The sequence below is a fragment of the Epargyreus clarus genome, unplaced genomic scaffold (assembly GCF_041222505.1).
Source record: "Epargyreus clarus isolate Ecla_fem2 unplaced genomic scaffold, WU_Ecla_fem_2.2 ptg000007l, whole genome shotgun sequence".
In the NCBI taxonomy this organism is placed as follows: Eukaryota; Metazoa; Arthropoda; class Insecta; order Lepidoptera; family Hesperiidae; genus Epargyreus; species Epargyreus clarus.
Genome location: NW_027332215.1, coordinates 21,335,661 through 21,624,018, shown reverse-complemented (window position 1 = coordinate 21,624,018; position 288,358 = coordinate 21,335,661). Strand labels below are relative to the sequence as shown.

Sequence of the window (288,358 nt, the reverse complement as noted above, 5' to 3'; positions counted from 1 at the left end):
CTGGAATTCCAAATTTTTTTCAGAATAACTTATTTCACTTCATATTTTCAGGTTAGCCAGCAATAATAGTTGTATAAATTGCTTTACTACTACGAGGATTTTTTAAATCTTACCTATGGACACCGATTTATTCCCGAAGTATCTTCAAGATTTTTCCTTCCGTCTAAAAGCACGTGTTAATTAATTTGTGATACTAATATCTACTCAAAATACACATCCACTTGTTTCATTTTCATTCAATAATACATCAACAAAACCAATCTATTTATTTTTCATGAGAATAATTATTTTTAAAAATAAAAAACACAAACCCACTGAGTTTCTTAACGGATCTTCTCAGTAAAGGTCGCGTTCCGATCCGGTAGTAGTTTAAGAAAATATTGTAACTGACAGTTTGTAAGTGCCGCCGTTGGCCCATACAAAATAAATATATTTCATTTCATTTAATTTCATATTGTTATCACTGTTGGGCAGATCTTTGCCGCAGGGTCAGAATGTTAAGGTCATAAGCTGGTCAAGTGCGAATTAAAATAAATCACAACTCATTAAAAGTGTCATGAATGTAGGTTCCCACTATATTTTACTTCTTAATCAAATTGTTACTAATACGTACTAACACAACTTTAAAAAATCCGAAGATTCAAGAAGGGTCATCACCTGGGCCAGAAAGTGAGAGGCCGAAATTTATCCTACTGAACGTAAAGCAATAATTTCCCACTGCTAGGCACCGGTCTCCCTCCAAAATGAGAGAGGCTTAGGCTACAGTCTACAGTTTTTAAAAAAGCTGTTTTTTTAATAGATGTACACTTGGCCAGTGCGAATTGGTACACTTCATCTATGTACATCTATTAAAAAAACTGTTTTTTTTAAACTTTCACGGATAAAAATAAATCACGTGATAGCATAGCAACTAACATAGCAGGAGGTAATTTCCAATACTCATATAATTTTGAAAAATCAAAGGTGCGGTTCAGATCTCAGCCCTGATAGAGAGGCCAAGTTTCAACCACCAGACCATAACGACACCTACCCTATGTTACTTTAAAATCTGTATGCTCTTGCTACAAGTCAATGGATCAATATGGTATCTGTATTCACAGTTAAATATGAAAGGAGCATTTTGTTTGAAATGCCATCTCGTCGCAATCCTAGTGCTACGAGATTTCAATCCCTTTGACGACCGTCTGTGCAGCTTACGCAGGATTTCATTCCAGCCCGACGCTCAAAGACCGAGTGATTTCGAAATCGCATAAAGAGATGGAATAGGATAGAAAAAAATGTAAGGCAGAGCAGGGAATCCAGTTGCATCTGATATCAGATTTGTTAGCTCTCAAGCGTTAAAATATTTAGGATGTGAAAAGATTTATATAACATAGTGAGTAGTAAGTAATAGAAGTGTTGTAAGGTAGTATAGTCCGCGCTAAACTGCTAGTCCGCTCTGAAGTTGTTGCGTGCAACTATAAGAATATGTTCCATACCAACGTAAGGGCATACAAACAACGGACGGGTGCCTGGAGGGCTCCCGCGCTGTCTTCATCCCGCTAATATCTACAATTTGTTATTCGACGCGCCTCATTTCTATATTCAGAGCGGACTAGCAGTTTGGCGCGGACTTTAAGTGATTAATTAATTAGTAGTTAACGTATTCGTTGCTTTATTTTGAATTTTGTCGTTAGCTTTTTTTATTTCGACGAGATTCAATCACAAAAATGTGACGAATATATAAATATATTTATTTAAGTGCATAAATAATTTCAATCCCCAAGCGAAAGTTACAACGTAATTAAAAGGCTAAAAACACACTTATTTCATCACTTTTAATTCTTTTAGAAATCCGTATTTTTTGGAATAATATACATAATTCAGTTCTTGTATCCAATATTAGTCCATTACGTACCTAAGTAAATTTACATAATATATTTTTTTAATAAATCACTAAACTATCAGTTACAAAATTCATAAATTGTAAAAAAATTGCAACAATTATGCCAACAAGCAAGTCCTGTTTTATTAATTAAAAACTGTATTTACAAGTACAAGTATTAGTATACGATGATAATATTTAGACTTTCATATCGTTAGGACGTTCAAAGCAGAACTAATTAGGAAGGCTTTGCAACTTAGGGCGGTACATTTCCGTCGGTACTACCGAGGAATAGTAAATTGGGAAACATGTCCTTTGAGTCCCTGCTAGTCCTATTCACTGAACTAATTAGGCGGGAACGTAGTAGACGTTGCTTCGTAGGTACCTGTGCAGAATTAGTATGGGATTTTCATCAACGATGCGCATTCAGTTTGTGTAAATTTTGAAACTGCTTTGATGAAATTAGGAAACTACTTTTCCTGGTGTGTATGTATAATAATGTATATGTAGCGTTGTGACCCGAAGTTTATACAGCAGTCTAATATATTTTAGTCAATTGTACTTATATTATATACTAATATGTATTATTTACATTCAGATGTCATGCCAATATCGCAGGTCCTTACCTAATAATTGTATGGTGGCGAAAACATCGTCAAAAATATATACATATATTATTGATGATTATTAAAAATGTATTATTATATTCTAAAGAGGAAAACTTTGTTTATTTGTTTGGTTGTAATGAATAGGCTCAAAAACTACTGGACCGATATTAAAAATTCTTTCACCATTTGAAAGCTACTTTATCGAGGAGTAACCTAGGCTATATTTTATATGAAATATATTTGATAAATAGATTTTGAGGCGGTACAAAGTTTGCCGGGTCAGTCTAGTGAAGAATAGCAATGATATATTTATATATTTTAATGATATATATTTTTGCAATGATTTTTTAAAAAGAACACTTATAAAACATTGCAAACACAAAGCTGGGCAGGAGTGTTCTCTCAAAAGGAAAAAGATTAAGCCAGACCCTAAGCTGTCCAATTGTGTTTTGGTAGAATTCACTTCACATACCTTTGAGAACATTGTTTTAAAGATCTCTCAGATATGCAGTTTTCTTTATGATGTTTTCCCATGACCGTTAAAGCGAGTGATATTGTTTTGTGATAGTGTGAATATTTTCTAATACGCGCATGACTTTAAAAATCTGTATGTACGTGCCTGGAATTGAACCTCAGACCCCTCGATCGAGGTCGAGTTACAAACACTAGGCTATCATTGGTTTTGATAAAGTTAATACCCAGTAACGCCGATAATTAATGCCAGTTTACTGACAATGCTTAGGATCGACGACGTTAAGTCTCTTGTCAAGTAGGTACCTATATATTTGTCCCTGTAGTACCAGGACCAGAATAGTGCTACGGTATCCCCTGCCTGTCGTAAGAGGCGACTAAAAGGGGCTTCCGGGGTTGCGGGCGGCAAGAGTGGGAGCTCGAACCGTCCAGCAAGCGACCCCGGGAAGGACAGCGGTTTTGTGTGGTCGCATATCGCTGTAATCACCAGGGGATGTGAGTGGAGCGTAAATTGCTCCCCCCAGGGTTAGGAGGACTCCGGTTGTGTTCCGTTGGAGATCCCGGAGTTCTCCGCCAAACGCTGAGGACGGCAACCGGGGGGGTTTTAGTGCGGTAAAAATCCCACATAACCCGGCGTCGCTCCCATGGCGTCGGGTACCTTTTAAAGGTTTCCCCCTCGTTAACAAAAAAAAAATGTTTATTATATGTTTATCATGCAGTTGGCACACTTTTACCTTCATTTTAGAATTAAAAAGTGTGGGACTGGTATCATCTACGTTACTTATCATTATAACTAGCCATTGCTTACGGCCGTAAATAATAATCGATATATCTAGATTTTATTAGTAAAATCAAAAAAATTAAGTCAAATTTCGATCTTCGGTAAGTTGAACCGAAGTTGTAATAATTATTATTAAAAAAAAAAGACAAACCCACTGAGTTTCTTACCGGATCTTCTCAGTAGAGGTCGCGTTCCGATCCGGTAGTACCTACTTTAAGAAAAATATTGTACCTGACAATTTGCAAGTGCCGTCGTTGGCCTATACAAAATAAATATATTTCATTTCATTTCATTTCATTTCATAAAACATGGGCGGCAAAAGATTGCTTAATACGGGCGTTAAAACATCGCCTTTATTATACCAAGGTGTCTACTTACGAAAATATGTTGAGAATTATCTAAATATAGTCTACTCCAAATTTATTCAAAATATCACACCGAACGTATCGTCCACTTGATGTTAATTACAATGATACTTGAACACAATTTAAAAAGGCTCAATGAAAGCACTTGGATAACGAAGGGCAAACTAATTCATTTTGTATGTATGTCCAATTGGCTGGCGGCATACTTATCATTACGAGTTTAGTACAATACTAACTTAGGTAGTAAGAACTAAAGTTGTTGAATATCAATCGCCATATTTATTTTAACGTCCTCAATAACTATTTTTATAATAAATAGGTAGCAGATGAGCATGTAGTCCACCTCATGGTAAGTGGCTACTGCCACACATGGGCATTTGTAATCAAAAATAAAAGAATACCCACTCCTGAGGACTAAGTTAGAAAAGCCTGGATGAGTATGTCTCTTTACAAAACCAATGTAGTCTCAGCGCTGGGCACAGTCTTCCATTATCAGCTCTCTCCCATGGTTTTCACATTCAAATTTTAGGCTGTAGTCTACGGAGCTGGCCAAGTGCGGATTGGTACACTTTATTCCACACACCCTGAATTATTTTCTTTTTTTTAAGAAATTTTGGTTGTGTACATATTTTTATGGCGTTTTTTTGCGTGATAATTAATTTCTAATTCATATATAACTGAAAAGTATGATTGATGTATCTATGATTCAAACATCAGATCCACCGATCGGAAGACCGAGTTTCAAACCATTCTGGGAAGGTTTCCCTTACTGAATTGCCTGGCAGTTGTTGTTAATGATTATGTGGAAGAACTAAAAAGGTATAAGTTATCTTATTTTCGTATTTTTTATTGCGACGTGTGCAATAAACAAGAAAAAAGAAAATGGGTTAAAAAACAAAAGAGACGAAGGAACGGCACTGTTTAGTCTTGGAATATTATAGGTCCGTTGTTAATGACAATGTTCATCATCATCAACACATTACTGTCCCACTGCTGGGCACCGGTCTCCTCTCAGAATGAGAAGGATTAGGCCATAGTCCACCGCGCTGGCCAAGTGCGTATTGGTAGACTTCACATACCTTTGAGGTACACCATCTCACAGGTATGCGGGTGTTTCCTCACGATGTTTTCCTTCACGGCTTAAGCAAGTGATAATTAATTTATAATACGCACATCATTTTGAAAAATCAGAGATGCGTGAGATTCGAACCTCGGACCTCTTGATCAAGATCAATGTCAATGTACTCGTATTTAATGTTTTGTTAAACAATTATAAAAATAATCAATCGCTGCCCTATAGAAATAATAAATTCCCAATTTTGGTAGGAAAAATGTTTTTCATTAATAAGGCCTTACGGATAATGCATTATCCGTAAGGCCTAAGGTTATTCAGAAAATTATGTTTATATTGTTTTAAAATTAGCTTTCTACATATTCTACTTCTTTTTACTTAGTGCCTTGTTAAAAGTTGTTCAACAAATATTTTTCTAAGGAAAATTTCGCTAATCTAAACACAAGAATATGTTCATGGAATAATAATTCCCTCATCTCATCTCTTCAAAATATAAGATAAATTCAAGTAGATCTATTCAGACCCTTACAATAGATACTCCTGCTGCAGACAGAAAAGTACTAGAAAGGACTTGGGAAAATAAAATCAGATACTCTTCAGTGCATTGAAGAGTGGTTTTATTTTATATTCCTATTCAGCCTCTCTTCAGCGCATTCAACAATAATAGGTATGTCAGTCTCGAAGAAAACAGTATAAAACTAATATTTGTAGTAAAATTCTTGTCTAAAGTGATCAACGGAAATAAAATCGTCTAGCAGTCGTCCCTTTGTACAGGATCACAAAGTAAGAAAATAAAGAATTTATGAATGTAGATTTTCTGATACTTATACTTTTTCACTTCGAAAAATGGGATGAGAATTTTATTTATTAACGATCCCGGTTTATAAGAGTGGGCCTCAGTCTTAAAGATGAGAGCCTACTTTGATATGAAATTTCTTACATATCGTTATAATTCCCTAAGTCAGCTACGTATTCAAAATTCACTTACATCAATAAAAACTTCTACAGTCTAAACTTTTTTTTTTTATAATACAGGAGTAGCAGACGAGCATGCAGTCCACCTGATGGTAAGTGGCTACTGCCGCCCATGGACATCTGTAATGAACCCCAGATAGGATTAGATATTCCTACCTGGGTCGGCCACAGATGCGCCGCTACCCCTGAGGACTAAGCTGGAACGCCTCGAAAAAGTATGTCTCCCTTACCACACCCTTCAAAACGGAACACAGCAGCGCCTAACGCTGCTGTTATTAGGCAGAAATAGGTGAGACGGTGGTGCCGCCGGAGTCGAACCAAAAAGGGTTCTACCACCTTGAAATCTATATACATAATATGAATAAATATTTGAAGAATATTAAGTTTGGGTAGCGCTGTAGCTATAGCCTCATTAATTATAGTACTCCAATGACTAACATTGGTAGTTTAATTATAAATTTGAAAACGAATAAAATTATTGTGATGAAGCAGGCGATAATGATAATTAATAGATATTAATAATAAAAATGTACTACATCGTCAAACTAATCCACAAACATTCTTTATATTATCTGTAGTTAACAAACTATTTCATTTTAAGCGTATTGAGTTATGTAAATAGTAAAACTAATAGGTTCTTATCATATTGTACTTTTTCTTATCAGTGTGGTCTAAAATAAATAACATAACCACACTTCTATTTCGCAAAGGTTTTCGCAATTGTTTTCAGAATCGTATGTTTTAATGAGTTATGTAACATTATTACACTTGAAAATGAGTTTTCAATTTGGGAAATATATAACCTACCTAGCGTACCTACTTTAATTTACTTTTAAAAATGTCAACCATCCATTTATCAACAATTTAAATTATTCAATTAATTAAATAATAAAATTTAAAAACGTAAAATAATGAACGAAGTAATGGTAAACACGAGCGAAGCCGCGAGCGTATTTAGGTATATTTCTCTTATCATTCCGTATCAATAGTTAGATATTATAACAATTAAAAATATCTATATTTGGTACTTAATTAATATTACTCTTTTATTATATCTACGTAAAATATAGCCCGATAAAACCATAAAAATCGTCTTCTATCAACATTAATTTGTAAAACTAACACAACACTTTTAATTCCGTAAATGTACCTACATAAAATCTGTTTTTTGCATATTAACTCGAATTCTAACCCTAAATCGGGTGTTTTATCAACACGATCGTATTGACAGATCGCGAGGGAATAAACTAGGTGATTTGTTAGTGTAGAGGCCGCGGCGACTTCTACCGAAATATCGTTGTAACTGGGCCACTCAAGTGCGATGACACCCAAGATTTTCGGCGCGGCGTTCCCGCACGCAGATAAGTATGAAGAACTCGGTGTTGCTACCTACTCGTTTGGTCGAACTATGCCGAATAAGGTCCCGTTTGTATTTATTTTACAGATGTATAATGTCGTGTTATAGTCATATTTTTGTATACAATATATTAGGCATGGCCCGTGCCTGACTCGTACTATGCCTGTAGATGGTATAAGTGCACCAAAATATTTTTAGCATCGTTAGACGAAGGTCATGGTTAATAGTAATTATTTACTAGGTATATTTTTATGTCGAATAAAAAAAAACACCCATACTTATGTATGAAAATATTTTATTAGTTAAAGTCACATAGAGTTCGTATTGAAGATTATGCCAGACCATAAAAATGAAGCTGTGTTTTCCATACAATGACTATTAACCAAGTTAGGATTACTTAATTATCCTAACTATGTTAAGCTACCCGAAGAATCGTACTATAATTAAAAATTAAATATTTAATTATTATTTTTTCGTATTACCTAATCGTTATTTCTGTAGCAAAAATAACGATCTTCATTGCCGAATTAAGGAAAAATCTATTTAATATAATTTACTTTCCTATTTAAGAGACTGTATCCAAATTATATATTTAAAGCAAAATAACTTTTTGAAGCATAGCATACCTAACTTATACGGTAGGTATAGGTACCATCCAATTCCCATTATATTGAAACATAAAACCTGGTTTAAAAGTTGTATTCGTTTGTCAATCCCACCTAATTCCGAAAATGGATATGCCTTTCTTACTTACTTATATTATTGTTTACTCAAAAGTAGTAATTTCACATTAGGTTTAGGTTTAAAGAATTTATTTGCCATAAAGATTTACAGTCACTTGCATGAAAGCAACATTTAAGTGATATATAGGTAAATAAATAAATAAATAAGTAGGCAATGGCTACCTCACTTCGTTATTACAACCTTATTACTTGTTATGCCTAGGTAATTATTAGTAATATATCCCTTTAGTTCTATTTTGAATGCATTAAATGAGGTAGCTTTCTTTAAATACCTTATTCTTTAGAGTTTCTGGAAGTTTATTGTATAATTGTGCTACTTCCAGGATGATATTTCCTTTTCCATGATATATCTCCGCAAATTAAACTATTTCCTAAATCTATTAACCTTTCATAAATGTAGACATTCCTCTACACAGGATCATGCGGAAATTTCCTAGCTAACACAGACTCTATTGAACGTATATTAATTTATCTAGTCTACTAAGTATCAAAGGTACCAATGCTGCAAATGATATGCTTTGAATTCAGTCCATTCGATCGGTAACCGACTTCTCCGACGCGATGTCAGACAGATAAAGCCAACCTAGATATATATATTACTTAGATATAGATACTGATACGGTATCTTTGCACAAACAAATAATTTGTTGTCACTATTCGTGCATGCGGTTACTCGTTTTTACTTTTGTACGATAAGATAACGGTTGTGATATACATTAGTAACGTCATCATTTTGATATAATAATAACCTATATTGTGTATACTGGTGATAGAAATTAAATTGTAATATATACTATACATTATATTAAGTTAAGATTAAAACTACTTCGCAACAATCCGCTACAAATATGTATGATGGTATATATTTTAAACCGTGCAGTATGTATGTAGTATGTATGTATGTATGCAGTATGTTTTAAAAAAATATATATATGCTGATATAGCATAAATAGCATGAGTTTAAGAAATAAAACAAAATACTAATAGAGTCCTATTTAGTTTCCAGAGCCAACTTTGATAGGACTCTATTCTTATTTGGATTTGTAACATATGTTTAAGCACGATGTTAAGAACAATGTTTTATTTACCGAATCTCGACATTTGCTAATTTTTGCCTAGAAAAAATTTTTGTATGTCGATCGTTACTTGAACTTAGAACTGATTATCTATTACGTAATAACGGACATCTATATATTTACCGTTAACAGATGAATGTATAGCTTCTATTATAAATGTGTTTAAAAATCGCTAAATATGGTTTGGTAGACGCAATTCTTTGAAAAAATTGTCTATAAGGTTAGATTGTTTTATATTAATTAGTATTCTACCACGCTACGCTATTAATATGTTCGTGCGGTATCAGATATACACTAAGCTTTATTCTAAGCGTTCGCGGAACCCTATCGTAACAGGATAAAAAACGCCCTAGCAACCGACCAGTGACCAACAATGAACGAAACTCCATTAAGATGATTCATCTCGCTCTATAGAGAAAACTATATTTAGACAAGTCGTGTAGTAACAAAAAATACTGCCAAATAAGTGGGTACGTAGAATTTATTTTCTTTATTAGTTCTTTATCAATACGCTAAGAAACATATTTTAACGGAAATAGGTATTTCTCTATATTACCACGCTTTTATTAGCTTGACCTGTATGTTTGTAACGGAATATATGAACTCGATTTTTACCCACTTTGAATGGTCCGATTAACTTATTTTTTAAACACTTATCAAAATCCGATGACAATACACGATTTTAATAATTTTAATCCCATTCTCCTCATCAGAATCGTCAGGAACCAGTATTAACGATTTTCCTTGTGCGATTTTAACGTGGTTTTTAATATTTAAACTATAATTATTTTATAAATATTGATTTTATTTTGTTTTCTTAATAAGTTTTTAAAATAATATCTAAGTAAGTCTGACATGTGTAACTAATACACAAATTCTTGTAATCTAAACATAATGATAATTTTAACAAAACTACGTTATTGTTATGAAATTATGAATAACCTCCCTTTGACAATAATTAACTATAAGGTTATTATACTTATTTACATGTTGGCAAAAATTTACGTGATCGGATCATTTATTGAGAAGAGATAGCGAGAGAAATTTACTTTATTGGATGGATTAATTTTTTTTATATATAATATAATTATCTATTTATTTACAAACTTAAAATCTATATACAATATACACAAAAAAATATAATTTAAACAAAAAAAGAAATATTAAAACTTAAATTATTACTCGTAAATATAAAACAATGAGTCCAAGTCACTGCCTCCCGGTAGAGTCCCAAGAATGCTGGCTGCGTTGCCGCGTTGTATGGCCAAACTTATTCTTTGCCCAAAGTACGCACCAGCTCTTGGGTCTCCAGAAACGTCAACCAGACGATTAATTATAATGGATTAATTATAATTAACAATAAGCGTTAATAGCAGAGACATACCGGACTGCAAGAAGTGTGAAAAAGTTAGAGAAAAGCAATTCCTCACCCGTTATTCACACTCAATCCAATATTTTGTTTCCCAATTATCGATCGACATTTGACAATTTGACAAACACTAAACAGATATCTAATTCATAAATTTATATTTCTCTTCCAGATCTTAGTGTTTGGGTGTTTGTCTTCGTGTGTGTTCATGGCACCCACAACACAGGAAAATTCCTTGGGACAACGACCCCAAAGACAAGACCCCAAAAAGCGTCCAAGTATTTTTTTTACACTTTTTTAAATTTTACAGTTTAAATATCTCCATAAATTTATCACACTAAATAGCGTTCATTCTTAGTTTCGTCTATTTCTCAAGCAGAGGGCACTGGTCTGCTATTGAAATACTGCATTTCACTTTGCTATTCTACTAACATTTATCGCGAATGAATAGCAAAACATTATATATAGTAAAAGGATTATCTTTAATTTTGTAGGAAAATAATAGTGTCGGTATTTTTAATACTGACTGCTTGCCTGTTTTTATGAGTGAGCCATGGGTTTCCTCATTGACTGGGTTAGTTTTATTAGTAACCATTTACTCATCTAATTCCAACAGTAATTGAAATACGAAGAAAGATTTGCAATAATAATAAATAGTATGACTAATTTACTTGGTAGTAATTACTATGAAGTGATGCTGCTTTATTTATGTTTTATATTACCTACTTCTCAATATTGAAAGTACTGTACCTACTGTATTTTTATAGTTTCGATTAATATTGCAAATATTCACCAAAAATAAGGTGGTAGAGCCCTTCGTGGTTCAAATTTGGAGGCTAATAACAGCAGTCCTAAGTGTTGCTGTGTTCCACTATTAAGGGTGTGGTAGTGGAAGCTTCTACGCCTCTCCAGTTCCAAAGACACATTGAAGCCTAAAATTCGCAGTCATCGTTGAAAAAAAAGGTTTTATAAGATCGGAATAGCCAACTAGCGTGGTATCAACCAGATGGAAAGTGCTGCCCATTTATAAAAAAAAAACCATATATAACATGGGTCCTACATGATCACATATGCGATGCCACTTGTTAGGACTAATAAGCCTCGTATGTAACTAAACTTTTTGGTAAACATAGCTTTAACTTAAAAAAACATATTTTCTCCACGACTATTGATGAATTGATGAATATGTATTACTCATCCCAAACAGGACTAAAACTACATCTCCCACGGTAAATAAGCCTTTCCATAGAGAGCACACGTAATAAATTCTCGATCTACGCGATTTGAATCAGCAATTTTGGAGCTACATTAAAAAGATACTCAAAGATGTTATACCTACTCTTACATTAAACGGTAATATCAACTCTAACTGTATTATATGAAGTTGATTCTTGTTTAGACATTGCAAAATACAGTTCTATTTCGGTGCAAAAATAAAACAGTTAATATCATGCGGTGTTAGTTTACAGTGGGCATTTGTTTCAGACCACCTTCGAGGCTACCAAACTATTGTTCAATCAGTGATTAATTTGCAAAGGCATAATAATAAGGAACTATCTCAGTAAAATAATTGTATGAAATCTATTTTGAAGAAAACTTCTTTAGCGGCGTTGTGCATTTTTTGTGATGGGTAAAATATGTTAAACTCGTGGCGGACACGTGACCTGATCGAAAATTCGTAAGACTGTTGTGTTTTTGTACGATAGCGCAATAAATTAATATATTTTACTACATTGATGATAGTACTTTTATATTAATAATTAAAACAATTCGTGCAAAGTTATTCCCTAAACATTCCAAAATACTAAAAATGCACAACGTTAATATTCAAGTTTTCATGCCGTTCTTCTGCCGGCAGCCCGGCACTGCCAGGGTGCCAGAGTGAGTGCTGTTGATTTTTTTTTATGGAATTGAAGTAGTAATCGAGTTTGCGAACCTTGCGTAAGTCACTGTCGCCCATGGCTGAACAACTCAATATGGCTCTACCTGATCATTGATGCTTAGCCACTCCTGTACCCTTACCATGAGATTTTACGTTTTGACAAATATGACTGTTTTAGTATTTGTTTACGTATTGGCCCATACAATTTCCAAGTTTTGACACAATCCGCTAGGGGCGCTGATTAGAAATTGTATGGGCAAATACGTAAACAACACAGTCATATTTTTCAAAACGTATAAATTCAGGGTAAGGGTACTGAGGACTAAAATGGTCACGTTATATGAGCCGGCATCCACACCATTCAATACTAACCATACTAGCTCTACCATAAAAAGTCTGATTTGTCTAATACATTATGCATTTATATTCATTAGCCCTTATAAGTTCACTAGACATTAGCCTATCCTATTAATTATGTCATAATCATCGCACTTGGATCTCATGGTGATATATTCGCGTAAAACTGCTAGTCCGCTCTGAATATAGAATAAATCGCGTCGCCATAGCAAAGTGTATCTACGCCTGGTCGCAACAACTTCAGAGCGGACTAGCAGTTTGGCGCGGACTATACCCACATTTAAAGTGCCTATTAGTTTGTTTCTCTTCTAGCGGGCTATTTGAAAGCCTGTAACGACTTTTACAGTAAACACATCACTGGTAACAACAATTGATAACAATTTACGACTAAAGTTCTATCAGTTTAAACTTGAAGCACACCAGCTTAACAAGGTAAATTCTATTGGGCACCTGTTTAATAGGACGACAACGGCACGGCAACAGCAACGGCATCACGGATATAATATCTAAACAAAGGACGCGAAGTGTAAATACTTTGCGTAGTAAGATGTAATTCTCGTCGAAAAATGAATGCAAAACTCTTGGAGATAACAAACTGTACTTTTTTATATAACTTTCCGAACAGCTACAGATAACTGTTCCTTGGATGGATTCTTTGAAAGAAAGAAAGAAATAAAGAAAACATTTCTTTTACATGCCATGCAACTTAACACATACAACAGACATACAAAAGAAATAATAACAGTGGAAGCGATACAATAAAAAAAATTAAAAAAAAAACACATTGGTGAGTTAAAGCTTTTGAGCGATAAAGGCTTTTGATTCTAATATACGATATCTGTCTCTAATCTATCTCATATTTTCAGCTTTAAATAGATTTGTTATGACGACCCGCGTGGCGGAGCGGTCACCAGACTGGTCTGACGCGCAAGGGGTCCCGGGTTCGATTCGCAGCCAGACAGATATCTAAATGATGAATTTAGCTTTCTGTTTCTGGGTCTGGGTGTTTGTGTATTTGTCTATGTGTGTGCAATGGCACCCACGGCACAGGGAAACCTAGTGGGGCTGAGTGTAGAAAGCGTTAACTTATCTCGTATAGATCGTTCTGAGATCACAATATGTAAAAAAATGACATGTCTGTTTTTATAGTTGTGGTACACGCGCTATCTATTTAGATTGTGTCTATCACCGACAGTGATAGAACTGACAGAAGTTTTGACAGCATCGGTGCCGTCCCGTGCCGGTGTCGTCCGAATCAAAAAGCGTCCATTAGGAAACTCACAAAGTTTGTTCAATGCACTTTAATAGTTTAGCGACGATATGTAATCCGTAGCATCAGGGGGATGGCGAAATTTTGAACTGTGTGCAAAAAGGATTATCGGGAATTGTCCATTATCCGATTAGGAACACAAACATTTTAGGGTTCCGTACACAAAGGGTAAAAACGGAATCACTAAGCGTGCGCTGTCTGTCCGCCTGGCCGTCCTTCCCTCTGTCCGTCTGTCACAGGCCTCTATCGCCTGAACCGTAATAGATAGACACTTGAAGTTTTTACTAAAGTACCTTTACACTAGAATATTTTTAATGATGGAAGCATAGATTAGTAAAGATTAATCACTTCTAACAAGAAAGTGTACCCAATTTTGAGAATTGTAATAGTTGCGTAAAAAAGTTTTGCCACGTCTCCGTGCTAAAATGTCCCTAAAATATTTGAAATAATTATTTATTTATTATGTAAATTACGCAGTATTAGTTATTTATTCGTAAATTTTCTCTAAAAATGTTTTTATTTGTCAAGAATTCAAAAAAAGAACTTACTAATAAGCCGTTTGTGGCTTCATTCAATTTCAAGGCGACGAAGTATCTTTACTAATCTATGGATGGAAGCTATAATATCAAATACTAAAAATAAAAATTCATTAAATAAATGGGAGACGACATACAAGAAACCCCTATTTTATTTATCGACGTTATTCGCTTTATTTATTGAACAGTTTTAGGTAGACAGTTCAAATTTTCACAATGCATGTACTTCAATGGCTGCTGTACTATCAAATACTAAAAATAAAAAAATAAAAAAATTGGTGGTATGGAACCCTCTGGGTTCATCTTGCACCTAGCCAATTATTCTATATATTAAACCTGAGAGGCAACGCTTAATGATATGTTTATATCAACTGGTAAACTAACTTTATATTATTATAAACTAACACAATCGCTATCGTCTCACAATTAGATAATATCTTATCCATCGTCTTGATCATCGTGTTTTCATTCTTAATCATTCTTAATCATTCTTAATCATTTTATTCATTCTTAATCATTTTATTCGTAATCTTTATTCTAAGGATTGGGCTGCAATACCCTCATCACCCTTAAACCATTCAAACTAGAATGCGTCCTAGTTTAAAGGGTGTGGTAGTGGTACAGCTGCGGCAATACTTAACACAGTTGCTATAAGCCAGAGATGGGTAGCATACTAGCGCTAAAGTATAACCATAATGGCTTCTTCTACCTCTCTCCTTTTATTTAATGCATAGAATCATAATAAAAACGCGAAATTTGGACAAGAGGTTCTATTTAGGACGCGAACTACCTATATCGCGCCAAACTGCTAGTCTGCTCTGAAGTTGTTGCGAGCAGGTGTAGTCATACAATTTACTATGGCGACACGATTCATTTCTATATTCAGAGCGGACTAGCAGTTTTAGCTAGCGGAATATAGTCCATCCCTAAAAGGATAAAACAAAAATTGAAAGTTTGTTTGAAAATCTGCTAATAATAAAACTCTTAAAAAGTTAGTAGGTACCTGTACCTTAGAATCTATATTTGTACAAAACAATACGTCAATATTTATTAAAATCGACAAATGTAGTTAATTCTGGAAGCCAGTAAAACTTGTTTCTATGTATCTATCGGCACTTAATTAGTGTTTCGATACGCGCGCGTTTATTAATAGCTATATTACGAAATAGGTCAACGTACTTCTATTTAACAGTACGGTAATAAATAGGTTAATAAAATGAAAAACATTTAATAGATTCTAATAAGTGTACTTGTAGAGGTGTATTGAATGATTATGGTACAAATATAGAACCGTGCATATTTTAAAATAGATAATTGTACGTTACGATACGTTTATTTTATTTATTGTTAGTTATATTTAGGGAACTAAGGTGGAATAAGCGATAGACTACTGTTTCAAACAGCCTCTTAATCTGGGAGGCCGCGGCTTGAATCCCAGGCATGATTTTTCAGTTGTGTGCGTAAAAATATAATGTTCAATTGCTATAACGATCCAGAAAACATCACGAGGGAAGCGAGGTAGAGAAATAAATATACAAAAAAATCGTGGAGGTTTCTGAAGTCCACCAATTAGAAATTGGTCAGTGGTAGTGGTATATAGAATAGGTAAACTCTTCTCTCTCTGAGAGGAGACCGGTGCCCAATGGTGGGAGTAATGAGCAACGTGAACCTTTGCACCTGGTGCTATCAATACAACTATTTATAATTTACGGCAGCACTGTAGCTGCTATGTTTGCTATTTCTATACTTAACAACAAACATGAAATTAGGTACTAATTAAAATAAAATAAACTAAACTACAAACTAATAGAAAATTATTGACAGAATGTACATATATAAAAAAAGAAAAACAAAAACACTACCAAAAAAAAATTATCGCTATCGCAGTCTTTGGGCAGGGTTCCCAAGACGCTGGCAGCATTTCCTCTTTGAATTGCTATAGAAATTCGTTGACCGGAATGCATGCCAGCTCTTGGAAAAAAATAATAAAAAATAGAAAAAATAATGATAGAATAAAAAATGCCACTATAATAAAACTATTTTAGTTTTTAACTTTAATTTGAATTACGTTGCACAAAACTTTGCAGCCAGCTAAAAGTTTGATTCATTTTAAAATATTCGTATCATATTATGTTCCGTTACTTATATTGTAAATTAAAAACTACGTTAAATTTTATTACGCATTTCTTGTGTGATTGAATGAATGATATGAGAATGATAAAGAAAAATATTAAAAGTTGTCACAGGTGTATCTTTAGTAACTTAGTCATCAAGAATACAGTGCTGACCCACTGTTGGGCACGGATCTCTTCTAAAAATGAGAAAGATTTAAGCCAGTCCATGGCCTACTTCGGGTTGGTGGACTTCACACAACTTGGGAACATTTTTTAAAGTACTGTGAAATACATAGGTTTCTTCGTGTATCACTGTATATAACGGTATACACATATCGATAAGGTTAAGTGATATTAAGTAAGGGTAAGTGATTTTAAGTGCCGGCATAGCCTATAATCAAATTAAGCACTGGCTTAGGGCGCTAAGCCTTGGGGGCACCAGAAAGAGCACAAAATATTTGCTAGCACACAAGAGGTAAGGATTATTGAAAATCCGCGCGTTTCCCTTATTTATATAAGATTTATACTACTGTACTTTGATTAAGGATTGCTCAAGGCATCAAGTAGTCTTAGACTAATAATATACAGAATACATATATTCACACAAAACACCGAATATAAACAAACACGGAATCCAGCTAGACAGTCGGTCCATCCATTGTATTTTATGAGTAGTGATTCTTTGATAAGTAAAATAGAAAGATACATCATCGCCTTGAAGTTGGATGAAGTCACAAAAGGCTGAATTGTTTGTTATTTTTGGAATTCTTGTCAAATATAAAAAATAGAGAAAATTTACGTAAGTATAAATAACTAATACGTAATTTACGTAATAAATAAATGAGTATTTCAAATATTTTAGCACGGAGACGTGGCAAAACTTATTACGCAACAATTGCAATTCTCAAAACTGGTTACATTTTCTTGTTAGGAGTGAGCTATCTATGTTTACTCATCTAAGGTAGTGATGTGTAATGTTTTGTTTGGGAGTGTGCGGGGCGTGCCTAAATTCCATAACAGCGCGACCGTTATTCGAGGCCGTGGAAGTGCATGTCGAGTCGCGTCATTAGAAATCCACTCGCGGGTCGTTGCGACACAATAGTTGTGGACCGGGAGAACTGTGTGAACCAGCAGTCGACATATTTATTTTCCAAGACCGGTACTATATAGTGTACTTAGGACCATAAGTGTGGAATGCTTAATGTATCAAGTAGCCTGAATCCGATACTGGTATTAAACATATATTCACAGAAAATACAAAAAATAAACAACTAACGAATCCAGCTAGACTGTCGGTCCATAATTTTTAGGGTTTCGTACCCAAAGGATAAAAACGGAACCCTAGTACTAAGACTTCGCTGTCTGTCCTTCTGTCCGTCTGTCACAGGGCTATATCTCCGGAACCGTAATAGATAGACACATGAAAATTTTACAGAGGATGCATAACGGCTGCATGACGGCTGCTTAACAACATTAATACTAAAAATAAAATAAAGTTGAACCGATATTTGTCGGCATTTTTCGATCTAACTGTTAAACCGTACTAGGAAGACAGTTGAAATTTTTACAATCCGTTTACTGGTAATAACTGGTATTATAATAAATACAAATATAAACCATAAAACGTTTTAATATAGATATTTTAATCTTATTATACGTTGTTTACATATCATTTCAACATCACCCCAGCGCCATCTATATTTGTGTGATATAACTAAGTATTGTTGAAAATAATAAAAATAAGTAAAAAATAATGAACATTTGGTGGTACGGAAGCCTCCATGTGCGAGTTCGACTCGTATTTGGCGAATTATTATGAGTAGTGACGTGTAATGTTTTGTGTGGGAGGGTGCGAGGTAGATAGTTTATTATGTTAAAACACATTTGCTTTTAATTACTATCGCTCCACGGTGCTTATTTATGAATTATGCCGAAATAGTATTGCAAGAATTTTGTGATAATAATATGGTAGACATGCTTTTTTGAGGCATTCTAGCTTAACCTTCATGAATAGCAGCGTATCTGACCAACCTATCAACCACGGAAACCAAGAACAACAACGAACCAAGGAATCTAATCTGGGGTTGATTACAGATATCTATGGGCGGCAGTACCCTTACCGTTTGGTGGAGAGCATACTCGTCAGTTCGTAGACATCTTTTTCTATAATATAGGAATATTATAAAAAATGGCTAAGAAAATCAACATAAAAACATATTAAAAATATTTCAATAGTATAGGTACATAATATAAATCTGTTTTTTGCATCGGCTCTCGGACTACCGCACAGACCGACTTGTTAGAAAGGTCGGTACATTTTTTCACGGGCGGCTATGGAGTGAAAGTCAACGTTGGCGGTGAGCGGGCATTTTTGGCATTGCCAAATAACATGGTTTAGAAACTGCGGGCCTCAACCATTCGGTTGGAAACAAGTGAACCGACGAGTAAGTTTTTTGCTGCGGAGACGGGAAGCGAAAATAGATACCATCTTTGAATATGGCTACTAACGCTGCATATTTAAATTTATCGCCCGTACGTGGCCACTCACTTATTTATTTTGTTTTAAATTCAATAATTCATTTTTGGCGTAGCGTCGTTCACAAAACAGTCAGTTCAAGGCCCATACCGGGAACATATTTTGTTTTGTAATAGAAATACCCAATGTTTTCACTTATAAGCTACCTGATGTTAAATAGTAGCTTCCGCCCATGGATAGCTTTTCTCTTCAAGTCTTTTCTGCATTTAAAAACACGAGTTACCTGAAATTGACCGTAGATATATCGCTACTTGAAAGGACTGTAATGTAAAGATCCGAAGAATTGTATCTGTCTCGCATGAAATTCAGTTTAATCTATGGCGCTCGAATATTTATAACCATCAATTTATTTTACTAATCTGATCGCCTTACTACAATATTTATATAGAGCCTTATTTCTACCTAATAACAGCAGTGTTAGGCGCTGCTGTGTTCCGGTTTGAAGGGTGTGGTAAGGGTGACAGACTTTTCCGAAGCGTTCCAGCTTAGTCCTCAGGGGTAGCTGCGCATCTGTGGCCGACCTCAGGTAGGAATATCTAATCCTATCTGGGGTTGATTACAGATGTCCATGGGCGGCAGTAGCCACTTACCATCAGGTGGACTGCATGCTCGTCTGCTACTCTTATATTATAAAAAAAAAAAAATAGAGATCTAATATATGGTGAAGGTACCCTACAGGGTATAAGGTATCCCCCATATGTTAATTTACCGCGCTCGAGTCTCCAGAAATTTCCTTTTGGGCTCCCCTACTATAGTTGACCTACCTTATTAAAGAAAACTATTTTATTTATACATTTAATATTGTTAACCCTAAGGTTAATATGGTTAACTATAAGAAATAAAGATTATTCATATGGTTTGATAAAAAAGTATACAAATCTACGTAACGTAGTAGTGTTATCTTATCTCCTTAGGCTTTTATTGACTTACGTATATAGGTGATGACAAAATCATCCTTTAAAGTGGTCATGTTATAGTATTTTGTGAAGTCATGATCAACTATTATACTCATATCTACATGGATACAGAATTTTCCCAGGTCGCTTTTCAATTTTTTTTAGTTTATAAGTAGCAAACATGCATGCACATAAGACAGTAACACCTGATGGTTCAAATCTCAGGCACGCACCTCTGATTTTTCAAAATTGTAGGATGAATTATCACTAAACTTGATTTACCGGCGATGTAAAACATCGTGAGGAAACCTGCAATAGCCGAGAGATGCAGTATCTAAGATAACTAAAAATTAAATTAAAGGTCTACCAATTGATTAGCGCGGTGAACTACGGCCTAATAGTTTACATTCGGAGAGGAGACCCATTCCCAGCTGCGTTCTCCTTTACCGTTAATGCTAATGATATTCACTAAATGATTGTACACGAGCTTTTGCCCGCGGCTTCGCTCGCGTTACGAAGTAATATTTTCGTCCTCTATTTTATCCCCTTTGGGGGTAGAATTGATTAAAATCCTTTCTTAGCGGATGCCTACGTCATAACATCTACCTGCATGCCAAATTTCAGCCCGATCCGTCCAATGGTTTAGGCTGTGCGTTGATAGATCACTGTCAGTCAGTCACCTTTGAGTTATATATATTTATATAAATCACTTCGTAAATCATAGGTGCCTTTGTAGGATCGCCCGCATTTAGTCTCGCCTGCCAAGTGGTGGAGCACCCGTGTCAGTTGCAGCGTAGTCGAGTGACCCGCACAGAAGCCGAACTGTTCGTCGCTTACAGCGAGTGACCGCGACAGTCGCTTCAATGTGAGCCTCTCGAACAGCTTTGCTATGGTTGGTAGCAGCGTGATGGGTCGGTAGTTTCCCGGGAGACGTCTCTCTTTCCCCGGCTTCGGACGGACTGACCTTGGGAAGAACGGCCGTATGTGTAGAAGCCCCATGAAGTCTGCATACCATAAGCGGCGCGTACCGTCGTGAACACCAACATTTAATGGCGAGCGTCATGCTCCTGACCTTGACGGAGCCAGATGAAGCAACGCTAAGATTTGGAGATCCCGGAGCCCTTTACGCAGCGCCGGGGTGTCGTGCAGTAAGAATCCCACATAATCCTGTGTCGCTCCCAAGGTACCGTGTACCTTTTGAAGGTTTTCTCCTTAATAAAAAAAAAGATGTAGCTGCTCAACACTAGACCCCGTACACATCAGAGCGCTGGTCGCAGCTAGTTCTGGACGATGCATGAATGCAAGATACTCGACACGTATTAATACAGACGGTGAAACACGCGTTTTCGTTACCGCCACTAAATACACTATCGACGCAATCGTCCAAACGCAAATGGCCGATGCTAAAAGTACCATAGTGCCATATACTACACATCAGGTATTATATCACAGAAGGTGCCCTTGCGTCAACCGCAATCCCCATGTAATAAGAGGTAGCAGGATGGTTGGGATTTCAGCAGTAGTTGGGTCCACAACTTTTCCTTCCTACAGCGAAAGATAATCTAGGAAACCGGCGACGGTGACCAAAACTATCCTACCCCTCTAGCCCTTAGACTTCTTGCCCCGGTTGCAATTTAGGCACGCCACCAAAACCGGGGAAGCTGAAAAGGTGGCTAGGGGCACCAGCAAATACACACTTCAAAAAAAAATCTACTATATTCTAAAGTCGTAAAATATAAGTTGTAGAGCTACAACTTATTCGACATAGAAAGGTCTAGCTCTAGACCTTCCTATGTCGAAAACACTACGTATTTTTGTCACGATTCTATTGACGAAGGACTTGTCAAAAGCTTTAGAACTTGTAAAGTTAAGGACTAATCGACGAGTGGTAATTAAACTAGAATAGATTATTTTAACTTTTGATAGCGTCAGTTATTTGGAAGACGATTATTTGGAAGTCAGTTATTTTCCTATAAGTAATTAAGGTATTTTATAATTTGTGAATTAAATAAATTCCAAGTTTATTTTATGTTTTTATCGATAAAACTTTCGTAACTATAGGCAGATATTGAAGTGGTTGTCAATTGAAGATTTGGAGGTGCGTTCTCAGGTACCCTTCTGAGATTATTCGTTATGTGCGTATTAGAAATAAATTATCACTTGAACAGTAAAACAAAGTATGTAGGACCTAAAAGTATGTTAGTTCTTAAAAAAGTTCTTAGCCAGTGCGGAGGACTATGGCTTAAATCCCCCTCACTTTGAGGGGAGACTCGTGCCCGGGATAGTCTTGGGTTGGTGACGACGACCCAGAGGAAGGTATTGATTTCAACCCTTTTGTATGTTCCATTGCTAGAACTCTGGTCGTCTCAACTGGAGGAATACGGAATCTCCTCCACATCGCTACATTAATTATTCTACATTAACTAACATTCAGAAATACACAAATAAACGTATACGGTCCGGCAGCCACTTAATGTTCCATTTTGAGTCTCAATGTGAAACTTGATGAGAGAAAGTGAAAGCAGAATGGACTTGATATTTTGACGAACAACAGTCACGAATTACGATTGCCTAATAGATAGATGGACATTTATAACGCAGTTTTGATAAGAAATTCGGAGAATTTTTTTTGAAAATTAATTCTAAGTATGTAAAATTAATTAAATTTTAAAAAGTGTGATTTATTACATCACTTACGAGCCAGTCGCACGACAGCGCTTTGAGAAATTAAATCAGCCTCAACTAATGCTCAAGTAATGCTCTGATGCTAGGGTGTGGTGAACTAAACTTTTATACGAGGCGTTTCAACTAAATTGAAAATATCTTAGGGTGGTTTTAAGTACGACTCCCATTTGTTTAAGTTCATTACAGATGTCAAAAAGAGATAGCAACCTCTTCCAATCGAGAAAATATTCGTGTCCTACCTTAATTTCTTAAAAAATCTAATGTAATATACTTATACAAAAACCTGTCTTGTAAAATAGGCTTTCAAATAACCAAAACTCCATCGAAATTGGATCAGTACTTTCTGAGAACATCGTGGACATACAAATATACATACAATACACATGTTTATCGGAATACGGAACCTATTTTTTGAAGTCGTTTAAAAAAGTTGAAAGTCAAGTGAGTCTTCTATTATTTTATTAAAAGTTCTCTTATTTATGATTACAGTAAAATGTGCAACATTAAAGGGAAGACCGCTACACTTTAGTAGGTACAAAGACAGTTAGTCGGACGAAGCTAGCATAATATTTGGCAGTAATTATCATCGGTCTAACTGTACGCGCTTCGCCGAAAGCCGAGCCGCGAACCACAATGAATATTGACACGAAAGAATTCGACGGATCGCCTGTCCTATTTCTCCTTTATTAGGGCGATCTGTTCATCTCCTTCTGACACGTTTCACCTCCAAATGCTATTCGGCAGTCGGCTATCCCAGACAGGGCTGGACTCGTTGGACAGGTTTCTAAAAATAGCGGAAACGTTTTTTTCGCAAACTCCTTAACTAAGGCCCATCGGCGTGTCTAACTCGACTACGTTCTAGTGATTTGTCCACGATTCATACTAATTATTAGATACGTTATGTACTCGTATGTCAGCGATAGCGGAACATTACTAACTCTGACGGTTTTTGATATAGCAGAATATAGCAATTCTAAATTTATTTTAATTTTATCAAATTCATGTTTAATTGGATCCCAGATCCTTTATTCATCTGGAAAAATATCATCTCAATAAAAATGTATATCTTAGTTAAACATGCAAAGGCATTTTTTAGTAATAAATAGCCTTTCAATCTGGTATAGTCCACGTAACACTGATAGTCCACTCTGAATATAGAAATGAATCGCGTCCCCATAGCAATAGTGTATGACTACACCTGCTTGCAACAACTTCAGAGCGGACTCACTGTTTGGCGCGGACGAGACTTGAAATGAGACTTGTAAATTTTATGGCTGTTGTATTACATTTGCCTAATATTTGTCTAGTATATCCTAAATGAAATCAAACCTTCTTCATTCATTTATTTATATTTAACTTCCCTACAAACTTCGACCCTCTTAGTACTTTGAAAGATGAAGTTTGCGAGAATTATTCAGAGCATTAAGGACTGTGAAGGTTGACAAAAATATGTGTAATTACCTAAAGATTTTGACTAACAGGCTAATACTTTTAGAAATATTTCTATAATATTGGTATTTTTGCAATGAAATGACATTTATAATATGTGATAATTTTTTCGATCACTCAGCAGGTTTTCGCTTCAGCTTCATCAGAGATCGAACCCAGAATCCACTGGATTGTCGTTAACAGCTAATTTTAAGTCCGAAGCAAACAAGAAATATAATGAAAGACGTTGATGATTACAATGATTATTATGATTTATTGCAACGATTTATTATGTATAATGGAATATACATAATAAATCATTGTAGAATGAAGAAATGCAAAAACTTTTTCAAAATGAATATCCTTCATATGATATCTCATTGCCAACATTACATTCATTATACTAATTGTATACTTATTACATGACGATGATGGTAAAATTTGTACCATCTTTAAAATCACTAGTGAAGTCCATTATTTTCAAAAGGTCGACTTTTTACCACACTTTTATTAGCTTGGGTTGTATGTATGTATGTAAGTATATATGTAACGGAATATTTGAACTCGATTTTTACTCACTTTGAACGGTCCAATTATTTTAAAATTTTTGACAAGTATCAAGAACCCACTTGACTTACAGTACTCTAATAAGACTATCATTGCTAATTTTAGACCTTCACTGTCCTTATTAGAAAATTACTGCTTTAGTTAGACCACCACACCTTTTTAGACTATCATCTTTTTAAACTGGCACTGCTCTTATTAGACTGTCAGGACTATTCTTCTCAAGCCATCACTGCTCTTTTTTTGCTATTTACCCTGGGCTGCTTATTCTAAATGACAAATCCAGAATGGGAGTACTTTACTCGTGTAAACAAGGTATTATGAATCTGTAACTGACATAATCTCTTTATTCCTCCGTTACACTGTCATGTAATTTCGACCTGTATTTCTTTGGTTTATTTTATTGCAATGCTTTGTTAAAGTAACGTTTTTTACTGTATGGATGTTGGTTTTTTAAGTATAATATGTTAATTAAAAACCATAAGTGCGAAGATCTTAAGGGTATACTATGCATTGGCTACGATTTTTTGCAGTGGTGCCGCCGGAGTCGAACCACAAAGGGTTCTACCACCTTTAAACATAGTTAAGCATAGGTATTTTAAGAATTACCAGGAGTTCTCTTCTCTACCTCATAAGAAAATGAAGTCTTCTAAAACTGTAGCATTATTTTTTTATTTAAAAATTAGACACGTGACCAGTAGTAAGACAGTAATAATTTAATATTGTAAACGCGTATATAAAAAGTGTGTTAGATGTGTGTGTGGTTTCGCACGCTTTAGCGGCCGAATATTTGCCTCACTAACGGCCAACTCGAACAGGTTTTCAATCGATATGGTCATTAACAAGAGAAATTTGAAAGACTATTAAAGTAACGGCATATGCATTATGCTACGATTCTCTGCCAAATTGGTACCTATAAATACTAGAATTTGCAATTGTTTTTCAATTTGTTTTTCAGCTATAATTACATTTATATATCAGCCATATATGTAGGTAAAGTATAATGTTTTTGCTTCTTACCAATTTATTGAACGGTAGAGTTTATGTTATGATTCTAATCAAATATATCTTTTATGTTTAATTTTTTATTATTCCAAAAATAGCAAACGAGCCTTCAGTCCACCCGATGTTACGTGGCAGGTTCCTCCTAAATAACTACACCTATAAATACAATACCAATGACAATAACTGAAACTAGACTTTATTTAAAATATACCTATAGCGTATTCGTAATTAAATAGGTAATGTTCATAGCTCGAAACGCAATAAAGTTTATAAAATACTAGTGGTGCCCGCGGCTTCGCCCGCATTTTAAAGAAATAATATGACATATATAAAACGGAAATTTGTACCTGCATTGGAATGACAGTGGTGCCATCTGTCAAAAATTGGTCTTACCAACTCCCAAACTCTCGTGGGCTCTTGGACAACAACTTTGCTAAAAATCATCACTTGATTAAATGCATAGTTTCGGATTACGAATTAAAAATTAATTACAAAAACCTTTTCCCACAGACTAAATTGTGAATCTAAACCATTCTCAAGTCCCCTTGAACACACAACAAATTTCATCAAAATCAGTCCAGTCGTTTAGGACGAGTTCAGTGACATACACACGCACATAAGAAATATATATATACAGGGTGAATCTCCATAAAGTGCACATATTGAAACAGGTAAAATTAAACCGCATTTTGTCGACAAAAAAAATAAAAAAAATAATAAAAAAATTTTTTTTTGGGTTTTACGACCTTTTGAAGTTTTTTTTTGGAATTGTGCACCTAAAGTAAATAAATCGCTATAACTTTTGAACTAAAAGAGTTATCATGTTCAAACAAAAATTACAATGAATGCTAATTATAGGCCGTACTGATCCATGAAAAAAAAAAACAAAAAAGTTTATCTTCCCAGAAAAAAATGTTCAGATTAGTGTGAAAAAAACAATTTTTATGGTTAAATTTCAGTAATCGTGAATTTCCTCAAAATAATCTAGGCTTTTTATTTTTTTATTATTGTATATGTATATAAAGATTAGAAGTGCGCGCGGCTATGCCCGCATCCTAACAAAAATAACTTGATATGTGTACATTGTACACGTCACTGAAAATTTATAAATTCATTGGAATGCAATGGCGCCATATGTCGAAAATTGGTCATACGAACTCAGAAACCTTGGCGAGCACATCAATAAAACGACAATTTTACTAAAGATCATCACATGATCAAATTCATAGTTTACGATTCTATAACGGACATACAAACAAACATTCATTTATACATATATAGGTATAGATACATATCTATATATCTATATATATAGATACATATATAGATATATAGATATAGATGCTGTCTGCGTATTCGTAATTAAATAGGTAATGTTGATAGCTCGAAACGCAATAACGTTTGTAAAATATTCACCCATTGTCTGTATCTGAAATAATTGTCGAACACATAAAATTTCCGCTTCGTAGTTCATTTCACATCGATTGTGCGTTCGCTCATGCGTTGAACAAAATGAAAATGTTTGGGAAATAAAACGGAAATTGTGAGCGCGATGCCTTCTGGCTATGGAATGTATTGGTTATGGTATGTATGGTCGGGTATCGGCAAATGTGTGCAGTCCTAGTTGAAGTCACAATGTTTTAAGTATACCCCTTAATCGGGCACAGGGAACTATTTTCCCACCCTCTCAATCTAGCTAAATTCTCGAATATTTTTGAAATCTTTAATGTTGTTTTCTTTTCACAAATGTAATGTAAGATAATTACGTAATTATTTTATTGGCAAACCCCATCCTTTCAAATGTCTAGTGTCAACGTCAGAATCAAATTATAGTTACATTTGAAAAAAACGCGCGATTTTCATATAGTGGAGACATAAATCTGCAGTTTCTTAAAAAGAATCTGGTAATTAGATATTTGATTTTTTATGTAGTAATTTAGTATATTCTGTGTAGCTTCGTTATGATATTTAGTGTAAAAACGTAGTTTTTGTGTGTTTTGTATTCATTTGAAAGATGTTCTTGCAAATGGAAAAAAATATTTCCCTCTGTCCGTTTTCGGACTCCACTTTACGTCACTCACATATGTCACATATGTAAAAAGTGGGGATTTATTTTTGTGTGATTTTTTTTTAGTTTTGTCAAAGTACTTCATTTATTTTTAAATGTTGCTTTCAATTATTTTAGATCATGTCTAGACATTTTTTCTGATTTATCGGACATCGATACTGACGATGACGATATTAATGGCGATTGCTGATAAGTCAAACGGATTCATTTAACCATAATAATTCAGATACATGTTCCCATTTATTGAGGATAATAAATTCAAAAGTAGAGTCAGGGTAAATTACTAGGCTATTTAAATTTATGGACGTAAAAGGGCGAATGGCAATTATTTCCCACCTTGGGTCTCCATAAACAGGCAAAGTGAAATAATTTCCCTCCCGTAAAAACATCATTATTTTCATTTTCAATCATTTATATTATACAGGGTGAATCTCCATAAAGTGCACATATTGAAACAGGTAAAACTAAACCACATTTTGTCGACAAAAAAATATAAAAAAAATTAAAAAAAAAAATTTTTGGGTTTTACGACCTTTTGAATTTTTTTTTGGGAATTGTGCACCTGAAGTAAATAAATCGCTATAACTTTTAAACTAAGAGGGTTATCAGGTTCAAACAAAAATAACAATGATTGCCAATGATAGGCCTTACTGATCCATGAAAAAAAAAAACAAAAAAAATCATCTTCCCAGGAAAAAAATCTGACATTTTTTTCCTGGGAAGATGATTTTTAAAATGCCTAGATTATTTTGAGGAAATTGATGATTACTGAAAATGTTACCTAAAAAAATTGCTTTCTTCACACTAATCTGACTATTTTTTTCTGGGAAGATAAACTTTTTTGTTTTTTTTTTCATGGATCAGTACGGCCTATAATTGGCATTCATTGTCATTTTTGTTTGAACATGATAACTCTTTTAGTTCAAAAGTTATAGCGATTTATTTACTTTAGGTGCACAATTCCAAAAAAAAACTTCAAAAGGTCGTAAAACCCAAAAAAAAAAAATTTATTATTTTTTTTGTCGACAAAATGCGGTTTAACTTTACCTGTTTCAATATGTGCACTTTATGGAGATTCACCCTGTATATGATTTTATGTACACTGATATCCAAAATGACCCAAGAACATATACGTAAGCTATGAAAAACAGATTTTATACTTCGTTCCGTTTAAGGGATACCTGATAAACCCTTTCTTATAAAAATGAACCTACTTGAGGTCAATGTATTAATCCTTATCCTAAGACTCATTCCTAGAAGTGGCAAAAAAACCTTGCGTGGTAAATAAATAATAAATGACTTAGAAATTAATTATCATTTGCTTTAACGAGAAAGGAAAATAACATAGTAAGTAAATATATACGCCTGAAGATTGTTTAAGTGTTCACAAGTGTGCGAAGTCGTCCAATCTGCACTTAGAACGGCGGACTATGACTTAAGCTGATAGAGCATCCTCTGAAAGGAAACTCGACAAACATTATATGAAAATTGACCGCGCTGGAGCATCTATTTATTTGATTGTGCAAACGCCCCGATGCAGAAAAGTTATTTATGGTTTAGGATACTCTACAGTGTATAAGGTATCCCCCATATCTTAGTTTTCCGCGCTCGAGACACTCCCGAAATCCCATCTTGGGCTCCGCAACTATTAAGACAATAATGACTTGATGACAATCGAAGAGCATTTAAAGAGCCAACCGTTATCAGACATGTACAATGTACATTATATAACTAATTAAATATGTTTCAATCAAACATGAACCGTTTCCAAGATCTTATTCCGAGCGATTTGATTGGCAATTGACCGCATGGGTGCCACTTGTCAATCTATTAATGTTGGGATTGTACAACTCCATTGAAAATGAATGTATTATTATCTTCAACTTTAAATACTATTACACGATAGTTCTGAAGAATAAGAATCAATGTAAGTTGCCCGTTATAGCTATAATTACTTTTAACTTAAAAAATGATATTAAGTTTTTATTCGTGTCTCGGGGAGTTATTTCCTTAAGGCCGAAACGTTTAAGATGCAGCTCATCTGACAATGTAATTTAACCTGGATGTGTGGCGACTATCATAATCCTCAGGAGTCACAACACATCAATCGGCGTCAGGTAGAACACCTATATGGAACAGTTATGTCAATGGGCAGCGGTAACAGGAAATCTTCATGGAGTCTGTTACAGGGATCCTTAGGCAGCAGTGACTAATCTTATTAAAATACAATTCTCGTAGAAAATAGATACCTAGATAGAAATAGGTATCTTTATCGAGATTTTTCATAAATATTAAGGTTGAGGTTGCAACAGTAAGCACGTTGCAGCAATAAACAATAACAATAATATCAATAATAATTACAAATCAAATAAGGGGCATAATCTAAAAGCAATAAAAGTTTTAAAAGCAATAAAAGGTTTAGGTCTAAAAGCAATAAAGTATTTAACTTTATTGCGAAGTATTACTGGCGGATAATAATCATAGTATCTATTTTTTATTATTACTTTAAATCAATAAATAATAAACAATATATACCTCATAACGTAGATGGATCTGCGGTTTGGGAAAATCCAAACCATTGCAAAATTTGACGCGTTCAACACAATCATTTCAGGGAAAATCAATACCGTTCAACTGAGGCAGGGCGGCAGGAGAACCGGGTCAGGTCAGCGTACGTACGCCATGAATGTGTGGAGTATCCCTGCAGTTGGGGGCTTCAATCCACGATCACACACACGTATAAATTTTCGGTGCTTTGCGCATAATTGTTATGCATATTTTAAGAGTACCGTCATAAACTTGTCTGTCCTTGTTTATTTTTAGATAGGAACAGATCTATTAGAGTGAGAGCTAATAGGGTTTTCGTGCAAAATCATTACAAAGAACTCTGAGGCTTCCTTACCGAGATTTCACTCCAACAACAGTGAGCTATATAACAGTGAAACGGATTATACAATTTGATCCACGCGGGTGAAATCGTGAGTAAATTAATCGTTTTTAAAATAAAGTGCAAAGATTTTGCATAATGGTAAAAGCTAAACACGTGGGACAGTTCATGTTAATCATTCTCGTGGAAATGAACTGTCGAAAAAAATTAAAACCTCGTCTGCTCTTAACATCACACTGGAAAAAAATCATTGCACTTTATTTTAAAAAAGATTGGTTTACTCACGTCTTCATCCACGTGGATCAAATTGTAATCCGTTTCAGAATACTGCAGTGACACACGACCATTTTAATTGACCTCTGGAATGTATGAAACGGCGCACTGAGACGCGGCCAAGCTTTGGTATTGGTCCTATAACCCGATTTTAAGCCAATAATTCCCACATTTTATAACGAGCTATGAAGTGTAAAAGTACATTAAAATCCCTGTTTTGGTGCTTTTGTAATGCGCACATAAAATCCTTGCACAGATCAAATTGTCAAATTTCGGCCTATGGAACACAAAAGTTGGTTGAGACAGACAGAATATATCCATTACAGTTCTATAATCGTATATTTATTTAAAAACCTTGTCTCATAACAGACATTACTAAAGGTGAAATTTGAACATTTTTGCCAGTTTAATATGTCAAATTTCGGGCTGTGGAAGGCAAAAGTTTCAAGCCACTTTTCGGGTGGACAGATATCCATTATAGTTTTAGAATCACACAGATACTTAATTAAAAACCGTGTCTCATATCAAACATTATATTTCCTTAAGGTTTCCTTTACTCTAAAATTTAATTTTGCGATATCGCAAACATTCACGGTACTGCGGGATATCCGATTTCCGTGGTTCGACTCGGAGGCCGACGGCTGGTTCTGCGCTGAAACTTTAATCTGCCGCCGTCTGGCGTAGTTCAGCCCCGGCTCTGTGAAATCTCGTTTATTTCCTACGGGATGAATTCCAATATAATTTCCGTTGAACGAAATCTGTGTAGTCCACGTAATTAACAGTTGACGCTGCAGGCATTTAACGGATTTTCCCTTTCGGATTTCGTTTGAGGTAAATATAATATGAGCCGTAATGTTTTAATTATTGTTCCTAATTAGATTATCTGACTGATTGACGTCAATGTAATAGTCATAGAGATAACCCCAAAAAAATATAGTGATTTTCCTATTCTATTTTGTTTTATTGATATCATTCTAATTTTAATTATTTGAGATCGAGTTGGACATTGTAACGTTATAATTTTATAAATGGGAAAATTCCAACAAATGCCTACAAGATAATTTTATCTTGTAGGCATTTGTTGGAATTTTCCCATTTCTTATTGTTTTATATGCTTCATAATGTTAATTATTTGTAATTGCATTGAACATTGCATCTGGTCGCCTGATTAACATTAATTCTCTCTCATCGTTACTCGATCGTAGTAATAGGGGCTTATCGTAAAAATACTATATGTCTGTTAATAAATATATGTGAGGCGCACATAGTACAATAGGTGTGTAACTCCTGATAGCGATATGTATGGTATTGTCACTGTGTGGATAAACCTATAAAATTCCTGCAATTGGACGTTCTATCTGCAAGTTACGTAGGTACACATAGTTCGACAGACGAACACACTCACAATTAATGCGTTATCCGCAACCACACATCAATACCTCGCATAGGTGTGCTATATATAGACGCTGATCACATACATGCAAAGATGTGTGTGTGCCGTATAAGTCCTATGTACATTAATTATTGCATACTTACTGCATCTAATTCTCAAAGGCAGGGAAACGTCACCGATTTGCCACGGTTCACGCTTTATCAATATTGGATAAGGCTCACCACATCTACATGTGTATTTCATATTAAGACAAAATATCCCAATATTATATATATATTATTTCAAAGATCTCTGTATGTAGTATGAAGTAGTTTAAAAAGTTAAATGACTTTCGTTAACTTTTGCTTTATACCCGAGATAATTATAATTATTAAATTAGGAAAAAATAAAAGGTGAACGGTTTATTTTAACAAACAATATAAAGTGCTTAATTCTGCTACGAGGACATTTTAAATCAAACTCAAATAGAACTGAAGGAGGTAAAGATGTCCATGGGCGGACCATCAGGTGGACTGCAAGCTCGTCTGCTACTCCTATATTAAAAAAAAAGTGTAGTAACTGGGGCCTTATAAGCGCTTCCGTAAGCCTGTACAAAATATTTAATTTAATTTCAGGTAAACTATACCTAGTGGCCATAGGTATCATGTACATAGCAGTACCCTTACCATGAGTTTTTACGTTTTAACAAATATGACTGTTTTGGTATTTGTTTACAAATTTGCCCATACAATTTCCAATCAGCGCCCCTAGCGGATCATAACTTAGAAATAGTATGGGCCAATACGTAAACAAATACCAAAACAGTCATATTTGTCAAAACGTAAAAACTCATGGTAAGGGTACAGTATGCAATTTTAATATCGAGTTCAATCGCGCTACAAACTATTTCACAAAATGCAGCTCCGCTCAATATTGGATCAAAGTGCAAAACGGAATTTTATGTCAAACGGTTGGTACTTTTATCAAAAGCCGCTACACTGATATAGGCATAGGTGCGTTTGGGCGCTGTAAGCTCGCTTGTTCAATAATTCACTGATAGATTGGACTGAAGTCCATCACTGAAATACCTACAGTGATGCTAGGGTTGTCACCTTTTTTATTTCTTGCAAAATATTGTAAAATAGGTATAGTATTTATTTTAAGAAAAAAAATCCAAAGCTAACAATTTCTCTAACGTCGGATGATCTTTTTACACTGACATAAATTCTATATTGGAAACCATTGTTCATAAAGGGATATCGAAGGCGAGCTCGGCGTCTTAATTGCTGACAAAATTATAGCAACTACTTTTCGTATGTACTATTTCTCTGTTTATAACAAATGAACTAACACTGCTCCATTAGATTATTTTTTAAATGAAACAAATCTTCTGATGCCGGTATAATTTTTATCAAAATCAGCCTCGTAGCTCCTTTCATTTTTCACTACCTATTTCATTTAGTTTGGGATGTGGCCATCAAGGACCATTTGAAAAATTCATCCTATGGTAAAATTTACTATAGAGCAATCATCAACAAGAACAACCCATTACTGTGCCACTGCTGGACACGGGTTTCCTCTCATAATGAGAAGGATTAGGCCATAGTCCACTGCGCTGGCCAAGTGCATATTGGTAGACTTCACATACCGTTGAGATTTTTTTTATAAATCTCTCAGGTATGCAGGTTTCCTCACGATGTTTTCCTTCACCGTTTAGCAAGTGATAATTATTTTTCTAATACGCACATAACTATGAAAAATCAGAGGTGCGTGCCTAGGATTTGAACCTCGGACCACTCGATCGAGAGGATGAGTTTCTTGAGCTCTAGGCTATCACTGCTGCTTGATAGTGCCATACTATAATTCATAGTACGGGTGGGAACCCTAGTTCATACGTTCATTGGGATTTTTGTTTAATTGGAAAGCGGATAGGTTTGTTCGTTATGTTCGGTTGTAGGCATGATCGGTATTTGTATTATCATTCTTGGTAGCGGAAATTTTAATAATATTACATTTTGAAACCACATATATGTAGTTAATATCACAGACTAAGACTTGACTGTTTCAGTTGTTAGACTAAATTCTATTTTTAGTAATATAATCCTATATGATGTATGATGTATATAGATGAACTTTACTGTCTGACTAGCCAGTTAAAATCATTTGATAAGACGGTTAAGGTATAAGTGTGAGGGAAGCCTGAAGCTAGACTGGGTTTAACATGCATTTCAAAGTACGGATTGGCACATGAAATTAAGCTCTTAGCGGTTGGCCATTGCTTAACTTTAATTTTACAATTCATCAGAATCAACCGAGTAGAGCACGGATCCCTTTTCAGAATAAAAAAGATTAAACTATAGTCCACCGAGGTAGCCAATTGTGACTTGTTAGAATTCGCATACCATTTAACAAGTTTTTTTAAATTCTCTTAACTTTCTACTTTCTCACGATATTTTCCTTCGGGATTTTTCCTGCTTTATTTTAACCTTAAAGCAAGCGACAATTTCGAATAAAATTTAACAATTGTAGTCCGAACATCCGATTGTTCCTCCCACAATACAATACAATTAAAATTGATCAAGATTGTTGCAGACCACCTGCTAGAAACTGCAAGTACCAAAACAACTACATAAAGGAATAGTTGCCAAAATTGTATCAACTTCCGTCCGACCGGTGCTAGTTTAATGACAAAGATGTCTGGAATCGATACGAGGACACCTGCTTTGTGCGTACTTATCGCGGTCATTGCCAATGTAGCTACAATTATACCACCCTAATTAATACGCCTAGGGTTCTAATGTCTCACTTTGTTCACAATGTTCACGTTTGGACGTTGAATGTATTTTGATCGCACTGATACATTTAACGTCTTTGTTTTTATCATTATATATTTAAATTTATAACTTAATCAAACTAAAAGAGAATATGGAACGTTATTAGTCCGGCTCCATGTATAATATTATTTTTTATGTATTATTTGTATTTTTATTTTAAAACTCAGGAGACCGCAGTTTTATGCGGAAACGCCCGCAACACAGATCGCAGGTTGGACGAAAGAAATCGATATAAGTTGCCAGTAGATAATGCGCGCGAAAATATATAGTAAGAAATATTTAAACTATTTACATTCTAATATTTCTTATGATCCAATCATAGATTAGTAAAGATACTTCGACGCCTTGAAATTGAATGAAGCCACAAACGGCTTATTAGTAAGTCCTTTTTTTTAATTCTTGACTAATAAAAACATTTTTAGAGAAAATTTATGAATATAAATAACTAATACTGCGTAATTTACGTAATAAATAAATAAATATTCCAAATATTTAGGGACATTTTAGCACGGAGACGTGGCAAAACTTTTTTACGCAACTATTTCAATTCTCAAAACTGGGTACATTTTCTTGTTAGGAGTGAGTAATCTTTACTAATCTATGGATCCAATTTACAACTTTTATTATTCCCGCGCACAATTAAACCAAAACGTCAAGAGCGTTATTTTTCTTTTTTATGCTAACTCATACAATCGTACCAGCCAGTGACTATAAAATGGGCACTTATTATTATAAAAATAACACATCTTGAAAATAACACTAAATAGTTAATTAAAATAATAGATACTATTATAAAATAATTTAAATATATTTCTAACACTTATTTCACACACAAATATATATCTTATGCCAACGCGTTACACATGTGTGGTAACGCGTTGGCATTAGAACAACGCTCTGCGAGTTCCCACACAGTATGAAAGGCTCCCTCGAGTCTGCGTTTGTTACGAACAGTACCCTTACCATGAGTTTTCAAAACATCCCACAATTTTATTCTGTTCCGTTTGCTTCACTAGACTAGTAAACGTAACAATAAGTAAGTGCTCAAGTATTTTTGTCTACCTCACATGTTCGCAAAAAAGAGAGACAAAACATAAAGCGCCATTTTATCATAGACATTTAATGTTACGTTACTGGCACTATAGTTCTGATACAATCCGCTAGCGGTGCTTATTGGAAATTGTATGGGCAGATACGTAAACAAATAGCAAAACAGTCATATTTGTCAAAACGTAAAAACTCATGGTAAGGGTACAGGCGACGACGTTCGAAGTTGTCTTTGTTTCAAACGACGCAGCAATGATCAAATTGTTAGCTGTAACCATCGATATACTACTAATAAAGACGTAGATGAGTCATACACGTTCGAAATTTGGCACATGATTCATGGGCTAATTGGCCTATGACAACTTAGTCACGGGCCGCGCGCCTCTCAGAATGGTCGTGTCTATGTCAAAGTTTCTGTGTTGAAAAGTGATTAAAAATGCCGTCTTGTGTCATGATATTTTGCACAAACTACAGCGGAAAAATCACCCAAGGTGGTGGAATCACTTATCATTCGTAAGTATTTCAATTTCAAGAAGTTATTATCGATTTTTCAATAATTCAAATTAAATTTAGCGTAAATATATGTCACAGATAATAGAGCGAATAAAAAGATGGGCATATTACTAAGTGTAAAAGAGAAGCGTTATGAATTGTGCGTATCCATGTATCATAGATTAAATTAATAAATAGTCCAGAAGGTACATTATTGGTATATATATCGTAAGAAACTACACAAATCATTTACTAATTTGAAAGTTATATTTATTAATTTGATGTTTAAGTCGATATTTTTTCTAATACTATTTCTGTGTAGTGATTGTATTTCTGTGTATGTTTTAGGTTCCCATTAAATGAAATAGGGCGACTAAAGTGGTTGGACATTGTTCTCAAGGTAAGAAGGGAAGACGATTCGCATCCAAATTATTAGAGTCGGACTTGCTCTGAACATACCATGGACGATGATAATTAAATCTTACAAAACCAAAGAATTTATTTTTTATTTTGCCTGCATCCAAAAATCATATTAGTAGTTAATCATAAAACACTCTTGAACACCCTTCTCCATTCCATGCAACATTCACGCAGAGACACGCACTGAATTACGTATTTTTCCCTTAATACTAATACCATATTAAATTCATGCATATACGAATTTATTCTCTCTATACCAAGCACATTATAGGTAGCTATTCAATTAATTCATATAGACGGATCAGACTTAAACTCATCTTTAACGAATAGTCATCATGAATATGATTGCCACGCATAAAGTTATATGTTTATCCTTTTTTTGCATATTCAGTTAGACGTGCCGTGTTAGAGCACCTAATATGCCTTTTTTTTTTTGTTATCGAAGGGGAAACCTTCAAAAGGTACCCGACAACGTGGGAGCGACGCCGGGTTATGTGGGATTTTTACCGCACTAAAACCCCCTCGGTGGCTGTCCTCTGCGCTGCGTAGAGGGCTTCGGGATCTCCAAAGGAACACAACCGGAGTCCTCTTAGCGCGTTGCCCCGTCGGGCTCCGCCCAGGCGAGCTTGACGCTCGCCACTCCATCTGGTGTGTACGACGGTATGCGACCACACATACCGTCGTCCTTCCCGGGGCCGCTGGTCGGGCGGTTCGAGCTCCCACTCTTGCCGCCCGCAACCCCGGAAGCCCCCTTTTAGTCGCCTCTTACGACAGGCAGGGGATACCGTAGCCCTATTCTAGTCCCGGAACTACAGGGACAACCTAATATGCATAGGGCTCGAAATGAAAGAAGTGGACTGTATTTTAACTGTTTAATTGGGATCGGTTACAAATTATCGCGAGCGTCCGTCTCTGCCCACCGCCGTAGGCCAAGTGGTCGAGGAGTGGGGCGACTGGCCGCGCGCCGCGGATGCCGCCGCCGGCGCACCTATCGCCCGCACATTAAGAGGCGAACATGCCGTCCTACTTGCTCCTCTTAACTATTTATTAGTGTGTTGTTTAAATATAATATTTATAAAGTAGTGTGTATTTCTCCCGATGAGTGCCACTAACAAGCGCCGGTTGTTTTGTTAGTAACCTATCTACGTCTTTATTGAACTTGATAAACAATCTTTGTATAGCCAGAAATTTTTCGCTTCTTCTCCATATCGAAACACCTTGTGAAGTGGTGGTAGATGCAATTACATTAAAAAAGAATAAAGAATCTATTTTGAATAAAAAATTGATTATATTTTTAAATTGTCTATTTTAAACCAATCGATCTGTATAGATACATTATTTAAAGATAAAATAGAATAAACCATAAAATCTACATATTTTGTATCAGACTTTTAAATTATATATTTATATAATAAATTATTTAGTTAAAATGTACTATAAAATTTCTACGTAAACGGCGCACTAAAACATATCAACAGTTTTGTATATTTTTTACCTTCTGTCCCATTATTTCTTTGTCTTTGACAAGCATGCGGATCAATGGATAAGTGACCATATGTCCTGTTTTGAACGGTACAGTCCCTTTTTTCGATGCTTCGTCCCGTTGTCTCCGAAAAGAACCTCGGGACACAAAATTGGTCCGTTTTCCCAAATAACGGTAATGATAACTAAATATTAAAATCCATAAATTTAAAATAACAATGTTTTAAAAGCAAATTTCCGCCATCTTGAATTATTAGTAACGTTTAATTAAGTAACTTCTAATTAAATAACAATAAATAGTAAAATTGTGAAAAAAGCATGGGGTGCTCCATTTATCAGTTTTCGAAAAGCGCCCCACACTTTTTCCACAATTATACTATTTACTGTTCCTTAATTGATTCTTAGATTGAAAATTATTTTCTACTTTTTAGTTGATTTTATCATAATAACGTGTTTTTAGTTTTTAAACCATATTTTTTCAAATAAAAAGTAGTTGACATAAAAAAATCGATGTCCCGTTTTGACTGAAGTAATCATTGGTCACTATATTCCATGGTCAATATTTACGTTTGCGTACACTTTAAACGCAATGTCAAACACTAGTTGTCTTTTTTTATCACATTGTTCTAATAGCTCTGTCCCTTAGAGAACATTTGTCTAAGTAGTGAAAGGTAAGTAAAATAAAAAACGTGCATGTGTGCTATCAATGGAGTTTCGCTCAAGTTTTCGGTCAAGTTAGTACGGGTATAACCTGTCTATAAGTATAAAATGTCATTGGCTGTAACAAACTACGGTAAAGTTCACTCCGTTGGCACCGCAACGTTCCGCTCTGAAATTATTTACCAGTACCCTTACATTCAGCTTTGTATTTCATGAACGATCTTTTAATTCCAAAAGATACACGCTTCCTTTTATACAATGAATGATATTAATTTTTACAGTAGTAAGTACTTATTGCGCAGAAGGTTGAAGATGAATTGTTAGAGCGCTATTTGTCGGAGTCTATTTATAATTTATGATTAATCCTAACTATTTTGTACCGATGGAAAAAATACAATTAATGTGTTATTATATAAATTTCATATATATGACAAATAATTATAATGAAACAAGCAGCATTTTTAATTTATTTTAAAAAAATAAAATAAAAAAAAACAAATCCACATAAGTCAGATTTCTATACAACCTTATTTCTTACATGAACTTTCACTTACGCTAACGTACAAAAGCAAATGTGAATTTTGTGTTAGGAAAGTGCAAATTCTGTAAAACTTTTATCTGCTTTACACCCACCGCGCTGGGTAGGTCGCACATTGCTTTATCCTACATAAAGAGATAAGCGAGAAGCGAATATCGATAATATTGTTGACAACAAGGACTTATAAATTGTTTAATAATTGGCCTAAAAATAATCGGCTTCTTATGTAGAATCCCCGTTTTTTTAACCGACTTTAAAACTTGTATTTCCTCAGAAACTACTTGGTTCAGTAGTTTGGATGGAATTTGGATGGAATTTTGGTTACTAAAATTTTTCTATTTTTAGTATTTGTTGCTATGGCGGCTACCATTATACAAACTCTCTGTAAAGATTTCAAGTGTCTATTTATAACGGTTCAAGACATAAAGCCCTAGTGGCAGATGAACAGACAGCGGAGACTCAGTAATAGGGTTCCGTTTTACCCTTTGTATACGATACCTGAATTAAAAAATACAGCCGAATTTAAATGCTAATATGAATGTCTCACCTTAGCACTTAGGTCTTTTTTTAAAAACCCTTCGAGATCGGCATCTCTACCCTTCTATTATAAGTTAGAAATAGTATTCGCAGTAGTGCTGCCACAGTCAAATGAAGATAACATATTTAAGATTTTAAAACCAGTTTATAAAGTCAAAGGTAATCCAAATTAAACTGCGCACACGCATTTATCCGCTTATTTCACTAAACGCATCACTTCTTTGCACGATATATCAAATTTCAAAATACATCGATCAGCAATTAGTTACGTGAGCGATATTAAGTAGGTTAGTGTGCTGTGTATATTTTTTATTAAATTTACGCAGTGAAACCTTACTAAGCATAATCTCATATGCTCTGTACTGCGTTAATGAAAAATGCCGTAGTATGTACCGGACATTAATCATTTTATATTATATATTTCATAGGTATCTAATGTTTTATTGACGACACCAAGTCTTTTTTATTTTCGTTTTTTGTTAAATTCCTGTCCGTACTAGACAATGTCGAAAATAATAGTTACTTAGTCCAAAATAGTCCGTTACGTCGAAATCGTGTAAAGGCTACGCCTGAGAGATACGACACATGACAAAATAATAATCGGCAAATGCGAGTATGATGTTAAAGTTAAAGTTAATTAGCTGGATAGTACGCAACTTGCTTGCTCACTTAATTATGTAGGCAATAAATGCACCTGCCGCGGTGCTGTAATGTAAATCGGCGCTAAATATTCATTCCTCGGGCGTGAATAATGTAAGATCACGGAAACGTTACACAAAACACGTTTCTCATATTATCTCCATCTGCAGATTCTACCGGTTGAGTTTTGTTTCCGTTTACGTTATCTATAACGAGTAAACTAGACTAGATGTCGCGCCCGGGTCTGTCTATTTTTAAAAACTACAGAGGATAATTATTTATTTACATATCTTGTTATTAGCCATGTGGTATCAGCTAAAAAAGTACTACATTTCCATTTACCGAGGTTAAGACAAGAAAAGTGTTTGACTCCGACGGCATCACCGCCACACCTATTTCTGCTTAATAAAGGAAGTGTTAAGTGCTACTGCGTTATGGGTATCTAATCTTATCTGGGGTTGATTACAGATGTTCACAAGCGGCAGTAGCGGCTTAACTTCTCTTACTTCTATACTATAGAAAGGCAGCGATGACATGGTGACTACGCCTAATCTCCTCTTCCTTCTTCTACGTATATTAAAACTTACTATTCCTAATCTCTGTTCGCCATACACTTCGCCGTTAGCGTACGGTGATACGTTCAAAATATTCATAATTGAAACGAAAGCTGAACGAGATTAATCCCATAAATTCTAAAACATAGTTCCTCGCGTGCGCACTCACAGTGTTGAATACTTCAACGTTCAATCGTATTCCCGCCCAACCACGGCGCCGGATTCTCCTTCGTATACAGATATAGCTCTATATTAAAAGTTATCACAGGAGCGCCGTTCCTTTCATACTTTGCAACTTACTCCAGCAAGTTGCATGAATAAGCGACGCGAAGTTTAGAAAAATCCCTGAAACGTTTATCTTGTTAAGGATGTCTCAAAATGTCAGCGTTTCTCAACATCTACCTATGTTATCCTTTTGGGGTACGCCAGTTAGTGCTAGAGGACAAAATGTTGGTAATTGAGAATGATTGTTTAATTTGAGCGTCTGACACGCATGATGTTGCATGCCCGATCAAATTAAGGCAAAATGATTCTTAGAATCGCCTTTGCTTGGGACAGGAAACTAGCCCACCGATCACACTTCTCACCGATCACACATATGACTGCTTAAATGATTGCACGGCAGTCAATCCAGAAGACAGAAACCTCTGATTTGAAGCTGTTTTTCCAGATATATGACTGCTTAAATGATTGCACGGCAGTCAATCCAGAAGACAGAAACCTCTGATTTGAATCTTTTTTTCCAGATATATGACTGCTTAAATGATTGCACGGAAGTCAATCCAGAACACAGAAACCTCTGATTTGAATTTGTTTTTCCAAAGTTATGTGAATATTAGAAATTATTAGTGGTTTTCTATCAATTTGTCAAGAAATATCCTTGCCTAATAGTTTTAGTCCGCACTTGTTCATTCGTTCGTTGTAAGATTCTCAGTCCCACTTTCAACATACTGGATTCATAGAAAATTCCTAACATAACTCCATAAACCATTAAATTATATTAACTTTTATGAAATGATTTAGTAGTATTAGTAGTATAATTTTGTTGTATATTTTGTCAAAAAAATCAAAATTATATTTATCATCAACGCATTTTTGTCCCAAACCTAGGCACCGTTCCTTTAAAAGTGAAGAATGTTTAAACCATAGTCCACTACGCTGGCCGACTGCGGATTGTCAAGCATTGCTCTCAATCAATAGTCACCAATGTTAATACACCAAAACAGTGCAGCGGATACCAATTAGCCTGCGGTTATTGTCCTTTAATGCAAATTCTACAAACCGCCTTAGAGGTTCCACATACAATTGATTGCGGTCTACCGATCCCAAAGATTGACAGGAATTAACATATACCACATAAGCTGTGAGTTAGTAAACTGGTTGAAACTCGGCCTTACAATCCGGAGGACCGAAATCTCTGATTTTTGCAAATTATCAAAAGTATGTTAAATCTACTACTGATCTGCACTTAACTCGGTGGTAACTTAATAACACACTTCGTACTTGGTTTAATCATTCCCATTCTGAGAAGGTCTCTTCTACCGTTCTCGGTAGTGAAATAGTAATGTGGATGAAGACAGAGGTGACTAGATTTTTTACATGTTTAGTCCTATCTCATCCAATTGCTTTACCCCATTAGGAAACTATCTTAACAATTTTTTGCCTGCCATTGTTCAAAGTTGTTAAACTTTACGAAAGAAAATTGACAAATTTATTTGTTCATGAACATACTCATATGATGTACCATTTGAGATTTAAATTTAATTAAAATATAAAACAGGACACTCACATATCATACCTGCATTTGATTTTTTTTTATCTACGACATAAATTTACTCTACGACGGTTTTGATTGATAAGATTGTTTTAGGTCTTAAACAGTGGATATTTTGTATGCGATTTCAAAATACTGTGAATCTATTTCAATGTTTTATTCTTGTTTTGGACATATCATATTAACATTTTATTCACAAAATGTTGACAAAAAAATAAAGACAATGTACTGAAAACAGTAAATTTATGATAAGATAAACATCAATTCTGAAATGACGAATACGTTCCCCATAAATGTTTCTACGATATTTCCGGAGTATTACTCTTTTTTCATAAATATTTACAACAAAGCGTATGCGCAAGGAAGTGGGCTAAATATCAATGACCTCTTATTGACACATATCAGGCAGATATAGCAAGCGATCCGATTTGCTTGTTTTATATTCTAGAAAAGTTGATAATCAAAGCATTCTGAGCGTGGCGCTGGGGGCACAATACTTGTATTTTAAGAGACGGCGTTCGATTTTGGATTTAAATTAGAAAAAAAAGTTACTGGATCAGGACTGCAAAAAGGGCTTGTGTGTTTGTGTGGTTCCAATTTCAGGCATACACCGCTATTTTTTTAAAGATGTATGTGTATTAAATATGAATTGCCTAAATGGCGCTGAAAAACATCATCCGAATACCTACGCACCTAAGAGTTTTTAAAATAAAATTCTGCACTTGGGCAGCGAATTGAATTATGGCCTAACGGGCTTGATTACAGGAGTTGTGACCACCAGCTGACTGCTCATATTCGACTAACAATGATAAAAACACCCTTTACCGTGTTAAAGTTCACTGAAATTCCTACACGAAGTGTTAACGACCCTTCATTCATAAAACACGTAAACTGAGTTTTTTTAAATTTTCAGTATAAAAGCTGATTGAATGCAAACGCTATTTTTCAAAGAACATTTTACTTTTGATTTAGTGGATATGAAACAATATTTATATTACTCATATTTTTAATCTACTTACGACTATTGAGCAATACAGTTTCGTATATGTATTTCTAAAAACATTAATTTAAACTGTAGCGGTTTTGCAAGTCCCGGCAAAAGGAGTACAGGGCGCCCCTCGACCAGGTGGACTTATGACCTGAAGCGAAAGGCGAGTAGCCGCTGGATTCAGACGGCTCACGACCGGTCGGAGTGGCGCAGATTAGGGGAGGTCTATGTCCAGCAGTAGACTCTTCAAGGCTGATGGATGGATGGATAGATGGTTTTGGTTGTAAGCCCTTGGCATCCATTGCATCAGCACCTTAAAGTTGCCATTGCTAAATAAGCGACTCCTTATTGTCGCATCTGTCCAACCGGCCCGTTTTTTATGACTCCAGCGACTTCCCATCTCTTGTTAAAGTCGGCGCACCACTATTTCTGCCTTATACCAGCAGTGTTAAATGGTACTGTGTTCTGGTTTGAAGAGTGTGGATGGTAAGGGAGACATACTTTTCCGAGGTCTTCCAGCTTATTCCTCAGGGGTAGCGACACATCCATGGCCGACCTCAAGTAAGAATATAATCCTATCTGGTATTGATTTTAGATTTCCATGGGCAGCAGTAGCCCCTTACCATCACGCAGACTGCATGCTCTTCTGTTACTCCTATATTATATAAATAAAAAAAAGCCCTGATCAAGGGGACGAGCTTTACTCTTTTTGTATAAACGTAATCGTTTAACATGCCTATGAGCTACTATAGAACTAGAATACAACAAACGAGCTGTTAAAAATTAGTCCTGGCGATGTCGAGTGGTTAGGGTGGGTGTGAAAAACACCGTTCAGTGAGAACGTGAAGCGTTCATGGAATGCAGGGAGCACTCGTTTCAAATGAAACCTCCACCGCTTTTCTTTTATTTTTGTTGCACGGTATGGCCGAGAGGTACAGGGCGTACAATCAAGTGGCGTGGATTTTAACCTTTTCTGTCCAAAGTTTTAATCATGGAGTTCCTCTCAGGTCGTGTTCTGATCTGATGGCAGATACTATTTAGTATAAAAAAATATTGTAACTGGCAATTTGTAAGTACCAGTTACAATATTTGTGCCGTAGGGCCCACGCAAAATGTCACTGTAGTTTCGGGACCAGAATACGGTATCCCTTGCCTGTCGTAAGAGGCGGCTAAAAGGGGGCTTCCGGGGTTGCGGGTGGCAAGAGGGGGAGCTCGAACCGTCCGGCAACGGCCCCAGGAAGGACGGCGGTATGTGTGGTCGCATTACGTCGTACGCACCAGACGGTGTGGCGAGCGTCAAGCACACCTGGGCGGACCTCGACGGGGAAACGCGCTTAAAGGACGGTTGTGTTCCTTTGGAGATCTTGGAGCCCTTTACGCAGCGCCGAGGACGGCCACTGGGGAGGTTTTAATGTGATAAGAATCCCACATAACCCTACGTCGCTCCCACGGCAACAGGTACTTTTTGTAGGTTTCCCCCTCGTGAACAAAAAAAAGGTACACGCAAAATTTAATAAAAATCGGTTCGCTTTACCCTTCACTCAGTCCTTTCAATGTATGAACGAGAAACACACACATTCCGCCATTTTAGAATATAATCTTTACTAAAACCAATTATAAAATGTCAAAATGAAATGATTTTCTCTTTTTTAATGTATCCGAAAGTAATGGAATACTGAATGTTAATGTTAATAAGCGTCTAACAAGCGTAAAATTGTGTGCAAACAAACGGTATTCAAAATGCCCCTTTGAAAAGGTATTTTTTAAAAGCTAGTGATTATTAAAGTTGCGAGTATTTTTTTAAAACAATTTTGAAATAAAAGAGCAACCACCTATGCTTATCACTTGTTACTAATTATCGACCTAACTTATTAAAGTAATTGCTAACGCGTGCCTTTTTATGCAACTATTTTAGTGCATGTACCTAATTGTAATCCATTGTAAATTATTAGAAAAATGAAAACCCGAATGCTTAAAAATATGGCCCACAAAGACACCTTGTAATTATGCTAAATTCCGTCAAACCGTTTGGGTTGTAGGGAGTTCCAAAAAATAAAACATAGGTGCAAACTATTACTTTTAATGTAATCGGAGTATCAGAGAGTATAATGAATGAAATAATCGGTCACTGGTCTACAATGGCGGCAATGGTAACAAGTAGACCCCATAATAGTTGCGTTACTATTAAAGAGTCATCTATGCATTTCCATACCGTTCAAATCTAAATAAAAACCTTAAATCTATACACAATTAAACTACGCTCGATTCTTATGAAGATCAATATAGCAATTTCGGTAAAGCATACAAGAGTCCTCATCTACAATTCTTCAATGAGTTCAATTGCGAATAACTATCAACATAGTCACAATTGGGGTCAAGGTATTCGTTGAGGATGGAGCCAAATGGGTGAGTGTTCTCCCAGACGTAAGGAGCGTGGCAGGATGCGTCCATTAAGGAGACCAATTATCCTGACTTGGCTTGTCCATCAACCGCACACAGTGTCTGTGTTCTTATGTAAGCAAGGTCCACCTAATGTTTAGCGGTTACTGTTGTGGATATCCTTGAGGTTGCTAACTTCAACCTAAATTCCCACTGCTATACTTAGAAGAAGACTGAAACATACTTCTGCTGCTCCAATGGGGACTGGTGAAAGAAATAAGCGTTTAGGAAAAGCCACTATCCGGAAATCTGGAATCCGTAAGATACCTTTAACAAGGCTTAAGGACTGTTGTGAAAACTAAGATCGATGACCTAATAAGTCTTCTGAAGCATACGTTTTCTGAAGCACGCGTGAAGTTTTGCCACTAGCGTTCAGCAATTCAGCTCACGACCGCACCAGATGTTGCTAAACTTTGTAGACCGGTTAAGATCTACACGAGCCATGGGCTACTCTTTATCTGTATAAATTCGACCGAAATAAGAAAAATCCTTGTACATAAAAAACGAAGTCCTCAGTCAACAAAAGGGAAATAATAAATCGTTTAAAACATAGAGTTAAAACCAAAAAAGTTATTGAAAACAACCTGTATATGGCATACCTAGGGGTTCTCGAGTGCTTGTTCGATTAATTGCTAGTTATGATCCAACATATTCGCGATTCGGGTCAAGGTGTCAGCAATGAGGCCGTTGCGAGTAACTGCGACGCTGCGTCTCTCGACTCTGAGAGAAGCGTCGCAGGAAGGAGTCGTTGAGACGAGCCAATTATTGTGACTCTAGACATACGCAATGATTAAATGACAAAACCGTCGTGGTGTTTTACAATATTTAAGTTTATATTTCATGTCACTTATTATTATTATACTTCCCTGGTAATAAAGCAAATTATCGTTTTTTTGCCTGCAAATAATCCAAATTTGGCAATTTGCCAGAGGCAATTTCAAATATGAAAATTCTACTGGTAAAACATATTATATTATTCACCATAAATAATAATTACTTAAGAAAAACATTTTTTTCCCTGTTTTATTAATAAACTAGCTGGACCCGGCAAACGTTGTGTTGCCATATAAATAAAAATAAATAAGGGTGAACAACCCTTATCACAACTTTTTAAATTAGGGATGACTGAGAGTTATAAACGTAGAAGTAGACAAATATAATCAGAAAGCTTCGAACTGCTAAGCTATGGGGAGTTACACGTGTTATTGTGAGTCAACCATAAGAGATAGACATATGCTGTCGTGGGATATTTTTTGTATAATTTTAAGGAGAACATTTCCGTCATACATCATTTCTGTGTAGCTTTAACCATTAAGGTTTCCACGCGAGGAAAGCTTAAAAAATGGAGTAACTTCTCCCGTTTTTCCAACATTTCCCATCATTGCTCTGCTCCTATTGATTGTAGCATGATGAAAAGTATACTATAACCAGCTCAGGAGTATTAAAAATTATTGTACCAAGTTTTGTTAAAATCCTTCGCGTAGTTTTTGTTTCTATAACGGTTATACGGACAGACAGACAGACAAAAATTTTACTGATTGCATTTTTGACATTAGTATCGATCCCTAATCACCCCCTGATAGTTATTTTGTAAATATATTTCATGTACAGAATTGACCTCTCTACAGATTTATTATAAGTATAGAATAGACAACACGTAGTTGTGTTACGAAATTAAAATAACTGCCGTTTCTATAATAGTACTAGTGTTAGAACATGTAATATAATAGTTATTAATAGTATATTTTGGTTTATTTATTAGCATACCTAATAAAGAATTGATAGTGACAAGAATTTAAGTTTAGCTTGAATTACTTCAGTGTAACTGTAATCCCACGTTACAAAAACACCCACACATTTATATGAAAGCCAAACAGACAGACATTCCCCAAACAATACAGAATCCTCAAAAGCGTGGTATGCTGTCAATGATGGAATGACAGATTAGCATCCATTCACAGTAATTTTGTAATCAAAATTAGCCATAGTCATTCCATACATCGGCATTTGAATAAACAGCATTTCCAACGGATCCCGAAGCCCAACGAACATTTGAATCAAAGCAACGGAATTCAATATTTCATGCAGCTATAGAATTTACACCTCTGTATTGGGTTCAGTGAATTAATGGGCGGGGAGAATCCCCCTAGCTTCGTCTATTTGGCACATGTATAATTGCTGGGATCGCACGGTGGTCGAAATACGAGTACGTCCATTTAAAAAATATTTCAGAGGTTCATAAATTTTATTTTGAATCATTTATCACTCGACCGACTCTCACCTGCATTTCACTGCACGTGCCGCCATGAAACACTGATTCTACAAATCTGCATTGTGATACGAAAACAACGATATCTGTATCATCGCGATACCTGTACCCTTACCATGAGTTTTTACGTTTTGACAAATATGACTGTTTTGGTTGTTTGCGTATTTGAAAGAGACGCTAGTTTTGATGTCTTGTTTTCTCTTGGATAAGGAGTAGAAAAATTACTAATCTTTTACATAATTCGGCAAGAATAACGCAATACTGTTTAAGGAGGTTGTGGTACGAAACAAAGTAAGGTTGATGCAATATTGAAATAAAACTTTCCTGATATAAAGGTTTTTAAAAGATGGTGATAGGCGACGATCGACGATGTTGATGAGTAATTTCTGTTATAAGGCAGAAATATGTATGACATTGGTTTCGCTGCAGTAGCAATACAATGTTTACCAGACACGTTATAACTTACATTTGTCCAAAGTATAACCATGCGTTTTAATATGACTATGAAATCTTATTTGCTAAAATTACACAAATCAACCTTAATTTATTTATAATAGTTGTCTTCGTATCGGAGTCATTTGGAAGTTAAAGCCAAGTTGGCTTCAAAGAAACTGGGCGTCCTGAACAGAGCCAAGCAGTACTTCACTGGGGGGCAACTCCTTCTGCTTTATAAAGCGCAAGTGAGGCCCCACATGGAGTACTGCTCGCATCTCTGGGCAGGGGCACCACATTACCAACTTAACCCACTTGACTCCGTACAGAAACGCGCGGTGCGAATCGTCGATGACCCAGCGATCTTTGATCGGTTAGAACCCTTAAGCCTTCGGAGGGACATAGGTTCCCCCTGCGTGTTCTACCGACTTTACAACGGTGAGTGTTCTGAGGAACTGTTTGATCTGGTGCCTACGTCGTCTTTCCTTCATCGCACCACTCGCCGAAGGATGAAGTTCCATCCACATCAACTGGACCCGTGGCGGTCCTCCACGGTTCGGTTTAATCGATCATTTTTGCCGCGTACGTGCAAAATGTGGAATGAACTTCCTCCTGAGGTATTCCCTCAGGACTATGACATGGGGCTCTTCAAGAGGGGTGTAAAAAGAGCTCTCCTTCAAAGCCGGCGATGCATTGGCGACTCCTCTGGTGTTGCAAATGTCCATAGGCGACGGTGACTGCTTTCCATCAGGCAGCCCGTCTGTCTTATCGTTAGGTTACATATAAAAAAAAAAAAAAAGTTGTCTTCGTTAAGAAGAACATGATAATAAATTACTTTATATTTAGCAAAAATGTTAAACAATAACATCTATATTTAACTTTGTAGAGAAAGTTCATCTCCACTCGTGGGCGAATCGTGGGCGCGCTTTTGTATGTTTTCTTATTTCAGTATTTTATGACGGTATGTAATAAGGTTGGATAAGTACTTGAGAAATAAAGGTGGAAATAGATATGTTGATGCATTTTATTACAAATAACTTTTATGAACTTGCTGAAAGTGGAGTGCTTTCAATTTACACATATTACTGTCTTCTAATCACACATAATTAATAAATTATGTAATCTAAATATGAACATCTTAAAATGGAAGATATGATTATCCTTAAATGAAAAAATAGTATTATTGAACGATTTAAAATTTTGACACCTAATATCATTTTTTTATAAAAAGTTTCTTTCCACCTTCTGGTCTTAAGGCTCGCCAATATTCCCGGAGTCAATCCCATCGTTATAGTAAAACTTGTGATCATTTACTTACAATTAATGCACACGTGGCTTTTTGCACTATTAGTTATTCTTTAATTGTTCCTAAATTTACATATGTTTGAGAAGTAAATCCTTCGAAAATTTATCATCATTAAAATTTGTGTGTTAAATAATTGTTATGTGCGGTGTTGTCTCTGTATACTTGTATGAAAATAAATCAGCTATTTGATTCTGCATATGGTGCAAGGGCCGGTCTTCTTGATGTAGCAGACGGGGAATCGGGATCATTTACTTCGGGAAAAAAGGCAAGGGTGCCTTAAATAACTTTATCAATTTCTACACGTTTTCGTCTGAGCGCTTATATATTAGCGCAGATGACGTACTCCGTCACGCTTTTCACCGTCAACGTGCCTCAACTTCGGGAAAAAGGCAAGGGTGCCTTAAATAACTTTATCAATTTCTACACGTTTTCGTCTGAGCGCTTATATATTAGCGCAGATGACGTACTCCGTCACGCTTTTCACCGTCAACGTGCCTCAACTTGTTTACAGCCGAATGGTCTCGCACGTGACGATGGCAAGCTGGGCGACGGTATGACGTTAATTCCCTGGCAGGGAAGGATCTTTGTGCGGGACGCTACTTTTGTTGATACATTTGGTCCTTTTCGCTTCCTGGCGTCATCGGTGGCCCCGAGAGAAGCGGTTAGTGCTGCTGAAAACACCAGAAGTCGTAATTATGTTAGTTTTTGTAATAACTACACATTTGCGGCGTGTGGTATTGAACTTTGGGTCTATGGGGTCCGAATGCTTAGCAGTTGTTTAAACAACGGTAAACATACGAGTATTTATATGATAATTTATTATGGTAAAATTTATTTTATTTTTTTAACACACTTTTATTTAAAATTACGTTTAGTAAAGTTTTTTTATTATTATGTTTACTTTGCTTTATAATTTAATCTAGTGTAATTAGTGATGACTTTAATATTTTATAAATGTTTAGTAAGTATTTTGAAAAGTATGAGGTAAGGATAATGTTAACTTAGAAATAGTTACAAAAAGTGTGGATTAAGATTATTATAGCGATCGAGCTGTTGACTAAAACGGAGGCGATTTTCGGCAATGGTAGCGACCCTTCAAATTAAGCAAATTGTGAAGCATCAATGCCAATTTCCCTTTTCACTTTCCCACCTGCTTCTCGCTCTAACAGAAGATATTTTCACTTTTTTGATGGTAAGCAGGCCGATTACGCAATCAACTTTCGAAATGTGACCCGTTTTAATTTTGTGTAACTTTATAATCTCTATCTTTTTAATTTGTCTGCTTTTAAATTCAAAGTGATCGTGAGATTTCTTTTTATTAAATATATTTTGACATACTTAGACCTAAGTAAGACATAGTTACATGATACTACCATGTTAGTCGACGGGCGCTGTCGCAGAATAGACGTGAATATGAGTATGTAAATAAGCTCCTTGGTACTCGCCACCTGTTCGCATGATGTAGGTTTTTCAGTGTGATTCTTGTAATCATGCGCAACGAATGCTTGTCATGGTTTGGCGAGTTACTCGGAGGTTAGAACGCGAGTATCTAAAAGAAGCATAAGCAGTGGCCAGAAGTAAGGATGGACAAAACTATGTTGCCATATATTGTTATTATTTATGATCTGATAATTGTACTATTTTATTACGCTAACAATCTGGGTTTACTTTGGTTCAATTCACAAACGCTAAACAGCGTTTGATTTGCATGTTCTGTCCCTTTATTTCAAAATATTTTAAATTAAGGGAGGACGACGTGTTATAAACGTTTTAGTTAAGCACGTCTTATTGTCAAACATTTCTGTCTTCTGACAGAAGAACTGAGAACACCGTCCACGATTGCCAAGTGCGGATTGGTAGTAGTCACCGCAGTCGCAGACATTATTGAGAGCTGTTTAAAAAGATCTCAGGTAAAAGTTATTTCTAAATCATAGCATGGATTTACGGTAAACCATTAAAAAGACAAAATAACCTGAAGGTTATCTCATGCGTCCGTCTGTTTGTATTTATTCTTCATGATCCGTCGTTTAGAACAATGATGATAAACGACTTATTTCGAACATAGACTGCTATGTTTTATTTGCATCCGTTACATATTTATAATTTATCCATTTATCTAATTATTACTTTCCAAAGATTGATATTCGACAATTTCTAGTGGGTAAGCAAAAGACATTTCCTGCGTACTATGAATAGTTGAATACATTTGAGAAAATGTCGATCGTTGGAAGATAGTGGATAGATTGATTATCAATAACGTATACAAGTTTACGATGCGCACTAAAATATCTGTATGACGGACGAGTGGCGTCGATTACAACCATCAGGTTGACCACTATGATGCCATTTATCGTAAAAACGTGTAATTAGGGATGGCGATCTGAGATCGATTAAAAATCGTTTTTTTTGGTCAAAAAAACAATTACATGTATTTTAATCGATCTCCAAAAAGTGATCGATTCAGTGAATCAATCTTTCACCCTAGAAAATCAAAAGTCGATCTTTTCGAAGTTGGTTAAATGTGTTATGGACATTTTTGGCTGACGGATAGGTATTTCAGCGCTTGTTTGGTCGTGATAACTTTTTTCACTATCATCGCCCTTTTTAGCTGAAAAATTCGGAAAATTTTTAGAGAATCAATTTTTTGGGACTCGAGTTTTTTGTGAATCGATTATTGCACTTCGATTCGAATCGATCTTTATAGGAAAGAATTGCCACCCCTACGTGTAATCATATCGAAATTTGGGGGAGGGTAGAATTCGAATCCAGTCTAGTTTTAGATGTCAACCACCTCTTCGGCATTTAATTAGCAACAAAACGGAAGTTTATGTAACATAATGTATATAACATATGTAACATTATCACGCATACAAAACCTGGGGCAAAATATAATAATCGATAAGAACAAGTCAAAATAAATACTGTAGGTATCTCCGTTACGTAGCTGAAAGTTAAATATTTATATAGGTATATTCACAAACTTCTTTACAATGTTGCATAACGTACCTAAGTTGTGGCCATATCAATGAATATGAGATGAATGAACTATAATCGGACAAAATGTTTTTTGGCATATTATCATATCAACATTAGTCATGTTTGTCAGATACTTTTTGCTACTGAGTAAATATGATATTGTTATAGTAAATATGAAGCTCCTCTACACCAAATATTTTTAAGAACATAAAACATGTTGAGACGTAAGAGAGATTATTTTTATTTTTTCAAGTATAGGTAACTCTATGTTTACAGACATGTAATCCTTACTAATATTATAAATCCGAAAGTAACTCTGTCTGTCTGTCTGTCTGGTTGTCTCTTCTTCACGCCTAAACCACTGAACCGATTTTAATAAAATTTAGTACAAAGATAGTCTGAGACCCGAGAAAGGACAGGATAGTTTTTATCCCGGAAATCCCACGGGAACTAGGGGTGGCGATCTAAGATCGAATAATCAGAGAATCGATATTTTCTTTTTTGAACCAAAAAGTCGATTATTTTAATCGATGTTACAATCATAAATTATGCATTTGATCAAGTGATGATCTTTAGCAAAGTTGTTGTCCATGAGCCCAGGAAGGTTGCAGAGTTGGTACGACCAATTTTCGCCATTTTCATTCCAATGAAGGTACGAATTTTCAGTTTTATGTATTGTTATGTTTTATGTATTTAGTATGTCATATTATCTTCTTTTTAACGCGGGCGTAGCTGCGGGCAAAAATTAGTTCTTCCTAAAGTGTTCATAAATATTGACCAAAATTTACATTTCACTTTCATCCCTAAATATTTCAAGATAATGGTATAGTAAAAACAGAGTAGAAACTAGCGGGGAGACAAGAGCCGAAAATAAAGTATTTTGAATTAATTTACAATTACAGACATACTCTTTTGTACACTCACGATTCAGTATTTTATTTATGTCCCATTATAACAATTGTAAATTGACCTTTCACATTAGTCGCCTCTTATTGAATTATATCACCGTTATTATCCGTTATCACGGCAATAAATTAACGAAGTATTGTTTAGTGGCACTTCTAATGTAGATAACGACAAAAGTTGCCATGTCTGGTAATAAATGAGGTAGGTACTTACATGGTTGTCTCTTTCCTGTGGTACTAGTAAATGTTTCTCAGGAATTATGAACTGGATGCCTGACCAGTACCGGCTGGTCACCAAACATTTTTGTCTCGTAGACTATTTCATTTGGGTAGACCCTAGTTAATCTAATATTTTTTTGGAAATTCTCGTTTAAATGTGTTTTTGACTGACTTAAAAGTCGTTTTTAGGGTTCCGTACCCAAAGGGTAAAACGGAACTGTCTATCCGTCTGTCCGTCTGTCACATGGCTCTATCTCTGGAACTGTAATTGCGAGACACTTGATTTTTTGACAGAGAATACATAATGACGGCCGCTATAACAACAAATACTAAAAATAAAATAAAGTTGAATATTAAAGGGGGTCTCCATACAACAAACCGGTATTTTTTATTATAATTTTTAAACTGTACTAGGAAGACAGTTGATATTTCACAATCCGCATACTACTATGACTGCTATCATAATAAATACAAATAATAACAATAAAACATATTTTAATACGGTTATTTTATAAAAATAAGTAAAATATATAAAACATTCGGTTGTACGGAAGCCTCCATGTGTACCAGAAAAGACACCAGGTCAGTACTTTATGTAATAGCAGAACTGAATGTATCTATGACATTTAAACATTAACATGACAGATTTTCCTTCCTCTGACATATCTCTCGCCACAAGATGAGGCTCTGTTCAAAGCAATATGAATTGTAAAGAATATTTCTCAATTTATTCGTAAACATAATATTTACAATTTTACTTTTACAAAAAATAGTATATAAAAATAATTGTTACGATAGACAATCACCCAATTTATAGAACTCGAAATTCGACCATAATTAAACGCAAATAAATTCACCGCAGAACTTTAATTGTTATCAATTTCAAAAGGTTATAAGTTATTCTTGCTAAATTTCATAATCCGACAAAAGTTTTCTATTACAAAGCTTACTATGTGAATTTTCCTTTCAGCATTAATTTTCGAGTTAGGTACTAAGTATTAAGTATTTTGTTGAAATAAATATATTTGTAACCAATATTATAGATATTTTTTATCTTCCTACACTCCTTCTCTACCTATATTAACTTTAACAAATCCGAATCTCAAAATTCCTCAATGCACGCAAGGTGCTTAAAAAGGGGTAAGTATACAAATTTTTCTTCAAGTATTAATAGGTGGATATAGCTTGGTTGTTGATCTGTAATCACCATTCTCACCTGGCGACCACCCCTGCTATTGCCCCTGCCGCACACATGCTTCCGGAAATGGTTATGTCTGGTGTTTTTAAATGTAAATTCAAGCATATTCGTAATTTTGTCCACTACTCCTAACTTATTTATAAACTAGGGTGATTTTTATTACAAAGACATGTTAAAAGATATATTATTCTAACTATGTAAAGGCTTTTATATACCTATATTTTGTACGAATGTTGCCCTATAAAAATCATATGTCAGAAATCAAGTGTCTTTACATCAATTATTTTACGTAATTTTATACTTTCTTATTTAAAGTGCCACATTATAAAAAAAAGTAAATAAATCAATCAATCTGTTACTTAAACTACTCCATTCTGTCCTATGTAGGAACTTTCTATTTGACAAATTGGTTTAGTGACGTTCAAATTGCAAGAAACCGATTAACGAAAGACCGATTTATCTACTATTACTGTAATTTACGTTCGCTTTGAAAGAATCGACCTTTTAAAAATACCAATTATAAGCGCATGATTCATTGTGTGAACTATAATATGTAATATAGGTACTTTTGACGTGAAACATCTATAGCCGCACGTAAAACCGATTTCTGGCGTGGCGACGCATGCCGTGCCGACGTTACGCGCGTCGCGTCGACACGCTATAGGATTAAGTAGTCACGATTTGAAATAAATTCGTAAATTTTTGTATTTAATGAAAATAAATGTTGATTGAATAAATAGTCATCGTTATCTGGAAAAAAATCGTAATATTTTATTTTATCATTATGACATATTTAGTTCCTATCACAATATGTTCTTTTCTGCATATTACTTTTACAAGATAATGTCGATGTTTCACATCTGTCAGGCGTCCCGTGACGGCTCACATTGTTTTTTTATTTATAAATGGTGTAGAAATAAAAGTATTTCCAAATAAAACTAGTGTTTAATTGATCGTTCTATTAATATTGTTTATATAAATATGGTAATAAATTGTGTCATTTGATTATGAACTTTTCACCGTCAATAAATATGAAAAATCATAGGAGTGTAGCCGTCATAATTAGGTCAGTAATTTAGTTTATGCAGGATCAACTACAATATAAGAGTAACTGGTATAATGGATAATAAGTATGGAGTAGGATACACCATGGAACATAGGTTTAGATTAGGTCAGAGGTAGCTAATCTCAAAAACGATAGGCCTAGTATGTTCATAAATATATGTAGATAGACTAGCTGACCCGGCAAACGTTATGTTGCCATATAAATAAAAAGATGTTAAGAATGAACAACCCTTATCACTTAGGGGTATGAAAAATAGATAGAAGCCGATTCTCAGACCTACTGAATATGCATATAAAATTTGGTGAAAATCGATAAAACCGTTTCGTAAGAGTACAGTAACTAACATTGTGACAAGAGAATTTTATATACAAGATACTACGGCTCCTGACACGTTCAGCCTTCCTATAATCATTCGGATTAAATATAGCCTATGTTACTTGAGACACTATTCTCTTGAAAGCTCCATTAAAGTCGGCTTAGCCATTCCTTAGATAAGCCCTTTCAGAAAAAAACAACAATCTAAAGAAACAGGTATTTTTTCTCACGTTCTGTTTTAAAATCGTATTAATAAACATAAAATGAACTTAGAAACTGGCTTCTTAAGAAATATATTAATTTTAAATTCGTACGTATGAGTAGGTTTGTGTATAAAGAGACTAAGAGTAAAATTTTCACAAAACTTTTATTTAAAACGTAATGAATACGAAAACGAAACGAAACGCACGACATGACAATAAGAGCTATAATGACGTGCGTTATAATCGAAACTGGTTTACGATGGCCAGCATTTTTTACTTGAGACAGAATATTAGGCTGGCAAGAATTCGACTGGGAGCCTGCATTGAGCTTCGCAAGCACAAAGCTTGCTGTTTTAAGCTCGGCTCGGAAAGCTCTAAAATCTCTTTCTAACGACTTTTTAAGCCACGGAAGGAAGTCGCTAAGTTTCCTGTTTCTAATGACGTGACGTACAATGAATTAATTAATTTCATTACTTTTAATATCTGAATGACTTTAATGAATCATTCTAAATTCAAATTACTATCAAATTTTACTATTTATGGAAGTTTGTTCTATTTCTCCGTTATATGTTTAGTGTTCAATAACCTAAGAAAGTTGTATGTACGATTTTTTTAATATAATATTTTGATTAGATCTTTTGACAAGACTCTACTTCCATTCCGAAATGTAAATAAGTCGCTTTGATATTTTTATGTCATTTAGTGACATTGTATGTAGGTAGGTACATAACGTTATTAACTCTTATCTGTACTATTAACTGTAATGGAAGCAACATCCACTTCCGATAGATATAAATTACAATTAACTAAATATGAACGCAATGTATCAAATCATAAAATGTAATTCCAAAATATTTGCAAAACATTGCATGTTATTTACCTATAAAAGTTAAGTTTTAAAAGAGAGTTGATTTTTAATCGCAAACGCAAAAGCCAATTCATAGTGTAAAGAAAATTCGAATGCATTGTTAGAGACAAAGTCGAATTGCTACAAAAGGGCGCAAGCCACAGCGGATCTGCTTTTTTGTAGACAGATTTGGTATGTTTCGGTAGGTTCAAGGACAAGGATATGGAACGTCATTGGGCACGGCGCACGAGGGCGGGCCCGGGGTGCAACCCACACCGTTCCTATGTGTCGATAGACACGCAATGTGTTATCTTTGTATGTTAAGTGTATGTTGAGTAGTGGTAATGTGGTAGTGTTCGAAAAAAAATTAAAACGAACATAAAATGGGTTCTAATAAAACGACAAGCGCTGAGCATAATAATATTTTATTGACATATCAAAAATACAATCGCGAATATATGCGCAAGCGATACAGTTATTTAAAAAATTGCGGCGCTGCGAATATCGGGACCCGGGCGGTGGCCGGCGGCGAGCTGAAACAAAAAGAAGATTGAGCAAGTCGCCGTAATTGTTCGGTCGAGTTCGCGCTTCCCGGCGCAAGAGTTGAAATTTTAGGCAGGTCGGCGGCGCGCGGGGAGCGGAGGACATCCGCTCGCTCGCGGATTGCCCAATTCCCGCTGCGAACGACCATTTGACGATTATTTCAACATGGCGCTGTGACTAAACCAAACTATTACGCCACGCATAATATTTTCAGGCACGTTCGATTCAATGTGGATGCGGCCGTGTCATTAGCAGAAAATTCAGAGATTTCGCAGCCGATTTATTATAACAGCTTGCGTAATCCCCAACGTCACTGCAGACACGGCCGACCGCGCCGCGCTTGAGCACTGATAGGAGCCGATGACAATTCATGCCAGTCATATAGGAGAGAGAAAAAGACTGACTTATACTAAAAAGTCTAGTCTATTCCTCCCCCCCATACGCCTGACAGACTAGTCTTCTTTCTTCTATTTCTTCTTTCTTCTTGAATAAAAATTCTGAAACAAGCCGAAGTTATATTAACTAACCCGATGTCCCGGCACGCCTAACACTCGAATCCTAAAAGACGAAATCTAACCGCGAGAAACAAAAGAAAAATACTAATAAGTCCTATTTAGATTCACGTAATTTAATTCAAAATGCGGACGCTTCCCAAATATTTTTCGATTTATAACGAATTTAAAACAAAAAAAGCGGTGACTCTACCTCGTTGCGGAAGTTGCGAAAGTAGAACGCGACCGAAAATCTCCAAAAAATTTACCGAAAGATTTTATAAAGCAAGTATAAATTCCAACACTTTTTTATTAAATTGTTATCACTAAGATTTGAATTCGAATTAGAGACGACCGCGGCTCGAGCGATACGCGCAAACAATGTTGAGAAATTATTCAAGTTAAACTTCCAGCAAGGTTGAACTGGTATTAGAAGTGTTGGAAGGGAACGACCGAAGCGAACGGAGACCGACGAGCGAATGGCAGCCCACAGCGGCGAGCGACGGCGTTGAGGCGGTGGGCGCGAAGGGGGGCCGCGCGGGGGCCGGCGGAGGGGCGCGAGGCATGTTGCGCGCGCAGAGAAAGGACGCAAGTGGTGATGTAATCGCGATCGATGCACTCCGCTTCGTGCGACTACGCGACGCAACTCCCGAACCCGCCCGTGCTGCAAAAGACGCCATTATCCACGAACTCCGACGCCTTGCTATTTCGAGCGCTGGGAGGCGTCGCGAGCGACCAGCGGCGCGGACGGATGAAGACTGCTGGCTGGTCGGACCGAGCTGCGGCAGGAGTCCGAGGAGGGACATTACGATACAGGTCAGTGACCGCCTCCAGCGACACGTGCTCTGCGCCGCTCCACGTGGAAAAGCAGAGTGGCCGCTGGCTACGCTCGCTTCAAACTACGAGAGCAGCGTAAGCGCACTCCGTACGCAATGAAAGGAAGGAGTGTTCGGAGCGGGCGAGTCGAAGCCGAAGATTGCCGAGGTAGTATTACTGACGTTCCTTATTGATCAAAGAGTGCGGAACGCGGTGCGGAGATCAGCGGAGCTCTTCGGTTATCGTCGGGAGTCATCGCGACTGTTCGGCTACTATCTAGGTCACACGTGTAAACGTTATCCCCTCTACACCGGCCTTGGCTTACTTTGGCCCAAATGGCACCTCCCCTTCTCCGTCATCCTGGCGCACTCTGCTAGCTAACGACCCAGCTCTACTCTAGCCACTCGGTAGGTAACTACAATTTCTGTGTATTACACTGTATACAAAAGAAGTCAATAAACGTAAATAAATTCTACGACAGACGAGTTTGGCATCCGCGTGACGTCGACATACTTATGCTGGCTCGTTCTTGTTATTCGCTTTTTGTTATTATTACTTATTATATTACGTATTGAATGTACCTACCGGTGGAAAAGAATTTGTGGCATCATAGCTCTATTTAATTTATTCAAGTAAATACAGGAAATATACGTTTTAAATGTTGTTGAACTCCATTATATCCACAATTTATAATGAAATAGTATAATATAAATTATAATTAGTTACTACATACCATGTAATAAATAGGCGTAAATATTTTTTTGCCGAAAAGGACCCAAGCTACACAAAAAATGGATACCGTATGGCCAACCGACCTACGTTGGGGGCGGTACCGGGGTCCCTCCCTTATTTTTTCTAGTATTCTTCCGTTTTAATAGTTTACGAAATAAAAATTGTGGTCGACGTGCCGTCACACGTTACGCGTTCAACATGGGCGCCGCGAATTGTTCGGTTTCGGAAAAATACCGTTATAAAACAGTGACGACCGTTAAGCGAATCGTTCAGAAACGAGTCACGTTATCGAGTGAGCGGGCGTTCGGAACTAGGTGCCTATCTAACTCGGGTGCGTATCTACGAGGTCGCAAGCCCGCCGCGGCCCCATCGAATAAAACCCACCGCTGATGATGAAAACCGCGGCTCCGGCGACCTCGTTCGAATCTAGGACGACACCCGAAATAACTAGGGCACCGTTACTGCGCAGTCGCTAACGCAACTTGTAGGCAAAGCTTACGTTTTTATGCCGGTCTAAGAAGACCTTTGCCGAAATGCGTTGTCGACTCTACGACGGAGATAGGAGAGAGGGCGCGGAGGCAGGTGCGGGTCTAGCGACGCTGGTCGTACGATTGCCGAAATCGACCTCTTTACGTTGCGGAAGTGTCGTGCACTCTTCAAATACACTTTTGTACGTACTTATCGTCTCGACGAATATTGTTTTGTGATAGCTAACAATTCTATCGCGAATGAATCTATACAAAATATAATTATATACTGAACTCCTTAATTTTTCAGCAACAGTAATGACATAAAATGTTAAGAATAATTTCTTTATTGAAAACGCAATAATAACAGATTAGCACGCTAGGTAGGGTCTATTTTACTAGTAACGTGGAAGTTTTAATATTTTGATTGATATTATTTTATATACACTTTATTTTACCTTACACACAGGTAATTACAAGTTAGAAAGAAAAGATTGAATATTAACAGTTGGTCCTTTGTATAGACTAAAGCCGTACAATTTGTCAATGTATACAACGAACAATGGATCTAGTTTTCCACGTGTATTAATTGTTACATCGATAGTTTTGTCGTTGTTAGCCGCTATGCAAGAGTGTGCACTATCAATTAGATGATAATAATATGAGATTAATATTGATATCTCTTTCGATGAGGAATAAAGATAGCTGAAATTGTAACGTTAAAACGCGCTGATAGGAACAAAAGGACTTGAACATTGACTGACACTGATGTAATATGCAGACGAACTACATTATAAATGAATTTAAGCTATTGAATTGGGTGAACAGTAAATGGTCTACAAATCTAAGACTTTGGAAAAAGTGAAGTAAATAATAAGTTATATTTATTCTCAACGCCTGAATAAGAAAGCCTTAAATGTAATGTTTTTCTTGTGTTCCATTAAAACTTGGACCGTTTGATATCCTGTCCTGTAGAATCAGCCCACGGAAAGGCAATTATTGTATTATCATCAGATCACTAATGCTCGCACACAATTGTAAATAATCAGCTTATTTCAACGTCAAACGTGCATTTACACATACTTTCAAACAAGCATCATACATATGCACATCCAAGTGCGTACGCATATTTAGTATCAACATAATATGTATCAAAAACTACATTATGAAGCATGAGTTAAGGATTTAGAAAAGACTTTTTCCCTGAAGGGATTTTTCTCTGTCGTCAATAACAACAACTGTTATTGTCGTTTGTACTACATACACAAGACAACCGTACCAGTAAAACCAATACGTTGTACTTTTAGCTGATCGGAATAATAACGTTTCTATTTCAATAATTCAAATGGTTTCTCAAATGCAGAACATTGAGTTGTTTGTTACTACAAAAGGTATCGATCTATCATTTTCATTGGATCATATGAAATAATGAATATATCATTTGGATTTTAAGTTGTAAAATTCAAATGCTTGGTAGGACTTTTGCAATCTAATACAATAAAGTTTAGCTGTATTATTAATTGCAAATAAGACGGTCAAAGTGACATTATGTAAAATAGTTCATACAAACAAACAAACATATGTTACGTTATAAACACAAATAGCCAAATAAAGAGAAATTGATATTTAAAATCTATGCTAGAAATGTTTGTTAGTAACATGTAAAGAGTAAATTAGATGTCTTTAATTGCATAACAAAGGAAATGCGTTTAATCGCAAATTGAGAAGTGCATTAATAGGAATGAGCATCAGTTCCTATTTGATTCCCAGACCCCTACTGAGGTTTTTTTTTTAAGAATAAAGTTTGTTTTAAGAATTAAAAAAAATTTTAGCAACGTTGAATGTATTATGTTTGGTAAGTTGAATGGAAGGGTTAGTGGATGTGTAACACATAAACATAAACACAAATATAAACATATACAAATTAAACTAATTAAAGTAACAGCAAAATTGGGGCCGCACAAGGAGCAAACACGATGATAAGAAGCGAGTACATTTACCGACATACATGGAAACCTAGTAACGCGATCTAGGTTAGAAGTCACACGTGTATAATTAAACTAAACGAGTTTAGTATTTACAACGACATAAAATAAATATATTGTGCCGCGGACAACATTGATGCATCGCGCGTACTGCCGAGTTTGCATCGGCCCGTTCTACTTGGCACCGCGATCGGTGTCAAACGACTAATGAGAGACAAGTGTACGGAGCCGAGTGGAAACGCTTAACGAGCGTGAATTAATACGTTACGAATGCCTTACACGAGGCCCGATAAGAGCGCGATAACCCGTAAGCAATAACGCAACAGCTAAATAGTCGGAAAGAAAATCGCAACGGAAAAGCGTGGGCCCGAAACGCGGGCGAGACGCACAGCCAACTTACCTCCGGACGACTGCTCCTGCTTCGGCCGCTGGTGGTATGGCAGCAACGAGGGGCCTGCGATGTATATTTATGACGGCTGCGGTGGCTAGTACGCTGGCGCGCGGATCCACGTCGACGCAGAGCGATGCCGCATTGTGTTCTATACGAGGATAGGTATGCGCGGAAGAACCTGCCCCCGGCCCCCCTCACACTACTACAAAATTCAGAATAAATCAAGAAGGGCGTAACTGCAAGAGGAGCACGACAATTCGAATTAGGCCCCTCGGTGTTCGTTTTTGAAACGGAGTGTTATCTCTATGGAAACACTGCATCGGGCGATGCGGCGCGGCGAAATTTATAACTGGAGGTTTTGGGCCCGCTCCGCCTGGCTTTTATTCACATAGCCGGGGTGAAATATAGGTCACCGAAAGAGTTCTATCCCGCTTTCTTTTTAACATACGCTAAGCCACGACAGCGCTCGGGCTTCATTGGAGGAAGTCGTGTATTCGTGTATAAGCTGAATAGAGTTGATAAAATGAAATTTATAAGAACCTTTAACATTTTTAATATGATTAAGAATTTTTAAAGCAGCTCATGAGAAAAATTAAGACACTAACGTTTTAAATCGTTTTTGAAAATTTATAAACAAGACCAATCTATTTTAGTTATGAAAATATTAATAACAAATAATGTAAATAATCCGGCTTTCCAATTTCCCATTGTAAAATATGATAAATTGTGTGAAAAAGCGAATTGAAGGAGTTAAATGAGCCTAACATGTCTGTAGTGAAATTTTAATTCTTTATGTAATTTTATTAAATTACGTGGGCTTCCGGTATACCTACATATAGGTACAATTTAAGATAACGTTATACGTATTAAACAAGTATAGGAGTATAGATAGATATATAGTTATAGAAATACAAAATATATCGACGACCAAAATCGATTGTACATTTAAAATATAACTGCCATGGCATTAGCTTAGTAATTTTGAATAATGAAAAGCCTCTTATGTTTACAATGTAGCGAATGTTGCTAGTACCTGAAAACTTGGTAATAATTTGCGTGACTGCTAATGGCTGAAAACGATTGTCGTATCTCATCAACAATAGCTACGATGGGAACTTTGTTTATGCACTAGTACAAGATGATTAGTAACCATTGAACAGTACAGTAATTGAAGTTTCTTTAGGGCTTGAATAAATGATCTTTTTACAAAACCGACAGCTAAAAGATCGACACCCTAAAATTGCGTCATATTCAATGGACGAATTGTATTTTTGTTACAAAATAAATTTATTTAAAAGGATGTTACTTTTAGGTAATAATGATTTATTGTTCAAAATAGTTTGTCTTTTACTCTCTTCATATCGTTTTAGCGAAAAACAAAAACCGAAATATCTAGTTTAGGTAGAGTTAGGCGGGTCGCACACTACTCCGTATTCCGCTCCGGCGTGCAGGGCTGCATGTTTTACTGTTGTTCGTATGAACCTTAGTTAACATTGAAAAACGTAGGTTCCTTCACACTGACAACGCATCCCCGCGCAGTGCAATACGCACATCCCATCGCAGACCCGCGCGTGGACGCGAAATGACACGCAAGATGGTGAGCACAGATTTCAGAGCCTTAGAATGTGGCTGCATCTCTTCTTTCTATTTCTTTTCAGGAATGAAAAATAAAAAATCCCTGCTCTTTACTCGTAAAGTAGGATTCTGGATAGAAATCATATTTGCTCTACTGTGGCTTTATGTAACCTACTCATCATTTAAACAGTACTGAGACCTCTATGCATGTATCATGATACTATTAGATACAATAATATCCTCTTTATTATAAATATCGTTGATAATACAATAAATATAGTATAGAAATGATAAGTTTTACGGCATTAAGCTAAGTGTCGTAAATTATTCGTCTAAAACAGGGTTATTTTTAATTTCCTCAAATTTGTTAGTACTTCCGTAGTGCCACTACTTTTTATAAATATTATAATGTAATTCACGAGTGCATTTCATGTTTAATTGTGATAGATCGTGTATACACACAGTGCGTTAGTGTGCACACACAATAACGCTACACACAATGATCACGCACACATCAGCAGTACAGACACGTTTGCAGTCATGATATTGTTTCCAACACATTTAAAATTGACTTGACATCGTGTAATGTAATGAAGGTGGTAGAACCCTTTGTGGTTCGACTCCGGAGGCACCATCGCCACACCTATTTCTACCTAATAATAGCAGTGTTAGGCGCTGCTGTGTTCCGGTTTGAAGAGTGTGGTAAGGGAGACAGACTTTTCCGAGGCGTTCCAGCTTGTGCCTCAGGGGTAGCGGCGCATCTGTGGCCGACGTCAGGTAGGAATATCTAATCCTATCTGGGGTTGATTACAGATGTCCATGGGCGGCAGTAGCCACTTACCATCAGGTGGACAGTATGCTCGACTGCTACTCTTAGATCATAAAAAAATGTAACATGTATAATAGAGGTACCACCTTACTACCTACTATATGTTAGCTGATCACTGTCGCTCATACTTAACAACTTAAAATAAAATTTCTTAAAAATGATCATAGATTACATTACAATGCTCGTTGAAATAATCTTTAATCTGCTTTACTGTATTCAAACGGAACTCAACAATGGAACCACTAATACAATTGCGTCGTATTATACTTTTGGACCATACGTGGCGTTGTTATTGAGATCTCTTATTTTATTACAGAACGTGTGTCCAAAACCACTAATCATTTTTATAATAAAGAAGTAGCATTTCATATACTACATGAGTAACAGACGAGTATGCAGTCCACTTGATGGTAAGTGGATACTGCCGCCTTTGAAAATCTTATGTCAACCCTAGATGAAATAACAGTCTTAGCTGAGCTCGATTACAGATGCGTTGCGATTCCTGAGGACAAATTGGAACGCCTCGGATAATTATATCTACCAATCCCTTAAAAACAGAACACTGTTATCACATTGTCACTAGTTAGTACTAATTAGTAACTAGTAACTAGTATTGTAACTAGTTAGTTGGTATAGGTGCGCCGAAGTGCATCCAGACTAGAACAATTAATTCTGCCTTCAAAATACCATTTATATAAAACTACCAACGTATGAGACATTCAAACATTTCTAACGTTATCTTATACGTTTCTCATTCAGTTGAATAGTTCTCAACATATACTCATATAATATGGTGCACAAAATACGAATGAGTAAATATTACACATTGAAGTGGGACTTACACAAAAGGCGGTTTATGTTTAAAGCGATCTCTGTGTTAGGTTTACTCAAGGGAATGTAGCGACAAAGGAACTCAATGGAGCAACCAACTTAAGCAGTTACCATGGCCATACTTGACGAGTCGAACTCTCACATGAAGGGATCAGTACTAACAGTATCATAGCAGCTATTTAAAAAATCATTATGAAAATTTGAACTGTCCACCTTTAAGGTTTAATAGATAAAGCGAAAGACGTCGAAAAATACCGGTTTCTTGTATGGCGACCCCGATTTTCAGGTTTATTTTTATTTTTATTTGTTGCTATAGCAGCCACCGTTGCAAAGGTACTCTGTAAAAATTTCGACAAAATTTCAAGAGTTCAAGAGATGACAGGAGACAGACAGAGATTTAGTAACACTGTTCTGTTATTTGGGTACGGATCCCTAAAAAAGAATCAAGGAACTACAAAATTTACAAGCCAAAAGTAAACGTTGTGAAATAATGAACTATAAAATTTTGGTATGAGAGTTAAAATTATAATTTATTAGTATATTATAGATCATTAATACATATACTTACGATTATTTACTTTCCTTATATAAAAGTTGCCGCTCATCGCAACGCTCTACGTTTTCTTCAACGCAAGGTTGTGGCCTTGACGTAGTGAGTATTTAGTAGTAAGTACCTAGGTATTATATTTATTTCAATTAAAACCCACACGCCTGAGGATCTATCCTATATGAACCTGGTCAAAAACGTGCTTGGGCGGCAGTGACCACTTACTATCAGATGGAGTGCACGGTCGATTTTGACTACATTCTTATAAAAATACTTTGAAAAGCAGTGATAAGCAAATGGTGGTTGGTTGCAACGCAAATTTTTGAAGTTATTTGCATATAAGAATTTAATGGAAATTGCTTTAACGTCGCAGTGAAAAATCGAAATTACCAACTGCCTAAATAAAGTTATGTAACAGTTTGGGCCAATGTGGTGTGGTGTGGCCAGTGCCCAAATCCTCTTACTGATACTGATCCTGTAAGGACACCCTTGCTCAGCATTGGGACAGTACCATCAACACATTTCTGAAGGTGGTAGAACTCTTTGTGGTTCGACTCCGACGGCACCACCGCCACACCTATTTCTACCTAACAACAGCAGTTACAGGCGCTGCTGTGTTCCGTTTTGAAGGGTGTGGTAAGGGAGACAGACTTTTCCGAGGCGTTCCAGCTTAGTCCTCAGGGGTAGCGGCGCATCTGTGGCCGACCTCAGGAATATCTAATCCTATCTGGGGTTGATTACAGATGTCCATGGGCGGCAGTAGCCACTAACCATCAGGTGGACTGCATGCTCGTCTGCTACTCCTACACTATAAAAGAAAATAACATTTAATCAATGTTTATTATGAACATCGAGAGTCATTTATTCTAATCGTAATAGAAGTTAATTGACAATAAAATGTAACTAATGAATGGCTCTACAATGAGGAATTTTCCAGATGATTAAAACCTGCACACAAACACATTGAATCGCAATAACTGAAGTACTTGTACGAGTAAACTTGCTCGTAAAGGAAGCAAGTGGATACTTTAGTTCAATTTCTTACTTATAAGCATTGAATGGCCTGTACAGTGTACAACTCAAATGTATAACTATAAATCCCAAAAATATCAAAATTATGATAGAGCAACAGGGTATAATTTCTTAAGTATTTAATGTTTTTCCCTACCAATAGCATCCATAATTAGGAGGAAAGTTTCCATCTTATTAAACGTCAGAATTACATTATTGACATGCAATAGTAGTACTACGAAAATACATTTTATAGTTATGTAATACCTATATTTTAACAACAAAGAAAATTCAGTTCGAACGGAATCGCGAGCAAGACCTAATAACTTATAAATGTAAATAAGGATTCAGTTAAACAAAGACGACACATATTCCGTGCTCTAAAGTCGCATTTTTATTCAGTCGGTTGACGTCATTCGTAGTTTAAATCTAGGTCCTAGTTCAACGTACCCGAACATTTGTATCGCGTGATTTATCTCACAACAACTCTTAGCCATTACTTCATATTTGGGTCAATACTAATATTCGTAAAACACTTTTGTGAAAGCGAAAGTTTGAACGTAACCTTTGGAATTTTAACTTCATCAGGCTTAAAGCCACTTTCGCTTGCTCTCGATTAGAAGGGAATTTGTTTTGAATAAGGACCGTTTCACACTGGACGTGGTACGATGTATTGTGTTATGTCAGCCACATCGTCGTCAGCCATTAGTCCCGTTGCTGGGCACGGGTCTCGTCTCTGAATGAGAAGTATTAGGCCATAGTCCACCGCGCTGGCTGAGTGCATATTGGTATACTTCACATGCCTTTGAGAATATTTTAAAAGGATCTCTCAGGTTTCTTGACGATGATTTTCTTCATCATCAAAGCAAGTGATACTATTTTTTTAATACGCACATGACTTTAAAAATCTGGTGGGCTTGCCTGGGTTTCGAACCTTGAGTCGTTCGATCGAGAAGCTTAGATTGAACCACTAGACTATCACTGCTATCAGCCTCGTAATTAACTCATTACATAAATCTAAAAGATTGTCTTTATGACATATAAATTCAAAAAATATTATCTATACTATCTATACTAATATTATAAAGAGGAAAACTTTGTTTGTTTGATTGTAATGAATAGGCTCAAAAACTACTGGACTGATTTAAAAAAATCTTTCACCATTCGAAAGCTACATTATCCACGAGTAACATAGGCTATATTTTATATGAAATATATTTGATAAATAGATTTTGAGGCGGTACAAAGTTTGCCGGGTCAGCTAGTATTATATATAAAAAATACTAGTAATAAATCAACTTGTATTCAACATCTAGATGGCGTTGTGTTCTGTAAATAATGATATCCTAAATCAAACTAATAACTATGGTGGGGTCGTACACCTAATTTAAATATTTATAAATGGTTCTTAATTTATGATTGTTCCGTAGGAATTTAGCCATTAAAACGTTACAAGTTTAATTATAATAATGTTGCCATACACGCCTCCATAAAACGAAACTGGTGAATAAAATTCTTTATACTAGTTTTAAATAGCAGAAAACTCTGTACTGTGAACAAAATAAATATAACTACAATCCTACGCCTTTGCAAAAGCGTCTGGAATATTTTCAGCGTAGAACAGATTTAACTATTGGCCAAGTGCAAGTCAAACTGGCACACGATGGTTCCGCACCACAACATTTTCACTTATTTTTTATCTTTAGTATTTGTTATCATGGCATCAAAAGAAGTAAATGCATTGTAAAAACTTGAATTTGAACTGTCTACCTATTACGGTTCGATAGATAAATTCGACGAAAACCACCGAAAAATAGCTGTTTCTTGTAGGGCGACCCTCATTGATTTACAAACTTTTTTAAAGTTTAGTATTTGTTGTTATAACGTTATACATACTTTGTAAACATTTGAAGAGTATATTATTAAGGTTTAAGAGATAGTGCCCCGTGACAGACGCAGTTACGGACAACTAAGGCTCCCTTAGAAATAGGGTTCCGTTTTTACCCTTTGAATACGAAACCCTAATAAAACGGCACGTAACATTGAAAAATACCAGAACTGCACACAATATAGAACTTTAGATAGGCAGCGTTTCCTTCAACGCAATTAACACTAATGAGATACGCGCATGTCTGTTCTCAATGGGCAACGTGAGTGTGCACGTTCCTTTATGTTTTATATTTCTAACCACGCGTCCACATACTCTACGAGTGGCGAGGGAAATGCGCAGGGACGTCTGACCGAGCTCTCGTCATGCCGCTCATTTACCGATAATTTTCGATTTTTAGTGTTGCCAGTGGATCGGAAATATCTTCTTCTTAGTCGTTCCTTCATGGCTGAAGTTCGTGCCTGCTTTGGAAGTCTTTTTTGCAGGTGTGCTGCATATCCAGCCTAAAGCTGTTTTTCTAAAGCTTTTCTAAAGCATTGGAAATATATAGTACTGTATTATAATTTAGTCAATTGTACTATATCTTGTAAAGAAATAATTATACCATAAATCATTTCGTACCAAAATTACTCGTACTATCATAATAGTCATCCTCTAAATACGTTTCATAATAATGTTTTCAAAAAAAGGTCATCTGAAAAAATATAAAATACGTCTTCTTGGTGTACCTACATTATAGAAAAACGATTGTCAGAAATATTAATGTACCTACTCATATTACATTACAGTTAATTGGCTAAAACTAAATGTGTACCTACTATATTTTTTCCTAAAGAAATGATTATATTTTTGCAATGTTCTTGTAAGAAATACTATTTCTTTTAAAAAGTGGCAGCCCTACCGACGTGAGTAGGACAGCGTGTGGCCACGACGAAAATAGTCGCGGCAACATGAGTAGCAGCGCGTTAAGCAAAGTGTGGACGCACCATAAAGTTCTAGTGTAGCTTACAAATAGTTTGAGAACACGTGCTCTACTGTGTTTACAACACGGGCAAATTCTAATACATTGGATGCAGGTCAAACTGCATATATGCGCTACTTAAGCCTCACGTATGCAACCAGTACAATGCAGCATGCAGTCGTGTGTAATGCCTGTAATATGAAATTAGCAGTAATAACTGTAATTTCGCTGTGCTTCAAATCATATTGTCATCATCACATTCATTTCTCTATCAAATTTACGCCTGTTAGTAAGAATTACTACGTCGACGGTTCTTAATATTCAATCTATCCTAATACCAAAGATCGAAAACTGACAATCATTAGTAGTAGTCATACGTCAATCATTAGTAGGGAAAACTTTTCAGGCAAAGCTTAAGCAGTTTTCACCTAAGTACCAAAGTCAGAAAATTGACTAAAAATATTAAATTTTCAAACTTTGATAAGAAGAAATTGGTTGACATTGATTACTAACAGGCGATGGTCTTCAGAGATAGCAACGTATCTGTAAAACCTTTTTTTGGTTATATAGTATTTTTTTAGTTCTTGGCGTATGGTTTTGAAGAAAATTTGGCGATTCCCATCCAACTCTCTCCTAAGACAAAAGCGTGTGATTGTGGACCCAACTGTACAACTGTACGATGATAGTAGATCTCCAAACCGACCCTCATAATTTCGAAACGAAATGAACGGTTGGAAATTTCATTTAAATATTCAGCCAAGTTAATCACAGGTCGTTGTTACGGTGCGGATTTATGCTCTCAAAGTGTTGAAAACCCACTATCTGCATTACGCAGTCGCTCCCTATTAAACGCTAGCTATTCATTCTGAGCTTACTGCAACACTCATTTGAATTTCCATTAAGAATTTGCTGGCGATAGATGACCGACATCAAACGCTCACAAAAGCTTTTTAATTATTTTTCCTCCAGAGACCACAGTTAGGCTGCCCACACACCAAGCGTGGTCGTCGGACGGTAGAATAAATCGTTAACGTCTAAACTTGTTACCATTCCGATTGATCGATGCTATCGATTAAAGATAGAATGAATCAGCCAATTTTGATTATCCCACGTCTTCTGAATACATTTTAAGACTCAGACGATGGTTTAATCGTCGACCGATCAACGATTTTGGTTTCACCTTCATCGAATAGCTGCCACACAAATCAGTCGAGTCGATCAAGGGCATCGACCATCGATACGAGGATCGATCGATTTTGAGGGCACCCTTAGATTTACAATAATCTGAAAATGCCTTTTCAGTAGCATATTGATCTGAAATTCAGTTTTTCACGACGGGGTCCGGGATACGAAACAATCATCAAATCAAAAATATAAACGTAATTCAAGCGCATGATATATCGAGTCCAAACTTTATGGAAATATTTTTAGGAAGCCATATAATCAATTCTTGTTTGGTACGATTACATGATTATAATTATTGTCATTAATTTCCTATTAAAATATGTTACAAAAGCCCACCTACACATTGAAAATAAATAAATTATTAGATTAAAACTATATAAAGATAAAATAATATATTTTATGGCTACTGTCGCGAAAAGTATCTGTAATCAACCGTAGATACGATAGGATACCTGATGTCTCTCCTCACATAAGTTTATCTATCTCCCTTACTACACGAATACAACACGTCAACTATTAAATATCGGATTCAGATAGTCAATTTGCCAAATTATACAATTGACTAACAAGCCAAAACTAGAGTAAAAAGCTATAAATTGTAATTTGTAGTGAGGCACAGGGGGCCGAATACCATCTCTTAAAACAATATTATTTTAATTATTAATTGAAATTTCGTACCACGACCTCGTTAAAGTAAGATTGTTTTTATAATATTACTATAAGCAGTTTTTTATAATGTTGATCGAAACCATTCATTCTTTTTTTTGCAGGAAATGTAACTTTTTAAGCAACATATGACAATACGACATTTATACGATGGATAAGCGAAAATGAATAAGGGTTTAAGTTTGTTCATATGCGTATGACGGAACACAATCAAGACCGTGGTGCGAAAAAGATGACACAATTTTCGATGTCACGTTTCCTCTTGGATAAGGAATAGACAAATTACTAATTCTTTTACATCACTCGACAGGAATAAAACAATACTGTTTTAAGAAGATTGTGGTACGTAACAAAATAATGTTGATACAATATTAAAGTAAAACTTTCCTGAACTATAATGATTTTTAAAAGATGGTGGTAGGCCCCCAGCGTATAAAGAATATACAAAAACGAAATTTGTATCATTGCCGAGAAATCTAAAAGGTCCAAATTGTAAAGGGCTCTTATTTTCAATAGCTACCTACTTTTTATGCAATTCACGGTTACGAGTGAAACGGGTCTGCTGTAGGGCGTACCCTTCAGCCCTGTGACGCTGAATTACAAAATACTCTCACTTAATGTATAAGGTATGAGGACAAACTTGTGCCATAAATAATCGATTTTATACTGAAAGTAAGAAGCAAAATTTGTACATTTGTACATATTGTTTGTTGTACAGTAATAGGTTGAGGACGTATAAAATTATAGTTATATATGCCTCTTTAATGGTAAATAAAGTTACGTAAAATATTCCACGTCTAAATCAATATAAATCCCTCAATCTTCTGAATCAATCCCTATCTGAATGCTTCTTGTTTCTCATGGCTACATTTTCACAAGGCAGCAGTCAAAATGAGGCAGACGACGATCGTACTTAAAGATATTGAGCAAACAGAAACCGAGGACGGGCACAAGCGTGCTTACGTAAAGCAGGAAATAAATAGGTCGAAGGGGCATGGGTTCCCCCGGGGCGGGGGTAGGGGGGAGGTTAGGAGGTCGCAAAACTAGGTGGCCTACATGGCCGAGCCGGAGCTACTGCACACCCACCGCTTTTCAACGAAGCCATACTGCCGTAAATGAAATATTCGAGGATCCCGAGCCCGAGGCGGATACTCTTTGTTTTTATATCTGACTAGTGCCTTGACCCGGCCTCGCCCGGCTCGAGAGCCCTCTCGCGACTCTCGGCCGGCCTCCGTGTCAAACAGCTACAGAGCCGAGTATTATTACCGCTCTAGTGGCTGACGTGTAGTTAAATAATCGTTAACCCTTTGTGGAAATGAGGACAATTCGCTTTCCGTGCTTAAATATTTTATTACACTTAAATAGGTACTGACACGGTGACACAATTGTGAGTATTGATTTACATTATTTTCATGTGAAGATATTCCTTTGTACGCCGATTAGCTTACCGATTCATTGTACACGCTACCGAGGTATGAATAATAACGTAGATAATCTTTGGACTACTTGGCAACTATTGTTTTGCAAGTACATACGTCCGGCGTCTTTGTTGTAATGCATCATTTAAATGTATTGTTGATGATTGATTATTATTGACTGCACCATAATGTCGATTAACCTGATAGTTAAATGAATTTTGCGATTGTCAGCCGGATGGGTCTCATCATCGGAAAACAGATGAGTGAGATGGAAACTTGTTTCAGTTACATCAGACAAAGGCTTTTCATCGCATTGTTCGCAGATGGGTCCCGGATGGTCGCATTTTATACGAGTTGATCAAGTAATTAATTCCAAGATTATTCTTGTTGTCGTGCTCTTTAAGTAATCACAGGATTTTCCATTGGTTATTATGGAAGTCCCATCAGGTTTGTTTCTTTTGTTCGATCCGACAAAGATTTTTTCTTTCAACGTTAAAGTACACTTGATTGTCGTGCTAAGGTAATAGGTTGATCTCGACTACGACCACCTTAGAATATTCTTGAATAAAATAGCTAACAATCTTGCTTACGGCAGAAAAATCTTGCTTATACCGTTCTCCTTTGTCTGCACAATGCGGTATCCCCTTTCCATCGTGTTCAGTTCCATGCAAGAATGTTACCCTTGTAATAAAGCGTTAAACAAACGTGAGCTTCAATTACTGGTTTGACTTCTGCAGCAGTGAATAGACGTCGTTATTATTCTATAAATTTGTCAAAGCATTCGAGACGTCGAGGGAACCTGTATAACTGCACGTCGGAATGAATCTCTTTTGTAGAGACTCGCCTCTCAAAGGAAATAGACAAGTTTGTTTAAAATAACATTCCGAGCTAGAAGGGGTTGGTGCGGAATACGAATAATTTATTTACACCACTTTAAGTTATGAAGCTGCAAGGCTATGCACTTGTCTTGTAATGCCAAGAAATATTTGCGAATTCGTATAAATGGGATATTGTTGTTTCTTTGTTCTGCTCTCAAATTTCAGTTATACATATTTGAATATCAAATATTTGGCAATCATAAAAATATGTCTCACAACACATCTACGCACGCGCTACACAATAGACATCCAAATTTTGTGGCTGTAATAAAACTTTTCTTTACTTAGGTACTAATTATATTTCCACAAATTGTTGTACTCGTTATAAAAGACGCGATCGAACACAGTTTATAAACTAATCAACACATTAATTTTGTTTCTGTAACTCCTAGTTACTACTTATCCACTTCTGGGTAAATTTCGGCCGCAAAGTTTTAACAAGCTGCTTATTAAAACGTTCGAATGTTGCTTCAAGTAAACCGAATTATAAATGGACACGTTGTTGGAACTTTTAATGAGCTTAACAAGCGTCGGTACTGTACAAAGTAGATACCTATCCTATGAATAAAAATTGCCATAGATTACGATTGCCATAGACATATACGATTGTTAATTTGGTTATTTTGGGATACAGACCATCTAGATTACTTATAGATAACCTCATGTGTTACCTCCTACCTACCTAGGTAGGTAGGAGGTAAATATACGAACGACGGTTCATGACATTGAGCGTCGCCTATAATCTAGGGAGATAAAATTAGTAGGGACTAATTTTATGAAAGAAATGAAAAAAATGTTACAAATATAAAAAATTTGTAATTACTTGCTCTTCTTATAGATTACCTTTCAGATCACTATAAAAATCTCTCAGTTAAATTAAGTGTTAATATCAATTAATTAATTCAATAGTCTCATATTGATCAATTTAAATGAAAGTAAGAAGATACCCATTAGTAACAATCGTATAGCAAGAAGAACTATAAATGTTACATGTTACAACACGATTATTACTTGTCCGCAAAATAAACTTATAATTTAATTACCGGATATTAATGATGTAGAATTGCAGTGCTGCACATTAGATATATCCGTGCTGAGGAAACTTCAATTCACGCTAAAAGACGAGAACAATAGTTAGAGCCAGTTGCCTGTACCCTTACCATGAGTTTTTACGTATTGACAAATATGACTGTTTTGGTATTTGTTTACGTATTTGATCATACAATTTGCAATCAGCGCCCCTAGTGGATTGTATTAGAACTACAGTGCCAGTAACGTAACATTAAATGTCTAAATTGACAAAATGGCGCTTTGTGTTTTGCCTCCCTTTTTTGCGAACATGTGAGGTAGACAAAAAGCCTTGAGCACTTACTTATTGTTACGTTTACTAAGTCTAGTGAAACAAACAGAACAGAATAATGGATTGAGTAAACATAACGTAAAATTGTGGAATATTTTGAAAACTCATGGTAAGGGTACTGATTCTTAATATACGATACGAGAGCGTTAAATGTATTACAAAGATACAACTTAAATTGAAACAATTCGCTTAAATACTGCTCATGAATTCGTGGACCGAAATGTAGATAAAATACTCATATAATGTAGCCGAAATTATTGTATTGTACCTACTCGTAACGTATATATGCCGTAAGGGTAACTGGTATGTGTTCACATTTTCCTTAGCATTCCAATTACCATTAATATTTCCTTGTATTTCTCACTTTTATAATATTATTGTCGGTTTGTTTCCGCCGCATACTAGTAGCAATTTTTAATTTATTCGATTTACGTTTTTTATTGATTTATAGACATTATATACTGTGGACTTCACCTGATGGTAAGCAATCATGAGGATGTAGCTCGCTGGCTTAGAAGGTTCTTTTATACTTGTCTGAAAAATAGAGAAATAGGAAACGAGCTGTAGTCCACCTGATGGTAAATAATCAACGTCCGATAATATTAATTTAGAATGTTGATTACAACCAGATGCGTTGTGTTTGACATCAAGTTAGTAGTGTATCACTTCAAGCCAAAACACAGCTTAACTGCCGAAAAACTGAATAAAGTTTTTTAGGAAATTCAGTCGCCTGGAAGCATTTCATTCCATTTAACGTATTACAATCTGGCCATGTAAATTGTATTGTGGATGAAGGCAGTAGTGCACGTAATCGTAGGGCTTACTCAACGTTGCTACGGCTTCGATTCTATCCGCCCTGTAGCAGATTCAGCACGAAAATCAATGCTACGTGCGTCTACGTGTTTGTTGTCCGGCAACCGTAATCTCTCAACGGCACACAACGGCGGTTTTCAGTAACGCACTCAAATGCAGAGAATGCAACGCTCACAGACACTAATCCAGGCACGCGCCTACGCCACGTGCTTCATTTTCCAATTGAAAGTTGCGTCGATGACGAACTTGCGTGGTGGCTTCCAATAGCAGTTATTTACTTACTTTAAGATGAGAACTGGACGATTACAAAGAACCTTATATTATATAACTTTAAAATTTGTGCTTTAAGACATTTCCCGTTTCCAAGATTACATGCCAACGAAAGCAGAAAATTTTTTTTCAACCGCGGTCCTTTTTTATTGGCTCAGTACATAAGTAAATTAAAAATTATCGTATAGGAATCAATATTACTTGTCTACAGAATTCCATTATACGTCCTTTTCCTTAATATATATATAACTATATGTATACTTTTAAATGTAAACGTAAATATATATTACATCTCTCTACAGACGTCAATGTTAAATTTTCAGTTAACTGCTTTTCATTCATACGTGAATATAAATTCAGTTCTTGTATACACGTTTTTCAAAGAAACAAATCTTACTTCTCTTTTCAGCAGTATTGGCTACGCTCTGTATGCAAAAGATCATTAAATTTAATATAAAACATATCGAAATCGAAAAATAAACTTTCGTTTAATTCGCAGTAACATCTATGTTTTAGAAGAGTACTGTTAAATCTATCTCACGTATTTCTTCTCCAATGTCTTTTTTAAATTTAATATTTCAATGTTCATAATTTTTGTGCACTTTAGCGAAATAGCTTTTCGCAACACTTATTTATTTTATGTGAATTTTATGGGATGTTTTGGCCATCACCCATTGTGAACTTTTTTTCCAAAGAACTCACATGAGTGTAGGTTTGGTGATGAGACTAAAATCACTTAAGGTTGATTGTAGTCACCCAACGGCGACAAAGCCCAACTAACATCATTGTACGCGACCTATTTTTACATTAAAATGTGCATATTAACTCGTCATGCGGAAATTTTAACCCAAGCGATTGTAACCCCGCTATGCTTGGCTGAGGCTTTATCGGAATGTAGGTCATCGAATATCGATTCTTATTCAATAAAGTCATAAAAATTATTTAATATATCGAAGTTTGCTGCCATGTTGCTATGACGATACTCAAGCTTATGAAAAGTAATTTTATAGTTAGTTTAATACCTCTGTGTAAGTATAATGAATATTAATAGACGACCAAGTAACCGACTTATTGCAAGTGAGCTTGCTATAGGTAATAGGAATAAAATAGGATGATTCAAGCAATGTACATTACGTACTTATTCAGTATAATTATTACGTATTATTGAATGCACCGATAAAACCATTTCCCACCAGGTGGACTGCCTGCTCATTGAAATTTTTTTTTTTGTTTACGAGGGGGAAAACTTCAAAAGGTACCCTATGCCGTGGGAGCGACACGGAGTTATGTGGGATTCTTATCGCACTAAAACCCCCCCGGTGGCCGTCCTCGGCGCTGCGTAGAGGACTCCGGGATCTCCAAAGGAACGCAACCGGAGTCCTCTTAGCGCGTTGCCCCATCATACTACATTGCGTTGCTCATTGATACTACAGAAATACTTTTTTTATAATATAGTGGCAAACGTCCTCATGGCAAGTCGCTACTATCCAAACACATATGTATTACTAAACCCGGGTTCTATCTGAAGTAAATCACAGATGCGTTGCAGTCTCAGAGGACTAAGTTGTTACGTTTCGGATAAGTGTGTCTCCCTTATCACGTCCATCTAAGGGGAACACGATAGTGCTTAACACTGGTGTTACTAGGCAAAAATAAGCAGGGCAATGGTGCCAAATCATAAATATATAGATAACTAGCTGACCCGGCAAACGTTGTGTTGCAAATAAATAAAAAAAAATATTAAGGGTGAACAACCCTTATCACTTACGGGTTTGAAAAATAGATAGAATATTTGAAACTGCGATGGTAGCGAAGTCTGTCGAATCCAATGTGAAACATTCCAAAATCAACAACTACTTACGAATTAAAAATTAATTTAAATAAATATTCCCACGGACCAAATTGTGAATCTAAACCATTCTCAAGTCCCCTTGAACACACACAACAAATTTCATCAAAATCAGTCCAGTCGTTTAGGAGGAGTTCAGTGACATACACACACACATATGAAATATATATATAAAAGATGTAAAATGTAATAGTAAGTAACAGTAGTGTAATATGTAAAGTGTAATACAGTAGATAATGTAAAATACGAGCGAGTGCAATTCCATTGGAGCATTGGCTAAACATGACCGAGCGATTCGTTCGCTGATAGAGTTTGCACGTTTCAAGTTCCACAAATATTATCCTCGCAGTAATGGAAATCTCACTCCGGTTGGTTCTCGGATTTACATGAAATTGCTTTGAGACCAACGCATGGTGATAGAAAACGAGCTTTGACTGTCGATAGGTACTCGTACTATCGAACTGTTTTATTTGGGAATTTAAATAGCTCGCCTTTAAATACTGTCTGCTTTCATACGAACTTAGTTTTGCTTACTAATAATATTATTTTGCCTCAAAATTTTAGTAGACTCTTGAATATTGTTTACCTGCAAAGCTACTGAAAATATATTGTTGTAATATACATACTGGTCCACTGCAAAATGTCCCAGATTTATAATCAAATAACTATTATTTTTTTGCATGTTTGTTTATATCTTGAAGGTGGTAGAACCCTTTGTGGTTCGACTCCGGGGGCACCACCGCCACCCCTATTTTTGCCTCATAACCGCAGTGTTAGGCACTGCTGTGTTCCGAGGCGTTCCAGCTTAGTCCTCAGCGGTAGCGGCGCATCTGTGGCCGACCTCAGGTAGGAATATCTAATTATATTTGGGGTTGATTACAGATGGGCGGTAGTAGCCACTTACCATCAGGTGGACTGCATGCTCGTCTGCTACTCCTATATTATAAAAAAAAATCTCTTTATGGTACCCATGGTACCTATATCACGATGAAAGTTGTTTTTCATTTAATCATTAAATTATAAACAAAAAATATATTTATACGGATTTTTTATAAAGGTGCCTTTCGGTAATTTGAAATAAATTTCATAATTTACACTCCCTCAAAATTCTCATTGTCGAAATGATCAGTTGTATATTTTTCAAATGTTTGACTGTTCGCGAGGGCGTGTACGTAATGCAAGCGCGTGGTATCTGCATTAACATTGCATAAGGTTTGCGCACTCGCGCACGCCGAAGGTCGCGTTAAAAATTACACGAATACTTAATCCATACATGTCTGAGTGTGGGTGAAAGCACGAAGCGTTAGTGTTCAACGTTTTTATGAAATTCAAGCAGCGAGTTAGCGAATGAGCGTGCAGTGCATGGTGCTAAATGGTTACTACCGCCCATGGACATCTGTAATCAACTCCAAATAAAACAAGTCTATCTGAGGTTAATAACGGAGGCGTCGCAGCTCCTGATGACTAAGATGGCTCATGTGTAAGTCCAGTAAACACTCGTTGCTCATGAACGTTTGCTATCTACTAGGTTTGCTATGTACGATTTGGACGATTGCATTTTTTTAAGTTTACTGAATAGTAAATTGGAACGGCCCTCGCCTCGCCCTGTATTCTGGCGAACACAGCAGCCCTTAACAAGCACGAACACATGATTGTATTCCATCGCGTCGTGTCTCTACCTAAAACCTTATTATACCCTATAATGACAGAACAAAGTAAAAGTTATAATTATTTGTTATTTTTGCTTAGAAGACAAAAATAACAATAGCGTTGATACCACCGCAGTGCAAAAAAATCTAAAAATGATGACATAACCCTTTAAAGTTTTGTGTTATGCTGGTCATGGACACTTGTCACCAAATTGAAATACGACACCATAGATATGTTATACTAACGTACGAGGATAATATATCTATGGACAACACCATTATTAAAATGTTAGTCACAAAAACACTAACATAAAAATCTATATAATGTTTATAATTTATCTTTTTTTTGTAATATAAGAGTAGCAGACGAGCATGCAGTCCACCTGATGGTAAGTGGCTACTGTCGTCCATGGACATCTGTAATCAACCCCAGATAGGATTAGATATTCCTACCTGAAGTGGACCACAGATGCGCCGCTACCCCTGAGGACTAAGCTGGAACGCCTCGGAAAAGTCTGTCTCCCTTACACTGCTGTTATTAGGTAGAAATAGGTGTGGCGGTGGTGCCGCCGGAGTCGAACCACAAAGGGTTCTACCACCGTCGAAATCTATCAATATATAATTCTATAATTTTTTAAAATAAAATAATATGATTAATATGATTAAATAGAAATTATACGTCGTGGGCTTAATACGTTCATAAAGATGGTAAAATCATCGGATTAATCTAATATGAAATTTCGTTCAGATAAATATATGTTTATACTTAATTTGGGTGATCGCTACCTCTTTTTATGTAAACTAAACTAAAGTATTCTTCCTTCAATCTAGGTACCTAAGTATGTAACTAAACATATTTAAAGCACAGAATACTTACAGTTCAGCCTCGGAATTACAAAGATAATAATTATAAAGCATAAAATCTAAACTTTATAATACCTTATCTTAAAGGTTTTTTGGAGGAATAGAGATTTATGTAAGCATACCTACTGCATTTATAATCGAATAACTTTGCATCTGGCGCGAGGCCGGGTCACGTATAGCTCGCGCCAATGCATACGTTATATTCAAATGGCGAATACCATATTAACACAATCAGATCACAAGAAGATCACATACATCGCTTATGTGAGCAGTGAGGTTCATACAATTCTAAAATGATCTGAATAATAGCTTGAAACTTTCCCAAATCTACAGTTTAATAAATTGCGAAGATGTTACGAAAATTAAGTGTAGCAAATACGTAATACACGGCTACGATTGTAGGTTTGTTTAAATACCTATTTAACTCCATGGTGATGTAGTATTATTAGTTAGTATTCTAGTATTACTCTTTATAAACATATGAAAAAAACATTTCGATAATGAACTCATATTCCAAACTAAATGAATAGTAGAATTTGAAAGACCGTGGAGAATTTTGAATTTGGAACAGATACTAATACATTATAGAGACAGGAATCAAAATTGTGACATTTGCAATCATTTATTTATTGGCGCGGGTTACAGCTCCGTAAATCGATACGAAGCAAGCGTAGCGACGTTCGCAGCTACAAGATTGTGCTAATAGTTTAATCTACCCGCTGTTTTCTTTTCTTGTTCTATAGAATTTATTTACCAAATTTACATATACAAAATACATAAATACAAAAATGAAAAACAAAAATATAAAATCAAAAACACTACCATAAAAGATTGTTACCATCACTGTCATTGTGCGAGGTTCCCAAGATGCTAGCAGCATTTCTTCTCTAAATTGCTCTACCATTTCTTTGACCCGCTGTTACGATATAAGGACATAGTTTAGGTTATAGTATAACTTTTAAGGATATCAAAGTGATAACAAAGAGTATAACTTTTAAGGATCCATGTATAATTAATTTTATACTACTTTCTATATAAAATATTATAACGTTTTGAAGGTGGTAGACGCCAGCATCACGGCCACACCTATTTCTGTCTAATAACAGAAGTGTTAAACGATGTTATGTTCTGGTCTGAAGGGAAGGGGAGATAAACTTTGCCGAGGCATTCCAGCTTAGCTTAGTCCTCAGAAATAGCGGCCCATCTGTTGCAAACCTCGGGTATTGGATTAGAGGTGTCTATGGGCAGCAGTAGCCACTTACCAGATACTGTCCATGTTCTGCTACTCCTATATTATAAAAAACAAAATTTAACTAGAAAAGATAACCTATGCGAACATATCATGGTTACGTGAATAACGCCGGAAACAGTCCAGTATTATAACAATTACTGTTGATACTTTGATATCATTAATGGGTACCTATAATACCATATAGGTAATAGCACAGTATTATGACAATTACTATTAATACTAGGTAAATGGGTACCCATAATGCCGTATATTACCTATTCAGTATCACGTTTCTCGGCCCATTAGGGTTCCAAAGTGAGAATGGCAATGATTCAATTAAGGTGCATTAACGAAAGGAAGTTAGAAAATTGCTGTGCATGAAGGTACAAAGTACACACAGTCATCTGTTAATGTACATAGATGAAATAACGAAATAGACACCTCATTTCGATACACTTTCTACTATCATATCTGATGATTTACCTATAGTCCGATTAGGTGTCCAAAATGTAAACAAAGGTGTTGACCTATCAAGAAAATATGTTTCAAATGGTAGTTTCGTATTTTGACAATATTAAATTAATAAACTAATACAACAATAATTAATCTAAATAAATTAAAATCAATTCACATTTTCCAATATTTATATTAAATCAATTACATTTCATACAGTAATAATAATAAAAAAACAAGATTTATTGTAGAAAATTAAATTGTGATAATGGTAACACTATCGGGATCCAAAACATTTTTTGTGCCGCTATTTTTAAGTTTCGTAGTTGATATTATTCATTTTCGTGATCGTGGTCGAACTCGAATGTTTTCTAGTTTTCATAGCGCGTTTTTTTAAATTGTGTGCGGTTGTTACGTTTTTGTTTTTTTGTTGAGTTTGTGAAAGTTTTCGTTGCTTGTTAATTTGTTAGGATTTGCAATACCTGTAATCGTATTTTGATAGTGACATTTCTTTGTGTACATTTTGGACACCTAATTATGAATCAGACTATATTTGGTGATTCTATTATACTATTATTATGTGACGCGTCCAAAATCCAATTCAATCAGCATGCAGTTAAACTTCAGAAACCATATCAGGAGTCTATATAGTTTGTTAACATTCGTGTCAATGTAACCCACGCACCTCATTAAACAAATTCTGCTTTCAATATGTGGAAGACAAATGTGTCATGCCCTGTTCATTGACAGTCGTTATTTATATCAATTTTAATAAGATATTGTCATTGTAACATCGGCGTCGGTATTTAACATAATTTAAAATGTTTCTCCGTTCGAAAAATTCACCCTTTTATATTCCACTGGTCATTTCCCACCACCAAATCTGAAGCGTAGCTACTCTATCGCCCCAATAGATATTACTTCAGAAGATATGGTATAATTATTTTATGTTTAGGTGTATATTGATATTTTTAAATAGATACAGAGGAATGACAGAAAAAATCCAGATAGTACCTTGATATTAAAATTTTCAAATAGAATTCTGCGGATTTTTTAAATATTGACATGAGAAAGTCTATATTGATGAATATTGTACATTCAACAACCAACATACGTATAAAACTACTTCTAAGTACAAAATACCCTTGTACTAACGAGGGTGGCCAGGCAGCCGCGTGACCCGGGCGGGACATCTCGATTCCGAGCAAGGAGGCTCCGTGACCCGCTCGTTAACTCACTTGGCCTACTTCACAGTGAATCGTTAAACGTATACCTATACTTACTCCTATTATTTGTAAATGATAACTGGATTCTAAAATGTTCTGAGTTTCGTCCCCTCCACGGACTCAAAAGGTGTAAGAACCATCGCATAGCCTATTTTATTTTATGACATACTTCTCACCACCTTAAAACAATAACACAGAGGTAAGCTGTATTATGGTTGATTGTGTGAAGCGAGATACACTTATACGAGGTGTTCTGTGGTCAAACTCAGATAGGTCCGTAGTTTTGAATTTGGCGATTAAGGCCCATTTCAAATATTCGATATAGTAACTAGCAACCATGTAGAAAATTTTGCAAATATATTTAAAGACAAAGAATAAGTAGTTCGATGAAGGCGATGGATGAATTCAATATTAACAAATCTCAATAATTGAGTGTTAGACTTAACACGTAACGGAAGGGTGACCTACTGCAGCAATATTAATAAACAGCACATAATAACCGCTTAACGAAATAGTTACAGCAATCTAAACCCCCGTCCTCCATTAGGTGCTTTAACAAGCTGGAGCGATCTTGTCAAGTGGGTCATGTCTATTGAGCATGCGATAGGGCGTCCTATTAGACGAATAACAATGCCCTTCGGCCTTACCTGCTTTAACGGAACTTGTAAATAGTTGTTATATTATTGTTGTAAAACTGCTAGACCGCACTGAATATAGAAATTAATCGCGTCGCCATAGCAAATCGTATGACTACACCTGCTCGCAACTACTTCAGAGCGGACTAGCAGTTCGGCGCGAACGATACCGTTTTAATTATTTAGCAGAACATCACTATAAGACTCGTCATTTATTTTTAATTTAAACTTTGTAATATAAATCCGTGTAAGCCTTCGATCACTGTGTAAGCTAATGCAATTGCTGATGGCTGAGCTGATGTCAGTCGGCGACAGTCGTTGAAACACGGTAACGACAGACGACGACAATCGGCAACCATCAGCGACGGTCGTCCACATAAACTATCGCTCGCGTCTCGTGTCGTGTGCTACATCCCTTCAAGTTATAAACAAAATTAAACCATGGGCCAATAGGTAGCGTGGTTTACGTAACAAGATTACCAAGCGTGTAGTCCACCTATCGTTAAGTTGTCACTGACGCCCATGAACATGTAAGTCTGAATAGAAGTAATGAGGTACCTTGGAATATAGCAAGCAAGGGCAAGTTGATAATGAACTAGTTAATTAACTGGTTTAGCGTGATTTGGAGCTGGACGAGGGTTGAGGAATTAAGAAGGTAGGCGGAAAAGACAGTTCCTAATGTACAGACAGTTAAGAATCGGCCAAAGTGTTCGCGTTTTTTTTTTAATTAAGTGGTGATATCACTCACTTTGGCCCCCAAACCTTGGTCATCCTTGTAAGTAGTTAACTCTGCCTTACCACTATATATAACATAATTTTGATCTCCTTCTCTTTATTACACACATTGTTCACACACAGGGTGATTTGTTTAGGGCCAAATCAGAAACTAATTAAGGATTAGCGATAAATGCTGGAAGAAGTTACGAGTTTCGGTTACGAGGCCGGTTTTGATAAAAACTAATACTGCATCAATTGATTTTGTTAAGGTAATTCCCTAGCCGGGAATCGAACCTTAATTAAAAACAACACATCCTTTATTATTCCACTATCGAAGAACATCGCTTATAAGGATCAAATTCTGGAAAATAATGATAAATGACCAACTTATTGAAAAGCCTATTTTTTAAGAAAATACCTATTTATCATATTACGCTGGCAACTAAGTTCACGCCATTCCTTAATTTAAACATTTCACATATTAACAAATTCACTGTGTTACCTTTGTGACATGACAAATAATAAAATTGACATGACAAATAAATCAGTCGCCAAATCTAGTCAATTAGAAATAACAGCTTTCCATATATTTCACGTGACTGAAACTGATGACGGATTTAGAAAGTGATTGGTGAAGCAATCTCTGAATGGAGAATAAAGCAAGTAAATACACCTTCCATTTCATTATCACTTTCTTTGTCATCCCCAGACCATTGTGTAGTATGCTCCACTTATAAATACATCACCTTACGATACTATTAAATTTGTCTGTTTCTATTCCGTTTTACGACGAAATATAGAAATGTAGATAGTTATCAACTTATTCCAACAATCATTAATAACTAAATAGGTCAATTATATTTCTACTATAATAAGGTACACAACATTTCAAATAGATACTGAAGTACCTAACGATTGTACCTATATAAAACATACTGTATGCAATCGATCAGAATTGTGGATAAAATCGTGATTTATGTAGGTAGGTAGGCACATGAAGTAAATTAATAGTTGCTGTTGTTTTACATTATTAACTGTACTTATGTTTATAATGTTATGATAATTCGATAACATGTTATGATACCGGTGTCAGCATTAGGCCAAGTCGTGATTAGCGATCATAGTTTAATAGCGAGGAAAGGTTTAATTGCTAAATTAGCAACAACATCAATTCATTCCATCTCTGGTCTGCTAGAATATAAAAAGTCGGGTTGTCCGTACGTTGTTTAGGGCGACCATATGTGCGAGTGTGCGATCTGGGTCGAGAGTCGCGTCCTACGTGCCAAACACACACAGATAAGGGGCCCGCCTGTCCGCGATAGACGCACACAGCGGCCCCGGCCTCGTCCGAGAACTAGGCCGAAAAACTCGCGCATGCGTCGCTCGCCCTATACCTACCAAAATAATCTTTAGGGAATTACTGCAGCGAGTTGCCCATCTCAGATACTGTGACTTTTCACACATTTTCCCTTTATGAGACAACGTTAACGACGATGGGCGTTACCGAACTAAGAGTTTCGCACGCTTCCTATTACAATTTCTCAAGTCATTTCATCCCATCGTAAGTTCCAAATATTACGATGTACTTAGGTACCTACTTATTTTGTATAACAGAGAGACACCACAATGAGTTAAGTTGTAGTTTCAATTTTGCTTGCCTACTCGTAATGTCTTGATAGAATTATTGCTTTGTGTCCTCATTGAGTACGAGAGCATGAGCTTCCTTATTCCATAAAATCGCCTTCACAATGTACTGGTCGAGATGCATTGTGCGTGATTCGTCTTTGACGTGTGAACGGTAATCTGCAGCTATTATCGCCTTAGCAGGATATCCTTGCAACGAGCGCAATCGCAATAATTGCGTCGAGACGAGTGGTGGCGAAGACACAATTGGTTCTATTACCTATCCTTAGAATTTGCACACATTGTATGTTGATTGTGCACCAGTTTACTGACGTTCGTCGCCTGTCGACTGCATTAAGAGTGACAAGTTGATGACAGGAATTCTGAACGTGGTAAATGTTGCTAACGACGCTGTAGGTACTGGCTGGCTGTTGACCTCCTTGAATACGTTTTCTCAAGATTAATTTGCTGGATTTTCATTATCAGTATATTTTTAATAATATGCGTGTATCTACTTATTTTATCTATTTCGCAAAATAAACTATTTTGTTCAAAATATGGATATTACGTGAGTATCTAATATTTAAACGTATCTTTTTTAGTTACACTGTAGGAAACCTCATCCCTATTCTTAGTCATGATGTATGTTACATATCATGTGTGTTAATCCATACTGAACAATAGCTTAAACGCACGTGTTTTCGGTCCTGCCACAAGGATGGTCAAAAACGCATTTTATCTATAATTCGGTATCGTATGGTCGAAACCCATACAATAACCAAGTAGAATTTCAACACACGCATGGAGCATTGCTGAGGAAGTAAGTAATAATCACTTAATTGTTTAGTGAAACGATACCCCCCCCCCCCCCCACGGTGGCCGTCCGCGGCGCTTGGTGGTGAACTCCGGGATCTCCGAATGAACACAACCGGAGTCCTCCGAGCGCGATGCCCCAATCGGGCTCTTCCCTGGGGCAGCAGTTTACGCTCCACCCACACACCTAGTGTTTACAACGGTATGCGGCCACACACACCGTCGTCCTTCCCGGGGTTACTTGCTGGACGGTTCGAGCTCCCACTCTTGCCGCCCGCAACCCCAGAAGCCCCCTTTTAGTCGCCTCATACGACAGGCAGGGGATACCGTAGCCCTATTCTAGTCCCGGGACTACAGGGAAAACACATTGTTAATACCTATAAATAGTTTTAATATCGTGATTTCGAACAATTTGTCATGTAATAAAGTCAGAAATCACTTTCTTAAACATGTGCTTAGGCATTCTAAAACCCTTGTATTTACAACTAGCAATACCAACTGCGTTAGACTACTGTCATAGTCTAAGGTTCAAGATGGGATCAGAGGTGGAAGAGGAACTATAATTAATAAATGATGAGTTTGAGAACGTAGGCACCTCATCAATGTTTATTTTATGGAACGATGTGTGTAGATGTTCTTTGTTGGTATTTTTTTAAGTAAAATATTTTTATAGTTATTTAACTCAATTTCCTCGATAAATTACATGTTAAACACTTATGTAATAACTTATCCATCGTACATTTATAATTCTGGTTTTTCAAATAGTGCTCACACAACGTGTAGGTGTTATATTTTTATTTCATCACTGAATTACCGCGAAACGGGAGGAAACTTTCCTACAATTAATGTTATTTTCCTCATCCCGTCAGAGACAATAGACTGGGACATGTTGTTATGTATTAAGCCCGTATCTGGAAAATAACTAGAAATAAATATACCTACATAAAATGGCTTGGACGACGAGGTCCCGTTGGCGTTCCAATTATCGTTTCCGGTCCGACTAATTATTAACGCTTTATTATTACTTATTATAAAATAATGATACTAAAAACATCACATAACTAACTAAACTCTTACTCACAGACGTACTATTTTGGGTTATTTCATTATCCTTATTAGATTAATAAATTCCCCAATTTATGACTTAGACTAGACTAAAAAATGAATAATAAATAATAGTTAAAAAAACCTAAAAAACACGGTTTCATTGCTAATCGAACTAGGACCTAGAAAATAAATCAATCAATCATAATTAAAATTTCTAGTTTTTAGTTCGATTAGCAATAAAGCCGTGTTTTTTTTTAGCTTTTTTTAAACTATTATTTACTTAAGTTATGTGCATATTAGAAATTAATTACCTAAATTTGGTAAAAGAAAACATCGCGAGGAAAGCAAAAAGCTTGAGACTTCCTAAAAATGGTCTCAAGGATATGTAAAGTCTACCAATCCACACTTAGACAGAGCGTTTGGCCTGGCCTAACTTCTTTCACTTTGAGAGAAGACCCGAGCCACAGTATAAGGATATATAATACTGTGCCCGAGCCTAGCAGTGGCACAATAACAGGGTTTAGCCAAACGAACATGCTTTCCACGGGAAGGTAAATGGCCACCTCCGCCCATGGACATTTGCACGGACACCCGCGTATGAACCAATGATGGGATTGTACTTCTACCAGAAATTGGCCACCGATTCACACCTAAAAACTGAGCTGAAACTCCTCCCTTAACAAAATCATCTCACCAAAACACAACACGGATTAATATAACCTAATTATAAGAGGAAGAAATAGATGTTGCGGGAGTAACGGAAACAAACCACAAAAAATATATTTTTAAAAGTACATATATTACTTTCGTAACGAATTAGTGACTAAAACACATATGATATTCCATGAACATAAATTCTAGATTCTAAATAATTAGGGGTTGTTTTATCTTAAATTAGATAACTTCGAATTAATAAATCCCAAGCATCGTATCTATTTAAGTTCAACGATCTTGAGAAAACCTTTTATATTATATAACACGTGTTGACGTACAAATTTGGCAGGCTTTCAAGCTGATACTTTGTCGTTTAGTGTTTTCACATATACAAAATATTTTTTATATTCTTAATTAACTTTCTCTACTAGAAAGCTGTATATATTTATTGCTACTTAGGTACTAGTATGTCGGAATGTATGAAAGAATGAGTGCAATTATCGAATTTTGTGTGTTTACTTTTTTTATTTATTTTCTCTCATAAGGTACATTCACACATATATTATTAGTTTGCCAAACTGTGTAACAGTTTGTCGGCAGTGTTCCGGTGGATAGGGATAGTTGTACACCTTAAAAGATACGAATATATGTATACCACAAACCACTACTTGTGAACGCATTAAAAATGATACAATACATGAAATATGCACATGCATATCATAGACCAGTAAAGAAATTTCGCTGCCTTGAAATTGAATGAAGCCACAAACCGCTTATTAGTAAGTTATTTTTTGAATTCTTGACAAATAAAAACATTTTTAGAGAAAATTTACGAATAAATAACTAATACTTACATACTTATTTTTGGAAATAACTAAAAAAAGATATCTTTTTTTACACCTCTGTCTGTATCCCGAGATTTGCATGTGCAATAAACTTTATTTCAGTTTATCAATATTTGGATTTACTTGGTATTGCTTAAAAAGTTACAATTACGGTAAATACGGGTGTGAATAAATACAAAATGTGCAGGAGTTCAGCCAGTAAGATTAAAAAACTGTGCAGTACTTTTCGATAGTCGTCACAGCTGTCCAATTTATTCTGGACCACACTATACTTTTATTAAGCAGTCGTTCCCAAGATAAGGTTAAATATTTCGAAAAGATCTCGGATCAGCTTAATTTGGGCAACTGGAGGTTGAGTAATGTTGTCAAAAGTACTGTGGCGTGCAGTGTTGCGTCTGTCTAATTGTACCGTCGATGTAGAGGTGTCTTTGGGGCCCGATTGGGTGTCGTAAACAAATTGTATAGTATTGGAAGAAGGCTATGCTACATGTATCTACACCCTGTTATAAGCACAGTTGATATTCGGGGATGCACTGTGATAGTCTTGATCAAACTATCCAATCGAATCGAAAATTATATAGTTAAAAGCTGCAACTGAGAAAATTATATTCTAGTGTAGTAACTAACTAACCCAATTTAACTACAACTAGGTACTCGTATCTTATGGAGAACTCAGGCTTCTATAGGATATTTTTAGCATAATTTATTGACTCCTAATATATTCATTATTGCTAAGGTGACTGTAATTTAAACATTTTAAGTGTGTAAGGAATATTAACTTTATTACGGCTAATTAGACTTAGACATAAACGTCCTCTAAGTACCTACTACTTATAGTATTGGTGTGATTTGCTTAATTATATTAATTTTATTTTTCAGATTTGCCGGTGCTCGCCGAGCTGCTTGAACATTTAATGAAACTGCTCCTTCAATAGACCCTCAGAGCACTATGCCGTGGCTTCGGTCAAGTCTGTGGTCGCTCTACACACGAAGTTACAGACTACTGCTGATTAATTTATATATTACATACGATACCTTATGGATTACATGGGCAACCTATGATTACCGAGAAATTCGTTACGAATGCCCTGGATTCTCTTTGCTTATAATTAAACGCAGACGCCGCCGTTAAAATTACACGATGAAATATCTATTTGGAACCTGTTCAGGTACCTGACTGACTATATTCTATTGGTCGCTTAAAGATACATTTTTAAATGTTAATATTTACCTTCGACGCTTTTTCTAACGATATAAAACATTTTCTTAGACCATGTCAGTATTATTTACATTGTATTCTAGTAGTATGTTTTAATTTTTAACGTTTCTGTGATCACTAGGTACTAAGTAGATATTTAAGTTTTATCTATTGCCATATAGTTTATACCTACTGTTATCGTAATTTTACTATGATAGATTGAACCTATTTACTAAAGAAAGATAAATTACCTAAATTAAAATGAATTATTTTGACTTACATGTTTATGACATTTATAAGTAGATGAAGTTAATAGTAGGGGAGCCCAGGATGCTAAATGTGTAGAACGTTTTGAAGGTGGTAGAACCCTTTGTGGTTCGACTCCGGCGGCACCACCGCCACACCTATTTCTACCTAATAACAGCAGAGTTCGGCACTGCTGTGTTCCGGTTTGAAGGGTGTGGTAAGGGAAATAGACTTTTCCGAGGCATTCCAGCTTAGTCCTCCAGGGGTAGCAGCGCACTGTGGCCGACCTCAGGTAGGAATATCTAATTCTATCTAGGGTTGATTACAGATGTCCATGAGCGGTAGTAGCCACTTACCATCAGGTGGACTGCATGCTCGTCTGCTACTCTTACGTTATATAAAAAATATATATATATTTGTTATTCTGACGAAAAAAAAAGTATGACAAATAATGAATTTTCCTAAAAATGAGCCTTTTCCTTTAGTTTGTGATGCATCATTACTTCCCAGGGATTCATGCTAATAAGTGACACTATCAGATAGCATAATACTACAGGATGGTTTTTTTTTCAAAATGACTTTTTACTATTGCGACGCGTGGTAATTGGCAGATTATGATGTTTCCCGTTTTCTAACATTATTTCCTTTATATTAAAAAGAAAATTGACCACGTTCGAGCAATGTCCAGTGATCGATATTTTTGACTGTGCAAACCCCCCGACATAGAAAGCTCATTTATGGTTTAGGATACTCTACAGAGTGTAAGGTATCTCTCATGTCTTAGTCTGACGTGCTCGAGACACTTCCGAAATCCCCTCTTGGGCTCCCCAACTATAAGACTGGTTTATTATTTTAACTTTAACCTAAGTAGTAGGTGTGTAATCATTATATTATTAAAATTCCTTGTGATCAATCAAATAACATTTTTCTTGGATGGTATAAATACATCTGCGTTAAAAATAACAACGATGAAGATTCTTTTCTACTAAATTTACTACACAGGATAAGTAATTACATAGACCTGTACCTATATAATTACTTACCGATATCTGTGGAAAATAAGTAGATACATATACGATTAAAACAATTTTAAAATAAGGGGTGTACTTCCGAAAAGCGCATACCGCCGATCGACCTAAAATTTGGTAGACTAACGTATGTGTGTGTGTGTGTGATGTGAACTTTTCGATGATTTTCCGCCGTAGTACATAAATAAAAATCAAAATGGCGTTTGCGCCAATTTTCGTTATGATATTCGTGATCAGGAGGTCAAAATACGTTAGTCTACCAAATTTCAGATTGATCGGCGGTATGCGCTTTTTGGAAGTTTATCCAAAATAAGTGTCTCTTTTTGGATATTTTATACTTCGGTATCTACTTTTGGGATTGTTCTCACTGAATCTGAATTTGAGTTATAGATCATGATCAAGATAACGTAGATACTTACCTACAATAGTTTCCTAATAGAGAGTGACAGGCTGACAGGCGACAGTATCCTCGATCCCTTGATACTCAAGTACCTGTCTAAATAAAATAATATAATGTTTATAAGATCTCATTTCGTTCCTATCCTAATGATGTTTGACGTTAATCTATACTTACATTACCCACTTATAATATATTTTTTTGTTTTGTATACCTATGATTGTGATTACGTAGATAACACACAAATGTTAAAAAAATATTTTATATATAATTTTACTTGTTTCATAAGAATTTTTGATAAAAAGATGCTATATCATCTTAAGGTTTTATTTTCATCTTTCTATTATAATACGTTTATATCATAATGTATACGTACTAAAGCTCAACATGTTCCTTGTTCTATGTATAAAGTAAAATATATATTTAAACCAAGCTAGAAAGTAGAGAATCTACCTATTTTTTTATAATTAGTTTTATTACTTCGCTGTCATGATTTGAAAATTGAAAAGGTACGCCGATTTTCCGTTTTGTTTAATGAATATTTCTTTAAAATTGATCTGGATTTCAGATGGACGCAAGCGATTGAAATTTCAATGAACCCATAAGGATTCAAAGTTAGATAGATTCAATGTCCTATAAATTTCATGTATCTAGGTCATTTGTTCTTAACCCGTGGTGCGCGGACCACAGCAGAGATGATCCAAGAATATTCAATTAAGTGAGATCTGCGACTTATTCAAAGTTTTAATTAAATCCGTTGTAACAATGACAGTTCAATATTCTGGAACTTTGTAGCCTCTGGCAGCAGCCGAGATATCATTTTAATGGAAAAATGGAATATCGCTGAATCTGTGATGGAATGGATGAAAAGCTAGGGAAGCATTCATTAATGTTAATTATTTTCATTCATCTTATACTATCATATAATTTAGGTTCAAGATTTAAGCAACACGTAATGTATATAAAATGTTAATCTTATTTTAGTAAAAAGTTTAAATAATGTTATCACTAAAATACTACGTATTTTTGCAATATATAAATTTCATTTGAAAATAATATTGTAATTTCTCATATAAACTATACAACACGTAAAGTATATAAATGTTAATGTCATATTAGTAAGTTTAAAGCATGTATATATTATCCTACAGGTTTAAAGAATGTTATAACTAAAATAATACGTATTTTTGCAATATTTTCAATTTCATTTGAAAATATATTTTAAATTATCATTCAACCTACACAACAAATAAAAGGCATAATAAAAAAAATGTTTTATTTCTTCTGTCTATAAAATAAATGAAGCATATTTAGGTATTACCTATACCTATTATATGAATTGTTATCACTTGCCGATGTACCTTCTTACCTATTTCCTAGAATACTTTCTTAAATGTAAGATAAATGTTGTACATCTATACCTACTTGAGTACCTATTTTATGTAGATATGTGTATTAAAATATTCATGTGTTAAGTTTCAAAATGTTTTATTTATCTTTCATGCCTCTTTCCTCTCCTGCACAAACATTTTTACGATCATTGATGATGATCACTCGTACCCATAGCAGAAGGCAGGTTTTAGCTAAAGCTACGCCTATGCCTGTAAAAATAGAACTCAAGTTCTGCCTGAAGTCTCTCACAGGTGATCTAGCATAGCTTTCCCAAGTTGAAATCATTTTAGAAGTAAATTCGGAGAGATAATATTTTGAGATTCCAAAGAAGTAGTGTGTATCGATAACATAAATAACATACCTTAAAAAGAAGCAATACTACCGACCCATATCCGGTACAAGCTTATTTCGGTTTAGAGGCAGTCCTTAATACCCAGTTGTACAAGCTAGTATTAAAATTGGGACTTCCATAATGAAAGAGAATAAAGATATACTATGAGCATCATTTGTATTTATTCGGTACTGTGCTCAGTGGAAAAAAAAAGGGAAATGAAATTTCGATCTACGTTAGGCAAACATGAGTGTCCGTTATTAATACGTAAACTATCCAAATTATGTCTCCCAAAGATAGATAGATTGATTATTAACAACGGCAATAAATAGGTACAAGATTAAGTTATATTATTAACCAGCCAGATATTCCGTGAGTTATGTAAATCAATACTGTGTGAAATGAGAATTATCACGAGGTAACGAGGAACGGTCGTCGTTGTTAAGCAAATAGAGGATAAGTGCCCTATCCCGTCATGACTTCCACTACGCAGTGAGTTGCGACTAACCTTATACCTAGTTAAAGCCCACTTGAAATTGAACCCAAGGTCGGTTTGCTTATTGACGTTGAACAGTTGTGTCTACACAACACAGTATCATTTACTGGCAGATTTACTGTTATATACTAAATTAATTAGTATAGAATCAATATTTGGGACTATGTTTCATGTGAGTAATCCAAACGGAAACGGAGATTTAAAATCAACATGGACTGATCTCACGTGCTCAACTAATAACCTCCCAGATCACACCATAAGTACATCAAAAAACTGTCAAAGTCGGTCAAGCCGTTTAAAACCATTTTTATGTCTAGTAATTCCATCCTACAAAACTGTAATTATACACAGATAGGTACAGATTACAAAAGAATTATTAAAATCGGTCCACTAACGCCGGAGTAATTCGTGTACATGCATAAAAAAAAGATACCGGCCGAATTGATAACCACCTCCTTTTTGAAGTCGGTTAAAAATGTAATTATTACTCAATATAACTACCTACATAATAATATGTGTATTTTAATGGAAGGCTTGTTTCTTTTTTTGGACGAATTAAACACATATTTCGACGGTCCCTACGTATAAAGCGACATGTCAAAAATTTAGTTTATTTAATTTCTTTTTTTATTGCATATACGGCTTTGGATTGTCCATACACATATGCCTATATAAGATTTTTTTTTAAAGTGATGTATTTTACTAGATTTGCCACTCGTATAAGAGAACAAGTATAACATTTACAGGAAATAGGTGTCGTAAATGCGGATATCTCCTACTTATCGCTTTGTACGATGTCTTAAAAGGCGCGCCACTCGGCATGAACGCGGTCATGTCTAACTTAACATCACGTCTAAAAAGCATATTTTCCGCTATAAATAATAAGACCACAAAAAATGTTATTGTTTTTCTAACCTACAAAAGTAAGATATCAATGTAAAATCTGAGTAAGATATCAATACCGTTTTCATGTTTTCTACGTATAAAGTTGTATATCAAGACTTGCCTGGCATACTTTTATTTGCTTTTTCACGTAGAAACAGTCATCTGTCAGTTTTTCAGGTAAATATAAAAAAAAACAATATTTAAAAATACTAGTACACTATTTCGAAAGCTATAACAACATTATAAAAAAAATATTCTTAGAATTGTATAGAGAATTATTTCTAGATGGGTTTGAACATTAATTACGCTCTCCTGTAAACCTGCGTTTTTGACATGTCGCTTTTTACGTTGGGCCCGTCGATTTGCTTGCTGTAAGTATAAGTAAATCTTATAAAATATTGGTAAATTATATACGTAAAATAAGTAGTTGGCAATTTTTACACAAAATGTCATCCACTTATTGTGATTTTTAAGGTATTTCATATAGATTCGCGAATTTTAAATAAAAACGATCAACATTATTTTTAACTTTTTATTGTGTACACTACATAACATACAAGCCTTATTTACTTGCATCATAGAACATACTTCTACATACTTAGTCTATATTCTCTAAATAGAAACATCCTTTAATTAGGCACATTAAAGAAATTATTTTTACAGCTTTCATAAAAGTTTAATTATTATTATTAGGTCCTTATCTATGTAATTGTTAATTTCAATTAATTGTGAATATAAAATTATAACAAACATTGCTTGATAGACCTAAGAAATTTCAATGAAAATAGGTACATTTTATTTTTAATTGTATTAAAAAAAATACTTTTCCTTTTTTTTCTATTTCAGATAATTTACTCTTCCTTTTATATAATTTTTGCGTAAAATAGATGTAGAAAATGCACCTACACAATTGTATAAAGTTAATAGAAAATACTCTGGTATTTATGCCAAGACAACTCCTAAGTTGTCACTTTTAAATTTTAGTACAACAATTTCAAATAATGAATATATAGAGTCCCCGTTTTACATAACAAAGGCTTCACTTCAATTTTTCCATTTACAGTACCAAACTGCATTATTTGTGTTGTGGTTCTGATGCCTAACCTACGCTAGTAGATGAAACCCTATAATATGAATAAAAAATTACATAGATAAAGACCGTCACGATCAATAAAATATTATATATTTCCGTTATGTAATTAATTTTATAGTACGTTATTACATTATTTTCAAAGCAAGTCGTATTTTACTGGTATAGTCCGCGAGGTCTAAGCTGAGCTTTGCATTAGTATGAGTGAATAAAAAAGTACAATCAGATAAAAAGCTTTCAAAAATAAATTGTATCAATTTTAGTTAGGTACATAAGTTGAAGAGATATTATTGTTAAAAAAATGAGTAACAATATGTTTTTACAGTATTCAATGAAATTAATTAAATAAACTTTGTAGTATATAAACCCACCATTTTGTTACATTATACAATTTTATAATAAGAGCTTATCGCGAAATTTTTCGCGTAAGTCTAGATAGAATGATAGCTAAGTCTGTGATTTCAAAATTGTACAATGCAGAAAAATGGTGGATTTAACAACTACAAAGTTTATTTTCCTTATTTTTTAATTTTTAGTCTGTCTTCACATTTTTTATAGGTTTCAATTTCATGATGCTACCAAGTATTAACGTTTAATTTGTTGTATAACTAATGTTTATTTTTGAATAATTTCAGGGTTCAATATGCCTAGAGTATATAAAAACAATAGAAGGTACAAGAAAAAAATATCAACCATAAGATTCTGTGATAATAGGAACATTAAATAATGTTAGCTGAAAACATAGTTACTCGTATATGTGATTCATCAAAATAGTGGATATGTTGTTGTTGTTGTTTCTACTTTATCTACTAAGCAAATAAATCAATGATAAATCAATTTAAACATATTTTTTTCATTTTGGTATCATATGAAAATATATGAGACTTATTTCCCTCAGGATCAAGTGTTCCATTAGGGGGTCAAGTCAGACATATATATGGGACACATGGTATCATTCCCTATACAAAGTTTTCGTGGGCTGGTTACAAGATTTATATACCGATATCATTAGCTTTTATACTTAGTATAGCCAATGAAATTCCACGTATTTCAGTACCAATATATCTAAAATCGGATCAATATTTACCAAATAGTGGTCAAAAAACAAAAGGGGGGATCAAGTGTCCCCAGTTTCCCATATTGGATGCCTACTATGCCTATTTTACTAAAAAATCGAACACAAAAACAATTAACTCAATTAAAAGACGTAGTCTGACTTCACACCTACACTATTCATATGCACTCACACAAATGCAAAGTTTAGCTTAGACCTCGCGTAATATATAATATATTTTATGCTTACGTATACGACGATAACAATAATAATTTTCTTAATATTTTAACACTACAATAAAATAAATAAATGAAAGTAGCTTTTCATTTGAATCTAGCTTCCAATCCAGTAACTCCCGACCTTTTTAGATCATGACGATTTTTTACAGAAATTGTAATATTAATTATTATATTCTTAGTTCTGCTACTATTATTACTAATTACTAATATTTTCAAGCAGACTCCTAAATGGAAACAATGATTTTATTGAAAAATTAAATAGTTATCGGGTAAAGTGTTAGGAACCAAGGGTTAACAAATTAATTCGTAAATTCATAAATGCTTTAAAACTCAAAGTCGTAAATTAGCTGAACGATCACGACAAATGAATAAATTACAGGCTTTCAGTTTAAATAGCCAAAAACATAAGCTATGTCACAAGTCTATAAAATAATTAAATTGAAGGTACTAAAATATAATATAATATATTTCATATACCTGACTTCCGATTTTTTTTAACCTACATCATAATATCGTTGTTACAACCTTAAAAGTTTATATGATTAAAAAAAGACAACCAAAAAGGATCTGAATAGGGAAAAATGTCTTACGACAAAATTATTCACCTTTAAATTATAAAACAAAATTCATTGATATAAATCGATGTTATAAATAAAGAAAAGATAATTATAATAAATATTACTAGAACGTAAAGAAATATATAAGAAATCGTCACATAAGTAAGTTTAAGTTTGCAAGAACGCTATGCCAATCACCACACTTTAGCCAATTCTATGTACACATCCCTAATATTATATTTTTATAAGTAGGATATGACACGTTATATTTTGCTACATGTAAGAAAATAATTATATATTCGTCATAGATTTTCACTTAATTTATGTTCAATCACAATATTAACTTTTGATCCGTTAAGTTACTTACTGAATATATAATAGAAGTTACATTTATTTAAAATTATTATTGTCTACCATGATACAGAGCTTAACTCCTCGTAAAATGCATATACATGTATCTAAAAAGTCCATCTTCTCTAAATAGCAACAACATTAAGCTCATATTAACACAATATGATGTTTCAAATTTTCACAATATATTTTGATTACATTTCATACGTTCGTATATCCTTCCTCCACGCTTAGCCATATCAAATATTTCAAATCACAACATTTTCCGTATTTACACATTGTCTAAATAGCACACATAATGACATGTAAATACTTCGGAAAGAAGGAAATAAATATTTCATTGTAAGAAAAATATCTTGGCCTAAGTACATAAAATAAAATAAAAGTAGCCATAAATGTTAAGTACTTTAAAAATTACCAAGGATCTTAATAAAAGTTAAACAGTGAAAATATTAAAATACTTAATTGTTAAATTAGGTCAACCGAACTATTAATATGACGAATATCAATTAATGTCAATATTTAAATAAACATATTTAATATGAAAGATATGTCGTTAGGGAGAAAAATCTCTCCAATTTAATCAAATTGTAGGTACAAAAATAATGTTACCCAAATTATACCCGAATTTCTCAGGTAAATATGATATATAATTGAAATCTGTGTAAGAACATTGATATATCAAAATTGTTTAAGTACATTTAGGATTAATACTACATTAAAAATATATCATGTAATAATGATATTCATCCGAAAAAACAACCTTTTGTTTAATTTACAATCTTATTTTTAAAAACGATCAAAGCAAATTTACGTATATTACGTATTAACAACTTACGTTTGATTAGAAATGATTAATTTATAAATGATTATTGTAATTTGCATAATATTATCGTGTTTGTAGCCGACACATTTTTCGTTTCATTCAAGAACATAAAACCAAAAGCTTATTATATAGATGTTGATAAGTATGTAACTGATATGTTAAATGGCAACATTTCCATTTACAATTATAAGAAATGCTAAAAAGCTGTAACATATACAGAATATGTTTATGTATATCTCAGACATACAATCTATTGTAACTTCCAACAAACTAATATGTATACAAATAAAAATTATATATTTTTGTATTTTTTCTACACACCCTTTGTTTTTTATAAATGCATGTATATTTAATATAATAATCATTACTACAAATTTATTTTTTAAAAATAAGTACAATGTTTATAAACGAAGCTGCCTACAAATCCAGATTCTATAGTTGTGTATATAAAAAAAGTTCTTGGATTATTCTGCATTTTATATTACGCAAACTGTCCATTTTATATAATACAATTTCATTTAAACAACAGGTATATCCGTTCACAAATATATTATATATAAAATATATCATCACAAGCTTGCATTATATGAAATGAAGTTTACCCATGAACAAAAAACCATCTTATTTCGTTGCACGTATATGCCATCAAAATAAATGTTGTAAATATATAAAAACATGTTTCCAAAAGGAAAATGTTCAAAAGAATGTATATACACATTATCTATAAAATATTTCGAATCATGTGATATATTTTCGGTTTTGTAACAGCAAATATTTATCAGGCATGAAATAAAGAAGGTTCATCAAAGACATATTTATTATCACATTTTGTAATTCGTTGACTTCACAATCATTCACAGTCATTCCCTATGTTTTTTTATCAATAGTCAACACTATTGTTAGCTCTAATTTAGAATCATTTGTTTAGAATATTGTTAATCCTTACTAATATTATAAATCCGAAAGTAACTCTGTCTGTCTGTCTGTCTGTCTGGTTGTCTCTTCTTCACGCCTAAACCACTGAACCGATTTGAATGAAATTTTGTACAAAGATAGTCTGAGATCCGAGAAAGGACATAGGATAGTTTTTATCCCGGAAATCCCACGGGAACTAGGGATGGCGATCTAAGATCGATTAATCGGAGAATCGATCTTTTGGACCGAAAAAATCTATTATTTTCATATCATAATCGATTATATGTCATATTATGTTCTTATAAACGCGGGCGAAGCCGCGGGCAAAAACTAGTTTTATTATATATCAGGATTTAGTTTAGAATATACGTTAACATCAAGAAAATCCATAATTGAATGAAATATTCCACTAGATCTACTATATGAATAATATGTTAATTGTATAGAATAGTGATAAATTTGAAGGAGTTCGAAGCGAATACATTGCAGTATATCCAAATATCGAATATCGTACCTAGACATAAATATAGGTAGACAGGTATAATTTAAGGGATAGAATTCGGTATAGACACGTAATATATAGGGATAGAATTCGGAAATACATCATCATCAACATCAGCGCAATATGCGCAACAATATATCAAAAGTATTTTTGAAGACTATACGTCCTCAAAACAATGACATTTTATAAAGTCACGACAATTAGCATCCTTCTGGTTAGAGAGATTAACTCTATAATATAACATTAAATATTTATTTACCAAACAATGGTAACAGCACATTTTAGTGCGAAGGAGACAAAACTAACGGAAACATCATCGTATACAATATCGAGCATCAACAGGCGCTTAGTAGCACACGCGGAACAAGCGAGACATACTCCCAGTTTAGTTTAACATTAGGGATGTGCGAATAATTCGAACTTACGAATTATTCGGATCAATTCGAATAATTCGACATTTCGAATTCTTAGAAAGTTCCCGAATAGACCGTTTTTTTTTCAGAATTATTCGAGAATTATTATATCATTTGCATATCGGGTATTTTGAATTCAGAGTTTGTTAATATTTTGATACACGATGTAAGGGATCAAAATGAAAACAATAGAAAATCCAGTGATATTTCCATAATTTGCGAATTGTTCAAATAATTCGATATTCGCACACCCCTATTTAAAATGTTCGAATAATTTTCAAAAATGTTGCGAGACATCAGAATTGCAAGGGACTCATGTTACTTAGATCTATTGGCCTTTAGTTGGCTTACACAAAACGAGTAAGGTTGATGCCTTGATAACATCGCCATTGTTATAAGCTAGTTCCCTTGCACAGTCAGCTAATGATACAGTGAGATCTCCAATGGACAATTTTACTCGCATAACCTTTATAGCTTGGTGTACGTTCCAGTTAGACAACTCCAACGCCTGTAAACATTCCTGTGGTTCGGCCTGCAATCAAAAAAGTATATATTAATTTATTTATAAATACGATTCAATTGAGCAGATTTCATCATAATAAGTTGTATAATATTGTTTGGATATTACGGTTTTCGCTACTTTAAACCTTTTTTTATAATGTTGATCGAAATTTCAGTAACCGACGTAATTTTGTAACGTCTATTACTGAAATTTAGACGGAGAGACTTTTAAAGTACGCACACAAAATTTTTTAACGTTTTCTGCACTCATAACGCTTTTGATACTCATAGCCCCATACTAAGGCATTTCTTCGATCATGGGTGCTATATACAGAATATACACACACAGGTGCTAACACCAACACCTAGACCCAGAAGAGAAAATCTAAATTCATCATTTAGATATCAAGTCCAGCCGGGGTCGAATCCAGAACTTTCTGCGTGTCAGATCGGTATCGCAATCGCTCCGCCACGCGGGTCGGTAACGGTGGGGTTTCTAATTGTAATAATAAGAGAAATAAAAAATAAGTTGGCTACCTTAGCATTACGAGTGTTGTTAAGAATAGGGTATTTGACTACAGTGAAAATATCAATCGAACTGTTGTTAGCTTATCAGTAAAAAAATTATAAGCCAATTAATACGCCCGCAAATTATTGAAAAGTACTGATCTGTTTAATAAATCCATAATAAAATAATTAAATTTCCATGTTAGCCCACGTGATTAAAAACGCACGGGATTAGCAGAACTTGAATTGACATCACATTTTGTTTGGTGACTCAGTATCATTTTTTCGATTTTATTAAGTTCATGTGTCAAAACGTTATAAAAGCTCAATAACTTTCAATGGTTATCCTCTGAAGAATGCGTGTCATTTTCAAAAGAACAATGAGAAGGGTTTCTGATTCACACATGTAATAAATAAAACACTTTCCCAAAACCTGTCAAATACCCTATTACACTTAAGCAAACATAACATGGTAACTAAAATATATGAATATGAAAGTGATCTTAAAGGTGGTTACGCTAACAACGATTAAATTCCTTCCTTAACTGGAAAGAATTTAAAGTAAAAACAATGTGTCACCGTTTGTTTCTTAGGAACACTAATTAGCTACATTAAACGAATGTATTCATTCAATGACTTTAATAAGCAGAATAAGATTATTCTTCTTCCTTTTATAACACCTAGAAAGTTTATACAGGATGAATTTTTCAAATTGGCCTTGCGTTAAGGGCCAAATCCGACACTATAAGGATTAGCGAAAAATGCGGAAAGGATCGATGCCGATTTTGATAAAAATTAAAACTGGGTCATTACTTTTTCTATTATATTTTTTCCTTCCCGGTAATCGAACGAATTTAAAGTGAAAAAAAAAATACACCCACTCGAAAAAAAGACAACCTGTATTATTTTTACATCGGATAATGTCGCTTATGAGAATCAAATTCTGGGAAGTAATCATAAATGACATAAAATGACCTTTGAAACAATATTAATTACTTTCAGCATTTTTCGCTATTCCTTATAGATTTGGATTTGCCACTGAAGACCCATTTGAAAAATCCATCCTTTATATTTAATACTCAACTGAAACAAAAATGGAATGCAACACAATGACTTACATATATGACTGACTAGACTACTCACTAGAAAATATTCTAAACTATATTAAATACAATAAGGTATTAGACTAATTCACAAAAAAATCCATTTGTACCATGATTACTTCATAAAATACTTACAATGTTATAGGCAACGTTCACAATTTTTATTTTTCGAAGAATTATAAATGAAAATATTTTATTGTAATTATGCGGAACAACTAGTGTTTTTACGAAAAAATATTAATAACTATTTATTGTAATGACACAACTTTAAATAGTTATAATTACAATATATTGGATGTGAAAAAATGGATTCTGACACTCGATTATAGTGATGCCGCTCGATATGCTAGTATCGATAATCTATCGATAGTGTGGCAAGAGTGAAAACGCCGATAGGACTATCGATAGTATCGATATCCTAAGTGATTTTCGAGGTCAACTATCGATAGTATAATTATCGATTGTTCGGCATCGCTACCCGATTAGTTATTTTCTTCTCAATCAAGTAATCATCAAGGCTAGTTCAAAGCAAGTCATTTTAATTGTTACAGTCAAATCAACCTGTCCAATATTTTGTCTAAAAATCCAAATTTGACAATGTCTGCCAACTAAACATTTTCAAATTTCGATATCGATTGGTTTTTGTGTCAAAAAAATGCATTGTAACCATGGTGAATTATTTAATTAATTCTTGGGTAATCAATTTCTTTTTTGTAATCTGTCAAGGTGACCATAGTATAATACCAAATTGTATTGAAACCATTAAAGTACCCTAATACACTATTTTATTCTACTTTACTCACATGCGTTTTTACTGAGGAAGCTGAAATGAGTAGTAGAATAGGTATTAATAAATTTGACTATCACCAAACAGTTACATAACTAATTTTGAGTAATTATAAATAAAAAAATGGAGTAACAGATAACCTAACCTAACCTATCATCATTAACCCATTACTGTCTCGTCTCAGAATGAGAAGGATTAGGCCATAGTCAACCGCGCGGGCCGAGTGCGTATTGGTTGGTACACTTCACATACCTTTGAAAACATTTTTTAAGATTTCTCAGGTATGTAGGTTTCCTCACGAAGACACGATGTTTTCCTTCGCCGGTTAAGCAAGTGATAAATAATTTTTAAATACGCATATAACTTGAAATAATCACAGGTGGGATTTGACCCTCAGACTCCTCGATCAAGAGGCAAAGTTTCTTAACCACTTGGCTATAACTCCTAACCTATACTTTACTATATTATGTACTCAAAGGAATATTGTGTTATTTTTGTGTTATTTCATAGTTTTATTTACAGCTCAGAAACAACTTTTATCAATATTTTTGGCACATTTCATATTAAACAAGCATGGAGATTTTAGTAAAGTTAATTAAACCCTTACCTAACAACCAACAACTGGTAACTTAAGTTAGTGGATAGTAGTCGCTGTTGCCCTTAGACATATGTAACCAACCCAAACCAAATGTCGCAGTCCACCTGATGGTAAGTGATTACTGCCGCCCATGGATATCTGTAATCAACCCTAGATAGGATTAGATATTCCTACCTGAGGTCGGCCACAGATGCACCGCTACGCCTGACGACTAAGCTGGAACGCCTCGGAAAAGTATGTCTCCCTTACCACACCCTTCAAACCAGAACACAGCGCTTAACATCGCTGTTATAAGGCAGAAATAGGTGTATTCTATTCGACCTTTATTGCTTAATAAATAAAAAATTAAATCGTTAGGACTGCTTAATAGAGACATGAAAATGTTGGAAGGGAGAGCATGCTTATAAAGTAAATAATTACCGCTTCTTTGAGCACTTTCTTCATGATGCGCACTTCGTCAGATTCAACGCCACGTTGACGGCCGCAGGGCTTCTGATCGGCGAACTCCAGTAGATCTTCAACTGATACATGATCTAAGGACAAAACAATTCAAATTTTATTTATTAAAATTCGTTAAGGAACTCTATTACTAAGCCTACCCTGCTTGTCCGTTTGTCACAGGGCTCTAACTCTTGAACCATAGTACATAGGCACTTAATTTTTTTTACAAACTATGCATAACGGTGATCGCTATAAGACGCTACAAGAAGTCGTTATAATAAAATACGGAACCCTCCATTTGCGAATTTGTCTCGTACTTGGTAATTTTTTATTTTAGTATACTATATTATCATGAAAAAATATCGCCGCAATAAACTCCATTCATATAAACCCTACAAGTAGACGCCTGCTCTATATATCAGTTTTTTGTAAATAGTGTTATTTTGTATCTATAAACTATAAATCAGTGCACAAAAGAATTCTGGAATTATAGATAAGAATTAACAAACAGGAAGTAAGAATTAAAACAATACGAAAATAACTATTGTTATCATCAGTAATGCCTACAAATAAAGAAAGCATAGTACAGGGTGGCGCAAAATAATCATCCAATTGAAATCTTAAAGAAAGTCGTGGAAAATATGATAAAAGGGCACAATTGTTTGTCGACGCTGGTGGAAGACACTTGATATCATGTTTTGTAATTAGCAAAAAAAAAAGTTACAGGTCATGGTAAAGATTTCTATTACTCAAAATCACTTTTATATTTAGTACAAAAGTTATTCAAAAAATTGATGATTAATTTTGCGCCAACCTGTATAATCCCAATAAAATATAATGAATGTATCCCATTCATTTATCTAACTTTGTATAAGTATTTTCTATGAAATGAAATGAAATATATTTATTTTGTGTAGGCCAACGGCGGAACTTACAAATTGTTAGTTACAATATTTTTCTTAAACTACTACCGGATCGGACCGCGACCTCTACTGAGAAGATCACATGGTTTCACTATATTATCACTGGCATGGTTTACTTACCGCCCGCCACGAGGGATCCCTCCTGTTCCTCTTCAATCTGCGCAGCCGGTTCTTCATCACTGTGCGGCTCGCCACTTGGCTCAGTGCTCTCTTCGTCGGTATCTGCTGATCTTGGGGCGCGATCGAACGGATTCGCGGAGCTCGGGCCCGGGGTGGGGTTCAAGAATGGGTTAGTATCGGATTTAGGAGAACCGCCATCGCACTCGTCAACGTCAGTATCCTGTAACTTAGTATCCTTAACTTTTAGGGCTACTTTCTTTGCATTGCGAGGGACAGCGTTTTGGTAGATTATTGGAGTTTTGGCAGGCTCTTCTTCGTCGGCATTTTCTTTGAGCTTCGCGGCATCGGCGGCCGGCATCTTCAAGGGATACTTCCTGATGTGACGAGGTTTGTCCACGAGCTTCGTCTTATTAGAGCGCGGTGGCAACGGAAGTTCGTTAAGCGACTAAAACAAAAAATAAAGTAAGAGCCGACATTTATGCTTGGTTACCGCTAAAACTGTTTAGACAAGAAACAATATTTACCTCTTGGTCATTGTCTTCAGTGGTTGGTTCATCCTTAATCTCCTCATCAGAGCTCGATCTGTAATGATACAAACCAATTTACTATTAAATTACACCACCCTATGAAATATATAAAACAAAAATAGACAATTCTACTTTAAGGTGTTAGACACAAATGAAACAAGACAAGACACAAATGATGCATGCGCAAGTAATAGATAAAAATGACACAAATAACAAACATAAATATGTATATAATAAAAGATAAAAGTATAACACATTACTCACTCCGGCGTCGGAAGCCTGAAATAAATAGAACGAGATAGAGATAAGATAGAGATATTGTGTTATTAATAAGATTAGGAATATATAATTATATTGTTTTATTTATTGTTAATAACATTAAACGTGACATTATATATACGAATGTATTAATGTTACATACAAATATAATACGAATATGCATTGACCCCAAGGGAGAAATTTTAGTATTATTTTAGTACAGGATAGATCGAATGTGTGCGTAGTTCAAGAAACATAGTTTTTCAATAACCTATAAAACAATACACGACCGATGCAATATAGGGCCGCGCTACAAGTTTGAATAAAAACATATTCTGTACATCGCCAAAAAATTAAACTCAACCTTTCTCCTATCAAAAAAGGATACAAGTAAACCGCTCACAGGGGATTTAAGGGAGGGTAGGTGGGACTATTATCCCAGCACCTGGACAATAGTGAGGCTCTGACAATCGAAACTAAAAAGTAGCGAAATTAGAACGGAACAGCAACTTTTTCCATAACATATTTTTTCGGATTTGACCGACGATATTATTTTAACTAATTACTACATTCATTGTTGAAATAATTTTATTTGATGACTATATCTTTTCGAAGTGAAAGAAATGTTCCCTCTTTAAGAAAATAATTGGTACCCTCCGCATCATCGCTCAGGGCCTCCAGCAGCTAATGCCGTGCATTCGTAATATTTTTGTCTATTTTCTTTCGGAAAACTTATAGCTATAGTCCAATTCATAATAAGGTATGCAAAATTTAAATAAAGGTGTTGACCTATCAGGAAAATACGTGTCAAATGGTAGTTTCTTATTTTTGACGATATTCAATTAATACAACGATAATAAAATAATAATATAAATAAATTAAGATCAATTTACATTTTTCAATATTTATATTAACTCAATTTCGTTTCATACAGTATTAATAATAAAAAACAAGATTTATGGTAGAAAATTAAAATGTGTTGCGAGCAGGTGTAGTCATAATTTGCTATGGCGACGCGATTCATCTCTATATTCAAAGCGGACTAGCAGTTTTACGCAGACTATACATAGTTTAACAAACAATCAGAATTCCTCACCTCGGTTTGTTGACCGTGTATTTCGGTTGTGGTTTGTACGGCCACACGACCAGGTGGGTCGGTTTCGGCTTGAGCGTCGGTTTCGGCGAGACGCACTCGTCGGTGATCTGCGAGAGCAGCGCCGCGGTGGGCGTCGGCTGCTCGATCAGGCTCATGTACGCCTGCTTACTCTCTTCGCTCAGAGTTGCCTGGATTTACAAGTTTAATAAAGTAAACACTGCCCTTATTATCTGATATTTTCAATCACTTTTAAAAATACAAATACAACAATCTTTATTTGTAGAATAAGGTGTATACATTGATGTTATAATCAAGAATTTTCGCTCATTCTGCCATAAATAGTGTACAAATATAATTTTAAGTTGCATTTTATAAATTCAAATTATTACATTGTAGATACTAATTTCCAATATTATTAAAACTGTAATAAAAATTAAAATAAAGATAAAAATTAAAAATGTTAGTAGTATCTGAATAGAAAATGTCAAAGGAGCATCAGTGGACAATAGTAGATTAATATTGTAACAAGACCAAAATATTTCAGACCACTCAGCAAATCATTAGTAATCATATGTCACTAGTCGTCACTGTTGTTGAGAAGTCGACTTTACCTTCATCAGAGAAGGATTAGGCCATAGTCTACCGCGCTGGCCAAGTATAGCCATTGGTAGACTTCACATATCTTTGAGTTTTTTTTTTTATAAATCTCTCAGGTATACTGGTTTCCTCACGATATTTACCTTCACCTTTTTAGCAGTGATCATTAATTTCTAATACGCACATAAATTCGAAAAATCAGAGGTGTCTGGGATTTAAAACTAGGTCCCCTCGATCGAGAGGGTTATCACTTCACCACTTCACGCTGATTGAATCACTTTACGCTGATTGAACATATCGTGAGAAAATTTACTTGACTTCTGTAAAATTTGCTCCTAAAAGATTTTTAAGTAATACACGAGCGTGCTACGCGTCGGGTGGTAAGTAGCAACTACCTTTATAGACAATGGATGGATGGATGGAGAATTTCAATTCGTTTAGAATAAAAATCCGGCAGCCCTGTTATTACGCCAAGTAATTATGACGATGGTTCCTCCTGAGTTTAAAAACACAAAGCAATGTGCTATTTTTGTAATGAAGTCTTACAATCTGTATTTGACTAAAACGTGGGCGTCTGTAAGATTTTATTATTGCATACCTGAATATCTCGAACATTCCTGGCTTCCTCGCTGAAATTTCGGCGTTCAGCTTTTCCTGAAAAATTAAAGACCAATGAAAGAACTAATACGTGAACTATACAGGCCTTGAATTTTTCAAACGGGCCTTCAGGGCCTAATCCGAAACTATAAGGATTAGCGAAAAATTCTGAAAGGAGTTACGAGGCCGATTTTGATAAAAACTAAAACTGCATCATTACTTTTTTAAAATAACTTTTTCCCTAGCCGGGAATCGAACGAGTTCATTTTGAAAAAAAATACACCCTTTATATTATTCCACTATCTGATAGTGTTGCTTATTTTTGGAAAAATTTGAAGAAAATACATATTTTTCCATACATTGGCAAACTAATCCTTAAGGATTAAACATAACAAATGATTTAAGTATAATTCTTTAGAAACATACATAAGTCATACCATTGTAGAACCACCGCCCAGGTGAGCTTGGCGCTTACCGGGCGGTTCGGGCTCCCACTCTTGCACCCGCAACCCCGGAAGCTCCCTTTTAGTCGCCTCTTACGACAGGCTGGAGATACCGTAGTCCTATTCTACTCCCGAAAACCATCGCTACACCTACTTCTGCCTTATAACAGCAGTGCTAAGCGCTGCTGTGCTGTGTGATTTGAGGAGGGAGACATACTTTTCCAAGACATTCCAGCTTAGGTATTCAGTATCCAAGGATAGCGGCGCATCTGTGGCCGATCAGAGGTAGATATCTAATATTTTCTGAGGTTCATTACATATGTCCGTTAGCGGCAGGAGTCACTTACCATCAGGTACCACAGGACAGTACAGGATTTCCATGCTACCTTGCTACTCCTATATTACAAAATAAAATTAACATATAACCTAACCCTAATCGGGTAAAACATATATAAATCATTAATTGGTAGAAAATCTTACCAGCGCCATCTTTGCCATGATCATGGTGTCCCGGGTAATGGAGTGAGACATTAGGGAACTTGAAATTCAGAAGACCTTTAGCCTTCTCTGTAGGCGTCTTCGCGGACTTCAGCTCATTGTCCAGATCTGTCATCGACCTGAAAAACAATTGACAATTAAAATACCATCAAAAATACCCCTTTGTTCCCCAGTTTTTAATGTGTAACGCCCGTTATCAGTAATAATAATCAATCTTTCGAATCTTTGCAAGCCATTGTATACATTGATTATTAATAATGGACGTAAATGTATAAATGTGTGTAAATAAAAAATATATAAATTTATGTATGTTACTAGCTGAACCGGCAAACGTTGTGTTGCCGGTTCAGCTAGTAACATACATAAATTTATATATTTTTTATATATTTTAAATAAAAAAATGGTAACGGTGAACAACCCTTATCACTTAGGGGTAGCCGATTCTTAGACCTACTGAATATGCATATCAAGACCCATGGTTGTGTATCAGGCAAGTTTCGGAAGAAAACAGTGAAACTAAAATAGCAAAGTCTATATATAAATATAACGTACATAGATGCCAGTCATAAGTGTTCACTTACTTGCTGGTGATCTCGTTGGCGAGGGCGACAGCTGTATCCAAGGTCTTCATATCATGCGCTGACATCTGTTTCATAGTCCCGGTGTCGCAAGACTTTTTCTTCTCCGGTTTACCCAAAGTAAGGGACCTGCAAAGACATTGTGAGCTCAACTTTACTACTATACTAAAAGACGATTGTCAACTAGATATTGCTAGAAATAGTCCTTGAAAGAATATTAAGAATAAAATGGGATTTAAATAGAAAAAACCTTCACTAAAAATTGTGGGACACATATAAAACATACATAAATTCATGCAAAACAAAATGTGCAATGTGATTTAATTTTATGATTACTAAACTTTGAATGAAGTTAATGACGTAGTTTTCGATACATGAATTTAAAAAATGCAATTACCTCATAGGAGTTTCTGATTCGGAGAGTCTTGTGCTGCCCTGAAATCATTACCGTACAAGATCATGCATTATTGACAAAAACATTTAACTACATGGGGATGAAATTTGGGTAATAGACACAAATCAATGCTATATTACATAATGTATGGATAAAATTTAAAAGGGAAAGATTTTGCATAACACTAAAGTATAATAGAGTTAATCAAAGAACAGGTTACTGATATTTTCGAGAGCAGGTTAGGAACGTTACATAATTATGTATCGATATTTAGAGCAGATATTTTTATAGGCTGACACCTAGAAATTCAGAAATTAGTTATATCACAAATAAACCAACACATCGATAAAATCTCTAGGCATAAGCATCTCTTCACTGAAAATGATATTACAATTGACACTACAAAATGATGTTACGTAGATCTGAATTATAAAATTTAACTACTTACAAGTTCATATCAATAATAATAAACATCTTATGAATCTACTAGTAAAAAAATATAGAAAAGAGATCATAGTTTACTAAACCATGCATAACTGGAATTATCAATATCAGAATCCTTTGAAAGATGGTATTATTAGTATCGTTCAACCGGGGACTTACCACCGTCACACCTAGCCCGAAGCCGTCCATCGCTTTCGATGAAAAGATGTGGTTGTCGACTGAATTACTTGTGTAGCGATCATCTTAGCCCTCAGGAGTGGCAACACATCTGTGATAGGCTTTAGATAGTGGCCTACGATCATCATAATTCCAACACTACCAGCCTTGTATAATATCATAATTATTATTCTAAATATTTGATCCAAAGTCCTTTGCACTGAATATGTTCTACAAAGTTGTTTTATAACAACCCATATTAAAAACAAAACATTGTATCGAGCCCTTCAACAAACGCAGGACTATGACTATAGAAGTCAATTTTAAGGGCATCTATTTGTAGTCCGGCCGCTCACGAATGCACTCCTAAAGGTCAAAGAGTTATCGACGAGCTGCCCTAGCGACTCAGAATATAACATCAATTGGGCAACGCTATCTATCAAGATCAGGGAGTCCACATCGGTAAACTGAATTTTTAGTTATTCTTCATACTCTACTCATACTTCATGTAATATTAGAAAAATATTTTTGACTTTAAATTACAATAACTTTTCAAAGTTATATAGTTCAATCAGACACGACCTACCAGGAATGAAGTCTATGAGCGGCTAAACTACACATTACTTACTACATAGTACCTAACATTCTATATTAAAATAGTAAATAAGATAAATAAAACTGCACTCACCCTCGGTGGCCTCGTGCCACACGCGAAATAATTCCAAAAAGATTGCTTGTATAAAACAATACACATATTTTAAATGTCTAAATAATATACAATATTTTGTAGTCTCTAAATAAAAAAATGTACTAGAAAGTATTAAAAGCACAATATAATATAAAATGTGCACTAAATTATTTAAGACTAAAAAGTGCTCTTAGAATACCAATCACCATCCAGCACATTTTTTATTTGAATGACAAATTAGAAATAATGTTAAGATTATATTAATGTTAAGTAAATATCGATCTGCTCGTAAGTGTTATAGGCAAAAAAGCGTATAAATATATAAATACATTTCTTAAAAACAGATAATTTATGCTTATTATTAATTTGGTAATATTATCTGTTACTATTATCTATATGACACGACACGCTATCATATAATATGATGACTCCGGAGTGTGTTCTGAATCTAGTTTTTTTTGTGTCCATCTTACCAAATGCACTTAAAATCTTTGTGTAGATGTGTGTATAAGAAGCATTATTATTTTATTTTATTAGTGTATGCTTATCTACTGATTTCAATAAATGAACAAGTCTATAACAAAATGGCTATTGTTTTTATTAACAACTACGTGACTGGCGATCAAATTTACAACAAAATAGACGAAATAAATTCAATTTAATAGCATGAGTACTTTAAATTAATAATCATAAACTACACTATGTGAAACTGTGAAACCATGTAAGCCAACAATAAATTAGCGGCACTCGTATGTCTTACCCACTTGTAAGATCCAGTTTACAGATACACCTGAATAAACGAAATTTGGAAACAATTTATAAGGCCAATAAATGATTTATGGTTTTTACAAAACACCACGAAATTATTTATAATAGAACTATCAAAATACTTTAATAATTATTTAAACGAATTTATATAAGTGAAAGCGAAACAGTACGTAAACACCGTATTTCAGATTTATATGCCATTTTTTTTTCTTTGAGGATAGCAATTTTTTATCATAGAAATCTATATATCAACCAAATTTCAAATTAGCATCAAAAACACAGAAAAGAACTTATGACAACAAAATAAATGTACAAAATAAACTTGAACTGAACTTAAAGTATAACACAAAATAATTGATATTTGTTAACTTTGATTCCACTTTTCTTCTTTTTACTTTTTAAATAGCGTTCAGAGATATATAAAAATAAGATGCTCAATTAACACTACCATATTAACGAAGGCGTACATTTCATTACATATTATTTATTATAAGTTCAAATATCTTATCGTATTACATAATTGCAGTTGATTATTTAACATTAGGTCACAGAGTGCACAGCTTGTGAAAAACAACATCGGACTCATTATATGGACCGAAAACCCTAATATTTATATCACAACACTACTGAAAGTCACCTTTCTCAATCTTTATAGTGAGATTATCCGTACACTAATTTTTATATCAAGACCAACCAGTGCAGATAACTCATTAATAATTATATTGATAATATTGATTTGAGTAATATTTGATACAATTTTGATTTTTATTTCTTAAGAATCATAAATTCCGTCCTTATGTGGAAGCACGTTACGTATCAAAATTAAGGTTAAGGTTAATAAAAGTACATAAAAGTAAAAGCATAATAAATAATAATAAATAAAAAAAAATGATAAATAAAAATAATAACAAAAATAAAAAAAAATACATACACGATCCAATCCCCTATTCACGTATGACCAAAATACGGAGTCCACTTCTTTTAACAAACTTTCACTGAAGTCAGTATTTCCCTTCTGTAAAAGAATCGTTTGATTGCTTTGCTAATTATTGCGTTTAAGCAAATAGGGAGTTATTTTTGAACAATTTGAACTCGAAGTTGTAATTTGAAGTCGTAGAATGTATTGTGAGTTATAAACTTAGTGGAGACTGTTATGGTTGTGTATTTTCTGTGTCAATTACAAACCAGTCAGTAACAGCAATAGTAATATTAATGAAAAATCATAAACATTATTTTTTTGTTTGCCTCAATAAAAAGACCAACTATTAAAAAAGGTACTACACGTTATTAACACATATTAATCAAAAGTAAAATATCAAACAAAGTCATCAAAATAAAAAATCAAAGTAAATATTTCGTTCGTATATTAAAATAGCCAAACGTCATTTCACGATGTCATCGTTTTCTTTTTGTAAGAAACAGCATTTGAAGAAAGTTTCAAGTTACTGAGATTTTGAGACACACGATATTATTAGGTCCAATAAATAAAATTTGCCTAACAAAGTTAGATGTATTCAATAATGAATCTAATCTGTATCTGTTATGTGCAAAAAACTTAAGAAAGATATGAAATAATCAGTTCATAGGTTTGCTTTTTTTATGGCTACCCTAACGACGCCACATTCATAGTTTATCTATTAAGGTTGTATGGCATATTTCATTATTGTGAAATATTTGTATGTTAACACCAGCTGACCCGTGCCCACTTCGTTAGGCGTTAATTATATTTTTGTGACACATTTATGTTAGGAGAGCTAATAGAGAACAACATTTTTCATAAACATTATGTTCGTCTATAGCGAAACGTTTAATTTAGTATTTCCGAAGATTAGCCCTTACAAATAAAAAAACAATGAAAGTTACAAATTTTACCTCTTTATAATATTACGAGCTTTTTCCCGCGGCTTCGCTCGCGTTACGAAGTAATATTTTCATCCCCTATTTTATCCCCTTGGGGGTAGAATTGATCAAAATCCTTTCTTAGCGGATGCCTACGTCATAACATCTACCTGCATGCCTAATTTCAGCCCGATCCGTCCAGTGGTTTGGGTTGTGCGTTGATAGATCACTATGTCAGTCAGTCACCTTTGAGTTATATATATTTAGATAGTATAGTATAGATTGGTTAAAACGTTGGTTATTCAACTTCGATTATTTATATCAGTTATCCAAATAGGGGTATAAGAGGCACGAAGGATAAGTAATTTGACACCGTACCAGGATTAGGTACTTCGAATCACACCGATTTTAATAGACTAGTGTATAACAGTTACTTTATTTTTCGAATGGCTATTTTAATATAACGTGACGTATTAATTACATGTATTTCAAATATCACTTACTTGCACGACCGGACTGTCCAGCAACTCCGAATCAGATTTATTGGCGTTGTTATTTGTATCGTTGGTGGGGCTTTCCTGTTATAACAAAAATTATTTACTTAGTAACAAGTACTTATATTGTAGTGTAGCTTCCCGAGTGTAGCTCCACATTTTTTGTTTGAAAAAGTTCTTTCGTTTCGATAGCTAACTTACTTAATAATATGATGCTACCATATTAGTCCTCATCTTTGATTACAGATTCATGGGCGACAGTAGCCACTTACCACTAGATTGACTGCATGCTCGCTTCCTACTTTAATATTGTAAAATACCCGACGACCCGTGGCGGAGAGGTCACCCTACCGGTCTGACGCGCAGAGGGTCCCGGATTCGACTTCGGCTAAACAGATGACACAATGCTAAATTTGGGTTTCCGTTTCTGGGTCTGGATGTTTGTGTATTTGTCTCCGTGTGTGTCCATATTTACATAGCATCCACGATACAAGGATGGATCTCGTGGGGCTGTGAGCGTAGAAGGCGTTTTTTTAACTCGCTTTTATTAGCTTGCGTTGTATTTATGTATGTATGTATGTATGTAATGAAATCTTTGAGCATAATTTTTACCAACTTCCACAACTCTGATTAATTTGGAACTTTGCACACGTATCAAGGACCGATGACAATACAATAATTTGATAACAGTTTCCCGTTATGCTTATTTCATTAATTCCTCAATTTATAACTTTGTCACAGACTAAAAAATAAAAAAATGAAATATAGTTTAAAAAACTAAAAAGACACGCTTTTATTACTAATCGAATTTTACTCTGAATTTAAACTATTTACTCTTAGACTCTTTGTCATTAAAAATATTAATATTATAAAATAAGCCCATAGATTAGTAAAGATTACTCACTCCTAATAAGAAAATGTAACCAGTTTTGACAATTGAAATTGTCAATGTCATATATTTTCGTGTTTGATAAATAATTTGAAATTTAGTAGATCATTTACGAATAAAACGATATTTCTCCGCACTTTTACTCCGATTGCATGTTTTTGGTCACTTAACTGCGCATGTCGGCATTGTTCCGCGGATATTTCACCATGATAGCCATTAAATGACTGAAATGTCAGCCGTTTCAAGCCATTTAATGGCTTCCATCAATTACAAGGCGGTGAGATATCTATACTTATCTATGAATAAACCGTACCGTATCAGTGTCGGAGATCTCGTGGTACTCGTGGACGTCGTCGTCCAGCGCGGCCGCCCTCTCCTCGCTCTTGGAACGGCCGAGTGTAGCGCTCTTCACCTGTAATATTCAATTTACTTCATATTATCTGTAACGCTACATTAATTTATTTATATTTGCATAGAATTGTAATACTTTTAAGAAGTACTTTTTTATTATACTATGTTAATAAGTGTCCATTTAATTGCTCGAGAGTAACAGTCTTGCGGGAAACTATATAAAATGAAAGTTTCGAGAACGAATTGTGAGATAAAATTAAACTGTTATTGGATATTTTATTATATAAATTAGTCTTTCATAAATAATTAGCTTATATGTATCTGTACATTCTATACATTTAAATAATTTACATTTAAATAGCAACTGCAATCAAATCCATCATTCAATCAGCAAAATTTGAGATTTATTTTTGATTTCCCATAGACATGTTATAATTATAAACGGTATCATACCTTATTGATGATACTCTTGCTGGTTGTTGGGTCGAGATACTTGCTGAATTTCTTGAATGTCTTAGTTTTTGTGTCAGCTGAAAAATTAAAAATAGTAAATAATGCAATAGCTGCCAGTGCTTCACAACGTTTATATTAGTTATGTGTAGTAATATTAAAATATAATACAATATCAAAATTCCATGGAAATTACTTTTTTGGGAACAACGTAATTGTACAATAAAATATCTAAATCAAAGATCTCCATAGTTGAAAAGTATTGAGATTGCATGGTTGTAAATTATAACTGGAATATACAAATGATGAGACTTACGCGACGTCTCTCCTTCATCGCTGTCAGTGGGCTTCAGAATCGGATACGGCCTACGCATCGGTAAGGGGCCCACATCTACAAAGTAAAAACGATAATAAGTCGTTAAGTGCAATAAAGCAATATAACTAATCATTTATGTGTACATCCTGCAGTGACAATGACAGATATTATCCACATCAATGTAGGTAGACTGCACACTATAATATAAAAATCTTTGTTTTGTAGGTATCGTAGGTATAGTCCGCGTAAAACTGCTAGTCCGCTCTGAACATAGAAATGAATCGCGTCGCCATAGGAAATTGTATTACTACACCTGTTGGCAACAACTTCAGAGCGGATTAGCAGTTTGGCAATAACTATAACTTCCTAATGTTACATACTGATATTACATGGTTGGTTAGAATCCTACACGATTAGAAATGAAGAATGCGAAGTGTTTCACTTGAAAAATACCTACATGGCAAGTCCACTTCATCGAAATCCGGGTTGAGATTGCGTGGGTAGGGCGGCTTGCACCTGCCCGCCTTGGTGTGCGACGGCGAGTTCAGCAGCGGGATCTCCATGTCGTCCGCCGGCTTGTACGGTGTCACCACTTGATGCGGCGGCTGTGAGCGTATGTTTGTATGTTTGTATGTAACATAGATTAGTAAATATTACTCACTCCTAACAAGAAAATTTAACCAGTTTTGACAATTGAAATTGTCACTGTCATCTATTTTTGTGTTTGAAAAATATAAAACTTTTTCTTCGATTTCGTGTTTTTGCACCACTTTACTGCGCATGTCGGCATATTGTTCTGCGTAAATTACACCATGACAGCCATTAAATGGCGGACAGAATTGTCATCAGTTTAAGCCATTTAATGGCTTCCTTCAATTACAAGGCAGTGATAGGCTATACTTATCTATGTAAGTAACAGCTGTTATGCGTCACCATACGCCCGGTTGAACGTGTGTGTATGAGTGTAAAAGTGCGATTTTTTTTATATTTGTGCGTGTGCGTTTGTTGTGTGTATGTATGTGAAGATTATTTGTATATGTATATACGATTACACTTGCCATTTAGTTGCTAATTTTACTGTTTTATTTTTTAAAGTTATAGTTATAGTGCTTTTATTTTTGGATTATACTACTAGTATACTAGAAATATTGTAAAGTCACAGTGCGTATGCGCTAAGGTTAGATTGTCGTATGTAATAATTCAAATACACCTAGCAGTAAGTGCCTGCTGCCGGCCATTTATAGTATATAATGGTACAAAAAATATATTGTTATGTGTTTATCTAATGAAGAAAATTCTGAAAATACAAAATCAAATACCAAAAACCTATAATTTCGACCTCAATAAATCTTTAACAATCATATGGATTGCGCCTGACATTGTCCAAATAATCCCAGATGCGAAATTTCGCTTAATAATGTTGATAATGATGATAATGATTGCTGAAGTTACACTTCTCCAGGCGCTTTAGAGTGATAAGGTTAATAAACAGTTTATCGTTCACAAGAGACACGGTAACGATAACATTAAGTCAGTCATTAAATATTTTATATTTTTTAACACAAGTATTTTATTGCTTCTTCATATTTATTTCATTGCTCTCGGCTTTAATTTTTTATTACGATTTAGTTAGCCTGTAAGTTTTTTAAAGAAGTATAACTTCTACGCGCGTATGATTTACACTTACGCCAACTTTTGAAATTAAATAACTAATATACTCTTATAAGCATAAACTCACATAAGCTAAATAAAACAAAAAGCTATTGACAATCATTACGCCATAGATTTAATTAAATACTGTCTATCTATCATGCAACATCACTTACGTATTGTTGATGACTTTTAATCTCTATTTATAAATAGATAATCTCAACAGACTAACTTTAATCTCATTCTTCCACGAAGCCTTATATCGTAGCGACTGTTGTTTTTTTGGTAATTCGCTTGCAACCTATTGCACTGTCATCGTAAGATTAAAGTAATAGCATTTTCCACGAATCGGTCACGGTAAATAGTTTTATACTCAAACACATATAATCACGTTAATCATATAAACTTACGTGAAGGGAACTTACGCAGCCGGCGGGATCGAGGAACGAGATATCTCCGAAGTAGGCGCCGTCGAGGCCTACGTGTCCTGTGTGCTTCACGTCGCCCTGAGGGCTAGATATCATGCTCCTTTGTATGGTGCGTTTCCCCTGGTACGTGTGCCGTTTCACATCGGACCGGGAGAGTAATGGCCGAGTGGTGCGACACGAACGACCCAAACTGCGCGACGGCAACGCCGATAGCGCGCTCGGCGCATTATTTCGCAGTTTTGGAAATGGCTGTGAATAATGATCATGATGATGACCCCAACGTTTATTAGTGACGGAAATGACAATGGAACAGGCTACCTGTCTGTGTGTACACAACCAAAGGGTTAACTCACAAAACTTGGCGCCCAGAATGTACTGCCTTTGATACAAAAAACAAAATGTAATTTACGTTTAGTGTAAAATTTTGTAAAATAAAAAAGAGCAGTAATTCTGTTCATCGGTTTAAAACTTTCGTTTCCCTTAACCATATTACTAAAACACCCACCACAAAATATAAAAAGAGCTTTTTCATACTGGAAAATTGTGAGCAATAGTTAGAAAAATTTGCAGCGAATATACGCACTACGACAAATAAGAACTGCACGGGTGATTTCGTAGCTATGATAATTTATCTATTAAGCTCGAAGAAATATTCAACCTTCTTTTGATGTAACGGTTGATCAGTTCACGTAATGAAATTAAATAAAATAATATAAGAAATAACACAAAGCATGTACTTTGTAATTTAAAGTTTTTAAAAGTATCTATTATGCATAAAATTCGAAAACAGTCCACGAAAAGACACGTGTCGGAGCTGCACAGGGAAAAATCATAAAAGTATCTGTTGTGCATAAATTCGAAATACACGAAAAGACATGTGTCACAGCCGCACAGGGAATCATCTAATGAAAGGTATGTATGACCTTGGTGCTTACACTAAATTTATTACTAAATATTAGCTACTCAGTAATAATATCTCCACAAGTTTGCATTAGAATTATGCGACTGCGATAGGCGCAGTCCCTAGCAATTGGAAAGAGAAAGAGTTGCAGCCATGACATGAAATAACCGCCGCATCTTTGCGTAGTAACGTTTTTGGAAGGCTCATTAATTACAAGTATGAAAAATCTGCTGCAACACACTTGCATGAAAACAACTTTGCGCGTATGCAATTAGTACAACAAACAAAACTCCAAAACTGTATGCAATTAGTATATCAAACAACCGCAGTCTAGGATCGTAAACTAAGAAGAGAGGAAGTGAATCACTCGCAACTGACATTCATATCACCCACCTCCGGCCTACAATAGGGTTTGGTTTGTTCCGGATCGAATACGCCGCAAGTGCCGCCTGGGAGGACACCGTACCACATGCCAGTGTTCATATACCTGCAACGATTTCAGTTTTCTCCCTATGATCATGTATAATTTGCTCACATGCGTATGCCATTTATAATATCTTATAATTATCACTGTGAGTATCAAAAAAAGATAAACTTCAGTTATACATGCATAACTATTAATTAAAATAATCGAATGTGTACGTACATTCCGTTAAAACAAATCCGAATCCAATGAATGCATGAAGTGAATGAATGAATGATGTACCAAATGTTATTATGATCGATTAATACACTCCCCGTAGTAAATCTTTCACAGCCTGTAATATTAACGATTGTTGCATACGTACTGTTTGTTGAGAACCGTTATGATTTGGCCTGCCTTATATTCCAGGAAATTTCCTCGTCTGCCGTCTTCCGATTTATTATAATTTACTGTAGCCTGCACCTATAGTCACAAGAACATATACATCAGACGAATTATGTATGTATATTTGTTAGTTAGTAAATAAAATACGATATACTAAATAATTCTCAGCAATTTTCATTAATTATATCTATCCAATATAATTTTTTTTTTGTTTAAATTAAGTTTCTACTAATAAAATGTGTAATCTGAAAATCACTTCAAGTATTTTTTCCTGACAACTGTAGGCACCCACAATATAAACTTGCAACAATATAAGATAACGAGTAAGTATAGTCCGCGTAAAACTGCTAGTCCGCTCTGAATATAGAAATGAATCGCCTTAGCAAATTGTATGACTACACCTGCTCACAATCACTTCAGAGCGGATTAGCAGTTTGGCGCAGATTATTAACTTATATTTTATAACAGAAAAGTAAGTCTACCTGTTCAGGTCGTATTGCTCTTAGCATCTGACACAAGTCCTTAAACCTCGGTCGGTCGACCGCCTCGTGTTCCCAACAGTGCAACATTAGAGTGTAATACGCCGCCGGACAACATTCTGGTCTCTCTAACCTCTGTAATACGCATCATATTAAACATGTTAGTCATGACATTAACACAAATAAAATAAAAACCACATTATTTTTATCTCCTTACCTTATCATTAACATTCCCAAATGAATCAACTTACCTAATACTTACATTACCGAGCAAACTTGATGAATGAATTTACACAATGTTGATACTGTCTTTTTTATTTCAAGCAAATTTGATTAATAATGCTTTAATTTAATTTAAAAAAATAAATAAATAAAAATATTTTATTGATAACACAGTCACATTTACAAGTCGCAAGAGCCCTGTACTTGGTTTTAGACCTGTGTTACAGTTACTCCGCTCATCCACCGGAACTTCATACAGTGTGTTATTCAACAAACATGACATTATTTTTTTTTTAAATTACAAATTTCAAGCCTTAACTAAATAATGTGTGTGCGTGTGTGTGTGTGCGTGTGTGTGTTCGTGTGTGTGTGTGTGTGCGTGTGTGTGTGTGAGTGAGTGCGTGTACGTGTATAAAAATACCAGTTATCTATTAAATGTTGAACCTACAATCGATCGATGAATATATTGCTCTGTTTCATCGTTGTTTAGTTCCTGTAAGTTTTGTGTTACTAGCCTTTTAACATAATTCGGGACAGAGAATAAATATTGAGTTTTGTATTAAACTTATTGTAAAGGTAGGCGGACATGAAGGCAAATTGTTTCTTTTTAAACATTGTTCGACATCGCGGGATCTGACAGACAGGGGGGCTTCTACGTTTACATTGTAGAGGATAACAGTATGGAAGATGTGTATGAAGCTTCATTATGCAGTTTAATATATAAATTTGACGTGTGGTCAGTAATTTGTAAGTACTATGCAGTTGCAATTTTAAATGTTATTTTGAAATAAGAAGCACTATCTATATTTACAAAGCGATGCACCATAAATCAAGTGGGCACTGGCATTGCACGTAACTTTGTAGAATGTGCATTATAAACAGACAAAAAGTGTATATAAAAAGAATCCTCGCTTGTTTTAAAAAGTTTAAAAAGTTACAAATGGATTCAACCTGACAGTTGGGTGCATCAATGGCCTCGAGTATCTGCTGCCCAGAGAAAGCAGCCCAGGGTTGGAAGCCATACGTGAACATTTCCCACAGACAAACACCGAAGGCCCACACGTCGCTCGCCGACGTAAAACGCAAATACAAAATGCATTCTGGGGCGCACCTGCCACGGAATAACAATTCTTTACTACTAGAAACATTATGTATAGATATGCTATAAAAACAAATAATCCATATATCGACTTACCAAGCAACAGGTAATTTAAGATTAACATTATAATTTGTTTGATAATAATCCTTTCCTACGCCTAAGGCTCGCGACAACCCGAAGTCCGATATTTTTACTTTATCTTTGGTGAAAACCAATATATTCCTTGCAGCTAAGTCCCTGAAAATTAGGAAGTCATTTAATACAAAAGTGGTGCATTGTCAGCATTAGACACTACACAAACTAGGTAAGACATGGTATGACAAAAAATCTAGATAAGACATACATACCTATGAATCAGTCTTTTTTGTTCGAGATAAGTCATTCCATCACAGATTTGTTCCGCAAACTCGCAAAGAGTCGGCACGGGAAAGTTAGGCCTTAAGGAAACCTCACGGAGGCACTCTAGAAGTGATCTAAGGGGGGCGAGTTCTGTGACCTAAAAAAAAATAATTAAATTTTATTCTACGTAAATGATCTATCTTAACGATTCACATTGGTCGGATTGTTTAATGTATGATAACGTTGTTCAATAATATTACGACACTAACGTAGCTGGCCCACTACCGTGGCCCAATACCACGATGTTTATCGCTTTAGCTTCTATGGGGTGGCGCAAAATTAATCACCCCATTTTGTTTTTGAATAACTTTTGTTCTGATACAGACACAAATTTCTGTCAACGCTGGTGAAAGACACTCGACAGATATCATATTTTCTAATTAGCAAAAAAAAGTTACAGGTCCTGGTAAAGTCTTCTATTACTCAAAATCACTTTTTTTATTCAGTACAAAAGTTATTAAAAAACAAAATAGGGTGATTAATTTTGCGCCACCCTGTACATCTACAATTTTTAGTCACTGCTCGGTATGTCTCCCTTAATTAGCACCTTTCCAAATGTCCGGTGGCCCTTACCGGTCAATTATGAGTTCACCTATAAAAATTACTGGTGTAATTTAGTCAAATTCAAAGTTTTAACTTAACATCAACCCTTAAAATACACTGCTGGAGGACTGTGTGCCTCCGCAAGGTGGATTCGGAATACTTACCGCACTTACCGGCTCATGTTGGCAACCATACGTGTATTACTTAGGAAAGGGACCATTTTCCCAGGGGAGCAGCCCATTTCCAACATTAAGTATATGTCTTACTGGCTTCCTACAGCCACAGGAAGTCATGGAGCCAGAAAGGTGCTATTGTAGACAACTATTTACTTCGCCACTAGGCACGGGCGATGGAAGGCGGCTACCACTTACCAACATTAGATTGTCCAAATGTAAAACAACACCGTAAAGTCGCACCACATTCGGGTGTTCAATACTGTGCATCACAGCCGCCTCCTTCAAGAATTCCGTAGAGTTGGAAGTCATACGCTCGTGACCTAGACATTTTATTGCCACTTGAAGCTGAAACCGAAAACGTTTATAATAAGAACCATATGTGTAACAGAAACTAGTGATCAACTTAGCTTAATACCTTGATTTTTTTGTCGTTCCCTTTTATAAGTTTTGTATCACTTTCTATAATATGTTTATAAATTTATATTCTATGTAATGTTTTAATATCTCAATATTAAAATAACGACTAGAAACATTACATATAAATATATATTATATATATTACTAGCTGACCCGGCAAACGTTGTGTTGTCATATAAATAAAAAAATGTTAAGGGTGAACAACCCTTCTCACTTAGGGGTATGAAACATTGATAGTAGCCGATTCTCAGACCTACTTAATATGCATATAAGATTTGGTGAAAATCGGTAATGCCGTTTCGGAGGAGTACGGGTGACTAAAATTGTGACACGACAATTTTATATATAAGATACAGGTACCTGTAGTTTTGTACAGTTTTATGTGAATTTATATGAATAATTCAGGTTGGTTGCAGTTTTGAATTTCTAACCAATTTTATTCAGGACTGTAGTCGATACCTAATATTCTTGGGACTGCAAGGATATTTGCTCACGATTGACGACAAGGTTGCTCAAAACATCATAAGATCAGTAAACAAAAGTTTGTGAAATCTTATTCAAAAGTATTCAGAATGTTGATCCAAATTCAATTTTGATTTCGAAATATACTAATATAATGTACTAAGATGTACCTGTGTGTTATTATTAGTGTATTATAAGTGCACCATACAAGGATATTTTAGTAAGACTTACAAAAATATTGTTTTATTAACAACAATGTTTCCTAACCAACATTCATAAAATAAAATAAAACTCGTAATGCAACACATTACCATTAACAAGAATAAGTTCACGATTATTAGACACTAATAATTTTGTAGGTAAATGAGTAATATATGGCGTTATCGTGTTTCAGCCCTTTCCTTCCTTTTGGACGCATGTCTTATATTTCAGACAAATGGAAGTCCAATACCAGGTTTACGTAGTCGCTGAATGCAGAAAAATGTACGCGAGTATGTAAATAACCTACTCGGTACTCGCTACAACGCTCGACCGTTCTTCGCAGGATGTAAGGTTTTCAACAAGAATCAAAAGATGACGGGCCAGCAATCGTGCGCAGCGTTTAGATAATCGTCATTGTTCGGAGAACTAATTAGCGGAATGTTCGCGGGTAAGTAAGCATTACAATAATAAATAAGTAAACAAATATATAAATACCCTCTGTTTTCCAGTATTCCACGTGCCTTGTTGTACTACTCCAAATTGTCCCATTCCGAGCTCTTTATTTATAGTTATATCTTCTATAGATATTATATGTTTAGTGGGTACTATTACATTGCTTTCTGAAAATGGTTGCGTGTCTATAGGACTAGGGGAGGGGCTCTGTGGTACCTAGAAATTAGAATTACTTTTAGCTCATGATAAAGTAAATATAAACAATAAACAACCATGCCACACATATGACAACAGCTACCTACCTAAACATGCAATCCACAATACACAATAACAACTATTAGAAAAAATATACAGCACTGGTTTAGACGGCCCTGATGGACTTCGGGTCTAGAACTAAGTGTTATGGGATTTAAAAAGTTTGGAATTATAAAAATAAATCCGCAAAAACATATGAAGCTGCATAGCAAACTGTTAGTGGACATCTTGATCAAATATGTCAAGTCAACAAATTTTATTTAAGAGCTATTAAAAACTACTTATGCCGTTTGGCACTTGTCGTAAACTCCAAACCCCTGCAAACGTTTGGCGTAATTTGTTTTATACTAGTTAGTACACGAACCAAGTCAAACGAATATCCACGAATAAAGTATCTACACGTTTGAGTTATTAATGGTTTTCAACACATTGATAAGCTAATGGATGCAGCATTCGAGTTACTACAAAATAACGTTTTTCTTTAATTTGTTAGTGAAATTTTTGCATCACACATACAAAATTACAACTTAAGTGCGACTGTTGCAATTTTTTCATGTTTTAGTGCTTTCTATTCAAACTTTTTAACCGCAGACCCGAAGTCCACTAGCTCGTAGATCAATGATATACAAGCATGGGTTTAATTTGATCATAATACGATTCTATGCCCTTATATTGAATACTATCTAGTAACTATTGCGTAGTTACTAAGAGTTACTAGACGAACTATTCAAAAATATGATTATGAATTATTTATAAGGGTCACAATTTATATTCAGCGTTTGACCTGTAACTTGCATTGAAGAAGCCCGGTATACTCTGAAAACGTATCTTTTATGCAGAAATGTTAAAATGAAAAATATAACCTTCTCTAAGTTACTTCGTTTCTTCAATACCTATAGGTTTTTAAAACAGTATATTTATACTCGTTTGTAACATATTTCGAAATAAATCCAAATTAAAAAATGGGAAATGAATATCATTAATGGAAATTATTTTGGATAATGCCAGTTCAGAAAATTATTTTAAATTTTAATTTCGGACATGATAAGCGACGCTTAGACTTACACTTCCTAAGAAAATCTTTCAATTTCAAATTCGAGAGAAAGAAACCTAGAAATAGTCCCTATGTTGTTTATGTCATTGTGTCACTGCTGGTCACCACATACCATTTTTCGACTGAGGACAAAAGTTTGCATGCCGAGTAGGTACTCCGCTGACATTGGACCAAATAAGTATAAAAAACTTACTATTTCGCTCTTTGTTTTTGGAATCAATAATTTCTTGATCTTATTCATATATGGATTGGGAAAATGTTTTCCGTATATCTTCCTGTATCGACGAATTTCTGGTTTTGAGAGACCTATTTGATGCAAGTCAGTATTTGCAACATACTTCAATTGTGATATCTTATTTACCTTTAATATTTCCCTGAAACAAAAATATCATAATCATTCGTCGCCAAAATAAGTAAGCTTCGAAAGAAAAGCAAATTCGCAGATTTGTAAGCAGCATAGCATTTCCAGTAGATGCACAAACTAAAACACAGGCATTGTATGGATGACGATATGTAAACTGTATTCAGGGAGATGAACTCGGATAACAGAGAAAAAGTTCTGACTCACAAAGGTAAGCTGAATAGACTTTTTTAGGGTTTCGTACCCAAATGGTAAAAACGGAACTCTATTAGAGTCCGCGCCAAACTGCTACTCCGCTCTGAATATAGAAACGAGTCGTGTCGCAGCAGCAAATTGTATATATTAGCGGGATGAAGACATCGTTGCCCTTACTCTTGCTACGGATTATATGCTTGTAGTTATGTTCGACCTCATTGGCTTTCTGACTACACCTACGCGCAACAACTTCAAAGCGGACTAGAAGTTTGGCGTGGGCTATACTAAGCCTAATTTGTCTGTTCGACTGTCACAGGGCTCTATCTCTTAAAGCTTAGTATACTTGAAATTTTATAATAACGGTATATAACGTTTGCTATAATAACAAATACTAAAAGTAAAAAAGTGGAATATAAAAGAGGGTCCAAATACAAGAAATCAACGCGCAGACGTTACCACACACGCCATCGGTACTCACATATACCTAATAAGTTGTCAGCGCACATATCGGTGACCTTCCAACAGATGACGTTACTTGCATGAACATTTTTGGTGGTACAGAAGCCTCCATGCGTGCGAGTTTGAGTCGTACTTAACATATATAGACTTGAGTAGCAAACGAGCTTGCAGTCCAAGTGATGATAAGACGTCACTGCCGCCCATGAACATCTGTGACTATCTACATATACACCACCACTTATACAAATCGATGATTTCAAGTAGAACCTACCCTTCCCGAGACTATTGACTCCACACAATTACAATTCCACTTAAACGCAAGAATTGCTTTATGCTAAAAGAGGAGTGTCAGTGTACCTCCTTGGTCGAACCATACTGCCTTTACCACTTTTTGCTATAAATGAGCCTTATTCTCGAGCAATATAATTAATTATTGTTCACATCTAATAACCATTTATCATAAACCTATCTGGTTATTAGTGTGCAATTGTGTGACATAACGCTGGTTCATCTCCTTGAATACACTATAATGAGTAGTATGCTTCAGTGATTATGTGAATACTGGGGTTATAATGGAATTTTCCATATTTTCGACTCTAAAAGTTACCACTAATTTGAAATATTCCACACTGAAATGCGTATAACCTAGCCATACTGTGCTTTATGAGAGAACACAATGTCCAGCAGTGGAAAAGTCCGTCCCAACCAATAACAAGTACGCAACAGGCATTGCAGCCATGAGATCTCCTTTCATTAAACCACACATTTTAATGTTTCTTATGTTATTTTGCCATTTTTCCTTTAAAATTTCCTGTAATATCTTAAAAGCTAATAGGTACTTACTATATATTTCATATTATATTCTCTGATCGATCACCTCTCCCTTCAATATCACAAAATAAAAATATAACATGTAAATCGAATTCTTCCAAGAAGTCCAAGAACGTCCCAAATCTGTTTTGTAAATAATAGCTTGTTCGGAAAGTAATGTCGTTTTTTCTCGACATAGGATTTAATTGTATTTTTTGTGTGTGAAAAAGTTAAATTGAGTCTACGCAGTAGTTTTTGGTTGGTGCCCTTTTATATATGGAGCAATGCCGCTTGCATTTCCGTTATATTTTAATTATTTACAGGTGCAAACACTTCAAATCAGAAAAAAAACTTGTGTGTATGGAGAAGATGTGTTGCGAGTACTCCAGTGCCAGAACTGGTTTACAAAATTTTGATCCGGCAATTCTGATGTCGAAGATGCACCACGTTCTGGTAGGCCGATTGAGGCTGATAAAGGCAAACCGGCCAATAATAATACGCGAGATCGGCCAGAATTTAAATTTATCGAAATAAACCGTTTATAAATACTTGAAAGGCCTGGATTTAAGCTCGAAGTTAGATATATGAGTTCCCCGATATTCCACGATGAAAAATTTGTGATGTCGTGTTGACGTCTATGTTCCCTTAACGTCAGGAAAATAATCCATTTTTGAAGCGAATGGGATATACTGCCACACCCACCATATTCTCCAGATCTAGCGACTTCAGATTATTATTTGTTCCGATCACTGCAATATTTTTTGGACAGTTAAGCCTTTACTTGAAACAAAGAGGTCAAAAATCACCTGCATCGGTTTTCATCATCATCCAAACAAATTATGAACGTGGAAACACGCTCCTACCAGAAAGATGGCTAAAGGTGTTGGGGCAGAATGGCCAATATATAATTTTATAAAATATTTATTAATTATACGAAAATTGTCTTTTATTTTCACAAAAATAAACGAAATGTCTTTCCGAACAACCCAATATGTTTAGAAAATAAATAACAATAACAATAAATGACATTATAATCGTAAATAGTAAAAAATCGTTTGTTCAAAAATTTAGGTATGCACTGGCACCTATATCTAACTAGATATACCTTCTATAACTAACGAGTCCTTTTTGAAAACCGCAGTAATGGTTGTCACAATGATGCAGCTCTATATAATGGCCAAGACACACAAAGAAAATGTTAGGATGAACCTTCTATGCGGCCATCCTATAATACGCCAATGAACATATACAACGAATGAAATTAAATTGGCTAATGAAATGACCATGCCACATCTAATGATTTACATTAAAGCTTACACATTTAAATACAACACTCCATAGCTTAATGGAAGGAAAGAACGCTTAATATAATATAAAAAGTCTGAAAAACGTATGCTATATGGGACCACAAGACCATATGATTTTGAAGATGCTGCCTTAGTAATAAGACATGACTATGACTTTTGATAACATGTTGGAAGCCGTTTATAAGCCACATTCACACACAACTACCGCCGCACTTCATTGCCTCCATTTTGCTTAATCTTATTTGAAAGTTCATGCAAAAATGGAAAGGTTTTCTTCCAAATTGAATCAAATGATACTGATCTTACATAAGGCTTAGTAAAGGAAATGCAGCCAAATAAAACATATTTGATTCAGGTTGGAGACGTGCCCGGCACACTAAGCTTTCTATTTTACTGTAGTGCCGCAAAATATTCACATCTATAACCACACTCAATAGCGACGGAATTTCTACCTGCGGCCGGTCTGACGCGCCTTGCTCGGGTGAGACTTGGGTTTTCGTTGTGGCTTAGGAGAGGGACACCTCGGGTCGGGATACCCTTGCTTGTTGTGGACTCCACCTGGAACACAACGGAACTTAGTGGAAAAGCCGGGTGGAGCTGTGACGAAGAGTGTAACTTCGCAATCGAACGAACTAAGACTGATTTCTTTGTTGTTGTGAGAAAGTATTTTTATATTAAATATCTCACTAACATACCGGCTTATAACTAGGGATGTTAGAAGTGAAAAAGAATATCGATATAATTTAAAATATCAATATCAACGTCGATATATCGAGGAAAAAATATGGACATATCGAAAATTTCCAAATATTTGGCGGTTTTAAAATAATGGTGTATTAAGTTCAACCTAACTTTATAATATCAATAGGTTCTTTATACAAATTATACATTAAATATTTAAATTTACAAAGTATTCCTTTTTAGTAGGCAAAATCACAAAATGTATATCTTCGCACTGGACTGCTGCTTGACATGACTTATGTCGCAGTGAAATGCGAATTTTTAGTATAATAAAGTAAACAATTCAAGAGATTGAAGTTGGTTATTGGCTTGGTTAAAAACTGCAACGTTCAAACTCATACGCAACGCAAACAAAATACAGACAATAATGTTTTTTGTTCGTTCCTTCTTACCTTATACAGCTTTGGATGCTAAAGTCTTTAGTTATAGTCCGCCTAAAACTGCTAGTCCGCTCTGAAAATAGAAATGAATCGCGTCGCCATAGCAAGTTGTATGACTACTCCTGCTCGCAACAACTTCAGAGAGGACTAGCAGTTTGGCGCGAACTATACCTATACTATTGGATGTTTGTATCGATACATTGATATATCGGATCAAAATATACCGGCCAAATAAATCGATTTATCGAATTAAAGATATCGATAAATATTTTTTTTTTTTAACATTCCTACTTATACTAACGGGAGTTTTTTATCGCGCTTCAGACAAAATCAATACTCTTTCAATTGCCACGACGGTGTGGGAGGTATTCTAATATGGCATCCTATTTTTAGTACCTGAGCTCTCTGTAGGAGTATATTTCAGACTGTATGTACCTAGTATTGAATTCTCTATTTTTTCTACTTTTAAATGGATGTTCATTTATAGGTTTCAAGTAGTACAATGTTTTTTTTCTATTTTACTATTTTAAACAGATGACCTTAGTTGAAATCAATATTGCTAATTCACTCTCAATTGAGTTACAATGCTTCATAGTTCAAAGCAATTAAATCCACTTAATCTTTTGCCCTTTCCCTTTGCCAATTAATAAAAATAGTTTAAAACGATCTATTTCTATATAATATTTTATCAAAATCTCTTCATTAAATCTTTGTATCTATCTAGGTATATACCTACAGGATGACCCGTAAGTACCACGACACACTTGGGGAGAACATAGGTTAGGTTCTGACCTCTCAGAGAAAAAAAAAATACCTTAGTAAAAGTGTCACCGTTTTCGCACTATCGATGGTTTTTTTTTTTTTAAATTCAGCCCTCTTCATCTCCTTTCGTTAACTGCGTGTACAAATTTAGTGATATAGTGTTTATTTTTTCTGTTAAATACTATCAGATAGTTGGTCTACCGTATTGAAATGTAAATTGGTTAAAAGATGTAAGGGAACCATGAAAAGAATAGGGCTATTTTTAGATTTTAATTTTTTTACTATTTTTCCCTCAACTTTGACCTCTCAACATTCGCGGTGAAAAAAAAATGTACTGAACTATAAGTGTACATTACTCAAAAAAATGTCTATTTAATAGATATTTCAGAGAGGTGCCACCCTTAATATAGAGTTGAAGATAAAAGTTAAGGCTGTTTTTGCATAAAAGGGAACCAACTAAAACATAATGATCCGAGTTTTTATTTAAATTACGCTTGATACAGACACAAAACGTGTCAAACAGTACAAAATTACATCATTGACTAGTTAGACACTTTAAAATATTCTTCTTCAGTTGTAAAAAACCAACTAACTAAACTAGCATACAAAGTAATACAATTTTTCAAGACGATTTTTACCTACTTTTTACTATCATGTCGAAGTGAGACTTCATATTATGTGTATGTAATTTGAATGACAATGCTATAATTTGGTATCTTGGAACTGATCTAATGATGGAGCAGGAGATGGATGGTAGCTTTCCTACCAGTTTTTACCCTTAGCGCTGAAGAGTTAAGAGTATCGCACCTTGCTCTACTATAACTGCTATTATAATAAATACAAATAAGAACAGTTATTTTAGTTTTATTATACGTTGTTTACGTGTCATTGGTTGGTACGGAGGGCTCCATGTGCGAGTTTGACTCGTGCTTGGTGAATTATTTTGTCAACTTGTTTATGTTTTTCAGTTTTTCCATAAAATAAATGGTTTTTTATTAATAATTTATATCATGTTTGCATTCTGAATCATATTAACCTCGATATTAGCCATAACAATAACTGATCAAATCACTATAGAACTCTTGGGACCAATTAAGTAACAAGTTTCGTTTAGGAATCGTTTAGGAATATTTAAGCAAAAAAACCGATCACTCCAGTCATTGCATAGGTGAGTATAATAACACTTTATTATTAATTTATTATTAATATACATTATACACAAAAAGTAGTTGAATGGACACAGTTAATACAAGACATGTTAATAAACAATTTTGTAATACTCCAATACTCTTGATAATTGCATGTCCAGTTTAACGACAAGTACTCAATGTAATAAGTGACTATATCTATATATTATTTATCACCTTTTTTTCAGTATATGTAATAAGCTCATACTCAGTTCTTCCCATGAAATAACTACATGGCAGATTGAAGACTAAGCCCAAATGTTACTTGTTAAGAAATTGATTACCTTCTTTTTAAAATATGGCATAATGGTAAAGACATCTTTCTCTGCACGTACCTTTAAATGTAATGTAGCCTTTTATATCTAATATACACACACACGAGTATATTTAGGGGTAATCAAAGAAAAAAGCCATAGATGGTGGCTATTATCATGTAATGCAAGTATTAAGTGATATTTCACACGTCATTTACATATGTAGTATAATTGTTATTTGGAATAATGATTCTACTAATAATGACTTACAGCCTCATAGCATTTTATACAATGAGCTTTGTATGTAATACATTTAGTCATATACCTATTTGCAGACCCAAAATCCTATATAAAAATGTAAACACCTAACTACTTGTCAAATCTAAGTAAAATATTTGCATTATTTGCTAGTATAGTATATACGAGTAGTATGATTTATGTTACAAGTACATATTTAAGGCAGGAACTGATGAGGCATCTCATTACTTTCTATATAAAATTTAATAGCAAGATCAGTGTTCGACAATTTACAGATCAGTCTTGATTAGGTAATGCAAAAAGACGAGCATGCAATCCACCTGACGGTAAGTGGCTACTGCCGTCCATGGACATCCGTAACAAACCCCAGATAGGATTAGATATTCCTACCTGAGGTGATGTTTCCCTTACCTCACCCTTCAAACCAGAACACAGCAGTTCTTGACACTGCTGTGTTCTGGTCTGGTTTGTGCTTGACACTGCTGTTATGAGGTAGAAATAGGTGTAGTGGTAGTGCCGCCAGAGTTGAACCACAAAAACAAATGTAATGCAAAGAGTATAAAACTGTAGTGTCTGCCTATCGAAGAACATGCACTGTAAGACAACTTATCAACTTCATATAGAATTGGAATCCATCTTACCCGAGGTCGGCCATAAGTATGTTGTGAGTTGTGTTACCTAAGGTATAGGTTGGAATGTGTTATTGTAATTATATAGATATTATAAGAATAGTGCACGAGCATGTACTCCACCTGAGTAAGTGGCTACTGCCGCCAATTAGATTACTGCCTAAAGTTGGCAACAGATGTGCCACTACCCCTGAAGAATAAGCTGGAATGCTTCATATAAGTATATCTCCCATAACACATCCTTCAAACCAGAACATAGCAGTGCACTTAGTACTGCTGTTAAAAAAAGGTGTGTAGATGGTGCCACCGGAATCCAACCACACAGGCTTCTACCACCTTTATAATGAACCGGTATTAATGCCCATCGAATCCACTAAGCCTGTATATTCACTCTTCAAAATTAAACGAATCAAATTAAATTAGATTCGAATTAAACCAAAAACATTGTTTTTCCAGAACCACAAGCATTGCCTCTCTCATATAAACATTTTGTTAGGCCCAACTGTTGACCCGACATCTACATAAATAACTTGATAATATCAGTTGTGTTATGCATACAATACATGTTATTGTGTCTTAGTGAAATACCATTATTCAAAATTCCTGTTTCATATGTACTATCCAGAAGAGCATCCCATTAATTTATGCTAATCTTCGCAAATCGCAACGCAAGCCGCATTAGGGTATCTTTCTGATTGTGCGAGGTAGCTTAGCTATGTTTTTTACATGGAGAGATGTGAGCAAAGGATAAGACTTATAAATGCATAATATAAGATCATGACGACTTGCTAAAAAATTTATATAGCACATGTTTTGAAGGTGGTAGAACCCTTTGTGGCTTGACTCGGGCGGCAACACCGACACACCTATTTCTACCTAATAACAGTAGTGTTAGGCGCTGCTGTGTTCCGGTTTGAAGGCTGTGGTAAGGGAGACAGACTTTTCTGAGGCGTTCCAGCTCAGTCCTCAGGGGTAGCAGCGCATCTGTGGCCGATCTCAGGTAGGAATATCTAATCCTATCTGGGGTTGATTACAGATGTCCATGGGGGATTTCCTTACCATCAGGTGGACTGCATGCTCGCCTGCTACCCTTATATTATAAAAAAAAAACTCGCTTAGCATCGCCTCATAGCTTATATTGAAACTTGGACACTGCTTTGCCAACTCGCACATCTCTGGTGGAAAACCAGACCTGTGACAAAACCTTTGTAAAGTTCAATAACATTGTACGAGATTTCAAATATTATAAACATCCTACAGACTCCCATTACAAATTAATAACAGGCCACCACCATACCTATATAACAGAGAAAGTATAAAAAAATATTACAACATTAACAACATCAAAACCATTAAATAAGAATAAATACTCTGTTGAAAATAAAAATAGAGTACCAGATAAAGGTATGCAGAAAAATCATTTTTCATGCTATGGCAAAAACATAAAAGTAGGCAGTGTAACAAGAGATAAGGTTGGGAAAATAGAAAAATGAGAAGTCGCAAACTCATTGGGCTCGTAAGGATTCTGGCCCCTGCGCTGGCTGTATCGATCGCCCGCAACAGTTTGTAAACAAAGCCGTCACGCAAGCGCAATGCACACAGCTAAAAATAAATATTTTCTCCTTACTTCATCAATCCATAATACTGGTTTAGTTCAGCCATTTCAAGAAATTCTTTTAAAGTCATTTCAGACTGATCTGAGCTTGCATGAGCTTCTAAAACAAAAATAAAAAAATCATAAGTCTAAGCACAACTAAAGCGTATTTGCTGTTCAATATAAAATTATCGTAAAACTTACCCATGATAGATAAAAAATGTCACTTCCGCGTACACAAGCTCAAATTTCACTAAATAATAAAGAATATGAAAATCGAGAAAACTCAAATTTATGTCTCCAAAATTCTTTACATTGTGAACGGACTAAACTAAACTGAACTCTGAAGTCTGAAGGTCTGAACTAATACTAATGTTGGTACTGTAATAAAACTAAATCAATACAATAGAGATGCCTTACAAAACACTAACGGAATAGTTTAGAATCGAGTCGGAACAAGCAATCTAAACATCGATAACTGTTATTAGATAAGAAGAAAGAAAATATTAATATTTAGATTATTTTTATAATGTATTGCATATATTTTAAGATTCTGGATAAATTTCGTACAAATTATAAGAGTAATATAAATACTGTGGGAAATGAGCGGAACTGCCTAAAATATGGCTTTAAAACATAAGTTATTTATAATTTTAAAATGGTGAACCTTTCCATGTTTAAAGGATTTACAAACGAATCATATCTGAATAGTTCAATTAAAACATATTTAGCAGTATGTAAGTATAAAAAAATATTATACCAATAATATTGACACGATAATCCTGTCGTATTTCGTTTAGCCATACTCGATTATTCGATTACTGACATTAGAAATAGATAGTGAAAATTGACAGGTTAATAAATTGACATCCTTGTCAATAACTTAGTTGATACTTTAAAAGTAAATTATTTTTCCAAACCTAATTTTATAAAAAAAAAATATTGTTTTTTTTTCACTTAGATCATTAGAAAATTATAATTTTAAAATAATTCATTTTCTTGAATTAATGAAAACATTGTCGTCAGCCTGATTAACTATCTTATTACTTCACACAACGAGTAAACATAAATATATGGTTTGACGTTACTTAACTCAACATAACAAAAGTCTGGATTCTTTGCAAATAATATTTCTGTTTTAATCAGCAGATTTGTCCTTTCTGCTTTCAAAAATCTATCTATCGTCCATGAATAATTTTATCAACAGAAACCAAGTATCAAAACCATGACCAGAGAGTATAGTAACCTATATAGAAGCCATGAAAATGACGTTCGTTTGTTTTTGCTTTGCATGTGGTCACAAGTATGACAGATGACGTTTTGGTTTTTTTTTATAATAGTAATAAAAATATAGGGGAATTTCTACAACCATCCTTTACTTTTTATTTGATATCAAGGTATTAAGTTGGGTTGACTTAAGTTTAAAAAAAATGAAGTCGTTTTGAAAATTTTCTCTTTTTGCGACCACACAAGTAAAATGACTATCCTGGAAGAGAGAGAGGGTCAATCCTCATGTACTAACACCAACGCCGCGACGGTTGCGTGCTAGTGTGATACTCATCCTCATTAAGGGATGCCTCACCCACTAAATACCCCCTTTCTGGCTTTAGTCCTCGGGGACTCCTACGCCTTCATCGGATGGCGACCTCTTTGTGGTTTGTGCTAACATATTAAAATAAAAAGCCAAATAAATACTTTTATAGTCCGTGAGCTTTAGCGTGGTGCGGACTGTGGGTGACAGTTGTTATAATAATAGTGCCATAAGTGCCATAATTGTCACGACACGACACGACTAACATGGCCTATGCGGTCATGAATAATACTAATTATAAAATTCAATGACAATAAATATTTAATGTGTTTTTTTTTATGAATTAATAATATTACTTACAGTTCAATTTGAATATTATATGTTTATATGAAACATTATATTATTCATATTATTATTATGTAACTTACTTCACGTATTGCCGTTTTTTTGCCATAGTTATGGGTAACGTGATATTACTTTATCTGGCAACACTGGTAACTACTTAGCAAATATGGCGTAGGTTTCTACAATATGCAGTGGAAGATAATTTGTTATACTTGTCAATTCTGAATTTTATTTAAAAAGACATGTACTTAGGATAAAACACAATACATCTTTTATAGCTACATAGACAAGTATAAAAGTGAAATGTGAATTTATACAATGTAGGTAATTATTTTTCATTTGAAACAAAATAAGAAATCTCATTTGATTTCCTTGCCATTTTCTCATTTGTTTTTAGTAATGACCCATTGTTTTATATGTTTATAATCGCCTCGATTTTAAAATCACATAATAATATTATGCTGACATTTATTCATGAAGTTATTACAGTTTTGTCAAGACATATACTTGTGTATCTCTAACAAATAATTATGTTCGTAGTTCGCAGTAATGTTTTGGTAACTTTGTATTATCCTTATTATATATTAATTTGGAAGTTATGAACCATTGCTATGGATACTGAATATTGTGTATATAGGTATTTTCGAATAGTTTGTGAAGTAACATTGTAAACTATCAGTACATTTTGATTGTGTATGTATTGTGAGTAATTATGAACTCTAAGATGATAGAAACAATTGCAAGTCTCCAAAATGTTCATACGAAGATCACCAAAATGCAGTAATCAGGTGAGTACATTAAACTTTATTTTAGATTTTAAATATTTACTTTTTTGCACTGTTTTATAATTGTTGTTCTTAAAGAAAAGCCCTTCTCTCAATATATTGTTGATGAGACACCTACAATATTTTAATTTTTTTTAACATTTAAAAGAAGAATTTATAATGCACATTTTTACTGCAGAATTGGGTTTTCCAGCACTATTTGTTACTAATGATTTTTTTTAGTAGCATACTACACTCCTGTCTGTGTGCTAACTACTTTATACTTCCATTAGAACATAATACCCTATTGCTAAGTGTGACTTTCAACCAGTGTGTACTATTCAAACTTACTTCTACAGTTATCCCTTGATAAGTATAGGATTTATTTCTTATTAAATAAAATTTCTTATTACTTTATAATTTTGTTCTACAGTTCTTCAGATAGTCACTTGCTTGTATTATCTCACATTTTACCTTCTCTTCTTTATAAGACAACTATAGCATTTAGAAAATACTGTATAGTTATTAGATTATTATTTTACTCTTCCGAAATTTGCTCATTTCCTACTATATTTTCTTATTTGTTTTAAGTTTGTTCTGGATGAATCTAGTAAATTTATTGATCAGTCCATTTAATTTTGGGTATGTAAGGTCTCTTATATTGTAATTGGTCTCGTATTGTATTTGGAGGCTAATACTGGCATGGTCAGTCTATGCCAGTATTAGCCTCCAATTTGTATGATGAACTTGATAAATAGGTCACAATATGTTGTGGTGCATAGCATTAAGCTTTGTGTTACTGATATTGTTATGTATGCTGGGTAAATCATGTCTGTTCGGATTGAACTTAGTGACAAATTAGAGTTTATCTTTCCCTTGGTCTTCGTATCTAAAGTCTTACAGATTTCACTTAACAGTTCTGAAAAAAAAAAGTAAGCAATAGTCCGGCTATCTGTGATGATGAGTACTCTTACATATTATGTAAACCTCCTTAATTTTTTGCCTCTCTTCGTCATGTGTAAAGGCATTGTAAGTGTTAAATAAACTGCAAAACAATATCATAAAAACATTCCTGGACCTATCACATTTTTAAGTTGAAAATATGCATTATTTAATTAATTGCCACAACAACATTAATAGTTTCGTCTGTACCAACGATGAAAGTTTTCAATAGGAATAATCTGTAACTTTTCGTCAGTTAACTTTGTTATATTCATTTTATTGTATGGACAAATAAAGCAAATGGCAGTAGTTTAGTCTCTTATCTATTTTTATCATATTTAACCTTACTTGAACTTAGTAATGAACAAAAATCAAATTACATAACGACCAGCAATTTATTTGTAAGTGCATACAGTTGATTTAACGTCACATGATATCTTTTCATCTAATAAGGTAATAGTGGGCTATGCATGCAATTGAATCAATTACTGAAGCAACTATGTTTAGTTTTTGCTCACCATTGTTTACGAGGGAAATTACGTTTGAATTTAATGTGGCATGAAAAAGCTTCACTTCCACAGCGAAAACAAAGGTGCAATTATACTATTATTACTCACAATCTAGTCTAATCATTCAATCTAAATCAAAGAGAATTACTTTGTTGTCAACTCATGTCCAATTCACTCTCTATTTCTGTAAATTGAAAAATATCGCCACTATTAATCGCCATAAGTAAAGTAATAATAAGAAGAAAATGAATTATATAAATATAGAAAATGAATAACTTATTTTCAAACTCTAATATAATTCAGATTTACCATTTTGTTTATTATTTTAATTAATTATAAATTATTGTTTAGTATTATTGCCAAGTCAATCTATTTATTTAAAACATAAAGTTTTTTTTATTAATGTTGTTTATGTAATGTTTCTTGTGAACATTCAGCACAGGAGTATGGATATATATGTATGTCTTGGGGGGCAGTCAGTCCAGCGACATACGCCCCTTGTGTTTATCAATCCCTATAAATGTCTAGGGGACTTTCTTTTTAGCCTTTTGAATGTTGAAGTGTTATTACTCAAGTGCTTAGTCAGTATATTTGGATGGTTGTCTATTTTATTCCTGTAGGATCTCATTGAGTGCTTGATATCTTGGACTATTCTGATTTGAAGGTCGTGGTATAATTGTTGGTTTGTTATAAACAATAGAGAGTTTTTAATGATCCTTAGCATTTTAGACTGGAACCTCTGGAGTATTTTAGGTTGGAGTTGGCGGCTGTGCCCCAGAGTTGCACTTCGTAAGTCCAGATTGGCTTAAGGATACACTTGTATATTAAGAGTTTGTTTTTCATTGACAGCTGAGATTTTTTTCCGAGCATCCAATTCATTTTTTTAATTGGATCCCCAGTGCTTTTCGCTTGGTGAAGATGTGTTTCCTCCAGGTGAGGCGACTATCGAGATAAAGTCCAAGTTATCTGTGGTCCGTTGAGCTTCTCCGGGGAGACACGTTTCGCGTCGGGTTGTAAAGGTTACCTGAACTGACTTAGTTTCGTTTGCTTTTATCCGCCAGGTAGTTAGCCATTCTGTGATGCTGTTTAGAGAGCGCTGTAGCATGCTACTTGCTTGTGCTGGTTCATCCTGGACAGTTAAGGCCGCGGTGTTGTCGGCAAAAGTGCCTATTACTACGCCATCAGTTATTGGTAAGTCTGCAGTGAAGACTAGGTATAGGATCGGGCCAAGCACTTCCTTGTGGTATTCCAGCATTGGCTCTGTGCAGTTTGGATATTTCTTCATCCTGCTTGACGAAAAAAAATCTGATTGAAAAAAAAGATATGATTTTAGTGCAATGTAATAGTTTATTTGGATGTGTTTTTTTTATTTTGTACCCCTGTGCCAAACTTTATTAAAGGCCTGTGATATGTCGAGAAATGCTGCACAGCGATATTTCTTGTTTTTTTCCAAAGCCTTGCGTATTTCTTCTACTAGTCTATGTACCTGCTCAATAGTGCCATGTTTTTTTCTGAAGCCAAATTGGTGGTCGGGTATGATTTTATTTTCTATTTTTACGGTTTTCAGTCGCTTTAGGAAAAGTATTTCCATTACTTTTGACAGTATGGGCAGTAAGCTGATCGGTCTGTAGGAAAATGTATCTTCAGGTGCTTTACCAGGTTTAAGAATAATTTTAATTTTAGCTACTTTCCATTGCGGAGGGAAGATGCCTCTGGCCATTATGCAGTTGAATAGGAGCGTCAGAAAGAGTATTGCTATTTCGGGTAGTTCGCGCAGTATTTTTGCAGTAATTAGATCTTATCCCAGGACTTTATTCTGTTTTAGGTTTTTAATTGTTTCTATCACCTTACACTTCTTAATCTTTTCAATTGGCAGGTCAAGTTGGTAAGGTTGATCAAGAAAGTCAATGATTTCGTCACTATTACTACTACATCAGCTAGATGAGAGGCAAAGGCTTCACCTTTCTCTATGTCGGTTTTCGCCTAGGATCCGTCCTTTCTGCGTATCGGCGGATTGGAAGCAGTAGGTCTTTTGAGTCTCTAGGTTGATTTCCAAAGAGTATAGTCACTAGCAGCCGTAACTTCCAGATTACGTAGATGGTTCTGTACATTTCCGTTTCTTTCTGTTTGAGTAAGATTTTTTAAGTTATAAGTTTAAGTTTATAAAGATTTTTAATATTGATTTGGTCTCCAAAAATGTTGCTAAGTTACTAATTATGTAATAACTTAAAACAGAAGGTATCCTAATTAGGGCCTGAATAAATTCAGCGACTTGGTAATACATGGATCTCACAACTTTTATGGTAGGAGAACTGAGTAGTGTGACTTGGATTTTTTTACATGTTACGTTTTTAATGAAATAAGTATAATCTACCAGGATGGATTGAAAAATCGCGGCCTAGCCCAGAAAAACAAAAAAAAATCCTAAAAAATATTTTTATTTATCGAGATAATCTCCATCAAGGTCTATGCATTTCTTCTTCCATTTGTTTTCCAATGCTTCTATGGCGGTTTTGAAAAAAAACTTCCAGTCCTTCAAAATAGTGGTTTATTGATGCTTCGACCTCTTTATTTGATGAACATTTTTGTCCACCAAGACGTTTTTTTAAATGTGGAAACTGGTGGAAGTCCAAAGGTGCCATATCGGGAGAATAAGCCGGATGAGGCCGCAATTCAAAACCACAATCATGAATTTGAACCATCGATTCAAAAGACGTGTACGCGTGCATATTATCCTGATGAAACAAAACTTCCTAGCTGAGTTATCCTGGACGTTTCTCTTTAATTTCTTCCCGTAATCGACGCAAAAGAGTACAGTAGTATGCAAAGTTTATTGTTTCACCTCTCGCAAGATAGTTCACCATGATCACACCCTGTCCAGTCCCAAAAAAACAGATGCTATCACCTTACCAGCCGACAAAATTGTCTTGGCTTTTTTTTGTAATCAGTTCACTAATATTTTTCCATTGTTTGGCCTCTCGTTGCTACTCTGGAGTGTAATGATGAACCCATGTTACAAATCTATCAATAAAATCATGCGGATCAGCCTCAAACATCACCAAACAGTCGCGTGAAATTGTAAGGCGAATGCGTTTTTGTGGACCCATCTGGGGACCCATCTAGCGGACACCTATATTGTCTGTGATCTCCCTGATAGTCAATCTGCGGAATCCCATTATAAGGTCACGCACGATTTTCCGATGTTTTCTTCAGTGGTAGAGCGAGGGTCATTTTCAATGCTCTCCCGTTCACGTCTGAATTCTGCAGCACATTTTTTACAGTCGTATACGACGGAGCAGATTCCCCTAATGTTGTTGTGTCTTTATGGACCTCTTTCTGCGTAATAATTTTTTTATATACATATTTTATGACCGCACGCTGATCAATTTTCTCATTTTTTAAAATTCACTTAAACCCCTATAATTTAAAAACTGTCAAAACTACAGTAGCATTTTTATATGGTGACAACAAAGAGGTGTGCGAATCAAACGAGCTTAGGTTAGGTTAGATGATGATGGTCATGATGATGATGAAGACATATTAGTAAATAGAACAAGTATTACTGAATATGATTTCGTGTACATCGCCAAATTTTAACATTATAATATATACGTCTCCCTATTTTATTTTAATATGCTGTAGTTTGTAAACAATTCAAGCACTCGATTGGAACTGGTGTAGTGTAGGTGTATTAATTGCTAGCAATTAATAAAACAGAGCAGTGCAATTGGGTCGGTATATTCGGGAACGTGTAGGGAATCCAATAACGGGGTTGTCGAGAGGCTCGAGATACCATAATAATACCAATAGTATCTTTATTTGTAAATATAGGTCTTACAGGTGTTTATATGGTTATATAAAGTGCGCTATATTTAACCCTTTTGGGTATACAAATGACATAATTTATAAGTCCTATTACAAATGATAAAAAAGAAGTGTCATTATCATTATTTACATCCATACGTATTAATATTATTAAATTAGTAAATCATTATTACAAAGACTACACCATAATCGATCCACATTACCTACCACAACACATACTATGCCATAGTGCCATGGAAATACGACAAACATAAATGCGATATGATGCGATAAACAGATATCGTAATTCATCTTTACATTTTGGCAACTCCAGTATCCAAAATTGAATCCCTAATACAAAATTAAAAAGCAGGAATTTTAAAATAATGAAGTATGGAATAAAATAATATAATAGGATAATTAAAGAAATAGGTACGAAGATTGCTATTTCTTTGTGAGACGTAACATCATGACAATAATTTTTAATGAAAGGAAATTGGTCACGATACTGGTTGTCATGATTGAGTACCACACTCGATGACAAATTGTTCCATTCCTGGGAAATAAGTACCTATTTTCAAAACTATCATATATCATGTGTTACATGCTTGTCACTTACTGTAAATTATAGTTATATCATTTTGTCAACTTATATACAAATGTAGGTACTTACAGCATTTACTGCGTCATATGTTCTTAAATTGGCCATGTGGTGTTCTCGTGTTCCTGTACACACTACTCGCAATGCTTGTAAACATTGTCAGAATTATGAAAATAGTCTGTGAAGTACTGCTATTAAAAACAAATTAATATTCTTGTAGCGGGTTATCGCAGCGAGACTGTGTCAGGATTTTAATCGTTTTTCGTACCTAGTACAATTTGAATTCTGATTTACAATCTTTTGTGTGAACCGAATAGCTTTTTTCATTTTCGATTCGGAAATTCCATTTCAAATTCAGTTTCTATTGTTACACCCAACCGCGGCGCGCATTTCTATTATATTCATATTATTAAACTTATACGATAGTAAGGCCTTATACCTTATAAAATAACATGTTAAAATATACGTTACGCTGACGCTAATAAACTTTATTGAATAACTTCATACGTTGAAGCGCAATATACGGCAGGCCTTAATAAATGCAGTTCCGGTCAGTACCCGGACTGGATTTCATTTACATTTTCCAGGCAGTTGACACGTTTTATTGCCCAAATTAAAAGAGTAAAATAAACGACGGAATTTTGGGAAACAAAATATCGAAGAAAAACGTTATGTTTTTCTTCCGCGTCTCAAGCGAACGCGGAATAGTTGCTTTTTGTTTGAAAACTCACGAGAACGCAATTTTTTGCGAGCACTGGTTACTAAGGTGCCCGCCCGCAAACTAGAAAGAATAGATCGCAAGTCTTACAGAAGAAATCGATAAAAGTTGCCCACCATTACAGCAGCCATTGCGGTTCCACGACAGCGGCGAAGCCGGTATCACAACACTCCTTGAGTTCCCATTATTAGACAAATACGCTTCACGACACTTCTGTCACTCGGACGCTGAATTGTTTTTTTATACCACGGTAACCATTTCATAAACTTCTCACAGGTATAAATATTAGTGGTAGATACTCGTTTATTCAACTTTTATCCTATATATAAAATTCTCGTGTCACAATGTTTGTTACCGTACTCCTCCGAAACAGCTTTACCTATTTTCACCAAATTTTATATGCATATTCAGTAGGTCTAAGAATCGGCTACTATCTATTTTTCATATCCCTTAGTGATAAGGGTTGTTCACCCTTAACATTTTTTTATTTATATGGCAACACAACGTTTGCCGGGTCAGCTAGTTTTATTATAAATAGAAATACTTCCAATGCTGATTATATTATATTATCAAAAGACAGTCCATTAGATTCGTAAGAATCGAGTTTAGCTTTTTCCTTCATTTTGAAATTAAGTGACAGCTCCTGGAATAAATTTCCTTTGCTTATTCAAGATATATTTCTCTCAATTCGGTTCCGTCAGTCGATCAGATTGAATTTGTGTTGCCTTAATTTTAGGTCAGGTTCTTACTAGCTCGTGTTTCATTCAACCCTGTACTATCAGCATGTAGCATATCGCCATTAACATTATACTATCCACGTTTTTATAATACAGGAATAGCAGACGAGCATGCAGTCCACCTGATGGTGGCTACTGCCGCCCATGGACATCTGTAATCGACCCCAGGTAAGATTAGATATTCCTACCAGAGGAGGGCTGCTGATGCGCCGCTATCTGACTGATGACTAAGCTGGAACGCCACGGAGAATTATGGCTCCCTTACGACACCCTTCAAACCAGAAGTCAGCAGCGCTTAGCTGCTGTTATGAGGCAGAAATAGGTGTGGTGGTGGTGTCGCCGGAGTCAAACCACAAAGGGTTCTACCACCTTCAAATCACCACCACATCTTCAGGGGCTTAATTAATGTTAACGAGATTTTTGGTTTTTCCAGTGCTGCGTACACATTCGTCTATTAACCTACATATAATCGCTTCACGCGCATAACTAAGAGTTATTCCTTATACATATACATTGCGCAATGCGGACCTACGATTAGGCCTACGCCTTTTACTTCTAACCATAGACATCAAAACATTTTTTTACCATCTACTCAGCTTTGTGATATCTTTATTGCTGAGCAGAGTTTATTATTAATAAGGATGGTCCGGAAATCAGCCAATCTGATATATCTCCACTTACCATCCACTATCATTTTATTAAGTCTTATTCCTAATTCTATATTGCTGCCAAATATATTGAATTAAAAAAGAACAATTTGCTCGCATCTATCATAACTATGACATGGCTTAAGATTTAAAATTAAGGCTTAATAACGATTATTTTTAATGGAGACAAAATGTTTGGTGAAATTGATGATGTTAATCGTTATGTATCTTGGAAAGTGTTACGTTTAAAGTTGCGGTTAGAAGAATAGCATTAACTCAGCTCGCTCTTTTTATGAATCGTTAATGAGGTCGGAAAGGCCAAAGTGCAATCGTGTCGTCGTGAAAATGAGTTTAGATGTAGATTTAAACGACCTTAGTGAAAGAGCCAGGCTCGTGTTGACACAGTTTATATTGACGTACTCACAAACTTTTAACTTGTAAGTTAAATCGCTTTTTACGTACAACATTTTTAAATTGAGCTACGTAAAATATAATTTTATCGATGTCACAGAAAAGTAGCTTATGAAATGAAAGATAGTTAATTGTATCAGGCGTTACTTTGCGGAAATCCATGCTATTAACTTAATATGAAATGAAAAATCAATCATACATAACCTATGGCAATCATAGAAATGTTATGCTACAAAGCCAAAGTTGCTTTGTAGTCTGTCTTGTTTACAGTCAAATAATCCATAGTGAAGTTATGTTCTTTTCATTTTATGGTTGTAGAATTCGATACGAGAATTAGAGTGATCATAAGTAATCTTATTGACTATGGCATCGAGGTATTTGCTTATGTAGGTGATCCTGAATAATCGCGTCACACTTTAAGTAAATAAGATCACATAAATCATTCAGTGCTGAAATTTGCACTAGGTATGTATCATCTAGAGTCTAGATTCTAGACACGTGGATGGGAATTATCAAGATTGTTAACAATATACTATAATATTAATGTCATGTTGGTCTTTCCTTCTTTAATATCCTTCTTTTCTTTCTTATTTAAGATTAATTTCCCAGGTAAGATTCATTTCAAATAATTTGATTGAAAACTTCCTTAAATCTATATGTTCTGTCTATGCTCTTAATTAAAGATTATTTGAGTATGACTCATTGATTGATGATGATTATAGAGATGAAGATATTTTTTGCCTATAACATTTAACAATATGCTCGTAAAATATATCTCTAAATTATTTAAAGTCATAAAATATTTGAAGTTTCTCGTGGAAGATTACCACTTCCTAGAAGGCGAACTTTGTTAGTCAGACTAAATAATTTTTCTAAAGTTTTCCCAGTTTTTTATTGACAATGGATTTTCCCATATAATTGCGAATCCATGTGTTTTTTATGTGTTACTGTTTTAACTTATTGTATGTATTTGTTGAATCCTTCTACTATTTTCTCCTCTTTTCTATAAATTTCCGTTTTAAGATTTTAATTTACCCATAGCTTATAGCCATGAAACATAAACAAAGAAAATCTTCAATGTTAACTTCACCATCAACAAAGTATTATGTACTTCCATGCAGGATTAACCTTGACTCTCCGCTTATACTATCTTAATAGCATTCAGGTTGAGTGCTATTCTAAGATGTTCTCCTGGGATCTATTTCTAAGTACACTGGGACCTTTACAGCCACAAAGGAAATTGGTGTCGTTTGTGTGGAATATACGTCCACTTATTTTTTTATGTAAATTCCGGGATTTGCAGTTTGCTCTTGAGGAAAACTGCAACTGTTACATACGTTGTTTCAATGTGTTGTTGATACACCATTCAAATGCCCTTAAGTTTTTGTAGGCAACGTCAAGTTATTTAAATGAGTGTAATTAATTACATTTTGATTACTACTATAATTTTGTATAGGTGGTAATCACATACCGAACATCTGCCAAGGGAATGTCATTGGCTTGCTTTGTCTTGAAATTATTAAATAGATTATACTCAACACAAAACACACTGGTTGACATCTGCTATTTACGGATCCGATCACATGCTGAAAGCTATTATAAGCGGTCTTGCTGTTTGTAAATGATTCGATCCAACTTTTCAACGGATCTATAATCGTTTATGCCAGAAGGTAAATGTAATGATGGTAGAATTTGATGGTTATTCTTTTAGAATTCGTAACGAGAACCCATCCTCCTCTTATACGTGCACAGGGCATTGTAAAAACGTAAAGGTGGAAAGATGCCAGAAAGTAGGTACTAGAGACATCATAGCCAGCGGTAAACGCTTTTATTATCTAAACTGATATCTTTCAACGTTTACTATCATCTGCGTAATCACTCATATACAAACGTAAAAGTGTGTGGTTGTAAAAACGTTTTTAATGCCCTTGTTATTATAATGTTCATTTTATGAGTTTGCCTGCTCGTCATGTTTACTACAAAAAATATATGACCAACAAGGATATAATGTGTTGTTAGTGTGATTTTGCATCTTTTCCTGATCATTTGAAATAAAATAATTTGGTTTATCAACGGAGAAACCGCTTTTTGATAGCGCATTTTTATTTGAAAGCAGATATGTTACATTGACTAGTATACAAAGTAGTAGTAATCAAACAATTGTATGTCTATGGGGAATCCAAATTTAAAAAGTTTCAAGTTAGGCAAACTAGGTTTCAAGGTTGGTTATCAATTTGTTTTAGCGCTTCTTTTATAATGGTTTATAAGAGCATTACTAGCTGTGAAGATCAAATTGGAAATGTTTTAGACTTATTTGCCGTACGTTAGAGGTCTTCCACCTTTCCCCATTAGACTTACTGTCAACTGATCTAAGAATTGTTAATGATCCACTTTTAATTAATTTACTACGTGACTATTTCACTACAAGACGTTAGCGATGAAATTCATTTGGCAACTCGTAATTAGCTGTGATGACAACGAGAAAAAAGCTCTACTAGATAAATATAGATGCCAACCATTCATGCAAAGTAGAGTGCCGTTGCCAGATTCAAAAGAAAAATTTCAGTATTTTTTATTTCAATCAACCTATGCCGGAATATCACAACGAACATGAATATCCTAATTGGGCCGTGTACTGGTGGCGTAAAATTACTTTTTGTTTTGTGTGCTAACTTAAATAATGGCAGCATTTACTATATCATAAGAAAAAAAATACGGCGCGATTGATTACTATTTCAATACAAGACACGAAGAATAAGAGACTTAAGAAGACGAGAAGAGAATGTAAGAAAATTTTGCTAGAAATGATCAATACCCGTTGGATTTACACTTGGCCGATTTTATTTGGTAATATAAAAATTAACAATTATTATTATGACTATTACCACAATGATTCAAAATAGAAAGATTTGTGAAACGCCTGATGATGAAATGTGGGCGATTCTTAAATTTGTGATCATTTGTGCATCGAAACCCTGCTATTCGTAAGGCAATAGTAGTAGGCAAAGGTAGTAGCAGTAAATAGTTTTATTTTGGGTCTCAAAACTCGAATTGCCGAGGCAGGGGTAAAGTCATTCAAACATGGCATCACGAAAGACAACGTGCTTTTGGTAATTCTTCTTGTCTCTGTTATTAATATTATATTTGCACTCTACATTCTTTATGAGGAACACTTAGTAGTTAGCAGAATTGAAAAATCAATATCATCACGCGAAATATACATCGCTCTTTTAGGTACTTCAAAAACGTTATAAAAGTATAGCACAGATGTATTTATGTTTGATGATACTTTCTACGTTAATAGTTTTTTTATTGATTCCATAAAGTGTTAAAATACCTATGGAATGGCGTAAAATTTCATTTGCAAATTATATAAGTTACTTCAAAATTCGCTAAACGGAAAGTGTAAAATAATACGTTCTGTAGCCATTTTTTCAGTAATTATTTCTCGGGCAAGCCCAGATTGCGTGTTTACGGCGCGTTTAACCTTTGTTGTAATTTCCGCGATAAAAGTATAACCCGGTTTGAATAGAGCTGAGTGGTGTGTTGCAGTTAAGAGTAATTTTAGTTACCAATACATTATACGTAAATCAAGGTAGCAAGAATAATCAAACGTTTGAATGCTATCAGAACGTAATATGTATATAATGCGATAAATCGTTAAATCGTCAATATTGAATTATAAATAAGCAGAAGACAATCATGCCTTTATCAATTGAGTTTATTTAATTTAATGCCATCGTCTGTTATTATTTAAACTGCGACGGCTGCGATAGCTTTTGTTTTAAATAGAATATCGATAGTCTTTTTTGTATTTGCAACACGTGCGCTTGCAGTGATCAGAATACTGTCTTTAGATGTGACGAGTCGATGTAAATTATTTTAAGGCTCGAGCAAACCCTAAAAATAAACGTGGCTGTGATGTCATGAAACAAGTGGTATTATAACGTACTGTTCTACACGCGCTCGAGTATGACATCAGTTTTGCTGGCCGCACTCATCTGTTCAGACTCTGAATTATTGTTGTTCTCACGATTTGCTGTGATTCACATCATATTTCTGGAATATCTTTTTCGAGCTACCATATTATTTTTACTAAATTTACAAATTATTTTTAGTGTGTATCATTAAATTAATACGTTTGTGTAATTCTTAATTAAAAATCAATAGAAAAAATACCACTTTAGATGTGATGCTTTTAAATTTATTTTTACTTTCCATTTTATTCTCAATTATCTTTCAAAATACAATATTCTATCTTGATATGAATACTAATTTTAATTTGCTTCAATACTTAAGCCTGAAAAAAGAATTTTTTTACCCGTTTCTGTCGCAAAGTGTACGATACAAAGCCGCATACTTATGCATACGTGTTAAACGTGTATGTGTTATAATTACGCTTTAGCCATCTACATACATGAAGCACTTTACGAGCCGCACGTATCATTTCTAATCATGGCTCCGTTTTCATGGACTTTATTGCGTAGCTTAATGCGTCACTTTTTGGTCTTTGTGATACCGTAATGAGAATTTCGCGAAGGTTGCCTTCTTGTTATATCACTTGATTACAGTATTGAAGTAACTTCACATATGAATATTTTTTAAAGTGCCAGTGAATTCGCGGTTCCTTATTGTCCTGACTATCGATAGATAAATGATATTGCGTGTCTAGTCTGGATTTGGGCCAGCACGTTTAGACGCCGGGATTTGCTGTGACGCGTTCGTGACGCCGCATATTTTTAACGTAACAACGCAGACACACTCTCTAGTGCCAAATGTAAAGTTCACTAACATAAATTTGGCGAGTGCCGCCATTTACGCGAATTGTCAGTGCTTACAACTATTGGGCGCGAGAAAAATATCCACTACTACATTCTACAAAAGGTTGGAAGATCACATATTGCATGGAATTAAAAAAAAACTGCCAAATCGTATCGCACACAGGAGATCTGTAGTCACGATCAACATTATTTTATCGGCACCAAATATAAAGAGTATTATATTGTATTTCTTAAAGAAATTGACAAACTAAGCTATTCCTGTGGTACCGTAAAACTTCAAAATAGAGTGTAAGCAAAAATGTCTAATATTTATGTGAAAAGCGCAATGAAACACCTCTGACGTGCATAAGTATCACTAATAATAATAATAATTAATATTATCTAAACCCGCTATTCAGAAATATCCGTTATATGTAAAAGGTATATCGTAGCAATATAAAATGCAGTTAATCGCAAATCACATTTAGGTACTATAGCTTGACGAGGCTTTTTATACCTAATTACTGCATTTGATATTCCGTTTCCAATCGTTGCCTTATAATTTTAAATTTATAGATTATGGTGTTTTTCATATAACCAGTGTTCTTTTATTGTCGTCGGGGAAATAATAGCTGCTTTATGAATATTTTATACTAGCTGACCCGGCAAACTTTGTACCGCCTCAAAATCTATTTATCATATATATTTCATGTAAAAAATAGCCTATGTTACTCGTGGATAATGTAGCTTTCGAATGGTGAAAGAATTTTTAACATCGGTCCAGTAGTTTTTGAGCCTATTCATTACAATCAAACAAACAAAGTTTTCCTCTTTATAATATTAGTATAGATTGTAAAGTGCTGTACTAAAAGTCGTCTGATTAAAAACTTTTGCTCCATATTTATAATCGTCAGTAGTTTTTGCCAAGTTTTCTAGATTTTACTAATAATTGCTTGTTAAAAATGCTTCTTTATATTTTACTAGCTGACCCGGCAAACGTTGTTTTGCCATATAAATAAAAAAAATGTTAAGGGTGAACAACCCTTTACACTTAGAGGTATGAAAAATAAATAGTAGCTGATTCTCAGACGTACTGACTGATATAAAATTTGGTGAAAGTCGTTTCGGAGGAATTCGGTAACTAAAATTGTGATACGAGAATTTTATATATAAGATAATATTCTCCTCTTGACATTATCAGGTTTACATTCTCCATTTTTCTTAAAATAGGTGTATCGGTCTATTTTAATGGCGTCACTACGATCTTGGTCCATTGAGCGCTTATTTTAACCTATGATCGTATCTCATTCAGGTCAGTTTGTTGCACTTGCCATTTAAAGTGCGCTAAAATAACTCTTTTATGTAACTCAGAGATTGAAGTAATTTGTATCCGACGGCACAATCGTCACACATATTTCTGCTTAATAACAGCAGTCTTAAGCGCTTCTGTGTTCTGGTTTAAAGGGTGGTAAAGTAGACATAATAGGTAGACATACTCTTCCGAGTCATTCCAGCTGAGTCCTCAGGACGCCTTCGTGGCCGACCTCAGGTCTACCTAGCTAATCTTATGTGGGGTTGATTATACTTAGGTGTTCTTCGCCCGCAGTAACCCCCTGCCATCAGATGGACTGCATGCTCATCACGATATATTTCACATTTTTATGTTATTTTATAAATTGTTTCAGTTTAAATACAACTTTATATAGCTAAGTAAATCCTTACTAATATTATAAATCCGTAAGTAACTCTGTCTGTCTGTCTGGTTGTCTCTTCTTCACGCCTAAACCACTGAACCGATTTCAATGAAATTTTGTACAAAGATAGTCTGAGACCCGAGAAAGGACATAGGATAGTTTTTAAATAGAATCGATCGAGAATCGATCTTTTGGACCCAAAACATCGATTATTTTAATCGATATTAGTAAGGATTGAATCGTAAACTATGCATTTGATCAAGCGATGATCTTTAGCAAAGTTGAAGGTACGAATTTACAGTTTTATGTATGTTAGTATGTTATATTATTTTCTATTAAACGCGGGAGAAGCCGCGGGCAAGAACTAGTAAAATATATTTTAAAGTAGAGAAACAAAATTCGTTTCAAAAACAATAAAAATATTTGCGCGGCGTAATAATGGTTATATTAGGTAAAATACGTTAGCAAAATATATCGCTGTTAGCTACGTTAATGAGGCTGTCATGCCAGACTGCAATTTCTAAAGCGAGAAAAAATACTTCTATGTCCTTCAGTCGAGGGAGCCCTTGTTACGAACTAAGCTCGGAAAAAGAGCAAAGGCGTGAATAGGTGCTCTGCCACGTAATAATTAAATTCAGGTATAAAATATGTGTGGCTTAATTCATAACTTTTAACATGATTTTATTACTTTCTTATAAACATTTATAAGCACGTTATTCCTAGCATTAGCGGAATTAAAAAAATCACATTAGATACAATATATGTTACTTATGATAACAATAACTTACATTTTACTTTTGAAGATGGGTCACAGTTATAGGAGCGAGTTACCCATGAAACTTTGTAACTCTGTTATCCACATAAACAAAGTTATCCACTTTGTATGTTAGAAAACTGACACAACGCCTATCTTATTTGGATGAAATACGTGAGTTTCCCTTACCTTCAATGTTACTTTATAATCAGTAATTTCACGAAAAAATATCATAATATATAACATACCACAGTAAACATTAATATTTTCCGTTGATAATACTTTATATACTTTGACTAGAACAACAAATTTCTAATAAAACTCACTTATTTCACTGGAATTTCATTATCTGATTACATCACTGGCAAATTTACCAAATACCTCGTCTGTCACAGAAAAATCCTATTAGGATTTACGTTTCGAATTATCCATCGGTTGATAAATTTTGCCTAGTTTAGTAAATGAGATTTTTATTACAAAGTACTAGGGTATTTCATTTTATTAATTGCCTTTTAGTATCAAACCTAATTGCGAACCGAACTGACTAAATGAAGGCATATTGACACAACTAAATTGAAAACGGAAATTAAAATCTACCCTGCCCCACTTGGATTCATACTAGATTAATGGAATGTCATAATTGGAAATTCGATTACCTAGGATTTTTTCGGTATGTATTCTACCTACGTCATTTTTAAATTTTGAACACTGACTTAGAAATAATGTAATATTTATTTTGCTTAATAAAATGTCAACCACGAACTGTTTTAGAAGTAAAAAAATATAGGACCAGTATAGAGACTACATTTGGGGTGAACGAAAGAACTTTCTGAATGCCCTAGATCTTAATGGCCCAATTAGGCGCGTGCTAAGGTAACGTGACCCACCTCTTTCATGATTGATTTTATCCCTCTGCACATTATGTAACCACTGTACATTACTCGTGCCAGCAAAATATAAATAAATTTGCTTCACGGAACCCTTTCGATAGATATAGATCTATGGGTAATTGGCGAGCGGATGTTAGATAAAAAAAATGTATCTAGGCATTTGTAACATATCGTCGACCATGTCTCCCGCAAAGATAGATCTATTTTCTGTTACCCTTTGCGCTTTAACAAAAGAGTGTCTGAATGTGAAGGGCGATTCACTTTGATATTGGAGAGGACATATGAAAGGTACTTAATTATCTTTTATTTGGATCTTCCTAGAGTTAATGAGAGTTGGGAGATAAAGAATAGACCAAAGCTTGCTTGACTAGTATAAATATTTGGCATTCTTTCTTCGTCAGGGTTTTCTTCAGTAATAGGGTTATAATCGCAAAAATAATATGTAAGTATAATTATGCGTATAAGGTAATTTTGATTGAAATATTTATTCTTTTTATGTAAACGAAAAAATATTTGATTAGATTAGTCACGTTGGAATTATCAGGGCAAAAGCAGTAATCTATTCACTCACGATAATGTTAACTTTGTAATGATATGACACAATCATGCCATAGGGATAGTCCGGTTTATTTAGGTGTGTTAAACAAGGAGCAGTTAAAATATTTTTAAACGTCATAGCCTCGATATATTGTTAGGGCAGTTCTTTGTTTTTTAATTTGGGTTTGGAAGTCTTCATATTTGGTCATATATCATTATACAAATGAAGAATGTCTGCTCCCCATAAGGCATGCTTATGGCATTTTTGTTAAATATTTTTATATTAGGTATGTTTGTTGAGGACTCCATTGAGAGAGTTCACAATGAAGTACAATCATTTATTAATTAAGAAAATAGTCTCCGCGTTTTCCTTTGTGCTGGAGCTTTGCGCCGCAGCTTTATAATAACGCCTTTATAATATTCCAATATCGGCTTAGAAAAATATGTAGGGTTGGATTGGAATGAAAAGACTGACATCGATAAAGGCCGCTAAGCTGGCACAATATCGGCCAGCCATACGCCAGTGGGATACTTAAAATTCTTTACTCGAATAACAATAAGAAAAGCAAATAAAAATGAGAAATTATGGCGTGTAAGTTTATCGTACCATAATAGATAATGGAATTTTATTAAAGTCTAGCCAGATATAAATTGCATTGAAGCACTAATATTTCTAATATTACCAGCGTTTTCGTTATCGTATGATGATTACATCGCTCTCTAGACTTTCCAAGACACCCAAGTTCATCTTAGTTCAGTCGCTTTCCGCTAGATGGATCTTTATAGAATTCAAGTTGCAAGAGGCGTTCGAAAGGTGTCGTACAAAGCCAGGTGTCGTAGAGCGCCACCTACCATGTTTTATCAGAACCTCGTTCTAACCTCTTACGTTTACGCCATCTATTAGGGTAGTTTACAACTTGCTAGAGAAGTTTTTACACTGTTACACAGGTGGCAGTACTAGGCATGTATTTATGACTTGTTAACTTTAAAAAAAATATTAGCTACGTTTACATAGTATTTTCTGTTTGTTTTCACATTTATAAATATAGTTAACTATTACAATGTTTTACACAGATTATTTTTTATCAGTTTCAAAGAATCGCGTTAATAAGTAGTTATAGAAAAATATAATAATAATATTTTATTATAAATTGTCTTAGGAGTTAATTAAGAAAATTGTTTTTCTAATCGATTAACGACACAATGATATTTTTTCTTAAACGGTTCTTGTTAAAGTTATATATTATAGCATTGCATTTTGAACAAGTCAGTACAAATAAATAACTACATTTTTTTGTTGATATTGTAGTCCATATAAATAGAAGTGCTGTAATCGGTATATTTGTTAAATTGACATAAAATAATGATTTTCATAAGATCTGAGTATTATCCCGTAAAATTAAAATGAAACTGGTATATGTACGCATTTTTTTTATAATTTTACAGGGATAGAGATTCCGTTGTATGCGGTTAACTTTCATTTTTTAGTCTCTCTTATTGACCTTTTTAGGTAAAACTTTAGACCCGACGAAATCTTTTGAAACTAGAAAAAATGTTAGTAAAGATTTCCGCTGCATAGAAGTAGAACTAAGTCGAACGTCTCATGGTACTTTTTACGAAAGTAAAAACTAAGAGCAAGGGTGTAGTTTTGGGCTTGTTTGTTCTATATTCCGTATTCTATGTGCTTGTGTTGTTTCATGTGCCTTTGTGCGAGGACTGTGTACCATGTATTCATGAATTGTATGTTTTGTTTTTGATTAATTATGTTTGCCGTATACAATAGAGTATACATATTTGCTTAAATATTAATAGACGTACTTAATATTCGTATTCAGATAACATTGTAGCGAATTGTTAATATAATGCTCCCATGTTGTTGTCTAAGCTGTCATGAAACAATACGAGTTACACATTGATATTAGGAGGCGGTAATAATTAAAGTGTTGTTGGAAACTAATAACTTCACTACTGCCTTAGTGGTGGTAGGATACATGGTCGTAGTGAATCAATACTCTGAGAAGAGATGTCGATGCTTTCCCTTACTTTTCCTGGATCACTAGCCAGCATGAATAGATTTACCTGAAGGGGCTGTTCTTTTGTTTGTCGTTTATATTCTTCGGTTGCGAAATCCTTGTGTAATATAATAATATCTAATTGGATAAAACACTGCTAGGGCTCTTTATTTTTTTACATGTGCCATCTTTCATCGACAAAATCTCAAGAGGAAAATCTTATTTCGATGAATAACTTTTCTTTTAGGTTTATGACATTCCCAAATGATACTATACCTTTTTTTTTTCTTAACGAGGGGGAAACCTTCACAAGGTACCCGACGACGTGGGAGCGACGTCGAGTTATATGGGATTTTTACCGCACTAAAACCCCCCCGGTGGCCGTCCTCATCGCTTGTTGGAGATCTCCGGGATCTCCGACGGAACACAACCGGAGTTCTCCAAGCGAGATGCCCCGATCGGGCTCTGCCCTGGGAGAGCAGTTTTCGTTCCTCCCAAACCATTTGGTGTTCACGACGGTATGCGACCACACATACCGCCGTCCTTCCCGGGGTCGCTTACTGGACGGTTCGAGCTCCCTCTCTTGCCGCCCGCAACTCCGGAAGCCCCCTTTTAGTCACCTCTTACGACAGGCAGGGGATACCGTAGCCCTATTCTAGTCCCGGAACTACAGGGACAAAATGATACTATACCTACGTACACTGTTAAAGGTTGCCTTCCCTTGCGCTTGTGTTATGTTACCTCTCTATCCGTACTTTTTCATATTCCCTTTAGCTCATTTCGTTAGTTAGCGCCTTAGATCACATCCAAATCTTAGTAGGTACATAAAAATTATTTGGCTTACGCCAAGCTGCACGTTTAGGCTGTTATGTTCCATATTGCCAACGTTATAATTTTCAGGCAGCAAAAGATCAGGCATGAAGAATAAAAGTACGAGAGGCATACAAGCGAGCACTAGTATGGAAGAGTATGTAGTTTAAAAACGTCTCTGATACATGTTAGAGGATAGGAGTATCTATAAAAAAACATTATAATTTTAAAATACTGAATCTCATTCATTCATTCCTTTCAAATAATTACTATTCAAAGAACCTAATTAATGCGTCTGCAAATTCTTTAATTGTAAGATAAATGTTGTTATAATTGTATTTTCACCATACCTAATGTTGTAATTTACTCTCCCATCCTGAGACTTTTGTTTAATGTAAAACATTTCTGTTTAAAGTCGACGATAAATAATAACACGTTTAAGATAAGATCGGTTTGCAAAATTGATCGGTCTGCAACAAAATTATTTTAGTTAAACTAAACGAATTACGCACGTTTAGTTTATGACACAGCTCCGCCGCCGGCGTATCGGAGACTTTATAATATTATGACGACGGTGAGCAAAATGTTAGCGATTTGAAGTCGTTATTTACTATAAGTTCTGCATCGACGTGAACAGCGTTTTTTTTATTTAGAATAGCAGAAAAGTCTTGTCCCCAACTGAACCATGGGATATAAATTGGTTGAAGCTTAGTCGATTCTTATTTCTAATACTTATAACTATTGAGAAAATCGCATGCAAAGCGCATTGAGAAACCTCCTCCTTTTTTTGAAATCGGTTAATAAAATAAGTATATCGCTTTGAATAATAGGCACATATTGATTATTGGGTAGGTACGGCTTCTGTTACTTTTACAAATAAACAAATGTAGGTTTATACATAGGCAAGTGTTCTATTTCATATCTGTAAACAGTATGTAACAATTATTATTAGGATATTTGTAAACGTTTTCTGTTTTTGTGAAAAATTTAATTTTTATTTGATTTTGTACCTATATGAATCATTGTTGTTGCTTTATATGTTTAGCATTCAGTGGTTCGTAGAACATGTGATTGATTTCATATTTTGCTCTTCTGTTAATTCAAAGTAAACCATAGGGTAAGTACCGCTTTTTATTCCTTATTGTTTTTTATTCCCGCTAGATGTAGAAGGGCTTTTCTAAATTATTAAAAAAGAGTTATATTAAATTTGAATTGGAATATTAACTTATTTAATTTACTGACACGGAGGATGCGCTTTTAATTATAAACTTGAATATTAAACTTTATTTCGAAACCTTATGCCTTGCTGTTTTGGGAATACCTAATAATTATATGCTTGTGCTACAACCTCTCGTAACACATTGAAACAGAGTGAACATTGAAAATACATATTTACATGTGTTCTATGTTTGTACTTGCAATGTATTACTTCATCAACAATCATATGCTATATTTACTGTTAATATGTATACAACATGTTATGATGTCGAACATGAAGTGAAAAATAGTTAAACCTCTTAAAGTAGGCAAGTTGTAAACTATTTTCTGAATGGTTATTCGTACTAAGAATATACTTTACTTGTACGTTTGACATTCAATGCCTGTAGCTACATAGCTTAGGCAAAGTGGATGTGAGGAATGATAAGTCTACAAATTAATCACTATGACATGTACCTATCCCTCGGATTTACTAAAATAAAATAAAAAACAACAACCACTCGCTGCACTAATACATAAAAGTAAGCTTTTATGTATTAGTTTGAGCGCACAAAATCTTTAGGTTAGTCCAAAATTTTAACATCCAAGGCTTTTTCTACTCTGGATTATTTAAGATTGACGGTATTATTAGTCATATAACTAATATCTTACCTCTCACTATCCTCAGCGTGTATTTAAGTTCGTCTAAATAGTTTGACAGTATTTTCATTAGATATGTAAAATTTTATTTCAAAAACACTTTTACTTGGACGTCACACATATGGATTACAATAATATGACCTGCAGTATTGCCAGATACAACATTGACATTATCGGCAGTATCTAATTTACCATACTCGGGAATCAAGGCTGTAGAATTCTACGCAGTTCGACTGTACTTACGAACGCAACACCTATTTTAAGGATATTGTAAAATAAAAATGCTTATGCGGGACTTAAGTTTTTTGTCAACATTCATTTTATTGTTGTTCAATTTACAACATCAGCCTCATCATCAAAGACGTTAGCGGAAATCATCTATATTTTATGTCCTCATTAATGTTAAGGATCCTAAAATATACGTAGTAACTTTCAGAACTGTTAAAAATATAACGTTTATATTATTTGTCGTGGCCACCGCGGGTCTTTGTAGTCTACGTGTTAACTAAATCTTTGTTAAAATAATTTGTAATTTTCTTTAAAAGTAATTACCTTTTTTTAAATCTTATTACGCAGCTCTGCCAAGTTTAATTGTTATAAATGGCACAGAATGTAGTTTATTTTGAGTCATATCCGTTGTAGCGAAAATTGAGCGCATAAAACAAATTTCTATATACTTTTTTACCCGACTGCCAAGGAAGACTTATGTTTTTCGCGCGTTTAGTAACACATTTAAAAAAGTTAACCAAATCTATTGAGTACGGTTTTAAGATATAGGAAATTGAAAGGAGATTACAAAAATATTCTTCGGAAATAATCATCTTTTAGGAAATTCTACTTCAAATAATAATAATTAATCATTAAATGTCTGAAATAAACAAAACTAGTTTTAAAGGTGGTAGAACCTTTTGTGGCTTGACTTCGATGGCATTACCACTACAAAGTTGCTACATTGCTAGGTATACCACATTTTGTTCCTGTAGTTCCGGGACCAGAATAGGGCTACGGTATCCTATGCCTGTCGTAAGAGGCGACTAAAAGGGGGCTTCCGGGGTTGCGGAGGGCAAGAGTGGGAGCTCAAACCACCCGGCCAGTGACCCCGGGAAGGACGGCGGTATGTGTGGTCGCATACCGTCGTGCACACCAGACGGTGTGGTGAGCGTCAAGCTCACCTGGGCGGAGCCCGACGGGACACAGCGCTAAGAGGACTCCGGTTGCGTTCCGTTGGAGATCCCGGAGTCCTCTACGTCGACTACGGCCACCGGGGGGGTTTTAGTGTAGTAAGAGTCCCACATAACCCTGTGTCGCTCCTACGGCACCGGGTACCTCTTGAAGGATTCCCCCTCGTTAACAAAAAAAAAGGTATACCATATTTGTCTGAAGCTCGCGTGTAAAGTTGAAATATCTTCACATTCCTGTACAACGGTTATATAGCGATTCCCATGTATAGAATCTTTATAATTCTTTCAGCTCATTTATTTAACCTACTATGTGGCCACAACCGATATCCGAATCATGTTCATTCGTTTTTGATCTGTCTTATCGCACAGGGTTTAGGGTAATTCCTTTAAAAATGATTTTTCCCTTTATTAGTAAAATCGACCAGTGAATTCTATTATTTAAGTGTCTCTGACCCAGTATTGTTATTGGATAAAAAGGTCTGATTCTGTAAATTATTTTCAAGTAGGTTTACGCAAATGATTATGTTTTATTTTTACAACTGGAACCAATTTATGGTCTGAAATGAAATTATACCTACTTATAAATACTTTACATTTGAAACATACTTAAGAATTCTATTATGAGACCTAAGTAACAGACAGATCAGCTAACTAAGTTTATGTAACCACTAATTAAGGCGAGAGATCGTATTTCGATTCATTAATGTAATTAATTAACGGAATAAATTCTTATATAAGTAGTGTACGAGACGTTATACAGGGTGTCCCGTAATGAATGGAAAATCCTGAAGTGCGTAATAGTGCAGATATCACACGCTCAAAAAGAAAAAACAGTATCATGAAAGTACAGTAAATTAAAAAAAAAACGTGTGTTGTTTAAAAACATATTTTGGGCACGGATTGGATTTTTTGGGTATTTTTTTTTGAGCGCCTGATAGCTTTACTATTAGGTACTTCAGGATTATCCATTTATTACGGGACACCCTGTATAAGTACTGTCACCTTTAAGTTTCTAGAAAGCGCTACTCGTCTAAGGATTCAAGTAATATCACGGACAGAATTTATACGAACAAATATTACGTTTCAAACGTTAAACAAATATTATTGAGTATCAAGAGTAATTGATATGTACAATAATTAATGTATGTATCAAGATTTTAAAATAAGAGAAAGGCATTGATTACTAACTACATGATTTCAGGTGGAACCTAAATGTATTTGATAAACAAAAGTATTTGGTTAATATTTTGTAAGTTACCATTAACAGAGCAAAACCACAAATCCAAAGTGTAAGCAATAGCGAATAATGCCCAAAAGAGGTCCGAGGCCGATTTTGATAAAATTGAAAAAGGTATAATTATAATATTGTATTTTCTTAATCGCGGCATCTGGAAAGTAATAACATATACATAAATGACAAAGGCCTCACATAGAAAAACTACAATTACTGTAGGTATGGAATTGACATTGCGTTGTACAATTAAATATAGTACTAATATGCTACTGAAACGGTTTTAAGCGATACTTATATTTTTTAATATTTTATAAATTCGAATTATGTAGGTAGTTTTTTTTTTATAAAATTGGAGTAGCAGACGAGCATACAGTCCACCTGATGGTAAGTGGCTACTGCCGCCCATGGACATCTGTAATCCACCCAAGATGGCATTATATATTCCTACCTGAGGTCGGCCACAGATGCGCCGCTACCCCTGAGGATTAAGCTGGAACGACTCGGAAAAGTATGTTTCCCTTACCACATCCTTCAAAACGGAACACAGCAGCGCCTAACACTGCTTTTATTAGGCAGAAATAGGTGTGGCGGTGGTGTCACCTAAGTCGAACCACACAGGGTTGTACCACCTTCAACCTATATTGTTATGTAGGTAGTACATAACAATACAGGAAAAATGTACCTGTTAGTTGTGGCGTGTATAATTATGTCTGTTGCGCTATAGTATTGTTTGTGTATACTATATAGTGTGCTAATTTTCACCTGTTTTATTTACTTTTTAATTACAGAATGTTTGCGTGAATTAGATATTGTCACGATCAAAGTAAGCACAGTCGGCATGCATAATGTATTTTTATCAAAATATATTTCTAAAAATTAGGAAACAAGAAAATATTATAATGTTGTTCAAGGCAACATAGCCGTGATCGTATGTCATCTTAGTTTACGTACCTATAAGGAAACGTATAGGATAAGGGGGATAACTTAACTATATAATATTTTCTCTGTTTTTGTCTAGGTTTTAGTTTTTAAACGCATTTATTTTTAATCAGCATTTGATGTGTATACGAAGGAGATTTGAATTGAATTTAAAATATTTATTTTATGTCTTAAAAAGACAGCCATATTTAATTAAATGTAACACCAGCACCCATAACTAGCGGACGATAAAGAAACGACCGATTTCTCATTCGTTAAATTATAATAAGTCGTTTAGAATAAGTACGAAATAGAATAATATACATATTACATACCCACACACTAACACAAATACACGCGTACCTCTTCTAAATACACCTCTAACCCATCATTTCGCTTCGCTGGTAGAGGAGTGAAACTAAAAAATAAAAGTTCTTAACAAATTATATCTGGAGCTAATGTTCGATATATTAGTGTTTTGGTGTCACATGATACGCCCTTTATTAACAATTAATCTATTCAATGTTTTGTCTACGAAAGATCGACACTCATCATCAGCAGACGAGCATGCAGTTCACTTGATGGTAAGTGGCCACTGCCGCATGAACATCTGGAATCAATCTACACTAATATTATAAAGAGGAAAACTTTGTTTGTTTGTTTGGTTGTAATGAATAGGCTCAAAAACTATTGGACCGATTTTAAAAAAATCTTTCAACATTTGAAAGCTACATTATTTACGAGTAACATAGGCTATATTTTATATGAAATATATTTGATAAATAGATTTTGAGGCGGTACAAAATTTGCCGTGTCAGCTAGTATGAAATAAAATTAGATTACTATTTTAAGTCGGTCACAGATGTAAGCTAGTATGCTGTATTAAGCTCGAATGCCTCAGAAAAGAATGTCTCACCACGACCTGCAAATCACAACACAGCAGGGCAAAACCCGCAAATATGTCCTAGAAATAGGCACGGCGGTGATGTCGCTGGAGTCGAACGATAGAGTGTTCTACCACCTTCTAATTTTTAAATTGTAAAATTTGGATCTTTTGCATGCTACTTATTATTCGATTAACCATTCCAAGCGTCTAGATATAATTTGTTTCTACAAAACGGACAACTTTTCATCCTGGCCAGTTTAAAACCTCGTGCCTTCAACGACAAATCGACACATCGCACTGAACTAAATTCGTTGAAATGAATCAGATAGGATCATATATTCTTTTTCAGCATTTTAAACGCTTTTCTCGCTGAATCGATGGCGGTAGCAGATGGAAGCGGAACGAAGATAACACCAATGTGTCCATTTTTATTGGCATGACTTGTATGATATACGTATGCAGTGTAATTGGTAATAAAAATACTAAAACATTCAAGTTATTTATTATATATCCTACTATCACAGTACGTGTGTAGAATTATTTGGAAGAATACCTTAGTAATTGCAGTTTAGTAGTCACTGTCGTGGTCATGCAACACAAAGCAAGGAATATCATAGGTTGGTTATAGATTCTTACTAGTACTGTGAACTGGCTTTTTTAGTATAAAAGTGCATCCAAAATTGATAAACGGTAAAAAATAGAGTAACTTTGGTGGTATAGTAATAGCACCTTGCATTTCTATATTTAAACGTTGATTGCAGATGGACCTGATATTAAGTAGTTAATGCCAATCATAAACATCTTGGCATCTTGCCACGAGCACTATATCGTACCAAATTATGCAACCCATATCTTTTTACAATTATAACTATTAATCTCTTCAATATGATCATCTTAAATATGACATGTACTAACAATTATAACTATTCACATTGAAAGCGAACGGTCGTATCATGTGTATATTGTAGAACCAATACAGCCGTTTAGCAGAATTTGGCATTGTTTACATCAGATCAGATAGTAGAACAGGAATTTTCGAGTGGTTGCGCCCTTTACATCATTCCCGAAACTCAGTGACAATGCATGTTTTGTTCATGGCAAAATTCCATCGCTCCATCATTGGGCAATATGATGAGGTCATAACGTATGCGTGTAAGTTTATCTTGATTATGTATAAGCACTGACAGCCTTATTAATAGAAAAACGCTTACTTCAAGCATAATCTACAGTTACACTACGACAAGTTAATCTTAGAGTTAAAAGGTATTAACTTAGTTATAACAGTGTCATTAATAAACATAGAGTAACCTCTGGCTAACAATTCATTTCTTAGTTTATCGAATAAAATGTAGCTTCACTCAAATTAAAAAAGTAAATAGAATGAGTCAATTAATGAATAATCCATGTATAAAAATGACTGTACCAGCGTATATTATAATATTGACAAATTCGACTCAACTCAACAGCTTTCAAGAGTGCAAAATAATTAAATGCCTAAACTCGATACTAGCGGTTTGTATATTTGAAATACATAAAATTTTAAATCTATCGAACTCGCTCAATTAACTGAGATGAAGAAGAAAGGGTCATTCGGATCGATAGTTATTGCGTGGACCTTATGTTTGTTAATGACGTGGGCTTTATGAAAAAAATATTTATTCTTTCAGCAATTGTTTCGATCTGTGTTAAAAGAGTGTGCGGAAATAATAGAAAATAATTGAAGCAGGTCCTCAAAAGGAGGTTTTTATCAACGTAATTGAAAATTAATATAAAAATACATATTACCATGACAAATATCATGCCAATTACCATTGATCTACTTTTAGTCCATCCTTAAACCATGTAGTGACACGGAATAACTTTAACTCTAAGATTACACTCGGAGTAGCTTACTTCCTCCCTACTACGGTTTTATTAATACTGAATTTGGATAATTTTTCATTACGACTAATTTTGAAATTACTCTTTCTCAACTCTAAATCAACATTTATTAATAAGGCCGTGAGTGCATAGTCTAGCATTACAGTTAAAGTTGAAGCTTAACAGAGCCACAAAACGGATTATACTGTTATATTCTGTCGTATGTCGCCCGAATCTGGAGCTTACTTGTTTATAATCGTATTGTGTATGTAATGCAGATAAATATAATTTCAGTTCTTCACAATAGTTATGAGATAGTTATACTTAATGACGTTAACTTTAGCGTCTGAGAAGAATTACGACCTTAAGACCTCAATTTACTCGTAGTAATATGGTTATTATCTAGCTACTAAATACCAAGTACAAAAGTCTTTCATGTGCGTATGAGAATACCTCCGTCACCCTTCTTCCATCGCAACACGTCGAAGGATGAATGTTTCATCACGTTTCATCCATGCCAACGGACTTATGGCGACCCTCCACGCTTCGGTTTTTCTTACCACGAACGCACAGTGAACCTCCTTTTAGGGATTATTTGGGTCTGAAGGTTCTTGGAACGCCCGCAAAAAGGACACGAAGTTCTTTAAAATGGTGCTTACCTTCCAAGCCTGCGACGTATTGGCAACTCCTCTTGTGTTGCAAATGTCCATAAGTATCGATGCTTTCAATTTAGATAATAAAATATAAAGGAGGTTTGAAAACAACCAATATGGTTTATCTGCTACCATATATCTTCCTCCATTATTTTTATCGAGGCACCTTAGAACATGCTTTAGGCATCCAATTATGGTAGATTCACTCCCCGCAGTAGGACGAAAGGGTTGATGATGGTCTATGAAGATGTAATATCTCCTAAATTTAATCTCTAAGGCACAATTTACTATTTGCTATCATACTAATTTGTGGTACATAATCCATATATAGTGTCATTACAAAGCAAACAACTGCAACATTAATATTCTGGCACAATATATGGTACTCAATAAACTGTAGTTGCATATATTTATAAAACATACAGCTTTGATTACATAAAGATATAAGTAAAATCCTATAATTTTTTAAAGTCAGGCCCTGGGTTTGTAAATTCAGTTTGTACTTACGCTATTTTCCTTGAACGAATTGTGTTGGCCAAGGTGTATTGTGTGCAATTTCATGTAATTTGCATGGCGCACACGATAACAGGCTATTAATAAGCGCTTTGATATTACGGCGTTCGAACGTTACATTTTTCTGCACTTCTCTTGATAAGCCCTCGCATAAAGGAAAAGGAAACATTATTAATGGTAGGTTGGCAGTGTTTTACTTTTAATTTGTCTCCAGTGTTCAGATTCAACCAAAAACACTTGTAAGATAGCATTTAATTAAAGATGGAGATTATCTGGCTTCATAACTTGAAAATACTTATTATAGGAATACACCGATTTATTTCTATACTATAAAACACCGATTTAGGTACGTATTAAATGTTGAAAGTTTTATCGCTTGTCGTTCTCATCTTTACATAAAAATACTAAGTAGAACATCAGACTATGAAGGAAGACGCGGATGGCTAGAACTCCGGCAGTAGCTGGATCCGCAAACTACCCTCCCTCTAGCGAAGGACGACGGTTTAGAAAACCGGCAACGGTGACCAAAACTATAGTTCCTTCCCTACGTCCAGTCCATAGTCTTTTCTATAGTAGTTCCATAGTCCGTACTCCTGGCTGAACCTTAGGCCCGACACCAAAACCCGGTGAAGCTGGCGCGGCCGCTAGGGCCATCAGTGACTATACAATTTGAAAAAAAAGAAAATCACAAAAAATGAAAGCCCAAATTATGTGTGAAGTTTAGTGCCAGTTTTAAATTTTAAAATATAATAAGCATGTATATAAAAATATTCATAAAATATCATGTTAATAATACAATTTACGTCACCTAAAGAGGTATATTGATATAGCTAGAAAAAGTTTGCTACTTACCAGGTTCAAGGTCGTCTATTGCAGAGACTTTATTCCCAGTGAAGCCGAGAAACGCGTTATTAAATTTCCTTTATTTCATCGTGCCGTTACGGCGCAGAAAAATTCCAAGTTCGCCAGTATTAAGTCATTGAGATCTTTACATTGAAATAGGTACTGGAAGTACCTACTCAAGAATTTTGGGTTAATGTAACAATAATTCAAAATGTTATTGTTACATTCATTTTCACGTTCTTTAATCGAGATTAAGAATGAGTAGGTTGGAAGAACGTATCCTTTTCTACAAGTCTTAATTAATTATAAAATTCTTAGATCACTTTTCCTGTTGCGAGAATTTATATAGGGCGTGTGTCCTGTCGCATAAACAATCGACAGGGTACACGCCCTTAGAATTTTGTAAATTGTTAGACGTAGGCATTAGTAGGTACCTGAAAGTCCCCAAAACAAGAGTGAATTCCTAGGTTTCTAGGTAAGCGTCTTAGACCCATTAAAATTTCAGACCCCCTTTAATATTCAACTTTATCTTATTTTTAGTGTTTATTGTTATATAGCCACCATTATGCATCCTCTGGTAAAATTTCAAGAGTTTTTCTATTACGGTTCCAGAGATAGAGCCCTGTGACAGACGGACGTTCAGCGAAGTCTTAGTAATAGGGTTCAGTTTTTTGTCCTTTGGAAATCTTTATGGAAATGCTTCGCTTTTATAGCCCCATCGCCTTGTAATCGTTTGCACTATGCCTGTTCCTGACTTAACAGTGAATTTAACCATGATTTAAGTAAGTTATTTTTCTTATTCCTACAACGTTCTGTATCTACTTGGATCATAAGTTGTTAGTTCTTGTGACTTATTTTAATAGCTGTTATATGGGACTACAAAAACGTGTTAAAAAGCTTTCCTTCAAATACTGAGAAGGACAGCTGCTTTTTCTCTAGGTTTAGTAACAAAATAAAAGCGTGTTAACAACAATCCGCCAAGTTCGCGTCGAACTCACAATATGGGGGTTCAGTACCAACGCAATTTAATTAAACCATATTTTTTATGGTAATTATGCAGTTTGGCTACTTTTCCGAAAATCAATGCAATATATTTTTTTTAGCATGGGTAGCTTCAATTAGTCTCCATTGATGATATTCCGTCGGGGGAGGCTAACATTGCATAATTACCTTTTTTTTCACCCTTTTTAGTGATGGCATACTAAAGTTACTAATATAATATAAAATTGTATAAACTTGATCATTTATAAAGGTAAGGTCTGGATTGAACCCACCCGCTCGCAGGGCGCTCCCGCGCCCTGCTCGCTTAGTTTTATATTGTCTTATATGTTCCAACTTAACCTAACCATGAATTGGTTTGGTTACTTTTCCGAAAATCAATGCAATAATTTTTTTTTTAGCATGAGTGGCTTCAATTAGTCACTATTGATGATATTCCGTCGGGGGAGGCTAACATTTCCTATTCCTAACCTAACCAATTCATGGTTAGGTTAGGTTAGGTTAGGTTAGCAATAACTAATTGAAGCCACTCATGCTAAAAAAAAAATTATTGCATTGATTTTCGGAAAAGTAACCAAACTGCATAATTACCTTTTTTATAATATAGGAGTAGCAGACGGGCATACAGTCCACCTGATGGTAAGTGGCTACTGCCGCCCATGGACATAAGTAACCAACCCCAGATAATTTTAACCACTTAACTGCATCATCTATATCCCTAATAACTTAAATAAATGACAAGGGGTCCTAAAAGCTAGTACGAGTATATATCTTTCACATAATCAAAATATTATTTGCCGTCAACAAGTAATTGTAATTGAGTGTCTTTATTATTTACAGCAAATAAATCATTTTCATGTATCTGGACCTACTCATTAATAATTCCGTAATATTGAAATGGAATCAAACTAGATCCTTGAAATTTGGGGTTGATTTCCAGCTACGGTTAAACTGTGATGTTGAATCTGAGAGATATTTCAATATGATAAATAATCAAACGTTACTCTAGGTTGCCGATGTGACAATATGTCACTCAGGATTAAGCTTGCCTGTTAATGCATCATTACAGGTGAATAGGCGTGGATAATTATATATGAATATAACATTCTAGATTATATTGAGTGATCCCTATGAGTACTACGCGATATTTTTGACAAGAATCAAAGGATTATGCTTTTGTATTCGTGCAAGGTGTCTACGAATTCATTATTAGCAAGTTATTCTGCGGATTTTTCACCTATCTTAATGTTGAGTAAAACATATCTAACTCTTCTGACCAGCAATCAATGAGTGTGCTGTTGGGATAGTCTACCACTGCGACTAATCTGATGCTCTCCTTTTATCCTCCAGCTGTTTCCTAGCCTTTAGACCATCGATCTAATGTTGTACCATTGTTGTGTTGCTGTTGTTTATTTTGTATTGTATCTATGTTGGCTGTCGTTTAACTATTAAAGTTTCTAGAACCTTATGTGGTTCGACTCAGAAGGCAGTGTAAAGCACTGCGGTTTTCCGCTTTGATGGGTTTGGTGAGAGAGACATATATATCCGAAACGTTCCCACTTAGTCCTCACATAGGAATCCAGTTATATCTGAGTTTGATTACATGGGCGATAGATGTCCACAGGCGGAATTAGCAAAGTACGATCATATGGACCATGTGGTCATTTGCCATTTAAATTAGTTATATTTTAAAATACTTTTTATATTAGGTACCACTTTGATTTGTTTATTAATCTATAGCGAATTGGTTTTAATTTTTCATTAGAATTCTTTAACGTACTGAAACACCAAGTATGAAGCTATCCATATAAACAAATTGTTGGATGTGTAGCGCAAACAGAAATGTCGCCTAAAATGAAAATGAACGATAAAAAAAAGATTCTGCAATACGGAACATACGACTGACCCAACGATGAAAGGCCTCGTCCATATCCTTAAATCTGATTAATATGCGAATTTCAGACTCCAGACTACCTATATCTTATGTATGTAAAATCCATGTAATAAATATTATTAGTCTAATATAACCGGCACGAGGTGATGATGACATGAATATAATGCCTAGTATATTAAAGCAGATCTTCAATCGACTTTTCTTAATAGGCATCGAAATATGTAAAATCGATGGCGAGACCATCCACGTACTAACTCACTCATATTATGAGTTACGATAAGATTATAAATTATGGGAGCTTTTCAGTGAATGTTTGTATTCCTTTCGGGTATAGGCATAGGTACCTACGAGTATTATAAAAAAGGAGGTCATGTAATTTCATCCTGTTCGTATGTTTTCAACCTGAAACTATTGTCTCTGTATATTTAGATAAAATTTTGTAGTTATATCTGTGAATTCAAGAAACTACTAGTTGCTTGGTTCAAAATTAGGTACGTAATAAATTAAAAAATCTATTAGCTACCCAATATCCTGTTGTGATAAAATATTTCTAATGTTCTTCATAAAATAAACCTGTTATTAATGAAAAATACATTTAAAGTTTCGTTTTACGCTTAGTCAAATAATTGTTAAACAAAAGCTACTGCAATTATTTCGCCTCGTGGAGTAGAGTGGAGTCGAAATTGTCGCTTTAAGCATGCAAAAAAATTAACCGGGAGGAGGATTCTTATCTTAATTTGTTCGTAAATTTTTCAATAATTTTATGAACGAGTATACAAAGCTTTAACATTTTTCTGGATTTCATCGTATTGAACGAGGCCTTGTTAATAGTTAAACGTACAATAATAAGAATTGATACCAGTTTGACCTATACTATAGCTAGTATCGTTGAAATCTTACTGTTCTTCAACCCGATAACAGCTGCAGCCTCTGGATTTTAGACCCTAATACGATCTTCCATATTTCGTATCTTTTTTCAATAGAAAAAAGCAAATATGCACCCTGCACCACTGATATATGGAGATAATATGTTAATAGGCATATCTTAGTTTTACATACAAACAATAAAAATCATTTATAGTCTGAACAAATCGATCGATTCTGACAGCTTGAAAAATGACTGCAATGTTGCTTTGAGCGTATATTGTATTCCTGCGTTGTAACATATTAGTTAAGTAGTGACCATCGAAGGAAACATTTCTATTTGTAATTGACTTGAAGAATTTGTATTCTATTTTCCGACGACGGAGTAATATGATTGGATCTTTCTTTGATATTTATTACATTTTATTTTCTCCATATGTTGACATTTATTGTCGCCCACTGCAGCCTTTAAATATATTTCTCTAAATTTATTAGCAAATCTGAACATATTTATTCTGAATGAAAATGGTAGGTTACCAAATCTATTTTTTGAATTCAAGTAAGCACCTTTGACGCCTCAGAAATGAGACTATTAGCTTTGAACGTTATTGATTTATATCTGTCAAGTGTCAATGCAATGTGTTGTGCAATCGAAACGGAACCGAATAGAAGAATCAAATGCTTTGTCACCATACTATGGTATAGACGAATAGAGTACTATCGATAAAGAGTATTTGTTGTATACTATGGTGTGATAATATCCATCGTGCTTTCTATATACGAGTACATATAGGTATTCTAAAAAGTTTGTTGTTCACAATCTAATTAAGTACCCAACGTATGTAAAAATTTCTTTAAATTTCATATCAGGTTCCGATAATAATTTATTGTATTACAAGAATTGTATTAAATCCATCAATCAAATACAACAATAAATAACTACCTATTTTTCGCCTTGTATAAAAATACCTCCTCAAGGTACATCTTGGTATTGCAGTTATACCTGATATACCTGAACTCCATGACATTTCAGCGTCGCATGGCTTTGTAGAGTTTATAACGTACCGTGAGATTGCGTGTTTATGCGAATATAATTACTTATTGGAATACTAAATCAACGTTTACAACGCCCGCAAAGCCGGCCGGTTCCCTCGAAACCGTGACGTCTTTGTTTATGACGACGTGAAAAGAAACAGAAAATCGATACAAAGATTTATTTCTTGTCTTGTCTCGCCGGCTTCACCGGTATAAAATAGCCTTATACTCTAGTATCCATCTAGGTTTCATATTTTCTTTCGAGTACCGTATGTAATGCTATTTGCAAGGATGTCGAGGCGCCAACCACTTGATTTCAAAATTTATAGTAATCCTATATACTTGTGTCTACATAGTAAGAAATATTGTACATATATTGCGAATATGTATGAATAACCCTAACAAGGGCACGCTATCCGTAACTTGTATTTCAAGATTGCATGGAGGTAAAAATTACGCCAGCGGGGTTTTTCCTCCGGTAACGTGCTTAGATAATAATGTTATTCAGTGTGACGTGTTGCTATAGGGGATTTTTTGTACCTACCAAGCGAGGGTCGTTTTAACATGCTATATCATTTCATTTAATTAGTGAAAAAATCAACGTCTGTTATAAAGAAAAAAAAAATCACTTGTAACTTAAAATTGTTTATGGCGTCCACAGTACGTAGCTATCTACTAGAGCTTTCTATGCAGAATTATATCTGACTTACGTTATTATAGTGGTAAAAATATAAGTTACGGTGTAGGAGGACGTACCTAAATATATTTAGAAAAATCTCTATTACTAGAATATCACATTTACCACATGATACATTAATATCTCCTATTTTAGGTTTCTTTGAACGATGTTTATTGCCCTCGTCGGCGAGGATAATGATGCATGGAGGTCCTTTGTTAATACAAGGGCTAATAAAAATAAAACTCCTTTTGTGTTAAAGCTACCAGGTCATAATTAACCGAAAGCGGTCGTTCTATTACATTGATGTGTCAGAAAGATACGAATATTTCCCCTGTAAATACAAAGTTTATTTATTATGTACATTCTAAATAGGTAGGCGTATCTGAGCAATAATTAACTTTCACGTATGCAGCATGACATTTTACGGTTAAGTGCAACTCTGATGATCTATAATACTATCGCTGTCTGTTTCGTATCTTGGCTTGATTATAAGAGACCAATCGAACATAAGTATCACTTATAGGTTCGCTCGCGAGTTAATCGCGAATGATTCAAGCGTTCATCGGAACACTTTGCGTGTCATTTTGATTGTTATCTTCGGGGAAATAAGATGTACAAGATACAGTAATTTTATGATTGATATATTGAGATGTATTTTCTATGTTTGTTTCCGTGAGGTTATATTTCGTTGAGACGCTTCCAACGATACCGCATTTTCGTAGTTTAACAGATACGACTATGAGAAACAGGAACATACCAACATATTACATACGAGTATCTACATACATACGGGTCAAGATCATAACTCCTGTTTGCTTCGCTGTACTCTGGTGATTAATAAAATTTAGGAATATCCTATTAATCCCGTTATTAATAAACAATCTATCGAACCCCAACCGTCGTCATTTGACAATTTCTCCATTATATAAATTGTCACGTTTCGATCTTTGGTAACCAACGTTTGGTTAAGTTGTGTATTAAAACCGAGCGTAAGTCGTTACAGCGTTCTGACGCTGGACTGGAAGCTGACTAAGAATTTCAGATACTTATATAAGGAGTTCTTAAAACAGTCAACGTCACGTCACAAAAGTCACGTTTTTAACTATGTGCAGTTACAAAATAAAGCATCAATTTACCATATTTATTCGGCTGCAAATTATTATTTAAATTCATTCGATTTCATGGATTCGTTGGAAATCATTGAACTGAGAAGAGTATTTCAAATTAACGGTAGAAGTATTCGTAATTTTATTGGCATAGTAATATGAATTAATGTAAATTCATATGCCAACAGCAAAAACATCTCTTTATTATATTACTAGCTGACCCGGCAAACTTTGTACCGCCTCAAAATCAATTTATCAAATATATTTCATATAAAATATAGCCTATGTTACTCGTGGATAATGTAGCTTTCGAATGGTGAAAGAATTTTTAAAATCGGTCCAGCACTTTTTGAGCCTATTCATTACAACCAAACATACAAAGTTTTCCTCTTTATAATATTAGTGTAGATGTACATTTACACAAGTAATACCATAATGCCAATTTTTGTGGAGCTTGCTACAAATGTACAAATAAAAAAAAATAACATCCTTTATTTGACCCCCTTAGGAGTTATTAAAAATGACGGAATATGTGTTTCATTATTTGTAACAACTAAGCCAGTTTTAGATGTTAGATTTAGATTTATAAAAAAATGTTTCTTGATATAAAACGCAAATATTTAATACAATTGAATTAAAATATTTTTATATAATTACATAGTTACATAATTCAATATATACTATCAAATTAATTAATAATCACGAATGATAGGCTAATCATTAACTTAATGAATTACTTACGAGTGAATAGTTATATAGGACATTGTAATAATAAAGGTGGACTCAAGTGAAATGAATTAAGTTGATTAATCTTCAACTAGCAAGATGCTGCCGCTTTTAGTTTAAGAGAAAAGCTCTTAGGCGGTATCAAGAAATAAGCTTCTATTTCTAATCTTTTAAAAGAATGGTCATAATTCAATACAGACATTTTAGTATCAGTTAATGCACAATCTTTCTGGACCTTTCTTTCCTTCGATGGCGGTAGGACCTTATGTGGTTCGACACTGACCGCACCACCGCCACATCTATTTCTGCCTATAACAATAGTGTTAAGCGCTGCTGTATTCTGGTTTGAAGGGTCTGGTAAGGGTAATAAGACATACTTATCCGAGGATTTCGAACTCTGGCTCGGACCTCAATTAAAATGTCCATTGGCGGCAGTAGCCTTACTATCAGGTAGGCTGCATGCTCGTTTGTAAGTCCATTATTATAAGTCTCCAATCTTCTATACAAAAGATTACTGGTTTTATGGATTTCCATAACAATCAAATTTACAAATGGCTTAGATACATTCGCCGTTTCGTGCCTATGGCCTACCATAGGTCGAACGTAGGTAAATATTCAACAGCATGTAAGATAACTCGCTAAAATTATATCCACTGCAGGCTTTAAAAGCTTTAGTATCCGTAATTAAATCATGGTATTTTTAGTGCATTTTATGATAGATTTAACGTTGAAGGTTGTCGATATTGAAATAACGGGAACCGCGAAAGGTTCCAGTCCATTATTGCCAGTCCCGGGAATAGCAGCTTTTGCGGATAAATTGATTGACACATTAATTAAACAGTAGCCCGCGACCACAACACGTGTATTCAGCTATAAACCATAAAGATTTATTTTATAGCCTATTCAAGGTTTTTAATTGTAACGTATGTAAAATAGGTTAATGTACATTATACATATGCCTAACGATGAAGGACAGAAGAGAATCATTAATCAGGGTTTTATTAATCGCACAAACAAACGCACTAGTCATTGTTGCATTGTAAAATTGGGTAATCTATTCTTATAGGGTTACTAGTACACATTTACTTAATATTATGTTACGTTATATTACAGTTACGACTTGGTCCTGGTTTCGTTTAGCTCGCGAGATCATGATTATGATTAATCGAGTGTCAAATAAAAGAGTAGTAAAAGATTAAGCATGCAATTGAATTAATTCTTCGATAAATAAAGATTTTGTCTTTCTGTTCAAGATAATGTACTGAAATATTTAGTGTAACCAGTAGGTACAACGAGGTTTTAGATGTTTCTAGAATGTTAGAAAATAGTACTTATTACAAAAGATTAATTGGTAACAATAATATTTAATAGAATATATTTCCCAGTTCATATTGTTCTCAATCTTTGAAAGTTTTGTTAAGACTTTATAGTGACTATTCACCTTTTCAAAGTATCAATGCCTTTTATTAGAACCCTATTTTCCTTGTTTTCGTTTTAGAACTTGTTTAGCTAAATAGGTAATAAACGCTTGGCGTTGTGTACTTTGTCTCAGTGACACTAATTTGTACTAAGACGCATTTAGACGGCATGCGTCTTAATGGAAGTTTTCTCAAAAGACCGTAATGGCCTCGGCGGTAAAAACGCTGTGCTCTGTAGCTGTTGGTCGAAAGTATGTAGGCGTGAATACGGAAAACGTACCTTTAAAATCTTTTACGATTCCAATTTATTGACTTTAAAGCACATGAAATAAGCGCCTTAGAAGTCGCAAACATATGCCGTCGCGTAGTTGAAAACTTTTAATGCATGAAAATACAACATTTCAAAAAGGATTCAGTAAAAGGTAAAATGTAATATTTCTCTGAAAGCCCCTTTGAGAGTTTTCGAAATGTAATATTTCGTGAAAGTTCAATTTCTGTACTCACGTTGGCGTTAGGTTAGACATTGACAATTCTGTAGTACCTATAGCGTGATGACAAGCGACGAGAATTTGGTCGCTAAATTTATCTACGAATATAAGGTTAAACTGAAGGGGATGAAACGCAGGAAATAAGATGCTATTTAAGAGACAGAAATTGCCATAAAGTCATATAAGAACCCTTTTACCGAAGTATGTTCAGCGAGACTTTATATGGATGCGTTTCATCAGATTGAAACTAGAGGTAACTTGTCAAAGGAAAATTGTTTGCAGTGTACTGAGCTTGCTGTGTGGTATTTGCGTTACCGAATATTTGCAAGCTGAGATATTTTTAAGAACTCTATATTTACAAAAGGTACATTTGTACATACTAGATAGGTACATACACATTTTGTATAACCTATGAGAGGGTGTTACAAAATAAATAGCATTAATTGTAGTAACGTGATTCCTATTGATATCTATCTATCTATCTTATAAAAATATTTGGTACCTACGTGGTGTAGATTGCTTGTAGGCAGTGTTCGACGCTTCGGCTTAGGTTACACCTTTGGCCAAAATCACCTTCAGAACAAAGCTGAAGGCCGAAGCTGAAGGTTCTTAGCAAGCGCCGAAATTAAAGGTTCCGTTATAAATGTGCGAGATCGCTATGGCGATGGTGTTATGGGGTATTGACGAACTCTGTTGTGGGATTGTGTCGCCTTTTTGTGTGGTGATGCACATTACCACGCACCTCTGAGTTCTCCAAATAACGCACCTCTGACCTCTGATTTTTCAAAATTATATGCGTATTAGAAATTAATTATCACTTGGTTAAACGGTGAAGGAAAACATCGTGAGGAAACCTGCATACCTGAGAGATTTATAAAAAAAATCTCAAAGGTATGCGAAGTGTACCAATACGCACTTGGCCAGCGCGGTGGATTATGACCTAATCCTTCTCATTCTGACAGGAGACCCGTGCCCTGCAGTGGGACAATAATGGGTTGATGATGATGACGATGATGATGATGATGCACATTATTTCTGGCAAGTTATGTTTTTTAAGTTATAATTTTGCTATGTTCCATGGGCACTTTCAACCGACATTAGAATCGTCTCCAAGAATTGTTCATTTATAACTACGAGAGAACCTGTAATTAAAATGTTTAAAAATATTATTCACTTCTAGAATCTGGAATTGAAATTCTTAGGGTTTTTAAACCTGTGGCTTCGGCCAAGTGTTCTAGCGATAACCAATTAGTCAGCTTCAGCCAGAAATCGATACTAACTATACTATACAAGTAAATGGAATAATTCGGCTTATCACCGAATATAACAAAGGTTTCTCGTCTGTTATCCGAAAGCTCCATGCTATTGGATACACAGGCATTATGTAGATAAGTATTGTTTATCAAAATGCAGATAAAATTTAGCTTAGCAAATTCTATTTTCAAACCTTGTCTTTTATGCTTCAACTTTGAAGATCCGGTGCTTTTAAGGTTGCACCACAACGTAAAGCTTTACAATGTAAAGGTTATAGTATAGTAGAAAATATTTCTACCTTTAACCTTGCACGTTTATAAGGTTAAAGTACTTATACATATTTAGTATGTACGTTGTTTTATATAGGATGGTTGCAAAATGTTGGATAAATAAATATTGGATAAAGCCGTGAACATCAATACCAAACTCCATTCAATAAGCCTTTGTTAGACTACACATGTTGGCTTTACTTAGGACACATTGTTCTATTCATTTCAATTTTGTATTGACGCGGTTTGTTGAAATTATTATATGCTATAGGCAAATGAGTGGGTACCGATACCAAATTAGACACAATCTTCTAATGCCCACATCATCGGTCTCAAGCGTAAACATTATTTGATTATAATTGGTTATATTTAAATTTAGTAAGACATAACTTATTTAAAAAAACCTTTCCAAATATTTTTCATTTATTTAATAACTATCCGATGTTTTGCCTACCAAAGATTGACATATGACATTTTCTTCATACTAGACATTGTCAAATTTTGAGCTTTGGACCAAAAATCTAATCCTATCTGTGTTTGATAACAGATGTCCATGGGCGCTAATAGCCACTTACCATCAGGCTGCATGCACAAAATAAAAACTAACAGATGGCAATCTAATGTATGTACTTACGCGCTAGGGTTGTAGTCTTTAACTAATGCACTTATACTCTAAACCCACACTAGCCCGCATAGCAAAAAACCTATTCTACAATATTAAAACAAAGTAATTAACATAGTTTTACAATAAAAATAGTTTCCACAAGAAAAACAATACATACAAAATTTGACATTTTACAATGTACACATTGGAAATAACATAATAACTTCTAAATGGGATTACCCTAATTACACAATTCCTGTTGCCCTATCCGTTTTAGACCTAAACGTACCAACTGATATTAAACACAACACAATATCTACACAAAGAAAAACTCCTGTTTTCAACTTACGTAATATTTGGAGGCGTGAATTTACCGTACAAAAATGTTGTTAGGTTCGTTTATACTGATTCAAAATAGGAAACTGTTATATAAATCGAGCTTGGATAGCCACTTTAAAACATATTCTTGACATTATATCAAAAATATCAACTCCCAGTGGCTAAGTTCAAAAGCAAATACCGACTTACCTCCCTAATAAATTGGTAGATCAAAAAAAGGAAAATTCACAATTTAATGTTAAATTTAAACAACTGTGCACAATTACGGTAACTTTTTTTTGTTGCTCCATTTCTTGCACAAAACAGTTCCAAACGCGTGTCAGAAGCGGACTGACAGTCGCGTACGTACGCGCCCGAGTCCCCCCGATATAACGTGTTAGTGAGCGGTGTGTATGTGTGCGTTGCTCTAGGCCGTTTTGTAATGTGATTGCTTTCTGTTAGTTTTTATTTTGTGCTGCATGCTCGTCTACTTACACGTATTTAATAAAAATAAAACAAATAATAATTAGCAACAAATATTGATTTTAAATTTAACTAAAATTTCCTGCTAAATATACAAAGAATACAGAAAGATTGCACAAACGAAAACTATAACAACATTTAAAATGCAATGAGGATTTAATACGTAGCTCAAGTCTCTAGTGACTAACAAGTGAATTGTTTCATTGCGAAGTGAAGTTAACCAGTATAAAGGGAAAGAAAATTTCAATTTAGTTTGACGACTTATTGAAAATTGCCTTCCTTTAGTTTTAACGAGCTTCAGCTCGCGGCTCTGCTCGCGTCCATCTCTGGTCACGGCTTACAATTTTTGTTATAGCTTATGTCAATGAAAATAAACAATATGTCTTTGGTTAAAGTCGTGTTGCCATGCAGCAGAAGCTTTTTTGCAAGCGCAAGATTACCAATTAATCTAAACAAACTAAAAATCTAAAACGCCAGGTTTTATTTTGGGCACTTATTTATATTTTACTAGCTGACCCGAAAAAATGTTAAGGGTGAACAACCCTTATCACTTAGGGGGATGAAAAATAGATGTTGGCCGATTCTCATAGATACCGGTTAAGCACAAAAAAATTCATCAAAATCGGTCAAGCCGTTTCGGAGGAGTATGGCAACGAAAACTGTCACACGAGAATTTTATATATAAGATGAATAGCTGTTTGGCTATTCATCTTATATATAAAATTTGTGAACATTACCCGCAATATTTTTATCTGTATACACTATACATGCTTTTTACATTTTATTCATTTGGAAATAAAGAATATCTTTCTTACTTATTCCGATGAAGGAGGTCAATAGATTTAAATTGTCCAAGTAATATAACTGGCTCTGAGCCTTTTACCGGTCTAACAAATATGTATGTGATTCGCATATCAGATTATATTCAACCAAGAAATACTAGTAATTCTAGTTTCTAATAGAATTGCTTCTCAAAGTAGCTTTCAGTCTGCAGGTAATATTTATCCAAGATAAATACACTAATGCCCGTTATTAATATTTAATCTATCCAATGTTACGCCTACCAATGATTGACACTTGACAATTTCTTCATTCTAAACATTGTCGAATTTCGATCTTTAATGGATAAAACATTGGATAGAATTATCCTTCGACGGGTGTAAATTGTATCCCAACATAAATAAACGATAGGACCTTTCATGGTTTAATAATGACTGACGTCTTATGATTTGATGGTAATTTTATAACGACAGTGACATCTTTGTTTAAGTATTTAATTATAATTATTTCAGTCGTAGCCTTTGTCTTACGCCTTCGGATATCCATTAATTCTTGTATGGTTATCCTATTTATTATCAAGTTATTTTAGTATTTGTAGTTATAGTGGCCACCGTTACTCTATAAAAATTCAAGTGGCTACCTATTACGATTCAAGATATAGAGCCCTGTGATAGATGGACAGACGGACAAACAACGGATGCTTAATATAAGTATTAAGCATCCGTTGTCTGGTTCCATTTTTACCCTTTGACACAAAACCCTATAAAATGTAGTGTCATTTAGGTTGTATAATGTTACACAAATATGAAATATTTGCTTGCAGCAACTGCAACTTTGATGCAATTGGGCCTGTCCATTGATTAATATTTTTCACCTAATATTTATTAATAATATCGAATTTTGCTTTCAGGATGCAAATAGTTTTCAATGAACGTTACTGAATGCAGAACTTATGACGCTCGTTATTCGTTTGAATTGCAAAATGTTTTCACCGAGAATTGTTCGCTAGCGGTCTGGCTTGAGCGCGTCAAGCAAAGCCGCAGGGCGTTCAGACCAAATCGATATCTAGTGAATACCCTACTCTGATATTGTATTCAAAGCTTCGTGCAAAGTTACCGGTGCCGGTGCCTCACACTGTCTGCTAACTCACCTGTGTATTTTCTGTTTTGTTCTAATCGAAGCATAAAGTTACTTTTATTTTGTTGTCTGCGTCACTATTTCCTGGTGTATAAATATCCATTTTGCCTCGTATTTATGGCACGTCTCTCGTAAAACTCGCTGAAAAAATTGTTAAAAATAATCAAATGATCAGTGTGATCTTTATCTTTTGGTGCGTCCTGTTGGCAACGATAGTGTCTCAAACGCGGTTTTTGAGATACATATTTTCATCTATGTATATCAAGAATTCCAACGTTTCCTTACAATTGGTTTACAGCTGGGGCAATGATTTAGATCATTTTGTTTAATTCTAATTTATCAATGTAAAAAAATGAAAACATGTCTTTTTATATAATATACGTGTAGTAGTCGAGCAATGCAGTCCATCTAATGATAAGATGATACTGCCCATGGACATCTGTAATTATTCTAACATAAGATTAAATGCCTATCTGTGGTCGGCCAGAGATGCGCTGCTACCCATATTCTTGATGCATTTTTATGTCTGAAAGCATAAAAGAGCATGAGACAAATATTAAACTATATAATATTATCTGTATATAATTTGACAATGTTCGACGTCGTTGTTACCACAAAGGTCAACTAAAATACAACTGGGTAGGAAGTCATATGTTTAAAATTAACCTTTCAATGTTAGCAAATATCCGAAAGTAAAAACTTAAAGATAATATGATGCGATAAAGTTTTATTGCCTTTTAGAATTTTAGGTGACGATTATGTTAAATTTGACCAGAGAAAGTGATTTAAGGGCTCTGTTGGAGTAGATTATTGTCTAGTATTTTGATTCGACCTCGTGTGGTTGGACCTAGTGTAATAATAAGATTCACGTTTGATAAGAAAATGAGATCGTCATTTTTATCACGTCTCGATTTGGGCTTCATTTTTACATCTACTTAAAATTTATTTTTTGCATATGTACTCCATATCTGATGCAAATACAGTTATAGAATTATTGATATAAAAATTCGTTTGGTTTGGGTGCGGAAATTAAAAAAGTAAAATTGATCGGGTTTCCAGAAACATCTGCTCTCACGAGGGAAAATTTGAGAACCTGAATTGATGGATGGATTCTTGTTTCACGCTATTGCTGCACGTGCATTCCTGCCGGGAGACAGAAATAGATGAGCGGTCGTGGTGCTTTGATACCTAATCAGGCGCTTCCTCTGTGGATAATCCTATCAACATCGCTGACTAATTTAATCCTATAAAGCGTTATAAAGAAGATAGATTATAATATTATTATAAGCAGTGTGGTGTCCAACCGTGTGGCAGACAAGGATGGCTTTATTAAAGTGGAGAGGAAGAAGAAAAAGCCTCCTTGTCGTAACCAATGTGGCACAGCACCGACAGGAGCGGATCATGTACTGCGTCCTGCTGTTCCCGTAACGCTCGTGTATGTCTCGCGGCTTCACTACAACACGAAGCCGTCTGACGTAGTGGAGTACTTGGCGATCAACACCAATACCCGACTGGTGGTCGAGAAGTTGGAGGCGCGTAACGCAGTGAACTTTAGTTCATTTGTTGTACGCGTCCCAACCGAACAATTGTCGACCTTCCTGAAGGAGGAGCTGTGGCCGAAGGGAGTTGTGTTCCGGAAATTCCGTGGACGGAGAGGACCCCCGGCAGTCACCAGACCCGCGCCTCACGTCGCCGCAGATACGTGATTTAGTTATAAGTATATATTAATATGTATGTTAGTCTGTAAGGTATATATGATATGGACCTCTGTATTCAATTATACTTTTGTATCTTTGTTTATATTGTCTGAAATAAATGATTATTATTATTATTATTATTATTATTATTATTCTAGGGTTTATTTTGTAGCGTGTATTCGATATTCTTCCTATGATATTAGAAATTGTTTATTTGTCTCGTTGTTCAATTGACATTAATGGTACAAAACAAATCTTGGTTAACTACCAGATTTACTAGTCTGGTTGATTTTTGTTTACTCGTACCATATTTACCTACTAGCTTCTATTTGGTAGTGAATTTGTTTAAAAATTTCGTACTGCAAACAATTCTAAATTATTGGAAATTCTATTTAATTATGATACGCCAAATACTTGCCATTTAATATAAATTGGCACGGTTTATTTATCCATTTTAGGAATGACCAGCAGGCCCATGTTTAATAACGTAACTTAATTAATTTGATATTTTAGTATCAACTATGAATCAAACTAGTCCCTCTTTTGATTACCTAACCACATTGATGGAGAGTTTTTAGATGGGAATATATGTAGGTTACAATCGAAGTATCATTGTGAATCTTCCAAGTTTCAAGTCCAACCACTCTACTACCACGTGCTTTGGTGCATAAGATGTGAAAGGAATATCACATAAAATGCTCAAATTTAGTGCTAAGAAACAACAACGCCTTCTGTGGCCGATCTCAAAAAGTCCAATAATTAAATAAAATGTAGGGCAATAGTAAATAAATATCTTATTGTGAATTTTCACCACAGCTCATCGTTATGCCTTCATCAATCATCACCTGTCCCTTTAATGGATAGACGAATTTGTCAAATTAAAAAGAATTATAATTCCATAGTTCATCAGCTTGGTCAAGTGCGAATTCGTATATTTAACACATCTTTGAGATCTCGTAGACTCGTAGATAATAATTTTTAAAAACTTACAAAGATTTAGAAATCAGAGGATAGTCAGGTATTCGAACTTTGACCTTCCGAAATGAAGGCCGAAATAGATACTCGTGTCAAAGCCCTCCCTTCTCATAATGGGCAGAAGGTATGAATAAGTAATAATGAAAATGTATAAAGCGTATCAAGTATCATAAATAATACGTTCAACAAAGAAGTATGTACAATATCTTCACATATATAACAAGACTCTTTAACTTGTTTGCACCGCTGATAGGGGGACGATTAAGCACCTTATAGGAAAACTAGCTAGCTATTTACGGTGTATGCACCATAATGCAACAATAACTAAAAATAGTGTCTTAATGTTCTTTAATACATATCTTGTATATAAATCTCGTATTACTTATTGCGTTCATACATGCTAACGTCGCAAACCACCGCTTTCTACCACCTCTCTCACTCTCTATTTCACCGATGAAATTTGTCAGTGGGATGGTTGGCTCCATATTCAAATTTTTGAATTCAACAGGTAAATTTTTAGGACGATTATTTTTTTATGGCGGGATACATAATTCCATTTCAATTCCGATGCAATACTATTTGGCCTTATAAAATAAAATAAGATACACGACTTATATATTATTTTACGTTCCTATTTAATAGAAGTGCGGTGTGTTATGCCATTATTGTGTGGTAAATTTAATAGCAAAATACCTGGTAAACCAGGTCGACCCTGCGTTCGAGTTTGATGATTTAATTATATTAAGTAATAGCCTGTCGTTCCGAGCCGGTTCTCATTGTTTTCAATGATTAAGAAGTCCTGACTAGGTACGTGGTGCAAAATAGATGGGGCCATTAATTAAAACTCAAACAATTTATCAAGATACACGCTTTATTGTGATAATTAAAGTGCTAGTTGATAGTATTTTTTTCCTTTGGTAAGTTACTGCGCTTTAATTTATTTTGTACTAAGATCTCAGAATGTTAGACTTGTTTTACTGTTTTTAAATAAATCTAATTATAAGTTGTAGGAAATTTGAAAGTGGAAATTCATTTTTGTTGAAGTATCTACATAGAATTCCTTTGCTTTTCCGTCATCTATCAAACAGGGTTGCGATCATTTTTTTGTTAATTAATGTTTTTTTTCTTTAAACTTGAGTTGTAGCCCAAGTAGGCTTACAAGTCCTACAACGCACATAAAATGCATTTGTGAGCCCTAATTTTAAGACCAATCGTATTGATGAAAAAAAAAATAGTTTTCGAAGCACACATTCATCCTAAATATGTAGGTATATTGATTTCATTCTAGCAACATGTCTCAAGCGAAATTATAATCCTATTATCACCAAACATTTTTCTCTTACAAATTCTAGTTTCTCTCGGGTCTTTACAGTAATAGTACAGGATCCCTAGTATAGTTTTCATCATTTATTAATAACAAGCTGATTTTTCGTGAGTAGCTTCGTTTCGACAAGACGCCCAACATTTTTCCTTACAGCAATGTTGGTAAATGGTAGCTTGATGGGGCAGCAAGGATAAAATATGTTGACCGGACGAATTCTAAAAATTTATTACTAACCAAATTTTTCTTTGTTAATTATCAAGATAATTATTTAAATAACGTGAAAAAATATTTGTCCTACAAAATATAAGGTTTTTATTAAGGCGTCCCCCCTCTCCAACATGTATCATAAACAAGGTCATGAAAAATAATTACTAACCAGCTGATTTTTTTTTTATTGGCTGTCTACCATTTACATAGTCTACCATGCACATTGTCCTACAAATTACATGGTATGTCATCTCGGACCTACGCTGAAAAGATGTTAATTGTATCGATTAGTGTAAAGCTGATTTAGCTTGTTAGTAATAAATGATGAAAACTATACTAGGGATCCTGTACCATAACTGATCCATAAGCCTTGAAATACATATCATATTTTTATATCTACACTTATCACAAAATTGTGCTAAACTAGGCAAGATAATCAATTTAAATGAATTAGCCGTAACTGACTTTATAAAATATTTCGTTTAATTATAGTAAATCACAATCTTACAAATGAATTCTTACACTACTTTCTCATTATTTTCCAAAGTAATTTCCGAATACTAGTACATTATTAGGTATGTGGTGTGTATTTTTTATATATTTTTATATTACTCGTACTACCACGTTGCAGTAATATAAAATTGCCTTGTATTAACGGTAAAACCAATTTTACATAATTCGTATAATACCAACCTATGTAAGGAACGGATAAAATGATTTTCCAATGACCAGTTGTCATTTGCCTTAAGACATTTACAGTTTCACACGACAGGGCAGTCGAAGCATAAATTGGAACATTTCAGAACTCCGTCTGGCAGTCGCGTCTGTAAGCCATTCTCCATTGACACAGATAAGAAACGCAATATAGTAGCACAATGACCACAGATCCACGAAGTGCTTGCATATGCATGATAGTCACTCACTTTATCAAAAATTCGGCCACAATCTCGCTCGTAATGACGGTACTATGCACCCATATGTTCGAAACGAGAAAGCGCTTGTAGATAAAATTCAAAATCGATACATTGGCACACTTTATATTGTTCAAGTCGTTATATAATCCCTTGATGTAAACGCTACATAATCAGTATGGACACTAGACTTAAATCAAATAAACTCCATTTGTGGGACTACCCAAACGGTGGTTTGTGGGAATACTCAAATATAAACGCACTGAAAATATTTTAAAGTAATTTAATACATTATAATTGTTTTTTAAAATGTATTGAGTCCCTTCAGTGCATCACGGGTGCGGCGAAGAATGTTTCGATCAAGCTATAGAACTTGTCATTCCCCAACTTGTCGGCCCTTGGCGTCGCGCAGTAATCAGAAAAGTGCATTAGGGGCTTGTCACTCATCTTCGCGTTTGGATACCATGATATTTATTTTATTTTGCAGTTTTATACAGTACTGGGACGTTACATGTTTCATTTTAATATGTGTCTCAGTTTAATTATAATTCGTGGGTAGGTACGTGATTTTCGTACCTACAACATTAGCGTGCTATTATTTTCAGAATACTTTGTAATATACCACATCGTATAACTGCTTAAGTTTATAAAATTCGTATCAACAAAATGGCGCCTTAAAACTGAGGTACATTTATTTTAATTTATATAAAATTTAAATCACAAAATGTTGTTAAAACTGTATATATAAAATAAGAGCACGAAGAGATTTGGGACTGACAGAAATTAACCTATTTTTTTACAAGGGGGAAACTTTTAAAAGGGCCGTGGGAGTGACGCTAGGTTATGTGGGATAGTTAACGCACTAAAAACTCCCGGTGACCGTCCTCTGAGCTTGGTGGAGAACTCCGGGATCTCCGATGAAACACAGCCAGAGTCCTCCGAGATCGATGCCCCTATCAGGCTCTGCCCAGGGGGGAGCAGTTTACGCTCTTCCCGACCACCTGGTATTTACCACGGTATGCGGCCACACACACCACCATCTTTAGCGGGGTTGCTTGCTGGATGGATTCGAGCTCCCACTGTTGCCGCCTGCAATCCTGGAAGCCCTTTTAGTAGCCTTTTACCACAGGCAGGGGATACCGTAGCCCTATTCCAGTCCCGGGAGACAGAAATTAACCTATGTAAGCAATTGTTTAAGTTGGTATACTGAAAAAACTGTTCAAAACTATGCTGATGTTTAAAAAATATTCCAAGGAGCTACGAGGGGGCGTTTTTAAGTTCGCGGAATGAGGGACAAGGAGGGAAAATAAATAGTAAAAAATAGTTTGCTTTTTCTGCATATTCTCCCGCAAGACGAACACATTATTAAGATCTTCGTATTAACTTATTTAAACCCTCATAAAAATGTTTTGTCCTTGTCGGAAAAATTGCGTCCTTAACTTCTTCGTCTGTAGAAAATTTATTTTGACGAAGCTCTTTTTTCATTTTTGGAAAGAGATAATAATCGCTAGGAATGGTCTGGCTAGGAATGGTCTGGCCTATAGGGTGATTTAAAATATCAAAACTCACCTTATGCAGGGCACCCAATGAAATATGGCTCTTGTGTACGGGCGCATTTTCGTGCAACAGCAGGACACCTCTGGTTAATTTTCCCCGCCTTTTTTTCTTTGATGGCTTCTTTTAACCGCTCCAGGATTGTTGCGTAATATTCTCAGGTTATAGAGACACCTTTATCTTCATAATCTATTAACAATATTCCTTCTGAATCCCAAAAGATTGTCGCCATGAGTTTTCCGGCCGATTGTGACACCTTAAACTTTTTATGAGGTGCTGTACCCTTTTTATGCCACTGCATGGAGTCTTGTTTAGACTCAGGTTCATAATGGTGATCCCAAGTTTCATCTCCAGTAACAATTCGATTCAGTACAATATCCTTGTCTTCTCCACAGAGGTCCATAAACGCACGGGAACATTCAACGCGCTGTTGTTTTTGAGGCGGCGTGAGCATTCTCGGCACCTACTGCGCGCTGACCTTAGTCATGCCAAGATGGTTATGCAGGAATTTAAAAATGGTTGTATCCGATACTCTAACCATTTCTGCAAGCTGTTCCTTCTTTAGCCAAGCATCTTCCCGTACTAATTTTTCGACTTTCGCCATCGTTTCCGGAGTGGTCACCTCAACAGACCGTCTTGGTCGTGGGTCGTCTTCAAGTGAATCCCTGCCTTTTAAGCTAGGCAGGGATTCACTTGAAGGTGGTTTCACTTGTAAACCATCGTTTTTCCAGGGCAAGAGTCCCCGTAAACTGATGACATCTTTTCCATTATGATTTGCACAGACTTTCCTTTGCTTGGTAAGGAACTTTATAACGGCGCATTTCTCCATTCTTTAAATTTTCTTCCGGATTGAGTTGTTTAATTGTCGATAGTTTTAAAACTAATGATGCAATTGTGATAAAACTTTATATTTATGCTATTTATGAGTCACTTAACACGTACCGCCCTTAACGAGCCCGCTATCCTTCCTCCAACCCCGCCATTCCGCGGACTTAAATACGCACCCTCGTAGTTAACACATTTAACTCATCAAATATGTGATTTGATCCATGATTTCAAGGCTTATGGATTTACTAAATTGTGATTCACTATAATTAAACGAAATAATTTATAACGTCAGTTACGGCTAATTCATTTAAATGATTATCTTGCCTGGTTTAGCACAATTTTGTGGTAACTGTAAAGTCACGCTTATGGAAAACACATTTATTTATTGTCCTCGCTTAAATTTTGATATACACTATATGTATATTTGAACAAATAATTATACAAGATACATAAAAATGTATCTTGAGAAATAAAATTATTTTGAAAATAAATTTAAAAAAATCACTACACGCTTATGGTCGTCCGTTCGTCATTCAAGTACTAATAAATCTTCTGCTTAGGAAGTCCAGCTTTATCTCGTTGTCCGAACGCTACCAGATAATATGGTCTCTTTAAGTGACTACAATTATGTAAAGAACATGCGGGTTTAATCAATGTGTTTCACTAATTTTGCTTCTCGATTGTAAAAGTAATACTAGCACTAGTCAGTGCTAATGTTTTATTTCAGCAGCGAATTATATGGACACTCCAACTGTAGTAAACTAAGAGAAACATTTTGTACGTACATATTTATTTTGTAGTAAGTACACAAAATTCGAAATATGTATGAATCCGCACCGCAATGCGCGCTAGAGCTTAAGTGTGATAATAGTTGACAGTATAGATATTTAAGATTACGATTTAATTATATGTACAGATAAGAGTATGTATGATAACAATATGTAGAATACAATATAAGAACATGAATAATGACGCATCGCTATTCCGAAAATGTGTTCTTTGTTAGTAAAGAACTGGAAAACTATCGTGCCCGGGGCTCATGGCACTTGTTTGCTTTCGCCCCTAAAGCCTTCTCAACTTTATGGAAGGGTTCTACTGTGGAAGGCCCGTTTCTATTGCTTCTTATTGTAACAATACGTATTTATATTTTTCCCGGTACAAAGTAATTTTAACCTCGAGTTCATTTTGTCTCCAGTGGAAAAATAAATTACTCGAATAGACATTGAAGAAAAAATTCAAAAGCATATTCTATTTTTGCCTTATTTCTTGGAATACGTTATAAGTCTGTCTTGTAGACATCTTCGGATCTTGTATGTGATATAGACGATATACATAATTTATTTGTTATGGCTTTATATATAAGCTGTGTCGAGAGTGCGTTTGTGTTTAGTTCGATATGAAATGTGAGTGTAATAAGTAATTTGAATTTTTTATTCGACTGTTGCTGATATTTTTAGTGTTAGTATACATCGTACTTCGTGTAAAAACTTTTACAAAAAGTTTCAGTTAATTTTTGAAGAAATATGCCGCGTTATTATAAAAGTTTTCGCAATGAACCTTGGCGATAATTCGTGACTAAGGAATGAATCGATATGTAAAGTAGGCTGGTAGGGTCGCAATGTAACGTAGTATTGTGGAGGTAGCGGGCGGTGCGTGTCGATGATCGATGGTGTTGCGTGCGTCTTAGATGGTGGTATAAGGTCGCGTGTACGGCGGGACTCCGGTGCGGTCCTCGATCGACGCCGTCGGAGCGTTTCGACTTCGCTTTGTTCCTTGCATGCTCCATCGGCACCTCCGCCTCCGCCGCCTCGCCGCCGCGCCTACCTCGCAACGCGCATGCTCGACGCGATTCTCATGCGACTACACTACGTCACGATTTAAAAAGATATGCGGAGCGATTCAGCGCCCATTCGGTCCGTTCATCCCAGCAGTCAAGGTGTCGGTTGACGTGCCTAGCGTGAGAGCTCCCGCCGTTTCGCTGCAGTCTCTCGAGCGATCGGTCAGGCTGTTATCCAGCCCCATTTAGTTTAGCACTCGAAAGGGAGCGCGCGGTAGCACCGGTATCGATCTGAGCGTTTCGTGTGGTCGCTCGTGCACGACGTTCTCTCGGGATATTCGCCTAGCGGTCGCCGTGAGCGCCGGCCTTGCTGCACTGTTTACGCGCCGCGTATACCTATTTCATTCGCGCGATCATGCTCACTGAAGCTAATTGATAAAATTCTACACGCATCTGCAAGCGCACCTGGGGACTCTAGACTCCACGCACGCTATATTTGTTCGATCTCAACTATCCAAAACTAAGGTAAGTAAATTTAAATCCTTAAACTTTTAAAACTATTAATTGTTGATCAATTTATAAGTCCTTGATTACGGTATTAGCGTCGCGACTTTTGAGTGTAATTTTTATTATATTTTTTTAATTATTTTGTAATTGTTAAAATATATTATTACGAGACTGGTAAGTTGGTACATCGAGAATGTGTGAGTAATATGTATTCGAATATTTCTATTGAGTGTTAGCTCTAGCCATCTGGTTTATAATTCTAAAGTTAGATTGTAACATCGTAAACCACAAGGAATCATCAAGGTATTTGTGGATCAGTTTGTACAATTCATGCACTTAAATATCGAGACGCCTATATTGGACATTCACAAAAATGCTTAATAAATCTCACAAGTGATATTATAATCTTTCTTACATCGAAAAGCCTATTAATTCAGCTTCGGTCTGTAGGTATTTCTTAATTTTACTGCGCATGTCTCAGACCCGGGTTTATTTGGCGTTTAGCAGCATCGGTATAGCCGAAATTTTGTAACTGTTGATTTGTCTCGAGCGACGGCAAATAGTTTTTTTAGATTTATCTATTTATACTAATGTTTTGGAATAATACTAATTCCGATCGCAGTTATCGATATGGTATAAAGTTTTGACCTTTATCGGATTGCAATATTATTATCGGCAGTTTATTTTGACGTCATGCCGTTATTGTTATCAAGTATTGACCGGTACACATACATACTGCACTTGTGCTTAGTATACAGTAATTATCGTTAAAAACGTTATTTTTATAATACTGAAAGCAACTAAGTTGAAAGTGACGAAGATGTAACATTGTAAAAGAAAATGGAAAAAAAGTAATTTTATCAGCGCCGTCGCGTAAGTGCAAGTTCAAGTGCACTAGCAAATAAACACAGCGGTTACTAGTTGCGATAGCACGGCCTGCTCTCGATGCGATCGCTTTAAATAATATTGCTGTTTGGTTTAGAGAAAAGGTAACAACTTTTGTTTTTTATCGGAAATTCTTGTGATTATTATTATCTCGGCATTATGGAGGACGATAGTTTATTTAAAAAATGCCCTGTGTAATTAATATTTCTTAATTATAAACTTGTTACAATTTTTTACAAGATGCCGTGACTTCGCGCTTGAAGCGTAAGCCTTGTGTAATATCGCGATCACATAAAGAAACAAGTTGGCCAAATTTTAAACAGAAAAAGAAAATGTGACCGCAAAATAATACAAGTATCCAAGAAATAATTAAATGTCTAAACTGATCTTAATGCAATGATCAGTTTTAATAATATCACTATTCTTGTCAATATAAATTTATTGATAACTTGCCAATTAATTGAACTAAGTGGTTGACCTATTGTATTACATCGTTCAAACTTACAATTGTATAATTTGCATAAAGAAGAGATTTTTAAGAAAATCGACTTAGATTTTCTTTACATTGTCTAACGTAAGTTCTTAGGACCAGCACAGCGAATATACAAACTTACAACAGTTAATACAAATACAACAGTTATACACCAGTTAATAACTGTTGTAAAGTTTGCATATGATTTGCAACAGTCAGTTTCTGTACGATGCATTTTCTGCTATTGCAAAGACGGAATCCTCTGGGATCATTGTAACTGTTATAAAAACTTCAACAACATTTATTATTTTTTTAATTAAAAATATAATCAAAATATCATGAGTTTAAATACATATATTATATTTTTTAGCAGTCGGGTGTTTGTTTTTATAATAATTACCAATTAGGTAAATGAAGATCCTCTCCATTTAAAAATATGAGCACGTTTTGTCTAGGCCTAGAACTTCCAAAAAACAATTTTGTGCTCATTTTTATTGCATCGACATCGACACGTACGGCGGAAACAAGAAAATAATACATTTTATAACTTCGATTAATCGTATTCATCTATTTCGTCGTATATCTCTGCATTTAGCAGATATTATAATTTTAAATTTTGTTCTCGGCATTACAAAATTATGATATTACAATTTGTGATATTTTCATATTGTACACAAAGCATTAATAGATCCCAATTAATATGTTTCAGAATTTGTAATTTGGACCACGTAGACTTTGTATTTTACACACCGCAGGTATGCGAATGACGATCCAATTTATATTAAACCGTTTGTAATTACGATAACACGAATTTGTGCAGTCTACTATCCAAATGTAGCATAGACTGGATGGAAAGCTTTAGGAACTATAGATTCAACATCAACTATTTAAGGAGCATAAGGTCTATTCCTGTATTTTAATCGCGGCCCGAGCGTAAAAGACATGATGACGATTTTGTGGTAGACATTTTTCAAAATCTGCAAAGTGAAAATTGGAAATAAAATAGTTTTTCTATTGGATTTCGATAAGAAATGCTAAAAAAGTAAGATACCTAAAATAATCAACGAGGCCGATAACAACTTTGTAGTTTTACTTTTCGCGTGATCGAATCAAACTTGCTGCTCGTTAGCTTTGCCGTATTAAATTATGAAACGGTCGTTAGTATAAAAATATAAAACGTTTGTTTTTTTTTCATGTTTGTGAATAGTTTGCATAATTTAAATATTTGTTATAGTCGGTAAATTGAAACGAGTTAGAATCAAGGCGTTCGTTATTATTCATACCATAATTGATCCATTTAAAATATATGGCAATAGAAAACATTGCCTATTTTTAGAAAATACTGTAAATTTAAAATGAAATAAAATGCACCGATTTCTTGGCTCAAGACGCTAGGAAAACGTTCTTAAATCAATTTGAAGCGGAAAAGTATTTTACCGACAAACATTTTATAAGCTACTTACCGGTCTGCTCCGCGGACACCTTAGGCAGGCCGATTATGGTGTTTATCTAGTTCATATCACGTTTTATACAACTGCTTTCTAACCAAGTGAAAAGTCCATACATTTAGGTTAGACTTATATTCGCTAAACAGTTAAACTTGCGATATTAATATACACAATTAGAGATGGGCAGAGGGTTTAAACCCATCGGGAATAAACCGGGTTTTTACCCGGTCGTTGGGAAGAAATAGGGTTTAAACACGAAAATGGGTTTTTATTTGGGTATTTACTATTTTCATGCATATCTATCCTTTTTAAGCGCAATTATTACTTTAATGATGATACTGTATTAAATATGCACTGTAAAAAGACATTTACAGCGCCAAAATGCCATTTTATCACGCCATTATAGAAGCAGACTTAAGTAAGAAGCCAATCAGCCTATGCTTTTGATGCAAATTTCAAACAATGTCCACGTCCCGTTGTTATTCTAGAATATAATATCCTCTGGCCGCTATAACAACAAATACTAAAAATTAAAAACATCAAAATAAATGGGAGACGCAATACAAGGACCCGCTATTTTTCGGCATATTTCGGTTTATCTATTGAACCGTAATACGTGGACAGTTCAAATTTTCACAAGACATTTACGTCTATGGTAGCTATGAAAAAATATATGACAATTGGGTGGTACGGAATCCTCGTTGTATGTTTCCTTGATAAAAAGTAGTATATGTCGTCCTCTGACAGTACAGTAAACAAAATATTTATTATAGGGTGAAATTTTGAAATGAGCCTTCAGGACCAAATCCTAAATTATAAGGATCAGCTAAAAAATCTGAAGAGACTATGCGATGATGGAATAATACAGGGTGTGATTTTTTTAAAATGATCTCGTTCTATTCCCGGATTTTCAAAAAATCTAATGATGCAGTTTTAGTTTTTCTCACGATTGGTCTCGTAACTCCTTTCAGGTTTTTTCAAACACCTATCTATGAAAAAATGACACTTTGGTATTTTTAGACAAATATAACGTCACCTTAACTGTCAAAATTTATCTAACCAGATCCGAATGTATTAAAAAGATTTACAAACATACAAAATATGCGCGAAAAACATAATCATGCTATGGCAGTCGGTTTAAAAGTAGGTAAAACCTCAAAAATAAAACATTAAAAATGTAAAAAACGTAGTAAATACCGTAGAGACTTCTAGTATCTATTCAATAAATATTTGAACTATTTTAAAAACTGTCTACAGATTTTATGAAATCATTTTTAAATACCCAAATAAATACCCTGTGGAAGTGTATAAACGGGTATTTATCGGGTTTAAACCCAGTACTGGGTTTAAACCGGGTTATTTGCCCATCTCTATACACAATCAAATAAATATATAACCAAAAATACAGTCTTTGACTAAAATAGTGCATGTGTACATTTTCCAAAGCGCGCTCCCTAATATTCAGTATAATTCGACAGTGGTATTCAAAGTTAATTCATAGATACGTAATTTACGAGTAAAGTGATGTTTTATTATGTTATGCGGCAAATTTTATTTGGGTTTATATTTTATCAAGATACGTAAACTAAATAAATAATCTTAAAAGATTATGGTTTATCCGCATCATCTCAGGTATTTTATAATTAAAATAATATTATAACTCTTTTTTTTTAATTTAAGAGTAGCGGACGAGCATGCGGTCTTCCTGATTGTAAATGGCTTCTGCCGCCGATAGACATCTGGAATTAACACCCTAATGGTGTTAATTGCAGATGCCGACCTCGGGTAGGAATATCTAAATATTCCTACCCGAGGTCGGCAACTGATGCGCCGCAACACCTGAGGACGAAGCTGGAGCCTCGGAACAGTATGTCTCCCTTACCACATCCTTCAAACCAGAGCACAGCAGTGCTAAACACTGCTGTTTTTAGGCAGAAATAGGTGTGGCGGTGGTGCTGCCGGAGTCGAACCACAAGGGTTCCACCACCTTTTTAACAGATAAAATTATTTCAGAATAACAAAGGCAATTGAAGTTAGTTCATCAATTTCAGGCACATACTGTATAGGGACTATGTTGTACATCTTGTATAACATATGTAAATAGTAAGAGTTGTTATATTAAAATTTCAGTCGCTAAGGAATAGCGTACGGTTAATTTTATGTAAAAATTTAAACGTCAAAACTTTTAAATGCGGAAAAGTTGTACGGCTCATGTTTAAATAACAAGGACTCTACGAATGGTTCCCGCGACTCAAAACTTTGAATGTCGTTGGTCTGTGATCGTCCCCTGCACGAGAGGTATTCAGCCACCCTCGCCCTTTTTATTATATTCTATTTTGCCTTGTTTGGGGTAACCTGTTTGGTTACGTTATTTTTATAGTTACTTTCCCCGCGTGCAAGGTTAGAGTGGACTTTGACGAATTAAAATACATAATTCTAAACAAAAATGCAGTTACGTTTCACCAATAACACATAAAATGCAAAGTATTATATTAATTAATCGGCAGTGCAGCAGAATTTGCCAAACTGACGATTTTTATGCGCTATTAATTATATTTAATTGTGAGGAATATGACGAAGTTGCATACATATCTATAGCATGAGCGATACATTTGTAGGGAGATACATTTAATCTCGGAATAGAGCAGTGTGGAGAGTATTACGGAAAACTCGTCCGTGCAGAAAAAACCGTGTGGTCGAAATGAGGCCCTTGTCTGGCGGTATAATACAAAGTTATATTTTATCTGCACTTGTTAGTTTTGCTATTAAACGGAGCGCTATAAATTCCATATTTTTGTGAATCACCAAGCAACACGTATATTTCTGATATTTCTGCTGTGAAAAATGTCAACATGCAGTCAAAGGAACGTGCGAACTTTCTGTGAACGTTACAGCAATTTTTAATTAACCTTCATGTTTTTTAACGTACTGGCATTTGTTGTCCGGTTCAATGTGTGGAACTCGTATTTTCAGGCAGCACTGTTGGAAACTTTTTTGACCTAGGTCTAACGTCACCAGTAAATGGAGGTGACTGCCCTTTTTTTGTGGAATGCTGCGAAAAATAGCTACCCTTTATTGTTTTAATACGAGCTTTATCGCATGGTTGTGCCTGCATGTATGGTACTATATTTTGACTCAGTAATTTTCATCAAATCTTCGATCAATATGAAATGAATATCTATTTCGAAAACAGAGAGAGACCATGACGGCACGTTCTATCCGTATGTACGTATTTGTATTTGTGTTGATTGGTCACCTCAGTGTTTCACGGAGCGGAAGCGGATTATCCATGATCATCCTGCGTGTTGATTAATGTCGCTGCAATCAAAGCTGTCCACAACCACAGACGTCCGTGTTATAGTTGCTTGCACTTCGCCACGCCCATACATTAATTAGTTCTTGGATAAGTAGCAAATGTATATATCACGTAGATATATCGTTTCAGTGCTACTAATGCAATAAATAAATTTTAAATGCTAACTAATAATATAAATGCGAAAATAAATACGAAAGTGGGTTTCTTTCTTTGTTTCACGTTTCGTTGTCATACTTTCACGCCTTAGCTACTAGTTACTACTTAAACCAATTTTCATGAAATTTTGTCACAGATTGTGAGGCGTTTTGAAAGGACATAATCTTTGTTCCGAAGAAAGCATGGTTCTGAAGGGATATATTAAAACCCCTGACGACGAGAGAAGCTCGAGTAAAGCTTGTGTATTTATAAACATACTACGTAGGTACTTATATATAAAAAAACATTAGAAGGGTGAATTATTTCGAAATGTTTCATAATTAAAATTACGGCGACTTGTACGGAAACCCTACAGTTTAACTTTGTGATAGTTTGAACGTACTTATTTATGCCGGTTTAAAAAGAAAACGTGAGCGAAAACGTCTAAGTTAAGATTTATTAAAATGGTTGTTGAAAATTGGACTATAAGGTATTTGGTAATTGATTAACACATATTACTTTGTGATGTTGAAATAACCCTTATAAAGGTAATTTAATTATTCATTGAAGATTTGTTGATCGCAAATCTTATAGTATTTTCTTTACCCGGTTATATTTTTTAAAAAGACAACTTTTAGGGCGTACACTAAAAGTGGCGCACGCTCGCACATCTTTATTGAAATAATTGGTCACCTCCTCCACCTCTTCACCTTCACCATCTATCATTTATGTTTTATTTTTAGAATTTATTATCCCAGCAGCCATAGAACTGGACTTTCTACAAATTAGGGTTCATAAAAATCGAAAGACGCCAAGAAATGGCGCTTTACAGCTGCCACCGTTATACATAGGTACACTTTAAATATTTCAAGTGTCTATCTATTACGGTTCAAGAGATAGAGCCCTGCGACAGGCGGACAGACGGACAGAAGGCGGAGGATTACTAATAGCGTTGTTTTTACTTTTGGGTACGGAATCCTAAAAAATAGGATTAGGGCTAATAGGTAATAAGCAGTAAGAAGATAGCCTAGTGGTTAAGAAACGCGGCCTCTCGATCGAGGTGTCCGAGGTTCAAATCCCAGACACGCACCTCTGATTTTCAAATTTATGTGCGTATTAGAAAATAATTATCACTTGCTTAAACGGTGAAGGAAAACATCGTGAGAAAACCTGCATACCTGAGAGACTTATAAAAAAAAAAATAATCTCAAAGGTATGTGAAGTCTACCAATACGCACTTGGCCAGCGCGGTGGACTATGGCCTAATCCTGCTCATTCTGAGGGGAGAGCCGTGCCCAGCAGTGGGACAGTAATGGGTTGATGATGATGATGATGCTATATAGGTGCACGCGTGTGCGACGAGTTTATAAACGCATAATATCGGGTTGCACGCCGCGGTCGCACGCGGTAGATTTAGCAAATTACCTTTATAGGTAAAATATTTGTAGCTTACGTTTTATGTAAATAACGTTTTTGTAGCAGAAAAGCGTCTTTCATTTGCATTTTTAAATATTTGAACGGATGGATCGGACATCAAGAGCCCGTGGATTCCAATGAATCTCGAATTAAAAGCTTATTTTAAATAAACTGTAGGTAAAAATTATTTTACATATTTTTGATTATGTTTTATTTGACAAACATAGTATATCAGACTAGTAATATACCCAATGGTAATTATTATACGCTTGACGCCGAGTGAAATGCGGAAATTAAAAATCGTTGAAACAATAGCAAGTATTGGATCAGATTTAGTTGTGAGCTCTTTCTTTGTTCCATCAACATGACGCTTTTATCCTTCAAACCGGATTGAGCATTGCGTGCACAATAGCTCGGCAGAAGGATTAGATAAGACGGATACACAACAGCGGGCTGTGTTCTGATTGCTTTACAGACAATCGTAATCCAGTAGTAAGAATAGCATTAGTAACTACCTGATACGCTTACAGTTTGGGGTTTGATTGAAATGTACCTGTTTTAGTTTGCCTTTCTTGCACTCTCTGATGATTGTCTATTAGCATTCATATTTACAGACTACACCATAAAACGAAACAGGACAAAATATTATATGGAAAAGTATGGTTTTGTTTACCACGACATGTCGTTCGGGACTGAACGATGTAAACGATGAACGATGTAACTAACCTAACCTAACCTAACATGCTTAAAGTGCTTATCACTCCAAAGATACACTCCAAAGATATCTGGTTCAATTGAGATGTTGTTACCACCACTATCACCGTCAGATCGGGTCACTTCAATTATTGCATTGTCATCAAAGTTATATAAGTGTTTCGAATTTCCGTGCAATCGGTTACAAAAGTTACATGAATTCAATGAAATCAAGAAAAAGCTTAAAAACACATTATTCTGTCTAGTAATTCGTATTTGGTCAGCGCGGTAGACTATGGCTCCGCTCTTATAGGAGACTAGTTCCAGCAGTGGCACACAATGAGTTGACGACGCTATTTATCATATTCCAGTCGGTGAGGAAAATTCCGTTTCAGTGATCTAATTAACTCCGTGGAAAAATTGTACGAGCCTTCCAAGATTGTATAAGTAAATCTATAATATTATAACCTCGTTTGTCGCTCCGAGCATGACGGCTAATTGGAGTCACTACTGTCGGTAATTAAGATCTGTTCCGGCCGAAGCTAAATATTGATTACCTACTGGAGCGATCAAGCTTTGGCTTTGATCTTTGATTTAAATAATAACTTTGCCTTCGACTTCGCGTGGAAAATATGAGTTATTGCTGGCTTAGCTTAGTTTACGCTAAGGAATAGAACATAGATTACATTGTTAGTAATCCAATCAGACATTACGAGTTACGTTAACTCACAATTTTTAAATAGTGTAATTATTGTTGTCTGCTTTCATGCTGGAATCTGGAAGAATATTATTATATTTGTCTAAAGCCTTCCTTATTAAACTTCATAATGTTATTTTACTTGATTAGTAACTCGGTAAGTTAATATCACTTCGAAGCTACGATAAAATCAGTTGGACGAACTCTGGAAGTTTATGCTCAAGTTACAATGTTACAGACTGGTGCATTAATTAAGCTCAAACTTTGTTTATACAATTATTCTCATTATTTTTTCTTACAGCCTAAAGACCTGTTTTAAATAATTTAAATTTTAATCACGTTACATACATAAGTACTTCTTTTAATGTATATCAAATTAAACCAGAGAACTAATTTAATCTAAATTGTTTATAAATTGGAAAGTGTGAGCTTCAAATGTTATTAAAGTATAATGATTACACTTAAGGAAAATTTCAGAGAAACTGATATTGTTTTGACTTGATACCCTCCTCATTTCGTACTAATTCGCTCCTTTAAGATTACTTGTTCATACATATATTAGGTAACTATGGTGATAAAGTTGATTTAATTAAATTAAACTTATATTACTGATTGTAATTACTATAGTTATGGTGGAAAATTATTTTTACCTTAACTGTACTTTTGTTTTATTGAACTAGAAAATGTATGGTCAAAATGTAGCTGAATTTTGAATTGTAGTAGAATATTGGCAGAGCAATCAACGTTGGAAATGTTCCACTGAATTTTCGTGGAGATACAGCTGCACGCTTGTCAGATTTTGCAGGTGTCAAATTGTGTAGGCCAAAGGTTATGTGCATGACGTGTTGCAGAATAGCGCTAAACTTGTTAAGTCGAAGTGTCGCAGAGTTGGACGAGCTTTGTACGCCTCACTGAGCTTTCTATCATATTAAGGATACCTACCTTTACCCTTTGGAAATATTCCAGTTCCACGGTGAGCTAACTTTAATGTTGATATTTGAATCGGTGGGATATATAAGATTCGAGAAAGACTATTAACAATTTCTTTGTCTGGTAGGTATCTAATAGGTATCCATGGCTACTACTTCTAATTTTCGTGTCTGGATGGCTAGACGAAAACGATTATGCGCTGAAATGTTACTCGTATGAGCTTACACCTCGTATATTTTTTCGCTGGCTAATGCTAGCGCCGGCTCCGTATTTATTTCGACTCTTAAAATGAGTACCACTAGCTTTATTTTTCCAGCAAATAGAAATATCCTGTATTCATGAGCAGACAGCTGGCTCCCAGGCAGGCAGACAGGCTGTTGTTATTCCGGAAATATCTATAACTTGAGCTTATTTAAAGTTATGTCACTCGTTCCGGGCGAACCTGACACATTAATTTTATTCAGGAAAGAATTTTGTAGCAGCACTTTTATTTAAACTTTATCAAATTTTAGAATGGTAAACTAACAACGCGAACTTTTACCGCATATTCAAGACCAGTGACTGCATGTGAAAAAAAAGAAATTAACAAAAAAATACAACGGACTTCTATGTCACTACAAAGTAAAAAATAATTGAAATAAGTGTTGGTTTAATACATAGCTGTGAAGTCGGCGCTCAATAAATTTCGTTCGATAACGGCGTAAGCAGCGTGTCCAATGTGTGCGCTGCCTTCAGAAATATGTACTATCATCATCAACAACCCATTACTGTCCCACTGCTGGGCACGGGTCTCCTCTCATAATGAGAAGGATTAGGCCATAGTCCACCGCGCTGGCCAAGTGCGTATTGGTAGACTTCACATATCTTTGAGATTTTTTTTTTATAAATCTCAGGTATGCAGGTTTCCTCACGATGTTTTCCTTCACCGTTTAGCAAGTGATAATTAATTTCTAATACGCACATAACTTTGTTAAATCAGAGGTGCGTGCCTGGGATTTGAACCTCGGACCCCTCGATCGAGAGGCCGAGTTTCTTAACCACTAGGCTATCACTGCTTTTAAAAGAAATATGTACTAAACCAACATTTATTTCAATTATTTTTTACTTTGTAGTGATATATAAGTCGGTTGTAAATTTTTGTTAAAAAAAATTTTCACGCTTTTTAGTGATAATATACTAACGTTTATATTAATATAATATATAATTTAAAAAACTTACAAACCCACTGGTCGCCCCTACGATTTTTCAAAATTCCCCTCAATTTCCTTGGACATGTCTTTTTTCCACCAAAAAAAACATCAAAATCGGTTTATAAACAACGAAGTAAAAGCCGGACAAACATAAAATATATATACATATACGGTCGAATTGAGAAACCTCCTCCATTTTTGAAGTGGGTTAAAAAGAAAGAAAAAAGGTGAAACAAATGAGAACAACACCGATGTTACTGGAAGCCAGTACGGTGATTTTAAAACACATGACTTTATTTTTATGACATAAAGGCAGAATGTACACTAACAAATGGTAAATGGCATTTCGAGGAATAGTCGCTTTGTGGTCGCGGAGTTTCAAAGTTTTTATTCTAAAAGGAAAATAATATGAGGTGCTGGGCTTTCTCGTGACTCTACAATGAACCACTGTAGTAGCAAATCGTTTTGTTTCTTGTTAAAGCACATTGTTAGAGTAAAAGAGAATCATACTTTATGCAATAATGATCTTAGTTTGTAATTCTCATTGTAGTGTAGAAAGTTTTGGAGGGTTATAATTAGTAACAATTTGTAACATAAACAATGAAGTGATCAGGACAATTTCGACAACGAAGACATTGTCCGTCATAAGTAGTGTGTGCAAGGCATATCAGTGAATTTGAGTGTCATTCCAACGTTTGTATCAAAACAACTATTTGACTATCACGTGAAAGATAACATATCAAACCTATGTTTTTTATGAAAATAAAGTGAAATAGTGCCCTATCTGAAATAGATCACATATGCTTTGTCACCCTTAAAGATTAAGTTGAAATATTACATAGAAATCTGATTTGCGGCCCGTCACGCCACGAAATACGAAGAAATCTACTACATTTCAACCCTTCGGCGTTATAAGTACCTACTATCAGTACCAATCAATCTACGTCGCTTGGCTATCAATTTCAAAATGATTGCATAGAACAATACATGTATTCAATAGTCCTTTAATGCGCCACAAAGGGTATGCAGGAATCAATATCATGACATAATTTGCGGGTAAACCAAACCTCCCCTATCATGAAAACAACTTTAAGTAATTTTAATCCAAAAGGTTACTAAGTAGATAATAACGGAAATAAAGTCACTCACGTTTTAGTTAAATCGACGCATGTTTGTAGCAGGGGTGCAGATATAAAATATTCAAGCAAATTGCGTAGAGTGGCAAATTACTACCTCATTATCGCTTAACTGTTACCCGGTGTGGAAATGTAAGTGCGATTTCACATACGACTTGCGGTGCGTCATCGCCGGCCTCGCATTGTTAATAAATTAGTATTTTAGTCTTAGTCGACATGGGCGTTGGGGAAAACCATCATGTCCAAATCCTTTATTGAATGTTGATGACGCATTAAAGAAAGGTATTTACGGAATATATATATTTTCATCCAGAGTATTCAGATATAGACAGATTGAATGTATTCATCCTGTATATAAGAAACTATAACCATTCATTAATTTATCTCCAATTAGTTAGCGTTATTTTAAGTTTTTACGCCTACTCAAAGATATATAAAACTACAAATACATTACAGGCTCACTAAATAACTCAAAAAAGGGAGCGAAACCGCATTGAAGGTGGTGAAAGACCCCTTTGTGGTTCGACTCCGGCGGCACCACCGCCACACCTATTTCTGCCTAATAACAGCAGTGTTAGGCGCTGTTGTGTTCCATTAGAAGGGTGTGGTAAGGGAGACATACTTTTCCGAGGCGTTCCAGCTTAGTCTTCAGGGGTAGTGGCACATCTGTGGCCGACCTCAGGTAGGAATATCTATTCCTATCTGAGGTTGATTACAGATGTCCATGGGTGGCAGTAGCCACTAACCATCAGGTGGACTGCATGCTCGTCTGCTACTCCTATATTATAAAAAAAATTGACACATGCAACTTTTTTTTTATTTTACTTACATTTTGTTATATTGATAAGTATTGATATAAGTATAAGGGACAGAGCTAATAGAACAATATGATAAAAAGTACAACTAGTGTCGTAACGAAACACAGAAATAAAAATTTTAGGACTTAAAGTTGAGAAGAAAACCCTACTTATTCTATTGCTCCCAATTAGTTTCGGATTAGCACACTGATTAACTTCAATTCTTATTTAAATATACATTTACGTCACATTAAATACGATACGTTAAACAAACATACAAGTACATATTTATGTATATGCTTGTTTAACGTGTTATGAATCGTGTACATGTAGAAATTTAATCTACTTACCTCTAATTTATTTTCAGTCACGTACCTGTAAACTAACTTAGCTTCATTGAATACTCTATGCGAGCAAACGAGTAGGTCTTCTTGATGATTTTCAGTGTGACATTACATATTATATTATCTCTTTATTTTTTGTACGTATTGAAGGCGGTAGTAGTTCGTGATCTGACTACGGAAGCATCACCGCCACACCTGCCAAATGACAGCTGTGTTAAGCTCTGGGTTATCCTGGATTGAAATCCTTCGTGGGAGACATACTTCTCCGAGGCAGGCAAACTTCCCCAGTGGACTTCATGTAGGATATTATTTTTATCTAAGATTGATTAAAGATGTTCATGGGCGGTAAAAGCCACCTACCATCAGGTGAACTTTATGCGTTTATTACTTCTACGTTGAAAAAAATCATATGAACTCCTCTTATTCTTATATTACATTATTATCCTCACAAGTGGTCGACTTCGCAGGTGCTTTAGTTCATATTCCCCTCGGACGTAATGTTCAACCAACTAACGATATTAATACACAATTGGCTTCTAATAAGCAACCAGTAGCACTGGATTTTTCATTGATTATTTTACATCGCTTATTGCGGGCAGTGGAATAACAGATTATTTACGGGATTTTCTCATGAAGGCGACTACCTGTAACTTTATAGTTTGTATAGATTTCAATGATTACTACCTAAGTAAAGGAAGGTGCTAATAAAAGGTAAAATTTGACAATCATTCCAATTGTAGTGTAAACCTATTTAGTGGCTACAATCCATTATTGCTCTAAGTTTTCTTATTGCTACTGCCCTATCCATTGCATGGCGCGAAATTGATTTCCGTTTAAACGTATTAGCCGTACCGGTAATGAGAATTCTGATCTCCATATGACGATGACCATAACGATGGTGATGATGACGAAAGCGGTTCTCACACCAAGTGTGTCAATTTATGATGGAGTAGTATAGCGGAGAATTACCGCGCTGTAGTAACGAAAAAAAATTGAATTCAATAAGCTTTACTCATTATTGTGGGATATACGAGCTTTATTAACCGGATTTTTCATAATACCTTTTCATCAAAAATTGAATGAATAATTAGTGTTTAACGGCGTTTACTGGTTTACTAGGTTAAAAATGTGAGTTGTTTAATATTACCATAGTTATGTGCATAATATAAATTATCAGTTATTTAAACTAGTCTTCTCAAACCAGTTCGCGGCTCCCAAGCGAACTAGTTCGCTCTTTTAGTTCGTCTGCTCCCAGTTGCTTACCGAACAGTTGGGAACTGAAGAACAGATGAACTAAGAGAGCGGAAGATCTGCCTTTATTTCAATCAATTTGTAGAATTGAATTTTGTGTGACAAGATTAAGGAATGCATGAATTAAAATGTTTGAGCGCTAAAAACCTATTGACTCATATAAAATATTCATATTTTTTCACTTGTTCGTTAGGAGCTAAAGAACTATGGAGCAGGAAATTGGGGATTTAGTTCACGTAATTCATCCGTGGGAGCGCTCTTCCGAACTAGTTCGTTCGCGAACTACACAAGACTAATTTAAACTATGAACGAAAACATCTTATACTATCCAATATGTTGGCGTTCCTTCACGAAGTTTTTAAAACATGTTAAGTAAATTAATCCATATTTATACGTAGATATTGCATTTCTGAGCGAAGGCCTGTGTCCATGATTAGGCTAGATAAATACCAACTTTAATTTAATTTAATCAAGAACACTGTTAAGTGTATTAATTCTAAAACAAAGTACCTTAAGATAATTATTTATTTAATTTTATTATAACAATAAAATTTCTAAAAAATCGGTGCAGCTCAAATCATTCCCATTAGTCACGTAAATTTTATTACGTAAATTTAGTAATAGATACACACGTGTAGGTTCATGTGGGATATTATTTTTACACTTCACTTGAAAATCTCATAACTGATTCTTATTGTCGTCATTGTTTAGTATATACTAACAGACAGCAAAAATGAAAAACGTATTATGGAAATTATAGTTATGTGGTTCAAAATGATTAATACTTGTTTAAGGATCGAACAGAATCGCAGATTATTTTAATGACTCGACAATATTTCAGATTTACAAAAGTTCATCCCTCTCGCTCAAGTTGCTCGCGTAAAATACTTAGTTAACGTGAACTATTTGAATACTGGTATATTTGACTTATTCTATGCAGGAAACTTTACATACACTACCGCTGACCTAACCCGAAAACAAGAACAAACAAAACTTTTCTCTTTGTATAACAGTATGAATACGGTTGCCTGTACAAATTCTTACTCGTGTATGTAATGTGACGTATTGTATTTGTTCGGCACGTACGTTTCAGCGAAAGCACTGGAAGGAGCGACACTAAAGTGCTACTATGCGGTATACTCAAGTATTAGTAGCTGCTAGAAATTAATTTGAAACTCCGAAAGTTGCCTGTTTCACATCAAAGAGCGAAACTGTTCTACAGGTATTTCACTGCATGACGGTAAACTTTGAAAGATAGGGATTCATCAGTTAATTAATTTAACTTGTGATGGAAAGTTGTATCGCGAGGTTTCTTGTGTAAAATAAATGACCCCATGCATGCTTGTAGGTGCCGTAAAAGATCATTAATGATAACTAAAATGACAAACAATGAAGATATCACTGAATCGTTCATCAACAAATGTTCATCGTTAAACTGGTCTGAAGATTAGCTTAATATATGAGCATCTCTTCATGTTTATGTATTATTATTATTATGTATGTATTGGTGGTCTTATTGTACAATATCCCTATCCAGTCATCACCCTCACACAATACGAAGGTATCTGAACATCCCCTGGCTTACACGGAAGCGAAGCTTCTGCTATATATAGCATGAGCGACCCCCACACGAAGTAATCCCACCTTTGAGCAGGGGCGCTTAAGCCTGTAAAGGGACATAGGTTTCTTTGTGTGCTTTGGCTTCACAGCACACAAAGACAATGTTGAGGAAACGTTTCACCTAGATCCTAAATATATTTTATTCAAAATGATCAACTATTCAATTTGTTTTGTTTCTTCGACTTGTACTTTTGTCCCATAAGACATACTTTTCCGTTTGGAATCAACGGTCAGCCCAATATTTTACATCTAGTCTTTATTATATTTCACTGAGCTTTGAGCTAGCTAGATTGAATATTCTGCTAAGTTTTTTTATACTGGTATGTTTGACAGTGAACCATTCGTATGCATTTTAAATAAACAATTTTAGTACCTATTTAAGTCTTATAACATTTTTGCCCCTCAGATTTGTTAATTTATATTATACTTGCATTTGGCAACGATGGCAATTTTACATGCTCGTTAGTCATTTTATTGGCACAAAATAATAATTTTATGTTGTTCCATTACAAAGCACAGCTTGTTGGACTCATTTAAGGGTAATGCCATACATCGTGTTTTGGATTCACAATTTGGCAATTAGGTCGCATGGAGCTCGTCATATGTAGCAACCATCAACACAGGCGTAATACAGCGTAATCTGCTCTGATGCGGGCAGCAGATGTTCCATTGTTGGAAACATTTTGAATTCCTACTCATTTGCAAGTTTGCACTAATTACCATAACTAGTAAGCAGATTTGGCGATTTTCCGTATTACACAATTTTGAATCATATTTGAACTGTTCGTTAGCAATTGTGTTACAGACTAATTAATGATTGTAATACCAAATTATATGCATTTGATAAGTTATGTCTAATATTATTGAAAACAAATTTGCAAATATCTACTATATTTTATTAAGTCTAAAAAAAAACAAAAACTAAAATCATGCAATTTCTGGTTTAAAAATTGTTTTTGAGAAAACATTTTTGTTCCTTGTTTAGCGGTACAAGGCGGTAGAACCCTTTGTGGTTCGACTCCGGCGGCACCACCGCCACACCTATTTCTGGCTCATAACAAGTGTTAAGCGCTGCTGTGTTCTGATATGAAGGTTATGGTAAGGGAGACATACTTTTTCGAGGCGTTCCAGCTTAATCCTCAGGGGTAGCGGCGCATCTGTGGCCGAACTCATAAATTCCGTCTGGGGTGGATTACAGATGTCCATGGACGGCAGTAGCCACTTACCATCAGGTAGACTGCATGCTCGTCTGCAACTCCCATAGTATAAAAAAGCCCAGAAGCGGATGGTTATGCTGCTATTTCGCACATATATGTTCATGTATATTATAGGGTTATGCATATGAAACTTTTCGCATTAAAACGTGACATTTATCGCTTAATCAGACGATTGATCGGACCGATAGCCTGCAGCGATTTTATTAGAACAAACACGCGATTTAATAATTTTGCATCTGAATAAAAAAACGGTAAAATCTATTTTTTTATTTCATGTAAAACTTTCGTTGTAGATGTTCATGGGTAGTGACTATATATTACTATCGAGTGGACTGTATAATTGTGTGAATCTGTGTCATAATTTATGTCGACACTGCCATCTTCTATGCTTCATTTCAAATGAATAGTGAATAATTCAATGAAGAATAATAAAGATATGATACTACTCTTATGAACTACTTATATAAAGGTGTCGAATATTGAACATAATGAAATCATGATGGAAATCCAATGCAATAAATTAATATCATTCGTATTGAAAAATTCAGAGCTCAGATAATAATATATTGAAATGCTCGCTTTGATACATATATTCGTATGTACCTGCCCTGAAATGAAATGGGATCCCATGTTTTTAATATACAGTCCAATTTTATTAACCTATACTTTGGTTTGAAATATAATTCCCTTCCTGTTGACCAATTGACTGAAAGTCTTAGTTCTAATGACAACCACCATTCATGCCTAATTCACCATCTTGTTTTTTAATGTCCTTATCTAAGGACACTTGATTTTCAAAAACGAATATGCCCGTACCTTAATTACCGAAATCCAGCCGTTTGGTAGATATCAGGTATAAGGTACCAGGATAAAGAAATTTACTAACATAAAAGATTACGTGCGAATATAACCCTTCCCTGGCAGTTGGGTAAAAAATTCCGAAATTTTTTAAACGCGTGTTTAAGAACTTGTGATTCAGGTCACCAGTTTATTGATTAACTTGTTCAAAAGGAATCAAGAAGAAAGGCTGACACGCGTAAAGGAAAGTGATTTAGAAAAGGTCTTGGCGTCGGCGTTGCTTACGTACTGCTTTCTTTGACGAATATATTAATACGTACAAATGACTACACAAGGTGAAATGAAAATTTGTCCATTCACTTTAGTATTTTTGAACAGAGATAATACTTCAACTCGTAATCCTTTTCCAAAAATACAAAGAACATGAAAATTGAAACGAAACATAAAAATGAAATGCTACAATATCAAAATTGGATTCCGAATTTCCACGAACTGAAAAATTTTGCCGGTTACCTATAGTTGAAATTTAATGCTGATGGAAAATGTCGATTTTTTGTGTCGTCGGCTTTATTTCGAAATTATTCACTATTTTAAATTTCAAAATTCCTGGCCTGTGAGACGGTGAATTTATTTTCAGTGTAAATCGTTGACCTGCCATAACCTGTATCGGAGGCACGTGAGCTGACTCTTTAATAATTGACGAGGCTTTTTTCTTTTCATGTACGTTAGGCTTTTCAGGTTTTTGGGTGTAAAATAATTTAACGCTCGTTATTAAAAATCACTTTATTGAAATTTTACCTACGGATTGAAAATTAATAATTCTGACTGCTTGCCATTGTTAAATTTCGATCTTTGATAGACAACAAGTTGTATTTTATTGATTACTAGCTGACCCGGCAAACGTTGTGTTGGCATATAAATAAAAAAATGTAAAGGATGAACAACCCTTATCACTTAGGGGTATGAAAAATAGCCGATTCTCAGACCTACTGTATATGCATATAAAATTTGGTGAAAATCGGTAAAGCCGTTTCGGAGCAGTACGGTAACTAACATTGTGACACGAGAATTTTATATATAAGATTGATAATGGGGATATAATATAATAATAGGAAATTGTCAATTTCTTATTGTACATGTCGACTGAAATCTAAAAACAAAAGAGATACTGTACCTAAACTCTCGCATGTTTTCGTTTTTATTCCGGTCAAGAAATCTCATATTAGCGTGTGCGTGATTTCATTAATTGTCTGTAGGCGGAATATATTCTATCCATATCGAGGCTCTACAAATAAAGCGCCCTAGCTTAGCTTCGTACAATGACTTAAAGCTCGCCCGCGGCTGTGCTACGGTTATGTTGTCCTGATTTAGTTAGAAAGCACTTACAATAACACGCTTTGACGTCGGATTTATCAAAACTTTCAGCAGTTTTGTTACGTGCTATAAACGGTAAGTATATAATTAATTCAAAGTGGGTTTGTTGCTTTATTGCTTAGTAAAGGACTAAGCTTATATTCAGGTCTCTCAAGATTCATAAAATAGCTAAATCTTTATTATAGGTTATCTTATGAATTATAACCTGACCACGTAATCTTCGTAAGCATAATAAAAGCAGCCTATCAAGAAGACCTTTTTCAAGCCTTCTCGGCGTTGGGCGGTTTTGTCGCTACCTCTACAAGTATCTATGGCTCTTTCTTGCGGCTAAATCTGCATCAATTTTTATCTTCTCTAGAACTAATCGTTAATATGCTTTTTCATTCGTTAGGAGGAGATTTGCTTCGATTATGTAGGAACCCTGCTATCAATGTTTGATGTGTTTTACACTCCATATATAAATATTATTTAGTATGACGATCAATGGTTCAATTAATCTACACGTACCTATTGATATTGTGGAAATCTAATTCATAAGAGGTGAAGTGTGATATTATAATAAGACTTATTATAAAATCTTAAAGATGAGAATCTGAGTTTCTCAAGGCTTTTGTCGTATAATGGATATATGATAGAATCGGCATAAATACGGCATGTTAGACTTTCATGTCTAACATTAATATATAAACCCTGCAGTATTAAAATCACACGTACGAGTACCTGCTAATGTAATTAAATCCTACTCCTCTCTGGGCTTTGAGTGAACGAAGTTAATTTAAGTTTGACTTATTTCATTTTCTATTAATAACTGCCGCAATTCATTATCTATCTCTAAATCGAGAGGTAATACTATAATATTCAACAGAATACATGCTCAGAGCTGTTCTTGTCTGTAGACGTTGACATTAGATGACGCCCCCATATAATTGGAGCCTTGATTGTATTCCTTTACGAAATTTCACCTCAAATCTAATTTCGTCTTAATCTGGCGACTCTCGGTAAATCCACAATTAGGTAACGTTTGTTCACAAATCTAATGAATCCATTGAAAAAGTCTTATTGAAACATTATGTCGGGGCGCCTTACAAATGTTAAATTGAACCATATTTTTAAAAGCACGTTTTTAAAAGCTTATAACACTTGAAACGTAAACCGTGCATGTATTATTTTGTTACTTAAGTTTAGTATTTAATTGTAAGATGTATCCTGTTATTTACTTACTGGTGACAGTGTCTGTCATACATATATGACGTATGAAGTACCCTTCGTTCACTTCATAAGTAACTTTAGAGTTTCTTAAGCCTACGGAGTACTTGTGACTTTTCTGTGCATAAAAATGCATAATGTGTACATATTTTCTGACCATAGGTGCTCAAAAAACCTTCTCTATTCTAGTACTTAACCTAGTAGATACTTTAAGCTCGCTTGTTACTACTTCCAAGCGCATCAAGAGATCATCCAAGTAAGCATCCTTGTCAGACAGCGAGAAAGTTATCACATTGCATTTTGCCTCCGGTACTCTACCTTCCAAAAGCGTTATGAAATTTTTGATATTGTGACGTAAACCCGAGTGCATTTTCATCTTATTAATGTAAGATTTTTAGTACGTTATATTTATGGAGCCTTATTTTTTATTTATGTAGGTTGTTCAGGTATCTTCAATATACAATGTCCCTGTAGTTTTGGGACCAGAATAGGGCTACGGTATCCCCTGCCTGTCGTAAGAGACGACTAAAAGGGGGCTTCCGGGGTTGCGGGTGGCAAGAGTGGGAGCTCGAACCGCCCAGCCAGCGGCCCCGGGAAGGACGGCGGTATGTGTGGTCGCATACCGTCGTACGCACCAGACGGTGTGGCGAGCGCCAAGCTCACCTGGGCGGAGCCCGACGGGGCAACGCGCTAAGAGGGCTCCGGTTGCGTTCCTTTGGAGATCCCGGAGCCCTCTACGCAGCGCCGAGGACGGCCACCGGGGGGGTTTTAGTGCGGTAAGAATCCCACATAACCTTACGTCGTTCCCACGACACTGGGTACCTTTTGAAGGTTTCCCACTCGTAAACAAAAAAAAAAAGTGTTTCAATATACAAAGACTAGTTGCGTTGTTATGTGGAGAAAATTCTTCTTTGTTCGGTTGCGGAGGTATGCACTATACACGGCAATTTTTGTCAATCAGGTAGACAGAAAGGCTTTTTTTTGGTAACAGTATATTATGAAGCAAAAATTTGAAAAGCTTTGATATATGTGGACACAATCATGATTTAATATTTGTTTGAAATATGTGGAGTTATTGATTTATTGAAAGGACATTTTAAAGCTCTATTAAGTTGTAATATTGGGAAATGTTACTAAATATCTAGCCCCAGCAATTAGACTCCTTGTTAACAACGCCAATTATATGGACGCGCATCAATACATAAACTGTAATGTAATTTGTTGTGTACTGTATAAATACAATGGAACGGTTTACGTGTTCAAACATTGACAGATTATCTATTCTGAGCCTACAACGAGGAACAATCACACATATAATTGCTTCATCAAATTATCGAACATGCCTGCACAGTCCATATATCGACATTATTCGATCACGCCGATAACAAATGCAATTACCTTGCAAATCGTGCGGTGGAATAATAAATTAATGATCATTTCCATAGCCTTTGTATTTGTAATCAAGTCTGTTAGGATCCTTCTGGAAATGGGCCTCGTCTAGATGGAACAACTCCAACAGGTCTTAGAATCTCCGTTGACCTGAATCTCCTTAGACTTTCCGTTGTCTTCTTCGGTCAGCGTGTCAGCGCCGACTTACGATCCCATTGCCTAAAAGTAGTCTTCACTCCAGGCAGTTTCCTTTCAATCGGTCGTCGGTCCCCTGAGCATTGTGGACATTCCATGCCTTAAACTTTCGAGATCTACATACGTTGCTAATTTAATAAATAGAAAAATTTCACGTAGACATTGCTTTAATAAAATAAAGAATGTTTATTATGTTCTAACTAGGATTAGATCTAAGAAAACTGCGACTTGACATTTTTCTATTGTCGACCATTCCAAGAAAGATATATAAAGACAGCGATCAGTGAGTTGGTTTCTTCTTTAAAAATGCTAGCTTCATTTCTAGTTCCCCTCTAGTACGGAATTTTTCGCTTATTAAATTATTTCTACAATTCTCAGTAAATATTGCTATTTAATAATTTCTGGAAACCTTTGTACCATTTTCAGCTTTATTGCGTTGATGCTCTTTATATTTGTTAGCACAACCAATTATTTTTAGTTTATGATTAATTAATTCACGAATTGAAAACGTTCAGAGACTCTATATTTGCAATATTTTGTGGTTCCGTTTGACATCCGACACAACTGATAAAACCACGTCGCGGTTGCTTTGTAACTGCCGAATCTGTTTGGTAAAACTATTATTAAATGTAATTGAATATCGCCCACGTAACGACATCATACTATTATAGAATAGCAAACGAGCAATTTGAGATTTTCCTCCTTTAAAAAAAAAATTGTGACGTTATCTTATTTAAGACTAGGTGACCCGGCAAACGATGTGTTGTATATAAATAAAAAAATATTAAGGGTGGACAACCCTTATCACTTAGGGGTATGAAAAATACATAGTAGCCGACTCTCAGACCTACTGAATATGCATATAAAATTTGGTGAAAATCGGTAAAGCCGTTTCGGAAGAGTACGGTAACTAACATTGTGACACGAGAATTTTATATATAAAATTAAGTTAATTAAGTTTTTAACACATTTCTTTGATATGTTACTTCTACAGATTCTTCCGTAAGCAAATGTAGTAGGTGCAACTTAATAGTCTAGTAACTATACAATGGTCTACGCTGATCACCTATTAGCTACTATCGCTTGAGGCAGTTGCTTACTTTAATGGTTGAGCAGTTATTTTGAGCTGTCAAACTCTGCGACTATTTAGTAGCTTACGCATAAATACAGACGCCTAAACAATCAAGTAATGACAGTTTTTTCGTATAAAATCAAACATAAATCGCTCTTCGGTCACTTAAGTAATAAATAAAACTTCAGCAGGCAGCTGGCGTTAATAAAGCGGCAGCAGATTAAGCTACTAGTCAGTAGCTTATGCGTCCAAATGCGTCTTACGCCACCATCGCTCTAAAATTAACCAATAGGCGGTCAGCCTTATTGATCCAACGAACATGATGTAATATTTTAATAAAATGTACGCTACCTGTTGGATAAGCATGCATCGTCATGCATGTTAATCTTGACTGATTGTCGTAAAAAAATGTGTTAAGAGTAGCATGCATTGTTTATGTATTTACTCAGTTCTTACACTAAGTCTGGGGATTTAGGTCGTTACGATCACTCATGAGCATGGTTCATGTTCGCAACTCGTTACAAAATGTTATTGGAGCTTTTCACTAGCTCCTTCACATCCGGGGGCAAACATACATTTAATACTCGAGCAGACGGTTGTAAGTCGTTATGATTAATAACAAAAAAAATTGACCATCGAATAGGACGCTTATGAGTGTACTTCTAAAGTAAGCTGGTAAAGCTTCGGTGCTGTGTCAATGTTACAGTGCGAATTCGTTCTACAACTAGGCACGTTACGGTTCCGTCGGATAAACTTCCTCATCCAATTACTTTCATTGAAGAGCTCTGTGACTAAGCGAGACTGCAAACTTGTCCGGGATTGGTAAGATAACTATCCAGATTATTAAACCAACTTATGTAGCGGGAACAAGGGAGTGGAACTAAGTTAATTGTGTAGTTTGTCAGAATGGAATAATTTGTCACTATAAAGTTCCCGTTGATACTGAAAGTTTTGTGATGTACGGCAAAAAACCGTACGGAATTTAGATATGCCATCACGTCGATGAATACAAAAAGCGGAAACTTGCCAAGTTTTACTTCAAAGCTTCGCCACGAAGATATTACTTAGTTTAGTAAAATATGTCAAACCTTTTTATAAAGTCACAATATACATTTTAAATCATTTATTATGTTTGCTTATACGCAGGGCAGGTATTTTGTCGTATTCACGTAAGATTAATCACAGATTTATCTTAGCGCATTCTTAGCGCGTACATTACCTAATAGACCAGTGCCGAAGCCTTTAAAAATGGTAAAAAATGAAAAAAAATCACAATAGAATAAAACCCATTGGAAAACGAGGGGAATATGATCAAAATGAAAGGAAAAATAAATTACGGTCGATCCGAGTTCGGGAAGTGGGAGGGGGTGAGTTTTTAAGGGTAAAAATGGTTTATCTTGATTTCCGGCTAATCTACATGTCCTATGCGAAGAAGTTAAATGGCAAAGTTGTAGGTAATAAAAAGATCTACAACTTTTGTATTTGCAATTTTTTCACATAACCTCAAAATTTGGGTGAAAAATTCAAAAAACCAAGTTTTTGGTTTTTTATTTATATCTTTTTCAAAAAAAATTTTTTTTATACGAAATTTGGTGAAAACTTACCTTTTTATGTCCCAAATACACTGTAATTTATTTGATTAAAAATAATTATTTTTTCGCCTTATTTTCACTTAATATCAAAAAAGCATCCTAATTTTCAATCGAAAATTCTGACGTCAAAATATCAGCTTTTTTCAAAAAGTTTGGGGGCTTTTCGTTCGTTGAAATATCTACTTTCTGATGGTGTAAAAAAAAATATACATTACTGTAGGAAATGTTCTCAGAAAATGCAAAAAATTGAAAAAAACCCAAATTCGAATTTTTTTTTTATATCATTATGTACCATTTTGAGGTATTTATTAAAATTTACACTTTAATTTCTCAAAAAACGTAAGATTTCATGTTTTATTGATAAATGAAAAAGTTGCAAATTAAAATATACTTCAATAATTAACAAACAAATAAGTTAATAAAGTTAATATTTAATAAGACATCTACTATATTTTGAAAAAGTTGTAGAATCTTATTTAAATAATATTTGTAGATGTCTATTTACTGCTGTTTTAAGATAATTTATATACCTGAGTGACCTTCGGTAAATTTTAGCCCATTGTAAGTTATTTCATAGAGAAGTGGGGACGGACCTAGGAGGGTCTGGGCCTTACTACATACCTGCTATTTCGTAGCAGCTGTAAAAACCGTTAGCCAGTATTCGAGATACAGAGCAGTGTACAACATCGTTTTTAAAAATACACGTGCAGGCTCAGTTACTCTAAGTGAATTGTGAGAAATTTACTTTATTAAAAAAAATCGTTTGGAATCTACATAGCAAGGTAAATACAATCTGTATTTAAATCTATATTAATCAACTTTAAAATAATAATAGTAATATTTTCTTTCATAAATAGTATGTTTAACATAACATAACCTAAAAAATTAAAATTGAATGATATTTTAGTACAAGAATAAAAAAATAGTAATTTCGTTTATTTTATACAAACAAATTTAGTTATACTCATGATAAAACTTTGAAGGCATTATTAATTTAATTTTGTCTTTTCAGATTATCAGTATGGATGGATCTGTTTGTATAATCTGCAATAAGTCAGATGACAAGCAAGTGTATGAAATAAAAAAATCAGCTTTGAATCGTTTAGTGGAGTCTAGCAAGAAGAGAATCGACAATAAATACAATTGGGTTTTTTTCAATTTTTTGCATTTTCTGAGAACATTTACTACAGTAATGTATATTTTTTTTTACACCATCAGAAAGTAGATATTTCAACGAACGAAAAGCCCCCAAACTTTTTGAAAAAAGCTGATATTTTGACGTCAGAATTTTCGATTGAAAATTAGGATGCTTTTTTGATATTAAGTGAAAATAAGGCGAAAAAATAATTATTTTTAATCAAATAAATTACAGTGTATTTGGGACATAAAAAGGTAAGTTTTCACCAAATTTCGTATAAAAAAAATTTTTTTTGAAAAAGATATAAATAAAAAACCAAAAACTTGTTTTTTTGAATTTTTCACCCAAATTTTGAGGTTATGTGAAAAAATTGCAAATACAAAAGTTGTAGATCTTTTTATTACCTACAACTTTGCCATTTAACTTCTTCGCATAGGACGTGTAGATTAGCCGGAAATCAAGATAAACCATTTTTACCCTTAAAAACTCACCCCCTCCCACTTCCCGAACTCGGATCGACCGTAATTTATTTTTCCTTTCATTTTGATCATATTCTCCTCGTTTTCCAATGGGTTTTATTCTATTGTGATTTTTTTTGGTTTCAAAAATTATCGACCCTGGTCTATAATACCCTTTATTAAAATAAAATCAACCTTAAGATATAATTTCTCTATATCTACGGATGTTAATTGCACGTCATTTATTAATTTTACACTTTACTACTTCCCTAATAGTTCTACTGAAATTTAAAAGAACACATCTAATTAATTAGAGTAGCTACTTCCATAAGCTTAAAAATTAAATCCGACCATCTTTGAAAGTTTTTGCACCCTAATGTTGCAAGCAGTTTCACAACATACAGGAAGGAAGGAATTTAAAGCAAGATACATTTTTGAAACATTTTTAATTTAGGCGTTTTGTTAATGACTGAAATACTAATGTTAATGAGTATGTTCTTAATTAATGCGGGCCATATTATTCGTTAGAGATCACAAAGCATCAGTTATATGGATGCTGTATCTATATTGAGCTCCAATTATTCTAATGAGCGTTTTGTATGCTATTATATGTTGTATTGTTCTATGGCACAATTATACAAAACGCAGATATCCATTAGGTTAACGTACGTAGGTAGATCTGTAATCAATTAATCTAATGTGTCTTCATAGGAATCAATTTGAAGTGATGTTAATCTTATATATAAAATTCTCGTGTCCCAACGGCTTTACCGATCTTCACCAAATTTTATATGCATATTCAGTAGGTTTGACAATCGGCTACTATCTATTTTTCATACCCCTAAGCGATAAGCGTTGTTCACCCTTAACATCTTTTATTTTTATGGCAACATAACGTTTGCCAGGTCAGCTAGTAATATGTGAAATATTAAGCTGTAAGGTTTAAACGTTACGAATATGCTGAATACGTTATGCAAATTCTGTTCTTCTATCCTTTATTAAATAACTATTTTCCTATTAGTAAACCGTATCCTGATACGTATTAAGCACATAAAAGTCAATATGTAAACATTGTGTTGATATTCTCTGATTAACTGACGAAAATATTTATATTATTACTAGAACTCAAACTAAAAGTGCGACGAACTACGTGATACAAAGTTGCTAGTCTTGGGACTTCCATACCCTTTTGTTACATTATCATTATAAGTTACGAGCATTTTGCCGCGACTTTGTATTCGTAAATTATAAAATGAAATAATATAAATAAAAAAAACATCAACCCCTCTTTTAGCACGATAGGGGTTGATCTTCCGAAAACGGCGAAACAGATCTTTACTAATTTCTGTCCAGAAAACCTAATACAAAACTGTTTTGCTTCAAAGTTGATGGATTTACAAACAAATTTTCAAACACCTATTAACCTAAGGGGGTAACCCTTAGGTAATTTTAATTTTCTTAGTGCTCACTTACTCTATATAAAGAACTTACGTGCAAAATTACGGCCTTCCAGTAACGTTTGTAAGTTTTTACGTCGTCGTATGTGTAATTTATTATCTAATTCAATATTTGTAATATCATACTTCCTACAATAATATCTTCCTCTTGTAAAGGTGGAAAAATCTTTAATGATTAGATTGAGACAGTATCAAAGCCACAATTTAGAGTTTTTTTTTTTGATATAGCAACGTTTTTAATGTGTTGTGTTTTAGTTTGGAATACAGGGAGAGTTTTTCATGTCACAGAATTGGAAAGTAAGCAAGTTTACCTGATATTAAATAGACACTGTCGCCCGAAATAGTATTTAATTACGGATGCATTGCGGAACCCTCGATAAAGTGAATCTGCCTTATTCACGCTGTTCAAAGACTTACACCGTTTTTATAAAGCAAAAATGGGGACGGCGGTAGTGCTGTGACAAACGAACTTCATTTTCACCATTTTCAAAGTGCGTTTGTGTGAAAATGTATCCATGCTCTAGATTTTTTAACATTTCTGTAAATTTATTTTATTTAGTATCTAACATCGAGAATATATATATATATACACTCGGAATATAGGTATATTTATTCGTAATTACGGTATACAGTAAGTAGCGCATTGAATTTTCTACTTAATTATTGGAAGTTCGATTTTTTTCTGTATAATGGTCGTCTCATGATATAATTAAACTAAGTTAATTGTAAGGTAGAAATGTATAATAAAGAAACTTTCTTTAAGTGCCTTGTACGTAATTAAAATTTAACTTCACAATACAATTATAATAGTTGTTCTGTCTAATGAATATTATTTTATCGAAGCGATATTGAATACAGCACTTTATAGGTAGTCTATTAAATACCTTGTAGGTACTGTATTGAATATTGCTACGGTTGGGATGAAATTTCCTTTGACGGCGTCATGGTACCAAGGATTACATTTTGTGCTCTGAATATTCTATTGCTATTCAATAAAATATTACCTACACAGAATACCCGGCGGTACATCCAATTTGGTTTAAAACGTCAACCATAAAATGGTTTGAAAACAAGGATGTAGTCCACGTAAGTAAGTAGTAAGTCCATGTAAGTGGTCACCGCCGTCAAGGAACACCCGTTCACAGATCGTTTTTACACCGTACTCCGTATTCCATAGGATGGTCGCCTCAGATGATGGTCATACAGCAACCACACCCTGCCGCCGAAATACAATAATTTTTCACGGTAGAAGTAGGTGTGGTGGTTGTACCTCACCGATTAAACTACCATGGTTCTGAAGACCTTTTAAGTGGTAAAACCAATTGTCCATTTTAGCTTATATAATATTGTACATGTTGAAAATATGTTAATTAATTTAATTCGAGGTGGTTTCAGAAGTTAATGAAAAGTACCAACTGTACATTGCAGTAGCAGGCAAACTTTTGCTTGCCTCCCGCTGTACAAACAATCAAACTTTTCATTATGCTGAGTGTGTAGACAAGTCCGCAATAAAGTTAACTGGGACAGTGAATTCACTTTTCACGTCAATTTTATTGCGGAACGAACTTAAGTAAAGATCTAGTAAAAGGACACTAACCACTTGGGTTTCACTTAAATGCAGTTTACTACGTATCCCATCGTAAAAGTGCAATTTAATTCCATTACACTCGGAGCTCCACTTTAAAGTGTTAAAACTGTTGTTCGCGTTGAAATAACGGTTGTAATTTTAACGCTACTTTTATCACCACTAGACGCCTCAGGATCTGGAGTTGTTATAAAAAGTAAATTCACACTCGGCCGTCATGTTTGCGAAAAGGGAACGCTGCCTCCATGTGCTTACTCAAAACCTCATTTTTCATTTGTTGCGAAATGTTGAATATTTGCTTGCAATTTACGTAATGAAATTTTTCTGAGCCATGAGGGTATGGTTCCAAGTATAAAACCAGCATGAACGACTAGTGCCTATGATTGTGAAAAGTTGCTCAAAATATTGGCATTAAATTAGTGACGTTAACTGTGTAACGAGATTTATAATAGTGGTTTAACTGCAGTGTATCGTTAAGGCAGCGGTATAGCAACAATCTCCCTTCTTTTGTTCAAATAACATCGTCATTATCATCATCAAAGCTGAGCACAGATATCCTGTCAAATAAAGAAAGTTTTAGTTCCTAGTCTAACAATGCAGCCAAATGAATTAATAGTAGATTTTATACACAATTTATCTAAAATCTTATTTCTTTATTATATCTGAGATTGGAGCACCGGGCCACGAGAATATCAGGTTGAATTTCGATTCCTCGAATGGAGACCACGTCTCTCGTCAAAAGGAGTACAGGACGCCCCCAACCAGGTGGACTGATGACGGGAGCGGACGGCGGGTAACCGCTGGATTCAGACGGCTCAAGACCGGTCGGAGTGGCGCAGACTAGGGGAGGCTTATGTCCAGCAGTGGACTTTTAAAGGCTGATAGATAGATAGATAATATAGAAAATATTGATCACGAACTTCGCTTACACGTCATTCTAATTTGTGTCCGAAGGTGAAACATTAATTTTCATTGTAGAATCGGTGAATATAAACTACCGTTACATTTTTAGCCCTGTTATGTCTATGTAACTCGTAACGTCATAATTATTTACCTCGACGAAATAGATTTTATTTTAACTTTTTATCAAACGTCTGGACGTTCGTTTTATAAAATATTAGCCACGTCTACCTCGTCTACTTCGAAGTAACTATAATTAAAATGGCCAATTCATTTCATTCGTAGGTAATCTAAAATCCTACTGCAGCTTTATGACTTGATGTTGGAATATTTATGACCGAAAATTGTTTAACCATCGGTGCCAAAGCTAGTGAATTTCAGCAATAAGATGTTTGTTTGAGGTCGGGATAATTATTGTGTATTTTACTGGGAATGAAACTGCAATAAAGTGTCTTTCGTGAATCAAACGATCGCTCTGCAGCCGGAGCGGCGAAGGCGGATGTGCGCGCCAGTTATCACCGGATAAATACACGACGGTTTCACTTTGAGCATGATTGAACTTGTATTTTTCTTCCAGTAAACAAGCGCAACAAAATAAGTATTTTTATTAAATGGAAGTAGTTAACGATCTCGAAATCCAACTGAGTGTAAAATGTCATTGCACTCAAAGATATCTTTAATCGACTAATAGGATTAAACACGTTTGTTACGCTTGCCTTCCATATCTTTAAACCAAAACGTAGCATATGAGTATATAGATATGGGATGTCGTCGGAGTTGAACCACTAAACATTCCACTACCCTTAACCGTTGGAACACTTAGTTGCATCTCATCTCATGTATGTATATATGTACCTACTACGTACATATCCGTGATTTGAAATACAGCTCGACTCAAAGCCGTTTTGTCAGGCCAAATACTACCGCACATATAACAATTGTCGTAATTGGTAGCTTTGGGAATCACCGAGCAAATACCTGACCTGACATCGCTACAAAAGCTCTGGTCAGTGATGCGATACAACAATACAGGTAGAGCTTAAAGTACGCTTAAAATAAAACCAATTATTTGTTTCTAGCATTTTTAGTGGTTAAATAAATCGTTTGTAAAGTCGTAGTTATTCGGAATGTTTTGATTTCGATTTGATAAAATCGTCCATAAACAATGTATCACAATAAAATATCAGACTCATTTTATCTTTCAGTAGGTATGTGAACGGAAGTAGAAAAGGAAGTGAAAACAAGCACATACGTAACAGAAGTAGGTATCGTTATAAGTTTCCTCGGGTGTTTTATTTTGTACGGAGCATTTTACACCTATCGACGAAACTGAGGACGGAAAAGACGTTACAAAACGTACTGTCTTTTAAATTGAGAAAATTTGAACACGAGGACGTAATCTGGAACAATCTTCACATTTCGCAGTTCTTTGTGACGTATATAAAATGCTGTACTGTAAATTATTTCATGACACTTAAGAATCTCTACTTTATCCAATCTTTTACAGTTGCAATACAGATGCGCTCAAGTGTTTCCTTTGTTAGTCATTGTGCTCATGCTAGGAATGTCTCTAACTAAAGTGGCTTTTATTATTAACCTTTCTATAAGCACTTTGCTATTATTACAGTACCTTTTATCGCAAGGTATCGTGTTATCGAGATGTTTATTATTTCACCTAACAAAAGGGTTTTCTATTCTATTGTGGTAGGCCATAATCATTTTGCCATAGATATTTATGCCTCTTCTTTATATGACATGATCGGGCTAATGGAAAAATAGGCAATATTAACGTATCAACGAAGATGACTAGAACATAATATGTTTTGGTAACTGTATACGGTTTCGTAGTATCTATGTAGTACCTACTAGAAGATATCTCTTTACGTGTCAATAGCATAGATAAGTATAGATATATCAAATGTGTAGGCTTAAACGGCTGACAGAATTGTAATTTACGCGGAACAATGCCGACATGCGCAGTTAAGTGGTGCAAAAACACGAAATCGAAGAAAAGTGCCGAGTAATATCGTATCATTCGTAAATGGTATTCGTAAAAACTACATTTTTTAATATTTTTCAAACACGAAAATAGATGACAGTGACAATTTTAATTTTTAAAACTGGTTACATTTTCTTGTTAGGAGTGAGTAATATTTACTAATCTATAGTCAATAGTCACGATGTTGTCTACAGTATCCTAGTTCACTAAATGTGAATAAGGTCACTATTTTTAATATACTAGACTATATTATACGTAATACATCTCGTTAATCGGATCTTACGATTGAAACTGAATGAATGAAACCGATTGAAAATGATTGAAATTGACACTTCGCAACCTCCAGACGCGATTGTGGAGGTTTTCCTGGAGACATTACGTCACAGCTTAATTGCCTCAAATATAACCATAACACGAGTTGCTCGTAAAATGAGCAATGAAGTACAACTCCATTTATTAAGTCTCTTTATGGTTATCCTTACTAAAGAGTGTTTATAGTTATCTAAGTTTATATTGACGTTCATTATACAACGCCAATGTTGACGCTATGTTTTTGCTTATTATTCTGCTACTTCTATTTCGGTTAAGGTAAACAATACGCGCGTATTATATTCGCCAAAGTACTGAGCTTACGGCATCTAAAGAGCATTACTTGCTAGAAAATCTAGTAGTTTTACTTTGAATATCAAATTTTATACAAATGGAACATTGAAACTCAATTTGTCGCACGTTCGTTCAGTTCATTGCTATCTTTACGATGTGACGTTAAAATTACAAATAAGAGTACAGTAAATACTTTAAATTAATTGCATTATTTTATTATGAATTCTAAGATATTCGTAGTTGCAATCTGTTCGTTAATACCAAACGTACTCTTTTAAAAAATATATATCTGATGCAACGAGTGTGTAACGAATAAACGTAAAAGAGGGATCACATTGAAACTTTTACAAATCTGCGGAGTAGTAATAACGTAGGTCAAATATCTGCAAACGTACAACATATAGCTGTTACAAATGCGAATGAAGGATTACGCTGCCCAGAAGTAGGACGGCAACTTTAGCACCCACGCGAGTTCACAGATTAGTTGTCTAAACTTTAATCAAACATTTCTGTAGATACATATCTACTTCTGAAATATATTTTTTAAATAAATAGAAAATTCAAATATTAGTTTTTCTGCTGGTGACAGTACATTTTATCAAACAAGGGAATAAAATGAGAATAAGAATAATGTTAATCTTGTATGACTATAAGTAAATCAACTATGTCCGTCTATCTGTGTTTTCTTCGACTTAGTGTTGAAATAACTTATTGTTGTAATAATTAATTTCGAATTGATATAAGTTATTGAAATAATTAAGCTGTTAACCGTATTCAATGCTAGTAACATTCTCGCCTATTGTAAAACAATTGGCCATTTCTCTAATGGCTGCGCATTTGAAAGTACCTTATTCATTTTCATTAGAAGCCGCAGATTTCTAATTAGACTTGCAGATTTTTGAGAATAATTTATCAGTGAAGTTGCAAATTGGCGACCAAGAGGTATACGGACGCTTTGAATACTACGGTTTCAGTGAGTTTCTGGAAGTTGGTGCAGGATAGCTTGAGTATTGATTTGTAACTGAGCACCGGCTCAATGGGCTTTGGGTAAATATTATTACAGGAATACAGCAACGCTTAGGAAGCATCAAGATATAACGGATTTAAGCCCTCCTTCCGGCTTAAGTCGCGCTAGAAACATATCTATTATTTCGGAGTGTGTTGTGACGCCTATCATCATTTGCGACAAAAATATCTTCACTGGAATATTTTCATTTAGTATGTATGATTCAGATCCTTGGGTGTGTCTGGAAGTTATCTGGACAAAAATACTTTGTTTCTATTTTCACTCGACTCACGTCTTCGAATAGTTGTTTCAGAGAGAAAATCTAAGATACTCGGATAATGCACTTTCAACCAATGAATTATTCATGAACGGAGACCAACTAAATTTAATTTAACATTGAACATAGTAAACATTACATATAAACTCTACATACATTGTTGTTGTAAGTATGTAAATGAGAATGATGTAATTCAATCATCCGTGACACGATACGTTTTTTAAATAATCATTAAGCATACATACTGTTATAGTTGTTTAGGTCAATATCATTGTCACTGTATTTATGATTTAATGTACAATGGTGGGAAATTACTACGTTATGTTATTAAAATGACCCATTTTTAAATTTTGTTCAGATTAGTAGTTATGTATATGGGACTACAAAAGGTTAAGGGTTAACGTTACTTAGTTATGTTAGTATTGTTAGTTTTAGGGTTTGGATTATAAAAGAAAAGGAAATTATACCTATTTTCTAATAAAAATGGCTACTCATCAATTATTTCGTTAACAAGGAGGTTCAACTTCGGGCACAATAAACTTACAAGCGTCTTAGAGCCTCGCTAACTACATAATGGTGTTACTGTAGGTGATGGTGCACCGCTAATCGAGTGTAAAGGGGTTAATGCATCCACCTATAAGACCCGGCTATCGCTGTCACCTCGTTAGTGACGTCATTATCAGCGGCCCGCGTTTAGGTAATTGCGAAGTTGGCCATAAACTCGAGGTTTAACTATTTACTTTGTCTTTATTACTAATTCACTCTGGAGAGATTTAAAGGTCAAGGTTTATTTTTAATACAAATTTGTGGGGATTCCTCAATCAATACGCCCTCTCCGTCTTCGGATTTTATTGCGTGTTTCCGAATCACACTCAGTTAATAATCGTAAACAGTTTGAATTTAAACGTTGTAAACTACGAATTTCTTTCGTGTGTTACTTAGTTAATTATTGTTCCGCTCGGTTTTAGTATTGTTCTCTTTAATAATTCCACGTAAAACAATAGTTATAATTAAACTAGGCTTAAAACGAAGTAGGCAAGTAATATAATTATGACAGAATTTAAAATGTTACAAAATATTTCACAGCGCTAAAAATATTCCATCATTTTGTAGCGAGTTTTCATTGCCTGACGAGATTTGAGTAGATTAATTACGTCCATAGGCGGCTGGAAAGCCGTTTAGGGGGATCAGTTTAATGCTAATAGTGGATTTTAAACGCAACATTAAATATGTATTTACTAAGCGAACAAGACTAGATTTTTAATTCGTTTGATGTATTCGGATAGTAGGAGTATATGTATCATCCTACTGATAGATATTATGGTAAAGTTTTACCTTCAATATTTAGCTTAAGTTTATAAATTCGTTTGCAATTATAGTAGGTAGTTAGGTAGGTAAAGAAATTTATTTCAGAAGGGTATTTACTGTAATAACTTAAAAAGCTTAGCTATTATGGCAAAGATTTTACAATAAAAAGTACCGTCTTGACTTTGATAATTTCAATTTAATACTTGTGCACCCAATATTAAACTTTTGCATTCATTAGTGCAAATAAAATTTACAAAGGAAGGTACATAATCGCTTATTACTTCGCCATTGTTGAAAAGTAACCCTTCAAGGAGACGGGCATCAGGCGTGCTTAGTGAAAAAACTCAATTTAAACTCTTTTTTTCACTTGGTGAACGAGAAGATATTAAAATACTCGTTATAGATATTAAAATTAAATACGTGATACCTTAAACTATTCAGCGAAACGGTCTATACAACATAGATCAAAAACAAGTATATCTTGTAACGGAAAATCTGCAATAAAATCTTAATCGCTGAGAGCCGTGGGCAATGAACACGAAAAAGTAACTGTGTTCGACCTTAGACGCTGTCTCATTCCCGAGGGTTCTTAGTACCTACCCGCTCGCACTTGATAAAACGAAGATCGTAGCCAATTAAGCGTGCCGCCATAACATTGTATTAAGTACTCTTCCCGGAGAAAGAAAATTACCTTTCGTTCTACCTATGTCTTTCGCACGCGTCTCGACTACACCGCTGCCTCGAAAGTATCTTAGTTTCCCGGCAACTTTGACAGGCATTGTAAAGTAGATAGATACAACTCGTTTATTCATCGCGGGCTCCGTTTGTTTGCTCTTATAATATCCAAACAACACGACACGGCGCGACAGTATGTGGGCGCTATGTATCAGATTATATTGCATGTACGCTTCACTGAGTCGTGCCAGTTTAAGGGGCTACGAATTGATAATAATCAATAGATGCTTACACACTGTGATCGCTGAACAAGTGAAAACTGATTTTTTGTGTCAACGTAGATTCCGTGGGTCGTTGTTTTATTTGTATACGAGCTAGACTGTTTTAATTTTACGTTCAAAACTGATATGTTCTAGCACCTAGGTGAACAAACACTTTGCTTACTTGAGTGCAAAATTAAATACTGCTCGGGTATCTTGATTTTTCTACATTTAAAAACATTTAGGTAACTTTGTATGTAGGTACATCTACAAAAATATTGCATGAATGCGCGCTGCGGTGAAGTGCTCTTTTTAGTACGTTCCTTTTTTGCGATCTATTCGTTTTCATATTTTAATGCTATTTGGATGGAAAAGGTACTACAAAAATGTGTAGGCAAAAAAGGATAAAGTTAAAAATAAAATGTGTACCTATAATTACAAGCAGGCGAAGCGTTGTAGAACGTTCGATGAGCAACGCTAATAACCGTATTCCACAAGTTTCGTTCGTTTCCATAACTCTCATTCAGCTCTCGTACACCGTTCACCGCCAGTTATTGAAGAGCGACTATCCAATTCATTGGCCGTCCAGATTTTCAATGAACGTTTGCAGTGCGCTCGGACTAAGGTATTTTCGATGTTGCCGCAAGTAACGTAGCATTTCAATTTGTTAGGCTTGAATATTTTTAAATTTGTAAATTTGACGGGCGATTTTATAAGTGCAATATTTTTTCTTCTAAGTTTATTTATATTGACGTCAAGAAAACGTGCACATACAAATAAATAATTATAACACATTTCATCGTGTTACGCAAAATAATATCAATCCGTAAAAATATTCCATGTAACAATCTTAGATTATAGGTACATCATGCCAAAACATGACAACACTGAAGTTAAAATGCTTAACTAGTGTTATAATATTTCAAATATGTGTTACATAATAGATAACGGGTCTATAACATACAAAATAAATATCATGGTTCTGCTTTCACGAATAATTTAGCCAATATTAACTCCTAAAATGTGAAAAATGGGTTAATATCCATAGTAACAAACGGCGTGTGTTGCTGAACAAAATTAGTATAGAAATTATTTTTATTGTTTTCTTTCGTGTTTGACCGCGATTAGACAAAGAAATAAACTGTTCAGGTAAGGTCACTTAGTTATTTAATTCAGGCTCATATTACTTTAAGTTAAATAAGCCCTTCGTATTACATTTTGCATAATAGTTCATGTTAACCATGTTGTAACTTCAAAAATGAACCATGTTCGAGCGAGTCGAAATACGTTTGGACAAGTGCCTAAACGAAAATATGAAAGGGTGGTTGTTCTCACAATACCATTAGGTCGTCCTTTTAACGAGGGGCGAGCGAAGCGGAGGCGAATGTGCATGAAAACTGGGAGTGCAGTGGCAAAAAGCCCCGGGCCGTGTTGAAAGACGTGAGAAATAATGACACGCGGCGTTCACCGCGATAAATCCGTAGCTTTTCACTAATTTGTCGACACCGGAAAAACACGGTTAGGCAACTTTTTCATTTTTTGTACACTAACTTCGTTTCGCCGTGTGCATATTTACACGAAAATTTACACGTCGGCAGCGCCTGTACGAAGGAATATTACTTTAGTATTCTAAACGTCTATCTGCGTATGTATAAATTAAGTAGTGATATCGAGTCAAGTATAACCAGAGCTTCATGTGAAACAAAAGTTTCTTCGTAATGTTCTTAACAAAGTTGCCAATCTATTTGCTTGTGAAGGTGTGGGGCATCAAGACTTCAAGCGACGTTCTCACTAAGATTGCTTCCTCTCGTCACAATGCGATGCCTGTTGAGCTTAACTTCCGATGCAATCGGCAACTTAATCTGAATTTACCGGGAGTTTCATCTGCAATTCTGCAACTTTAATGATGTTTGTATTCCGTGTATATCAAGAACGGTTGCGATAACGACTGTCTCTGTAAAACGACAACAAGAACACCGCTTGACGTCCGTTTGTTTGTTCTACTGAGCACAAAGGGGCTCACTCTCGGTGCACAAAGATCTATAACATTCAAACGACTAGCACGGCTCAATTGACAATTCATTTGATTCTGTCTTTTCATTCTATCAACTTGGACATGCGTCAAAGGGATTACATGAGGCATGTTGGGGTGCAATCGGCAGAGAGGCAAACCGTATGATTGATATTGCCGGTATTTTTAGGTTTTGTTGGCAACGTTATACACCACGCCTCCAAAATGATGTTTGCCAATTTTAAAATATGTCCTAATTAGCCTGCAATTTGATTCCAATGGTTTTAAACCAGCACCGATCTGAATGATCGTATGAGTGGACGGTATTCACCAATACTCGCTAATATAATTATAACGATAAACTTTCGAAAACACGGCTATGGATAACAAAAATTTATGCGTCATTTTAACTAGAAAATATTATACCTATTCTCTATTTAAATCATTCAATGTAGGTATTATTGCCGGTACCGGTTTAATTATTTATAATCTCTATAACTCTTTCGTCATAATATAATTCGTTCAAACATATCTTCATGAATTTGTCTATTTTCTGAAAAAAAATATAGTGTTTCTGCATACATATTCAAAACAGTATACTGGAAAGCATGTGATTTCATTTGCGTGTTGAATCTCTAATAATATTACTCTCTCGGACGTTTCCAACTTAATTATAACGGAGTGTCTATTATAAGTTAGGTATTATGAATTTACCATGTTCTCACTGTTACAGTATTTAATAAAGGAACAAAACGTCGACACTAATAGCCACTAATTGCAGTAATAATGTTGGGAGGTAAGATATTCATGAAATGGCAAGGCTTTCGCAACCGACGCCAACGTGACCAGAATTCAATGTATTTGCGACAGTGCTCAAACTGGCGGACGCTCGCGGCCTTCTTCCAGTACGTGTATCAAATTATAATAGTACCCGTAGAAAATATTATGTGTATCGCAGTTTTAGGCTTCATGCCGGACAGTTGGAATTGCAAAAAATCCTCATTTGCCTCGCTATTTATTTATCCAAGCGTGCATGTCACAGGGCAATAAAACGACAACAAAGAACAAGATTGGAATTTAATATGTACGCTTGAACTCGATTTTTAAGATAATAAAAGCAAGCTCCGCTTTGAGTTGAAAGAAATTTCTAGGTTCTGTGTCATTGGTGCTGCTTTGAGACTATAGATATTTTCTACGAATAACTGAAATGTAATTGTAAAATAGTGGATTATAGGGATTTAAAGACCCATTCGATATCATATTCAAAGAAAATATAAATACCTATTCAAAATAATTTAAAACTATATAAGTGTAATATTAAAAGTTAAGTAATAAGGAATAGTAAAAATCAGGTGTAGGTATAGTTACGTATTTGTTTTGACGATTTCGTGAATTACACAGTTTGGTCAGAGGAATTCCTCGCAGGATTAAACAGATCAGTTCATTTCTTTTTTTTTTTTTAACAAAAATATTGATTAATTATTATCGATTGATAGTTGCGATTCATGAGCTGTTAAACTGATTTGTATATCTGCCTTAACTAGAATCGAGTAGAACAATGAAGTTAATCACGGCTGTTTCATGATAGAAGTGGATATGGTCTCCACAGTTAACCAATACTAGTTCTATCATTTTCTTTAAATATATTTCATTATTGATCGTCTATTCTACATTATCCAGAGAGCAAACCATATATATAAGCATGCCAAATTGTTTCATGAAGATTACGCGAACGTTCGCCGATCTCGTTATATTCGAGCTCATACGTATAAGATCACCCTTAAGAATCAACGGTATATTTAGGACGTACGTGCTATTGTCTGAAAGCCAGTCATCCAATCGAAAATGAAACGTAAATGTATGCACCGGCACGCCTCGCTTCGACGTTGTCTCGTCTGTTCGATGTTCATACTTCGATACACTCGTCTTCTTACCTTCGATTTCATCGCCAAACTATTTTAGTACATCGATACTCGGTTCTTGAATGTACATAAATCACTTAAACTATTTTTTCCATAGCGTTGGAAACATCTGAAAATAACCATTCACGTACTAGCTTTTTGTGACGTAACTCGGCCACGAGTAACCACAGCTGTAACTCGAATAGCTATGAGAGTAACGTGGTCAAGATGAGATGTTCAACCGTAATTCGATTTCCTCGCACGTGAAGCGATAATGTAATTTGCTTTGTCACTTTAGATGTGTTACCGAGCACTTCGGAATTAGTTTTTTTTCTCTGGAGCAATGTGAAAGGATTTATAATTAATGGGAACAAAGTAACTTACTAAACATTTTCCACGAATGGTATACTAATATGTAACATTTATTTTCCTGCATATCAGCTTCAAACTACTAAGCTAAACAAATGACTATTGTAAAATTTATATTGAACATGTAGCCCATTGTACTATATCAGTATGTCTCGAGAGACTTATTGAATCCGACAAATAGCTACACTTATAGTGCATGTATTTCCGCCGTTGGTTCATTGTATTATCAGTTAAATATTTATCTGTCTGTATCTATTGAGCTTGAGTTTTAAAGAAGCTTGTAGCCGATTATTTCTAAGGACTGTAGTATTTATTTTCATTTGATTGTTATAAAACAGCTAAAAATAAAATAGACCTGTAATACACACTAAAGAATGTATTGATTTTTTCGACGTTCTGGCACGCAAGTGGGTGCTAAATGATTCTCACAGTGATGCTGCTGTTTTTATGTTATTTACGCTTTTCGATAACCGGCTATTTCTTTATCAAATTTCCTCTTGATACCATCTGAACGTAACCTTGCTCAATTTACTTTGACTTCGTTGAACTTCGCTCTCACAATCCGTACAATTATTGTATTCATCCCTTTAATGGCTTTAGATTTTTCAGTTGGTCCAGTCTTCGAAGAATTTTAACAAGTTCAACAACAAATGACATTCTGTAATCTCGTTGTATTTCAAAGGATCTAATTTCGTTTCGTTAAGCTTTCAAGGGCGACGATGTCGCTGAAATAAGATTTTTCATTTCTCCTTCGGTGTAGGTAGTTGGACGCGGTTTGAGTAGCTACTTTGTATGCGGTGTTATGACTACAGAATATAAATAATAAAACGCCAGATTTATCTTGCAGGTCTGTGCTTACGATAACCTATAACAAATGAGCAACAAAATAAATAATTAAGATAAAAACGAGTTATTTTATACATTACATTAAAGCAGCATTATCTAGTAGGTACCTATTCATATGAAAGAGTTTTACAGTGACTATAAATTTAACATTATACCTAGTACTTGTTTATTTAAATGAAAAGTAGTTTTCGAATTGTAGAGTAGGGTTGAAATTCATCGGTATATATTTTAAAATTAGTGTACAATAAATTGCCTGCGGAGGTTACGGCAAATTCCTTCGTATTACGTAGTGCATGCCGGATTGTTGACATTATTGAATAAAATATGCATGAACGGCACAATTACTGTAAAGAGAAAATATTATATTTGTACGGGGAATTTGAGGATTCTTACTCGTGACGACGTGTCATTTGAGTATCGATTGAATGGGCGCTTGTTCATTGGGACGACAACGGCACGGCGGGGCAACGCCAGAGACATAATATCTAAGTAGTCGACAAAATTATACGCACTTTGTGTACCAAAAAGTATTTCGCGTAGCAAAGCGTTTATACATTAAGATTTATATCTGCAGTTCCTTAGTGTGTTGTTGTTTTTTTTACTAATACCTAATTATCCGAATAGTGTTCTTAAAAGTTTTTTATTTATCTATCTTATATTGTTGGTCCTAATAGATTAAGTCCTTAAGTTAGATTTAAATTCTCAGATGTAACAGTCAGTCTCAGGTCACAGTAGGCGGCACGCTTGTTTTCATACACATGGTGGGACACGCGCTATCTATTTAGATTTAAGTCTATGACCTGCACTGACACAAGTTCAGACAGTATCGGTGTCGTGTCGTGTCGTACCGTGCCGTCTTCATCCTAATGAAGAAGCGCCCAATGATATCACGGATCACGGCCATGTCACATTGACTTGACATTATCAGTGAATGCGAATTTCTTCAAGAGATTGTACTTCATATAAGTGTTTCGTATCTTTTCTTATTAATGGATTATTTAGGTACCTATATACCCTACAGTTCAGTATTTACAGAAATAGAACATGAATGCGTTGTTGATTAAACATTGATACTGGAATCATTTCTTTACATATTTTACATAACGAGTAATTGTCGAGTAACAAGTATGATCGCAATCGCGTTATATATTTAACAATATCTTATACATAAACGGACATAAAATATGTCCGTGGTTTGGAAATAACCGCCATTGGAACAGCAGAACAGATTTCGGTTGTTAAATTATAAGAGGTACACGCAACCAGAGAACGCACATGCTGTTAAGTAAAATAAATGTTATAGTTCTTTTCGTTATATGTATTGCAAAGACTCGTTGGCACGCGATCATCAGGTGAGCTGTCTAACTGAAATGTTGTATCTCGGCCACGAACACGATATACAATAGATCGGCTCTTCCCACGCTGGAATGGATGGAGATTTTGCCAACCGGAGACGTAACTGCTGAAACAAAACGCATGATGCCAACGTATACTATTCAGATATTAGATTTAATATTATTTAAAAACTGTTCTAAAAACGATTACGACTGTTATAGAAACAAACTGTTATATCGATAACAGAAGCGCAATTAGTTACCGATGAATCGGTTGTTTCAGTCACAAATGGCCAAATAATGAATCAATGGAACTCATTTTGACACATTTTTAATTTGACTCGTTTTGTCTCTTATCACGTCAGCAAGGATTTATTTTGTCGTCGTAATTTTGTTCTGATATAACGGTTAGTTATATCTTCTATATCGACAGGTTATGCCATGAATGAAAACGGTTATGATATGGTATATCGGAACCTTGCCTAGTGCGATTTAATTACAATAACGTCCGGAGGCAACACGTCACACACGACTCCGTGGTAGAGCACTAATTGGGAACCAGTGACAATTCAATTTGAACCTCAGCGGTATTCCGACCTTTCACATTCACAAATTCTATTGTACAAAGTCACAATTTATAACGAGCAAGAACTTCACAATATACGCATTGTTTTTTTACTTATTTAACTCGGCTTGACTCCTGCTAACCCCCGTAAATATTTCGACTATGGACATTACAATTTTACGATGAAATTTTGCACAGATATTGTTTAAAGTTTAGAAAACTTTTACTACAAACATGTGAATCATCTACACTAATATTATAAACAGGAAAACTTTGTTTGTTTGTTTGGTTGTAATGAATAGGCTCAAAAACTACTGGACCTATTTTAAAAATTCTTTCACCATTCGAAAGCTACATTATCCACGAGTAACATAGGCTATTTTATATGAAATATATTTGATAAATAGATTTTGCCGGGACTAAGTTTGCCGGGTCAGCTAGTAATAAATAAATCTTGGAATCTATGGTGTTGCATCTTTATAATATTGAACTTTGACAAAATAATTTAAAATCAAAAATTGTAACATAAAGTATTTTTAACAACACTTATAAAACAACACTTTATTAATTTCATTTACAAATGTAGGTGCAAAAATGAATTAAGTAATAGCTTACACTCCAACTTGATTTTAATCGAGATCGTATCAAAATCAATTTGCGCTCTGGTTTGTCGGGACTAAAAACATTGTCTCTGTCTCTGTCTTTCTATCTATTTTGTTTGGGAAATATTTGTCATGACAATCATTAAGTTTTTTTTATTATGATGTACTTAATATTGACTATTGACAACGAATCCTGAGTTCTAGGTTGGAGTGACTCGGATAACAATGTATTTTAATAAAGGATAAACCAAAGCTTATCACTGCTGTTTTTAGGCAAGAAAATGTGTCTTGATAAAAGGTGGCACTTTGATTCAAGTAATATGCACCGAAATAACAATATTTTAGGAGTTTTTAGAAATGTGAGAGGTCAGTGTTTGTCGCAGTTCGCATTTAAAAATAATTTGTTTTGCCCAAAGTTGAAAACAATTCTCGTGAATTCAAAATTTAATTGCGTTACTGGTTTCATTACAATAATTAATTGCTTTGTATCAATTTTGTGGTGTGTGATTTAAATGGAATTTGTTTCGAAAAAACGGCACGCTACGCCTCGCTAGTGGGAGAAAAATCAGTTTAAAAACACATATCACAAAACGAGAACCTCGTTTAAAGTATAACTCACATATCAATTGCAATTTCGACTGGTTGAATGATTGCTTGATGTCAATTACTTATGTTCATAATGGTTAGGTGAACTGTACGCTTGCTTGCTGTTTCATATTGATAAAAACGATTTTTATATCTAAACAAAACTAAAATCGTATAAAACTTCAAATACAATTCAATAACACAAACATGCTAGCTATCGGGTGACTATTGACTCCATGACTGTGAATACGTTTTATTCCTGCTTCTAAGAAGGCACTACACAGGTGCTGTGATATTTTATCTTTTGACTACAAATCGTCGTTAACTTATATAAATTGAATGAAAATGTCAAATAAGGAATTCAGGTCACAGATCGAGGCACAATAAAATCGACAAAATTGATGAATGATGCAGTATTCAAATTATACTCGTACATACATAATAATATTGTCATACATATTCAATGACGTTAATGGGTCACTATTGTTTTCATCATCACGTAAACAGTATGTTGAAGTGCAACGTCATAATTTGTCGGACAAAGAGGGCTTAATAAGGTGCTTTTCACTGATATAAATAACATACCAGCACTAATGGAAATTTGTGGAAAGCACTTAGGATATCAGCAGTTTCAATTAAAACTCCTACCTACCATGTTGATTCCGAAAAACAATAATATTGCCGGCTGAAGTCAGCTTAAATTGCAGTCAGTCAAATTAATTTGCAACTGGTAGATCGCACTTTTTAATTAGTTGATAGTACATCTCAGGTAGAATAAAATTGTCCTCTAATAAAGACGTTAGTCTCAAAAAATCTCATCACACTTACAACCTTACTATTTTTATATGAGCTAAATTAAATAGGTTATTATTAAGAAATATCTATTGCCTATATTTCTTTATTGACGGACATGTTCGTTTATAATACGGTCACGAATAACGTTGTATTGAATATATACCTTAAGGACTAAACTGTCTTATTTACTGGTACTTCTTTTTTTTTACTGAAAATCTGAACAGATTTTCAGTATTAATTTATGTTATAAGAAGCGCTAACTTGAATTCTATTGGAAAGATATTGAAATTATGCAACCAGGAACTTAAGGAAGCTAAAAAAATAAATAATTGCTGAATTGCAGAAGTACGAGGGTTGCGCAATAATTGATACTGAAAATCCTTTCTCCAATTACGGCTACACTTTTGCAATACACTAATAGAAGCTTATTTCTCGATGCCGACTAATGCTTTATCATTTCTTTAAGTAAGCGGTTGCAGTTACCTGGTCGCGGATTAATCCCATTTTATTTCCCGGAGTCTTCATATTTTTTTCTTATGGCAATTTGTAATGCTCTTTGAATTTGAATTGTAATAATCTTCTCTTACGGGTTAATTCTACAATTAAACAGTAATATTATGATAAATTTTAATAGAATTCCTATGTATTATTATGTCATTACTTTAATCGTTTTTGGGAAATATCTATTAGCTCTTTTACGAGTAATATTGAGAGTTACATTTTCCTGAAAGATGACTTTTTTGCATTCAGTTCATTAGTAACTGACTGCCTCAGTAGCAATTAAATTAATTCAGGTGCAGTTTGCACAACGTGGCCCCGGATTTATGAACTTTAACCGGTTTTCTATGTATTAGGTAAACAATAAAATGGTAACATGTCAACACGCACTATAAAACAGATCCTTGTGGTACATTTAAGTTTTTTTTATATCTGAAAGATAGAAAGGTAGGTTACTAAAACAATAACTTTCTGCTATGGTACTGAAGTAGTAAATTTTAGTACAAAGTTATAAATTATTCAGAAACAGGGAACGGAATATACATTTCAATAGAGGTACGATGAAGTACCTCCTGCGCATCTCATGAGAATATTTAGTCGTCGCCGTTGATTCGTATTCGTACGGCAGGAAAAGCTAGATGACGTTCATTGATGCTGTGCGATTTAGTATTCAATTGTTGCAATTACTTTAAAGCGAATGTAGCGACTGTTGAAGATCTATTATTACCTAAGGCAAAGCAGTTGAATGAATTCACATCTTATCAAAGTGTTTCCACACTAGTTTTAAGCCGCGTCGAACGATCACCTGTTATGTGAACTCCATATTCGTTTCTTTCGTCTCCAGTCAAGTCTACTTCATGCAAATCAGTACTGTTGCCAAGATGATATTGTTTTTAGGTTACCTATATTTTTTCAGGTGAACTGTTGTCAATTTGGTTATTTTAAGAACAGAGCAGTGCTTCGTTCGGAGGGCGCGCTTTATCTTTAACAGCGTTGCGTCCGTGACATTTCCACCCCCCGAGCCCTCGGCGCCTCGCGTCAAATACTAAATTTATCCGCCGATACTGTATCCAATAACAAATTTTATAACCCATAATCTATCCAACCATTAGAATATGTAATGCGAGACTGGAGTTCATATGCGAGATTAACGCGCAGCGTTATCTTCCAGCGTTTCCTTTCCTTCGCTTTTTATGCATCTACAGATTTTATTGGATTTATAAAGAGATTTTTTGTCTTCACTTCATTATTTTAATGAAATTATTATTTCAACAAAATATGCGATGAGTACATAGTAGAAGCCACATATTCGCATTAAACTCAACTAGTAATAAAACTAGAGCTGGATTACCATCTACATACTTTTCTAAAATCTACATATTTCTAATCGTTTGATTTATATGCTGCAACCATCCTGTACCGCTCTTGATTTCTATAGTTTATTTTATTAATAGTTTGCGTTGTTAGCTGTATTTAGTCTATATGTACCCTTTCTTTTGTTCTAGAAAAGCAAAAATGGGCTGTTTCGTCAGCAAAGATAAACTGACCAAGGAAGACATGGACTTCCTCAAGACCCACACGTCCTACGACGAGACCACCATTAAGGAGTGGTACAAGGGATTCAAGGTAAGGTTATAAAGAAATTTGACGACGAAATCCTAATTATACAAAGAAAGCAAATAAATAAGAAAATTAAAAATCATGATATTATAGTCATGCTCGCGTTTTTGGTTATTCACAGCAAGACTGCCCCAACGGCAGACTGACTCCTGCGAAGTTCGTCGACATGTACAAGATGTTCTTCCCATCTGGGAACGCTGTGGAGTTCTGCGACCACGTGTTCCGCACATTCGACATGGACAAGAACGGTTACATCGATTTCAAGGTAACAATTAGGGTGTCAATAGTATAGTGTAGGTACATAAAACATTAAAATATCTAAAGCGAGCTTTGCGTGCGAGCACCGACGATTCTTATATGTGTGTTTAATGGCAAGATGAAATTGCGCAGGCGAAATGTTTAATCGAATTATATTATGTGACTGGTTGCGAAACTCTAACTTATTTAAACTTGTAATAGCTTGCATTGTATGCTGAGTGTTGAGTGCATTCAACAGCCGACTTCCGTGGCGGGCATGACTTATAATTGAAAGTCACGGTGAACAACATGTTTACGTTTGTTATAGGAATTCCTGCAGGCGATTCACGTGACTTCTAGTGGCACCCCGGAGGAGAAACTTAAGTGGGCGTTCCGCATGTACGATGTCGACGGGAACGGTGTGATTGATATTCAAGAGATGACGAAGATCGTGCAGGTACGGCTCTCGCACGATACGGTAGACGACTTAATTTATCGAATAGTCCGACAAATTGATACTATCTAAGCTGATGCTCTATCGGTGAACGATAATAGAAGTCGTGTCGCTGATATGACAAAGGGCGCTTTCTGACACTATATTAAAGGCCGCGTCGCCTGCTCTCAGCGAACACTTAGTCACTGCTCTTAACAAATTAACTTTGCACGAAGATACATTGCAGTGGCGCATTCTCCGCCCCACACTGCTTGAACTTCATTCTGCGTGGAAAATGATTTTATTACAGACGATATGTTATCCACATTTTTATTTTAAAAACAATGTTTTGCGATAAATTCTGACGTCTTTTTGGCAAAGTTATCGCCAATTATAATTAAATATAATTATTTATCAAATGGAGGTCGCGACCTAATAGGGGTTGCGGTCAGGTGTGAAGGGGTTGCGGATTGATTGTGGTCAGATGATATGGGCGATCGTAAACAGTAAACATAAATCGGTAAAATTATCAAAATACGAAACGTAATATACGAGTAGGTTAAATCATTCAATAATGAAAAAATAATTTTAAATAAAAACGTCTGTTGAAATTCGGTAAACGATAATTACGACAATAACGTATTCATTTTAACCTCATTCTTGCCAGTTACTTGACGTTTATAGGATCGGCGTAGAAATTTGATAGAAGTAAATTTAAAAGTATATTAAAAAATTCTACTACGCAACTTGTTTTCGCAGGCGATCTATGATATGCTGGGAGCTTGCTCTAGCAACAGGCCGGCTGATTCGGCCGAAGAGCGCGCGAAGAACATCTTCGCAAAGATGGACGAGAACAACGACGGCCAGCTGACCCAGGAGGAGTTCCTCAAAGGATGCCTCCAGGACGAGGAGCTGTCCAAGATGCTCGCACCCTAAGCCCGCGGTCGAACGAGCCCGTGCACCGGTCACCCTTACCCCTCACTCACCCTAACATCTAACAGTAACTCGACGATACACTCCTCGTTACATGTCAGCACTGTACTAACCCTTAACAAAATACTATAATGACACATCTAATATTCATCATTTGTCCCATTAATCTCATACAAGCCGTAATCGGTTTTCAATTCAGCGTGCCATATGTATTTCTTAATATTTTGTATGTCTAAAATTGCATACAAGACGTCTTCAATGTTATGAAGTGTTTATTTCGGTCACGTCGCTGTCGTGTCGACATACGGATTGGATCGTCGTGTTTACGTGTATCCTTGATAATTCATGTCTTGTTTACGTGACGGTCGCGATACGTTCTGGTAGAGTGCAAGTTGCATTCGCTGATAAACATCCGGACCGATTCGAATGCAATTCGGTATAATTTCGTACTCGGTTAACATCTCAGAGCATATATAAGAACGTATAGGTTGGCCGTCGGTCTGTTCAACTTCTTTACCAGACTATCCTTCAGTCCTCAATACCGGTGTACCGCAGCAGAGGCTTAATCTGCATCTACAACTATGATGCCCAAAAATCGCTCCGAACATCTGCAGACCGCATACCATCGAGCAAAATTAACTTAGCGATTATCAATGTATTCGTATTCGTAATTATATTTCAAATATTGGAAGTAATTAAAATGTCCATTCCTAACTTTTGAATTGCATGATTGATAAATTGTATGTCGATTAATAGTCGTGTCGCTATCGGAATGTCCACTTCTCTATTTAAATAAGTATTGTGTCCGTACCATTCACGATTTAGGCAACATACCCCTTATATACTCTACCTGTTTAATTATAATTAATGTATTCCTTCTATGGAAAATATATATAATCGATGTAATTTCTCTTATAAGCGAGGATCTTTAACACTCACGTTTCGGGACTCGGTTGAAAATCGGCCCTCTCCGCAACTCCCTTCTTATGATTTAAGAGCTTTACAAAAATACTTTCACTAAAGATCTTAGAGCCTTAAAGATACACGAAATTCCATGTCATGCCATACAATCACTCACTTCTGATTTTTTGTAAACTTCTACATCCTTTTCTACTACTGTGCCTTCTAGTTCTCAGTGTAAATAGTTTATTGAGTATGTTTAGTTTGTTTTTTTATGTTAAGCTTCTTGAGTTACTAACATCGAACCCTTCGGATCATTTTAACCTTCATCGGGAGTTTCGTTGCGTTCAGCACGACTCGTGACACCAGTGAGGAAGCGATTCCTGTAGTGTGCCCTAGTCCTTTTATTGTATATTTGTTAGCGGTTAGTATTAATTTTGTATCGTAGGTATGTAATGTCGCTTTTATTTGATATTTGTTTTCAGATGGCCAGGAAACATGTTTTGGGTCGCGAAATATTTTGACGTTTAAGTTCCTAGTTTTCAGTGCAGCCACGAATAACGATCGATATCCACATTTAGAACTTTAATGTCCACTGTCTCAAAAACAAAACGCACAACGTGGAACTATTTATAGACTAAATTGAAAACAAAAATAGTTCGTTTTCACATGTTTATTAAAATTTGGAAATTTAAAAGTGGATAATATAACGAAGACGGTGCTATATTGCCAACCGCTGTTTATGATAATGACACTGGATTGATTCTAGTAAATAAATACTACTCAATTAAAAGCTTCATTTATTAATATGTGACTAAGATTATAATCTTAAATCCCAAATAAACATGAATATTATTCAGCTAATTTGATCTCATTACCGTGCACTGGAAACTAAACTATCATTCTTTCTTTTATTAAATACATTCCACGTTTGAGTACGTTTATCTAGTTTCTAATTAAGTTTGACCATCGCCTTACTATCGTCTTTGTTTCATTTCCTTCGCTATATTTTTCGTTTCTCTGAATGCACTCTCGCATTTTAATTAGTTTAATAAGTCTGAGTTTTGTTACGTATTTTTATACTCTTTACAGTTGGTTAAAGTTATGTTATGTTATGTTATATATAATATTATTTGTTTACTTTGATGTTTGTTGTACTTTTGATGCATTTGTTATCTGATTTTTAACTCTTATATCTTTTTATCTATTTGTGTTTAGGTAACTCTTTTGGATCGCTGTGGCAACATTATCGTGTCACTATTTTATTTTAATGTATGTAAAGCTAAAATAATGAGATAAACAGCCAACTTTTTCATTTTGTTGTCGATCGTATCGTTCTCTATCATTTTCATATGGTATATTGAAAAAGCTTACAGTAAAACAACATCTAAAATTTATGAAAGGCAAGTGGAAGTTTCAGCGTATTGTGATGATAGGAGAAGATTGAATAAATTATGTAGATTGAGTACTACAACAGGGATCAATAATACTCATCTTGGACAAGAATGTTCACGCTGACAGGGTGTAGTGTAACATATCACGAAATTGGACTTTAAAATGAAATTTTAATACCCGAAAAATTGCCTTTAAAGAGTGCGCCATGAGTTGGCAACATTTCGGAATGGTTTATCTTTCGCGCACTCGTGTGTAAACCCGTAAAATATACAAAATTAACAAATCTGCAAACAGATATGTCAATTATTATTTTTGTTATTTCGATTTGTTTTTATAATAAGTTATATTGCGCGACCCAGGCCTACGCGTCTGTTGCTACTGATCTAAAATACACAGTATCTTTCTGACTCCTCTACTGATTTCACCTGAAGGCCGCTTCTATCAGACTTTTCTATCTTTCTACGCACACATCTAAGACTTGCGCAGTTCTTTCTACCACTAGGCTCCAAAGAGATATCGATTAAATTTACATATGTGAAACGTTGCCAATCTAAAGAACATCTCAATTTATAAGTATATCGTACTATACTGTATCGTCGTGTAATATTTCGAATTGCTGCAAATGCTAGTTGTCTTAAGCACGTATGCGACGAACTTTGGGCAATCCCTTTCGTAATTTTTTAAAAGTAGACATGTCAATTTAAAATAAAACCTTCTGGTTTTAACCTAATGTATGTAACCTATGTGTTAGTATTAGGTTAGATGCACTTACGATCTAACTTGTACTACTTACCAAAGAACTATTTATTAACGTGAGACTTATTTATCGCGCAAAACTATCGAACTTTACTGTACTTTAATATAACGATTGTAACTGCTACAAACTAATACAAAATAAAACTTGTCTTCTGGTAAAAATCTCATGTTATAAACTAGAAGTAATAAACACCGCTTCGTCGAGGTGTTGGAACCTTGCGGCGAACTCTAATATTGAATCTCGAATATTTGCGAATATGAATGTTCCACGGCAGTGAAACTTCTGAATAAACACAACTAATAGGTAAGAACGTACTAACAAGCTATGCAGCCCAGTTTCAGCTCGAGCACAAGACAAATAAAGTGTTTGCGACCCTATTTTAAAAGTTCGCTGCAAAGTTGCAATGTCTCTCATTATCTTCACATGTTTATTGGCTTCTTGTGAAACTCTCACTGCTCTCGTAATGTTATTCGAAAATATATTCGCAGACCTAGTTAGTAACTTTGTCTAGCACGTTCGAATTGTCTTTGCTACAAAATTCTTTCGTAGATTCGATACATTCACGGCTAAACGTGTGTACATTCCTCTTTATTGTCGTCTTAAATTTCCAACGATGATAATGATTAGTACATTCAATATGAATCGATTTTAATTTGTATTAATTAGTAGATGTCCCTTTTAAGCTTTGAGCACAATTTCTTTTTACACATGTGTTATTTATTTCTGTAGTTCGTGTCATAGTATAGGTGTATTTTAAGATGTATTTAAGTAGTAGTGATAGTAATAAGCAGTCGTATATTCCCAGCTTTTTTATTCTAATGAAATTTTCATTCCGAATATTGTCAATCCTTTCGAATAATTGGCCGCTCATTACAATTGTGTTATTGATAAACAATATTCCTTATATTGTCAATGTAATACAATAGTATGAAAGATTGTTTAATTATGAACTGTAAAATGATTATTTACTGTAACTTGCGTAACTAACAGCAGAGGTCACCTAACAGTCAAATTAACTGCAATATAAGCTGTAATGCGCTCTGATTTTTAATTTTAAAACTATTTTGAGTTACTATATTCAGAAAAAAAAGATTTAAAATGTAATGAAACGATAAATATGTATCCGCCGTATGCCAAAATTAAAAAAATATCGTATAAAAGCATCAAAAAAATATTCATAACTTAAAATTATATTTAAGTCAATTAAGATTTTTATGCATTCTGGCTATTACTAAAGCTGGTGACGTTATGGCATTTTGACATTTTGAACATCCACATTGGGACATCGAATTAAAAATCTTCAGTAATATGTTCTAGTTAAAGGTCCCTTCCGGAAAAACAAAATTATACAGCTTATTGCGGCATCATGAAAAATTTAGGTGACAACTGTTTACAAATTTTGTTACCGCTGAGAGATGAAAACTTCGTCAATTTATAACTACATTTTTAACCTAAAAATACCTACATCTTCGAATAAAAAAATATTGGATTTTTATCTCTCGGCTTTACCTATACTTTGATTTTTGTGAAATGTATTTGCTACTGTGTCTTGACTAAACTGTAATAGAAAATAGACAGCGCACCGCGTTATTCTGGTGAATCCCCAAGTCTGAGCAATGGTTTTTTAAGTGTTTACAGTGCATATTGTTCGTATTTCATCATTTACTAAATCTTGCGGTGTTCTTTAATTACACCTAACTGTACTCTACCCCTCATACTCTACTATATTAGAACCCACTTGTAATAGATGGAAGTACTCACTATGTCCCCATAAAACTTTGTTGTATTTCTAAGAATACATATTTTTAATGATTCACATTTTGCCTATTCATGTATAATATACAAATTATAAAAAATAGATCAGGTCGTGTCATTATTTCATGTGATACCCTGTGAGTGTCCATTTTTTGTTTTCCGCTTACATCATGACAAATGAAATAATTAAAAAATCGAGTCATTAGGAATGAGTGTATGTATCCGTTCTTATACCGTTACATAAAATTCATTAATTATATGCTAATATGCATGTGACGAAATCGTTTCGTCTGTATATTATGTTTCAGGGCACAAGATCTGACTAATTAAGTTCGACGAGAAGGTTGTGCAATATACGTGACGTCCTCTTTCAAGATATAAACATATTAAGCAAAATGGGAAAGCAAAATAGCAAACTAAAACCAGAAGTCTTAGAAGATCTGAAGCAGAACACGGAGTTTTCAGGTGAGTTCAAGAAAGTTTCAGACTTAATATTACTTTGACTTCAACGGCCGGAAATTAGTTTTATTTCCTCAATGATGCGTACCAATTTAAAAGGACAGAACTTGTTAATGTAAAATATATATTTAGTTTGAAAAATTACTAATACGAGCGACATAATTATTTCATACTTTAATATAAATACTAAAAGTATAAATTCTGAAATACTTCAGAAACAAACACCCGCGAGTTAACGAGAAGTAAATAATAAAATAAAAAGCTAAAATTTAAATGTTTGCTTTAGTGACCAGTAAATAAATATTTTAGTTTTGCTTGCCGGACGGAGAGACCGCGAACTCTGTATAATCTATTTTCCTTTTCCAAGAGAAGTTTCAATTAAAATAAATTATTAGATAAGAGAGTTTTACAGTACACTTAAACTCCGCTTTGGCACAAAACTTCACAGCAGTCCCGTGTTATTCAATAACTAAACGTCTCTGCAAAGTTGACTTAACAGAATCGCTTTAGTGAATTTTTTAAGCCGTCTGCGAATTTGATCTTCTGATGTAATTTTTAAGGGAATGAATAAAAACTTGTTTTGACAAAAAGGTAAAAACCTTTTTTCACAAAAAGGCAATGAGGACGTCATTCTCAGTTATAGTTAGAAGTTATGACGGAAGTAGAACTTTTGTATTTTACATCGGTAGCACCGCCATTCCTATTTATGTGGACAACAGTGCTTGACACGGTTAACGCTGTTGTGTTTCACTTTGACGGTTGCTAAGAGAGAGACACTTATCAGACGCGCTCCAATTTAGTCCTCAAGAATAGCGACATACCGATAGCGTACCTCAGGTAGGAATCTTTGATGGGATTTGTTACGCATGTCTATGGGCGGCAGTTTTGGTAGTATCAAGTGGACTGCATGTTTATTTTGATACATGTACATTATACAAATAATCTAGATATAACCCAATATCAGTTCCAATACCAGCTGCGATTACGCTACTGTGTTCAGCTTTAAAGCGTTTAATAGAACTGCATCTGTTTAAACCTTGCTTTACAATGTCATACTCAAAGTCAACTACATAGTTTTAACTTAGCACGACTATATTGGTTAATAAACATTATCCTCATCGTTACACAAATGCACATTATAAGTATAATACGATTAGTACCTACAGGATTCAACCCGACATTTCCAAGTCGTACCTAATTAATCCCAGCGATCTTTTTCAACAAGTAAAGTACCTACTAACGGTTGAATATATAGGACGGACGCATCACGCAATATTTTTTTCAAGCTTCAAAAAATAGCTTTTATATGTGATAGGCGTTCCTATTTCTATAAATGTGCAATCTGTTTTGAACCGTTTTAGTTCGCAAACACAACTGCCGTCGCAATAACGGGGCCCGAAATAGAATAGTGACACTACAAAATCAACACAGCTAAAAACGTAGATGGGTGCCGAAATGTTCTTTAAAATTGGCCGATATGCAAATTCATTTAGGTTTTATTTTTCCAATTCGATAATTTCTTCTTCTGTTATAATTTATTATAATTTAATCTTCCCATTATTTCAGATGCGGAGATCCAAGAATGGTACAAAGGATTTTTAAAAGACTGCCCAAGCGGTCATTTGTCCGTCGAGGAATTCAAAAAAATATATGGAAACTTTTTCCCGTATGGGGATGCTAGTAAGGTAGGTTTTCATTACCAAACATTTGGATTTGTTTATTTTATAAATTATTTTTTAATAACTTAGGAATGTTATGTGCAAAACTATAGTACTATTTGTTTATAAATTTCTAAGGCAATAGATAATTTGAGGGTGACATCGTGAATATAACGTAACATCGTTTTAATAATCTAAAAAGTTGAATCTACGATTCGTAGTCACGAAAAGTGATCCGAATCATCCATTATGAAGATGACTGTCGTATATGTACAAGTACATACGACACTTCATTGTTTCTGACACACGAATTCACTTGTGATTTCAATCGCCTTAAAATCGAGATTGTAGTGTATCGAGAATAAATGTTGGTATTTCAGAGAACAGCATTGTTTCTAGCTGACGCTTAACAAAGATGCACTTTAATTTCGATTTTCACTTCGATTGCAGTTCGCGGAACACGTGTTTCGGACGTTCGACGCGAACGGCGACGGCACTATAGACTTCCGGGAGTTCCTTTGCGCGCTGAGCGTGACGTCACGCGGCAAGCTCGAGCAGAAGCTCAAGTGGGCGTTCTCCATGTACGACCTCGACGGCAACGGGTACATCTCGCGTCAAGAGATGCTGGAGATCGTCACTGTGAGTAACAATACAATACAAAAAATCTTTATTGCACACCAAACACAAAATAAAATAAACAACAATAATAATTAAGGGTACAAGGCAGTCTTGTCACTAAAATAGCGATCTCTTCCAGTAACCTTACCAATGTTAAAGTGTAATCTTCATTATTAAATTTCGAAATTGTTTTTACCACGCTTTCAGTAGCTTGACCTGTATGTATGTATGTAAGAGAATCTTTGAACTCGATTTTTACACACTTTGAACTGTCCGATTAATTTAAAATTTTGAACAATTATCAAGAACAGACGACAATACATGAATTTTATCCCATTCACCTCATCAGTATCGTCTGAAATCAGGATTAACGATTTTCCTTGTGCGATTTTAGCGTGGTTTTATAGATTTTGAACTAGGTATAATCATTATTTAATTTTATTCCCATTTCTTTGTTTCTTGATATCTTCGTCTTCATGAGTGTTTCTTATATTACCTGAATTTTTCATGTTTAAATGTTCTACATTTGCGCACAATTATCTTCTTTTTTTGCTTCGGAGTTTACTACTGGTACTTTGAATAGAGTGATTTCCTCTGTTTTCTTCGATTGTAACATTTTTTATTACATGAATGATATTTATATATATTTTCCCTGTTTATGTAATGACGTGTACCTTATGCAAGCTCTTAAGGACTGGTCTGATCAATTGTTTGAATTGGATCATAATTGCGTAGCCGCTGTGGTTTGTGTGGTTGGTTCGTTTACCGATAAATGAACCCTTCAATTTTACATTACAGGCAATATACAAAATGGTCGGATCTGTAATGAAGATGCCAGAGGACGAGTCCACGCCAGAGAAGAGGACCGACAAGATCTTCCGGCAGATGGACAGGAACAAGGACGGGAAACTGTCTCTCGAGGAGTTCATCGAAGGCGCTAAGAGCGACCCCTCCATCGTGCGCCTCCTGCAATGCGATCCACAGTCACAGTGATATCTCCTGTACTAACCAACGATCGACGGGGAACCACTAGGTCTACCTAGAACTAAGACAATCCTTATGTAAAGTTTTCACACTTAGTATCATTGCTTCTAAGAACTCGTGCGGCGTTATACGTTATTGCGCGTAAGTAATTTATGAGTGAATTGTCCTGTTGCTTGGCTGCCTTAGTTGCCATTGAGTAGTAGTAATTACAGAGTGCTAGATAGATTTATAACTGAAGGGCTCGTGATCCGAATATCGCGCCTCTGCTACATTTGGTGCTGTGCACTGCTTATACATCGAAGCTTTTGACATATCAAACAAAAAAATGTTAGCTAACTTTATCTGTATTTGTAAGCTTGATTCATGTCGTGAGAATGTTAGATCGATTCAGACGTATGTTTAACGATGCTGGTGAATACTAAGTTTTCAAAATTGTGGGATCCATTGTGGGTAAAAATTTCATTATCTTTGAATAGCCGCTCGAATGTTAAAACCTTTACGATAACGACGTTATCGTCACGTGAATACTTGACGTAGCAACCAGACATCAGGACAATGTGTGTGTGATTATATCGTGTTAGTGCGTTTTTCCCAATTTAATGTAGTAATACTTAACACGTTTCGACCCCAACGACTTGCTATTTCTCGGAACTAAGCGGCGAATGCCTGCTGTTACCGTGTGTTATTCTATTATCGATCGTTTCGGTGATAGTCAGTGATTGACAAAAAATGAATATTCCACCAATTTAGGTCAAGTGGCTGTCGTGTGAGACCCTAAGGTTACGTTGCATGTTTTATATGGAACGTTCGGACCGAAGCGACTCATGTTGCAGTCAACTTTTTAATATTTGACGTATATTTGTGTCTCTTGAAATTTTATTATAGATACTAATATTATAATATACATAGTTAGTATTGTCCGATAGAAGATGGTATCGTAGTTAAATCACAGACATATGCTCTTGATACGTACCAAATTATTAACGGTTTTTAGCGACAAATAAGGAGCATACGTTATCCAACGTCAATAACATTTAGCGATGTAAAAGAGGCAAATATTTTATATACCGTCAGTTGCTGACGATAAAATTGGCGTCGGCCTCGATTTGGTCCCAGTATTGCCGTGGCGTCGCGTGCGGCGCTGTCGATCGTCATGTTTATATTCTAAATATTCTAAATAGATTAATTCTAAATAGAACGTAGCTGGCTCCACCGAGGGCCGACGCGCCCCAATAAAGACATTTTGCGCTTTACATTTTAGACAAGAATCTGCTTTATATTTATACCAGTTAGTTATATGAATACGCGTTGATAAGTTATCGCCCTCTACGTGGAGCCAGCCAGAAGGCAAAGTACCGTTGGGCACTCAGTTGTGAGAGCTTGATAAACTGGCATGCAAGGATTTGTCAAAAGCAATAAATTTTGAAATGACGAGCACCTGACACGTGTCAATTAGTGGCCGTCTTGAGCGTCGCCATGCACCCGTGGCGGCTACAGCGCCGCACCCGACGTCGCCCGGAGCCACTAGGCGTTATAACACGAGGTTGTTACCTGTCTTCCCATTGCTAGCTACGAAATAGGCTTTTCGCGTTAGACCCAACGACGTCGTCGTTTTGTATCACATCTCCACTAGATGTCACCAGTAGGCATAAAGTACTTTAGAATAATTTGTGCTGCCATAGTACAGCTGCGACGTAGGATCGACATCGTTAACATTGAGACGTCGCCGGACCCGATTGCACAATACATATATAATTTACGCAACAAAATCGACAATTACGCTAATAATATACAATTATATTGATAGTTTATAATCTTATTAAAATATTTATGACCTGGCGTGTCTGATATTATTAATAATTAGTTATAACAATGGAGAAGTTTATAATCATTAAAGTAGACCTGAGTCAGCCTAAGTATTATTAATTATTTTATTATAAAGTGGTTTTGTAAGGATTTTTCACAGTGACATTCGTATAAAGTTCTTTTTTGCGATGTTGCTGAGATATGGTTTTAGTGTGACTCGTTGGCAGCTTTAATTTCTAAGTAACGATCGTGTCCGATAAATAATTTTAGAGTTTTTCTCATAATTATGTATAATTTATAGGGTCAGTGTACGTTGATCTGAGTAGAGGGCGCCACAAGACCCTTTAATAATAAAGTGGGTTTTATTTACGTTATCATTACGTTTATCGCAAGAAATCAAGAGAAAATTATTAGGATGTGTAAGCGTACCCAAATCATAATTAAAATCATATGACATTGAAATTTTAATGTGTATATACCTTATTTCAAATATTTCATGTGAAAATATAATTCTAAAACAATATTAACCACCGTAATTCTTGCTGAATATAAAGACCTTTACAATTACTGTCTACGAAGGTGCAATAATCAATGCATCAGTGATCTTGGATAGATTTTTAATCTCATTGCAAGTTACTGAAGAATAAGAAAAGAATGCCCTCTCTCGATAAACAACATCGTGATCTGATCGTGACCCTGAGCTTGTGTCGTGGCTTTCTTGGCTCGAATTGTTGCGTTCCGTGGTTCTGTGGGACCCGCACCGCAGTGGGACGTAGATGCCTTCCAAATAAAAGCAATTGTAATGTCATATCTGATGCAATCATATCTAATGATTACAGTACAAGTCTGTAACGACGACTGTGTTCAATTTGTATAGCGACCCTAACCGACACGTACTATTCGTGGTTTTGCGATAGATACGAGCCAGATGCGATGGATTCGCTTCGACTGAATTCCTTAGTTGTTCCATTTTGCGAATATGTTTGGTGTTTATTACTAATCATTGCTAGTAAATCTTTTAAGACATGTAAACATTTTTCTTTCGATTTTACGTGTGTATTTGAAATACGTGAAGCGTATAAGTTTTTTGCTGTTTATTATAGCATAGTTTGTATTTTTAATATTTACCTGACGTTTTAAAAGTCCGATCGCCACTGATTTCTCGTTTAGTGTTAGGATTGAAATGGAATAGCTCGGTATCATTTACGATTAATAGTTTAAGGTCGGTATAGGCTTTATCCGTAGTCGATAGACGCATTTAGGTTTACCGAAGTGTTTTCCGATGGACTGCGTTCGGCTTTCGAGAGGGCTGCAGTCCTGCGACACTCTATTTAGTACACCAATGTAACCAAAATAGGAATCTTACAATGAGACTATAATAGTTGTTATATCGTAACTTAAGATTCTCATTTGATTTCATTATGCAAGTTCTGTTGAACGTTTAGTGGCAATGTGTTGAATATACATTTTGTATTTGACTAATGCTACAATATTTATTAATATAATTTTATCACGCTTTTTTATATCGGCACGAGCGCACGCTTCGTCTTCATTATCTTTATTGAACTCATTTAATGTCTTATGGAATTATGTTTTTTATTCGCTTTTAATTTTAATTTAATGGTGAGATCTGATGAGCAGGTGAATCTATGCACAATTTATTTTCCCCGCACAATTAATTATATGTTTCAATGTTTTAGTTATAAATCATCGTAAGATATCGATGGTGCAATTAATTTTTATATCATTTATCACCATTGCTTTCTAAGCTTAAATTAATATTTTTATCGTAAACCAATTCAATGTAACTTAATAATATAGTACCTCATATAGAATGTTATGCAGTACAACAATGTAACAATGTTGTTAATATATTATAATTAATGATTATTATAATGTACTATGATACTAGATTCGAACGGAGGAAGCAATAGTAAAAATGTAATTCGATTTGTAGGTCTTATTCTGATGTTAATTATTAAGGAAACGAATGTCTCAGGAGGTCATGGAAGGAATGTTCACGAAAACAAATGCAATAATGAAATTTCTAAACTTGATTGCTGTTAAAAGTATGTCAAAGAGATTAATATTTTTAATAGATAATTTTAAACCGTGTTTTGATGGTTAGATGTTCAATGAATTTTATCATTCTTAGTAATTTAATTATGAATAGTATGTATGTATAATCTTATATTGTAACCTGTGGTGTTTCTATCAGCTGTATATTGGTGTGGAAGCCTGTGCATTCGCGGAACGTACCGGTCTCGGTGGCTTAGTAGTTATCTGGTCGCGTCCGTAGTAATACATTATCCATCAGATAAATCCGTTACTGTTATCAGTACTTGAATATATTGTATGGAATAAGTTTTTCGCCTACAGGTGTTGGCAGATAGGACATTTAGTCACAGTAAAATTAAAGTTAAAGTAAAAAAAATAACTAAAAACGAAAGTCATTGACAATATTTCTCTTTAATAAGTATAATTGAAAATCACAATTTTTGGGCTGGTGAACAAAGTACATCACAAAACATCACAATTACTTACTGGCTTAAATGTATTATGTAGTCTTGAAATGACTTTCTTATTTAGTTACATAGTGATTTCTGACATCACATTGTATATACCTATGGCTGACTAAGTATTATAAAGGAACCTATCTGACAACTTAGGCTTTTGTGGACGAGCGGTGTGATGAAACAAAGTAACTGTCATAATAGTAATACAACGGTTATACCCAAAGTGGGGCAAAAGTATTGTCGATACATGCACTTTACATGTTCAATAAAAATATGACGAACTGTATATTAACGTCGTAATGTTTTATGCTCACGAGAACATTTCGTCTGCGTGCAGAGAATGCCCAGCATTTAAAAAGTTGCTCAGTAAAAGATATTGTAACGGCTATTAATCCTCCAATCACTTACCCGCCCGTACGCGAACAGCCGTAGATACTTTGAAATAATGTGAAATAACACATGCGCCGGTACTTGAGTCAATATACAGACGATTCAACTGGTGTAGTTCTGCGTAGTACAAATTATAAAGCAATTGAGATGTAACACAGAGACTTGATAGTTTTCAGTATTAGCTAAACTTCAGTTTCTCTGAAATTTGGAGTAATTATTGTGTTCACGACTTATGATAAGTAGTAATGGAAGCTGGAACGCTTGTATATCGATCCGAGGCGCTCGGTGAATCAACTATGCTAGTGTAAAGTGCATTATTATTGTTAAGAATAAAAATGTAACATTGTACATTGTAGCTCTAGCATTCAGTACAATGAAAACAGCAGAGAGCGTGGACCGGGGCAACCCGGCCCGATCGCTTAACAAACATGTTTATAGCAAATCGTTTTGTATTATTGTTAATCTGGCGCTTTTCTCAGGTATTAGTAATCAGGATCGCCTAATGCACCAATAGACGCTTTATAGATTTAGATACATATGAAGCAATAATTATTATAATTGTTCTGAAGCCTTTTGACGTGTTACCGCTCGTAGTAAGCATCTGTTGATTTATTTACGGTCTTCCAGTAATGTAAGAAGTAACTGTTAACAACTAACGAAGATCGCGTGGGCCTCCATCATAACGTAAAATACAATAAAGTAACGCAGTTATACCCGTTATTACAATATACATAGATTATTTAGATGCACCATACTAGTTTATTGCTAGCATTATGTGGTGCTAATTATATATACCTCCCAACAAACATACATTGTTGATCTAGAAAGCTTGGAATTACTTACTCTTAACGACGACGGTTTCATGTTTCAATTAGAATTGTACCTTCTATATCCTGTTATATTCACTATTTCCCTTTTATACCTAGTTAGACTCGTTTATGCTCTATCATATCTTAGCTTGGAATGCCTTCCTTAAGTTTAATTCTTCACTACTTTACATATATCACTTTTAAAAATCTATGGTGCATAAAATGTCCTATGAGATTAAAGGATTGTTAGGTAATAAAATTCTATTACTACTTTTTTTGTAAGTATCTATAACTAATACCTAATGTGTTTAGCAATATGTAATTTTATTATTTGATACGTATGTTAGTACTTTATATTCAGGGTGCTATTGACTTGAGGCCTCGTCAAGCTACGCGTACGGCACTCGAGACCTCACATTCGATGCAACGCCTTCGTTGTTCAGTTTTGATTCGCTATAAGGCAGCGATTGACTTATAACAATGGCCTATAATGCATTGTTTACTATATAAACACCACCGATGCTCGCATCTGGTAGTTCTGCTGCTGTAATTCTTGACTTGTAACACGATAAATTACACCTGAATGTTACGAGTCAATCGTTCTTATACGCGACGCAGTAGCCTAGATAATCGTTGTTGACCATACATCACAGGATATACCACGCCTATTATACACAGTTATAATTATGTCGTCTGTTGATGTTTAGTATACGTAACGTAAGCGCCGAATGTGCCTTTAACGAGGCTGGTGATTTTTATTGTCTATCCATTATTAGAAAGTCGGGTCCATCCCTAACCGATCGAAATGCGGGATGTTTTGACCGATCATTGCTATGCTACGAGATAGACTCCCAGCCGATAATCTAACGTCATAGACGAAAAAACCAATTATCCTCTGATCGGTAATCAGTTTTTATCAATCACCATATTCGTTAACCAATTAGTTGGCCATAATGCCAAGATAAATAATGGAAAGTCACGAAAAGACTCAATGAAATCAACAGAATAGTTGAATACTTCCTAAAATGAATTGTTTCTGAAACGTCAGCTAAATTGTAACCGAAGCAAGTTTTATTGGTACAATTGTTAACAACTTTGTCATTGGATGTTTTGTAACCACAGATATTATAGAGCCACAAAAATTAGGCGCAGGCGTTTACATAAAATATTTTGACTTGTACGTTAAAACACCTTACGTGGCAGCAGTAATATTTGGTTTCTTCGTCTGTGTCACTTGAAAACTTCAAGTTACATGGTGATAAGCATTCGCTCATGGACTTACAACTTAAGTACAAATAAATTCTAGTGATAACGCTGTGGTGATAGTAATAATATCACCACGTAATATATTCTAAACTAGTCTTGTTAAGGATTTATCGGAGATATCACGAGATATAATTTGTAAAGATATACTTAGGTGTTGTTGTATTGTCATTGTTTATATTCATATCGAGGATCGAATGTGAGGTTTCGACTGTTGCTGAGCTTCTTTGTGGTCTCGGCGCTCGGTCGTTCGGTCTCGGGCATGGGTCTATGCTGAGAAATCTCGTGCTTCTTGCATTTCATGGACCAATGTGTACGAGATCTAGTACCAAAGCAATAACGAACTGGGTACGACGGATCGACCGATCGATTCTTAATGTTCATGTTTCAGCTCTGTTCATGTCTTGACCTCGCCAGGAACCCGATGCTAGAAAATAGACGTAACACACGTCGATTTTTAGTTGCCATATTCAATTTTGCATTCCACTTAAACTATTGCTAGTCAAAAGTTGAGATTATTGATAGTGAAATTAAAATGAATAGAGATTCAACACTCGTTGTCTTATCTCTGTATTGTAAGACGACTTGAGGGGGATACAATAATTCGTTGATACTTCAAATATTCATAGCACAAAGCGTCGTCGGTCCGCCCCAATCATATCACGGACTGTGTGCGATTTACGCGTTTGTTTGAACAGAGCTTTACGTGTGGTGTATACCTTGTTGTGTCTTACATATCAATATCTTAAAGTGACACGCGACATCATCACTTTTTAATGTGGTCTCATCTTTACGCGGCTTAACGATTTCAAATTACTCGTCAGTGTTTAAAGTTGAACACAATTTGTCTATCATATTTAATAGCACCCTGCTCTTTGAATGTACCATGGTTATTCTTAATCTTCCATCTGGTTTATTATGAAGCTTCCAGCAAGGAGCATGATAAAATGTATATGGAGTAATACGTAGATTTATGTTACATCATAGTATGTCGGTTTGATGTTGTTATTATGCGGTCCTTACGACTGCGCTAATATTAAATACTTATTAATAATGTTGAATACCCTCAAAATTAAACACCAATGTCTTTGATATAAATATTTTTTATCATAATTTAATTGATTTCGTTGCAAATAATCGTATACTATGAGGGCTCGATGTTACGGATAACTCCATATTGCGTTAGAGCAATTTTGTCATTCTTCTTAAATTTTTTGATGTTTGTCTCAAAACTTAAAAATTACGAGTAAAATCAATTATGCATTTTGTCTCGACAATTTAATTGTTCCGTGTAGTCAATTTGTGATACCTAACTCCATTTACTTTGAAATTGACCTTCTAGTTCTGATACTGTTTTAGATTAAAATTATTATATCTATTTATTAAATCTTTCTTCTCTCAGGAGTGTTTTATTTGACCGCCTTCCCCTTAAATCCATTTATACACACACACACGAGTGTAATAACTTATAGATACACACATTGTGAAATAAAGTAAAACTCTCCATATTAAAGTTTTCGCCCTGGCAAAGTATTTGCATTTCAAGAAAAGATTATCAGCGCTGTGTGCTGTTTTACCTAAGGACGTAAAGGAAATATTTGTACGTCTATAGTCTGACTCATAATTAGGTGTCCAAAATGTAAACAAAGGTGACCTACCAAGAAAATATGCTTCAAATGGTAGTTTATTACTTTAATAAAATAATATTCTAAATAAATTAAGATCAATTGACATTTTCCAATATATTCACTCAATTTTGATCCATACAGTAATAATAATAAAAAACAAGGCTTATGGTACAAAATGAAAATGTGATAATGGTAATACAATCGGGATCCAAAACCTTTTTTGTGTCGCCATTTTTAAGTTTCGTAGCTGATGTTAATCATTTTCGTAGTCGAACTCGAATGGTTTATCGTTTTAAAGCGCGTTTCTTAAATTGTGTGTAGTTGTTAGTTTTTGTTTTTTGTAGAGTTTGTTAAAATTTTTGTTTCTTGTGAATTTGTTAAGGTTTACAATACCTGTAATCGTGTTTTGACAATGACATTTCTTTGTTTACATTTTGGACACCTAATTATGAATCAGACTGTAGAATGTATATGAACAATGTTGTCAAAGATGTGAGAGTATTTTATATTAGCGAAGCAACACTTGCCTGCATTAAGGAGATCCGAGATCAACAAATCGGCCACAGATGCGCCGCTACTCCTGAGGACTAAGCTGGAACGCCTCGGAAAAGTATGTCTTCTTCACCACACCCTGCAAACCAGAATACAGCAGCGTTTAACACTGTTGTTATATGGCAGAAATAGGTGTGACGGTGGTGCCGCCGGAGTCCAACCACAAAGGGTTCTACCACCTTCTGTCAACATACAGACTACCTGACTACCAGTTGAATATACCTACTTGTTTTGGGGCTATTCATTACGCAAGAAGTTAGGTAATAAACGACGTATGTATATTAGAAATTTATTGTTTTTGACTTTACTTATTTTGAAAACTACCATATGCCTGGGAACGAATAGGTACCTATCCTATAAAACCATATATACCTACCATTGGACCATATATGTGAGTGTTTTGCTATCGGATAGGTACCTATTTGTAGTATGTGGTGATAATTGATTTACCATAATATGTTTGTACAAATATAAAGTATGGTTCAAGTAACTAATAGGCATTCAAAGGCACTTCACTTTAATGACATAACTTGTTCGTCTCTCTGTTTGTACCTACCTACGTACTTTTCTTGACTGACGAATTCTTCATTTGATGGATAGGCACTTGTACGGTAATAGGTTCTTAGAAGAAATATATATGTAAGTAATATAAGAAATCAAAACTCTAAAAAGACATAATTGAAAGATGAAGTTATGAAGGACCCGTGCAAGCTTCGGGTAGATAGCTGGCTGGAGATGACGCAGGGCTGGCTGAAATGGTATCTCTTACTATTGGAGACTGAGGCTAATTTTGACTACGTTTCGCCATCTCAATAAAGACAGAATGTAAATTGTAGAATTAAGTGGCAGGTGCTCGCACCTATAGAATACTTTCTTATAAACCTAAACGAAGGTAATTATAATTTCCATCCTTCTACATCATTCCAAAACCACTTACATCTAATTACCTTCTCACAACAAATCATAGTCAGCCTAAATGACACAATTTTATAGCCTATCTTTAGGGCTCCGTAGGAAAACACCGAAACCCTTATTGGACCACTCGCGTGTCCGTCTGTCGGTCTCTACCAATTAGTTTCGAAAAATTGGACCAAATTGGTTGAAATTCGGTACTCATCTGCTTTTACGTTTCCAAAGACGAAGGTATAACGTAAACAATTCGGATTTTTAGGATGGAATTTTGAATTGGGGGGACTGAATTGAATTAGGGGGCGATATAAAAAAAAAACGTCTTAAAAGTAGTCTTGCATCGGCATATCAAATAAAGGTTTGTTGTAAAGATCTCAAATATATTTTTGATATAGTTCTACAATAGGTACATAGTTTTAAGTTATTCAAGAAAGATGACGAGTCATCCCCTTACATTACGAATACACATATTTTTCATTTACAGTGTTAAAACTATCGGTTTAAAACACCAATTTATAATACGGGCCCCACTTTGAAGGGCAAATTACAATAAAAAAAACAAAGTTGTGATTGTGAAAGTGCAAATGCATTGTGAAAACTGTTATCTATGGTTCAATCATGGTTCAATAGACAGAGCGAACAACACCGAAAAGTTTTGTTTTCTTATATGGCGATCTCCATTTTTTGAGCTTTTTTAGTATTCGTTATACCAGCCGCCGAAATACATACTTACTGTAATTCGACTGTCTATTAGTTCAGTGTGACAGATATACAGACGGACAGATAGCGAAACCTTAGTAATAGTAAATATTTTGTAGAAAAGGCCACCTACGAAGTAATAATATGATACAATACGATACGAACAAATCGTATTGGTTTTTTAGTTCTATAATAGTTTTACCTACTTCTTGCGCGATTACATATGTGCCTACATTTCTGTTTTTAGTTTCTTGTTATATAATACACCAAAGAGACACCACTGACTTGTATGTGCGTATATACACACATATATTTTTACTATAAAGTAACCAAACACGTAACATTAACGTCTGTGGGTGAGAGGCGTGGGCGAAAATTCAGTAAGCTACCTAAAAAGGAAAATTTTAAGCCTAGTTTTCTCGTTGCAAACTCATTTAATTAAGACGCTCATCAGACTAAATTAATACGACCAAGAGACGAAACGATCGCCAACTTTCGTCCAACTTATTATTGCACGTCCATTTGGATTTAATCATCCGGGCTAAACTCTCCGCTAAATTGATTTAAGCCATATACGTGCCTACTTGCTTAAGTCGAGTACCTCCGTTCTAAATTGCGTATTTAAATAAGTCCATATATACACACATATGAACGAGTTTATAGAGGTTGGCAGAGTTAGTTCTCTGTATGGTGTATACTATGCGTGAGGTGGGTCCGAAGGGGGCGAGGGGGCGGGGGTCGCCCTCCTTCCCGGGTGGTTCAGGCGCCTAAGGGGCCTCGTCCAGAGAAAGTAAAATATCCTGGTGTGAGGGAGGCTAGTATTGTCAAACCAATGTATAAGTATAGATTTAAACTATATATCGGGCCCTATACTATAGGCTGTGGAGTACTTATTTACATATGTAGGTACCTATATAAGTTTATCTATTATGCAGACATAGGAAATGGAACAGGTTGGGAAGGGACGCTCTTGGAAATTTGCTTACATATTGGACGTAGAAACGTTCTAGTTAGCGATATCGATTCGTATTTTGCTTATAAGATGTGGTTGGTTACCGACAGATTTGTAGTCCACTCTGTTATCTCGAATACAATAGCAGGGTAGGTACATGGTGAATCAAAGGATTAAGTGTTAAAGAAAATAATCTTCGTATAACCTAATGTAAAATCCAATGTTTTGATTATGCGAGGGGCTTGTCCTGTATTTATTAACACTTTATTATAGACAAACTATAATATTAAAAAATTTGGAAAATCCAAAAGTGCACGCCTCACACGCGTTTTATTTTGTAAGCAGAAAATTGTGAGATAGAAAAATATCACTAATGTACTAACTGATGTTCCAGAACGTCAGTACCTACACATCCTTAAATAACACTATTAATCAACGATTTCATTATTTAACAAGGCATAATAACTACAATAAGTATTTCTTAGTTATTTGTCATTTTTGTATAGATTTATTTTTATTTCCTACATCAATTATAATCTATAAAATAAATAACACGCGTTAAATAATGTGCAATGATTTAAACAATCAATAATAGGCAATAAATAATGATAGTAACTTTTATTTCAGCCAATTTTAATTCTTTATTTAAAAAAATATCAACATAAAAACTGAAAAAAAGAACTTAATCTTTTGCAGGAATAAAAGTTTTCCATATTACCAACACGCGATACTCGAAAAAAGAAAAAGAAACGGGACACGCGTAAAACGATATTCTATCAGGAGATTTTGATTAATATCTTTTAAACCATTCAGAGTCTGATAACACCAAACAATAGGGTTCATCGTATGACTAAATGGAACCATTTAAAAAAGATTCAACTCATTTTATTGCGCATATCTTTCTTAATCGATGGAACATCCAGACACACAGACCCACGGACAGCATGATTTTTTATTTTTTATTTTTTCACAACAAATATTAAAAAAATAATTAAAAAACACACTTAGATCATATTTAAAGTTCTTACTTGTGGAAACGTCTGTTTTTTATGACTATTTCATTCCATTCCGGATATTTTGAGAATTTCATGTTGTGAACTTGTCCGAGTTGGGTATTTCGAGAGTAGAGCACACCCACACGCTTGCGCGTTGTGAGCCGTGCAATATTCAATATCTATAATAAAATCAATCATAATATTATATATAAAATTCTCGTGTCACAATGTTAGTTACCGTACTCCTACGAAACGGCTTTTCATCAAATTTTTTATGCACGTTCAGTAGGTCTGAGAATCGGCTACTATCTATTTTTCATATCCTTAAGTGATAAGAGTTTTTCACCCTTAATTTTTTTTATTTATATGGCAACACAAAGTTTGCCGGGGCAGCTAGTTATATATATTATCACGTTATCACAATAACATTTTATGTTTTATGTGCTATTGGGCCAACGATACCAGGTTCGATTCTCAATTCTTAAACGCTTGAGACAAATGCTTGGTAGTACGTATGAAAATTAAAGTTTCGTTTTAGTATGTAACAGTCGGTAATCAGAGTACTCTTGTTAGGCTGATATGTTTCCACAGCGCTAAAATTTTGAAGGCCTCTGGGGTTTAATTCTAACGCCATTCTCAATTTAATTCCCGATACATATTTTAATGTACGTTGAAAATTTTTACAAGCTTTTTTTATAGCAAATGACGTTAGCAATGATGTTTTATGAATTAATTTGCAGGATACGTACCTACATATGTTTATACATACATATTTTATACAGTATTTTTAGAACAACAAATAGTATCGTGAAGTATACCACAAAAATTTCAACCATATCCACTAAGTTATTAAGTATTAAATTAAATGTAGAGACTAACTAATTGAATTATAAGTGGCAAGTATGTACAAACAGAAATTATAATACTTGGTCTTAAATAATTAAAGTTTAAAAACTAAAAGCCACGCTAAAATCGCAGAAGGAAAATCGTTAATCCTGATCCCTAACGGTCCTGATGAGGAGTATGGGATAAAATTATTAAAATCTTGTATCGTCATCGGTTCTTGATAATTGTTCAAAATTTTAAATTAATCGGAACGTTCAAAGTGGGTAAAATCGAGTCTAAAGATTCCGTTACATACATACATACAACCCAAGCTAATAAAAGCGTGGTAAAAATACTCTCTTATCTATTACGTAGGAATCCTTATAGAGACTATAGAGACCTATATCAATGGCAAGGAATGTAATAAGAAAGTGACCCAATGACCTCATAACCCAATAACAAACAAAAAACGAAGCATTTGAAATGTCGCTAAAAGTTTCTGCAATCTGCAACAAATATTTGTCGAACCGGACTGGAGCCCCCTATGAGATGCTACATAGGCCAATGTTTTCTTTGTTCGTAAGTGGATCGACCGAGAATATCAGATTTTTTATTTTACTTCTAAATGTTCCGTGATAAGCGAAATAAAAATTATAAGCGAAACAATACACTTATTTTCGTCGTGTCACCGTTTGCAGTACTATATCGCAATAATCAAACCGATGTCATCGATCGATCGATCGATCGATGCCGAATAGGTACAGAACCCTAAAAACAGGTCAAGTAGTGAATTAACTCGCGTGGAGAAGGTTCCGAACAAAATTAACACTGTAAACGAAAAGCATGTTCCCATACGTAATTTATGGGAAAATATGTTAACTAACCGAAAATGTACGTTTGTTATTTTTTAGACAGTACATTTTTTATAGCTTTCCTGTAATAATAGAGTAGAAAACTATTGGCTGTATTTTTAAATTCTAGCATTAATTTCAAAGATATGGGGAAGGGGGGTGGGTGAATTTTTACGTTGTACATTGTTCTTTGGCAGTCGTTTTAGAGCAAATTGACACACGAACGGACAGATGCACGACAGATAATATAAGGGTATTTGTTTTTCTACCTAAGAAACCCTAAAAACAAGTGGACGGAGCACCTTGGTGGGCTCCGGGAATTTTCCAATATGTTTCAAAGCTCATTCCAATATCCAAATATTTCTTTGAAAACATTTTTTTTCTGAGTTCGTAGGTGCGTCATTAATCATCATTCGTATTAGGACACAAAACAAGGCACAACCTCTGCGAATATTATACGAACCATCATTTTCATTTCCTGGCGTTGATTTTCAGTTGAGTTTTGATACTCCAAGCCAAAAATAATTAGATATAAATACTACAAATCATGGAGTAGGTAACTTAAGTATGGATATATTAAAAAAATCTTTAGTGCAAATGAATTAATATTCATATCAATAGAATATATGTAATTTATACAATCTGATTAAAAGTGAGAGTCACGTATTTATTTTTATAAAAGTCGTTGAATCAGAAAGTATTAAAAACTAGTTTATATTATATTAGACTAGTAACCCGCCCGCACTTTGCATGGGTAGAATAAAATAAATGTCTATTTTTTTCGGTATTGAACTATCAGCTTTTTGAAGGTGGTAGAACATTTTGTGGTTGACTCCGTAGGAATCACCGCCCCTGCTCACGCTGCTGTGTTCTGGTTCGAAGGATGAGGTAAGGGAGACATACATTTCCGAGGCGCTCCAGCTTAGTCCTCAGGGGTAGCGGCGCATCAGTGGCTGACCTCAGCTAGGAATATCTAATCCTATCTGGGGTTGATTACATATGGCTATGGACGGGAGTTAGTCATTTACCATCAGGCGGACTGCATGCTCGTCTGTTACTCCTATATTATAAAAAGGGCGCCTTTGATATGCTTCAGGTAAAACCCCCAATCTATCTGGAGCTGGTTACTGATCGTTATGGGCGGCAGTGACCACTTTCCAAGCATACTGCATCCTCGTATTCTACTTTGATAATTAAGGAAAACAGTCGAAACTATGGACAATGTTATGGTTACGAAAATCACCTTTATTGATAGCGGGTGCGTCCATAATATGGGTACCAGGCGTGAATATATTGATACGACGTACTTATACAAATATATATACACATTTTTATATTTTTTAATCATAATAAACATTAAGATTGTTTAAATTACCTATATGGTGAGTAAATAGGTAAGTTAACGGGTATTTTTACCATACACATGCCACTTGTAAACATTTAAATAATTCTCACCAAATACTGCACATAGATGCAATAGAATTGTGCATTTTCCACTTGTCAACTTATTCACGCTTGGTACGGATATATTCATCCCACAATATGTTATACTCGAAGGATCTTCTAAATTGTAAGTCCAATTTACATGTTATAAACAGTAAATTTTATCTATATTAAACGCTTGATTTTTTGAAACAATATATTTTGATAAGTATTAATATTTGGTATCTATTAAAACCATGTTTATATGAACTTAATTTTTGTCTTCTTTTTAAACCATACAAATAGTTATTGTGGAGTACGCAACAAAGATAGATATATGCCATCGCGGAATTATTTGTAGATCATTTTAAGGTGTACAATACTGGAGAACATTATTTTGATTTATCACGTAGGGTTCAGCCAGCGTTTGCAATGCAAACACAACACATTTTCGAAAAATGTAAACTTAGCAGAGATTTTCTACTATGTTATACATGTATTATACATACAAACCTGCATCAAAATCCGTTTCGTAGTTTTAAATATACTAAGCGAACATGGGGACAGACAGCGGCTTTGTTGTATAATATGTAGTGATGATATACGTATTCTTCTTAATTTGGAAGGTGGTGGAATCCTTTTGTGGCATCAACACTACACCTATTTATGACTAATAACAGCAGTGTTAAGCGCTTCTGTGTTCCGGTGGTTGTGTGGTTTAGTAAGGAAGAAATTATTTTCCGAGGCACTCCAGCTTAGTCTTCAGGGGTAGCAACACAACTGTGGCTGACCTAAGGTAGCTGTTTAATCTTATATGGGGCTTATTACAGTTATCCATGGGTGACTGTTGCAACTTATCATCAGGTAGGCTGAAAAATGCCATTAAAATAAGAAACGAACAAGATAATGACAGATACTTCGTACACTGTACGTACTACACTACACATAAGATAAGTACCTAAAGAAATCTAAATATCAGAAAAATATAAATAAGACTACAATAACTTCAATATTCAAAACTAAGACCTCATCATGATGCTGAGGTTTTATTTTTGAACATAAAAGTGTTACCAACATATTGAAAACAAATACATAAATATGTTTATAGAAAACTCCAGAAGCAACACGTATGTACATACAAGTACTACAAATAAATAGAATACTCCATTCGTATATCACAGGAATACAAAAATCGGTCGTCAAGGGGAAAAAAATCGCACAACAAAAACCCATAGGGGAACAGAACCTTATTTTTTGAAGTCATTTAAAAAGTAAATTGAAACAAGACCCGATGGTCGTAACGCAATTCGAATAAACATACGAATACCCTTACCTGTTCATTTTTTAATCAAAGTTTGACAAAACCCATTGATTTTAATATACTTAGATAGTTAATATTATGTTTGACTTTTGACGATCCGAAAACCACCGCCAAAACTTTTTGTAGTTGTTTTCTAACTATAGGTTGCATGTAGGATCATAGTATCAAGATTTTTGATAAATTTTAATATTAAGTAAGTCTGAAGACAACGCTAAGGATGTTTATACCAGAACAACTTAAGATTTGCAAAAAACTGTAAACCGTGTAAATAATTTATTATATATAATTTATTGAGAGCAATATTATTTGAGTACCTACAGATATAAAACTATCATTGATAGAGAGTACGACAAATATATTTTTAGTATATCCATGTATAAGTGGGATAAACATTAAATTCCTATTGCTAATAAATATTCTTTTAATTTAAATTTTCCTACAACCCGTAAGAAGTAAAAGGGTCCCTGCTATCCATGGATATCTTTCAGGGATAGACGGGTTAACTGATAATAGAAATAAAATCTAATCGCAGTGGAGTAGAGATCCGGGTTCTCCAATGTGACTTGAGTATATGAATTAAGTTTCATATACGATATACACGAAATCGATATCTCTGAAACTTTTTATCATATCAACAAAAACGTCAATAGTACTATATTATTACGTAAATTAATTATAATTAAAAAAAATGTACATGCGAAATATCTGGAAATGGCCTAGTTTAAGTAATAGAAAAATATTATTATAATAAATTTATGACAAGTGTATATGCATTATATTACAAGTATATGAGGTGATACAAACCCACATAAGCAAATGTTACAATACAATACAAAAATTGTGTAAAATAATAAATAATAAGTGGCACCTAATTTAACTATTGTAGAAAGTCTTACTAACCAAAATAGTGAGCTATTCCAGACTACCCCAAAGGTGTGATAGAAAAGATTACAGATGGAACATTTACTGGCTAGGGGTGTACAAAAAGCAAATAATACTGACTTAATTAATATACGTATTTTAGCAACGACTGTGGAAGATAAAATAAGAGAAATTAAAGATTAGAAGCAAAAATGATAAATACACGGACGAGATAAATACAATAGAATAAATATCGAGAAGCTCGGAGTGCGTCGCCAAATTCCCGTAACGCACGCAGCTCATGACAATATAAATGCAGTAGATTAGTAGTAGTAGTAGTAGTAGTAGTAGTAGTAGTAGTAGTAGTAGTAGTAGTAGATAAATGCAGTAGATTACAGTGTTAGGTCATAGGTAGTCTTCTTCACTAAATACTGTGTTTGTCGGAATCCCGTAAACAGCAGCAGCACAGTCACATTAGTGAATTTACCGTATAATGAAGAACAAGGAGTTGAGAGTTTTTTTTATTACATTAAAGTAACCGTGTAGCTTGAGAGAGATGCACGTAAACCGTTTGCTTAATAAGGATTGTCTCAGTTAGACGTATAATACAGAAGAATGAGTATTTCGATATACGAGAGTGTTCAGTACTCTTAATATGAGTTTTTACGTTTTTACAAAAATGACTGTATTGGTATTTGTTTACGTATTTTCCCATACATTTACAATCAGCGCCCCTGGCGGACTGTATCAGAACTGATTGAAAATGTATGGGAAATACGTAAACAAATACAAAAACAGTATTTTTGTAAAAACGTAAAAACTCATACTAAGGGTACTGTTTATAAAACGTACAAACATGCAATTGACCTTTCTACGAAGATGACAATTAAATAGATACAAACTTTGACTCATAGACTTGAAATTTTCTTAGAATTTACTTCTGTCTGCGAATTATTTCTGAGAAATATCTTATAAGCATCGCCTACAAAATATTAGGCAATTAGTTCGACACGCTTTATAGGAATTTATTTTGTTAAACTCTGAGCTCCAGCAAGGGCCTCCGAGCCGGGATTTTGATTTTTTATCGAGAACCCTGATTATTTCTGGGCTAAAGCTAAGCGTACTGTTTATTTATAAACTCCACTTACTTTTATATGACCTAGCTAGTTTAGTAATAAACTAGATTAGTCTGTAGATGTAATACAAACCCTAATACAAGTATAGTCGTATGGCCCTTTTAGGGGCACCTAACGGAACCGTGTTACAAAACCTCCGCTGTCTGTCCGTCTGTCACATCTGTGAGTGCTACGAATTGCGGATAATTGATCGCCAATGAGCACACAAACAATCGAACATGAATGTGGTGTGCACACGTTTAAGGAGAACCGTATTACAAAACCGCCGCTGTCTGATCGTCTGTCACAGGGTTAACAGGTTAACCACTGAACCGAGTATGTAACAGTGGCCGTTATAGCAACAAATAAAAAAGCTTGAAAATAAATGGACGTCGCCGAATAATAAACCACTATTTTAGCTGATTTTCTCTTTACATGTCGAATAAGTATAAGTATCGTAATAGGTAGACAGTTCTAATTTTCACAATGCACAGCAACTACTAAAAATAAAAAAATAATTAAAATTTTGCGGCACTGAACCCTCCGTCAGTGAGTTTATTAGTCAAAACATAGTGTTTACTCAACATAATCATAACATACTCAACCAATTTACTGGTGGCAAGCCTTGCCAGACAAGATCATCTTATTAAGACAATAGCTTACACTCTAGAGTGTACACCGCTGACCAGAAGGCATTGCTGGATTGGCAGAGTCTACACACTTTTGAGAGCTTTTTCTAAGGGGTACACCCTTGGAGAATAGATCTTCTCACAATATTTCTCTTCACCGTTAAAGATAAACTAACTAATTTGTAGGGTGAAAGATCAGATCAGATAAACGTTATTGCACTTAAAACATGGACTTACAGGTTAAGAGGTCGATATTCATACAGCTTTTCCAATATGTGTTAGTCTATTAATCTTACATGTTATTAATTATTATTAATACCATACGAAGTCAAATGATACGAGTTTTTAGCAGACCAATGAAAAAATATTTCCTTTTAAACACTTATACCAAATCTATCAGTACCACGTTATATTTAAGACCTTTTTTGTTTTGTGGGAAAACCTTTGAAATGTACCCGGTGCCGTGGGAGCAACACGGGTTTATGTGGGATTTTAACCGCACTAAAACCTCCCCGGCGGCCGTCCCACGTAGAGGACTTTGGGATCTTCAAGGTACGCAATCGGAGTCCTCCGAGCGAATTTCCTGGTTGGGCTCGTGGGCTCGTAGGTCGGTCGTGTGTGAGGCGGTATGCGACCACACATTCCACCGTCCTTCTTGAGGTCGCTGGCCGGGCGTTTCGAGCTTCCACTTTTGACGCTCGCAACCCTGGAAGCCCCCTTTTAGTGCCTCTTACAGTCGCAGAACACAACGCACTACGGCCGAAGTGGAGAAATATTGCTTGTTTAGATTTCTTTACGATAATTTTTTTTAACTATTAAATCTATAGAAAAGGCGATAATCGCAGTTCGGTCTAATCTAGGTCTAATATAGGTATAATCAGGGTTTCGATATACCTTACCAAACATTTTTTTTTGTTTATTAACACAAATAAAACACTGATTTGAGGTCACCCTAATAACAATCATAATCTAATAACTAATAACAGCAGCGCTACTGTTTTTTGGTGTGAAGCGTGGTAATAGAGACATACTTAGAAACATTGAGGCATTCCAACTTAGGCCTTAGGGGCAGCGGGGCATCTGTGGGCGACCTCACGTAGGTATCTAATCTTATCTAGGAATAAATTACAGATGTCCATGGGCGGCAGTAACCACTTACCATCAGTTGGACTGCATGCTCGTCTGCTACTCCTATATTATTATTACTCCTATGTTATTATTCCGTTATACATTATAACGGAATGGCCTTCTATCTCAATTACTCAGGAATATATTTCTACAATATCGTTACTTACATTTTTATAATAGGAAGGCAAAAGGAGGAGCACGTGTGACTTGCCTAATTAGGTATATCAAACGAGTCTGTTACAAGCTGTATTATGAGGTTTCATATTATTTTAGCTACGTGCTGTAAGTAAATGTATGTAAGTGCTTTATTGTATAAAGTGTAATATCCTAGTGGTTGAAAGTCAGCCTCTCGATCGACAGGTCGGAGGTTAGAATCCCAGGCACCTTGGACTTTTCAAAGCTCTATGTGTCTAATTATCAATTGCTTTAATGAAGGAACAATCTACAAACACGCACTTAGCCAGCGCGGTGGACTTAAGCCTAATTCATTCTGTCACGCATTCTGTCAGGAGATCCGTGCCCAGCAGTGGGAAAGTTCACGACGAATTAAAATTTTACAGTATAATCTCAGTTTTAATTTGTTCGAAATCATAACTATTACACATACATAACTATGAAAGGATAACAACACGTGTACCTAAAGTTAGTTGTAAGACCCTGGCGACTGCTATTACGCCAACTCGGTGGGGTAGTTAAGGTAGGCAGTGACGAATTTAATTAAGTTTGATTGAGATGCTGATACGGCTCAGGCGGGGATCGTGCGAAGCGGCGTCGGCAATCAAGGAGGGTGGCGTCCGAGCCGCGCATGTAAATGCGAGACGCACCGACGCTCCGGAACCTACGGCCGCAGTAGCCTACATCGGGAGGAATGGAAAATATATATCAAGCAGAGCGAAAAGTCCACTACACACCCCCGAGGGTGGCGGGCCCGGACGTGCGTTCGATTTAAACGAGCCGTGGCCGCCCGCCGGAGCTCAGCTCAATTTTATCACTGGGCCGTGCGTGAGCCGATGCATGCCGATGACGTCACGAACTCCTCCGACCAGCGCCTCGGCTACAAGCTGCACCGTTTCTCTAATGTAGCCGCTTTCCACGAAGCACCCGGACCCTACGAAGGCACGCCCTCCGCCTCGTCCGAACTCACCTTTCAGATGTAATTTCAGATTCTTCCCCGTAGCCTCGAGAAACTCCCGCGAAAAATAAATATGCTTAAACCCGACCCTGTGCCGAAAAAAGAGGAAAAAATATTAAAAATTAAGAAAATATTTGTTTTACACTTATGTAAACATCTCTAATTACGACCTGTTCAAATTATTATTTTTTCTTTGCAGCGCGCGGAGCGGCGCTCTAATTAACATCTATTACAGGTATTTCGGAACAGAGGATTATCATTTGGCAAGGGAGCTGAGTACACTCAATTAAATAAGGTCCCGTCTGCGTCTCCTCGTCCGGCCACGCTACATTCGTTAACATCCGAACACGATCTCGGCCATGGACCCACTCGGATGCTTTAAAAATATATTCAATTTCGTATAATTAGTCGATTGCGCTATGGAAATTTGTTGTGTTACTATTGACTATGACTATTTCATGTAGAAATTTTGCGTATCGCATAATGAATGTCTCGATTGTGGGCACCTGTTGCTACGGTGCTTCGGGCGAGGCACTGACGGCGTGCTGTCGACGTGCTGCGGACGCGCGGCGGCAGCACGCGGCCGAGCGGCGCGGCGGCGCGGGCTCGCGGCCGGCGCCCCCCGTGGTCACCCGTTCGTAACGGCTCGCCCGCCGCCCCGAGCTCGCCGCCCGCCACCCTCTTTAAAAGCCAGTGGCGAGCTTCAAGAGAAAGTGCTGCGTGTGTACACTCACATGCGTAGAACCATCTTTAGCGAGAGCCGGCAGGCGCGAGGCCGGCAGGGAGGCATCGGATTATGTGGAGAAGACTCCCGCCGCCCCGTATGCGTAAGTGCGTACACACAAAGCCTTCCTACATACATTTGCATAGTGACATCGTACGGTAATAATGTATGTGACCACTCGGCTCGCCGCCCTGCGGCGACATCTTTCAATAGATCGCCTCGGCTCTTGTTCTGCGCTGTTTGGGCCCGCGCCCCCCGCCCGCGCCCGCTGGCCGTATCTTCCGACCGACTTTCTAATTAAAATACGTTTAAGCGACGACTTTAAAATTACGTGAATTCATAAATTGTTTTATTTTAACTGGGATGCTAAAGTGGAATAAACTACTGATGTTTCCAACTAAAGTTCTCTGACTTTAGTCAAGATCCGTTGGGAGATCTTAAAAAGAGAAATCGGTTAAAAAGTGCCTGAAGCAGAATTAGACTCACTGGACAGCACTTTCAAATGATGGCAGAGGCGCTACCCTCGTAACGAGTGCGGGAACATGACAAGGAATTGAATGTGTAATTTCGATTTACATATTACAGCATACACATATTCGTATAGGTAAGAGGATTTCTTGAAGTTTCGTCGATATAATAGAAGGGTGGGCGAGGGGGGCTCGGACGCGGCCGGGGCGCGCGCGTGTGCGTAGGTATGTCTCGGACATGCACGTTACGCAGATTTCTCTAACGATTTTCCCGGAGTGTGAAATGTAAAATAAGGGGTTAGACGAGGCTGAGCTCGCCCGGCCGCGCGCCCCTCGCCAAATTGATGACCGGCCACCCGCGGGGAGATCGGTTCAAATTTAACACATATCGTATTTAAAAGTAAAACGCTTCGGAACCTTATTCTCGCTCATTAATATTACCATGCAAATTGTGAGAATACGTATAAAGGACCATCATTTGTTATGAGTTTCAAAACTGTTCCCTTCTGTCCTCTTCCTCGTTTCGTGTCCTCACGTTAATCTAAAATTATATTAGAATAAATAATTTATAAAAAAATATGACTTGAAATCCTTTATCGTTTGATTTCGCCGTCCTAAATATACAGTACCTACTAAACATCCTCTATCGGCTTATAACTTCGAAAAAAATATTGGTTAAAAGTTTGGGGTTTTAACCAATATTAAATACAAATAGAATAGAAATAGAATAATAATACAAATAGAAAGGTATACCTACATTTTATATATTTTTGGTGAAAGACATATTTTCATTTTATAATCTAAAACTATAAACAGTTAGTAGATACCTAGTATAAACTGGACATATTCGTATAATGAAGAATGTAACATACGCATTCTAATAAAAGTATATAAAAATATACGAAATGTACGTTTTATTTCAAGTAGGTAATATAATGCACGATGTTGTGTGTCACAAACATGTATGATGTGAAATGAACTTCTGAAGTATTCCAGGGCTCTAACATAGAACTTGTCATAAAAGATACAAAAAGAGCTCTTCAAAGCAAGCGATGCATTGGCGACTCCGCTCTCCATAGGCGACAGTGACTGCTTTCCATCAGGCAGCCCAACTGCCTTATCATTAGATCTAGCTGTCAAAAATATATACCTACCTATAAAAATTTTAAGGAAAAAACAACGACTAAATTATTTTGGCACTAGATGGTCATTGCCACCCATGGAATTTTGTACCCTACGGTAATCAGACAGGCCTCCTTGTCCATAAAGGTTGCATGAATCATATACTTAATAATTGTATGACATAACATTGTACCAACGGAATTATTTTTAGTTTGCATGAGACAACACATTAAAACCCCTAGAAGAGTGTAGCACCAGTATGGATCGACTAGACAGGTACCACCGACACACCCTAGCGTGAAGCGGTTCTGCATTTCAAGGGTATGGACGCTGTCTTACACACAAGGCGACTGTCGCTGACTACAGGAGTGGCAGCCCATCTGCAATCGGCTTTAGGTCGTATGTAGAGTTGATTACAGAAATCCATGGGGAGCAGTCACTTACCACCAAATGGACTGCATGCTTGCATGCATACTTGAATATTAAATATATGGATACTTTGAGTACCGAATGCCTGCTATACTTTTGTTATCGATTACAACATGAAGGTGGTTCGACTCCGGCGGCACCACCACCGCACCTATTTCTACCTAATAACAGCAGTGTCAGGCGCTGCTGTGTTCCGGTTTGAAGGGTGTGGTAAGGGAGACAGACTTTTCCGAGGCGTTCCAGCTTAGTCCTCAGGGGTAGCTGGGCATCTGTGGCTGACCTCAGGTAGGAATATCTAATCCTATCTGGGGTTGATTACAGATGTCCATGGGCGGCAGTAGCTACTTACCATCAGGTGGACTGCATGCTCGTCTGCTACTCCTATAATATAAAAAAAAACAACACATTGATTTTATTTAATGACAATTGGTTAAACTTTATAATTAGTATTTTGTATCAATTAGAATTTAGCATAAGAAATGGAATATAGCGGACAATTTTGAGGACGTAACAGCTGTATTTACCTATATTAAGCAAAACAAATGATTTGATTTGATTTGAACACTCTAGTTATGATTTGAGTTCAATAACATTGGTCAACAACAACAACAATGACGTCGATGACTTCTTATAAAAACCGCGGCGCTCATGGCGTAGCGGTTATCATATCAGGAAATGATGCATAGGGCTCCGGCTTTGACCCCGGTCAGGCATTTCAGTTTAGGATTATGGTGTTAGGTTATCAGCTACGTCTACGTGTCTGAAGGCACCTACAAAGTATTCTAGTTAAAAATTGTGAGACACATTTCTTATAGGTGTGTTTGAATTACAGTACAAGTACACAAAAGTTTATTCATCATTTTAGTATCTGCCTGCTCGAAGATTGAACCCAGAAGTTGGTCTCGTGACCGCTGTGGCCCAAAGCCCGACACAATAACATGAGACAGTGACTACACAACGCAAGCGCATGGGCGCAAAATATCCAAATGCAAAGTTTTATTCGCATGGCTCACATTGACCATGGATTTTGGCGTCCAAACCGAAAGTTTTGACGATACTAACTACTCGTATATCGCAACGACAACGCCTCGACCGATGATACGTTTTAGAGACCGGCCTAAGAATTGCCATTGCTTTTTAACCGACTTCAAAAAAGGAGGTTTCTTAATTCGGCCGTATATATGTTTTTTTTGTCCATGTGACTCGTATGGCAACCAATTTGCAGCGATGCTATTTTTTATAATATAGGAGTAGCAGACGAGCATGCAGTCCACTTGATGGTAAGTGGCTACTGCCGCCCATAGACATCTGTAATCAACCCCAGATAGGATTAGATATTCCTATTGAGATATTTACACGACACAACTGCTAGCCGAAATTTGGCCGCTGTGGTACGTGTGGGCAGACACTTAATTCAGAAATGTACATATATACCTATATATTATACTAGCTGACCCGGCAAACTTTGTACCGTCTCAAAATCCATTTATCAAATATATTTCATATAAAATATAGCCTATGTTACTCCTAGATAATGTAGCCTTCGAATGGTGTAAGAATTTTTAAAATCGGTCCAGTAGTTTTTAGCCTATTTATTACAACCAAACAAGCAAACAAAGTTTTCATCTTTATAATAAGTATTAGTGCAGATATTGTCATAAGAAAACCGATACTAAAATATTTAAGTTAATTAAAAATACTAAAATATGTGTAATCTTAATTTCGTTCCAGCGCTTACAGATCATTTAAAAATATTAGTAGATCGAACAAAACACAACATAAGTTGGTCACTAACATTGGACATCGATACGCGTTAAAATAACAGTGGTTCTCGTCCAAAACCGGTCTGCGCCACCCCCGTAACTGTAAATCGTTTTTTACCCCCGCTGCATTCCAATGCACCCCATCCCTTAGTTCGTACCGCGGTGCGTGAATCTCCACTTATCAAGCATATCGGATACGACGCATGCTTAGAATAATTGGATGTTTCAAGTTACGTTCCTTAAACGTTGTTAGGTATAACCACATTTTATTTTAACTTATACCACATAAGTTTGTATGACGTCCCGCGTGGCCACCGTTCATACCGTTCTGACGGGCAAAGGTGTTCGATCTCCGGGCAGACAATAATTTTAATGATGAATTTAGATTTTTGAACTGGGTCTGGGTGTCTGTGTATTCGCCTTTGTGTGTTCATGACGACACGAGGAATCCTAGTGTGGGACAACACGTGTAAAAATCTTGATGGATTTTTCACTAGTTCTTTATATTTTTGTCTAAAAAAACTTTTTTACTTAAGCACTTATTTAACATATTTTATATACAATTAACGCAAGGAATTACTTAAATAAAGGATATAATAAATAAATTAACACTTTCTTAATAATATGAATTTCAAAAATACATATTAGGGTTTCGTACCCAAAAGGTAAAAATAATAAAAGCTGCTATTATAAAAATTAAAAAAATAAATAGTAGTACGGAACCCGCTGTGCGAGTATGACTGGCACTTGGCCAAATATTTATGTTTTAAGTTTTATCTATGATAGTTTTTGTGGTTCAGCACTTCAAGTTTTACTCACATTTACCTATATGTTGTAAGTGTTCGAAATTTACTAACAACTTTTTAGGTAATTATATTTCCAAATAATTTTATCCCGTAAAAATCCCGTCACATTAGGTTAAGAATCTTGTTTTTAAGTCTAATATTGAATAACAATCCGCTTTTAGTTTTGGTAGTTTCTCGATAAAACCATAAATAGGTAATAAAATAAAAATAAATAATCGTGCCCAATAATACAACTGCAAATAAGGACGGAGTCGCGAGCGACTACTAGATATATTGTAACATATTTATGATAATCTAAGGATAATCGTATGATAAACAAATACTTAAACTAAAAGTCTACTTCTTTTTAAAAAATAAAGGAAGACAAAGGTTTTAAAATTAAACGCAGTTATCGAATGAGTATCATGCAACTAATCGATGATTAATGCAAAGTAGGTATAAGATAAGTAGTGCCTACTTATTATTATTTAATCTAACCAGCGTTTTGCCTACCGAAGATCCACAAAGGTACTTCATTAGAAATTGTTCTAAGTAGGTTTCTAAAACGTTCTTTGATAGATTCTGTTGTAAGTGTAATGTTTTTATTGTTTATCGACCAGTTATTACTGAAGCAAGGTGCACGCCTCGCACCCAAATGCACTTGCTTATCATAAATTCTAAATTTGTTCCAACATAATACGGGGAGCGTTTTGGGAAATCGCAACAGACAACAGCGAAGCCATCATTGTCTTCGGTGCAATAGTGTGCGTGTGTCAGGATTTTTTAGCTATAGATAATGCAGCTTCCTTGGTAGGGATTTCTTGGAAACGCCTCTGAGTGCTGCACGATGCGCCTGAGTGCGTGCATCTTGCATATCACACCTGACAGCGTTGCGTCTGTGTGCGTCGCTTTGTCTGCTGTAGTGGTGCATTCCACAGAACGAATATAAGTTAGAAAGTCCTATTTTATTTTTACACAAAAACACGGTTAAGAAACTCGGCCTCTTAATCGAGAGGTCCGAGGTTCAAATCTCAGGCTCAGCTCACCTCTGATTTTTCGAAATTATGTGCGTATTAGAAATTAATTATCACTGGCTAAAACGGTGAAGGGAAACATCGTGAGGAAACCTGCATACCTGAGAGATTTATTAAAAAAAAAATCTCAAAGGTATGTGAAGTCTACCAATGCGCACTTGGCCAGCACGGTGGACTATGGCCCAATCCTTCTCATTATGAGAGGAGACCCTTGCCCAGCAGTAGGACAGTAATGGGTTGATGATGATGATGAATACGTACCCAGACGAAAATTAATATTTCTGTTGAACCTTAGCATTTTTTATTTTGAAATTTCTTTAAAATTTGGAAATTATATTGGTATTTTTTATAATATTTAAGTGATACGAGCATCCAGTACTCTTTATGTAATTAATAAGAGTCAATCGAGTCAGTCAACACATCAACAGCGCTTAATACTGCTGTTACTAGAAAGAAATACATGACGGTTGCCGTCAGAGTGAAACCACGAAGAGTTCTACCACTCCAAGTTATGTTTTGAAGCTCGAATAAAGTTCGTTGATCGGGAATTCGAAACACGATGTAAAGCAACAGTACCCTTACCATGAATTTTCAAAAACATCTCACAATTTTACGTTACGTTTACTCAATCCATTATTCTGTTCCGTTTGCGTCAGTAGACTGAGTAAACTTAACAATAAGTAGGTGGTCAAGATTTTTTGTCTGCCTCACATGTTCGCAAAAAAGAGAGACAAAACATAAAGCGCCATTTTGTCAATTTAGACATTTATTGTTACGTTACTGATATAAGTAGGGGCGCTGTTGGAATTTGTATGAGCAAATACGTATACAAATACCAAAACAGTCATATTTGTCAAAACGTAAAAACTCATGGTAAGGGTACAGGACATTTCTTTTCAAGGTACACTCTATGGAGAATGCGATGTTGCTAGATGCATTTTTTTGGTGCACTCTCGTGAAATTGACAACGTCGCGCAATTTGGACGCTCCGTTCGCTTCCGATATTTGAATTTGGATATAGAATGGAGCGTCTTGATTCTCTATGTTTTAGAAAGGTGTTTAATTTCAAATACTTGCTGACGTTTTGTTTCTGCACTTGAGTGTTGTACTTTAGTGTTTAGGTGTATATAGTGACCTACCTTAGTAGGAGTATATTTCAATATTTATAACATGTACTATGTCTATGAATCACTATCTAACAAGTTGGGGTTAGAGGCTCGATCTCCGCAACTTACCCACCAAGACCCACTTCTATGATTCAAAGTTACCTGCATATTACATGCATACATTTATAACTGCTAATTGTAATCTCTAGATATACTAACTTCATTTATTAAAACGATCTCGGAACAACACATTTGTTAATTTTAAAGTGGCTCTCTTGGAAATTTCCCTTTATGAGTAGTGCGGTTCGTGCCAAGCAGTGTGGCGTCGCAGATATGACCACGTCAGGATCGCGTCATCGACTTCCATCAATTGGAACATTCGATCGGTAGTACCTACAATAAATATCGAAGGTTAATTTAATGTGATCAAGCGACATATAGGTACCACGTTGTCATTTATTCACTCTTGTATTGACTAAAATTTAGGTATGCAGTTGCAAATATTATTGTTTTATATATCTGACATCTTAGTTTATATTCTTGACCGTTTGACTTAGGTATAGTCCGCGTAAAACTGCTAGTCTGCTCTGAATATAGAAATGAATAGCGTCGCAGTAGCAAATTGTATGACTACACCTGCTCGCAACAACTTCAGAGCGGACAAGCAGTTTGGTGCCGACTATACGTAGGTATCTGGCGACTGTATTGGTACAATACTTTTTGACATTATTTTATCTTAATAAGAGTCTAAAAAGGGCATAGCAGGGTGATAGCCTAGTGGCTAAGAAACTCGGCATCTCGATCGAGGGGTCCGAGGTTCAAATCCCAGGCACGCACTTCTGATTTTTAAAAGTTATGTGCGTATTAGAAATTAATTATCACTTGCTAAACGGTGAAGGAAAACATCCTGAGGAAACCTGCATACCTGAGAGAATTATTAAAAAAAATCTCAAAGGTATGTGAAGTCTACCAATACGCACTTGGTCAACGCGGTGGATGGCCAAATCCTTCTCATTATGAGAGGAGAACCGTGCACAGCAGTGGGACAGTAATGGGTTGATGATGATGATGAAGAGTCTATTTAATTGCTGGTGATCTAGCGGGAAACTATATAAAAAGAAAGAAGGATATTCTATTTTTCAGAGAATAGTATGTCGTAGAATGGATTGTTGAAGAAAATATATAAATGGAGCTGCTATATCTTTTATTACATAAAATAGTCTTTCAGAAATAATCAGCTTACATATATAAAAGGCTATTTACGAACTTACAATTATGCTTACCCACTCATATATGCCGACAATACAATATAATAAGATAAAAAACTATATATCCATCATAACCGACCATATCGGAACTATTAAAAATAAAAAGTAAATACATGAAGGTTAAAATAAAAAATGGCGATTAGTAATTGCGAAATAATAGCAGTCTGCGCCTCGAGTTAGACAAAACGGGAGCGTTCGGCGAATCTGTTCAACCAATGTGACCCAAGAGTCAAATCGGAGACTGAATATAATTAGTGCGCAAACTGCAATTTGTTGTCTTGCACAAACTTGTTCTATATCTCGCGAATGACGACGACAAGCGAAGCAGACACGCACCGCCACCAAAGATGTGCGAGCTAATACCAAATGCATCAATAGGATTCATCATCAACCCATTACTGGGCACGGGTCTCCTCTCAGACTAAGGATTGGGCCATAGTCCACCGCACTGGCCAAGTGCGTATTGGTAGACTTCACATACATTTGAAAACTTTTTTTAAGATGTCTCAGGTATGCAGGGTTCTTCACTATGATTTCCTTCACCGTTTAAGCAAGCGATATTTAATTCATAATACGCACATAACTTTAAAAAATCGGAGGTGCGTGCCCTGGAATTTGGACCTCGGACCCCTCGATTAAGAGGCCGAATTGCTTAACAACTAGGCTATCACTGCTGGATAAATAAGTTATTAAAATAGTAAAAAAAATTCAGCAATCCTATTGATAAATAGGATTGCTGAATTTTTATTATTTATCTGAACTTAGCTCTGGTAGTTAACTGTGTTTGTTAAACGTTATTCGAACTAGGGAAACACATCTTACTCGAGTAACTATAAAAATTCTATAGCTACACCGGCCGCGATTCTTAAAAAACATAATAGTTAAAAAAAGAAACTAAAACACCCTTTTATTGCTAATTAACTAAAAACTAGAAAATAAATCTAACAATCATAATGAATCGCCTCAAAATAAAAAAAAAGTTATTAAAATAATAATTTAATTAAGAGTTCAAAGCGTGGGGTGCTTGATATTTTAAATGTTACAATCATTATATTGTCAATTATCTATGAGAGAATAGTAGAGAGAACCGCAGTTAAATCATGTTAAATGCACCCCACGCTTTTTATCAAGCTTAAAATTTATCAAGCTTCTAGAAACGGGTAGAAATTAAGCTCAAAGAATCCGTTACATACAACCCAAACTAGAGCTAAGCTGAGCAATGAAAATCTAACAATTATATTGTGGATAAGTACACATTTTTGCCATTGCTATCTCGAACAACCCTAGCGAAAAGGAACCCTATCAACAGATGATATAAAAATCCCACCACATTAATTTCTGTGTTGCCGGCTGATGGACATATGCCGTGACCATCTCATCCTCAGGAGTAACAATAATATAAGAGTAGCAGACCAACATGCAGTCCACCCGATAGTAAGTGGCTACTGCCGCTCATGGACATATGTAATCAACCCCAGATAAGATTAGATTCCTACCTTAGGTCGTCCACAAATGCGTCGCTACCTCTGAGGACTAAAATAGAATTCCTCAAATAAGTATATTTCCTTTACCACACCTTTAAAACCAGAACACAGCATCGCTTAACACTGATGTTATTGGGCAGAAAAATAGGTGAGGCGGTGGTGACGCCGGAGTCGAACCACAGAGGATTCTACCACCTTCAAATCTGTAGGTAGAATGTATTTCGACTTATCTCTTTTTTTGTTACATAAGTTTTTTGTTACATAACGCAACATAAGTATCTATGGTAAGTACCATCTATTATCTATTTTCACCTATTACAACCCGTATGGCGGAGCGACCACCATACTGGTTTGATGCGCAGAGGGTCTCGGGTTCAATCCCAGGCCAGACAGATTGATAAATGATGAATTTAGGTTTCTGTTTCTGGGGTCTGGGTGTTTCTGTATTTGTCTCTGTGTGTGTCCATGGCACCCACTATACAGGGAATCCTAGTGTGGAGCTGTGAATGTAGAAAGCGTATTAAGTGTTTTTTATTACCGACTTAGCATATGAACGATAATAAATAATATACTTAATAGATCTTGACCTATACCTTGCCCCAATGAGGGTCGTAAACAAGGGTACTTAATAATTGGCAACCCGCATAGCATCATTGTAACCACACTCAGTATTCACGGTTTATCTAAACCGGGATATGGGGATCTTCCCAAGGACACCTATTTTTACATCATAAGTTTCGTCCCTAATTGTGACATCTGTGATTTTCCTCTTAAAATAAATCAACCGAGACCTTATTTCACATGTCCGATGGGTACCGCATCTGTATGTGCTTTTGGGTACCATTTTATTTTTATTATCGAGAGGGAAACCTTCAAATGGTACCGTCGGAGCGATACAGGGTTATATGGAATTCCTAACGCACTAAAACCCTCCCGGTGCCCATCCTCTGCGCTGCGTAAAGGACTCCGGGATCACTAAAGGAACGCAACCGGAGTCTTCTTAGCACGTTGCCCCGTCGGGCTTCGCCCAGGCGAACATGAAGTTCGCCACACCATCTGGTGAGCCGCACGGTATGTGACCACACATATCACCGTCCTTCACGGGGTCGCTGTCAGGGCGGATCAAGCTACCACTCTTGCCACCCGCAACCCCGGAAGCCCCCATTTTAGTCGCCTCTTATGACAGGCAGGGGATACCCTAGCCCTATTCTAATCCGGAAACTACAGGAACAGCGCTTTTGGGTTTTGGTATTGATTTTATTTCAATGCAATATTGATTATGGACTGTGGTTAATCTACACCTATTTCTAATGAAGATAAACATTTGATCGCTTGTCGTTCACTAGCTGGTGAGCTGACAAGTAGTGTAAACACACTAAACATATATCATGGTTCCGATACAGTGTCGGATTAATTGGGTACAAAGATCGAGCTGATTATTTAAAGGCGTAACCGCTATCAATATTCGGGCATTACTAATTCGTATAAAACACAATTTAACTGCAGTCGTAGTGCAGTGGTTGAAACTTGGCCTCTCAATTGGGGCGACCAGGGTTCGGAACTCAGATACCTCCGAATTTTCAAAATTATGTGCGTATTAGGAATTAATTGTCACTTGCTTTACAGTGAAACCTTTTTTCGGAGGAAAGCTGTATGCCTGCGAGTTCATTAAAAAGAAGCTACCAACTAGTACTTGACCGGCGCAGTGGACTAACCCCTCTCACTATGAAAGGAGACCCGTGCCCAACAGCGGGACACATTATTGTGATATCCCAAATATACGTTGGTACCTATTATATATTTTTACACTACTTTTAAAGTTATCGTAATTTAATAAAATCATATTCAAATATAAAATACAAAACAAGATATAGATGACCTTATGATCTATTAATATGCAATATGGTTTCCCCCCGTAAACAAAAAAATAAAGGTAAAGTCCGCGCCAAACTGATAGTCTGCTCTGAATTTGTTGCGAGCAGTTTGCTATGGCGACGCGATTCATTTCTATATTCAGAGCGGACTAGCAGTTTTACGCAGACTATACCTATGTACTCGTATTTGTGAAGCCATCCTCTCATATGTGTGGCTATGTATAGATCACAGGATTGTGTATTCAGGACAATAAACTTATACTAATAGAACGTGTAAATGTTCATTTACATCATAGTCATTGCGTGTGTGACGCGCCGAATTCCGACTGACCGAAGAATTGACTCCTTATAGATTTAAAAATAAAAATATTTGTCTGGCTCCTTAAAAAGTGTTTTACGACTTTGCATACAAGGAAAATAGCAATCAGCTATTATACTGACATACTTGTATTTATTAACATTGACATTAGATATATATTTCCTTAAATATACCTAATTATTTATTTCGCTAAATCTTCCTGCCTAGTATCTAACTCATTGTATAACAATGATACGTTTTTGACAAGTATCTAAAATCATTAATTTGTCCCAACAATATCTGAATCCCTACCAAGTTAGTCGGCAATGAATAAACGTTAATAGCAGCGTTAATCCAAGTCAACTGTATCATTCATAATTTCGTGAGGGCCGGCAATAAAGTATAAACACACGGGCAAACAAACTTGGGTTCGCAACTTTGCGCCACTTTTACCGACTTATTCGGATCGTCATCACGCAAATTAAAGCTGGGCACACACTTCACAAATCGTATTATTGAAAGCCCATTTTTGTATCTAAGGAGAGGATTTGAAGGTGATAGAACCCTTTGTGATTCGACTCCGGCGGCACCACCGCCACACCTATTTCTACCTAATAACAGCGGTGTTAGGCGCTGCTGTGTTCCGTTTTGAAGGGTGTGGTAAGGGAGACAGACTTTTCCAAGGCGTTCCAGCTTAGTCCTCAGGCATGGGCGGCAGTAGCCACTTACCATCAGGTGGACTGCATGCTCGTCTGCTACTCATATATTATAAAAAACGGTGCGTAGGTTTATATCCTTACTTACGATTTGCCGACCCATAATTATGGAGACGCACACTCTTACTGAAATTAAAACTGCGCAGGTGTCTTAGGTTCTCGTATAGTCCACTCCAAACTGCTAGTCCGCTCTAAAGTTGTTGCTAGTAGGTGTAGTCATACAATTTGCTATGGAGACGCAATTCATTTCTATATTCAGAGCGGACTAGTAGTTTTACGCGGACTATAACGTTGTATCGATTTCGCAATAGTATTAGGCAAAATCATAGAAGGTAATTATGTCTGCGTTTAAGTTACCTATGTTTGGCCGTGGCTGATCTATAAATATTATTACCCACATTTTTATACAGTAAAATGACTGC

At 35.1% G+C, this 288,358-nt stretch overlaps 3 protein-coding genes and 2 long non-coding RNA genes across 19 annotated transcripts; 3 read left to right on the top strand and 2 right to left on the bottom strand.

The window, feature by feature from the left end:
- Positions 1-59,102: 59,102 nt before the first annotated feature.
- Positions 59,103-60,071, bottom strand: LOC140743657 (uncharacterized). Its single transcript, XR_012102484.1, has 2 exons — positions 59,943-60,071; positions 59,103-59,734 (listed from the first exon to the last, which is right to left on the bottom strand). It is a non-coding gene; the product is annotated as an uncharacterized LOC140743657 (long non-coding RNA).
- LOC140743658 (uncharacterized) lies at positions 60,053-96,301 on the top strand. Its single transcript, XR_012102485.1, has 2 exons — positions 60,053-60,544; positions 92,837-96,301. It is a non-coding gene; the product is annotated as an uncharacterized LOC140743658 (long non-coding RNA).
- A 6,998-nt stretch (positions 96,302-103,299) lies between these two features.
- Ack-like (activated Cdc42 kinase-like) lies at positions 103,300-139,143 on the bottom strand. 11 transcript variants are annotated; one of them, XM_073075096.1, is made up of 29 exons: positions 138,929-139,140; positions 138,758-138,845; positions 133,372-133,477; positions 129,981-130,161; positions 128,521-128,694; positions 127,141-127,290; positions 126,175-126,323; positions 125,924-126,064; positions 125,680-125,839; positions 124,510-124,641; positions 124,008-124,105; positions 123,613-123,706; positions 122,301-122,567; positions 120,698-120,845; positions 120,241-120,315; positions 119,928-120,004; positions 119,437-119,535; positions 118,244-118,318; positions 116,833-116,916; positions 113,849-113,886; positions 113,455-113,580; positions 112,856-112,992; positions 111,934-111,989; positions 110,739-110,926; positions 109,649-109,663; positions 109,382-109,439; positions 108,858-109,302; positions 107,794-107,906; positions 103,300-104,409 (listed from the first exon to the last, which is right to left on the bottom strand). In XM_073075096.1, exons 4-29 carry the CDS (start codon positions 130,026-130,028, stop codon positions 104,206-104,208), a joined length of 3,351 nt encoding a protein of 1,116 aa, XP_072931197.1. In that variant the 5' UTR covers positions 130,029-130,161; positions 133,372-133,477; positions 138,758-138,845; positions 138,929-139,140; the 3' UTR covers positions 103,300-104,205. The 11 variants fall into 11 exon arrangements, with proteins under 11 accessions (XP_072931197.1, XP_072931192.1, XP_072931195.1 ...); XM_073075095.1 differs by lacking the exon at positions 138,758-138,845 and adding an exon at positions 106,792-106,811 and having other exon boundaries at positions 104,269-104,409; positions 138,929-139,143; XM_073075091.1 differs by lacking the exon at positions 133,372-133,477 and having other exon boundaries at positions 138,929-139,141.
- Positions 139,144-140,779: 1,636 nt separating this feature from the next.
- Positions 140,780-246,545, top strand: LOC140743655 (neuronal calcium sensor 2). 4 transcript variants are annotated; one of them, XM_073075084.1, is made up of 6 exons: positions 140,780-140,920; positions 141,141-141,388; positions 242,820-242,940; positions 243,056-243,199; positions 243,500-243,628; positions 244,364-246,545. In XM_073075084.1, the coding sequence occupies exons 3-6, from the start codon at positions 242,830-242,832 to the stop codon at positions 244,538-244,540; spliced, it is 561 nt and encodes a 186-aa protein (XP_072931185.1). In that variant the 5' UTR covers positions 140,780-140,920; positions 141,141-141,388; positions 242,820-242,829; the 3' UTR covers positions 244,541-246,545. The 4 variants fall into 4 exon arrangements, with proteins under 4 accessions (XP_072931185.1, XP_072931188.1, XP_072931186.1 ...); XM_073075085.1 differs by having other exon boundaries at positions 140,794-140,920; positions 141,238-141,388; XM_073075087.1 differs by lacking the exon at positions 141,141-141,388 and having other exon boundaries at positions 140,783-140,920.
- Positions 140,780-261,248, top strand: Nca (neurocalcin homolog). 2 transcript variants are annotated; one of them, XM_073075081.1, is made up of 5 exons: positions 140,780-140,920; positions 249,653-249,809; positions 251,370-251,488; positions 251,912-252,100; positions 252,878-261,248. In XM_073075081.1, exons 2-5 carry the CDS (start codon positions 249,740-249,742, stop codon positions 253,070-253,072), a joined length of 573 nt encoding a protein of 190 aa, XP_072931182.1. In that variant the 5' UTR covers positions 140,780-140,920; positions 249,653-249,739; the 3' UTR covers positions 253,073-261,248. The 2 variants fall into 2 exon arrangements, with proteins under 2 accessions (XP_072931182.1, XP_072931183.1); XM_073075082.1 differs by having other exon boundaries at positions 140,787-140,924.
- The last annotated feature ends 27,110 nt before the right edge of the window (positions 261,249-288,358 follow it).

Excerpts from the sequence above, each read along its gene's own strand:
- Ack-like (XM_073075088.1), bottom strand. Across the intron at positions 125,840-125,923 it reads CTTAAATTACCTGTTGCTTG|GTGCGCCCCAGAATGCATTT; the intron begins GTAAGTCGATAT and ends ATTCCGTGGCAG. Across the intron at positions 107,907-108,857 it reads GGGATCCCTCGTGGCGGGCG|ATCATGTATCAGTTGAAGAT; the intron begins GTAAGTAAACCA and ends TTTTGTCCTTAG.
- LOC140743655 (XM_073075084.1), top strand. The coding sequence starts at position 242,830 with ATGGGCTGTTTCGTCAGCAAAGATAAACTGACCAAGGAAGACATGGAC. Across the intron at positions 243,200-243,499 it reads ACGGTTACATCGATTTCAAG|GAATTCCTGCAGGCGATTCA; the intron begins GTAACAATTAGG and ends CGTTTGTTATAG. Across the intron at positions 243,629-244,363 it reads AGATGACGAAGATCGTGCAG|GCGATCTATGATATGCTGGG; the intron begins GTACGGCTCTCG and ends TTGTTTTCGCAG.
- Nca (XM_073075081.1), top strand. The coding sequence starts at position 249,740 with ATGGGAAAGCAAAATAGCAAACTAAAACCAGAAGTCTTAGAAGATCTG. Across the intron at positions 251,489-251,911 it reads CGTATGGGGATGCTAGTAAG|TTCGCGGAACACGTGTTTCG; the intron begins GTAGGTTTTCAT and ends CTTCGATTGCAG. Across the intron at positions 252,101-252,877 it reads AGATGCTGGAGATCGTCACT|GCAATATACAAAATGGTCGG; the intron begins GTGAGTAACAAT and ends TTTACATTACAG.